Below are 288,358 nucleotides of genomic sequence, written 5' to 3' on the forward strand. Positions count from 1 at the left end.
TCACAGAGACAGAGAGAGAGAGATCGGTCAGTGTCTGCCCATTAGCACGGAGAGAGAGCGAGATCGGCTTGTGTCTGTTAATTAGGTTATATTTCCCTTCCGCAGGACAGAATTCTCCTCTCTTGAGTCTCTCCTTCCCGAGCAGAAGCCTTTCCTCTTGCGGCACAGATGGGGGCTGGCCAAAGCCGCGATGGCAGGCTTGATGACTCGGAGTCGGAAGAAGAAGAACAAGAAGAGGAGGAAGAGGACGTAGCAGAACAGCAGCACAAGGCCAAACCCTCGCCCTCTTCCTTGTCCACAGGCTCCAAAGATGTCACAGCCGCGCTTGATTCCAAGCTCAGTTCCCTCTCTTTGGATGGCAAGCGATCCACCGCCCAGGGGCCTCAGATTGCCAAGCTCTACCGCCATCTTGGTGGTAATACTGTCGCTGGCCAGTGGGTTACTGCAGATAAGGCCGTCGCATGGGAGTTTGTAAGGGAAGGTGATGAGGATGATGATGATGATGATGATGGTGGCGACAGCCCGAGTAGTTCATGGAAGAGCTGGCTTCTCCTTGTGGGGAATAAGGTCCGTGCACGCGTGGATGAGAAGCTGCAGATGAAGTTCTTTGAAGACCAGCTGCGGGTGGATTTTGTGCATCTTGGAGTGTGGGCTCTCAAGTTCTCGTCGCTAATGGAGTATCGGGACTTTGACACGGAGTATCGGAACTGCCTGTTTGAGAACACATTCATGCTGGAAGCCACTGAGGAGAACAAGATGAAGGTATTTGGTAAAGATTTCATGGGCTGGGCCAAGCCAGAGGAAGCAGATGACTCCATCTGGGAAGATGCCGAGGACACGTTCGAGGTGCCACCATCATCGAGGCCACTGGCAGAAGCCTTTGTGGAGCCTGCTAAAGGGGGCATACAGAGCCTCACCATGGGTGCCCTTGATCACAGCTATCTAGTGAGCTCCAAGGGTATAGAGGCAGTGCGCAACATGCCATCTGGTATTCACGGTAAGGGAGTATCTGTAACACTTGCCGATGAAAGCAATCCTTACTCCACTCCCAAGAAGGCTATGTTAATCAAAGGGGAAAGCAGTTTGATGGTCTTGAGTCCATCCAAGAAGGACACACATGCCACAGGCGTGCATCAGGTTGATACTGGAACTGGGAAAGTGGTAGCTGAATGGAAATTTGAGAAGGATGGAACACCTATCACAATGAGAGATGTTACAAATGAGAGTAAAGGTGCCCAGTTGGATTCTGCTGGCTCTACTTTTCTGGGCTTGGATGATAACAGGCTCTGCAGATGGGATATGAGAGATCGGCATGGGATTGTGCAGCAGTTGGCTAGCCCAGTACTTGACTGGGCTGAGGGCCATCAGTTTTCTCGAGGAACTAATTTTCAGTGTTTTGCTACAACTGGAGATGGATGCATTGTTGTGGGCTCTACAGATGGGAAGGTACGGCTCTATGGGACCACATCCATGAGGATGGCCAAGACAGCCTTTCCAGGTCTTGGGTCCCCTATAACTCATGTTGATGTCACATATGATGGTAAGTGGATCTTGGCAACGACAGACTCTTATATGATTCTCATCAGCACAATGTTCAAGGACAAGGATGGCAAGGTGAAGACAGGGTTTTCTGGAAGGATGGGCAACAAGATTGCAGCTCCAAGGCTTTTAAAGCTTAGTCCACTTGATGCACATCTTGCCGGCAAGAGTTACAAATTTCATCGTGGACAATTTTCATGGGTAAGCTTGATTGGTTTGTGTTTAATGTACTGCTTGCTAGTTTCTTTTTGCTGCGCATTGTTCATGTGTGGAAAGTAGCATTGACTTAAATGGTTGATGATCAATATGTGCTTTGAGATCCTGGATACATTGTGTCGTTGATCCATAATTGTATGTCTGTTTTCTCAGTTTGTATTGTACCTTGCCTGGTTCTTATATTGGAATCTGTTGCTGCAGGTCACTGAGAGTGGTAATCAGGAACGTAATCTGGTGGCAACAGTGGGCAACTTTACAGTAGTTTGGAATTTCCGGCGAGTGAAGGAAAGCAACCATGAGTGCTATCGTGCTACGCATGGTTTGAAGAGTTGCTACTGTTATCGGATTATTCCAAAAGAAGAGTTCATTGTGGAGAGCCGCTTCATGCATGATAATTATACATCGAACTCCCCCACTGCACCGTTGGTGGTTGCCACTCCACAAAATGTCAGCTCCTTCAATGTAGCAAGAGACTAAAGTCATATATCCTCATGGGACTTTGGTATGGGACTTGCACAGTTTGTAGCATGTCACAAGCATATCCCTGCTTTTGTGTACTGAGGTAGTTTGTGTGTAACCAGTGGTAAAACAGAAAAGATCCAGCTCAGTCTCTTTGATTTTCACAGCTTTTTCATAGCAATATTTTGCTTTGTATTTAACAAGCCTGCTCCTGTTGCTCCTTAACAACGAGATTGGCATATTTTTGCATTGAAGGTTTTTCTTACCGTCTACTTCACTTATGGGCATATTCTGCAGTCTTGCATATAATCCCAATAGATTATAGATAATTGCTGCTCTACTCATGTAAAAAGCAGTCATCATTGAGGCATTCGAGATCAATAGAATGATACTCTTTGGCATGCGGTTAAGGTTCTATGTAATATGGTCTGAGAGCATGCTTATCCTGTATGCATGCATGGGCTTTATATGGGACCTAATATGCATTTGATGATTTAATATATTAAATTCATACAATACTTAAATACTGGAAGTTTGTGCAGGCAAAGAGAGCAGAATTTGAAGGTTCCAGAATGTCATTCTTACACAGATGTCTTTTCAAGTGGGAGCAGAAGGATTTCGGAGTCGATGCAGGAAAACCTTTGTGCATTCCCATACATATATTAGACTTCAGCTTTAGCAGTGGACATGTGCCGTACCAAGCTTCTGCTGGCTTGGGCATGTATTTCTATAAATGCAAGATTGATTTTCTTCATAAAAGGTAGCTCACCGAAAGCGGCAGTCACAGCATCATGATTCCAAATCTGAATAGTTGTTTTGGTTTGCATTTTGTATGTGCACTTCTGGGTTCTGATGGCTTAAGGGAACTGTTTTGATTGCAGCTGGTGGGTTATCATCAGATTCTAGTGACTGGGATCTAGCAAAAAGTAACTGCTTAGGTTTCAGCTCTTAAAGCGTTCTTGTAAGATTGTAATATGTTGGAGTGTAGCAAAAAGAACTGTTCGATTTATGCATGTTTCAGCTCTTGAAGCCACGAGGGATAGTTGCAAAGTATTCATACACCACTGCAGGATATCAGTCTTGGCATATTTCCACACTGGTCTTAGTGTCTCCTTCGGTTACAGTAAGTAGTTGTCACGATTAGTACATTGGTGCTTTCTGTTGAACAGGATGTTCTTTCCTGTTCTATTTTTTAGAGGCATTGAATGATGTGCCACATTTTCAAATTTGTCTGTAACATTTGAAGTAAATAGAGATTCCTCATTTGTGTTTCTTGTGAAGATGTACATCAGACCTCCATGGATGGAGGATCATACCTAGATCAGTCTATGAATCTACAATCAACATTGAAAGGTTTAGGTTGGGAGCCTTTGAAACCATGGTTAGGAGTAATCCATGGAACATGTCTTGAGATACATATACTTGGACGGTAAACTGCGTGGGTGTCTAATCTTTATACAGTATCATAATGAAGCCCTTAGCACACATTCTCCAGTTTGTTGCCTTGTATTTCTTTCCTCTTCACATTTTCTTTTATTATGTCGCAGTATTGTTCATGGTACTAGACCGTTAGGTTTTATCTGCACCATAAACTTCTGTCATTGATCATTGACAGTTTTAAAAGCCTTTGTGCAGTGATTAAATCATGACAAACGGATGAAAAAGTAGACATTTTACCATTCCAATATGTGAATTCTGCAGCAAGTCCTGTCTGTTAAGGATTTTGATTAGTCCACCAAGTGTGTGTGTGCATGTGCAGAGAGCACTTGTGTGTGTGTTTTTGTGGGGGGTAGTGGGGGTGGGCAGAGGGAGAGAGAGATCTATCACACTCACATGAGAGAAGGAGAGAGAGAGAGAGCTCTCTGACCAGCTATCAAAAAGAGAGTGCATGAGGAAAAGATAGGCACTTTGTTGCAAATTTTGAGAGGCTTGGGACAATGTTGTATGTTGGAGGCCCTCTCGAGCTTTGGAACTTCCCTGAGCCATAGTTAAAATTATCTGTAATATAGATATAGAAGTATAGATTATAGCTGAAGCAATCCAGCATCCATATGGCTTCATTAAAGGTCTTTCCCTATAGGATACTGTATTGGATGTGATGAGCCATAGATTAGGCCAAGATTTCAAGTGTACTAGTAGTAATGCTTTAGCTTGATATAGAAAAAAGGTTTATCGAAGACACCAGACATTGTGATGGTGATGGGCTTCTCCCTAAATTGGTGATCTTATTCATGTAATGGTAATAGATTCCTTTTCCTAATTATATACTAAGGGATGTAAAAACTCTTTAAGAAAATAGTTTAATATGGGGTATATGTGCATGTGTAAGATTGAATGGAACCTTAAAGGACTCCAGTGGCACCCAGATATATCTAATTAGCTAGCCAATCAGAGATCTGTATTCCTCTCGATCTTCGTGCTCGATCCATCACTACAAGCTGGTATCAGAGCTGCGGTTGAGGCATTCGTACTTCTCGGAGTTCGAGCAAGAGCTGACAAGCAAGCTTAGGTCGTGAGTTCGTGGGCAATAGGTCATGCAGGCAACCATTGAATAGGTCGTGAGCTGCAGAAGGCAGGCGTGTGGACAGACCACGCTGCAGACCAGCGATGACAAGGAAGTTAGGCGGCAGGTGTTCGCAACTGGGCGACTGCAAGTCGACGAAATGCAAACAGCAATCGCAGGCGAGTGGCAGGCGGGCACGACGTCTTAGTAGGCAGGCGACTGGGCGACAAGCGGCATGACGGACCTGCAACAGGCACCGTGTCTAGCGGCGACCAGCGCAAGCAAGCGGGCAGGCGGCGTTAGCGTCACGTGATGTGCTAGCGGGTCAACGGACCACCCCCCCCCAAGCCCCGCCCTGTTGTTCCGTAAAGCATTTTCTTTCAAATCTTTTTTTTAATATCCTCTTCCTTGACGGAAGTTCTCACGCCAAAAGCACAGATCACAGATCTGTGAGGATTCGAGCCAGAAATTCGGGGATTTTCTCAAATTGGACATAGTTCATGCATGTCAGTGACTATCGACTCAGAAATTGCAAAGTCGGTGCACATTTGCTCGGGAATTTTGGGACTTTTCACATTTTAGTGAAATTCCTTCAATTTCACTGAAATTAGTGCACGCAAGACTTGGAAAATTTGGGGATTTGTCCAGATTTTATGCAAGCAAGATGCAAGTGTTATCTGTCTCAGAAATTGCAGGAATTTGTGACATTTTGACCCCGACATTTGGGGCTTTTCATGTACATGCACAAATTGGGCTGCAATTTACATATCATTGATGCACATTGGACCCCGTGCAATTTGGGGCCTTCGCAGTTTGGGCAAATTTTGTGCAGCATTTGTTTAGTTTATGTACATGCAAGTGAATTCCACGCAATTTGGAGATCAACACTTGGTAAAATTTGGGGGTTTTGCTAAAATTTCTCTATTTTGGCAAAATTGGCCTGTTCTATGCATGACAAACAAAATGCGGATGTGTGTTTGATGCTTTGAGCACAAAATTTTGGGCCTTTTGACCGTTCATGTCAAATTTTATGCCTGTGGGTATATATACAACAGAAATTGTAGCTAAAATTTGGGATTTCTCATGTAATGTGATGCATATGCCCTTGGAACAGCTGTAATTAGTTGTGGAATGCTGTAGCACATATTTTGGTGCTTTTGAAAATTTAATTACAGATCTGAAATCTATGCTTCTACGTGGTCATTTATTGCTGATTTGTACTTGTTTATACCTTGGTCACTTGGGTGATAGTTTTGGGTCTGCATTTGCTGTTTTTTTTTATCACATTTGGGCTGAGAATCATGGCCGGCAGCAATGACAGCAGTAATCTAATGCACATAAAGAATCTTGAAGGAGCACATAACTTTGCAGTTTGGCAAAAGCAGTGCTACAATATCCTGTTGCAAAATAAGCAGGCAAAGCCGATCAAAATACAAGGGGCTAGATAGGGAACAGGACGATTGGGATGAGTTAAATAAGCTTGCATGCTCAACCATCGAGCTATCGATTTCTAATGCTTTGTTGTTTAACATTGAAGGTTTGGATTCTGCATATGCTATATGGACTAGACTGGAAGAATTGTATGCACAAAAGAATTCTGCAAGCAAAGCGTATTGGCTGAAAAAGCTTATGGATTTGTGTATGAAAGAGGGTACAGCAATATCTACTTACTTGAGTGAGTTTAACTCTATTTTCAGCCAGTTGGTTGCCTTGAAGTTCATGATTGATGAGGAATTTAAGGCTACTTTCTTGCTTTGCACTCTACCAAAGAGTTGGGATACATTCATGATTGCTATGAACAATTCTAATGTGATCCTTTTGTATGTTGATGTAGAGAGTGCTCTATTCATGGAACAAATGAATCCACAAAACAATGCATCCAGTAAGTCTTCCAGTGCTTTGCATACTAGGGGCAGATCATAGCAAAAGGGCAAATATGATAGCAAGGGACGTAGTAAATCACGTGGCAAAGATGTTGAATGCCATCATTGTGGCAAGAAGAGTCACTTTAAACGTGACTACTACAAATGGAAGAAAGAGAAAGGAAAAGGCAAGAAGACAGATTATAGCAAGGAAGAGAAGAAGGACAGTCACCCTAAGAAGAGCAGTGTAAAAGTTGAAGAGGTGAATGCAGTCACTCATGACAGTGAGAGTGGGAGTGACGTACTCTTTGTCTCTTCACACTTTGATGCACATGCTTTACTTGCAAATACAAATGATGACATGCATACCTAGATTCTCGATTCAGGTGCTTCATTTCATGTCACCCCTCATCGTGAGTGGTTCTCTGCCTAGAGATTGCAGATATTGGCAGTGTGCAGTTACAGTTTCAGCATGGCTCTGTCTTTACACTTCAGCATGTACCGCATGTACCTCAGCTCAAGAAGAGCTTGATTAGCACAGGGTAGCTAGATGATGATGGTTTTCATACCACCTTTGGTGATGGAAAATGGAAGATTTGTAAGGGATCTAGAGTGATTGCCAGAGGTTGCAAGAGTGATACTTTGTACACTTCATGTATCTAGTGTGCATGACCATGTTGTTGCCATGATCGAGCAGCCAAGTGTTTCTTTGTGGCATGGTCAGTTGGGACACATGAGTCAAACAAGAATGAAAGTGCTTTCTCGTTTGGGTTACTTGCCTTGTCTTTGTATGCTGATTTTGAGCATTGTGATCATTGTATTTATGGCAAACATGCACAGACGTCTCATAAAAAGTCTCTTTTTTTGAAATCTTCTCCTCTAGAGTTAGTACATTTGGATGTATGTCAAATGCGAGGATTATCTTTAAGGGGAAAGAAATATTTTGTCACCTTTGTCGATGATGCTACACGGTAAGTATGGGTTTACCCTATTCGTAGCAAGGATAAAATGCTAGACAAGTTTAAAAAATTCTTAGCATTGGATGAAAATCAGACAGATAAGACACTTAAGTGTCTTCGCTCTGACAAAATTGGAAAATATGTGTCCAAGGCCTTTCAGGCATTTTTTGACAGCAAAGAGATAAAGAGGGAGCTCACTACTCCTCATAATCCATCCCAAAATGGAGTTGCAGAGTGTATGAATCGGACCATACAAGATAAGGTCCATACGATTCTATCTCATGTTGCATTACCCCATGGTTTTTGGGTAGAGGTTGTTATAACAACTGTTCACTTAATTAATCGGTCACCAAACATGCCTTTGGGAGGGAGTTTCCCAAGAAGTGTGGTCAAGCAAGCCACCTTCATACGCTCATCTGAAAGTGTTTGGCTGCGAGGCTTTTGTGCACATTCGTAAACAAAAACACAGCAAACTTCAGCCAAAGTCCTGTAAATGCATTTTCCTAGGATATAGTGACGAGGGTGAAATGGGGTATAAATTGTGGGATCCTGAGAAAAGGAAAGTAGTACGCAGCAATAACGTTATCTTCCGGGAAGATCGCATGCATAAATAGCCCGAAAAGACCGAGGAGGTCCGTAGGGTTTTATTCCGGGAAGAAATACCTTTTGGACAGCAAAATGTGCCCGCTGTACAGCATCAAATACCTGCTGTAGATGAACTTGTAAATGTAGGAAATGATCAGCCAGGTATTGCCCATGATAATGAGCCGCTACATGTGCAGGAACAGCCAGGACAGCAAGCTGTTAAAGCTAATTTGCAAGCTGAAATGCCAAGACAGCATACTGAAAATGGAAATTTGCAGAAACAGCTAGCAAACAATGACCATTGGGTTTGGTAATTGTCTAGGGCTACTAAACAACTTGACAGATTTGTTCCTGGTGCAAACAATGTGGCTGATTATGTCATGTTGGCAGACTGTGGTGAACCGTCTTGCTTCAAGGAAGCAATGGACAGACAGAACAGCAAGAAATGGTATAAAGCCATGTTGTCAGAGATTGAATCTCTTGAGAAAAATGGCACTTGGGACTTGGTGCAGTTGCCTAAAGGGCAAAAATCACTTCCATTCAAATGGGTTTACAAGCTAAAGGTCATTTTTGGTTCCTCACCAAAGTACAAAGCAAGATTGGTTGCAAAGGGGTACAAACAAGAGCATGGAATTGACTTTGATAAGATTTTCTCTCCTGTAGTCAAGATGACTACATTGAGACTCATTTTGGGCTTGGTTGCAGTTGAAGATATGGAGCTCATACAGATGGATTCATTTTTACATGGTGATCTGCATGAGAACATGTTTGTATGGGCTGAAACAAGCACCAAGAGAATGGTATCATAAGTTTGATACAGTCATGCAGTCCCAAGGCTTTCATAGAAGTCAAGGTGATCACTGCTTGTACACCAAGAAGGCGGCAAATGGCAGCCTGATTATCTTGGTTTTGTATGTTGATGACATGCTGATTGCTGGCAGGAATACTCATGCCATGGACTCATTGAAGCAGAGTCTTCATGGCAGCTTTGACATGAAAGATCTTGGTGATACAAATCACATTCTTGAGGTCCGCATCCCGAGGTTTCTTCTCTTTGCCATTTGTGATGGCCCAGAGACCCTTCTTCATCGAGATGAGCTTGATGTGGGTTTGCCAAGTGTGAAACCCAACTCCCTTGAACCGAGCCGTCGGTGAGTCTTTTCCCATGCTGGAGAGCTGAAGCAGCAGCAAATCAATTCCAAGATTCTCAGATTTTACAAGTGAAAGAGCAGATTACAATGTGTCAAGAGACACAAGTAATGGTAGTGTGAAAACACACTATGTCCGACTTGATATTAAGCTTGAATCTTCAAGTGGGTGCTCGGATCTTCAGACGTGTACTCCAAATCTTTTTCTTGAAGATTTATATTGGCTTCAGATCTGAATAACAAGTGCTTCAGTTGATTAGGAAGAAGCAAGATTTAAAGTGAAGGAAGAAGCTTGAGTTAAAGTGGCTTGAGTCTTTTCCTTGTTGATTCTTCAATCTTCCCCTCCTTAAATCATGCATGACACTTCAGTGCTCAGTTTTGATTTGAATTATCAAGAATGTCAGTGAGTTGGAAGTGGGAAATGAAGTAAATAAGAGCTTGAAAGAAAATAGATATGGCTGACAGTTTAGGGTTTCAGACAGGGGCCTGGTTTTTTTATCTGTGTGGGTTGTATTCTTGATCATCTCCCAAACTTTTTACATGTATAGAAAGCTTATGTCATAGCCTTCCAAAGCCCCATGGTTGCAGCCTGGAATTTGTCGCATGCTGATGGCGCAGACAGTATGAACAGGAAGAAGCGCAGATTTGGCAGCGACAAGGAATTTTCGCAATGCTGCTCTCTGATGCGCCCGATGTTGAGGGGTGATGTGCCACGATGAAGCGCCTTGGAATGTAGAACACATTTGCAGAAGAAATCGATTTGAGATATGGCCTATAGATGCAGATCTAGGTCCTCAATCAAAGCTATATGCTCTTTGGCTATGGCTGCCACAAGCTTGGCTGAAGATGAAGTTGAGAAAAAAAAAGTCATACACTGACACTAAGCTGGATGTGAGCTGGATAGAGGTTGAAAGGAATCAGGAGAGGCTGGAGAAGCAATGCCATGCCCAACCCTAATTATTCAAACTAGCTCTACTTTGAATTCTTGGTTTTCCATGATTGAGCATGATTGGTTCTAGCATTTCAAATGAGAAGAGGGTTGTTCCACTACAAGGTAATACTAGCCCATGCGTTGTTTACATTTCCCTAATGCATAGAGTGATCTAGCCCTCACCTTTTGAACTCGTGCTCATCAAAGATGTGCAAATGTTATCTAATATCTTACTTATCACCAATAAGACCCTAAATCCTAGTTGTGCAAATGTTATCTAATATCTTATCACCGATAGGACCCTAAATCCTAGTTGTGCAAATGTGATCTAATACCTCTTTGGGTTTGAACAGGAAAGGGAGTAGGGTTCATAACCCTTCTTTGATGGCATTCTCATTTACAAGAAGCATGTGCAACAAGTGTTACTAGTCCTTGGAAAAAGCAACTTTTTGGCCAACGATGTGAAATATTTGGACCATATTATTGAAGCCCATTAGGAAAAAGCAATATGATAACAATAAGATTATAATTTATTGCAATGTTTTTTTAATAGAAAGCAATTTTGTGTAGAGCAAGCTAATAACAAATTGTGGAACAAAAGTGCATGTTCTAAGCCTATAGGTATTGTATTTCATTTGATGTAAAATGAAGTGGATGATAGGCAAGGAGTATGATTTAATATTTTACTAAATTTGAATCATACATTGAAATCATGTTTTTGCAAATATTTGAAATGCAAAGCATGTTTTTTCAAAAATTTATTAAATAGAGAATTATTTGTTTTATATCCTTGGCTTTGTATTATGTATGGCACCTTCTCTTGTTGCTTTTTCAAAAAATTTAGGTGTTGATTTTAATACATGATGCCTTCTCTTGTTAGCACGGATTACAAGGTGGTTGCCAAACCTATTTTTGTAAAAATTTAGGGTTTATAGCAGGGATCACTCTATTGTCCACCAAATTTGGTCGAGATTTGCTCAAAGTAGTTGAGAAATGATGAGATCTCTTGAGAAGGGGTCGGAGAAGGTAAGAGAGCCAAGATGAGAGAGATTTGATTTTCTTTGCCAGAAAATCCTAAACATTTGACTATTGCTCACTTTAGCTTGTTATCAATATAGTTATCTATTACTAGGCACCTCCGAATTGTTGACTTGACTAGTAATGTTGTTGCCATGCTCTAGAAGGTGTCTCTTTGTTGTCCCTTGCCTATTGAGGCTCCTAGATGGTTGCCTTTTATAGCAAATTGTTGTTCTTTAATTAGAAAATGGACCAACTTCCTCTCTCTCTCTCTCTCTCTCTCTCTCTCTCTCTCTCTCTCTCTCTCTCTCTCTCTCTCTCTCTCTCATGTTGTAAAACTAATTGAATGGTTGAGACCCAGTCCCCCAAAAATGTTTTGTTAGTTTGCATGGGCATTTGCCAAGTGGCAATCTTTCAAATCTATTTTTAAGTATTATCCAATAATTTAACTCATAATTAAATAATTTAAAAAATTAAATTTAGCTCTTTTGATCCTACCCAAAATTTAATGTCCATTCATAATTAAATTTGCTAGGCCATTTGCAACCTAGAGTGGTCTCCAACCTCTGTTAATCTTTAATATGGTATTAATTTAATTAATGCTCATGTCTCATGTCACCATTGACACTTATTAGCCAAATAACTATCCTAGGGTCAAAACTAATACCTCGATCGACCCCCAAAGTACAACTAGCATAACTTATCATAACTTTTATATTTGATACCCATTGCACCGCCCGTTTGTTACCATGAAATAAATTCCATATGCATCACATGTGCTAAACAACCTTACAAATTTGATTAATAACTTAATCAAATGTTATTGGCAAGATTAAAGCATCCCAAAATTTCACATTCTCGTGGCAAGGTGGATTGATTTTGGATCCCAATATAATGTTACAACACCTATTCTTATATTTTATTGTTTCAACTTATTTGTAAAGTTTATGTGGGAATTAGTACTTTCAATTTTTATATATCACTTGTATTATGATGTGTCTAAACTTCATTTTTGCTTTGGTTCAGTGCTTTGATACTAGAGATATTGTGAAGTTCAGTGATTATTTGTCCAATTTGGGTGTAAATTAGAAATGATGTACACTATAACTACGTAATCAATTTTAATGTTGATTACATATTATTTCTTTCAATTACAAAGAAAGGCTTGTAATCATATCAATAAGCTCTTGAAACTTTTATAATAGGAGGACAAAAAAAGATTGGTTTATGCTTGTATTCTGTGAAAAAGAAGTGCAAACATAGCTCAAAAATAGGCTTTATTAGAGCAATTAATCATATAAGTTTGATCATTAGTACAATGTGAAATAAGTGTATGTAAGAGCATGGTGGCCATGTATCACACCCTAATCAACATTGTGCTTTATGAGCTCAATGGCAAGATATTAGCAAAGTCTTAGTCTTAAAAGAGCTTCCACTCTTTATGAGGCACAACTCTCTCTCAAATAGCCAACTTTTCCAAACCAAATATGCTCTCTCCGCTCAATCTCATGAATGTGAAAGAATAATAGAAAGCTCAAAGTCATAGACTCAACAAATCCTAGCTCTTGTTGTAATCCAATTCACCAAGAGGAGCTTTGATAGCCTCATGATCCAAGTGATAACCTTGTAATATCATTGAGCCGCTCCTTCCATGTGGTCCACCCTCCATAGTTGCCACATTGAGAAGAAAGGGAAGAATAAGAATGGAGAAAGAGTAGAGAAGAGAAGATTCTTCCTAGGTCCCTCACTCTCTCTCTTACTCTCCTCCTCATGCTCTCTCTTTTTCTCATGGTATGCCAATGGCCACCATGGTGATGGCAAGAGAGGAAGAAAAAGAAAAGGAAGGCAAAATATGGAGTTGAGAGATCTCCCCATGCTCACTCACTCACACACTCTCTCTCTAGTTATGGTGGAAGCAAGAAGAGAGAAGCAACAAGAGCTCTCAAATATCCACACACAAGAATGAAAGGTTCTATTCATTTTGTACATGATATACATAGTTTTTCATGGGCAAGTGACCTCAACACTTCCTCTCTCAAGTTTGATGATCTAGTCAATTACAAGCCCTTTATATCTTTGTGGTTGCCCATGGTAGATGAATGCTTTCACATGAATTTTTACATAAGTTATCTTTTGCCTACAGTCCCACATTACTTGTAAGACTCTTTGTACATACATGAGTTAAAGAATATAAGCATTTCATGGTGTGATGTCTCAAGGATTCCAACACCTAATATAATTTTCCAAAATTCCAAAAAATTAACATTGCCCTCCTTGTCCCTTTTATCTTTAAGACCACTCTTTCTTTTGAGTAGATGACCCCCATTGACCCCTTTAACCTTTGACCATCTTTGACTAGCTTTTTGCTTTTTATTTCAAATTAACAATCATGTTGAAAAAATCTTTGTTCAAAAGGACAAGCAAGCTAATGTGTGATGTTGATATAGATGTTCTATCAATCCCTATGTCATCGCATATGATATGGGCTAATATTGAGAGACGCACTAAATGGGCTCAAACCTCAAAATCCAACTACGGATTAATACATTGTGCCATACTCCACTATTTTATTAAAATTGCTGTAATTGGTTCACACAAAGTCATTGAATAGACACGACACTTTGGGTGGGCATTGAGGACTTCATACTACACATAATAAAATTCAAAACTAGTATTTGAGAATATTGTGAAGACATAACCAAAATCTAGCACAAAGATGCAACTCCACCAATATAAAGTAGAGATCTAGTGTGGATGTAAGTAAAACTCGAATTTCTACACTATGATAATCTAAAATAAAAGGTTATTTGCCCTCACCTACATTTATCTTAAATTGAAGAATCAACTTGGGAGAATGTAAGGTGCCCTACAAACCAACGTTTTGTTAGATTTTTAATTGGTTAAAGGTAGATTATATGTAGACATTTTATCATTCCAATGCTTATAAGGTTCACAAAAAGCCCAAAAAGTCAAAGCGTCTACTTTCTTACTAAGAATTTTGTCTCATGATCTCTGAAGTGTTGCCTTGTAAACCTAAGATGCTCACCAAGGAGGATCTCAATTCAATGTCAACATCATGCTCGTACAACATCAATGCTAACATCCAAACCTTTTTTATCATTACTTGAACATAGAGGTATCATTGCATGCCCTTCCTCAAATTGGACAAAGAACTTTATTTACACATCTTAGCATCAAATATTCATGAGCTTTGTAGGGTCATTAACTCTCTAAGTCTTATTGCATAGAACTCAAGGCTCGATTGAGTCTATGTGATAGCCATATGGTGAAACATTAATTTTTATGCCTAATTGCTATCATTTCCCATGATAACCATTGAGTCACTTGAATCAACTAGATGAAACTATATCAAGTTAATGACATCAAAAACTTTGTACATTGTGGACAAACATTACACAATGCATTTTTAAAGAGACTCATCTTTTATAAATGCAAATATGGTATGCTTTAAACATCTCAAAGCCAAAAGTTAGGAGCTAATCTTAAAGAATTTGAATTCAAATAGAAACAACTAAAATACACCATGTGGATACTAAAATCTTGGACTTGCTAAATGTGTTCAAAACTTATGTTTACCAATGATTGGTTGCCATAGTGGCTTTTGTTAAGCCCTTGCATATACATCGCATGAATTATACATAAGATGAAATGAGATTTCGAATGGGTTAGGTTTTCAATGCATTAAACTTAACCAAGCCAATGAAAAATCTTGTATATTTGCTTATAAAAAAGACCAATGCTCACCATCTTTCTTTAAGGATTAGTAAACAAGACTCAAACTTTTAAAAGTAACAATAGATATTTTCTTTTTATAAGTTGTAAAAAGCATGAGATGTTTAAAATTGAAGTTTTAAGAGTGATGGTAAAGAGAGCTTTGAAGTGTAAGTGCAAATGGACATGCACATATTTGTTTCAAAAGCAAAATCACCACACTAGTGCATGAAGAAATAGAAACACAAAGAAAGAGCAAAGGTAGCTAAAATGATAGCTCAATTAGATAAGTGTTGATTGAATGGAAAACAAACAATATCTACACATGTGCATGTGTAAAACGAAGAGGGGAAGAGACAATGATGATATGTCCATATCAACACACATTGAGAAGCCTCAAAAAGTTCATGATCACTAGACGTGTACAAGATATATGATATTGATGTTCATGGATGCATTGTATTTAGTTTAAAAATGTAGACATTGTGGTACATTCATGCACAATCAACGTCTCAAAGACCATTAAAGTATTTAACAACCCAACAAGGGATGAAGTTACTAATGTTCTTGAGAATTGTTAAGTGTAAAGCTAGATTGATGAGGCTTTTTTGAAACCCTTCATTTGCATGGAGTGTAACAAAGGCATGTGTTGAGTCCTTCATAACAACCCCCGTTTTTTTATTAGCAACACAAACTTTTTACATGCTAGTTGCCTACTTTATCATTAGCATTCAATGGGCTAGCATCCTTACTGACCTGAAAAGGTACCAAATTGAGTGGTATGTTTGAGCACCATCACATTTTTTGGTGCTAGACAAGCTCCTTAGTCATGTGGTTTTGATGCAATTATACTACACCCAAGTGATTGGTGAATTTGTCTAGATCACATAGCAAAATCCTGAATCCTAATACTTCTTGACATGGTTTCAAATATGTGATTCTATTGATCCCATTAAATAATTTTCTTGTGATTCTTTTACAACCATTCTTCTCTAATAATGAGACAAATGATGACGGTTTTTTTTTTCAAAGATCCACTAAAGAATGTTGCAAAAGCATGGACACCAACTTATCTGTCATATAAGAGGCTCCTCTGTCCAGAGGGCTCAAATAGTTCTGTAAGCCTTAAGGGCAACCTTCACTTTTTCTTTTTTTTTTGTGGGGGAAGAAGGCTTGATATTTGAAAGAATGTATCCAAGGTTTGAACTCACGCACCCATGTAGACAATTGCACACACAAACCACTTGGGCTACAACTTCAGTGGCAGCGACCTACTAGTTTCATTCAAAAACTGAGGTCTTTGTGATAATTATCACATTATTAGCATTGATCATAAGGGGATATGCTATTCAACAAAACAGATGGCAACACTTAGCACATCCTTATGATAGAAATGAAGCCGGATGCTTTATCCCAAGTATGTAACTGCATCTCTTTTTTCTTTTCCATTGGCAACCTTGAGATGCAGTAGAAAATTTAAGAACTTTGTCAGCACAGCCAACATGATATATCAGGTCCAACTCCCTCCAATTTGAAAAGCCAAGTGTTAAAAAGATTTTGGAACCTGAACATACATCAAACCTTGTATAACTTGAGCTTAACTATTTTGACCCGAGTTCCCAGATGTGGATGGAAGCAATGGACCAGTACTCTCATGTGAAGGCTGAGAAGCCTTGAGCTCAGCTCTGCGCTCAGCTTCAATTGCAGTTACCTTTTCATCTGTTCATCAAGAAGAGGCAACAAATTAGTCCTTCAGGTCACTGCGCACTACAACTCAACTCTTACATAACATGTTTCCTTCAAACTGCTAGTTATGGCAGCATATAATACATACACTTTGTTTTACTTCTACCGAACAGTTATAGCTCTGTTCCAGCCTCTCAAAAAAAACATAAACACCTTCAACTTGTGCATGTAAAAATAAGGTAGATTGCAATTTTATCATTGCTTGATGTGGGAAAATTTTTATTTGATGCTAGTATAAACTACATGATAGCAACTCATATCTCACAAGATTTGACACATGCAGCATTTGGCAAAATGGCCACATTTTATTTTCAAGTAGCAGAAAAAATATATATTTTTCCCGTGAAAATCTTACCAAAAGATTGAGCATAAAATTCAGAAGCATGAAGAAAATGCAAACAAAGCAAGTAAATGTGAAGTTTGAACATCTAACAAACAAGTGCATTGCTGCGCAATGTGTGGGCTTTGTTTGCTCGAGTAGAAGACTTTGGAGTCATAAGCTCAACTATCATAGGGATGTGAAATGTTTTAATCTTGCTGATAACATTTAATTAAGTTATTAATCAAATGTACAAGGTTGTTTAGCACATGTGATGCACATGGCAATTATTTCATGGTAATAGGCCAAGGACCCCAAGGATGTAGTGGGTGTCAAAGGCAAAAGTTGTGATAAGTTATGCCAGTTGGGCTTTGGGGATCAATTGGTGTAAATTTAGACCCTAGCACAGTTGTTTGGTAGATGTCCGTGGTGACACAAGGGACTAGTGTTAATTAATTAATTAATGCTAATCTAAGGGTCAACACAGGTTGGGGACCACTCCAAAGTTGTGATAAGTTATGCCAACTCGGCTTTGGGGATTAGTTGGTATCAATTTTGACCCTAGCACAGTTGTTTGGCCAATAAGTGTTAGTGGTGACACTAGGAACTAGCATTAATTAATTAATTATCTAGTCTAAGGGTCAACAGAGGTTGGAAACCACTCGAGGTTACAAATGGCCTAGCCAATTTAATTATAGATAGAGACATTTTATTTTGGACATGGTTAGAAGGGCTAAAATTAATTTTTAGGATGATTTAATTTTGAAAAATGCTGAAAAATGGGTTTAGAAGACTGCCACTTAAAATGCCCATGCAAACTAAAAAAACGTTTTTGGGGGGACTGGGTCTTAGCCATTTGGTTAGTTTACAGCATCTTGGGACCTCAGTAAGCAAGGGACAATACGGAAACACCTTCAAAAGGCTGGCAACATCATTGCTAATGAGGTGACAACATTTTGGAAGTGCCTGGCAGTAGGTGACTGCATTAAATGCAAGCTGAAGCAGGTAGCAAGTTAATTTTAGGGTTTTCTCGTGAAAAAATTTACATCTTTCTTTTATCTTGGCTTTCTCTCACCTTCTCCAATAATTTCTCAAAAGATCTCAACATTTCTCAACCATTCTCAACAAATCTCAGCCAAATTTGGTAGATAGCAAGAGGATTTCTACTGTAAACCCTAAATTTCTACAGAAATCCACATTGGGACATGTGCCAACAGAAATAGATATCGTACACTGAAATCAACATCTGAAATTCATGGAATTGACAACGATTTCAAATGTTACGTCATCCAATGTAAATTGGGGCAACATTTGGCCAGTTAGTTGTTCCATTTGTGCAATTCTTGGGTAAAACTCAATGGGCAATTGCCTTGCTTGCTGATTATATGTACAACAAAGGGCTTTTAAATCAACTAAGAAGATTGTGGAATCTCACCTTGTACAATGTCCATTAGCAGTTAAAGATAAAGAAATACCGAAAGGGGCGTCAGCTTTGGGGCCAATTGGGTGTCTCTTGTCCAAGCTTGTTAATGTAATATGTGCATTTCAATTTACACTTAGTTATTGATTGCTATAATTAAGTGCCTGATTTGGTTTTACCACCCTATCCAAGGAGGAAGACTGATTTCATAGCTCCATTGTTGGGATTCCACTCAATCCCTTGATTTGGTGGACACAAGGCTCCTAATTGCAAGCCAAAGCTTTGTGCTAGTGCTGATTTATGCTCACTACTGAGAAATTACAACAATATGCCTTCATATAGTGAGCGAGATGCAATCAGCAGTGATGAGGCCTCTTTGTATGGACAGTCACATGGGGAAGAAGGAAATGTAATGCCTAATCTTGGGCAAGGCTTAGACCATGGACAACAAGTTGAAAGTGTCACCGTTGGGCAAGATGCAATGCCTTCAAGGCATTATGAGGCTGATGACCAACAAAGTGAAGAGGAATTCGATAACCAATTCAAGAATCGATGAGGACAACAACAAACCTCTTTGTTGAATTAGCAAAGAATCCTTAGTTCACCCAATTTTTTAATACTCCGAAGAAGGAGGACAAGGGTAAGAAGAAGAAGTCATACATTCACTATATATGGTAGCATTAGCTTGATACTTGGGACACAAAGTAGCATGTTTGGTAATGCATCTGCACCCTCAAATGCTTATGGGGCTCAAGGAATGAGTGTTGCTTATACAAATGTTCCGTTTGGTCTTGGTTTTGATATAAATTCAGCAAATGCACCCTTTTTGTAGCAGCTAGTGTATGATAACTTGACACCAAGGCGCAGCAAAAGACTATAATGAGGGTGGAAAAGCAGTGAACTTTTAGTCCTTCAATGGCGCACAAGATAGGCTGAAAGCTTTCGACTTTCATTTAGCAATTTGATACAGCCTAGTCACGAGTAAACTTCATGGAGTTCTTGAAGATTCAAAAGGTAGCCACTCTCTTGAGGGGAATGCATTGCATTGGTAATCCACTCTTTTGATGCAAGGTAGATCACCATCAACAAGGATACAATTCAAGCAGATGTTTGCATTGAATTGGTTGGCAAATACCTTTGAGATGAACATCATGATAGCTTGGAATAAGTTGGATGCTAAGGAATGTAACAATATGGAGCAATATAATAAGAAGTTTTGGGATGCATTGCTGCCTATCGCTTCTTATCGCCGCATACCCCTTCATGAGCAAGTGGAAGAAAAAGGTTGTGGGCTGCCCAAAGGAATCATAGATTTTTGCATTAAATCCACCGTGTCTAGCATGTCTTAGCTCATAGAGAGTGCTGCTACAACAGATACTTTGCTGCGTGGGAAAGATTCAAGCTTTCGAGAGAGAGGGAAGAAGCTTAATAAAGTTATTTAAAAAGGGCCAAATCTGAAAATCAGAACGAGAAGAGATCAAAGCAGCAAAGAAAGGGCTCGAAAACATTGACACAACATAGGGAATTAATGGCTGCAAACAAATGCTTCATTTGTGAACAAGAGGGTCACATTGCAAGCTACTGTCCCATTAGGCAACAAGTTGGAAAATTAGAAAATCAAGGAGATCCTAAGGGAAAGAAGCCTAAAACATCAATGGGATTGGTACCTAAAGTTATTAGTGATTAGGCCAAAGATGATGCTACTGAGTTGTGCAAAGCATGGGGCAAAATTATGAATCAACATGCATTCATTTTCTTTAATAATGGTGCATGAGCTAACTCTATCTTTGTTGACATGGTAGCCTGTCTAGGCATCATAGAAGATGAGATGGAACCCATCGAGGAAGTAAAAATGGCATGTAAAGGCTATGCAGAGTTTGTCATACCACTCATTGGAGAGCTTCAATTGCATATACAAGAATATGTGGACAATGAAGAGTTCTTCATTGCTCTACTTGAAGGTTGTGATGTATTGCTTGGAATGCCAAGATGTCATCATATGCATGCAATGATTGATTCTCATATAAGATCACAATAAAGAATCACTTTTTGATCCCTCGAATAGATGATGTTATGGATAGATTGTAGGGGGCAGCCATATTCAGCCGTATAGATTTGAAAAGTGGATATTAGCATATACGCATTAGATTGGAGGATGTGCCTAAGACAACTTTCAAAACATCGGGCCATATGAGTTTCTTGTCATGCCTTTTGGGCTTACGAATGATCCTACCACTTTCAATCGGATTATGGATCGCATTTCCAAGCCACATAGAGGATTGTGGACACTTTCTTGTTAGAGATTGGCATTCCCTAGACAGGTAGGTGCACATTTGAGCAATTTCCAACAGCTGCATTAGGCAGTCCACGCGATAGACAGCTTATGTTGGTAGGAGATAGGACACGCGGCAGGTTGGACTGCCTGCAACAGGCCGGACAGTTTTTGTCTAGTCGGCTGCATTAAATGCAGCTGACTTGCAATATTCCATGTATTTTTTGTGGCCTATTTATTGGCCCTAGTCTCCACACTTTTTTTCATTTGTGCTCTTAATGCCCTTAGGGTTCATGAAGTGTGAGATCCTTGAGGTGGAGACATACGCATACATTCTCTTTGCACCCGTATAATACGCTTCCGCACTGCTTACACTCTGGCATGGTATCAAAGCATTGAAGGATTCACCAAGGGTGGACCTATCTGAAGAGGAGATTTCAGTGTGTGTGTGACACAAGACTGTGTTTTCAGCATTCAAGGGCGAGCAAGAGAGTTGTGCATCAAAACAAGGCTGAGGTGAGCATGGGCATGCGAGAAAGGAGTAGATTTGCTGAAGCTGTTGCTCATTTTTTGTTGTTAGAAAAGGAAGAAGGCTACATTTTGGGCCTTGAAGTCTAGATTTTACCTTTTCACCGCCTCCAGTGGGTGAAGGAATGGGACAAATCACAAAGAGCCCTAGCAAGTTGCTTTAACATAGTTAGAGGGGGCTACATTTTGGGCCTTGAAGTCTAGATTTTACCTTTTCACCGCCTCCGACGGGTGAAGGAATGGGACAAGTAACAAAGAGCCCTAGCAAGCTGCTTTCACATAGTTAGAGGGGGACTTCTTTGTGTTTTGTGCAGGCATTGTAGGTGAATATGTCTTCTGAGGCCGAGATAGAGTTTTAGGCGATCATGGACCAAAAGGTGCATGTGTTACCGACTCCTCCATCATATCGAAAGCTCAATGGCGAGAACTATTGCATTCGGTGGATTATGATTTGGCGAAGCTTGTTGTGGAGCCTATTCATCGTCCTTCGCGAGACGAATCTAGACTCTCTTCCAATGACAAGATGGAGTTGGCAAAGGCTCAAACACATTGAAACAAACTCAATGCTCGCATTTACTCATTTTTATTTCTCTCATGCATTACAACTCCTATCTCTCATATTGAGCATTTGACGATAGCCTAGGAGATATGGCTGGAGCTTGATTAGATGTATAATCGTATGACCATTATGAAATGAGTTTCTTTGAAAGTGTAGATGAGGACCATGAGTGTCAACAAGTCATCTTCTATGCGTGAACATATTAACAAGCTAAGGCAGCTTTAGATGCAGGTACAAAATGCAAGGAATGTGATCACTTCTGAAGGCATGACGATAACTCTTCTTTCACAGTTACCACCCTGTTTCAGTGGCTTTTATTCCACCTTGATTGCTTCAGGGCTGTTAACCCTCAGACAAACAAGGTGGAAAATCCGGAAAATCTAAAGTAGAAGATAAGGTCAAGGTAAAAGTGAAACGGGAGATGAAGGTGTACTAGGAGAAATATGGAAACGCAAGAAGTGCAAAAAAGTTCTGAATCAAGGAGAAAGGCGCACAAGAAAAAGCGCAAGTCAATGCTTTTGTAAAATAACGCAAGGTGCACCACAATTTATTTTAAGAAAGCCGAGCTCTCACCCAATGCAAATTGTAAAGGTAGATGGACGGTAGGAAGGAAGCTAGGAAGATAGGAGGACAATGGAAAAAATAGCCTAAGCTATGGATGGCCGTGTAAAAAGGGGATGACTGCCCAAATGGGATTTAGGGCTTTGTATATAAAGTTCAAAAGATGAATGAGAGCTGATTCTTGGGTATGTGGCAAAAAAGAAGCTTCTTTTTCTTCTCTTCTCTTCTCTTGTGAGCGCTTGAGTGAGGGAGTAAGGGAGTGAGAGAGTGAGGGAGTGAGTGTGTGTGAGTGAGGGATCGAGGAGAAGAAGCTCCCCATCTCTCTTCATTTTCTCTTCACTTCTCTTCTCTTGTCTCCCGTGGCTATGGAGGATAGAACTTGATGGAGAGGGATCGAGGTTGCTTGAGCTTGCCTTACGGATCGTGGAGCTACCGACGTGCAAGAGAGAGGAAGGTACTTGATCGAGCATCAAGGTAAGCTCACTACACCCCATGGGTAGGAATAGCGCGTTGGCTATGTGAGAGGTAGCCATAGCCGCTCAGCTTGAAATGCTTGACCAATAAGCGGTCCGTAGGTCTCGGGAGTTAAACTAGAGAGCTTCCTTCATTTTGGTTCCGTTGCCGGGACAAACGGATTCGAGCCTTAAGCGCCGTGTATTTCGAATTAAGCATGGAAGTAAGGTTTCATCCCCGAACCGGTGCTTGAGGTAGATAGGAGATTTAGGCATTTTGATCTGCAAAACAAGTAAGTATTTTGGGTTTCCGATGTGTAGATGAGTAGGTTGATGCAGCCCAAGCATTGTAAGTGATTTTCATTTGCATTAAGGTAGAATAGGACCAAGAGATTGTGAGAAAACAGTAGGGTTTTGCTGCTGTAAATAGGGCACAACCGGGAAAAGGGTTGGGAAAAGATGGGCTTTCAAGACTAATGACTAAGAAGGGTGAGTTGGGAGGTAAGGACTGAGTAAGGCAGGTCCCTAAAACCCCAAGGATAGGGGGAAAGAGCTCATTTCTACACACTGAGAGTGAAAGAGAGAGCTTGAGAGAGAGAGAGAGTTGTAGGTCACAAAGAGATCACGCCCGTTGATTCGGAGTTCTCCGGCCATACCAAGTAGATACAAACCTTCCTGGCTATGTATTTGCTTGATCTGGAAAGTCCTGCAGGTGGCCACAACCGTTGTGTGGAGAAATCGGCCGGAACGCATCGCTTTGCGCTATCAAGTCACAATCGGACCAACGTGTCTTGGTTCGATTTTCCAGAGTCGAGCAGTCGGACCATCCGACTAGAAGAATCGGACCATCCGACCGCCAGGAGTTGGACCACTAGACTGTTCAGTCGGACACATTTGGCAGTCAAACCAACCCCTTTTGTCCGATCGGACCAACCATCGATCAGACAACTAACCGTCTAATCAGACAACCTTCTCTAATCGGACCGCCCATCCAGTCGAACACCCCATTTGTCCGATCGGACCTAATAGGAATTGGACCAAGTTGTCCGATCGGACCACCTTTAGTAGTTGGACCACCACAGTTGGGACTGTCCGACTCTGAAAGTCGGACCACCTAGAATTGGACCAATTGGGACACATTCCTAAACCTGGCTCGCTGAAGCCAAGAACCGGAGAAAACTGTAATTGAATAGTCTAGAAGCAACCCTAGCAGCCTAGCCAAGGGACTGACTTGACTTAGAGCTAGAGATCGATCTTTATGTGGTAACCCAACCGTGATAGAGCGAAGAGGGAATAGTATAGACCCCAAAAGCGACCAAAGACCGCGCTTAGAGCCATACTAGGTCGTAGACAAGCCGAGGGGGTAGCCATACTTGTAAGATTGTTTTGTTTGCACACCCCACAGTGATTTCTTTTACATATATGCATCGGAAAGATGGAAAGCCTGAATTTGCACTATGCACAATAGAGCATCCAGCACTGAGTGTACACAAGTTGAGGACTGTTTTCAATAACAAGGAACACACTCAGACGTAATAACTCGAAGGGACTCACTAGTAGGAGGAGACCCTTAAACATAGTCGAGTATCTCAAAGTCCCATTAATAGGACCCACAAAGACGGCAAGGGGACTGAAAGGACAGCAAGACTGAGAGCCAAGCGCTACCAAAGCTGCTCGGATTGATTGGCAACCTCCTGGAGCAGGAAGCAAGAATGATGTCAAGAGCAAACGTAGACCAAGAAGACGATCAACTAGATGTGGGTGAATTTCCAATCGCGGTCCATGACATGGTCAATGAATACAACCTGTTGACCAGAACAGTAAATAGTAGACCAGTAGAGAAGGTAGTGGCAAACCTAGAGGAAGAATGGAAAGCAGTTAGAAAAGCGATGCAAGGCATAGCGACCTACAATCGCGAGCAAAGAGCTAGGAAGCTGTAACAGGATGTAGATGTGCACGAAGTTCGACGCATGCTAGCCTTAGCTGGTAAAAGCAAGACAGGACCAAACGCGGAGAAAGAGAGCGCACTAGAGGCAAACCTCACGTTGAGCGAGCTTATGACCAAGCGGCTCATGGACAACACGGCCGCCAAACAGAGTGCAGCAGGACTAGCAACCTCTCTACTCTTAGGCCTAGGAATTACTCAAGGGATGAAGAGTCAATAAAAAATCCATACAATAGCTAAGCAGCTGGACAAGTACCAAAGCCTAATAGCGACCCATATAGCTTCGTAGATCAGTTCGAGAAAGTTTGTGAAGCCAACGGTCTCACAGACCTTGCACAACGCTCCCAGGCGTTTGGGCTCTGCTTAGGTGATAAAGGTAGGATGTGATACACTAGCTTAGACGCAGCGGAGCAAGCGAACTTTGCCCGACTAAAAGATCTCTTCATTAAGAGATTCTCGGAAGCGGGATACTCTAACAACCTCATAGTCCAACTAATGAACATCAATCAAAAAGACAAGGAGGGCATAAGAGACTACATCACTCATGCGCACAGCCTCTTCAAGAGAATCCCTACGAATGAGCAACCCAATGAAAGAGCGGTCTCCACAGTGTTCATAAACGGAATCCGCAACGAGGAGTTGTACAAGGCTTTAGTACATAACTCTAGCTTACAACAAGATGTGTTAGCTAGGGTCTTTGACAAAGCAATTAGGATGGATGACCAACTGAGAGAGAGAAGCTCTCGAAGTTCGAACCGCGACAACTCAAATTAGAGGACCTTAGAGAGAACCACAACCTCTAGCAAGAGATCAACCCCTAGCACGCAGGACAAGGGAAACAGTGTAGATCAAGGCCAAGAGCTAGCCGAGTTGAGAATGGAGCTAGTACGATTGCAGGAATTGGTGAGGAGGCTAGCACGACTGCGTGTCCAATGCGTGCATTGCGACGGCAGCCACCTCCCAACCGAGTGCCAGGATCCTAGACCTAGGCCTTGCATGAACTGCGGAAGATTAAGCCACGATGCCATGCACTGTAGGTTGCCTAGGAGATCCCCCTATGTCCAACAGTACATCCCGCCGTACTTGGGAAACAGAATGCCAAATTTCTTTGAAAGAGAAGCCCAGTTGGCACTTCTAGCACCACACGATGCAAAATCCGTCATCCCTAGGATGGAGATCAATCCAATAGGTATATCCGGGCCACCAAGACCCTATGCAACCCATCCACCGAGTGATGCTCCAGTCCGTTACATGGAGGAGCCTAACGAAGACGAAGCCTACGTAAACCCTTACGTCTCGTACGACGAAGAGAGCAATCCAGTCCTAATGGACTATCGACCAGTACCGGTGATGGCGCTTGGTAGAGGTAGGGGAAGAGGATTCGCAGGGTCGCCAATGGACTTGTGGTCACCCGGGCCATATCTCATCATGCTATCCAGAGAAAGATAAGAAAAAAGCTGACCTAAGATGTGTCAAGTGCGGCATCACTCATCTCTTTCCTGATTGCCCTAGACAGAAGCCATCCCCTAGCTCGGCAATCGTACCATCAGTGCTCTTGGGGTTGTTTGGAGTCGAGACATTCGACATCGAGGACACACCTATCCCGTTGCATGTCATGACTAGAGTACAGATGAAGCTGGCAAGTATATCAGTGCTAGGGCCCAACAATTTAGATATAGCCTCAATAGGAAAGAAGAGCCGAAGGAGAAGGAAGAAAAATATTAACGCAAAGGTCACACTTAAGATTGAGGATGCGACAATGCTAGTGACTAGGAAGAAGGTTCCAAATGCAGAGGCAGAAACTACTGCTCCAAAGATAGCAGAGAAAGGGAGTGCAAAGGTAGAGGAGTATCCCCACCCTAGGCGCCAACTCGAGGTAATAGCCAAGGTCAAAGAGTGGGTAAAAGAAGCCCACGGGCACCTTAAGGACGCTGAGCCCATCTTAGAGGATAAGATTGAGGATCTCTCTAGTGTAAGCATGCCAGTCTCACTTGCACAACCAAGGTCGAGAGACACACCCATGCCACAAGCAGTGTCACCTAGGCCAAGTCTAGACGCCACGGGCCAGCCGGTCAGTAAAACCAATGGCCAAGGAGCACAAACCTAGGAGAGAGACAAACCACCAACAAACTTCTCGTGACCTTAGTGGCCACCCCAATGACCCTGAGTTTAGGAGACCTACTTAGACAGCACCCCACGCTATGGCAGGCGTAGATACTGGGGTGGGAGTGAGTGTGTTAAGCCATACTGTGCTCCAGACTTGGGGAAACCCACCAGTCAAAACTACTAGGTTCAACATCACTCTAGCTAACGGAATGAAAGTAAGGCCATTTGGAGTCTTAAAAAATTGGCCCAATGAAGATCGTGGGTGTCTAGTTCTATGTGAACTTCATTGTCATGAAGGAAGTGGACCATAACATTCTGCTAGGACGACCCTGGATGAGAAACGCACAAGTCATTGAAGACTGGGGCAATGGTCTAATGTTCCTAGGAAACCGAACGGAAGCGGTTAAGGTTGAGATGGATACTTGGAAGACAACCCCTATCGACCTGGATGCCGCCTCTGCCATGCTCAGGGGTGATACACCAATAAGAAAGTCTCACAGACTCTTGACCAAATACATTCCTTGCCTTGATGATGAGCGAGATTGAATGCACATACTAGCAACCATCGATCTCCCATTCTCAGACGAGGAGACGTATAAACAGGTTGCAAAAACTGCAAGTGTCTCAAGGAGAGAGCCCGTAGTAATCCTCTATACGATGGCCAAGAGCTCAAGAAACCAACCTAGACCTATCCCTTCCCATTTTTCTAGCAGCAAGCTAGAACTGCACGAGACCCTCGAGTATCTGGCGCGCAAGTTGACTGGCAATCCCGCTGCTAATCTCAAGCCCCTTAGAGACCTCCTGAACGCTCCTAAGTGGAGATGGACTAAGATGCATAACCTGAACTTAATGTACAATTGGACCTTAGTTACCAACGAAGGACATGCCAGAGACGAGAGTCCGAGGGATGACGAGCAAACAGGAGAAACCAATTCCAATGATGAGTACGAGGACTGCTACTCCAATAGTGGGGAGACCAGGGAGGAGGTAGACATCGTAGAATCCGACACTGAAGGTGAGGGCATAGGCTTCTCCTAAGCATCACGGCCACCGCTCGACACATGCATGCTTTTGATGTCTTGATCGACGAGGGAGCTGACTTCAATGTCTTGACATACGCTCCTTGGACCCTCATTGGTCAGCCACAATTACAACCTACCAACGCTAAGCTTAGCCCATTTGGGGGCAAGTCATATGCACTCCTAGGGAAGTGCAAGATCGTAGTCTCTATCGAGTCTGAGAGCCTACCAGTCATCTTCTATGTATTGCCAAATACGAAGGATGCAAGTCAAGAAACACTATTAGGACGCACTTTCAAGAAACAAGCACACTGCAACGTAGACTATAATCTGCAGCGGATTCACCTTTCTATTGGCAACGTTTGAGTCGTGACAGCTTCTACAAAGGGTAGCAAGGCTCCACCAAAGCTTGCTATGCCACTAATAGAACCACCTAGGACCAAGCCTAGGAGGGGGGTCGTGGGTTATCACAACCCACCCAGACCACAAAACCACCGCCAACTAAGGCCATTCCCAAGGCCGCAAAGCCCACACTTAAATGGGTGCCAAGGCACCAAAAACGGCCTACGCACGTAAGCAAACACGGCCTCGTAGGGCCAACAGCTATCATTCGAAACCTAAGCGATCGATCCGACGCTATCGGCATAGATGCACAATTAAGCCGCGATGGATTCCCAAAGATATGTTGCGAGCCCAAGGATACTACTAAGGCAACACTTGGATATGGGTGCCCAAGATGAGAGATCCTAGAAGCATAGCCCAACCACGACCATCAACTGCCACCCCATCTCCAAGAAGCCCCACTCTCACTAAGGCAAGGAATACCCAGGAAACCCGAGCTACAAAGCCCACAGAACCCGTGACGATTACGGTCAAAAAAACCCAACCAATATATCGACCGAAACAGCAGCTCGACATCCCGGAATCATCTAAGTCCAGAGAACTTGGCACCCCAGTGGCTGCTCAAGAGGGAAGCAATGCACCATCCATGCACTTGAGCCACCCTCAGTATCCCAAAGCAGCGTTGGACATGCGGATCGGACTACGGAGTTATCCTTAGATCCAGCACTGCCTAGTCCACCACCCCTTGAACCATTGCTGTCTAGCTTAATTCCATCCCAACCACCAACATGTCTTAGGTCTTCCTATGAGCGACGTTCATTTCTATCGGTCGCCAAGGACCTTGCTGAGAATACGGGAGATGACTTGGTGACTTGCATCAAGCTCTTAGATAACACCTTTACCACGTTCGCTAGGAGCTATGAAAGACTTGACCTCGGCTTGCTTGATGAACCCCTCACCTCTGAGGTTTGTTCCTTATCCTGTACTTGGAAAGAATACGAGTTTATAACTGTAACATTCCCCAAAGTCTCAAAGAAGTTTATCAATAATGGTGAAATCTCAAAAGAGCATGCATTCATCAAACGATTAATAACATTCTACCGCATGCCCCAAAGGCCTACGTCAACTATTGAGATTGAGAAACTTACTCACCTCGTTGACTTTAACTCCTCGTTCTTACAAAAATGGGGTAACCTACGTCTCCAATGGAAGAAGCGGGGTTGCCAAATAATGACTAATGCTGAGCAACAACACGCCGTCAAGACAACTGAGTATGACCCGACTTACGTAGCACCAACCTCGTTTAGGGTCTTGGCCGCCACTCGCTCCAAACACCTAGACGACCAGGTCTTGGCCCGTCCTTACATTGATCGTATCCTTACGGAAGAAGAGCTACATGTGGCTAGCCACATCAACTCGGGTGACTTTCTAACCGATGTCTTGACTTACACTACCTAAGTATGCATTACGTTACAAAATGAAAGTCACTTCTGGTTTGTTGCCAAAGGACAAGGCACTCTTGGTTGCTAAAGGGTACAAGCAAGAACATGGAATTGATTTTGATAAAATCTTTTCTCTTGTAGTCAAACTTACTACGTTGGGAACCATCTTGGGCTTGGTTGCATCTGAAGATATGGAGCTTATAAAGATGGATGTAAAAACCGCTTTCTTACATGGTGATTTGCATGAGGAGATCTATATGCAATAGCCTAAGGGTTTTGCTACAAAGGGGAAAGAGCACATGGTATGTAAACTCAACAAGAGTTTATATATGCTGAAACAAGCATCACGAGAATGGTATCATAAATTTGATACATATATGCAATTTCAAGGATTTTATTGCTCAAGTTGATCACTGCTTATATACTAAGAAGACAACAAATGGCAGCTTTATTCTCTTGGTTTTGTATATGGATGACATACTGATTGCAAGCAGGGATGTTCTTGCCTTGGACTCCTTGAAGCAGAGTTTACACAATAGCTTTGATATGAAGGATCTTGGTGAAGCCAATCACATTCTTGGCATGCCTATACTCAAGGACAGATCGAAGGGTCTTCTTTATTTATCACAATAGGAGTATGTAAGAGTGCAAGGTTTCAATATGAACGGGGGGAGAGGAAATCCATTGATATACCATTGCCTCCATATGTGACACTTAATGCAAATAACAGCCCTACATTTGATGATGAAAAGGCTGAAATGACCAAGATACCTTACGCTTCAATTGTTGGTAGCTTGATGTACTCTATGGTTGCTACATGTCTTGACATTGCATTTGCGGTGGGAGTGGTTAGCAGATACATGGCATATCCTCACAAAAAGCATTAGGAAGCAGTGAAGTGTATCATGAGATGCCTTAAGGGCACCAAGGATTTGTGTATCTGCTTTGGTGAGCAGAAGTCATCTGTTATCGGCTTCATGGATGCAGACTATACTGGTCATCCTAACTACAGGAAGCCTACTTTAGGATATGTGTTCACGTTCACAAGTGGAACAACCTCTTAAATATCCAAGCTACAAAAGTGTGTCGCATTGTCTACTATAGAGATAGAGTATGTGGTTGCTACTGAGGTATGCAAAGAGGCTTTATGGTTTTCATGTCTAGTGAGAGAGCTTGGCATTACACAGGTTCCTATCCTTCATTGTGGCAGTCAGAGTGCTATCATGCTAGCATGGAATCTTGTCTTTTATGCAACGACAAAGCACATACAGGTGAAGTATCATTTTATAAAAAATGTACTTGATAGCAAGAGCATTGAGCTTGTCAAGGTACATACAAATGATAACCCTGTAGACGACCTCACGAAGGGTCTTCCAACAGAGCGGTTTGTTCATTACTGCCAGATGATGGGGGTTGGATAGTATATGCATATTTCAACTTTGTACATACATAGACTTAGTTGATTATGTTCTCTACATTCAAGCACATTGCATTTAGATGGGAGGTTGTTAGGAATAAAGGCTCACCGTGCCTTTTACTGTGTTCGGATGTGAAAGCACTCCTACACTCTTGTACTTTATATATTATCTAAACCTAAAGTGATACACCCATCACTGTACCAAAATACTGATTGTGTCGTACACTCACTCCTTCAACTCACTCTTCTCTCTCCACTTAGTCTACATTGTACTTTGTCTCGATCCTAGCAAGTGCCTTCAACACTTCCACTCCTCCAGTTGTGGATAGCTCTCCTATGTAGTGGATCTCGGATGTATTCAACATGTATCCAAAGTACTATGTTGACACTATGTCTACCATGGAGTGAAAGATGACGACGAAAACCAGAAGAAAAACAGTCCTAAACTGTGAGCACGAGTGATCCGTTTCTCCTCCCAACCTCGCCTAGATAAGTGCTGGCCCCTCTCTCCCCGTTTCCTCTGCCAGCCGTCCACTTTAGGTGAGTCCTACTATTCTTGGACTCTCTTACTCTCTAGGCTCCCCTTAACCCCGTTTGGGCGCCCAAGAGCCCGGACGGTCATCCTCGTGCGTGTTCCCCTAGATTTACCTTAATGTCACATTAAATGTCACTTTAATGTCACATTCAATATTTGTGACCTTAACGTTACATTAAATATCACTTTTAATGTCACATTGATGTCACATGGGGTCTCTACTCAATGTACTAGTCACTGTGAGATGTATGCAGATAAGTATGGTTGTTATCACAGCTCTGAGACTATAGTTTTGCATTAGTTTGGGATCAATTCATGATTGGTTGGACAAGAGCTTTTGCCTCAGTTTTGAGATCAAATTCTGATAAGTTTCAACTCAATTTTTTAACAGTTTGAAAACCGCTTATGATCACTTTAGGGATCAATTTTTGCATTGATTGCAGATCAGCTTTTGCAATCAATTTGGGATCACATTTGCAGCAATTTGTGAGTAGTTCTCAGATCAGCAAATGATCAGTTTATGATCAAATTATACTTAGTTTTCAATGGTTTACAATTGGTTCCATGGACAGCAACATGTTAGTAAATGCCATTGACAATTTCAGCCATAGTTTGTGCTGAGAATATGCTTGACTATGGTTGTGGAGTCAAAACTGTTAAGAAAACATGAGTTATGGATGCATCCAATGGGTTTCTAGCAACAGCTTTAGATTGTATTTCAGATTTATATCATGTTTATACTGGTTGGAAATTTTTAGCAAGTTTGTGGCATATGGCATGGTTGGACAACAATGGCCAATGTTGTGACTGCAATGCTTCGTGGAAATTCCAATGCAGTATGCTTTTCCTTTGGTACAATGCAATGCAATCACGAACAATTGCATGGATTTCTAAGGAGAAGTCCACAGGGATGTGAAACTTTAAGATGCTTTAATCTTGTTGAATATATTTGATTAAGTTATTAATGACATGTGCAAGGTTGTTTAGCACATGTGATACACATGCATTTATTTCATGGTAGTAGGCCAAGGAGCCTGAGAATGCAATCGGTGTCAAAGGCAAAAGTTGTGATAAGTTATGCTAGTTTGGCTTTGAGGATCAGTTGATGTCACTTTTGATTCTAACACAATTGTTTGGCCAATAAGTGTCAATGGTGATACTAAGGACTAGCATTAATTAATTAATTAATGGCAACCTAAGTCAACAAAGGTTAGGGATCACTCCAAAGTTGTGATAATTTATGCCAACTAGACTTTGGGGATCAATTGGTGTCAATTTTGACCCTAGCACAATTGTTTTGGCCAATAAGTGTTAGTGGTGACACTAGGAACTAGCATAAATTAATTAATTAATGTCAATCTAAGAATCAAAAGAGATTGGAAACCACCCCAAGTTGCAAATAGCCTAGCCAATTTAATTATGAATGGGCACATTTAATTTTGGACAAGGTTAGACGGGCTGAAATTAATTTTTAGGATGATTTAATGAAATCAACCTTCCTTTCGTAGATGGGTGGTGAATCCCTGATTACAACTTAATTACAACAGCAAACAATAAATGATCAAGAAATACAAATTTACCTACTGATCTTGGACAATGCACATGCAATAGACCCCAAAATTGGCACCCCTTTCGGTATTTCTTTAGCTTTATTGAAAAAAAAGTTGATTTAAAATGGGATTCTCCCAATCCCCTTCGCAATCCAAACTCCCCTTGTTGTCCAAAGTGACTAATGAGTCTTCAATTTGTTTTGCCCCTTGATTCAAGCACTTAATTGGCCTTCACCCACTTCATAGATGATGAAAATGTCCCAAATTCAATGACTGGCTAGTCCTCCACCTGAATTTAGCTTAAATTCACCTTCAACCTTGGAAAATCCAAGTCTTTGAGCTTTTAATTTTTGATACGCTTTCCGAGGCTGTTGCTAAACCCTAATTTCTACTAGATTTACAATAGAGAAATTTGCAATTTCTCAGCCTCCAAGGGTCCAAATGTTGAGATCTTTGGAGCAAGGCTGTGAAATGGCTAGGAGATGGGAGAGAGTTATAGAGAGAGAAAATTCAAAGTTTTGTTGTGAAGAATGACTGAAAATCTATCAAATGCAGCTGCTGCCCTACCTCAACAGCATTAAATGCTGTCGTCTACAGCTGAGACATCCAAATAAGCTGTCACCTTATACCTCGATGCAATCGCCTACCTGTGGAGGGTCTGAATCTGCAATCACCTCCTCAAAACTCACTCATGGTTGGCTCCAATGGCTGAAAATAGACTGGCCATGGCTGCTCACAACTCTCCCACATTTACTGCGGCAATAATTCTCTCGTTTTTCCTCTTCTTCAACCCTTTACCAGCCTATATGGGCAAGTTTGCCAAGTGGCTGCCTTCCCAAATGGTTTTTCCAATATTATCCACCATTAAATATTAATTTTCAGTCTTTAATCACTGAAAATTAATCTACTAACTATTTTGGTGCCCAAAAACGTAATCTGACTAGACAATAATTAAATTGGCTAGGCATCTTCCACTCCCAAGTTTCTTTGCACCATCTTTAACCATTAGATTGGTGTTAGGTACCATTAGACGCCACATCTCTAGTGTCACCAACTGACACTTATGACCAAATGAATGACCTAGGCCAACAATTGACACCAGATATCACCAAGTACCTATGCAACTTTTGCCTTTAACATCCCATGATTTTTTGGAGTCTCGAGCTCGTAAATTTATTCTAACTCCAATTGCACCTCACATGTGCAACATTTACTTAATCATGTGATTAAAAATTAATCTACGTGTTAAGTGAGATTTCAAAAATGCATCTCCTTAAATAGTTGGAATATGCTGAAAAATGGGTTTAAAAGGTTGTCACTTGGCAAAAATGCCATATAAACTAAGAAACGTTTTTGAGGATTGGGTCTCAACCATTCAATTAGTTTACAACCTAGGTGAGAGAGGGAGGGAGCTGTTGGTCCACTTTTTGATCAAAAAGTAATTTGTTGTAGAAAACAAACATCTTAGAGCCTCAGCAGAAAAGGGACAGTAGGAAGACACCTTCCAAGGGCTAGCAACAAAATTGTTGATCAAGTGACAGTATTTTGAAGGTGCCTAGAAATAGATGATTGCATTAAATGCAAGCTGGAGCAAGCAACAAGCATATTTTTGGGTTTTCTCGCGAAGAAAATCAGATTTCTCTTTCATCTTGGCTTTCTCTCACCTTCTCCAATGATTTCTCAAAAGATCTCAGCCATTCTCAGTGGATCTCAATCAAATTTGGTGGACAATAGGAGGATTTTTAATATAAACCCTATATTTCTGCAAAAATTCAAGTTTGACAGCTACCTTCGGACCCATGCCAACAAGAATAGGCATTGTACACTGAAATCAGCACCTAAAATTCGTGGAATTGACAAGGATTTCAAATGCTAAGTCATCCATTCGTGCAATTCTTGGGTGAAAATCAAGGGGCAATTGACCCAACTTGCTTATTGATTGTATGTACAACAGGGGGTTTTTGATCAGCAAAGGAGATTGTGAAATCTCAATTTGTATAGTATCCATTAGCAATTAAAGATAAAGAAATATCAAAAGGAGTGCTAGCTTTGTTGTGACAGAGTGCAATGGAGTACGAGACAGGAATGGAAAAAGAACGGAGCTAAGAGTGAGAGTGAGGGAATCCCAAGATGAGTATACCAATAAGTGCTACGGTACACAGAGAATAAGAATGTATTTATATGTTAGGGTACAAATAAGGGTGTCTTCACACCCATAAGTTTATACACACAAAGATTAATGGAACTTTACACTCGAAGGGACTTTACACCCAACAACCTCCCACTTAAAGGCTTGAACTGGTACCTTTAAGCTAGCCAACTCCCACTAATCGAATGCAATGCTCATGCTAAGCCTTTGCAAAACTTTTAGTGAGAATATCTGCAGGGTTATCTTGGATTTTGACCTTAGTCAGTGTGACAAGACCATCATCTAAGACCTATCGAATGAAGTGATACTGAGCATCTATATGTTTGGTATGTGCATGGAACATCTATGTGTTCGGTACGCGCACTGAACATGGCATTCTTAGCTAGACATATTGCACTCTGGCTATCACAACCAAGCACTGGAATACATGAAAAAAGACCAAAATCCTTGACCGAATAGCCAAGCCAAATAGCTTCCTTAGAAGCTTCTATGGCTGAAATATATTCAGCCTCTGTAATACTCTATGCTACAATTTTCTGCAACCTAGAACACTAAGAAATAGCCCCAATAGCCAAAGTAAAGACATACCCACTGGTAGATTTTCTAGTGTCAAGATCTCCTGCCATGTCCGAATCACAGAATCCCTACAACTCTAGTGTACCCTTTCCATAGCATATACAGTTGTCTTGTGTATCTTTTAAGCATCTAAATATATATTTCACTGCTTCCCAATGTGGTTTGCCAAGATTAGACATGAATCTACTAACAACTCCCACTGCATCAACAATGTCGGGACAAGTTGCAACCGTGGCATACATCAACAAACCACAAGCTGATGCGTAAGGTATGCCCTTCATAGCAATAGCAGCTGCATCATCTTTTGGGCAATCAATTTTGCTAAGCTTTGTATATAGTGGTAAAGGCACACCAAGAGGCTTAGCATCAACCATATTAAATATGTCAAGTACTTTGCTCATATACTTGTCCTAGGAGAGACAACAATAAGCGTTGCCCTCTATCTCTTTTAATGCGCATACCCAAAATGTATTCAACTGCTTCCAAATCTTTCATTAAGAAGGTTGAACTCAACTGCCTTTTAAGAGCATGTAGAGTACTCTTATACTCTCTTGCAATCAGCACGTCTTCCATATATAAGACAAGCACAATAAGGCTTCCATCATTAGCTTTTTTAGTGTATAAGCAGTGATCTACATGACTACGTTTGAATCCATGACTGAGCATAAAAGTATCAAACTTTTTATACCACTATCTAGGGGCTTGTTTCAGCCCATATAAGGTACGTTTCAGCTTACAAACTAAATGCTCTTTCCCTAGAATAGCAAAACCTTCGGACTGTTTCATATATAGCTCTTCATCCAGGCCACCATAAAGAAAAGCAATCTTCACATCCATCTGGTCCAACTCTAAATCCAAGGATGCAATGAGAGCAAACAAAAGACGGAGCATAGTCATCTTCACCATTGGTGAAAAAACCTCCTAAAAATCTATGCCTTCCTTCTGTGTATAGCCCTTAGAAACCAAACATGCCTTGTATTTGGGCTTCCCATCAATACATTTCACCTTATAAACCCATTTATAAAGGAATAGCTTTCCTATCCTTGGGCAAAGGCATAAGCTCCCATGTGTTATTTGCATACACAGACTTCATCTCTTCTTGCATAGCAAGCTCCCACTTTCTCTTGTTTTCACATGATTGTACCTCTCTAAATGTCAAAGGCTTATTACCTAGATCAATCAATAAAATGCAATCCAAAGATGGTTGAAACCTCTATGGCTCCCTTCTAACATGTGTAGACCTTCTTATCCAATGATCTGTATTGACAGGCAATGGGCCTACATCCTCAAGTATATGCACACCATCACCTGGTGACTAATTTTCAACATTTTCTAGCTATTGTAACCTATTTTCAACATGTTCTTCTTGCTGTCCTATTCCATCATGTGCATCTATTTGCTGTCCATTATCTTCTGTCTATAGCACATAGGTTGCTACTCATTTTCAGCATCAAAAGAGACAAAATCTTCAGCTAATGGTTGTTGAATGGCTAGCTGTTCATGCTGAAATTTGACCTTCTTTTTGTCAAGATCACTATGTATAGCATTTTTCAGCAACTTTGCCTCATTAAATACTGCGTCTCAGCTACGTACTATCTTCCTATCCTAAGGAAGCCAAACTCTATAACTCATCTCTCCCTCATCTCCATATCCCATGAAGATGCCCTTGATGGATTTCATTAGTCCTCTAGTTTACAAGAATATGCACAAAAGCATCACAACCAAAGACACGTAAATGGTCATATGAAGCAAGTTTGCAAATCAAACCTCTTCAGAAATGCCATTTTCCAATGCACAATTAGGAGAGCAATTGAACACATGAATTGCAATTTTAAGAGCCTCCCCCCAGAACTGCTGCGGGAGATTAGCTGTGGACAAATGCATCTGACTCTCTCACAAAATGTGTGATTGTATCTTTCAAACACGCCATTTCATGCAGGATTGTAAGGGGTTGTCAACTCCCTCTTAAAGCCATGCATCTCACGAAACATTTTGAACTCATTACAAACATACTCGCCCCCATTATCCGTTCTTATAGTAGCTTAACTTAAGTCCTTTCTATGCGGTAACAAAAGCATGACACCTTTTGAAGGCATCCAACACTTCCTTTTTGCTCTTTAACACATACACCAATGACTTTCTGCTGAAATCATCAATAAAAGTGACAAAGTACCATGCACCCCCATATGAATTAATACGCATAGTGCACACGTCAGAGTGTACTAAGTCGAGCATTGGACTTCTTAACGAAACCAGAGTAATAAGGAGACTTACCCATGCTTTTCCATGTATGCGATCATTACAAAAGTCAAGACTAGAGCCTTTGACATCAAGTCTTCCTGAAGGGGGGAGAACTTGAATGCCTTTTGCAGAGGCGAAGCAGAAGCAGATAGAGAAAGAGAGTTGAGAGCAGGCACAGTAATCGAGGAGTTCAATGACATAAAGCCGAACAGTGTTTGATAGTGAGTGTGTAACAGTGGGTCATCAAATAGGTGTGTACCAGTGGTGAGTATCAGTGTGGTACACACAAAGAATAAAATAATGTATTTATACTTAGGGTACGGAACACTTACACCCGTTAGGGTGGGTTCACATGTGCGAAGTAATATATACAAGGGAGAGTGCGTAAAGGACCTTTACACCCAACAACCTTCCACTTAAAGGTCCTAAGCGAACCTTTAACCAACTCCCACAAGTCTAATGCAATGCTCATGTCAAGCCTTTGCAAGACTTTTAGTGAGAACATCAGCAGGGTTATCCTGTGATTTGATCTTGGTCAAGGTGACTAGACCGTCATCCAAAACCTGTCTAATAAAATGATACCAAACATCAATATGTTTGGTACGTGCATGAAACATAGCATTCTTAGCCAAGCATACAGCGCTCTGGCTATCACATCTAAGTACACGTGTTTTGGTGGGCAGCCCAAAATCCTTGACCAAACAACCAAGCCAAATTGCTTCTTTTGAAGCTTCAGTGGGGGCTGAAATATATTCAGCCTCAGTGGTAGAGAGTGCTACTATTTTTTGTAATCTAGAGCACCAAGAAACCACCCCACCTGTCAAGGTAAAGATATACCCGCTAGTAGACTTGCGAGTATCCAAGTCACCTGTCATGTCTGCATCACAATACCCCTGCAGATCCAATGTACCCTCGCCATACCATAGCAAATACATTTTCTTTGTGTGCCCTTAAGGTACCATAAGATACATTTCACTGCTTCCCAATGTGCTTTGCCAGGATTTGACATGAACCTACTTACAACTCCCACTGCATAAGCAATGTCAGGTCTAGTAGCAACCACAGCATACATGAGTGAACCACAAGCTGAAGCATAAGCGACACCCTTTATGGTATTGGCTACCTTATCATCTTTCAGGCAATCTGCTTTGCTGAGCTTAAGATAGGGTGGAAAAGTACACCAAGAGGCTTAGCATCAGTCATAGAAAAACGATCAAGTACTTTGTTAATGTACTTTTCTTGTGAGAGAAATAAGAGTTATTGCTCTCTATCTTGTGTTACACACATGCCCAAAATATGATCAGCTGCACCCAAATCCTTCATAGAAAAGACTGAATTCAGCTGCCTTTTCAATGCATTAATCTAGCTTTTATGCTTACCAGCAATAAGCATATCATCCACATAAAGCACAAGTATAATAAGGCTTCCATCATCAATCTTCATAATATATAAGCAGTGATCTTCACTACTCCTTTTAAAACCATATGAGAGCATGAAGGCATCAAACTTTTTATACCATTGTCTAGGAGCCTGTTTTAAACCATACAAGCTTCTCTTAAGCTTACATACCAAATGCTCCTTTCCATGTATAACAAAGCCTTCGGGCTGTTTCATGTACAGCTCTTCTTCCAGATCACCATGCAGAAATGCAGTTCTAACATCCATTTGATCAAGTTCAAGATCCATAGATGCTACAATGACAAATAACACTCGAAGAGTGGTCATTTTGACAACAGGAGAAAACACTTCTTGAAAATCAATGCCCTCCTTTTGTGTATAGCCCTTGGCCACAAGTCTGGCTTTGTATTTAGGTTTGTCATCCACACATTTGATTTTATAGACCCATTTGTTAGGAATGGCTTTTCTATCCTTGGGCAATGCAACCAAATCCCAAGTATCATTCTGATACAATGACTTCATTTCTTTATGCATAGCTAGCTCCCACTTTTTCTTTAACTCACATGATAAGGCCTCTTTATACGTAAGAGACTCACCTTCATCTGTGAGTAAAATGCAATCCAAAGAAGGATCAAATCTTTCTACAGGTCTTCTGACACGTGTAGACCTTCTTACCCAATGATCTGTGTTATCAGGTAATGGATCCACATCCAAGGGAATGTCAATGACCTCATTGTTTGGTTGCTGAACTGCATGTTCAGGTTGCTGTAATTCATTTTCAGCATGCTGATTTTGGTGCTCAAGCTTATGTTTAGCCTCCCCTTGCTGCCCATTTTCATCTGGCTCAATAATGATACGCTGATTGTCATAATCAGCATCAAGAGGAGCTGAATTTTCAATGGTTGATGGTTGCTCAAGTAACTGATCATGCTGAAATTTAACTTTTTTTTGTTTGAGTAATTAGATGTGACATTTTTCAGCAGCTTTGACTCATTGAATATCACATCTCAGCTACGTAGCACCTTTTTTATGCTTGGAGCCCAAACTCAATAGCCCATTTCACCTTCACCTCCATAACCCATGAAGATACCTCTATGAGATTTCATGTCAAGTTTGGTTCTGCTATCAACAGGTACATGTACATAGCATTTACAGCCAAAGACTCTTAGGTGGTCATATGAAGCAGGTTTGCCAGACCAAGCCTCTTCAAGGATACCTCTCCCCAAAACGATTTATTAGCTATGGACAGCATGCACCGAATCTTCTCATATAACGTACAATTCATTCGCTCAACCACACCATTAAAAGATGGATTGTAAGGAGTTGCAAGCTCTCATTTAATCCCATTTTTATCACAAAACTTATTGAATTCTTTAGATACATACTCTCCCCCATTATCTATTCTTATGCATTTTAACTTTAGATCTTTTTGAGTATTAACCAATGCATAAAACCTTTTAAAAGCATCCAATGCCTCACTTTTCTGCTTAAGCAAGTAGACCCATAGCTTCCTAGAATGGTCATCAATAAAAGACACAAAATAACGGAAACCACTATGAGTTTTTATTGACATGGTGCAAACATCAGAATGGACTAAATCCAAGATACATGCCTTCCTAGAGGCTCCATGAGAGTAGGGACTCTTTACATGTTTACGAAAAATACAATCATCGCAAAAGTCAAGCTTTAAGCTTTTCACATCAACTCTTCCAAGTGAAGAGAGTGCCTGCAAACCCTTTTGGCTCATATATCCATGATGCTTGTGCCACAACTCCATGTGTGACTATACTTCAGTAATTACAACAAACATTCCAGGAAGTGCCTTGCAGTAGAGATAATACAAAGTCCCCTTTTTACCACCTCTAGTGACTAGCATAGATCCTTTCTGTAGTACCACCAAAAGTAGTGAAGTAATCTTTGTTGTCTAGCTGCCCAACAGAAAGCAACCTCTTCTTGATGCCAGGAACATACCTAACATCATGAAGAATCAATTCTTGACTATTTTCTAGAGCCAAGTGTATGGTACCCATTCCTTCAATATCATATGCATGATTGTTGCCAAGGTAGACTTTTCCAAGATTACCTTCTCCATAAGTAGAAAAACACTCCAAAGATGGAGTTACATTAAAAAAGCACCACTATCAACAATCCACGATTGTGACAAACCATCATGAGTTGACAATAAGATATCTATCACATCTATTTTAGTGATATACATGTCTTCCACTGTCATAGCAAGCGGATCTGAAAATGCAACCAGCAAATCAGCATCTTTATCATCTTCTATTTCCTCAATTATAACACTAGATACCACATTTACTTTTTCTACCTCTTTAGGGGTAGAGCTGCCATCCTTGTCATTCTTTTTGCCTTTTGCATTAGCCTGCTTCTTATTACGTTCTTGCTCCTTTTTAAGTACTTGCAATCAGGCTTTTTATGCCCTTTGCGACCACATTGATAACAATCTTGATATTTTTCCTTGCTTTTGCTGTGATTTTTATTTTTATTTGCAGCATTAAACCTTTTTTCAGTTCTTCCTCTCACATTGTAGGCTGATCAACTGTTTTCCCCACTTGCCTTGTGTCTAATCTCTTCATTCAGAATAGAACCACACACACCATCAAATGTCAAGTTGGGATTATTGCTCAATGACAAAACCAATGCTTCCCATGAATCGGGCAAGGTCATGAGCAAGAAGATAGCCCTCAATTTAGAATCAAAAGCTGGCAAACCTACATCCTATAACTGACTCAAAATACCCGTAAAAGCATTCAAATGCTTTGAGGCAGATTTGGACTCATCAAGCTTCAAGTTGACCAACTTCCGCATGAGATATACCTGATTGACAGGAGTTGTATTTTCATAAGTAGCCTTGAGTTTCTCCCAAACTACATAGGCAGTATCAAGCCCCTTTATATCAACCAAGATACCGTCTGTGATGGCCATTTTAATGTAAGTAATGGCATTTTTATTTATTTTAGCCCAATCCTCATCTGACAAAGCAATAGGCTTATGTTCTTCTAAAGCATCATCACAATCCTTTAGAAAGAGTATACCTTGCATACGATCTTTCCAAAGATCAAAATCATTTCCGTCTAATTTACAAATCTCAAAAAGATTCTTTGTGTCAGATGTAGATGCACTGCCAGCCATCTTCAGCAATACACAACTGCAATAAAGGGCCGAATGCTTTCAACCAATAGCAAGGTTTCTGAATTGTAACAGCAAGTACACACTCTTGTACTTCCAAAGTGTCCAAGAAGCAGATTTTTAGCTGCAAATTTCAATCTCAAATACTGATTACAGTATATGCACGAATCAAATCTGATACATTTACATTAAGGATAGCTCCCACTTCAATAATACATCACCAAAATTCCCAAATGCAATGACCCAAATGCTGTATTTACCACTGTTTCAATGCATAATGAGTATTCAGCAATACATGTACCAAGAGAAGTTGCCCTTTTTCAACATTTGAAGCATCCAAAACTCTAAAGACTCCCACTCAGTAGTGAATCTGCTGCAAATTTCACTGACAGGCACCAAATTTGGAAAAAGCCCCAAATTTTAAGAGACAAATTTGCACTGTGCTTGTATATGTAAGCACCCGGTAGAGAAGGAAATAAAAAAGGACTAAAATTTTCTGATTTACTAAAAAGGGAACGGTTGGCCTGCCTGTCTGGAGGGCCTTCGTCAATCCATCCAGCCCCGTGTCAATCCATCCAATTGTGCGATCTTCAGTCATCATGTGGCCTGAAACTCTGCTGGCGTCTATTGACTCCGTGTGCGTCTGATGCACCATGCCGGTTATGTCATGCGCTGGTTCTAGGCACTGGTCCAAGTCGCATGAAGATCGCGAGTGCCTTTTGCCCCAATGACAACCTGTCGCGAGTCGTGCTCTGGTCAGCCCATCTGGTTTTGACAACTGTCTTTGCTTACCTGTCGTCTACCTTCACTTGTTACATGTTTGCCTACTCCCAAACAGCCCAATTTGCTTGCTCCTCAACAGTCCGCCAGACTGTTACACTTGTTTGTCCCAATGACGACAACTACACTAACTACAGTGACTGCTAGCTTGCACCATTGTGCTTTGATACTAGTTTGCAGAGGCAAAGCAGAAACAAATAGAGAAAGAGAGCTGAGAGCATGCACAATAATCGAGGAGTTCAATGACACAGAGCTGAGTAGTGTTTGACAGTGATAGTGTGAGAGTGGGTCGTCGAATAGGTGTGTACCAGTGTGGTACACACAAAGAATAAAAGAATGTATTTACACTTAGGGTACGGTACACTTACACCCGTTAGGGTGGGTTCCCATGTGTGAAGTAATATATACACGGGAGAGCGCGTAAAGGGCCTTTACACCCAACACCTTTCTGGCTCATACGACCAAGTCTTTTGTGCCAAAGTTCCATCTGTGAATGAACTTCCGCCATAGCCAAAAACTTGTCAGGTAATGCTTTACAATGCAAATAATACAAAGTCCCCTTTTTGCTACCTTTAACAATCAGCATAGAGCCTTTGTGGACCTTCCATGATCCACCACCAAAGGTAGTAAAATACCCTCTTACATCAAGCAACCCAATTGACAGTAGACTTTTCTTTATGCCAGGTACATATTTGACGTCTTGCAAAATCAGCTCTTGGTTATTTTCAAGGGCCAAGTGAATGGTATCTATACCCTCTATTTCACATCCATAATTGTTGCCCAAGTAAACCTTGCCTAGGCAAGCTACAATGTATTCAAAAAATGACTCCAAAGAGGTAGTAACATAAAAAGAGGCACCATTGTCCACTATCCATGATTGGGAAAGCCCATCATGAGCTAAAAGTAAGGCATCAATTACCTCCTTTTTAGTGATATGCATATCACCTACTATTGCCGTAACATCTACAACATTACATGAGACTACAACAAGTATCTCTTCAATGTCAAAGTGCTCTTCAATGACCACATTAGTTGCAACATTTGCATTTGCAACTTCTTTTGAGGGAGGGATGTCATCATCTTTCTTGTTATTCCTTCTTTTTCTTTCCTTGTTATTTCTTTTTTTCTTGCTCTTTCTTGTAGTAACGACAATCAGGCTTTTTATACCCTTTACGTCCACATTGATAGCAAGTAACATCTTGCCGTTTGCCCTTGCTTTTACTCTTACTTTTACCTTTATTTCTTGCATTACCTCTCTTTTCTGACCTGCCTCTTAGATGATAAGCTGAGCCATTGCTTTCTCCATTGGACTTTCTTCTAATCTCTTCACTGAGAATAGAGCCCCTAACACCATCAAAGGTTAAAGCAGGGTTGTTGCTTAGTGAAACAACCAAAGACTCCCGACCATTAGGGAAAGTCGTCAACAAGAAAATAGCCTTTGATTTATCATTGAAGGGTTGCAAACCAGAGTCCTGCAACAACTGACTCAAAATCCTTGTGAAAGCACTCAAATGCTCCAATGTTGGCTTAGACTCATCCAACTCCACATTTACAATCTTACGCATGAAATACACTTGATTTACTAGAGTTGTATTTTCATAAGTGTCCATCAACTTTTTCCATATGGCATAAGCCGTATCAAGTTGATTAATGTCTGTAAGTACACCATCAAATACAGCCATTTTAATGTATGCAATGGTCTTGTTATTCTTGTCACCACAAGTCAAAGCCAATACCATCAAACCTCTTGATTTTAAGAAGGGATTTAGTGTTGCTTCTGCTAGAAGTATTTGCAGCCATTTTTCAGCAATGCACCCAAAAATCAATGCTGCAATTTATGACAGCAAACAATAAGCTGAATATTCAGCTAATATCAGCCCAAATTTTCAGACAATAAGAGCAAGATTCAGTCCAAGTACATATACAGTAGTAGAACACATGACTTTCAACAGTATAACTGAAATTTCAGCATATAATCCATGCATACATCACTACTGGGTGACTCCCACTTCAGCAATATCACCAAAAATACATATGCAACAATCCTAGATTTGCAAATGATCACTAAGATTACTGCAACATGACCATTCAACAATACATCAACTCAATGGGAGCTGCCCAACATGTGTACTGCATTCATATGTGACCAAGTCAACTTCTGATACACAAAAAACACCAAAATTCTCTGCAATTTCTCCAAAATCTCACAAGTGGGAGATAAATCTCACTGCTTACAGAACCAAGATTGCTTCAGCAATGTTCCCAAAGTGCATTTCAGACATCAATTTTGCCAAAATTCTCAAATTTCAGCAAAAGCCCCAAAATTTTACTGACCAATCTACTTCGATTGCATTAATACATGATTCTGAGAGTATAAAACGGGCAAAATTAGCAAAATTTGACAAAATTTTGCGAAAGCCCCAAATTTCTAAGTCCAAATGTGCACCAATGTCAGTAAATTTGGCTCAACTCACCAAAATTTCACTAATACATGAAAAGTCCCAAAAAATTTCAAGGCCAATGTGCACAATTTCTGCAATTTTCGGGTCAGATTGTCCTTTTCTGTATCACGGTTCCCAAATCCAAGAAAAACCCCAAAATTTTGGCCAAGATGGCATACTGTGCTTATGCATGCAAACAGTAGGCAAGGAAGGAGAATAAAAATTGCAATTAAAAAAAGGAAGAAAATGGGGCCTATCAAGGCGTTGACCAAGTCTCGTTACCCGCTGGACGATTGCCCACTAGACCTGCATGCATGGTGACTTTCTGGATCGCCTATCACCCACGCCCCCACGCCATGGTGTCCGCTAGGTCGCGCAACAATGCTAATGACTCTTGCCACGCTAGTCGACTGCGCAAAAATAGTCGCCTACTATCGTGTTGACTTGTTGTCGTCTATAGAGAACATGCCCCTCTTGGCTCAATTGCCTCTAACACGCAGTCAACTGCTGACTCTAACCTGTTTGAGCAAAAAACAACCTGCCCCTTACTGTCAAGTGATTGTCTGAGCAAAAATGAGCTTCTTCTCACGCGTAGAACTAACTCGCACTCTTGGAAAGCGCGAACACTGTTACCGTTGCTTTGATACCAATTTGTTGTGACAGAGTGCAATGGAGTGCAAGACAAGAATGGAGTAGAAACAGAGCTAAGAGTGAGAGTGAGGGAATCCAAGATGAGTGTACTAGTAAGTGCTACGGTACACAAAGAATAAAAATGTATCTATATGTTAAGGTACACATAAGGGTGTGTTCACACCCATAAGTTTATACACATAAAGATTAATGGGACTTTACACCCGAAGGGACTATACACCCAACAAGCTTTGGGGCCGACCGGGTGTCTATTGTCCAAGATTGTTAAGGTAATATGTGCATTTCAGTTTATGATCAATAATTAATTGTTGTAATTAAGTGCTTGATCAGGTTTTACCACCCTATCCGAGGAAGGCTGGTTTCATCAACACTATCCTTTTCAACATGTAGCAAGAAGGATTGGAAGTCAGACTGGGTAAGGAACACTAGGCATCCCTATTGGACTTTTGAAAGCATATGAAAGGTAGAGACTGGGACTTGCATGGCTTTTTACCGGAGTTACAACTGGCTGGAGCTTGCCTCTTATACGGGATAAGAGTTGGACTTGAGTCTATTGATGATGACTAGCAAAACAGGTTCCTGTACAGTCAGATGCTTTTTTTCTCTCTTAGGAATACTTTGCTCAGCAGCAGGCATCCAAATTAACTGACACCCAGGCTGGTGTTAGATTTAGACAGCCGGAAAGAGAATCAATGTCCTCTATTTTTTAACACTAAGTTGGCAATTACAAACTACAATTTCCCTGCACACCAGCTGGCGCCTATTCATCTATATTAATGGAAGAAACCTTTGCATTGCATCAGAGCAGAAGGTTAAATTTGATCTTATACAGCTCTTGCTGTAGATCAAATCCTGTTCATTTCTGCTTCAATTATCACTTCCATCTACTAGAGTTTTGCTAGATCCTCAAATAAAAGGACAGGGAACTGTCTTCAACAAAAAATTCTCCCAAGTGAAGACTTGCTTATTACTTTTCTTTTTGTATTTGATTTGATGGCCTGGATCAGACTAAGAGAATTTATTGAACACCAATTCACCTAGATCTTCAAAATGCTGAAAGATAACCTAGAATGAGAATGATCTCATTGTGGCTGCATGTGAAACATTAAGATGTTATCGTGGATTTGTCAGATCCACAAAGAGAGGAGTATATACATTCATAATTTGCCAAAGTTGGCAATACGATAGAGAGAATTTAAAATGCCATTCATCATCATTGGCGTGAAGGATTCCCACTTGATGTGCTGGTATGAGGCCTTCATAAAGAGCTGCCTCTTGGTTTTTGGAATCAAAGTGTCACAATGCATTCTAAAGGGTAAGCATCAAACAACCCATCCTGACTGATGACAACAGATCGTCTCTCGATGCCAAAACCAATAGGCCTTGGAGGTGGTACTGTTGCCAATGGAGATACATCATCCTAGACTTAGCATTCGGTCTTGAAAGTGGTACTGTTGCCAATGAAGATATGTCATCTACACATGGCTTCCAACTAGTTCCTCTCTCCATGTAGCACTTGAATGTAGGTATCACATCCACAAATCCGAAAAGGAGAAACACAAGGCCATACACTTGTGAAGGCCTTCTGTGGGCTGCTGTCCTCAAGGACCAAAATCAGGCTGCAATTTAGGATACAAACTGTAGTGCCAGCAGCCTCTACCATGTTCTGATTCTCTCCTCTGTATGATTGATCTAGACAACTCTATCACTACCAGTTCTGCTCAACAACCCCATTTTTCTGAGGGGTGTAAGGAACAAAGAATCAGTGCTTCATGCAATTGTCCATATAAAACTGCTCAAGCTTCATGAAGTAACTCCCCCCCTTATCACTACAGATCCTCCTGCCCATCTAGATTCCACCTCCCACCCTCACTAATGGTCCAAGAAACAGACCAAATTCTTGCAAGAAGGACCATCAACCAACATGAAGGGCCATGCAAAGAGGGAGTACGCATGGATCCCATGAATTCAAGCAAACAAGATATAAAATACCTAAGGCATGAGGGGAGCATTATTAGGAAACCATTACACTTAACATGTTCCTCCACTTGTTTTGGTGCAAACACTCCCTTATCAACAGGTACTTTTTACCTTCTAGTTGGGGAAGGAATTTTTTCCCATGTAAACACCCTTGAGGTGTAGTGCTATAGTACCTTAGGGATTGTATTTTCAATCATCATTCTCACAGAGTGGATGTGACATTTCCAGCAATCTCTCTCTCCCTCGGATAAACTGTTCATGCCGTTTAATAACAAAGAGGTATGGAGTGGGGGGGCAGGGTAGTAGCTGAGCAATGACCCAACAGTGGGGTCAGAGCCACCACTACCACCACCATCCAGCTCATGAGCCGCCCCTGCCACCACCACCACCACTAGTGCACTTCAAGCTTGGCCTCCTCTCCTCTCTCCATAGCAGCTCCTCTCCCTAATCTCCAGATTTGTCTCAGCATGATCTTCTTGCCCATTCAGCTCCACCATCTCAGCCACACTGCTGTGCCTGCCCTGTTGTCATGAGCCCTGACCTGTGCATCAGTCCTACAGCCACCAGCCAGCTGGATCAATGCCACTTGCTCTGCCATATCCGCCTGCTGCCAGGTCACACACCTCCAGCTGCATCTGATGCCCTATTCAGCACAGCCTGTCTGCCAGTTGATCCACCTGCCACCGCCACCCTGCTTGACCACCAGCACTGTCTTCATCTCACCACCATGCTGTCATATCTCAGCCCTTCTGTCTAGCCACTCACAAATGCCTATTCACAGTAGCTCTGGCCTGTTGAGCTAAAATATGCATTACTTGCTGATTAGCCTCTTAAACAGCCCCAAAACACACTAAAAATGCTCTTTTAGAGTAAAAACCCTAAAAATAAAACGGGGAGCGGTTCAAGAGAGTTCAATGGAAACCCTAATTTTTGGGGCGCCCTTCCACATCTATAAATAGACAGGCTGCCCCCATTCAGGTTCATTCCTTCTGTGCAGGTTTCTCACTCCACATGCAGATTTCAGCCATCAGCCTCCTCCCACATGGCTATCCAACCCTCGAGACTACTGCCACTCCATCCGTGTTTGCTCCTGCTGCTGGCACCTTCATCCATGCTGACGTCGGCTGCTAGCGACATCATCATCTGCTACAATCTAATCATCCAGTCATCACCAGCCACATTAGACATTGTTTCAGCCTGCTGTTTACAGCAGACTGCGCACAGTTTCCAGCCTCCGATTGGTGGTACATTGCTGCGTTTACCAATTTCCAACCTCCAGACTGCTGCATTTTGGTGACCAGCCTACTGCCATTCACTATTCAACACTCCGACTGGTGGTCACAGACTTGGGATCCGTCTCCGGTGGACGTCACACTCCAACATTGTTCTGCCCTTGAGCACACTGTACACTCTTACATTCATTTACAGCATTCATTCACTTCAGAGTTGTGTTCTCTCTCTCCCTTCTTCTGTTTGTGTTTGAGTTTCTATGTTTGAGTTTTGAGTTTTGCGTTTAGGGTTTGAGTTTTGCCCTCTGTGTCTGTGTCTGTCTCTTTGTGTTTCTGTCGTGGCCGTACACTTTATGTGTCCTCAATGCAAACCCTAGCAGTTTTCTTTACATGGCCCTCCAATAACCACCTGCAATGGATTGTCTTGAGCTCCAACAAAGCAATTATCCTCATCATTATATTGTACCAAATCACCCATAATCTGAGAGAGGATGTTAGCAGATATATTGGTTCATGTGTGAGTCTATCCATGCCATTTAGGGCTAGGCACATTGAACTTATTTTAGGCATTCTTGTTGTGGTCATTTTATGCCAGTTTTGATATTTATGATGCTAGTCGGCCCAACATTAACCAGCATTGAGGCCTATTTCATGCCAATATATTAGTCCTCCTCCTCTCAGTCATTGTCTTTCACCACCTTTAGGTTCTGGTAGAGAGAGGGTGCTAGTGGATATATTGGTTCATGTGTGAGTCTATGCATCATGCATTCAGGGCTGGGCACATTGTACTTATTTTAGGCATTCTTGTTGTGGTCATTTTATGCCAGTTTTGACATTTATAATGCTAGTCGGCCAACATTAAGCAGCATTCATTTGAGGCCTATTTCGTGCCTATATATTGTGGCTCCTCCTCCTCCATCATTGTCCTTCACCACTCTTAGGTTCTGGTGAAGAGAGAAAGCCGGTGCTGGTGCCTTGACGACCAATGACTCGCATTGGATCTATACTATCTCATATCTCAGTATAGTGCAGTATTTCTCTTTTTCTTTCTCTCGTGTTCAGCAATATATTACAATAGTTTTTCACGCTTCCATCAGTACATCCACTTCTGGCAAACATGTAGTGGCAATAAAACCACTTTGAACGTTTTCTTATCTTTTTTCCTCTTGATTGAGTAGTTATGCCCATGGGGAGGGGAAAAATGAAGGAATGGTCAAATCCAACGTTACAAAACAGGAGAGGAGACTATCTCAACCACCTGTCCAAGGTGATAGTGACCAAGGAAAAAAGTAATGAAGAGATATGGAGGAATAGTCTATACAATTGGATGCATATATTAATGCTACATAATGAGAAAGCGCATGCAACAAGGTGTTAAGCTAAAACATATAATTTACCAAAAGTTTCATTCAACAGTGCACGTCTCAAAGAGTCTTTGTGTTCCATAAGCAAAACCCTAATTTGGGAGAATCCTTTTGCATCTATAAATAGACATGTTGCCCACCATTCAATCCATCTTTGTCTTGTAGGTTTCAGCTATCAACCCTCTTCCAATAGTTGTCCAACCCCTGACAACTATTGCTACACGGTCTGAAGTTGTCGTCTAACCTCCCACTACTGCCAATGATCAGCTACCATTGTCTTCATGCAGTCACATCATCGTAGGTCGTTTTTGTGTTTTTAGAAGTTTTCTTCATCAACCTCTCTTTTAACTGCTCGTTATTGCACTCAAGTTCTATTTCCGGTAGATGACACGCATCAACATCTCCATCAATCCACTCCCACAAGAGCCATCAACTATTGGACAGCTCTGCCCCTGAGTATTATATACATTCTCTTATTAATTTATATCATTGATTCATTCGCTTCAGAGTTCTCTTTCTTCTTTGTTTGTGTTTATGTTTTTGCCTTTTGCATTTTACATTAAGGGCTTGTGTTTATTACATTATTGTATGAGTTATTGTGTTTCAACCATGTTTGTACATTCTATATTTTCTCTGTGCAAACCCTAGCATATCTTCACATGGTATCAGAACTAGTGCTCTTTTAAAGAGTATCCTGTGGTTGTCGTGGAGAGCTTGGTTTCGTGCGACATATACGCACAACACACCATTGATTCACGATGGCTCAAACAACTCCATGTTCAGATCCTAGTGGTGCTTTCTCTAGCTAGTCCTTCAATGGAGGCCTTGAGGAGGTATTATGGTCTTAATTTAGAGGACACGCTCCTTTTACTAGCCCTTTTTGTAGGGATCATTCATACCAAGGCCCAAATTTTCTTCATCTCATACTCCTTCATAAGGTGCATCTCAGTTGAGGCACCCTACTGACGAGACTAATCACCTCTCAATTGAAGAAAGACTATCCACTCGAGATACAACCAAAAGTTCAAACCCTTTATACTTAAGCCCAATGGCAAGTTTGTATAATCCATTTTTGTGTGTGTCTAATTTTGTCTATATTGCTCCTGTTATGCAAGAACCAACTATAAGTCACCATGGACACCCAGATTGGTACCGGTATGGTTTTGAAGAAAACTATATGTTCGATGTTCCACAAGATAATCCTTCATCCTTTGTTTCATTGGAATATGAGTTTGGTGCTTTCAATTCACTTTTACATCTCCAGCTCCCCCCCCCCCCCCTCCCAAATTTACTTTAGACCTATAATAGGTTATCCGGTCTTAGCACACATTGTCTTAGATGAACATCAAGATTTTTGGCCATCACTAGATACTCAAAAGTAAACAACTTTGCACCCTAGTAGATCATTAGCAAGAATTTCACCCTTTAGCATTGTGCCTTACACAAACCCGCAAATGCGTTCTTCTCTGTCCTTTCATCTTGTTGTGTGGGGAATTCCCCCTCCTGTACATTATACCACCACCCTTGGCTCCTCAAACGCATAAATCCCCCATCTTATGCTAATGAGTCAACTTCTTCTTTGAAGTAAACAAGGGTGGAAATGAACCACCTCCACATTTAGACCCAATTCCGCCTTCCCAAATTGACCCTAAACACAGACCATGTTTCGATGCCGATGGTTACTCTCCTTCTTTGAAGGAAAAAGGGAGTGGTATACTCACACTAAAACCAGTCTTCCTTCTAGAAAAGGGTGGTAATTCTCTAATTTAAGTACTTAACTACAACAATCAATAAAAGAATATCACCTAAAATGCACAAATTACCTTAATAATCTTGGACATTGAACACCTTGATGGCCCCAAAATTGACGCCCCTTTCAGTATTTTTTTAACTTGATTACTAATGGAATGAGTACAAGCTAAGATTTACAATCTCCTCTGCTGTTCCAAAACCCTCTTTGCTATGCCAACAATTAGCAATCAATAAGGGCCAATTGCCCCTTGATTTTTCACCCAACACTTGCACAAATGGAACCACCAACTAGCCAAATGCTACCCCAAATTACAATGAATGGGTTGGCATCTCAATTCCCTGACAATTACACAAATTTCAAGTGTTGAATTCAATATATGCCTTCACCAATTGCCACGGGTCGTGAGGTGGCTGTCAACGAATTTTTGCAGAAATTTAGGGTTTACAGTAGAGATTTATCTACTGTCCACCGAATTTGACTAAATTCTAATCCAAATGGCTAAGAAACGCTGATCAGAACTTTTGTCTCAAACTTGAGACAAAAGCTCATACCAATTTGATCATAAACTGATGCAAAAGTATAGTTCCAGGTCCTGGACGGAACTCATACTCATCCGCATACATCTCACAATGACTAGTACACTAAGTAGTGATCTCATGGCAAATATTCTATCAACACACTACCTTGGATACATTCTAAATACATTCGAGATCCACTACGTACGAGAGTTGTCCACAATTGGCAGAGTGTGCTACCTCCCCCTTGAGCATCACGCAATACTCTAGACCCCTGCTTTGCTAAACTTGACTAAGCCCAAACTAAAGCCAACTCTAATTGTAAGGCATGTAAATAAAGCTACAACAACTAAGGATGGACTACCAAGTTATCCTCTTCCATCCATTTGGCCTCCATTGCTAAATAATTATGAAATTTCACCAAGTATCCCCTACAAACTTTACCTTTGCCCTTTCTTTCCTTATGTGCCAAAATCTACTTGAGTACCAAAATCTCATCTAGCTCCTCAACCTTAGGCTGAATTTCAGCAAACATATCCTTTGGCACATCACTATGAAAATGCCTCAATAAACTAACATGAAAGGCATTGTGTATCCACCAATGTGAAGGTAGTTTCAGCCGATATGCCACATCGTTGATCTTCTCCAACACTTAGAAGGGCCCATATGGAAGGGCACATAGTATCTCATACTCAACTTCGAAACAGTCTTTCTCTCCATTTCATCTTTTTCAACCTTGCCTTTTCAAAATGCAGCAATACATAATCACCTCTGCAAATTGCAAAGCACATCTGTGATGATCAGCTCCCCTCTTTTGCTTTTCCTATGATCTCTAAAGTATATACTTTATCTTTGCATGGGTTGCATCCAAGTTTTCCACATAAGGATCAGCCTTAAATATCTTATCCTTATTTTGCAAAATAGATGGCACCTTCTTACCACCCTCAACCACCTCAAATGAAGCTTTGCCCTTAGAACTATGCACTGTGTTGTAAGCAAACTCCACCAAGGGTAAATACCACTCCCACTATTTTAGAGTACAAATATGTTGAATTGTAGATATGCCTTGCTTGGACACCCTGAAAGTTTTTATTTGGGAAACTCTTAAGGAACCGCCTTTCTCATGAAAACCAACTTTATAATGGTGCTAGGACTCACAAGCTTTCTTCTTATCAAATCCCTGCTCAATTTGGAGTTCTATGTCAAAAGTTATGTCAATTCAGGTAAACTAAACTTGGAACAAGAAATAAATACCACTCCCACTATTTTAGAGTACAAATATGTTGAATTGTAGATATGCCTTGCTTGGACACCCTGAAAGTTTTTATTTGGGAAACTCTTAAGGAACCGCCTTTCTCATGAAAACCAACTTTGTAATGTACTAGGACTCACAAGCTTTCTTCTTATCAAATCCCTGCTCAATTTGGAGTTCTATGTCAAAAGTTATGTCAGTTACAGGTAAACTAAACTTGGAACAAGAAACAAACAAGCAAATAGCTTTTTGTGTAGACTACTACAACACAAGTTTCATGATTACTTGCTCTTGCATTTCTGTGTTTCAGCCAAAATTAGCTAGATCATCATCTATTCTTGGCCAAGAAGTAAAGCGATAATGTTTTAAGCGATGTTCATATTTCTCGCATATGTTGGACCGTTTTCTTCTCACATACGTTTTATCTATTTTGAGTTGCTTTATTCTTACTCACATTTCGTCTATCTTGGGTCTCTTTCTTTAGGAGTATACTTTTTAAACTAAATGTCTTTCCTTACAACATATCTTCTATGTACGATTTGTTGTGCTGCACTTTCGCCGTCATTTCATATATGGTGTGCAGATTTTCTGATCTCGTATTATACGTATTCTCTTAGCCAGCTATGTCAGATTCTATAATTGTCTAACGGATTTCCTTCTGGACAACATTCCGCCCCTCACTTTCAAAGACAAGGATTCCTTGGGTGAAAAATAAAGATACTGCTTAGTTCTTGAAGGCGATGATTTGCATAATAATGTTCTTAGTAATTATGAATGTCCACCTCAACCAATTGATCCGGCTCATGATAGTACCCTTTTAACTGAAGGACCTACCTTTGAAAAATGGCAAATTGTTTATAATGAGTGGATCAAACATGACAAAGCAGCTCGTCGATATATTCTTTTTGCTCTTCGAGAATCTCTTATGCTTGATGTATGTAATCTTTTAACCTCACAAGCTATATGGGAGTATTTGATAGCAAATTTTGACAAGAAATCTATTACAAAAATACTTTATATCCATAGTCAGCTCACTGAGTTACAATACAACATCGAAACCTCTATGACAACACATATCGAATCATTCAAGAACATTATCAATCAACTTGCTGCTCATGATGATGCTAATTCACAAAAGCAGTTGGTAAGACAACTTCTTAACACTATAAAGGATCCTACTTATGATAGTATTGTTGCCATATTATCTAACAAAGATAGAATCAATTTTGATCAAGCTTGTATATCTTTGATTTAATATTCACAACAACATGAACGACGACACATAAATCAAGAAATAGTTATAATCTCACAAAAGGACACATAGACAAAACAAATCGATTAAGCTTTACTTGCTCGAAGACGTTCCTTTTCGCACTATACACGTAGGAGTCGTCGTGGTGGTAACTTCTCTCGTCTCAAGTTTCCCAACAAGCATTGTTCTTACTGCAATAGAAATGGTCACAATACAACTAATTGTTGGACAAAACAATATGATTAAGAACATGGTATTATAAATAAACAACCACGTTTATCCAAAGATTATTCTCCTTGTGACTACTGCAAAAAGAGTGATCATCCAACCCATCTATGTTTCAAGAGGCGTTTTGATTCAAATCGTAATAGAACATATGTTGCTACACATAAGAACACTACTGAAGAAGCAAATTGTGTGAGTTATTCTCTCTCTCCGGAAAGGATACTTCATGTTCATGATGGATCTCTTTTTATTATTAATTCTAGTGCTACGGGAAACATGACATATCAGTCCCAATGGTTACATAAATATCATTCTATTCCTCTTAAGAAATTGGTTTATCTTGTTGATGACACAACCTGTCAAGTCAAAGGTATAGGTGACTTATATCTCGGTACTCTTTCTTCAACAAGATTTCTGCGTGAATCTTTACATGCCCCAAATCTACAAAGGAATCTTCTTTCAGCTGCAAGACTTGTGGATCTTGGTCTCTTTGTCAATTTTAACCATACCAAGTGTCGCATTGAGAAAGACAGTCAAACCATAGCTATTACTCCTCGAAATCGTAATCTTTTTGAGTTATATTTAAATGAAGATGTTGCAAATATTGTTATAGCTCTTGGCGATCTTAACAGAAAAATATGACATCATTGCTTTGTTCACTCTGATTTTTCCAAGCTTGTCAATCTCCATCGGCGTGACCTTGTTGAAGGTATGGAATTCAAAGCTCGTCCTTATATGGGTATTTGTGAATATTGTGCACTTGGAAAGCATTTTTGCAAACCCTTTTCCATTTCCACCACAACTCGTTCTAGAGATTTGCTTGATCTTATTCACACTAATATTTGTGGACCTTTTCCTCTATCAAAATCTCAATATCAGTATTTCATGACTTTTATTGATGACTTCTCAAGACACACCATTGTTTTTCTCTTGCGACACAAATCAAAAGTTTTATTATCTTTTAACCAATATCAAACAACTACAGAACTTCATATTGGTCATCACATCAAGAAACTTCGCAATGATAATGGTGGAGAATACATTTCAAGTGACTTTAATGATTATTGTAATAATCAGAGGATTCATCATGAATATACGGTTTTCTACTCTCCTCAATAAAATGGTATTGTTGAACGTAAAAACATGACAATTCTCAATGCCATGCGATGTATGCTCATTCATTTTGGCTTATCTTGATGTTTCTAGACTCAAGCAGTCTTAACAACAATATTTATGCAAAATCATCTTACTACAACTGCCCCTTCTAGTAAAATACCGATTACTACTTGGTCAAGTGAAACTCCTCCTGTTTCATATTTTTGAACTTTTGGATGTATTGCTTATATTCATGTACCCAAAGAGACTCGCAGAAAACTTGATCCTCTCGGTTTAAAAGTTATTTTCATTGGATATTCATATTTTTCTAAGGGATATAAGTTTTATGATCCATCTCCCAAGAAGGTAATCATAAGTCGTGATGCTATTTTCAATGAGGAACTTATAGGTAGCACATGGTCTCAGGAGGATGCTGTGAGAGAGCGCAATGGAAGAAGAAAACACGAACACAAAGGAGAGACAAAGAGAAAGCAAAGAATGAAGGAAGAATATCTGCACTGATTGAAATGGATGCTGAATACTCTGAAATGGACTGATCAGTCCCTGCACGCAGCCCGAAGCGTCAGTGAGGGCACCAAATCAGGCTGAAAACAAGGGCAGAACCGATGCCGGAGTGGGAGAGGAGAGAGACTGCGCTGAACCTGAAAAACGATGTGTATGGCTGATTGGGGGGGCTGCTATATATAGCCCCCCAGCCATAAATTTGGCCGACTGGTCAAAAAACTGGCCGACTGCACCAACAAACAGCCTCTAAAGGCTGACTGCCACAAAAAACAGCTATACCTAATCTGACAGAGCTCCTCTGTCTCCTGCCAGACTCTGACAGGAGCTCACAACCAGGAGATGACAGACTGAAACTGAACTAGAGCAGGCTAACACCCCCTCTCAGATCCTGGGAGGGTCTGAAGACCTAACAACCGCATGTGATGAAGCAAAGAAGCCTGAGACAAAGGCTTCATGAAGAGATCAGCCGCATTGTCCGCGGTGGGACAATAGGCCACCGCCAGCTCCGAATCCACGATCCGCTCTCGAACATAGTGGTACTGAACCTCAATGTGCTTCGTACGAGCATGAAACACCGGGTTCATTGCCAGAGCAAGGGCACTCTGGTTGTCCACGCACAGCTCCGTAGGACCTGTCAGGGAAAAGCCAATCTCCGCCATCAAGTGACGGAGCCAAACGGCCTCCATAGCGGTCAAACATAAGGCCCGATACTCGGCTTCTGTAGAAGAAAGTGCCACAGTAGGCTGCTTCTTGCAGCTCCAAGAGACAGCACCAGAGCCAAGGGTGAAAGCATAACCTGTAGTGGATCACGCGAATCCACATCACCTGCCCAATCAGAATCACTCCATCCACAAAGCGTGATCCCATCTCCATACATGATCCCGTAGGATCGAGTCCCCTGTAAATACCGAAGAACACGCAAAGCAGCCCTCTAATGGTCCAAAGTAGGAGTCTTCATAAAAGAAGACAACAAAGCCACCACAAAAGAGATATTGGGCCGAGTGTGAAGAAGCCATATAAGTGAACCAACAAGGCACCTGTAACGGGTGGCATCAGAAAGGAGAACTCCTGCCAAAAGTTTGGATTCAGGGTCCATGGGGCATGAAATAGGCCGACTCTCGGCCATATCAAACTCCGAAAGAAGCTCGGAGATGTAACGGTGCTGCGAGATAAAGATGCCCTATGCCATCTGATAGATCTCCAGTCCTAGAAAGAAGTGAAGGATCCCTAGATCCATCATGTCAAACTCCTGTCGCAGAATAGACCGAGTATGCTCCACCGGCGGAGTGTCGCTCCCTGTAATAATAAGATCATCGACATACAAGATAAGCAAAACATAAACAAAACCCGCAACCGTAAAGTAGAGGTTGGGGTCATGATTGGAGTGCTGAAAACCACTCTGAAGAAAGAAGCGGTCAATCCGCTGGTACCAAGCACGAGGAGCCTACTTCACGCCATAAAGGGCCTTCCGTAGCCTGTAGACATGATCCTCCTTCCCCTGCACAAGAAAACCGAGAGGCTGTGAAACATAGATCTTCTCTTCAAGGACGCCATTCAGAAAGGCTAACTTGACATCCATCTGATAAACAGGTCAACGGTGGTGAGCGGCAAGAGCCAAAATCGAATGGTAGACATCCGAGCGGTAGGAGCAAAAGTCTCAAAGTAATCCAAACCTGCTCGCTGTGCAAAACCCTTGGCAACAAGCCTAGCTTTATGCTTGTCCAAGGAGCCATCTGCAAGATACTTGGTCTTAAAGGCCCATTTCACACCTATCACCTTCCATTTCTTGGGACGCGGAACAAGCTCCCAAGTATGGTTCCGCTTGATGGAATCGAGCTCTGCCTGCATAGCCTGTCGCCAAATATCCTGTGCAAGAGCCTCCTCCACTGTGGAAGGCTCAGAATCCTGAAGAATCTGTGACATAAGAGCATAGTTCACACAAAGTGAACTCTCCCGTTGGGCCTGTAAGCGGGCTGATCTGCGGGGACCTGTAGAAGAAGCAGGAAAGTGAGTAACACCTGAATCCTGCATAAGCTGGCGATACCACAAAGGAATCCTAAGAGACGACTCCTGCTGCGAGGGAGACCGAGTAGCCTCCGGAACCTGTAAAGCACCTGTCTCAGAAAGGGACTCCCCCATACCAGGGTAAGGTAGATCCTCCTCATTTGAAGAAGGCTCCCCATCGAATGGCTGGGGATCCCTAGAAGACTCCGGAAGGGAGGCTGAAGGGGTGGAAGTACTCGAAGAAGGAGTCACTTCCGCCAAAGGAGGAGGAGGAATGGGGGTGGGGGGTGGGGGGGGGGGGGGGGGGAACCGAAGGAGGGATGCAAAGAGGTATCCTGGAAGGAAGTGAAAGGAGAGAAGGTGGGAGAGGGTCTATCAATGTCGAAGAAGCACTTGGAAGAGAACCATCAATCGGATCCTCGAAGGCCGAAGCCTCATCAAAGATCACATCCCTACTCACCTCAATCTTCCGTGTAGTCGGGTCGTAGAGCCAATATCCCTTCGTGGTCATGCTATAGCCCACGAAGATAAGCTGTCGTGACTTAGAGGCAAGCTTCGACTTCCTCTTCTTCTTGTCCATATGGACAAAAGCAGCACAACCAAAGATGCGAAAGTGGGACACAGAAGGCTTCCTCCCAAAGAAAGCCTCATAGGGAGTCATATCCTGCAATGCCGAAGTCGGAGAGCAGTTGCGAATATGCACCGCTGTAGCCACCGCCTCACCCCAAAGGAAATGAGGAAGACTCCGATGCTCCAGCATGGATCGGGCCATCTCCACCATGGTCCGATTCGCACGTTCTACAACACCATTCTCTGATGGTGTATTCGGATGGGAATACTCCACCCGAATGCCGTGATCCCTGCAAAACTGAGAGAAAAGGTGAGAAGTGAACTCGCCATCGTGATCAGCTCGGACACCACAAACTTTGGAAGTTGTTTGAGTCTCCACAAAAACCTTCCACTCGCAGAAACGGGAGTACGCCTCACTCTTGTACTCCAAGAAATAAGGCCACACATAACGACTAAAATCATCCACAATCAGCATCAAATACTTGGCCTTCCCAAGGGAGGCCATGCCCATAGGTCCGCAAAGGTCAGTGTGAACCAACTCAAGCGGAGAAGAAGCCCTCCTGGAAGCAACCTGTGGGTGAGGCTGCCTATGCTGCTTGACCCTCAAGCAACTGGGGCATAAGGTGTGGAGAGGAGGGAAATCGGGAAGTCTCTCCACCATCTTCCTCTGAGAAGCCCATCGAATAGAATCAAGGTTCAGATGCCCATAACGAGCATGCCAAAGCAGCCCAAGCTCGTGGGAGGCCCTCGCAACCAAGGCTGTGAGCTTGTAGAGCCCACCCTTCTGTGTACTTGTCCAAAGAGCATCACCTGTAGAAGTATCCTCCACTGTGACTGCATCTTGTGTAAAAATGACTCGGGTACCGAGCTGAGTAAGACCATGCACAGACAATAGGTTAAAACCCAAATCAGGTACATAAAGAACTTTGGCGGAAGAAGACCGCCTGTCAGAAAACAGAGGTAAAGTCCCCACGCCACGAACAGGAACTGTAGAGCTGTCACCAATGGTGGCAGTGCCCCCTCTCAAACGAAGATCCTGAAGCCAATCCTGTCTAAAGGTCATATGAGAAGATGCTCCGCTGTCCACGAGCCAAGGCTTCTCCTGAGTGGTAGAAGCTAGGGTTGTATCCTCTCAACAAAGACATGCACAAAAGCAAACTCTGTCGTGGCGGGGGCCGCCTTGGAGTCCTCCTTGAGCTTCAGATGGGGGTACTTTTGCCAACACTTCTCCTCGGGATGAGTGCCCTTCCCACAGTGTGGGCACTTGGGCTTCTTCTCCTTCGCATCCTTCTTGTCCTCCTCCTCCTTGTCCTCTTCCTTCTTGTCCTTGGCCTTTGCCTTTTGTTGCTGCTTCTTCTTGCCGCCACTGGTACTGGCAGTAAAAGCCTTGGTGGAGCCACTGGCACCCACCTCTCTGAGACGCTCGTCATGCTCCAAGACAAGCGGGGAAAGTTCCTCCCATAGAAGTTTCTCGCGGGTCCTCGAGGTAATGAGGCTGGTGTAGAAGACATCATATCGGGGAGAAGGCAGCTGAGTCAAGAGAATCATCGCCATATCCTCGAATGAAATCACCCAACCAAGAGAGGCTAGCTTGCCTCGCATGTCCTCCATCTTTGTGATGTGCTCCTTCATGGAAGAAGAATCATCAAGACTAAGCATCCGCAACTTCTTCTCCAAAGAAATCTTGTGGGCGAACGTCTTATGCTGGTACAAAGACGCAAGCTTCTTCCACCTGCCGCCGCCGTCTGTAACCTGTGAACGTGAACAAAAACCGAGTCGTGAAGACTCATAAAGAGAAAGGAACGGGCTCTAGAGTTGAGCCGATCCCATAAGGTTGAACGGTCCATAGAACTTTCATCGAACGAATCCACAAGGGGGCCGGTCGATGGGTGAAGAAACAAGCTCCCATAGGTCGAATGTATCGAGGATGCACTCCACCTTGCACGACCAGAGGGAATAGTTGGAACCGTCCAACTTGTCTTCCTTTGGAAAGGAAGGAAGTATGGGCACCTGTATCGAGGGAATCAAGGAAGGCATCCGGACATCTGAAGAAGTCTTCACCGATGGAACCTTCACTGTAGATGAAACCCTCTGAGATGCATGGACTGAAGAAGGACGGGTGCGAGGAGACTCCTCCCGTCGTCAATCACGAAACTCCTAATAATCCCGTCTCCGCTCAGAGAAATTATGTGAAAGAAGTTCATCCTCGAAGTCGTCAAAGCCTGAAAACTGATAAGACATCTTCCAAATCTGCAAACACCAAATATACCACAAAAATCTTTGCCGATGCCGAAGGATGACCAGCAGAAGGGTCACCAACCACCAAAACGCGAACTGTGGAGGCCGACAAACACCTGGAGCTGCAAAACGCAATGATGTCTGATGAAGATCACCTAGACAGAAACCGCCGAACACAAGTCACAGCCTGGGAGATTGCCGCCTACAAGAAAAGGGCCCACAAAAGGTGGAACAACCTCCAGAACAGCAAAACACAGCCTGGAGTAGTGTCGCCTAGCTGTAGAGATGGCCACCTGGCAGAAAACGCACCCAGGAGAGGAGTGTTGATGACGTGGCAGCCTCAGAAACAGCCACCTGCAGCAAACGCAAGAGTTGGAGCCACCAGTATGAGCCGCCTAGGCTGTGGGGCAGGAATTGACAGCAGCAGAAGAAGGGGATGGTGTCTCTCTGTCGGGGAAGATCCTCCATGCTCTCAGTTAGGCGATGATACCATGTGAGAGTGTGCAACGGAAGAAGAAAACACGAACACAAGGGAGAGACAGAGAGAAAGCAGAGAATGAAGGAAGAATATCTGCACTCACTGAAATGGATGCTGAATACTCTGAAATGGACTGATCAATCCCTGCACGCAGCCCGAAGCGTCAGTGAGGGCACCAGATCAAGCTGAAAACAAGGGCAGAACCAATGCCGGAGTGGGAGAGGAGAGAGACTTTGCTGAACCTGAAAAACGATGTGTATGGCTGATGGGGGGGGCTGCTATATATAGCCCCCCAGCCATAAATCTGGCCGACTGGTCAAAAAACTGGCCGACTTGGCCAAACTGGCCGACTGCACCAACGAACAGCCTCTAAAGGCTGACTGCCACAAAAAACAGCTATACCTAATCTGACAGAGCTCATCTGTCTCCTGCCAGACTCTGACAGGAGCTCACAACCAAGAGATGACAGATTGACACTGAACTAGAGCAGGCTAACAAATGCTAGGTGGGCGTGGTCACTAGAGGACGTTGATAATACAAAGTCATTACTCACTTCTTTTCCTTTTCTGTATGATGATGAACCTCCTTCATGGGATAATATTAACTATTTAAATCAAGATTCACAACCTACGCCTATTATTGCTAACAATGATCTTAGCATTGATCTTTATGTTAATCTTCCAATTGATAATGAGCATGGTACTTGTCATGTTTATGATGTTAATATTCTTGAGAATGCTCTCAATATTTATGAAGACCATGTCTCTTTTAGTAATGCCATGTCATCCCCACAAAAGGAACAATGGCAGGAGGCCATGGAAGTAGAGTATGAATCTCCTCTCTAAAGATACATGGGTTCTAACTGAGTTACCACCTAGATGTATTGCTATTAAATGCAAGTGGATTTATAAGACAAACAAAAGCAAATGGAACATTTGACAAATTCAAAGCAAGGCTAATTGCCAAAGGTTTCTCACAAATTACAGGAGTTGATTATCAAGAAACTCTCTCACTTGTTGTTCATATTACCAGTATTCGGGTCTTGTTAGTTTTTTATGTTGAGTTTAATTTGGAGGTTCACCGAATGGATGTGAGAACTGGCTTCATCAGACACTCTATGGTCTCAAACAATCTTTAAAATCTTGGTATCAAAAGATTGATCTCTTCCTTACAAAACAAAATGCAGATTGGGCAAGCTCTCACTTATCTATGCGTTCTACAAGTGAAAATTGTTTCTTTATCAATGGTTGTCTTATTTCTTGGACTAGCAAGAAACAACGTTGTGTTGTTGTTTCCACTACAATGGCTGAATATATAGCTACATCTTTAGTGGCTCTAAAGTTAGTATGGCTTCAATAAGTTCTATCAGATATTGGCCATTCTCTTCTCTCCAACACACTACTTCAATGTGATAATCAAAGTGCTATAGTCTTGCTAGAGACTATGTTCAACATAACAAGCCTAAACACAGTGCATTGCATTATCATTATATTCGATATGAGGTAAAGAAAGGCACGATCATGATTGAACATTGTCCAAATGATCAAATGACTACAGATATATTCATCGAATGACTCAATGAAGCACGCTTCACTCTGTTGCGCTCAGAACTTGGAGTTGTCTCAACTTCAATCTTTGGGAATTAATCTACTATGACATTGTAGTGCCATTATACATACTCCTTGTAGACACCATACACTTCACATATGCACATACACCTCAGACCTCTTAGTCATCTTTGTGATTCAATTTCACTTCACATGTATGGATTCACTTTACATGCACACAATAATCCTTTTTTATCATGTTTGTACACTTGTATATAAGAGCTCAGGTTTTTTCCTTGTGCTACCCAAGGATTTTTTCATCCACAACTAGAGACCTTTGTTTCAGTAGGGGTGTTGGAGCCATATATAGCTCACCCTATCTCGACTAGGTCTCACTTATATATATGTAGATTGTGATCAATATGATATAGTCTTTGGGAGTATATATGGTGTATCCCTTTTCTCTCTCTATTGCGTCTCTACATAACTTCTCTCTCTACATTATATAGTCTTTAGGAGTGTATATGGTGTCTCTTCTCTCTCTATCGTGTCTCTACATAACTTTTCTCTCTCCATTTCAACAAAAAAGAGAGAAACTAGTAGTGTAGTAAATGCTAGTAAATGAGAAAAACACCTCAACTAAAAGGAAAGAATACGAAAGCCAAAATAAGGGAAAAGGATACATGATCTAGAGAAAGAATATATTATCTGCATCTCCGTGCTAATGGAGGCAATACCCACCAAGGCAAGAGTCGTTTAGTCCAATTAGGACTGGTAAATACCAACAATGGTAGTCCACTAAACTCAAATCTAAAACCCAACCAAGGCAAGAATCATTTGGTCCAATTAGGACAGGTAAATACCAACAATATTAGTCCACTAAACTCAAATCTAAAACCCAACATAACAAAATCAAAAAAGAAACTTGCATACTAGATGTTTCATATTGAGATGCTTTGGATGTTATGCAAAATAAAGCTAAGTGAGTGTTAGATGCAAGGGACTACATTAAAAAAGTAAGTGTGAAACAGAAGACTTGAAAAAGTATGGCTAAACCTAAAGGAAATGGAAGCTAACTAACCTAAGGTTCCAGAGAATAACTTTGTTAGCAGGATTGTCAACTCATGTGCAAGTTTGTGCATACCTAATAGGCTCAACACATTTGTTAGTACTTTAGGCATTTTTATTGAGGTAATTTCATGTGGTTTTTGGCCATTTTAAGCCAATCGGCCAACATTTAATGTTGACCGACATGGCCTATTTTGGACCTATTTATTGGGTTCCTCCTCCCTCTCAATCATACAATCATCATCATTCTTCAAGTTGACTTTCATTGGAGAGAGAGGCCAGTGTCAATGCCCACACAACCGTGACTCACTATTGTACACACCTATCTCATGTTTGGTATATGGATTCCATTTCCTGAGCACATCTTTGAGTTCTCTTCTTTCGCAATGTTCTCTTGTTTTCTTTATTTTCTGTCATGTGTTCAACAGTTTATTTCAACACTTATCTATGCTTCCATTGCTGCACCACTTCTAACAAACCTAGAACACCTAAGAAACTACTCTAGAAAAAGATAATAACTGGACTAGTTAGAGATATTGTGACACACTGACTGAGGGGAAGATCCACGATTCACTGCACTAGTGGCTAACCAATGATGAGCATAGGTACCAAGGAGTGGAGAAACTACACTGCATTCCTATAAAAGACCCCCTATCAAACGCCTTGGAGTGGCACTTACACTACTGAAAGGAATAGAGCTTGGTTTGAAAATTAGACTTGGAGTTAGCTTTGGTGTTGATAGAATAACCTTAGCTATGGCTAAGGTGATTTTAAATGGGGACCTAATATCCTTGCACCTTTAAGCGACAATTGTCATCTACGTGGCCGAGTTTCCGGCAAAAGGTACAAAACCTATTCTTTTTAGGTAAATAATATTGTGATTCCTTTTTGCTCCCTGAGTCCTTCAAGGAAAGAGATGACTCATCAGCATTAGAAGGGAGTTCATGCATTTGTGCAACCAAGGAGAATGATACCATGCACAAGAGGGGGATTCCCCACACAATAAAACTAAAGAGCAGAGAGTGACGCATTGGCAAATATAAAGGAGATGCATAGTGCACACATGGCATTTTCGACAAGAAGATCCGGAGTGGGTAGTCTTTCTTTAACTGACAGGTGATCAATCTCGTCAACAAAATGCTCCAACTAAGATGCACCTTGTGATGGAATATGAGACGAAGAAGACCTAGGCCTCAATGAATGATCCCTAAAAGAAAGGTTAGTAGATGGAATGTTATCCTCCAAATCAAGACCATAATGCCTCGACAGCGCCTCAATTTGCAAGAATTGTCTAAGAAAATATCAAAGGATCCAAAGATAGAGCAATTAGAACCATTGTGAAGCAGCACGTGACGTGTAATGTAATCAAGAACAAACCAAGCAATCTACAATAGTCTCAATTAACTCTTTATAAGGGCACCGGTTCTCATAACATATAGAGATATGCTAGGTTTTACAAAAGAAAAAAACAAGTGTATAACCATGACTAAAACATAGAGAACTCAAATACAAACACAAAACACAAAATGCAAAAAGACAAAAAGAGAAGAAGGAGAACTCGAAGTGAATGAATGAATGTTGTAAATGAATGAAAAAGTGTACAAGATGCACAAAGGAAGAGCTGTCCAATTGCTAAAGACTCTCATGGCAGCAAGTTCAAAGAGATGTCAATGTGTGTCGTCCATTGAAGATGGATCCCGAATGCTTCAACCACTAAGGCTGATGAAGAAAAGTGCTGAAAATGCAAAACAAGGGATGAGAGTGGCTAGGCAGCCTCCTATTTGTAGATGTGGATCCTCCCAATGTTTGGGTGTTTGCTTACTGGACATAAAAACTTTGGTAATGGCTTGAGGATAGGTATAGAATTCCAACCACGTGTGAAGACAAGCATGTCAAACATCTATATCTAATGGGTCAGTCAGAAAAGAAATACCTCAAGGATGTGGAATAAGCATAGAAAAACTACCATCACTCAAGATAGTCCAAAAGTTTGTGGAGTATGCATCCATCAATCTGACTCACAAAAAGGATTTTGCAAAGTTTCTCTCTGATTGCATTACTGAAGAGCTGGATCTCATGCAAAATTCTAGATCTCTGAGATGTTTATCACAACGGATGTGCTGAAATGCCTTCGTTTATTTTGGATTTTCAGCTATCTGCTTCTAGTAAGTCCACTCCTACCCTTAAAGGTCTTGTCAGAAAGAAATAGATTTTAAAAGGCGCAAGTCAAGGCTCAGATTCAAGCTCCCCATGATAAGGGTAATAAGGGTAAGGGCCAGTAATATGCACCCCAATGCAGGCGTCTATTGTTCCAGAACAGTAGCAGAGGTGCACGTGTGCATATGCATGCAGACACAGAGACAAGCAGAGAAAAAACATGCATCTTTTAATTTGCTTTGGTACTGTTGTGTGAAAAAACCCATATGGGATGAGGTGCTTATTCTAACAACTGCTCTGTCATGTTACATGTCCAGTCTTAGAAAAGATGTGAACAGGCCTTCACCGATCAAGAGCACCGCTCGTACGGGAAATGATATTCAGGCAACCAGCCTATTGCCAGTGATTGCAATCACAGACAAGGAAAAAAGGTTGAAGCGTCACATACAGAAGCCCGTCTTGATCATGAAGAACTCCATACCACCACCCATGATAGCGGACCCCATAGCCACCTTCGCGTACCAAGCCCTGTGCTGCATTGTTCCCGCCCTGAGGATGTCAAATCTGAGGCCCGAATAGACTGCTTACTGAAACCTGTTGAACCCTCGGTGATGAAAAGCCTCCATCGAATCAGAACAGTGCTTCCTTGGCCCCTGGGCTCCAAATTCAATCACATGTGTCCTAACACACAGTCTAGCATGGAACAGAGAAAAGTAGATATGACTAGGAAACATTCCTAACGAGATACTTCCTTCACTCAATCAAAGGATGGAATAGAGAGGGTAGATATGGTTAGGGGACATTGCTAAAATGCCAATATATGCCACCAAGGCGATGTGGTGTGTGCATGATGGACCTAGTTTGATTCCTAGGAACAACCAACTCAATTTGCGTACTACAACCTCTGACGCCTTCGAAAGCTACAAATAAAAATGCATTTTCAAAATATCCCTGCTTTTTATAGCAATTTTGTGATCACGAGGATTTTGAATGCTGTTAATGCCCATTAATTATATTTGCATGTGTTCACATTATCGAGCCCTTGATCACAAACTAGTTAATTTTGAATGTTGTTAATGCCCATTAATTATATTTGCATGTGTTCATATTATCGAGCCCTTGATCACAAACTAGTTAATAGTGGCCTAGGAACCTACTAAATCTTGTTTGTCTTGCAAAGAAGCTTGTCAAGGTCATTAAGAAGTTTTTCATATAATCTACGTCTTAAGTTCAATCCAGTGTCTTAATTTCAACATAATAGATCCTCCACGTGACTTGGATTTAATACTTACGTAAGTGCATGTATAAATGGTGTTAATATCTCATCCAAGATAGGTCATTTGCATGAGTGTGTCACTCTCTTTGTTACTAAATCGTATTTTTAGTTTGTGTATAGATTAAGATGTGACATATTTCATTTCCCTTCCTATGTACATGGTTCAGCACCTTAGTCATTCGCTCAGTCATATGTGTCATTCCTGAAGACATTTGTTAGAGTTCAGCACTTAGTTGTTCACTCAACTACAATTATTCTTCTTAATGAGTTATAATTAGCCTCCATTATAGAGGTTCAATATTGAAATATTTATTCAATTATACATAAGGACACAATAGATCATCCACTTGACTTGGATTTAATGGTTATATGAGGGCATGTATGCATAGTGCTCATGTCTCAACTAAGATGGATCATTTGCACGAATATGTGGCTTTGTTCATTACTTGGTCGTATTATTAGTTGTGCATTGGGGTGAAGGCCACTGGCCAATAGTTGGACAAGCACCCCTTATATAAGTATACACCATATAGTTTTATATAAGTGAATATACCAAAGAATAAAGACACCACTCATTTTGTACCCACAAAACTCTCTTATGTTCTTATCTCTCTCAACCCTCTACCACTCCATAGCTTCTACCTCATATCCCACCATTGCTTCCCTCTTAACTGGTACAGAGTAGCATGCAATGTTTATAGCAACTCATGCTAGAGGAGCGAGAAGCATGAGGAGTGAAGCTATGTTACAAAGGTCAAGGATTCGAGCTTCTTCTTCAACACTAGTGCTTGTTGTCTACATTGTGATAGAGATACTATTCTCGTCACTAAGTTCTCCATCTAAGGTAAACATGTGTTTCGACTTAAGAAGCCATTGAGGCTTGATTTGGGAGCTTCCATAGCTTGATTTGGCTGCATTTGGAAACCTATTAGTAGTTGGACTTTATGCAAAATAGCATGGTTTTAGATACTCAAAGGGATTGAGAAGCATTGAAACTTTCCAAGAGAAGAGGAATCAACATTCTATTCTATTTGATTTTCCTCCTCTTAGAAGTAGAAGAAAGTGAGAATGTATTTCTAGCATTCACTTTGGGAGCCATGCTATCCATTTTGAGTGAATATAGTGCATGTTGCAACGATCATGGATAATTATGGTAGTTTGATAGCATATTCGTATTTTGGTCATAACTTTTGCATATGGTATTGAATTAAGGAGTTCTATTGGTCAAAATGAAGAGCGCAATGAGAGCTACAAATTTTATGCAATTATACAATCGATTTTACATAGTTTCAATTCTCTATTTCATAAAAAATAGAACTATTCTACTTTGGATAACGATTTGAAGTCTACTTGTTACATATAGATTACCTAAACCATTTGAAGTAACTAAGGTCTTATTTTGAAGCATATCTGGTAGGGAATAAGCATATACCATTACACCAATAGATGGTCTTCCAAGTTCTAATGTTGAGAGTAGTTTTTTCATCAAGGAAGTGAATAGAAAAAACAATGTAGGGTCAAAGAGCTTTAGTATACTTATAGCAAAAGGAAGATTAAATGCCAAGGGGAACTCTTGTGAGAGATGTAAAGCAAGAAACAAGTCGCATTGCAAAAAGGATTTGAAATGCTTATTTTGTAACAAGAGGGGGACACATAAAATAGGATTGCCATCGATAAGAGGAGATATATCAAAAAATATTATTACAAGTGGAACAACAAGCAAATGGGAAAAAAGGAAAATGAATATGGTGGTAAAAGAAAGAGAAAGTATAGCAAAGATAGAGGAGATAAATGTATGTAGTAGCCATGATGATGGTGATGTTTTGTGCATATCCTCTTTGGGTGGTGTATTCTTAGTTTCCATGGATAATGGCAAGTCATGGGAGTGGCTTTTGGATTCTAGAGCATCATTTTATATCACTCCATATAGAGAGTGGTTTACTATCTATGATGTTGGAAAGAGGTCATGCATCCATTTGGGAAATAACTATGCTAGGCACTTGTCACTATGAAATGTTCTTTTTTTATCTTGCAAAATGTACAACATATTCCAAACTTGACATAAAGTTTGATCAATACAAGAAAGCTTGATGATTGTGGTTATAGAGTTATAGAATGATCTTTGGTGATCAAGTGTGGAAGATGTGCAAGGTGTCTCTTAATGTGGCCAAAGGGCCAAAATCTAGTACTTTGTATCATTTCCATGTATTTGGTATTAAAGACCATGTTGTAGCTATCACACCGAATAGTCATACGTTTCTTTAGATGTTTGAAATATCATCATTATCTAATTTTTTAAATATTGGTTTTTATGAGCATTGTCTTTTCGTAAAGCAAAATGAAATGTCATATAAGTGAGATAGTAAGAGTAGAAGATTAAAATGTCTCGATTTGGTTCATAGTGCTTTATGTGGGCCAATACCCACAAATTCATTGGATGGAGCATTGTACTTTGTTACTTTTAGATGATGCACATGGAACATTTGAGCTTATCCTCTTTACAAGAAAAGTGATGTTTTTGATACATTTTAAAAGTCATTGGGATTTGTAGAGAATCAATTAAGCAAGAAGCTTAAGTGGTTGACGTGACTAATAATGGTGGAGAGGACAACTCCCATGCCTTTACAAACTTTCTTGCAAGCCATGATATCAAGAGAGAGTTGACAGTTCTTGTGAATTCGTCTCAAAATGGTATAGTTGAGAATATGAGCATGACCATTCAAGAAAATGTACGTAGTATACTTTCTAATACTAGTCTCACTATTGGATTTTAGGCTAAATCTATAAAGACAACATTGCATTCAATTAATAGGCCTCTTAGCAAGCCATTGGATGGTAAGATTCTAAAGGAGTTACGGTTTAGCAAGAGACCTAGTTATGATGATGCCATGAGGTATATTCCACAATGGATTCCATGAGGTTTTCGCGGTGGATTCCGTAAAAATAGAGCCATATTCCACGATGGATTCCGTAAAACTATATGCATTTGTTGGGGCTTGTACACAAGGTGGATTCCTTATGCGAGAAGTTGACGGGGATGCCTGTCCTTTTTGGGTGTTAGATAAATTTAATATGCACGTGGGTGATTCCGCAAAATATATATTTAAATCAATGGACGTTTATGAGTTCAAAGTGCACTCGTATTAAATTAAGGTTAGGACAAAGTTCCAACCTATTTAATTATTTTGTAACTGAAGACTGCTAGGTATTTACTTTTGTGGGTTTTATGAATGCTTTAGTTGATGTGTAGAGCAGGTAGTGGTGGCATTGGAAAGCATTGGGCGATGGCGTGTATTCACTTCTGACAATTGTGAATGCTTCAGTTGATGTGTAGAGCAGGTAGTGGTGCCATTGGGAAGCATTGGGCGATGGCGTATATTTAGATTACCTAGAAGAAATTATCATTTTTGATGGGCGCACATCTTATAATTTAAGACATGGCATCAATATTTATTTAGGCATGCTTATTTATTAAAGTGCTTTACAAACATTTATTATTTTGTATGCGCATAGGCGCTCGATTTTAAATATTTCATTATATGGACATTGTATTTGGGTACAAGCCCGATTTTTGGACGCCCAAACGCTTTACTCTTTATTTAGGCAAAAGCAAACACAAAAGCCAAAAGCATGCTAATTGTAAATTTGGCTATTTTTTAGCTTGAAAATTAATAAATTTATAAATACATGCCTTGTGAAGCGCTCACACGAGGCATGGGGGGAGATTGTACCCAATTGGTCTTTTTGTCTTATGTTGTACAAACCTTTCTTCTTACTTTACGAGCTTTTATAGAGTTCTTTGTTCTTGGGGACCTTCCGGTGTTCACTACGCGTGCATACAACATCCGATTTGTGCACCAGTGGTATCAGACCGAAGCTGAGATCGAGGGCTTCCAATTGCTTACCATCTCACGTGAAGGCAAAGCTCTTGGAACAAATGGGCTCTATAAGCAGTCTCGCAATGAACCGTCAATACCAGTGTGTTCCTGCTGGCGATGAAGAATCCCCTATTATGCTGTTAGATTGCGAAAGACCACTCCTAGGAGGCAGAGGAACACTTCTCAAGCTCATTTGTTAAGTCATTTTCTCCTTAGAGAAACAAATGAGAAAATTCATCAAAATTGAGCTTATAAGCTTAATAAAGCTTAAGATAGGCTTAAGTTTTTTACAATCCAACGATTTGTGGTGGCAAGAGCGACGATTCGGTTCAGTACATGCTGCCATCCTGTTGCTTAGCAAACAATTAGTTAAGCTTTTTTTAATCTAAAGCTTACAGGTCTTAAGCCTTACTAAGGCTCAAAATTCAATCTTCAATCTCTTTCATGTGGGAGTTTGCACCGAATCAATCCCAAACCCGTTCTGCAACTCCAACAAGCCTCTGTTCCTACCTGCACTTTGACAGAGTTGATTTTCAGTAAGCAAACTGTCACACGTAGTCTATTTCCCACTTGGAAAAAAGCAAGCCTTGTAAACCCAATTTTGAGCTACGCTCATCCTCCTAACGAGATTTCAAGTGTGTGAGGTTGTTTGAGATTTTTGTAGGATGTCCGATCAAAACATGGAAGATTTTATGGGCAAACATGATTAACCGAAACCGAGCATGAAGTAAAAATTGGACTTAATTATGATGCAACTTCAAGAAGAGTGAAGAGCACGTCAAAATTTGCAAGCACAACCGGCTACACTTCAACAATCCATTGTCGATCAAGAAGGAGCGCAACCTGAAGATGTTATTCGACGTACGATTGACACGACACTTGAGATACAGTCTCTCAGAAAAGAAGCTAAGATAAGTAAAAGAAATTTCAAATTTCGTACTTTTAATGGGCAACATGATGGAAAAATTGTTATTGCTTTCATCAGTCAGCTTGGTGATTATTTCCATGAAGAGCGGTATGCTAATAAAGATAAACTCAAATACGTCACTAACCATTTAGCAGACAGAGCATCATTATGGTAGACTGTTGTCCGCAAGAGTATTGATTGTCCCTCTACTTGGGAAGCCTTTCAAAATAAATTTTTACAGAAATTTCTTCCATCTCGATTCCATGAAAAAGCAATCAAATAATGGAATCTTTTGCAACAAAGAGATTGTGAATCCATACCGCAATACACTGAGCGTTTCTGGATTGCCTTACTACAACTTCGAATGCTTGAAGATATTCATGAGGCGATCCACAAAGAGCAAGTATATATCTGGTTTTCTTGGTCACTTCTATGTAGAAGTGAACATGTTCAAGCCAAAGACTTTGGAGGGGATTCTAACTTTCAAAGTTTCAATCAAAATTACTTTATTCGTTCTTCTTTCCGTAAACCGTGGATTTGACCCCCTACTTTACCATCAAACACAAATTCAAAGCCTAAGCCTTCTCTCAGCCAAGTCCAAACATACCCAAATTTCCATCCCTTACCAATAATGTTTCCAAAGCAAAGTCTATAGTTTGCTACAAGTGTCAGCAACTTGGATATTTAGCAATGAATTGTCAATCCAAGAAGCCAATTGTTCAAATCAATTACTTGGGAGCGATGGAAGACGAAGACCATGAAGATATGCTAGACTTCACTGAAGATGATGATGATATTGACGAAGCTTCAGATACTTTACCAGGTATGTTAAATCGTCATTCATTATTAATGATGAAATGTTTTGTACATGGTCAACAAAAGATTCTTTTACATGATGATGAAAGCACGCATGATTTTATTTCTGCAAAGTTGGTAAAAGAATTGAATTTACCTATTGTTCCAACTCATTATCGCATAAAGGCTGCATTCTTAGGCACTAGATACAATGGAACACAAGAAGTTCATGATTTAGAAATTAAAATTGGTGATTATGTTGAGTGCAAAAATTTATTGGTTGTGCATTTGCAAGCTAGTTATATTATTTTAGGAATGCCTTGGCGTCATAAATATAATCTCGATATAGATTATTCCATACATTCCATGAAATTTTATTCTAACGAAAAATAAATCACATTACATGGAACACATACGTTTGATAGTTTTCCCTTGCTTAGTCACACACACGCTAAATATGCAATGAGAAAAGGTAGCAAATCATACTTAGTATGGGTGAATGAAATTGAAGCTAAAAAAAATCATATGCATCCTAGGCATGCACAATTTCTTTCACAATTTAAAGATTGTTTTGTTGATGATTTACCCCCTGGTTTACCACCTACATGTCCTGAAGATCATAAAATAGACTTAATCCTTGGTTCTCAATCACCATGTAAAGCACCTTATAAACATAATCAAATTGAGCAGAAAGAAATCCAAGCACAAGTTGAAGAACTGTTAAACCGAGGACTCATTAGGCCTAGTAGTTCTCCTTTTGGTGCACCCGTCTTGTTAGTTAATAAGAAAAATAATACCAATAGAATGTGCATTGACTATTGTGCTGCCCTAAACAAGATCACTGTTAAGAATAGATATCTGATCCCTAGGGTAGAGGACCTCATGGATAAACTACAAGGCGCCACTAGTTTTAGCAAGATAGATCTCAAATCTAGATATCATCAAGTACGATTGAATACACTTGACATTTTCAAGACTGCATTTAGAACTCAATTTGGTCATTATGAATTCCTTATTATGCCCTTTGGTTTGACTAATGCACCAACTACATTTAGTCGTATGATGAATCGAATATTTTTGAAGTATCAAAATTGTATAATTGTTTTCTTTGATGATATATTGGTTTTCATTAAGAATGAGAACGAATACTGTGAACATCTAACTTTGGTTTTCAAATTGTTGAAAGAGAATTAATTACATACTAATCCTAAAAATAGTGAATTTTTTCAAACCCAAATTTAATACTTAGGTCATATTGTTTCTTTTGATGATATTCGTGTTGATCCTAAAAAGATAGAGGTAAATTTGAATTGGCCAATCCCTAAAAATGTGCATGAGTTACGTTTTTTCTTAGGTCTTGCCAGCTTTTATTGAAAATTTGTGAGAAAATTTTCATTGCTTGCATTGCCTTTAACCAAATTATTAAAGAAAGGTGTTGTGTATCATTGGTCTGATAATCAGCAAAAGTCTTTTGATTTATTAAAACATGCTTTAACACATGCACCTGTTTTGCAATTACCTGATTTTAATCGACCATTCTTTCTAGTAGTCACTGATGCTAGCGGATCAGGAATAGGAGTTGTCCTCATGTAAGATTCACATCCCACAGCCTATTCTAGTTGCAAACTTAAACCTTCTGAATTGAAGTGTTCTACCTATGATAAAGAATTGTTAGTTGTAGTTCAAGCCTTATGTCAATGAAAACACTATCTAATGGAATCCGAATTTATGATTAAAACTAACCAACAAAGTATCAAACATCTCCTTAGTTAGCCACAAATTTCTGACCATCATATCAAATGGGTTGCTTTCATTCAAAGTTTCCATCCCCTTATCCAATATCAACCCGAAAGAGAGAATGTTATTACCAATACATTTGAGTAAAAGACCAAGTATCCATAATATTTTCATTCTATCTTTTGATTCCCTTATTCCTATGAAGGATACCTATGACCATGACCCTAGTTTTCAAACTGATTGGAACAAATTAGTTACTAATAATTGGATTCCAATTGATTCTTTGTCTTATTCTAATGGATTTATGTTTTATGAGAAAAGAATGTGTGTCATTGTTCCATTTAGATCATTTGTGCTGCACGAAATTCATTGTCCCTCATATCAAGGCCATTAGAGATATTATTTCTACTTTAAAAACATTGTTTGAAGATTTTTACTGACCATAAATGGAATCTGATGTTTCTAACTTTGTTTATGAGTGTCTAATGTGTCAACAAGTTAAGCGACACCATAGTAAGCAATATGGTTTGTTAATGCTTTTACCAATTCCTAAACGACTATAGGAACATATTTCAATGGATTTTATAACTGGTTTGTCTAACACACAAGCTAATCATGATATGATTTGGACTATAATAGATTGATTTAGCAAACAAGTATATTTTCTACCATGCAAGAAAACATTAACTGCATCTCAAGCTGCACAATTATTTTTGAAGATTATTTTCACTAACCATGGTTTGCCAAAAGTTATTGTTTTTAATCATGATTCTAGATTTTGCAATAGTTTTTGGGCTACTTTGTTTGCTTATTTGGGTACTAAGATTGATTTCTCATTTGCATTCCATCCTAAAACCAATGGGCAAATAGAAGCTACTAACAGTACAGTTCTAGATCTTTTGCGTGTATACACAATTACAAAACCACAAGCATGGGATACACACTTACATCTACTTCAATTTGCATACAATAATACACCACCATAGCTACACATAAAGCATCTTTTGAAATCATTTATGGACATAAATTGTCTACACCTGTTATATCATTGTCGAATAAAGTTAAAGCTGCTGATGATATTGCCAATACACATGCTACTATTTTTGCTTAAGTTAAAAATATGATTGCGAAAGGCCAGCAATCATACACTAAACAAGTTAATAAGAAAAGAAAAGCCATGAGTTTCAATGTTGATGATTATGTTTGGTTACGCATTGAAAAGAGAATATTGCAAAGTGTTGAGAAACACCATGTTGTTAAATTAACACCTAGATTTTATGGACCTTTCAAAATAATTCACAAGATCAATGACAATGCATTCAAATTAGAACTACCCCAACATTGAAAAATCCATAATACTTTTCATATTAGTTTATTATGACCTTTTAGAAGCCAATTACTTGTTCACCTTGTCTATGAAAACCCTCCTTTGTTAGAAGAAGAAACTGAAATCCTTGAATCAGAAACTATTCTAGACTGACTTTATGATCACTAGAACTAGCCATAGATATTCTAGATATTTGGTTAAGTTTAAAAATCATCTTGTTAAAGAGGCCCAATGGATGCACGCCTGCGACCTAAAGTGCTTACCCACTACAAGATATAGGCCTTATATCGACGTTAAAAGCGACAAAAATATAAATAAAAAATTTGCCCCAAGTCGTCACAAAAAGCGTCGTTATTGGCGACGCAATAGAACAATCGGTATTAGCATCGTTACCAGTGTCACTATCTGTGTCGGTATTAGCGTCGCATTCTGATAACGACGCAAATAGCAACGCTGATAACGTGCGACGCTGATACCGATGCAAATAGTGACATTGATAACGACGCTTTGCGATGCTAATAACGACGCCAATAACGACACGTGCAGTAAATTTGTGACGCTAATAGCGGCGGTAACATGGAAAAAAATTGGGCTATATAAAATAGTTTCTACACTGTGTACAATGCTCGTGTAAATAAAGACAAAGTGTACTTAAATCATAACATTGATACATGAAATAAATACATGATCGCATAATGAAAACGACTGGTACAATCATGGCAAGATATCACTACTACATAGAAAATGTCTACACAGATCACGTGACCAAAAAAGAAGGGTGTGTGAACTCGAGGGACCCAAGGGCGAGCTATAGATCATCGCCATCCAAAAGCTCGTCCCGTGGCAAAGGAGCATCGAACAGACTCTGCAAAAAAAGAAACAACTACACATCAGTCCACCATACAATAATGCATTCTAATTAAACATGGTAACTACGGACAAGAAAGATGAGTGACTTACAAGGCCGTCGCATCCATACAATCGGTCAATCAATGCAGTGAGACCGTGCCTCTCTGCATATCGAGTCTCAAGGTTGGTCGGATCGCGATTTATAATGGAGTGTTGCAAAGGAAACAAAATACTAACTATTGGAAACACGATTGACAGTCCAAAGGATATTACAAAAAAATAAGCAAGCAAAACAAAGGAAAAACTTACAAAGTTCTCCAGATATGTCCTGTGATCGTCACTCCCAAGATGATGGACCACTCCGGCCTCTAGTCGTGCCCTCGCCGCCTCGTGCTGCTGTCTCCAACGTCCTGGAGAATCTGTAGCCTCCTCGCACCAATCGTCCGCGTCTAGCCACTCGGGCTTTGCAACCCCACTCTTGAGTGCCTTGCATGTGTTCGATCATCTGTGTGACATATATGCATGCATGCACTCCATCATTTAGCTCGTAGAACACCTATCTAAGCTGCGGCTGGTACCGGAAACTCCTCATGCAAGGATGCTACTATGTAGTCCTTGCTCCCCTCTAGTATGTTTTTCCAATGATCCAAGACATTGTGCCGAAAAACTTATTGGCACAACTCTCTCATGCGAGCCATCACCTCCTCCCCTCATCATTCATGATGGCTTCTTACCTATCATTTACAAGGTAAGCATACCCCTCTAGGGTATGCCTAAGATGGGTTATTTTCCACCTGTGACCACGCTCTTGAGCATATCTAGGAGACCCCTGTACATCTAATGTACCGACCGAGGTAGTATCTATCGGAGTAGCACCCATAGGGATGCCACCTGTGCGGACGGTTGAGCAAAAGCTGGAGTGACTGGAGTAGACGTCCGCACGAGTGTAACAAATCCCGGAGGTGACGCAACTCCAGCAGAACGATGAGACAGAGACACCGCGTCCGTGCCTCCACAACAATCACCTGAGCCACACTCTCTAGAATCGCCACGAGAGCGAGGAGTAGCACCTGTATTCCGAGTCGACCGCGGGCTCACTACATCCGTATCTCTGCAGCATCCCCCTGACCCTGAAGCACTCCCTCCGTCTGGCCCAAGTTTGGAGTGTCGACCTCGTCTGCTCGAAATTGAAGCATCTAATCGGGCCGAAGTAGATCTAATAGAGCAGCCTGACGATGTCCGCTCTGAATCTCGCCATTTGATCTGGAGACATGCACGTGAAGATATCCTGCAACTCCTCATCGCTCATTTCTCGACTCATCTTGGTGATCTAAGTATCCACAAAGGTCACCTGCACAGACAAAAAATGATGTTACCATAATCAATTTAAATCATATAAAGCACGGTTATATAAATTTTTAAAAAATGATCTTACTTAAAATGCATATCTTATGTACCCTTATAAGCGATTAGTCAACGAATTGAGTAAGTGGATGCTCCAAGTATGAAGTATTCTATGGTCCCATGTCAATCTCCTAACACAACTCGGCATAAACTGGAAGGTCGATAGACATGTCACCACAAAAGGATGAGTCCACCTCATTCTCAAAGAATTCTTGGACTCCTGTATTTTCATCATTGTTACTCGATGTTGGCTCCTCTACATGCTCCAAGCTTTTGGTGGCCTCCACCCCTTTCAATATCGACTCCTCTATTTGCATATTGTCCTCATCTATGCTCAGAATATCGCTTTGATCATATGCTCTCGTACTTCGGGGAGCTGAAGGTATAACATACCACCATCAAGGTTGTTAGGGGCTTGGATAGAAGATTACTTGTTCACAAACATGTACAAGAGAGATTTAACTGTTATGACATGTACCATATCGTAATACAATTAATAAACAAATGAGTTCATGCACCTATTCACAATGGGCCGGCAACACAAAGGTGTCGCACAAATCCTTCCATTTTTTTTCGGAATCTATTTCCAGAAATCCAGATGGACCTCTTTGAACTATTGCTCCAGCTCCTTCAAGTACTACTTTGAACCACTGCGCATCGAATAGTATCATGGAGAAGCTACGATAATCCATCGTAACAATACTTTGCAAGTTCCCAAAATACTCCATCTCATCTTTAATCGTGTTTGGATCAGTTGCTCATCGTCGGCTCTCTTGCTTGAACCTTGCCATGATACCACAGTCTGTTGTGAAGCGCATTTTGTTAATATGCTCAACGCAAAAATGTGGTCCACGCGATCACGTTGCACTATATATTTTGTATTGTACATTGAAACACTCAATTAGTTGTCGCATATAAAATATAGATATGACAAATTCTAAACATGTCATCACCTTTGGACTACATCCCCTCGAGAATTCCCACTCCTTGGTTGAGACCTCCGCCCCTTCGCGAGGTGCTACGGCCAAAGCTCCACGCAACCATCGCGTTGACATAAATCGCGGCATCTCCTCCATGCTCTCAAGATATCGAATCGGTCGATGGTGTGTACTACGTTGAAATTCAGATCGCGATTCCTCTTGATCTTGCCTAGCTTGCTGGTACCTGGCGAGCCACGTCTCCATAGAGGCATGGTGCAACATACAAAAGAGATTCACTTTCTCCTCCATCAGCAACCATTCTTTTTTCTACCCCATTTTCAATCACCACATCTTCGGGCAGTCTATCGTCATCCTTCAGCACGACCATAGCATACTGTTGTCTGGATTCACTGTTGATAGCCATTGTGAAATATGCATTAGCACCTCAGACACCAACCAACCTTCAGCCATGCTACCTTCTGGCCGAGCTCATTGTCGCACAAAGCCTTTCGGGATTTTCATGAAGCACTCCAAGAAGAATATCCATCACGTATGGGCAGGTCCAACAATCTCCACTTCATCTACAAGATGCACAAGAAGGTGAATTTGTATCGTGAGCATGCTGGTAGGCAGGTATTTCTCAAAGAGACAGACCGTCTCCACTACTCCTCGCCTCGCGGATTCAATAGAGGATGTCTTAATCTCCTTCTGTGAGATCCATTATACTAAAGTCGACAATCTATAAATGGCCCCACGTATTTCTAGAGTAAGGCATCCTGCGATCGCGATCGGTAGTACAAATTGCCACAAATGAGAAAGCATTATGAACAATGACTACACTCCAAATAGCAAAATGCGTAGGCCACTTACAATTCATTCATAGTACAAACTTGACATATCTTATGCCAATCCTGGGATTTTAGCCCTGATAATTGATCATCTTTAGAAAATGCAGACTTGAGAGAATGCATCATACCTGTCAAAGTGCGGATAGACTTGACTATTTGCTTCACAATGCACTCTTCTTTAGTGGAAAAAACCCAAGGAGTGCGAGGTAGCTACACGTAACCATTAGCACTCGACTGTGGCCAAAGCGTCTCCATCTTGCCTACCTCCTTCAAATCCATTCGTGCCCCTATAGTGTCTCTCTTTCTTGTGATGTGGTCCCATAGCAAGCTGCCCACGTTCTTGAAAATATGCATGGGATCCAACAAAGTGGTTGATTTGTAAGTGGGTCCAATATGGCAACTCGTAGAAAACTGAGAACTGTCGCATTTTGTTGGATGTGACTCTGCATGGATAATTTTCAGCTTATGCCAGCTTTGAGCATTCATACGTGTTGGAGGTCGTCCAAGAAAACCTTCCCTGAGTTCGTGACCCTCTGGCAAGAAAGCGCCGTATCCTTGATATGCCATCTTTTTCATGGTTCATGACCTTCGGGAGTCTAACTGTGGCCCGCACAATGGACATGCATGATAACTTGAGGTAACCAGACTTGTTCCAACACCTCTGTCCAGTGAATATAAACTTGAACGAGTTATGATAGATATTACCAACGTGAACGGAAGCCTATTTACCTGAGCACTCTCCGAATCCCAAAAAGTCATGTATCGTCCACATGAGAATGGCTTGAATATTGGCAAGTTGTCGACCATCGCACTTGCTCATATCTTGCACGGTGACCCCCTCCTCCCACAAAATCTTAAGCTCATCGACTAATGGACGAAGATACACATCCATATTTTTAACTTTGTAGCGGCCGGGGACGAGTAAGCTAATGATGAGATGTCATTTCTTTGTAGAAAGCCATGGAGGGATATTGTAGTTGACAAGGACTATAGGCCACACATTGTAAGAAGTTGAGCGCAAACCGAATGGGTTCACGCCATCCATTGCAAGACCAAGCCGAAGATTCCTTGGCTCTCAGGCAAAGCTTGGGAAGGTAGAGTCAATGTGGCATGCACGTGAATCCGTTGATATTCGTTGAACTCCATCTGTGGACCTATTCTACGCATGCCACGTTGTTAAGCTCGCCATGCCGGATGTACGAAACATGTGGTTTATGCAGGGGATAAGCGAAAAGTGTCTAATAACTTTTTGAGGGATGGTTTGCCCTTGCAAGTCTTGTCGAAACCTGTGAGAACCACACTTTGGACATGTCTCCATGGTCTCGTATTCTCCTCAAAATAGTATGCAATCGTTGATACATGCATGGATGCTGTTGTAGTCCATGCCAAGCTTTCGTAAAACATGTCATGCATCATCACGAGACTCATGCATGGTATTTACAAGTGGTAATATATGATACTTCACTAACTTGAAAAAATGTATAAAACACCTTGAAAAAGCACAAATATTTTTAATGATAGTGCCAAAAAGAAATCAACAAAGCGTACGTATAAGGTACCTGATCAACTTGGTCACACTCGCATCGCTCCACTTGTATTTTATTTGCACACTTAGGAGTGCAAGGAGTGTCTTCAGGTGAGATACTCGGCACCCATCATATAATGGTATGGATGTTTTCCCTCTAAGCGGATCAGAAGTCTCGACATCCATGGGAATCAATGCAACGATCATTGCCTCCATCTCAGGCTCCAAGATTGTAGGTAAGTCTCGAAGGCTATATGTCTCCTTTGGTATTGATGGTATAGATTGGGTAGTACCTTCCAAGTGGTGGATTGGCTCAGGAACTCCATCCATCGCATGCCCACGAACTCTTCTAATTGCCCGCAAAGGGTGCACTCCTCCTTGGGATGAGACGTCACCTCCCTGGATAGAAAATTTGCCAGCCACATCCAATCTTTTGTATATGGTATTCAATTAGCTTACGAGTACAATGCATGATTGATATTAACTTTTCTTACCGTTTGCTGAAAATCTGAGATTGCCAGATCAATGATCTCAGATTGAAACTTGCCGAAGCGTCGTATGTGTTCTATAGAAAATCGACATTTTCGTCTAATTGCCAGCTTACATTGAGAGCAAGGACATAGGACACGCTGATTAAGATACGCCTCGCGATCTTGAACATCAAGACCTTCATCGTTTTCCATTTTGTCTACGTTACGACAAACAATTTGTTTTTGTTATCATTCTTTTTTCTTTCTTAAATTGTTTGAGAAGGGATTTCTTCTCTTGTAACTTGGCAAAAATTAACATATTTAAAGTCTCCAACCACCCACCCACAAATTAATGTATGTTGGATTGTTTCCTGTCTCGTGGTGTTGCACCGGACCTCACTGGATCTCGCCACCACTCTCTCTTTGTTTTTTATCCATTCATTATCTCCTCTCCTTCCATCTCTCTCTCTTTTTCTCTTTCTTTATTATGTTATATGTTTATTCCCTCTCTCTCGTTCCTTCTTTTTTTTTGTCTAGGGCTCCACAGAAGGATAAGAAAAGGCTTTAGTCTCTGGAGGACTCTCTTGCCAACATTTCTTCTATTTCTTTCTTTTCAACGTCTCTAATATCTACTTTCATGCCATTACAAAGGGGGATATATTTCGTTCTGAAGGTATCAAAACTCATTCTTCTCAGGATTGTTGTGCATGTTGATCTCTTCAGTGATCATAAGGGAGACCAACTCATCGAAATCTGGAAATGGCTTTCCAACATATACGGAAGTTACAAAAGACTTCCAAGCCTTTTCATTGTTAAGTCCACCCAAGGTAGATGACACCAAATCATCATCATCGGGCATTGCATCAATCACTGCCAAGGCATCTGCAATGCTCCTTACCTTCAGTGCATACTCATTGATAGACATCTTCCCTTTCTTCAATGTATTCAACTCTTGCTTGAGTTGAATCTTTCATGCCTTTGTATTTACAGAAAACATACTTTCAAGTATGGTCCAAGCTGCAACATCAACAAGCTTTTGTTTCATTCTTTAGAGAACCAAAACAAGGAAAAGAACAAATCTTCACGCAGCATCATAGCAGATATCTCCCACAGATTTGATAGAATCAACCATAATCTTCAACATCTTCATAGAATCCATAAAAAATAACAAGAAAAAAAAAAGAATACACCACTTTTGAATGGAAATAATCACATATTATTCATTTTCATTGTCCAAAGAAAAGAAAAAGGAGAAGGAAAAGAAAGAAATAAGTGGAAAGAAAAGAAATACCACAATGAAATTAGCCCGTTTGTACTCTATGAGCGTCACAAGCATTGTACCTAGGGACCACCCTATCCCCTTTCCCTATTTCACCTACTTAGGGCACATCAAGGGTATGACAAACCTGGGGGGCTCCTGCTCGCGCCTACGCTTAGTAGACCTGTCTCCCTAAGTCACCCCCATAGCACCTCCCCTCATATAGAACTAGGTCCTCAAGTGTGGAGACAACACCATGGGCTTGCCTAAGGTTTGAGGGATAACACCATGGGGTTACCTAAAATTCAAGAGACAACACCACGGGCTTTGATCCAACTCCCAGTTCCGCTAGCATAGACACCATGCACTGCATAGTGAGGTAGACACATCCCCATGTAGTGCACTTCCTTTTTCTTTTTAGGTATATTCGGCAACCCGCAATCAACCACTGATATCGGAGGCCCCCATTACCCACTTAATCTATCCTCGACATATGCAACCTCTCATTCATATTTGTTATGTTTCTTCTCCACACCGAATCTCCCGAATGCCCCATCATCGACCCACATGGCAACTCTTCCATCACCCAAGCCCTCACCAACAAGTGCCATGGGACTGACACCTAGTTAGGAAGGGGGTAATGTTACACCTCCTTCGAAAGTTCGATAGAAAAGCCCCGAAAAATTGGAAATGGAAGATAGCCCCAAGGTGAGAAAAACGAAAGAGAAAGGCAAGCTCAGAAAAAGTATAGGAAAAGTCTTAAATGTAAAAGGAAGCATACAACAATAAGTGCAACAAATATTCTAGCAAGAAAAGCGCTAGATGCATTGTAGTTCATTTTGTAAAGGAGAACCAGGCTCTCTCCTCTTGTGCAATTTGTAAATGTAGACGGGCACGAGTGAAGGAATCATGTAAATATGAAGGAATAAGGAAAGAGGATCTAGGCTAAAATGGCTAGTCATGTGAAAAAGGGATAGGCACCCAAGGAGGGTTAGGGCATTTACAAAAAGACAAAAAGTGAATGAAGAAGACTATTCTTGTGTGTGACCAAAACTAGCTATCTTCTTCTTCTTCTTCTTGCTTTTGCTTGTGCTTGAGAGAGGGAGTATGAGGGATCGGGGTGGAGAAGCTCTCCATATTCTTCTCTCTTCTTCTGATATTTTCTTCTCTTCTCTTGTCTCGCATGCAACAATGGAGCTTGGGGCTTGGAGCTTGAGAATCGAGCTTGCATCTTGGATCATGGAGCTACTAGAGAGCTTGTGGGAAGAGGCAACTCAATCGAGCAGGAATGTAAGCTCACTACACTTATAGGTGTGAGAGTGTGCATGGCTATGTGAGAGGTAGCCATTGCACTTGGCTTCAAACACTTGATATGATAAACGGTCAGTGGGTCTTGGCAGTTGTGCGAGAAGCTCCCATAGAAGTTTGAAGCTTTCCACAAAGCTTTGGGCTTACTCTCCTTTGTGGATTGATCTATTCCATTGATATGAGCTTCCCATACATAAGTACTAGGTCTTGTTCATTACATCACTCTTAGGGGGGAAGTTATTACCATATTTTAGTAGGGATGCATGTGAACATACTTAGGATAGTCGGGGTACTTTTTTCCTCTTTAGGAGGTTTTTTTCCTTAGCCTTATACATATGTATATTCAATTTTATGGCATACTTAGTCTTGTAAATATTGTTTATGGACACCTCTAAAAAATCTTTGAGTTATAATCTCTCAAGATTCTTCTTGTACAAGCTATGTATTTGCAGTCCTATAATCCTAAGTCGAATATATTGTGTGGCATTGAATTTATGTATAAAAAATTTTGTGGAATTTAAAGTTATAAATGTTTGGTTACAAGCCTTGGAAAAGGACCATGGTGCATGTGGATGTGTTGGGATTTTGGTTTCACACTTGTAAGATGCTCATGCACAAAATATTTAGATCACAAAGTGGTGCAATAAAAAATGTTATATTTAAGCTTGGATCTCTTGTAGCATGCTACATCTAATTACTAATGTATGACATAAATTTGCATCAAGGTCAACTCATGGTTCAATGATCACCTATTTGAAAGACTCCAAATCATTCATTCCTGTCATATATCAAGGTTGTACATGTGATTCTAAGAAACCTATTTGAAATCTCCAAGACATCTCATCATCGCCAATGGTGATAGACACAATATGTTACAAGACATCCAACTTTCAAAGTGTTTAAAAGCCCCCTTCTTCCTTATAGAGCAATGTAGCTCACAATAAAACCCATTTGCAACAAACAACAATATTCTTATGAGCAACATTGTTGGAGACTTGTATGCACAATTATTCGCAACTCAATCTATTTAATTGTAATTTCAAGACCATAGGTCATGTACAACTATTGGCAATATTTTAATCACATCATGGTGTAATTAAAAAAATGCTAGCACATGGCCATAGTGTAGTGAGAGATAAAAACTTATGTGGGTCACCACTAGAGTTGATCCAAAGTAGAGGGATATGTACTTAGGGTGGATAAGCTTGGATCTTATACCATGCTACATCCAATGAACAAGGGATGATGTAAATTTTCATCAAGGTTAAGCGCATGGCTAAATGCTCACCTATTTTAAAAAGACTCTAGAACATTCATCTAATGACAAGGTTGTGGATGTGGTTCAAAGTGAGCTATTTGTGAAGGCTCTAGGACATCTTGTCGCTATCTAGTCATAGATGTAGCTTGTTGCAAGAGATCTAAGTGATTTAAAACTCACTTGTCCCCCATAGAGCAATGCAACATACACTAAGATCCATTTTGTAGATAGCCATATTCTCAAGACCAACCCTATTGGTCACTTGCATGCATCATTATTAATCGCAAAACTTGGATCTCTTTAGAAAAGCTTAAAAAAAAGCAATATCTTGGAAAAGATCTAAATCAAAGGCTCATAATTTTATCACCATAACCTAAAATGTGAGCTCACAAGTGTGAGAAATTCTATGATAACTATATGGGGTCTTCCTATGTAGAGTAAGCTAGCTAAGGTTGTCTTTGTTGGAGGCCAGATCTAATATGATTTAAATGAGGGATATTATATAATGAGTAAGTTACTAAGTTAGCTAATTGGCAATGCTTCAAATAGATAAGAAAGACATAATTGAGTAAATGTAGATTATATTCCACACTCGATTGTCAAAGTGCATTTAAATTGCAAGTTATATTACATTGCAAGTGCTTTTTATTACCTCTCACACAATCTTTAACAATTATTCAAACACTAAAAGTATGTATAAAAAAATGTGTGGCGATAAGCCAAAAAAGTAAGAAAAATGAGAGTTTCACTCCTCATGTCCTACATTTGAGACCTTTGCTACGTTACTAGTGAAATATAAAGTTAGCACTCGTTTTTGCACCTTGAATAAAAAATTAAATATAACATTGTGATCTAAATCTTTGATTTCTTATTGTACAATTAGAAAATCCTACCGAAATTTTACAATCCTTCTCACAATATAATTGGGCTCTACATTTGTTATACACATATGAGAATGCATCTCAAACGCCTTTCGGGATTACGAATACACATCCATTGCTTTTGCTAGGATGGCATTGTTAAGAGGGACAATTGCATCAAATAGAGATGTAAATTATCCCATTTGTTCACATGCCACATATGCATGCCATCCCATTTATTTGCACTTGATTAATAATCGTTATCTTAGCTTGTCCAACGACACATTCCTTTTCCTTTGTTTCTTATGTTATCATATTCAACCCCTCTTACATTACATTGAGTTTTTCACATGTTCAAATTTATTTAGTTTAGTTGAACATCATCTTGTAACTTTAATAGGATATTACCTTAATTAGCCTTTGCGGATCTCAATTTCCTTTTTTGATCGTGCAACACTCAAGTCTTCTAGAATCCTTTCCTCTTATACTTATTGTTCAAAGCATAGTGTCACCAACTAATCATATCAAATAAGTTAGCACTTTTGCTAGATTTTGTGTAACATTTGAATTTAGTCCTTAGCTCATATGCACCTTTTCTTTTTTGGCATCAAATATACTTATAATATTTGTTGAAGCCTTATACATATTCCCTTGTTTACCTTTTATATATAATATTCCAGACAGCATGTTCTTTACATAGATATTCCATCTTATATTTTTAAAATTAATGTTTTTACAACCACTTCTCTTGGTTGCAAAATTTGGCTTATTCATTTACACCTAATCAATTGCATACATGCTTGTGAACACCTATTTTTGCTTAACCTTTCTTTCAATTGGTTGTATGGCAAGTGTGATTTATGAATGGGGAAAGATTAAGCCCACCCCGGACAAAAGCCTCATAAATCATTAGTCTAAGTGGAGGGACACTTTAGGCATTACATGTCCTTGATAGAGTGAAGTGATGTTGCACCAAGTTGAAAGAAGGCTTCTAGGTATTGAGCCTTACAAGTAGTCGCTTCATAGACTAGGGATGCACTCGCATGTTGAAGGATCATGGAAGCCCATTCTGAGATTGACTTTTGAAGGATATAAGATATAGAGACCTCAATAGTGGCTTTGAGAAATTGATTGTCATTAGACATTATCAAAGTTAGAGAGAGTTGCTTACCTTTCCAAGCTCATTCTTGTCTTTTATAGGTACAAATTCGCGGATTACCTTCCAAACTAAAGATGTCGAGTGACTTGATGTGCATGCAATGGACTTGGACTTCCAATTCTAATATCTAATCATTTACCTAAGGAAAAGTCAAGAGTATACTAAGAGGATGTGAGCCATGCAAAGCCAGTATGGAAGTTTTGAGAACTAAGTACTATTGGTTGACAATGCTAGAAACTAAAAATGTTGTAAGATGAAACTAAGCAAAAGGGTGGAGATTGGATCTTTGGATATAATGTGAAAGGAATGAGAAAGAATTGTAGCTATATAAATATCCAAAGTTTAGATACAAGGTATATCTCCGATGCATTGTACAATAGGAAGGGAGTTGAGGAAATTAGAAATTTCTCAATAAAACTCCTAAAGAGATGGTCAAAATGCTTATACTCTCACCTTGAAAGTGACCCCTCCACAAAAGTGGATTAGAAGCATGGGTTCATCTCAAAAGTTCACACTAGTCTTCCATGACTTCACCTCATAGGGGCACCATGTGGGACATTTGGTTCTAAAAGAAAGACACCTTCTTGAGGTTAGCTTGCAACTTCCAAATGATCCCTTGTAAAACCAAGGGAGAAGCTATTCCAAGTGCCGATAGATTAGAAGCCAAAATAAGGCTAAACAATCAATTGGTTAAAAACAAGGCTTTGAAAATACATATTGGCTGATTGTGTGTGTCTAATTCTATTTGTTATTGTCCAAATGACCCTTTTGAGTTATAATCACACCCTATGTGGAAGCTTTGGCCACATTGTATACATAATTAAGGGTTAAACAAAAACCTATTGCTTTGTTGCTGCCTAGGCAAAGGGGCCAAGTATTAGAAAACCTTCATAGAAGCAGAATATTTTGACTTGTTAAGGTCCCCCCCCACAAATGAAGATAGAGCAACTATTTACACATGAATCCCTTTCTCACCTCAATATATATGTTCCTTAGGACCACTTTCACATAGGAACCATGCATTGCATTGTGTTAGTGCTGGCAGAAAACAATCATCTAGTGGGGGTATCAACGATCTATAGTTGTAATTGTTTTTGTATGATGCAAATATATTAATAGTAAAGGTATTTACATCAACTCACCTTATGAATGGGGGATGATACGTAGCAAAAAAGGACGATTTTTGATATGCTTTCTAAGAGGCTCTAGACCCTTTCTTCCTACACCCTTTAAGCACCATCAAAATCTCTTCTTAACATGATACCCTGTTCAAAGAAGCTGCAGTTCTAATTGCTACTAGCACAATACTTGCTGAATATAGGGTCTCTATATTATAACTATGGGAAGTATAATTTTTGCTGAAGCCATAGACATTTCCTTTTAACAAGCACTACAAGAATTTTAAAAGCACTTTTCGCATAATGCATAGCTTAATTAAACTTCTGATGACTTTTTGCATTTCCACAGCCCAGAAGGTGGTTTAATATGCATTCAAGGGTGCTTAATTTTAGATTCTCTGCACTACTTGAAGTAGTTTTGTGCAATATGACCTTTAGGTCATGAACAGCACCTATAACTACTTTGTTATGTACCAAAAAAGATATTTTCCCATGTGGCAATATTTGCGTATCAAGAATGTGCGTATTAATAAGGGATGCATCAAGTGACTCGAAGATAATATGTGCATCATTACAGAAGTAGGTTACAGTAAGACCTATGAATGGTCCTCTTTGGTTGCAAAGAATGTGTATTAAAAGAGTGGATAAAACAACACATGACCATCTAGCCTGTGTGATCATGGACTAATTACATGCTTTATTTCATTTTAGAGGCGAAGATTTTTTGCAGTAATAAATACTGACATGATCACAACCAGCCCCTGATTTGAGGAGCTTGACTTGGTAGTGCATATTACATTACAAAAATCACTCTTCTCATCAAGAAAAACATTCACCCCCACACGAGAAAACTACAATGCTACTGCATTTCTGTTAGCACTACTACATGACTTCTGGTGTGCACAGAGAGCACAAAGAAATGTTACATTATGCCTGACATGAAACTTTGCTCATTGTGCAACCTCAGGATGAAAACTGTAATACTGGATAGATGACTGACATATGCTACACTGAATCACCTTTGCAGGAGGATAACCACACCACATTTTGCCTCATAGTTCAACCATCATCAAGTGCCTTTTTGTCTAGAATGCTTTGACCATACCACTGAAATTGTTTGTTTGTTATGCACCATTCTTTCTGAAATGTGCTAAGCTGCAGACATGAGAAAATACAAGTTGAAAACTCAAACTTGGAAAGTGGGTGGACCTGCTTGAAAGCTCATATCAAATCTTAAACATATATTGGTGGAAGTCATACACTTCAACACAGAAGAATATAGAAAAGCTAGCCTTTATAATGCCTATTAATGTTTTTGGCCATGTATTTTGTAAGTTCATCCCTGCACCTTCGACTTGCTTCTTTCATGCTTCTTCTACCTCCACTCTGGCTGTATCTCCATTCCTTTCTCTTTGTTGGTAGCCTGTTTCTCATTGGAGCCAGCCATGGTGGACCCAGATGGAATAACTTTGGAGATGGTAGTAGCTCTTGACTCTTCTGGCAACTAGAAGCTACTAAATAGCAGTGTGTTATAGTAGCAAACATAAATTTCCAGTTCCCATTCACTGTTCCAAACCGACGTGGAAACTCCATTTCAACCCATTTGCACTTTGCCAGTGAAGCGCATTGTTACAGATTTAGGCAAGGTGTTGTCGAAGAGGCTACACAATGGGAATTAGAGATAATCACCCATGCTTGGAGGGTCATGGTAGCCTAGGACACAGTGCTAAGCTACACTAAGGAGATTAGAGATAATCATATCATTGCTTGGAGGACCACGGTAACTTAGCATTCATTGGATTTTTCAACAGATCACAGCTAGAAATTGTAGGGGGGGTTTGAGGCCAAATTTGGACCTGCCATTATTCAAGCTTGACGTCTTCTAGCTTCCACCAGCTAGCCCTGACCATTATTGAACACAAGCTGAGCCAGGCACTTTTCTTCAACAATCACACACTGGGGTAGAAGGGGCCATTTTTCAGGTTTTCCATAGAGGTTGCTGCCATGACAGGGGAGGAGTTTGCTTTTCTGAATCCTCTGGATGACACTGACAGACAAACCCCAGGGCATTGGAGGAGCTAGGACCATGGTAAAGATTGTTGTGGAGGGAGTGCCTCCCAAGTGGAGGGCAAATATACAGGTTAATCTCAGACATGGATTGGTCTCTTTGCTAGAGGAGACATCATACTTAGGTTGACTGCAACCAGCAAGGAGAAAGTATTCACCTTCATAACAGAGGAGGATGGAAGGCTCATGAGTGAGGATTCGCTCCATCAGGGTTTATAGGCTGTTTGTGTGAGAGAATCATAGTAGCCCATTGCGACAGGAGATTAATCATGATATACAGTCTTGACACAGCTACTTGCATGATGGATGGATGGAAAAATTGTGGTTATTGAAAAAGACCACTTTAGAAATTGATATGGAATCTCGAGGAACCCTTCTCTCAACAACCTTGCACAGTCTTGCCGAACAGTGGAAAAGATGGGGCATCTCTCTGGAGTTCTTGTTGGACTTCTGGAGGATACTTTCATACTGAGGAAAATCTCTCTTCCAATGACTAATAGCACACAAGAGTCAAGCAGTTGGCACATGGCTTGGCTATCATAGGCTCCTGATAGCTTGTGCTAGATGGTGAGATAGAGGAACATTACCTCTTGTTGGCAAATCTTGCAGTAGCTAGGTGAAGTGTCTTACTGGGACCTTCATTTGGTCTGGATGAATGACAGCCCAACTAGGAGAAGGTAGCTTGTGATGTTATTTTCCAACAAAGATTCATAAGCAAGCAGTTGTTAGAACAAAGGTTTGTTGGTCAAGCTCATTGTTAGAGGCCTTATACAGGTGGGTAGGAGCACAAAGTGTGTATGGCAAACATTGAGACACAGAATTCAAGAACACAAAAAGTGAATGAAATACTGATCATGCTCAATGCTAATACAATGCAAGAGAGCCTCAGGGTTCTGTGTCATTGGGACTGGTATTCAGGTGAGCAGAGTCGAGTCAATAATGCCAATCAAAGCTCTCAGAGATAACCGCACTGTCTTGGTTGATAAGGCCACAGCACCTGTGGATGAGGATGGTATGGGGAGGGAGCAAGAGAAAGTCCTCTGGACAAGGGGATGTTAAAAAAAACACCAGATGATGATGGACAGCAGTAGACGGAGTAGAACATAGTCTCAGGAGCTGTTGGTGATGGAGAAGATGCTCAAATCTCTCCAGAATGATGGCTGCTATCAAGATGACTGTTGGGCGAAAACACAAAGATGGCAGCAGGTTACATCAACCTACAAACCATCAGCTGTCAGCCGAAAAATCATCGCTTGGCCAACTTGTCACTTGACAATTCATCAATAGTAAAACTTCAACTCATTGAATCACAACTTGTCAATTGATAACTTGCTGATTGACAACTTCTCAATCCATCATCAAATGACCGCAAACCTGTTGAAGAGGAACTCATGGCTGAGGTGGAACCCAAAGTAATGATGATCGTCCAACAAGATGAAGGCTCACTGAACCAAGTGAACCAGGTTCTTGAGTAAAAATTGCTATTGTTGTTGGTAAATTTACCATCTCAATTAATATGTAAAGTGCATGATAAAATTACACTAGTGATGCCAAGATGAGGCCTCATCATAAGTTTAAAAAAACTAGAACTCATAAATAGCTTAAATAAAGAAAGACAAACTAGTAAAAATAGCTAGAAAAGCTGGAAAATCACAAAAGCTCAGCAACGATCATCATGAATTCAACTAGGAAAAATATTGTGATTCAAAGTCCTAAAATTGGAGGGTGAAACCAAAACTTCCAAGAGGAAACCCTGTCTAAAGAGAATCATAGAAAAATCAAGATAAAAAAGCAAAGGCAGCAGTGTGAATATCATAGCATATTTTAAAGCAGTAGATAATGAGAGGATGTTTTGTTCTTCTCTTTGAATGCTCAGATTAACCGTTGAATTTGTGCTTGTGACAATTGAATGAGAAAAATGATATAAATCAAGGGATCGTTGGAAAACCCAAGCCAACAAATCATGAGCATCTTGAGGGATATGGGCTACTCATCTTGTGGGATGAAATACTCCACCTCAAGGGATGTGAGAGTGAATAAGGGATTGGTCAAGTACCTTGTAGAGCAAAGGATGAAGTGATAGTGCCTCTATAATACAGCATGCCTCTTGAGGTGCAAGGGAGCTTAGCAGGAATGTGAGCACATGTGAGCTCATGAATTCCCTGCAATTGTTGAAAAGAGTGCAATCATATATGGCCTCACCTTGTGGGGTAAGAAGGTCCCATCTTAGTTGGGACGGCTTTGCCCGCTCTTGCAAGAGTGAGATTTTGTAAAGACTTTGAATTGATATATTATTTTCCAAATTGTTTGTTACGTGCCTAGAGGGTTTAGCAAGGAACCTTGCGCAACAATATATAAAAGAAAGTTGTTTGTGTCTGCCTCACAATGTAATAGTATAATTTGCTTAGAAAATGGAAGAAAATATTGGATGAGTGCATGGAAAATGGGGGAGTCCAATCCCGATGATTGGCTCTATGGATGAGTGGACTTGATAAGTCACGTAACTTTTCAATCAAAGGAGTTTTAGAAGGGCTGCTAGAGTGTGACTGCTTCAAGTAGGATAGAACCCAAGCTAACATTGTTTCAAAGTAACATTGTGATAGAGTACTAGTTCTTGAGACCATGGAAGCATTAAAAGACTTCCACTCTCTATGAACTAGTGCAAGGTTAGCTCCTCTCATCTTTGATTGGTTGCAAAGTGACCCTCATTAGATGGGCACTAGATTATTGCTAGGGTGACAATCCCACACTTCCCTTGCAAAGTAGAACTAGAACTCCTAGGTTCAACTTAGTCCTATGTTCTTGGAAGGAGAACATGGTGGTGATGTGTGTGGAACCAAGGGATTTGGTTAACTACTTGAGGACCAAGACCCATCTTTCTTGAGGGACATTCTCCACGTAGGGTGCCTTTTTAAGTGGACGAGTGATATAGGCTGCAAGGCCTTGGAGGTGCTAGAGTTATGGTAGAGACAATAATGGAGGGAGTTCCTTGTGAGCGGAGAAGAGATACATGCGCTTCTTAGATCTAGATCAGTCTCTTCTGAGAGAGAACGTTCTACTAGGGGTGATTGCAACTAGCACATGAAAGGTGTTCACTCTCTCCATGGAGAATAATGGCTAGCTCTTTAGAGAGGACATGAATTAGTCAGAGTTTATAGGTTATGTGAATCGGAGATCAAAGCAATGGAACATTGTGATAGAGGATGATACATAGACCTAGAAAAAACTACTTGTTGATGTAAGGATGGAGACATCGCACATACGAAAGATGACCCCTATAAAGATTACAATTGGACATAGGACATTAGATTTAGAGAGACCCTATCCTCGATAACTTTTATAATGTAGCCACTTTTGGATGCAACACTAGGTTAGGGAGGAGGATTCAAATGAGTAAGATCAAAGCATAGCCAACAACCACTTAGCATTGGCATACACAAGACATCTATGTACCTTTTTTGATAGATTTCTAGAGGAGATGAGATGATAGCTTCAAACCTAGGAGATCTCTCTCTTCATGTGGCTTATAATCTATAGGAGTCTAGCATTTGGCGCCTGGCTTAGTTATAGGAAGGTTCTTGTAGCCTATGGTGATATGGAGAGGCAGATGAGACTTGGAGACATTATCTAAGAGATTGTTTGAGGGCCAAGTAGATGTGGAGGAGAGCCTCTAGGATAGTCTTTCATGGCACAACTGAGATTATGGTAGTAACTTGAGGGACAATAGCTTGGGTCAAGGAAAGAGATAGAGGCCCAATATGTGGTAATGAGGGATTTCACACAGGCCACTCATGTCTCATTGTTGATTAGTATTTAAGTAGGATCTTGACTTTGAATTACTCACAAAGGTAGAGGACTTGGGGACATTGTCATAGATGGGAGTTGATTGCCAGCATCATTGCTTGGTTCATATGGACTTCGAGGTGCAATTACATGATTGACTTTTAGGACAATTCAATTGTAGCAACTCTCTCTAGGATCTGGATAGAGATTATTCATACTCTCCATGGGAGATGGGGGAGACTATAAGCTAACTTCAAGTGGATAACAAAAAGAGAGGCTTTCATGTGGACATGCAACTCTGGTACCTTCTTTCATTTAGCACCACACAAGCTCTAGAATTACAGCTCACTAGATTAGTGTGAAAGCAAGAAGAGATCAAAGCTCAGTTGAGAGTGGAGAAGACAGTGTAGAGTGTGAGAGCACGACACTCAATACAATGATTTGAAGTATAAAGTGCAAGTACAAAGTACAACCCTTAAACCTTAGGGTTGTAAGAGGGTGTTCAAACCCGAAGTGTATGAAACACGATAAGTGCCTAAAACTGTGTAACATAGGCACATAAAATAAAATGAATAAACTTGGGGGAAAAAACCTCTCGTACAGAGAGTAAAAAGTGCCCCAGTGTCCTATTGAAGATCACCGACACTCCTCTGTGAGTGTAGGCGTGAGTCAAACCCAACAAACCCCCCCGGAGTGAAGAGTAATCAAGATACAAGGGCCATTCACCAAAGGAGATCAAATTTAAAGCATTGTGAAATGCTTCAAATTTGTCACGAGGAAGAGCTTTGGTGAAGATGTCTGCCACATTATTGGTGGTAGGATAGTAGACAAGGCTGATATCACCTGCATGTAGCTCTCTCTAATAAAGTGATAATGGATCTCAATGTGTTTCGTGTTGCTGCAATGGCACTCTGACTGTCAGTGAACAAAGGAGTAGGTTCCGTGACATATACATCCAAATTAGCTAACAAGCATCTAAGCCATACGCTGGAAGTGAAATCTACCTTGCATTCAGCTTCACATGATGATGTGGCAATACTGGATTGTTTCTTGCTAATCCAAGAGATGCAAGATGAGCCAAGAAAGAAACAATTACCACTAGTGGAGTGATGAGAATCATAATCACTAGCCCAATCAGAATCACTGTAAGCATGTAAGTGCAATGGTCCCCCCTTGCCCCATGTAAAAATGTAGTCTTTATATCAAGCTAATGCACAATACATCCATAATGGGTAGCCAAAGAAACCACAGACCTAATGGTAGTCATGCGGAAGGTAGAAGCAAATGTCTCCTCATAGTCAATGCCTTTCTTTTGTGCGTAGCCCTTGGCCACAAGCTTGGCTTTATATTTGTTAATGGATCCATCAGCATTTCTTTTCGACTTATAGACCCATTTTGTTCCAGTGGCTTTCTTCCCAATAGGCAAAGACACTAAATCCAGTGTTTGATTCTTTATGATGAAATCAAACTCAACTTGCATTGCTGCCATCCGATGCACACAATGTTGTGCATCCTCAAAACATTCAGGCTCCTCGTCATCAAATGTATCTGCCCCCATAACAAACTCCATGGTATGTGCACCATCATGCATACGAGCTGGCCTTTTAGTATGACCAGTAATAGGAGCATCCAAATGACTATCTTTCATAGTCTGCAAATACCAGCTAAGCATTTGTCTAGCCTCTTGACTATGTACAAGCTCTCGCTGAAATTTAGATTCAGCACCTTGCTGAATATTCAGATCAGCCATGGGTTGATTTTCTGCATTACCCAATGGAGCAGCTGGCTGAACATTAAGTTCACTTGTTGAAGCTCCAGTTGTATCACCGAAAGAAATGGGCACCAGCCCTTCAAATACATCATTGGCAGCCTGATATTTGTCAAAACCAACAAGGGATAATTCTGATTTTTCATTGAAAGCCACATCCCTACTGACAAATACTTTTTTAGAGATAGGATCATATAATCTATATCCTTTGGTCTCACTATTGTACCCCACAAAAATGCATTTGAAAGCCTTGTTATCCAACTTCTTTCCGAGTACCTTGGGAATGTGTGCATATGCAAGATACCCAAAAGTACGAAAATGCCCAACAGAAGGTTTCCGGTTGTTCTAAGCCTCAAAAGGCGTGATATTCTTTAATGCCTTGGTGGGGCATCTATTCAAGACCTAGCAAGCACACAATTGCTTCCATCCAAAAACTGTGTGCCAAGCTCTTTGCTTTTAGCATATATCTGGCCAGCTCCATGAGTGACTGATTCTTTCTCTCTGCAACCCCATTCTATTGCGGAGTATAAGTAGTAGTATACTAATGAACAATGCCCTTTTGCTTCAAAAAAGAATTCAACATAGAGGACATGTATCCCCCCCTCGGTCCGAACAGAGAGTCTTCACCTTGTAGCCAGATTGATTTTCAACAAGTACTACAAAAGCCAAAAATGCATCATACACTTTTGACTTTTTCACCAAAGAGTAGACCCACTAGAAACGAGTAAAGTCATCAATAAAAGTGACAAAGTAGTAACAGCCACCCAATGACTTTGTTTGCATAGAGCCACATACATCCGAGTACACAATCTGTAACCTGGCAATGGCTCTAAAAGAAATATCACAAGGGAACCAAAAACGATGCATTTTCCGCAATATACATCCCTTGCATAAGTGCTTAGGAGGTCTCTCCAAGAGAGGTAAACCATCAAGCATATGTGTACACTGCAAAAGCATCAAGCTACCATAGTTTACATGCCCCATGCGAGCATGCCATAACTTTGCTTGTGATATAGCAAGAGTAAGAGTGGATACTAAATAGACCGATCGATTGACTGAAAAAGCATCCAACTCATATAACCCATAACATAGAGTGCCAGTCAAAACCAAAGTTGTGTGTTTCTTATCTCTCACCATGCATGTGTCATCATCAAAGGTTACTTGCAAACCGCAGAAGTAGGTAACAAATTCTTCTTTATACCTAGCACAAACAAGGCATCTTGCAACCGGAGAATAGAGCCATCACAATCTTCCCAATATCTCTAATAGGGTATGATGGATTGTTGGTACACTGTATACGCTTGTGAACCGGGGTTGCAATAATAGAAGCAAACCAATCTTTGCGAGATGTGATGTGCCTAGAAGCACAACTATCAAAAAACCATGTGCCTGCATCCTTAGTAGAGCTAAATGCTCTATCAACCCAAGAAGAGTCATAACTGTATGTGTAAAAACAATAGTCCTTGTGTGCAACAAAGGACACTGACTCAGTAGCAGTGGAAGGTGCATCAAAACTAAGCGTCCCTGACTCCTCCTTGACTATGTGCTTTCTACACTCAATGATGTAGTGGCCTGGCTTTTTGCAATAGTGGCATTTTTCCTTCTTGGCTTGCATGCCCCCTTGCTTCTTATTGATCTATGAAGTGCCTGAAGTCCTAGAGCTCTGTGAAGCATCCTTTGCTTCGCTTCCCTTTGCCCTTCTACCATGCCATAAAAGCCTGCTTAGAGGCTATAACATCCACATCATTGTTCTTTCGTGTTTACTTTTCCTCTAAGAGCAAACTGACTAGCTGAAGGAAAGTAAGTGGCTATGGGGCAATCCTCATAGTGAGGTTCAAGGTTGTATGAAAGGCTAAGTACGAGGGCAACAATGAATTCAAGGTAGTAGATATCATTTATGCATTTGAGTAATACTCATCTACATTCATAAGCTGCTCACGCAAGTCCTGAATTTTATTTAGATGATCCTGTATAGAATCACTCTCATCCATCTTCACTGCCTCAAGCTCTTTCTTCAAGAAAGAGATGCGCGTCTCGTTCTTTCTAGCAAACATCTGCTCTAAGGTCAACCAAACTTCTCCTGAAGAAGTTGTAGACCGAATGTGAGGGATAATAGACCACTAAACTGCCAATGCAATTAACGACAAAGCCTGTGCATCTTATGTATCCCATGCCTTCTGTGCTGCTGATCTCTGGGGAAGTGGCTAAGCTGGAGCAGGCTGAATAGGCTGAGTGGCGGGCCCGTTGTCCACATCCTCCTGGAGTAGTAGTAGGAGCCACAACTACCGGCCTAACTTCTTCACTGCTAACATAATCCCAAAGATTCTTCGCAATCAGCACATTCTTCATCATGAAAGACCAGAGTGAATAGTTGTTCCATCCAACCTATCCTCCTTGGATACATAAGTAAATACATCACCTCCCCGATTTTCCATGATAAACAATGCTGATTAGAGAGCAAAAGAGCAATGTCTCAAGGACCAACCTGGAAATCTCAGAATTTTTAGAAATTATAGCAAGTACTTTGTTGTAATTAGCAAATTGAAGCACACTTTGTCAGAACTGTTTGAAATGCATGCTGTCCAAGGTGCAATAAATGCTCAGCAGCATTGGAGATGCAAAAGCCCAAAATTTTTTGTCCCAAAATGCCCAAAATTGGTCTATTTCAAATTGAACCTTTACTACATGTGCCAATGTTTGCTCAATACCCAAAAGCTCCAAATTTTCTGACCCACTTCCCAAGTAATCTTTGCACATACACTCCTTGGCCAAAATTTCATTGTTGTATCTCAAATTTTTAAATTAAAAAAAACGGGTAAATGCGTTCTTTACCTCAAATGCAAGCTATCTCAAGCCTGGTGGAGCCTTGCTACAGCTAGAGGCGTGCGGAAGTTGCAGTAGACAGAGCTGGCATCTGCAGGGCGGCAACAGCTGGTGGTCTAGGCGCAAGGGGCGGCGCTGCTCAGGCGGGGCCAGACAAGCGACGTGGAGCAAGTGCCCCGTCTAGAGTAGGGGGCAGCGTCTGGGGTAGTGCTGGAACTAGAGGCGCAGGCGTAAAAGGCAGCGGACTTGCTTGGTGGTACCGCTGGCAGCTGGTGACCTAGCCTAGTGCTTCAAATTAGGTCCACCTGGTGATGGCGGTTGAACCAAAGGTGCTGCTGGTGGCATTTACAGTCTGAAGGAGCAGTTGACCAGTCAGACCTAATGCTGCTGGTTGCAGAGAGAGAGAGAAGACTGAGCTGAACTCAGCTCTAATACCAAATGTGAGAGCAGGAAGAGATTGAAGTTCAGCTGAGAGTGGAGCAGACAGTGTAGAGTGTGAGGGCATGATACCCAATACAATGATCTGAAGTGTAAGTTGCAAGTACAAAGTACAACCCTTAAACCTTAGGGTTGTACGAGGGTATTCACATCTGAAGTGTGTGAAACACGATAAGTGCCTAAAACTGTGTAACATAGGCACATGAAATAAAAGGAATAAATTTTGGGGAAAAAACCTCTCGTACCGAGAGTAAAAAGTGCCCAAGTGTCCTACTAAAGATCACTGGCACTTCTCTGTGAGCATAGGCGTGAGTCAAACCCAACAATTAGCAATTTCTCACATGGCTTTTTTACTTTCAACTTTACTTTGAAAAAGGCAAAAAAAAAAGAAAAGTAAGATGATTCTGTTTGTGCAATAAAATTAGTCCCTGGCAAATATTCACTTCCTCTGAAAAAAAAAACTTTTTAGCATCCAACAAAGCTCTCCTTTTAGAAGGCGATTTCTAAGTAGCATTTGACTTTTAGTGCTCCTTTGAGTCGCAAATGCTTTCTTTGTAATATCACCTTTGTTGGTTTGAGACCAATTTGTTGAGCTAACATAAGCATTACATGCTGGACTGCTTTTGAACCTTTGTTGGCCAAATATGCATCAATTTTAGAGTACCATGCAAAGGAGCATGTTTGAGACCATAAAGAGCTTTGTTTAGCTTGCATACCATGTCCTCTTTCCCCTTAACCACATACCCATAGTTGTCAAGTACGAAAGGTACGGTACGATACGGTACGATAAAATATGGTACTAATTGGTACCTTATGATTTTATAAGGTACGGTACGATATTAGTACGAAAAAAAATTTAGATGATTTTTTAAATAACAAAAATCATAAAACATTAAATGATAGATCATAGAATACATGTTTAAAGTGGAACTAGCCATTTCATTACAAAATAAGATGAATACATGAGGGTGACCATTGCGGTCGCATGGGCTACGCAAAACATGCGATGCAACTACAGTCTACAGTCTAGTATATCTGATACATAAAAAAAAGAGAGACCTATGCAATATAAATCTATGATGAGGCATTACTATCATCATCATCATCATCATCATCAGAACCATCCAAGTGCTCATCAAGAGAGTTTAAAGATGACTCCTCGGCATCCGATGATGAGACACACTCATACTCATCCTCACTGATGAGGTTACCATCATTATCAAATGATGGCTCCCTAGGTGGCGCCTATGTAGGCAAGGGGGGGATGTCATCATGAGGCATAGGATGTGAGCTACTAGAGCCCCGCCTTACATATGTCTGCAAGCCACTCGAACCACCCCTCCTCGATGATGGAGGGCATCGAATGACCATGCCCCTGCTACCACCTACTCGAACTCCTCGCCCAAGAGTACACTGATTGCGAGTGTCAGGAATATCTGCTGCTATAAGCTCTCTATAGAACTCTACAAAAATCATCTCCTCCTTCTCGTCCACCTCCTTATGTATACTCGGAAGAGTGTCGCCCGTCAACTTAAATGTATCAACATTCACCTACACAATGCAGTGATGTATGTAAGATTGATCACTGTAAATGCTAAAGTCTAAATTGTAAAGAATAAAGTTTAAACTCCAAAGTTCAAAGTTTAAAAGTTAAAACAACAAATTTTAAATGTTATGGTTAAGTGTTTAAACTTTACTCGCTTTGGACTACCTATGCTTATCATAGCCCTCATCATGCGTAAGTTAGTGCGGCAATAGACTAGCCGCTCTAACTGTGTGCTAAGCCGATTACAAATCTTTGTGTGAATGAGAGAATAGACACTCTAGTTTCTCTCACATGCATCCGAAGAGCAATCTTAGGCAAGGACCCTCATGGCTAAGGGTCGAAGGGTCTCTAGTACGTATCCAAAGTTTTACTACCAAGATAAAGGCTTCACAAGTGACTCTCTCCTCCAACAAGTGGGAGAAACAAAAGCCACATGCCCTCTCTGATCTGCATAGCATCCTAGCTCCTCTAGCACTGCATTGTGGTCATCCACAAGGACCACACGAGTTAAATAAGCAAGCTGGTCTAAACGCAACTCTCTATCATCCATGACCGCCGGTGACTTGTAGCCCGGATGTACCAATGCGGCAAAACCATGGATGGGCTTATGCATCCATGCCTATCTCCTCTCTGCTATCTCTAAAACATGTGCACGCTGTGTCTCTCTGATCACTGTACAAGCACGTGCCTCCGCCAATGCCGCTCTAAAGAAGTGAACAAGAAAGCCCATGGTGAACCCCTCGCAATCACTCAAACGTAACACTCTATAAAAGAGAGTCACGACAATGACAACGGCAGACTTTTTGCCAAAACTACTCATTAAGGCACAAGCATTGCATGGCTTTGGCCTCCTCTGTCTCATGCTCATCCCACTCATTCCATAGAGTGGACACCACCGTTTGATGCAAGGCGGACCCCACCTCATAAAGGCGCTCCAGCAATAACCACATGTAAGCAAAGCGAGTTGAAGAAGGCTTCTTCAACTCCAGTGTGCTATGCTTACGATACATCACAAGCACCTTTACCTTTACCGTGAAGAATGTGACAATTAATGTAGCTTTGCGGACCACCCTCTTCACTTACTTGAGCTTTCCAATGTCCTCCATGAGTAAGTCCAAACGATGACTTGCACATGGAGTCCACACAATCGTAGGAAACTTGGCCTCAAGCAAACGGTCCATACGCCGACAATTCGATGCATTGTTGGTAACAACTTGTACCACATTTGAGGGGCCCACCTACAATCATAATTTACAAATTACAAGTTATGTATAAATCAAATTTCAATTATGAATCATGATATTATCATAACGAAAGAAATCGAAACAAATTTAAAATGCAAATTGCAATGTATACCTCAATGATAGCTTGTCGAATGTGGCGGTAGATGAATGCGGCCGTCGTTTTTCTCCCCCTCTTGCCGGTATCTACGGCCCGCAAAAAGTAAGTGCCGAGTGGACATGAGACGAGTATGTTGATGATACCCCATTTCTTACAATCACTCTATCTGTCGGTGAGAATGGAGCAATCATATTTTATCCATGCGGCCCGAATAGGATGAAGGACTCTATCAATCCTCTCATTCTCTTCATCAATCTTTCTCGTCCTCATGTCGTTGTATGTGATATCCTTCACATGGACCCACATTGGCAATGGCTTTTATCATCTTCTTCCATTGCTCTTGCTTTAGGACATTGAATGCAAGATTGCACTCAATCACCGTGCGTGCAATTTCAATGTACGCAAGTCGTTGCCTTTTTCTAAGAAAGGCAACCGATCCACGCACATGGCCGGGAGGTTGAGAGAGAGACGATTGTCTCTCCAGCATCGCATGAGTCTCCACTCTTTGTCTTTTACCGGAGCCGGATGCAGATGTGGAGCCCTCACCACCAATGATAGAGGTCTCTCCCGCATCAGTTGAAGATACGCCCACATTGGATGCTTCCTCGTTAGTAGGCATAGGAGTTGGTGCCAATAAGCCACTTCCTCCTCCTCTTGTGGATCCCCCTCTCATCTTGGCGAGAATCTCCTCTGCAATGTTTTGAGGGATCTCCTTGCATGGAGCAACTTGCCTCCCGTCTTGGAAAGATGTTGGAGAAGCCGAGTTGCACCACTTGTATAGCGCTTCCCGTAATACTTGCATGTCCAATGGTGGGAGTTGGACTTCTTTGTGTTCCTCTCCACATGGATCGCATGCAAATTGAAGGCCTCGTGCTTCTCACGAGTCATGGTGCCAATGATAGATAAAGAGAGAGAGAGAGAGAGAGAGAGAGAGAGAGAGAGAGAGAGAGAGAGAGAGATGCTTGAGTCTGGAGTCTTGAAAGTTGAGAGGGAGACTTGAGAGGCCCAAGGGTTGGGGTAAAGTTGAAAGAGCAAGAGTGAGAGAGAGGGGATAGGAGATGAGAATGACAAATGCTTTGATAGGGTGCGGGATAGAGGGAATGGGAGATGAGATTTGAGAATGGCAAATGCTTCGATAGGGTGTGGGAAAGAGGGGAGGTGAGATTCGAGAATCACAAATCACACGTCCATTCAAGAATCGAGCGACGAGATCCAAGAGAGGAAGATGAGAATGATAAGTCACAAGTGCTTGCTGAGTTGATGTGGAAGCATGGAGAAGAGGAGCACCTTTTGTAGATGAGAGAAGGGTCAAAGTTCAAACAGTCAAAGAGGGGTCAACGGTCAAAGAGAGGGCTGCCAGCTAGAAGGAATCCAAAGAGGGCTGGGGAGGGGAGTGAATGGCTGGAAAAGGGGGTGGGGTGAGGTATCCAAGGCTTCCCACCCCCCAAAAAGTGCCACGCATACAGGCAGAGTAAAAGCGGGGGCGCAGAAAACACGGGACGCGGGATCCAGGTGGTGTAGGCGACGTGCCGAAACAGGCCCAAAATCTCGTACGGATACATACCGTACGATACAATACGGTTCGTACCGTACGAACCAGTCCGTACCACGTACAAAGGCAACTATGCATAAACCCTGAAGGTTATTGTTGTGTGTGCTTGGCTTAGACGCCTCTTGGTTGATTTGGGTGTTGGATACTCTTTTGCCACCACTATCTTTACTAACAGTCAAAGTGCATTGGCAGTTGCATGGAATCCACTAAGCAAATTGAGAAGCTTGACCAATGTGCCAACATAGGACAATCTTACAAATGTTTTCACAAAGGATTCACCTCGTGAGAAATTCAAAGTTTTCCGCAAAGCTTTGGGCTTACTCCCCTTTGTGGATTGATCTAGTCCACTAGGCATGGCACTCCCCTATACACAAGTGCTAGCTCTCATTCACCGCATCACTCGTAGGGGGGATTTGTTACTATATTTTGGTAGCGACGTGTTTGAACACAGTAAGGACCATTGGGCACTTTTTCCCCTCTTTAGGAGGTTTTTCCCACTTGGCCTTGTATATATGCCTAAGGCATACTTAGTCCTGTAAATCTTCTCTATTGATACCTCTCAATATACTTTGAGTTGAGCTCTCTCAAGTTTCTTCTTCTCCAAGCTGTATACTTGTATTCATACAATCCTAAATCTAACACTTATTTGTATCCCAAACAATGCAAAAACAGCTATTATTTCCAGTAGGATGAGGTGAACATATAATCTTTGCCAAACATGTAGCAATACTTGGAAAATGCACTTTGCATATTTTCAAGAAAGTCCACCACCTCTAGCCAAACATGACAATAATGTCTAATCAGGGATTGATAATCCTTTGTTGGAGACCGAGGAAGAACATGTACCAATTGTGTATCATATAGATCAGTTGCTTATGTTCATGATTTGGCAGCAAAGCATCATCAAACCACGAGCAGCAAAATGCATGCCTTTGACAAATAGGCCTCCCACAATGGATTAAACCCATTGAGCTACATCTTGTGCTGATGGCAACTTGGTTGGGAAAAAGAGAATAATAGCTCTTTCTGAATACTTCTCCAGAGACAAGACAATTGTAGGCAATTTAATTTTGTGACTAAAGGTAGGTAAAGGATCAGTCCACAGCTTCCTGCTCTCAACAAAGTCTTCATGCACAGCATCAAAAACAAACCAAGCTTCAAGGGAATGTTGCTGACCCACTGATCCTTTTGGATCAGCATCATGTGATATGTATTTTAGAGGTTCCAAGATAGTTTTCAAGATGTTCAAAGACCCGATACTCGGCTACCATGGTACCGAAAGAAAGAAGCTGTAAACCTGCAAATTCGGTCACTTTCTCTTTGTCCAAAAACCTCTGCACAGAAGCACCGGGTTGGTGTACAATGAGAACCACCGCATTGGGTTGACTCAGAGGAGAAAGGGCAGAAAGAATGCTACTGCAGCCATGCCAAAGATGCTGATGCTGGCAGGAGCAGTCCTGATCAGACTGCTCACAAGCTAAAAGAGGCCTGCATATGCCCAGTCCAGGATAAGCTGCAGCAGGCTGCACTGAAAGTAGATGACGAAGAAGCAGCAAAGAGATGAAAGACAAGAAGCTGATCACATGGTGCACCAAAAGACCCGAGACAATTGCAAGCAAGCCAAGGTGATGATGGAAAGATCAGCAGCAGGATCTCAGACCCCAGAATGAACACACACGGTGATGATGGAAAGATCAGCAGCAGGATCTCAGACCCCAGAATGAACACACACACACACAAAAAACCAACATCAGACACACAAATCACCAACATCACACGTGCATACGTGCGCGCACGCGCACACACAATGCAGGATACCACCTGCCATCAGCCCACATTTTTTTGATCCATAACTGGATCCCCAATAGCCTATCACTTCTCTCCTCTTCTATGAAACTTTCTACCTCATCAGTAAATGTGTAACTCAAATGCTCCTTTGAGTAGCTACCACCACTCCAACTCTCTATCCTGCATCTAATGACATCTCAATCTTGAGTACAAGTAGCTGAACTCGGGCCACCTTCACTTGATCTGTGGCAAACAACAAAACCACCACCCGAATAGTATATATTTTTTGGAATAGCATGTATTTGTAGCATATTCCAATATATGCCATTATAGAAGCAGGGCATATGTCCACTATACATAGTCTCCAAAGGTTAGAAATTTACGAAAAACCACATTCACATAAAACACTAGACCAACTTGAATTTAAAGAGCTTTTTCCTTACATTGCCCAGCAATTTTGCACCAAACCACACTGATTCTGGTCCATGCTGTGGAGGAATAACAACCAAGTGTTCGCTAAGCCGATGCGACAGCAATTTACACACCTCCTTCTTCAACCTTTCTGTGCATCAGAGAGAAATATATGATTCAAAGTTCTGTAGGTTGCTTAGTCACATGGAAAAATGTGAGAATAATGCTAATAGAACTTACCTGCCATTCCAGGTAAACAAGCTGTTCCACCACACAGTACTATAGTTCTGTACCACGTACTTTTATCAGTAGTGATTTGAGCACAGTGTTCGATACATAGTGAAACTGCTTGCTGCAAGCTCATTGTTTGCCTGGGAAGTGTGCACATACAGCAAAATGACTACCATTCAACTACACTAAATACAATGTGATTTCATTTAGATTTACGAAAGTTGCAGGAAAGCACATACAATCCCCCTAAATATGGTCGATAGAGTATTTCACAGGCCTTAAATCGCTCATGATTGAGTCTGAAGTCTCCCACATTCTCCACTCTGCAACAGGCCTCTGTATTTTTAGACAGTTCCACTTCATAATCCAGAGCTACATAACAAAGCTTCTGTGCAAACAATACAGAAGTGTTTCTTCAATTAGCGCACATGGACAAAAAAATCTCACAGAAACTAGAAAGGGAGAAACAAAATAGAGGATAGTCATGTTCTATGGACCTCTTTTAAAACCTTGACTGTGCCAATGTTATCAAAAGGAATGTGACTCAGCTGCATTAGTTCACATAAAAAAGCTGTAACATTTAAGGCCCCTTGACCAACGACCTCAACTCCTGCATTGCGCATAATTTTTCCATGCAGAACTGCCAGAACAGAATTCAAGTCAAGGAATTTAGTTAGCATGGTATAACTTTGTTTCTTCACTAGCTATGAAACCTAGGAAAACAACCCAATAAAGTAAGAATAGATCAAATACAGCAACACACTTTAGTCTGCTACTTTTTTTTCCTGATTAATATACCAGTTTAATCTCGTAAGTTAGAGTGTTCTGAATGAGCACTGTCCACATGAGTAGTCTATTCTCCAACAAGCAAAATACATGAACAATTAGACATGCTTGGGCAAGAGACTCATATGCTAATATTTCAGATGAGCATATGAACATAAAAGACTCAAAATTTTTTGTTTGGACAGAAGCAAAACATTTTAGTAATAATCCCGCATAGGGCAAGGGGTTTGATACAAAATTTCAGCCATTTGCTACAATCCACAGAACACGAACACCTCACTTAAACTGTTAATATACTTCATCTATACTGAGTAAATCTCATTCATGCCCTGCCATAGCATAAGTTTTCCGTAATCTTGTCTCTCTTTTTTTTCCGTAATGGGTTGTTATATTATATCACACAAAGTACAGAAAATTACACAAAATCAGGGCATGGCCACTGAGGAGACCGCTTGATGCGAAGGAACTAAATCATCTCTTACCAAGATATCAGCATGCTGTATAAGATCGAGCTGCCACTAGAGAAGTCTCTTAAGCTTCACAATATGATGCTCAATGCCTGAGGCAGCCCCAAATATGTCAGCAACCCCAAAATCTGAAAAAGTGAAAGAGAATCTTCATATGAGGTTGCGCCGGACCATGCTATTTAGCTTTACCAAACACCCAATCAAGGACACATCCTAGTCCCCACCGCCGCATGCTAAATGTCTGAGAGGAGAGCCCAAATCTTCTGAGCAAAAGGGCAGGAGATGAATATGTGATGTGAAGTCTTGACCATAGTAGTATAGAAGAAACAATTCCCATCAGAGATACCTTTCTAGTGAAGAGCCAATGCAAGGAGAAGCCCTCCCACCAACATCTCCAAATAAAGACCTTGCATTTGAATGGCATCTTATTGATCCATCCCTCCATTATTGTCAATTTTCACCAAGCTTTAAATTTGTGCAGTCCCTAAAGTGCATTGGCTTTGGTGGCCAACCATGTGAGGTATCAAGTCATGAAATGATAAATCTGATTAACTGAAGAATAGACCATAAATCATGGTATGCTCTAGGCATCTGAAAGTTCCTTCACACTAAATCGAATGGTCACAAAGTAGTGCTTGTCGCTCTAGAGCATCAATAATAGAGACGGCCAAGTCTAATCATCCAATTCAACTAGGGGAGAGCTTTTTGTTTTGCAAACCAAGAAATTTTCTAGAAGTAGCCAGAATTTCAGCTAGCAAGGAATTAGCAAACAATTGAATTTTTCAAGAGGTGGCAAGAGGACTTCTTAAGGACCACTTGCCAAGAGCAAACAACATGAGTCAACAATTGGGGGGATTTCAGCTGTTTGGGCTTGCTATGCAAAATGCCAATTTCTTCTAAAAAGGATCTAATGGCAAACCGAGGCTGCTACCAAACACACATAGTACTGAACAAATTCAATTAGAGGCCTCTCATGTGAGTCTCCATGTCCAAGGGATCTACAGAAGATTGGATCTCTCTAGACATCTTGGGCATCCACTCCTAAAAGGAATGCCTCTGAGGCCTTTTGCTCATCGTTTGCTATACCTTGGAAGTCTATCATATACTTGCAAAAAGGAATGCCTCCCATGCTATTGCTATGTAGTGCACATAAGAATGCTGAGGTGGGGGAACTCTGCACTACACAACTAGCTATTGATGTCCATCATACAAATGTGCCACTGAATTGAAAAGCTCCAATTCTCTAACTCCCAACCACATAGATTTATGCTCCAACACCTGAGTTCCTCCATGTGTGCCCAAGACCATCCATTGAAGTGTACAATCTAGAGAAAGGAGTAGTTTGGCCCATTTAGAGGAGCTATTAGATACACCTTGGCATTCAAAGACTTGAAAATCATGAAGATTGACACTCCCATGACTTTCATGTATGACTACGGCCCATAACGATGGAACTCATATGGGAGGAAGTTGATCATGGTGAGGCTCAACCTACTGCAAGCGCTACAGTGCTTTCCTTGTGGAGAGGAGTTGATCATGGCAAGGTAAGTCTTGTCCTATCGCAAGGGCTACAATGCTTCACCTATGGGGAGAAGGGATGCTCTGTTGTTTTTTAGGAGAGGTCATAGAGGTGTGAAACATATTGCTGCCTAAAAGGGGGCGCCTAGAGTTTTTTTTGGGCCGTGAGTGGTTTTTTTTCTTTTTTTCGTGGGGGGGGGGGGGGGGGCATCGAGGTGCATTGGGGAAGAAGGGGTATGGGGTTGGAGAGGGGGACTCACGTCAGGAGGACACATTAGAGCTGCAGAGAAAGCACAAAGCATGTTACTATACAAGGTAACTATAAAACATTTTACCCTTGAAATGCTTCACCTCTAAGCATGTCCCAAGTGAAGTGGTAGATGAAACACTTAAAATATATGAGACAATTTTCTTTAAACAATGAGTTACAATTTACAAATTTTTACCATGCAAATTCTTTCATCTCAAAAAACAATATCTTTTGGGTACACAAGATCAATAAGGATGGTATCTTGTATAAAAATGTATGCAAAAGCCCTCATAAAAGAAAGCAAAATCATTTTTTCCATTTAAAAATCATGTTTCAATCAACGATTTCACTTAAGCGTTTCACATTTCAAGAGTTTTAGGTGTTTTGCATTTGAGGGCTAGTGAAATACACTAAATGGTCACCATGAGGGTGTACAAACTTGACTAAAACAACTGAACTCGAAAAGAAACTCAAGAAAACACATTAAATGGTTACCAGGAGGGTGTAAAGTGAAGAAATAACTCAATGAATTGAATGAAATGATACATGTCCAAAGAGCAGAGAAAAACTCAAACCATTCTCTCTCTACAAGCGGCTTGAGTGGAGGGAGTCAATGGAGACAGCCTACACATGATCCCAAAGAAAAACACCATGGAAGCTCAGATGATGGACAATGCCGCTACAGTTGCAAAAGAGTGAAAACACAATTGTAGCAGTCTTGAAGAACTAGACAGCAGCAAATAAAGCCTCTAGCGAGAAAACCCAGCTGTCTAGATAATCTCGAAAGCATGCAATAGTAAGAATTGATGAAAACGCAGGCAGCAGATTGTCGAGATGATGGCATCAGTCCGGGTGGTTAAAATAGCAGCAAAATGCAGCAGATCTGATGTTGGGAATGCTAAATGCATGGCTGTAAACAGGTTACTGCAGCCGAGGGAGGTGGGTTACTTCATCTTACAATGCAACTACAAATTTGAAACTACAATTTTGAGGCACTGCAGCATTGAGTGAATTCTGAGGTAGATATGCCTATGCAAGTGCATGAACCTTAGGTTTTGTCTCGAGAGCAGTATGTGTCTCATCTTGTGCCTTTTGAGCAAAATGGGAAACATCATGTTGAACAAGCACCAACTGGAATTTCTCATGAGCAATCATAGGCACATCGTAGTAACCCCTTGCAGAACCCTTGGCATAAAACAAGGGAAACCCTTGGCAGTCCCCAAATTTCCCAGATTCTCCATGACTCTTATGCTTAAGAGTACATAATACATCCGATTTATTTTCTTGAAAAATGTGCCACATGTCATGCTACTTGCTATAAGAGCAGTGGCAATCTTCATATGCATCTATAGAAGAAAGGTCAGGGTTGAGGTTGATTTTGCCTCCAATTAACTTTTTCTACTACAATCTGAAGGGTTCCCTCATCAAAAAATCAACCAACACTGCAAATGAATTTAGACCCTGACGTTCAGATTTGGAGGTGGAGGGATTATCCCCCATGATCCATCTTTGAAGTGGACCATGGATTACGATGAACCCAGGGGGTAATCACCTTACATTTTGTATTAAAAGCAAAGTCAAGCAAGTGAATCCCTTGAATGATCAATAGATACTTTCATAGTGGCAGATTTCCTACAGGCAGAATACTTTCATAGTAGCAGATTTCCTATAGGAAGAAAAAACCATTTCATTAGCAGTACGCATGGAAGATGGCTTATCTTTCCACCACACGTAGGCACATAAAGACTCTTGCGACGTGCTAAGCATAATAGCTGTTGGGGTGTAAAGGCCCTTTTATTCACCTCCATCGTGTATTATTTAATTGTACATGTGAATGCACTCTTACGTACCCCAAGTATAAATACATTTTATTCTTTGTGTACCAACACATTGTTTGTACACCCAAATCCTATCGTTCTCTCTCTCTCTCTTTTTCGTAAAAGGTAATTGTATTAATTACGAAAAAAAGGTACAAGTTTACATGATTACAAGATACACGATGGCTCTAAGCCAACGTGTGTAAACTCTCAGTACAAAACCAGGAAAGAGCTACACAAGTCATGGCAAAGATGTAGAGGAAATTGCCATATGCCAAGGAAGTAAGTCTTTCCAAGGGAGCAAGTCAGAGTGCCGAATGAGATCTATCTGCCAAAGCAAGAGGCCTTTAAGCCTGGCAATGTGTCCCGGAATATTAGAGGCCGAATCAAAAAGAAAGGCATTCTGAGTGGTCCAATTGTGCCAGCAACCCTAGTATCTAAGAAAGTGGAACAAGATCTTCATATGCAACTGAGCCGGTGTGGGGTATTTTGGGCGTACAAAAACCCAATCGAAAGGGCTTAGTGAGAAACCAACCACAGCTCGCCAAACCGCTGACAAAAGCGACTAGATATTATTTGCGAGAGGGCAAAAAATAAATCGATGACGGGCCAAATCCACAGTAGTGGTGCAAAAGAAACAATTGCCGTTACAGATTCGACGCTTGGAAAGGGCTAGGGCAAGAGGAAGACCACCAATCATTACCCTCCAAAGAAAGACCTTGCATTTGAAAGGTGTCTTGTTCAACCAGCCCTCCATCACAGTTGCCTTCCACCATGATTGAGATTTTCGCAACCTCCATACAGTATTAGCTTTAGTAACCAGCCATTGATGATCTTTAATCAGAAGATGGTACACCTGGTTAGCTGAGGCCTTTTCCAAATTCAACCGACCTACAAGGACCCAATCCTACCAAGGACGATCCACAACAAGGGCAGGAAAGGTTTGCCTGCTCTGGAGCACTAACAAAAGTTGTTCGCACAAATCACGATATCCACGAGGGATTCTGAAAAGCCTCCTGGCAGTACGAAACGATATGAAGACATTACGACTGGCAAGGGTGGCATCGGCAACTGAAGTCAAGCCCAAACGGGCCATGCGGTTAAATTTTGGTCTGAGCTCATGTTTGCCTTCCCATGAAAGTAATCTCGAGGCTGCCAACAATTCCAATTGAAAAGAGTTAGTATGTAACCGATCCTCCACTGGATGCCAACACGCCTTCCGGAGAACCAATTGCCAGGAGCCGGCCAAATGAACAAGCAGGGATGAGGAAGGATTCGAAAACCGAGAGTTTGCATTAAGAACATGCCACCAAGAGCTTTGAATTTGTGTATTACCATGCAAAAGCCCGCGGTCCTCAAGAAAAAAGCGGGCTATAGCGGCCCACAGGTGATGCTCCACACACATGGCACGAAAAAGAGACCAACGAAGTGCCAGCATATGAGTTTCGACATCCAAAATAGCCCCACCACCCAGGCGTTTGGGGGTACATATATGTGACCACAAAATCCACGAAATACTTGCATGCAATGAATCCTTCTTCCATAACATGAAACGAATGGGCCGAGTGAGATTCTCTCTCTCCTTTAATCACACTTACCCCCTTTTTTTAAAAGAAATTCCTTTAATCACACTTACCCCTTTTTTCTTTGACCGGGGTTCATGCGTGGAAGCACAAGTTACAAATCTGTGCAAATGTAGCCCAGAAATTTGGGGCTTTTCCCAGATATGAAGCTGTTCATGCTTGACAGTGACATTTGTGTCAGAAATTGCACACATTGTGTGTGTTGACCTAAATTAAATTGGGGATTTTGCCAAATTTGTCACAATTTTGTTCATTCAAGTGAAATTTACTAACATTGGACCTGGAAAAATCGGGGCTTTTCACGTATTGGTGAAATTTTGCTTAGTTGGGTCAGATTGGCTCACTTTTATGCATTGTTGGACCTGGAATTTTGGGATTTTGTGCAGATTTTGGTAAATTTCTGCATTGTTTGCCCGTGTGGTGGTTGGTTTATATAAAAACAACAAAGATTTAGTTCTGGTTGGGCAAGAACAGCAGTGCATTTGCTGGTTCATCTTGTGCTCTTGCAATTCAATGCATTTACTCTTGTGTTTGTGATAAAAATGGCTGCAACTTCTTCCAATTCTGACATTAAGAGTTTGATGGAAATCAAATGGTTCGATGGTTAGGGCTTTGACCTTTGGAAAGACCGTATGCAAGGCGTATTGTTCTTAAAGGATTGTGAGGATGCTTTGCAGGAAGATAAACCCGCACAAATGTCTGATGCATATTGGGCCAAAGTCAACAAAAAGGCTGTGGCTTATATAAAGATGGGTGTCACTGATGACATTTTGACAACCATTAAGGGCTTAGATACTGGTTATGCAATATAGGAGAAGTTGAAAACTACCTATGAGATCACCATACCTGCTAATCAGGTGCATTTAATGCACAAGTTGGTGAATATGCGACTGCATGATTCCAAGCTTATAGTTGAGCACTTGAGTGCATTTATTGGCATTTTAAATCAGCTCAAGGATGCCAATTTGGATTTTGATGATAAGTTGAGGGCGATCTTTCTGATCATGATACTGCCTGATTCCTGGGAGCATAGTTGCCTCCATACGTGGAATGAAACAATCCGTACGGTACGATACGTACAGTACCGTACGGTACAAATTCTACATTGAAATAGGCCTATTTTGGCCACCTGGCCTGCGCGTCCTCATTCCGCATTTCCTGCGTCCCCACGTCCCGCATTTCTCGCGTTTCGTGCACTGTTGCGCTTTTTGGGGGGGTAGAAAGGGTGAAGCCTTAGATACCTCAGTCCACACCCCACCCCCTTTTCCAAATTCCAGCCATGCAAAAGGTGCTCCTCTTTGGATTCCTTCCAACTTGCAAGCTGCAGCCCTCTCTTTGGATTCCTTCTCTCTTTGACTGTTTGAACTTTGAACTTTGACCCTTCTCTCATCTACAAAAGGTGCTCCTCTCCTCCAAGGCTCCATGCTTCCACACCAATTCAGCAAGCACTTACTAGTTACCATTCTCATCTTCCTCTCTTGGATCTTGATTCTTGAATGGACTTGTGATTTGTCATTCTCAAATCTCACTTGCCATTCTCATCTCCCATTCCCTCTCTCTCACTCTTGCTCTCACTCTTGCTCTTTCAACTTTACCCCAACCCTCGGGCCTCTCGAGTCTCCCTCCCTTTCAACTTTCAAGACTCAAGTTTCAAGCGTCGAGACTCAAGCATCTCTATCTCTCTTTTTTTTTTTCGTAATTCTTTTTTTTTCATAATTCTCTCTCTCTCTCTCTCTCTCTCTCTCTCTCGGGCCTCTTTATTCGTCATCAGCACCATGACTCATGAGAAGCACAAGGCCTTCAATTTGCATGCGATCCATGTGGAGAGGGACACAAAGAAGTCCAACTCCCACCATTGGACATGCAAGTATTGCGGGAAGCACTATGTAAGTGGTGAAACTCGACTTCTCCAACATCTTTCCAAGACAGGGGGGACAAGTTGCTCTATGCAAGGAGATCCCTCAAAACATTGCGGAGGAGATTTTCGCCAAGATGAGAGGGGGATCCACAAGAGGAGGAGGAAGTGGCTTATTGGCACCAACTTCTATGCCTACTAACGAGGAAGCATCCAATGTGGACATATCTTTAACCAATGCAGGACAAGCCTCTACCATTGGTGGTGACGGCTCCACATCCGCATCCGGCTCCAGTAAAAGACAAAGAGTGGAGGCTCATGCGGTGCCGGAGAGACAATTATCTCTCTCTCAAGCTCCTGGTCACGTGCGTGGATCGGTTGCCTTTCTTAGAGAAACGCAACGACTTGCGGACATTGAAATTGCATGCACAGTGATTGACTGCAATCTTGTATTCAATGTCCTAAAGCAAGAGCAATGGAAGAATATGGTAAAAGCCATTGCCAATGTGGGTCCATGTGAAGGATGGACCAATGTCACATACAACGACATGAGGACAAGAAAGATTGATGAAGAGAAGGAGAGGATTGATAGAGCCCTTCATCCTATTCGGACCGCATGGATAAAATATGGTTGCTCCATTCTCACTGACGGATGGAGTGATCGTAAGAAATGGGGCATCATCAACATACTCGTCTCATGTCCACTTAGCACTTACTTTTTGCGGGCTGTAGATACTGGCAAGAGGGGAAGAAAAAGGGCGGGCGCATTCATCTACCGCCACATTTGACAAGCTATCATTGAGGTATACATTGCAAATTGCGTTTTAAATTTATTTCACTTTCTTTCATTATGATAATATCATGACTCATAATTGAAATTTGATTTATACATAACTTGTAATTGTAAATTGTGGTTGTGGTGGGCCCCTCGAATGTGGTGCAAGTTGTTACCAACAATGCATAAAATTGTCGGCGCATGGGCCATTTTCTTGAGGCCGAGTTTCCTACGATTGTGTGGACTCCATGTGCAAGTCATTGTTTGGACTTGCTCATGGAGGACATTGGGAAGCTCAAGTGGATGAAGAGGATGGTCCGCAAAGCTACATTAATTGTCACATTCTTCACGGTAAAGGTAAACGTGCTTGCGATGTATCGTGAGCATAGCACACTGGAGTTGAAAAAGCCTTCTTCAACTCGCTTTGCTTATATGTGGTTATTGCTGGAGTGTCTTTATGAGGTGTAGTCCGCCTTGCGCTAGACAGTGGTGTCCACTTTATGGAATGAGTGGGATGAGCATGAGATAGAGGAGGCCAAAGCCATGCAGCGCTTGTGCCTTAATGATCAGTTTTAGCAAAAAGTCCGTGCCATTATCATTGTCGTGACTCCCTTTTATAGGGTGTTACGTATGAGTGATTGCGAGGCGTCCACCATGGGCCTTCTCGTTCACTTCTTTAGAGCAGCAGTAGCAGAGGCACGTGCTTGTACAGTGATCACAAAGACACAACGTGCACATGTTTTAGAGATAGCAGAGAGGAGATGGGCGTGGATGCATAAGCCCATCCATAGTTTTGCCGCATTGGTACATCCGGCCTACAAGTCATCAGCGGTCATGGATGATAGAGAGTTCCGTTCAGACCAGCTTGCTGATTTGACTCGTGTGGTTCTAATTGATGACTACCATGCAGTGCTAGAGGAGCTAGGATGCTATGCAGATCAGAGAGGGCATGTGGCTTTTGCTTCTTCCACTTGTTGGAGGAGAGAGTCACTTGTGAAGCCTTTATTTTGGTGGCAAAACTTTGGATATGCACTAGAGACCCTTCAGCCCTTAGCCATGAGGGTCCTTGCCCAGGATTGCTCTTTGGGTGCATATGAGAGAAACCGAAGTGCCTATTCTCTCATTCACACAAAGATTCGCAATCGGCTTAGTACACGACAATTAGAGCGGCTAGTCTATTGCCGCACTAACTTACACATGATGAGGGCTATGATGAGCATGGGTAGTCCGAAGCAGGTAAAGTTTAAACACTTAACCATAACATTTAAAATTTGTTTTTTTAACTTTTAAACTTTGAAATTTGAAGTTTAAACTTTATACTTTACAATTTAGACTTTAGCATTTACAATGATGAATCTTACGTGCATCACTGCATTGTGTAGGTGAATGTTGATTCATTCAAGTTGACGGGCAACACTCTTCCGAGTATGTATAAGGAGGTGGACGAGGAGGAGGAGATGATTTTTGCAGGGCTCTATAGAGAGCTTATAGCAGCAGATACTCGTGAGACTCGCAGTAAGTGTGCTCGTGGGCGAAGAGTTGGAGTAGGTGGTAGCAAGGGCATGGTCATTCGACGTCCTCCATCATCGAGGAGGGGTGGTTCAAGTGGCTTACAAACATATATAAGGCGAGGCTCTAGTAGCTCACATCGTGTGCCTCATGATGACATCCCCCCCTTGCCTACACAGCCGCCACCTAGGGAGCCGTCATTTGATGATGATGGTAACCTCATCATTGAGGATGAGTATGAGTGTGTCTCATCATCAGATGCCAAGGAGTCATCTTCAAACTCTCTTGATGAGCACTCAGATGGTTCTGATGATGATGATGATGATGCCTCATCATAGATTCATCATTCATATGACATAGGTCTCTTTTTTTTTTAATATCACATATACTAGACTATAGTTGTATCGCATGTTTTACATAGCCCATGCGACCGCGATGATCACCCTCATGTATTCATCTTATTTTGTAATGAAATGGCTATTTCCGCTTTAAACATGTATTCTATGATCTATCATTTAATGATTTATGATTTTTGTTATTTAAAAAATCATCTTAATTTTTTTTCGTACTAATATCGTACCGTACCTTATAAAATGATAAGGTACCAATTAGTACCGTATTTTATCGTACCATACCGTATTGTACCTTTCGTATCTGACAACTATACCTGGGAAACCTTAGTGGTTTCTCTCAATAATAACCCCAATCTCTCAATGATGGTGTGAGGGGTTCAATCTTGAATGAAGAAATTAGACAAAGTCTAGTGGAGAAGGCAACAACTCAACTTATAATGTTAGAGACATGGCTGAAAAGAAAAATCCAAATGCTGGATAGAGAAGCAGAAGCAAGAGCAAAGGAAAGGAAAAGAGTGATATTACTTGTTATCAATGTGGTCAGAAGGGCCACAAGAAGCCTAATTGCAGGTATTACTGATCCAAGCCAAGCAACTGTTGTTCCTGCACAGACCTACTGTCGTACTGCCTGCCACATCATCTGCAGTCTGTGTTTGGCAATTTTCTCTCTCCTCAAGTTTTCGCTAGCTCCTGCAGGCTATCGCCAGGCTGTCTTGTCTGCGTTTCTAGTCTTTCTCTCTCCTGTCTCTATTTTAGTCTTTCTCTCTCTTGCAGCTTGCGTTTTTAGTCACTCTCTTCTCACCGCCGTCTGCATCAGATCCACCTTCTCATTGCTGCATTTGCTGGTGTTCAACATCCGCAAGCTGCCTTGTTGCGATTTGGGATTTGTTCAGAGTACAACACACTCTCCAGCTCATTAACCCTGTCCTGTTCCTTGAGATATAGGAGTTCGAGATTCAATATTCATTCATTGCAAAGTGTCTTTGTTGCATGAGCATTGTATATTCAACAGTTATATCGCTTCAATTATTTTCTGTGTTCGTTATCTTTTAGTTACCCTAACCCTAACTGTGTTCTTTTATCAGTCTGTGCTTTGTCGTACGATTGTTATCTGTATTTCTCTGTCAAAGTGTTTCTTTACAGAGGGTTGATGAAAAAGGCTCTAAACTTGACTTTTGTAATGATTATCAGTTTGGAAAGCAAATGAAAATTTCCTTTTACTCTAGTGTCTCTCGTAAGTCCAATGTCTTGGACTTAGTGCATTCTAATGCATGTAGTATGCCCGTAAAATCGTTGGGTGGTGCTGCATACTTTGTCTCTTTTATTGATGATTGTTCCAAGAAGATTTGGATTTATCTGTTAAAAAAGAAAAGTGAAGTGTTTGCTGTTTTTAAACTTTGCATGCATTTGTGACTACTCCGACAGGTAGAAAGCTGAAATGCTTGAGAACTCATAATGGGGGTGAGTTCACATCTACTAAGTTTTAAGTCTTTTTGTGACTTGCATAGAACCAAGAGGGAGCTTACAACTCCTTACAACCTTTCTTCAAATGGGGTGGCTGAAAGATACAATAGGACTTTATGTGAAAGAGTACGGTCCATACTGTCCACTGCTAATCTCCCTTATGAATTTTGGGGAGAGGCACTTAAAACCGCGGTTCACATTTGCAACCACTCTTCAAACAGGTCCTTAAATAATGGCATCCTTGAGGAGGTTTGGTTTGGCAAATCGGCCTCATATGACCATTTACAGATATTCGGTTGTGATGCTTTCGTGCATATTAGAGATGAGCTAAGGAGCAAACTTGACCCAAAATCCACCAAAGGCATTTTTATGGGCTATGATGATGAGGGTGAATTTAGCTATAGAGTGTGGTTACCTAAGTCCAAGAAAATTGTTCGCAGCCGTAATGTTGTGTTTAATGAGACAAAGTTACTGAAAAGTACTTTAGCCTTTGATGAAGATATGAAAAAGGTCAAATTTCAGAATTTGCAGCCACCTATTACTTCAAAATGAGCCTCATGATGCTGTACCATAGGCTGAAACTCATGATCAGCTGGTTATTTTTGAGCCTGATGATGATGGACAGCAAATAGAAGCACAAGAAGGTCATGGACAGCAAGATAAAATTGCTGATTATGAAAATGCAGGTGCTGGTAAAGAAAATGAAGGTATTATACAGCATGAACAGTATGCTGAGAATGGCTTACAGCAGCCAATAAAGGCTGAAAATAACATACCTCTAGATGTAGACCCAATTCCTAAGAATGTAGATCATTGGGTACGAAGGTCTACACGCTTAAGAAGGCAGCCACATAGGTATGACCCCTCTTTGCACTATGTGATGCTTACAGATGAGGGTGAGCCTCTTACATATAAAGAGGCCAAGTCATGCAAATTCAGTAGTAAGTTGGAGCTAGCTATGCACGGAGAGATTAAATCTCTGTATGCTAATGATACTTGGGATCTTATGTCGTTGCCCAAAGGAAGAAAACCTCTTCCAAACAAATGGGTTTACAAAGTAAAGACAGTTGATGGGAAACCCAAGTACAAGGCAAGATTGATTGCCAAAGGGTATGCACAAAAGGAAGGGATTGACTTCCAAGAGGTATTCTTACCTGTTGTGAAGATGACCACTCTACGTATGCTTTTTGCTCTCACTATTGTATTGGACTTAATGCTGTACCAAATGGATGTGAAAACGCTTTTCTGCATGGTGACATTGATAAGGAAACATGAAACAGCCTGAGGGCTTTGTAGTTCGAGGAAAAGAGCAGTTGGTGTGTAAACTAAAACGCAGCTTGTATGGGCTGAAGCAAGCACCACGACTGTGGTACAAAAAGTTTGACACTTTTATGCTCTCTCATGGGTTTACACGCAGCCATGCAGATCATTGTTTGTACATGAAAAAGGATACAGATGGCAGCCCCATCATACTTGTTTTGTATGTGGATGATATGTTGCTAGCTAGGCAAAAGAAAGACTAGCTTGGATGCTCTCAAAGATCAACTGAAATCAGCTTTCTCCATGAAAGATTTGGGGAATGTAGAGCATATATTGGGCATGAGGATTCACAAGGATAGAACACAAAAAATCTTGTTCTTATCTCAAGAAAAGTACATTAAAAAGGTACTGGACAAATTTAACATGGCTGAAGCTAAGCCTTTGGGGATGCCCTTACCTCCATACCTTAGGCTTAGTAAAGCCAACAACCCAAAAGATGACGTGGAAGCCAATGCTATGAAGGGAATCCCTTATGCATCAGCTTGTGGCTCTCTTATGTATGCTATGATTGCTACTCGTCCAAACATTGATCATGCAGTGGGAGTTGTCATCAGGTTTATGTCAAATCCTGGCAAAACACATTGGGAGGCTGTTAAGTGTATTCTTCGATACCTAAAGGGTACACAAAGAAAGTGTATTTGCTATGGGCAAGGTGCACTTAGTTTGCAGGGTTATTGTGATGCAGATATGGCACATGACTTGGACACTCGCAGGTCCACTAGCGGGTATGTCTTTACAATTGCTGGTGGGGCTATTTCTTGGTGCTCCAGGTTGTAGAACATCATAGCATTGAGTACTACTGAAGCTGAACACATATCAGCTACTAAAGCTTCTAAGGAATCTATATGGTTTAGCAAACTTGTTGAGGAACTTGGCATGTCTATGAGTACTCCACTGTTGGGATGTGATAGCCAGAGTGATGTGTATCTGGCTAAGAATGCCATGTATCATTCACGCACAAAGCATATAGATGTGCGATATCACTTTATCAGACAAATTCTAGAAGATGGTCTAATCACATTGATCAAGATCAAAACACAGGACAACCTTGCAAATGTTCTCACTAAAAGTTTAAGCAAGGCTCAGCATGAGCATTGCATACAACTAGTGGGAGTTGATTAGAGGTTCACTTCGAACCTTTAAGTGGCAGAATGTTGGGATGTAAAGGCCCTTTTATTCACCTCTATCGTGTATTATTTAATTGTACATGTGAATGCACCCTTACGTGCCCTAAGTATAAATACATTTTATTCTTTGTGTACCAATACATTGTTGGTACACCCAAATCGTATCGTACTCTCTCTCTCTCTCTGTCACTCTCACTCACCTGCTCACTCCTCCAGCTGCTGCACACTCCCAAAAATAGCTGCTATGTCAACACCATCCTTTTTGTCTCTTTGAGAACAAAGGCCAACCTAACCATGTTCAGGTTGGTCTAAAGGCTACATGGGCTGTTTTCTTTTTGTAATGCCCCCATTACTCAATTCACCTTAATAAACAATGTGTGTGCACATTCTACCAAAATAAAGCAATGTACAAAAATATCTACTTCAAAAACAAGTTATTTTATGTTGAAAAAATAAATTATTATGTCACATGTGCACACCTCCACTTCATTGAGCACATGCGTGCTTAGAAAAATTAAATAATAACATTAAATACGATAAAGGCCACACATTTTAAACTAGCACTGACCATGTTTCACTATAAGGATACTTGTTTTATTAATGAGGTGTTATATGCCAATTCATAAGTGGAAGTACTCGAGAAACCCTCCCAAGTCAAGCTTATTAAAACTAAATTTGTAGTATAAAACAACAAAAACTAGCCTAGTGGATAGTCACTTGGTACTTAAGCACATTTAAGTGAAAACATTGACGGGATAGGTGACCTCCCAAGAAGTTTTTCTTACAAGTGAGCGGTGTCTTCTTACATGCAACTGATAGCACCAACAAAACCTTCACAACCCCTTGATAAGTATGCCAAGGACTATGTCTTGGTCGCCGCCTTAGTTGTGAACCTTGGAGGGATGCCGCAATGTGGTGTCCGTGCCTAAGCATCTCGCCCCCCCCCCCCCCCCCCCCCCCCTTCTCGAGTACTATATAAACAAGGGTAGGGGCCCCTTGAAAATAGACAACTCCTGCACAAACTCCATCTTGCTGAGTGCAACAAAGGTACTCTCTCCCCTTCTCTTTTGCAATCACACAAAAGCCCTATTGGAATCCTTCAACCTTTTCATTCTCTTTGAGCCCTACTGGAATCCTTCAAGCTTTTCATTCTCTTCCCCATGTAGTGTGGAAGCTTTGTTGGATTTTGTCGAGTCTATTCCATGGCTCCCAAGAGACACAGAGACGCTATGTGGCCTCCCATACATGACAAAGGGATCGTTGGTGCTAAAGTTCAACATAAAGCTAAAGCAAACCTTGAAGTCGTCCCTGAATCTATCTAACCTATAGAACCAGTCATCACATAGTAACATAAAATTGTGGTTATGCCCCATAACAACGATGGTTGGCCCATGCAAGATTGTTATGTCCGATAGCATCTGATTAGTTCCATCCGATACTAGTATGGTACTAATTGGACTTATTAATCTTGGATCTATACCCAATTAAAAAAAAATTGTATATATAATTTTAATACCTTTACTTAATGTTGGGACTTATAATAATACACTTAAAACATTTAGAGACTTACCAGGAGTTGACATGTCAAGATCTTAAAGATAGAGAGGATGGAGAGCTTGAGAGTGGAGGTAGGGAAAGAGTAAGGGAGAGCTTGAGCGAGTCAGGGTAGAGAGCTTAAAGAGAGAGAGTTTGAGAATAGAGAGCTTGAAAGTTGAGCTTGAAATTTGATTAGAGAGGGAAAGAGGAGAAGAGAATATATTTCCCAAAAAAAAAAGGAGAGAGAGAGAGAGAGAGGATATGTATACATGTGTTGTGGACAGAAAGCCTAAACAACACCTACAACTCCCCCAAAACTAACCCCAAATGCTCACAAACACGTACTTTAAAACAATGGAAAAGGTTCCATGAGATGCCATCGCACGTGCTCAAATGTGTTGTACTAGATAGGACAGATCGGACGAGTCAATCCATCCATTGGACATGGACAACAAGGGGCCTATGAGGGATAATCAAGTTTATAGCTTGATTAGTACATCCTAGAGCTCTTACCAACGCGTCATTGCTCTATCGCCTCCAACATCACTAGTGCGCCCCCCGCTGTCCCATGGCTTGCGCCGCAAGTTCCCCACCATCCCTCCCCCCGCCTTCTGTGCCACCTCTCCCCCGTCTCCCCCCAGCGCACAGCATGACCCCCCTCCCCGCCTCCCCCCAATGTGACCCCCCCATCAGCTCCCGCTCGACACCACAGTTTCTGCCCCCACCTTGCACGCCTCGCCTCCCCTGCCTTAAACCACGCCACTATTGCCCCCACCTAAAACCTGCCCCCCCCCCACCTAAACCCGCAACATGTCCTGCCTGAAGATCTGGTTCCCCGCCCCTCCGCACTCCCCCTCGCCTTTTCGTACTGTGGCCCACGGCACTGTCTGATAGGCCTAACACACTCATTCGCCTTGCTGCGAGCTGAACTACAACGGTGTCCAACACCTCCCCCACTGTGTAAACAAGCATTCCCCAAACCCCCCCCCCCCCCCCTCCTCGCCATCGGCCCTCTTCCCCTCGAGTTGCTCCCTTCCTTTGCAGCAGCATCCCCCCCCCCCTTCTCCGACAGCGCAGCAGCGTGAGTGGTAGGTCCTCAGCTGGGATGCGCAATGGAAACCTCTGGTCAGACACCGGTGCATTCTACGAGTGTCCCCCAGTCAAACACCTTGCGCATCATCCTCCCTGAGGAACAGCTCTTGGCTGTCCGGGCCACAGCGTTGGAGCTAAAAGAAACAGCGATCTTTGAAAGGTCGTTGGACATTCCCCATCAAGGGCCCAGCTGCGGGATTGGCTCCATGCCATGCTGTGCATTGGTATAGCACAGATCTTGTAGGCAGTGCTCATAGGCCGAGGGATCTTCACAGTTCGACTCATCTTTGCGGACGCAACCCATGAGTTGGTGGAGAGCTCGCCCTATGCCTCCACGAAGGGGGTCATCTACATGGTTCCCTGGTATACCGGCTTCACAGTGGACTCATTTGCACTCCACAACAGTTGTCTCAAACACCCACTCACCCTACTTTTTCCCGGACTGGTGGTACAGTACCACCAGTTAGTGGAGGACTTTGGACGGCCTTTTGGCACAGTTCTCCCTGCTTCCTTCCCAAATGTAGTGACAGGTGCACGAATCCCAAAGGTACAAGTGGCCGTGAAAGACACAAAAAGCATACCAAAGTTCCTGGAGATTGAGGCTGGCGTCGCTCGCCCTCCTACACCCTGCTGTCGAGGCTGCGACTAAGGGGCTGGCTGCAGCCCCCCGTGCCCGTCCCACCTGGCATGACCACAGTCCCCCACATCCACCACTCACACCACAGACCACCCCACCTGAGATCCCACATCCCCCACAGCCACCCTCCCCCACCTCCCAAGCTCCCCCCACTGACCCTGGCCCACAGCCCCCCCCCCCCCCTTTCCAAGGCCACCAACCCCCTCCCCCCACACCCGCCACATACTTCCAACCATCCCGCCATCCCTCGACCCTCTTCAGGTGATTCACACCCGTTTCAGGTGATCCCCCCTAGATCCACTACTGTTCGTCCCAGAGAAGGTGATCAGCCACACACGCCTACATCCTCCTCGCACCAGTAGTCTTCCCCCTCCCACATAGCGACCAACTCATTTGCCCTTGCCGCCCATCACACCTTCCCAACACAGGCACAGTTGTTGCCATAGGAGTTCTTCCGCAGTGGCCCATGGTCCTACCTGAGAGTTGCAGAGCGCGAAGAGTTCCCACTACCTCTAGAGGTGGGGATCTTCGTGGTTCGCAAGTCAAGGAGGGGCAAGGTCCATCTACAAGCACCACCGGATTGACCAAACTACTCTTTTTTCTTTCAGTCCTCTCACTCAGGGGATTGGACGACAACACAGATAGAGGAGGAGTTCAAGAGTCAGGTGGCGGACATCTCCCAGTGGATGGGAGAAGGACTAGCAGTGTTTGCACAACGGTGGCCTGGTTGCATGATGGACAATAACTGGTGGGCTGGTGCCAAGGTTCCACACTTGGAGCATTATCTTTCGAGCCCCTCCACAGTGGAAGGCTCCAAGGGATGTGATCGAGTGGCCCCTAGCACAGGCGGCCTGTTTCTACCAGTGTACGGAGTCACGACTCTCAGCATGGCTGATAGATGTATTGATAGTACCACCTGGAGCATCTATCACCCCTATGGTCCGCCGGCCAAGGGCCATCATGGGGGACTAGAGTTCGTCGTCCAAACCTGTGGGCAAAGCGTACTTACATGCCCCATAGTTTCTCATCCTCATCAATAGCCTCCACACCGAAGAGATGTCTGTTCGATCAGTCGCAGGTTTTCCCATGAGCTTACACCTTGCATCCTGGAATGTGAATAGTCTCCACTACAATGGGGCACGTGGTTCCAAGAAGTTGATTGTTTGGCACGAGCTGCAGCCTGTCCTTGCCGCATAGATCGACATTTTACTTCTACAGGAGCACAAGCTCACTCCCTCCCAAGCCCAGCGGGTAGGGAAGGTACTCCCGGGCAGCTCGCACACTTACTGGGAGCATGCCATAGGTGCCCACGGCAGGAGTGGAGGCGTATGCACCTCTATTGGCCCGAGTCTCACTGCCTGTGTACGAGACCACAAGACGATAGTGGTAGGGAGGGTTCTATGGATCAAATTGGATATTGGGGACTCATGCTTTGGAGTCCTCAATGTCTATGCCCCTACGGAGGTTAGGGCACATAGTAGGCTCTGGGTGGAGATCATGGATGGACTCCCAGAGGTGGACTCTTGGATCGTTGGAGGAGACTTCAACAACCTGGAGGCTTTGGAGGACCAACGGGGCAGAGGCAGAAACTATCAGGGCATAGCCGAGGAGGAGCAGGAGGCATGGGAGGTATTTCTATTGGCAGTGGGTGCATGTGATGCCTGGAGAGACCCAGCCTTTCACAGGAGGGAGAGGTCGCTGGACTTCTCTTGGGGATACAGGCGGCTAGGTGGAGTCCTAGTAGAGCGGTTGGACAGGTTTTATGTGGGAGTGTGGGGAGGCTCTCGTGGAGGCTAGATTAGGCAGTTGGCGAGCACCACGTTGTCCGATCATTGCCCGGTTCTCCTGACACTAGATCCCCCAACATCTGCCCTAGACACTCAATCCTGTCAAATCCCTGACTTGATCTATAGAAGGGAGGAGGTGATGAGACAGATAGAGCAGCTCTGGACTAGGGAGTGGGGCACGAGGGACCCAATCGCAGAGGAGGTTGCAGAGGTCCTAGCCGAGTCAAGCAGAATCTGCCAAGAAGCAACCATACAGGCCAGGCAGCAGAGCTGGGATGAAAAGAGAGCACTCCGGCGGGACCTTGCAGCCACGCAGAGATTACTACAAGAGGCACCAGGGGATCCCACCCTCACGCACAGGAGGTGCAAGCGCGAGTAGCCATTGCTGGCCTAGAGGACAGGCACTCTGAGTTCTCTTTCTCCACCTCAGCAACTTTCTGGGCGCGAAAGGGGGACACGATATGCACGGAGTTTTTCCAGGTGCACCAGCATTGCACCTCAAGAGAGCAGATAAGCAGCCTTCGAGATTAGTATGGAAGGACTCGTTCTAGCCTAGACGAGGTGATGGAGATTGCCACTGACTATTATAGTCGCCTCTTCCAACAGGAGACAGCCTCAGCTAGAGGACATCGATGTAGACAGCAAGTCTGGGATCACATCCCGTCCCTTGTCTCAGAAGAGATGGGATGCTCCCTCCTAGCCCCCTTCACAAGAAGGAACTAGAGAAGGCTTTCCATACACAGGATGGGCAGAAATTCCCGAGAGAGGATGGTCTCTCTAAGGCCTTGTTTACTACCTACTGGGAAGTGGTGAAGGACCCCCTACTAATGGCCTTCCAAGAGATCTTCACTTCAGCACAGATGCGAGGGAGTCTTTCGACAGGCCTTATCAGTCTTCTCCTCAAAGGGGGAGACCGATTGGAGCTTTCCCAGTGGAGACTCATCACCTTATTGTCAGTGGCCTATAAGGCACTGACAAAGATGATTGGTAGGCGACTACGCCTTGTGCTGCCAGACATCATCCATGACATACAAACAGGCTTTGTCTAGGATAGGAGTATCCTAGAGAATATATTCACCTTCTTTGAAGCGACAGAGTGGGCTCAGCACAGTGGGCAGAGATTGGCCATACTACTCTTGGATTTCGAGAAAGCTTATGATAGGGTGGACTGGGATTTCCTAGAGAGCACCATGGTGAGGTTGGGTTTCCCCCAGGCCTGGATTCGCGGTGTCACCGCACTTTACAGATTGGCCACCAATAGGGTTCTCATAGCTGGTAGGCGAGGGGAGGAGTTTCGGCTGGAGAGATCGGTCTGGCAGGGCTACCCCGTGGCCCCGTACCTATTCCTACTCTTTGCAAAGGCGATGTCTCACTTCCTCAAGTCCCATGTGAACGGATTACGCGGCCTCTGACTTCCCGTGAGAGAGAAAACTAAGTTGCTAGACTCAGAGTATGTAGATGATAAAGCACTCTACATAGAGGACGATGAGTTGATGCTGGAGAGAGTGAGGCTGTCTCTTGAGGTGTTTTGTTTTGTAGCGGGAGCGAAAATCAACTAGCGAAAGTTAGTTGGTTTCCTCACAGACCCAAACTCTAGCACGGAGTGGGTGTCCACCTAGGATTTAGATGGGTGAGCAGAGGGCAGACCATCTGGTACCTAGGGTTCCAGGTGGAACTCGACATCACTCCCGCCCAGCAGTTTCTTCCAATCCTTGATTCTATTCGAAGGAAGCTAACCTATTGGAGCACGATTGCCTCTCACTAGCTGGCTCAGCCCTGGTGGTTAACCAGGTCCTCCTAGCGATGGCCTGGTACATCGCCTCGTGTTGGTGCTTCTCCTCATCTTGCGTAGTGCAGCTTCGTCGCCTAGTGCGGAACTTCCTTTGGTCCAAGTCAGATAGCTCCAAGGATTCCCAGTCCAAGGTGGCGTGGGCGACCATCATACGGCATCCGTCAGAGGGAGGGCTTGGGATCATAGACCCAAAGTTTCAAAGTATGGCCCTCTAGGGCAAGCTGGTTGTCTGCGGCCTCACACTGGGAGGGCAGACCTGGAAGGTCCTATTCCAGGAGAGCCTTCAGGATTGTAGACCGAGGCTTGGTGGTGAGTGGAGGCAGTCCCTGAGATGGATCTTCACGTCAGCCCAAATCAACCCCCCCCCCCCCAGATCACCTTTCCTATGCAGCTTATTCCGCGTGTGGCAAGGACTCCGTAAGGCCCTAATCCAGAGTCCGCGAGGCTGCCACAAGGAGATAGACCATCAGCCGGTGATCTGGAACCCCCAGGTCAAAGATCGGGAAGGGGCACAAATTGGCTCAAACATCACTTCTCAAACATGAGGTTGAATGGTGGGCAACTTCTCAAACATCACTTCTCACAAGCGGGCCTGAATTGGAAACATCACTTCTCAAACATGAGGTTGAATGGTGGGCAACTTCTCAAACATCACTTCTCACAAGCGGGCCTGAATTGGAGCATTGCCATGCAAAATCATGTTTTCTAGAAAGAATCGTACTATGGAAACCCAACGCTGCTGACCAGCATGTCTTTAAATAAAGACCAACAAAGTGCTATCCTATGTCTACACATCTAAAATTGATCCTCCCCCCATTCTTTAAAGTGTACATATATGATCTTAAGAAATCTAACTAATGCTAGAATGTGTAGAGTCCTTTTTCCAAAGTGTGAAATGAATAGACTGTGTAATTTCCCACAAGCAAGTCTTAGACCAAGGTAGCAATGGCAAGCAATATGAAATGTGTATCATGATTGTCTACATGGGAACGCCATGCCTGTGATGGCGGGGAGTCCCCCCCCCCGGCCCCCCGCCCACCTACCCGCCTTGCGCCTGCCTACCCTGCGCACCCCCCCACCCCCAACCTGTGCCCATCTTGCACACCCCCTCCTCCTTGCACCTATCCCATCCGCCCCCCACTCCGCCTTTTCCCCTAGCCGCCTGCTCCCCCCCCCCGAGCTGTCACACCACCGATTTGAAAACAGCAATCCCCCCCCTCTAGTTGCTCCCTCCCCTTGCAGCAACAACTCCTGCCCCCCCCCCCCCCCCCCCCCCCCCCCAGTAGCACAGCAATGTGATAGGTAGGTTTCTAGCAAGGATGCGCAATGGAAACCTCTAGTCAAACACTGGCGCATTCTGCGAGTACCCCCCAGTCAAACATCTTGCGCATCATCCTCTCAGAGGAATAGCTCTTAGCCGTCCGTGCCACAAAGCTGGAGTTGAAAGAAATAGCGATCTTTGGTCAGGTCATTGGACACTCCCCATCGAGGGCCCAACTGTGGGATTGGCTCCACTCCACGCTACACATTGGCACAGCGCAAATCGTGGAGGCAGTCCTCATGGGCCGAGGGATCTTCATGGTTCGACTCACCTCTGTGGACGCAGCTCGTGAGTTAGTGGAGAGCTCGCGCTATGCCTCCACGAAGGGGGTCATCTACATGGTTCCCTGGTATAGCGGCTTCACAATGGAGACATTTGTGCTCCAAAAGAGATTTCTTAGACACCATCACCTTACTTTTCCCCGGACTGGCGATAGAGTACCGCCACTTAGTGAAGGACTTTGGATGGCTCTTCGGCACAGTTCTTCCTACCTCCTTCTCGGATGCAGTGACAGCTATAGGAGTTCCAAAGGTACGAGTGGCCATGAAAGACACAAAGAATATACCAAAGTTCCTAGAGACTGAGGCAAGGGGTCACTCCTTTAGGCAACAGGTCATTGTGACTAGGCAGCCAGGGCAGTGCCCGTGTTGCCACGACTTTGGGCATCAAGCAGCAGATTATACGCGTTTTGGAGCCAAGGTGGCTCCACCGACAGACGGACACTGACGGCTTCACACGGGCCCAAAGACGACAGAGAGGGAGACGGCAGGGGGGGCTGCATCCAACTCCTCAGACGCAGCCTCAATAGCAGGAAGCAGGAGGGCAAGCGACGCCCCCTCGGTAGAGCACTCCGCAGCCCTACACGGCAAGACCGCAGTCCCTCACACTTTCCTGAGACAAGCACAGCTGGTTCCACAAGAGTTCTTCCGCAGTGGCCCATGGTCCTACTTGAGAGTTGTGGAGCGTGGAGAGTTTCCACTACCTCTACAAGTAGGGATCTTCGTGGTTCATAAGTCAAGGAGGGGCAAGGTCCATCTACTAGCACCACCAAATGGACTAAACTACACTTTTTTCCTTCATTCCTCTCACTCAGGGGACTAGACGACGACCCAAATAGAGGAGTTGAAGAGTCACGTGGCAGACCACATCTCCCAGTGGATGGGAGAAAAAGGACTAGCATTGTTTGCACAGCAATAGCCTGGTTGCATGATGGACATTAACCGGTGGGCTAGTGCCGAGGTCCCACACTTGAGTATTATCTTTCAAGCCCCTCCGTTGTGGAGAGCTTCAAGGGATGTGATCGAGTGTCCCCTAGCACAAGCGGCCCGTTTCTACCAATGTACAAAGTCACAACTCTCACCATGGCTGATAGATGCATCGAAAGTACCACCTTGAGCAATTATTACCCCTATGTTCCGGCCAAGGGCCACCATGGGGGGACTTGAGTTCGCCGTCTAGACCTGCGGCAAAGCGTACTTGCATGCCCCATAGTTTCTCCTCCTCATCAACAGCCTCCACACCGAATAGATGTCTATTCGATCAGTCATAGGTTTTCCCATGAGCTTACACCTTGCATCCTAGAATGTAAATAGTCTCCACTACAGTGGGGCACGTGGTTCCAAGAAGTTGATTCAGGATTGTAGACCGAGGCTTGGCGGTGAGTGGAGGCCATCCCTGAGATGGATCTTCACGTCAGCCCAGATCACCTTTCCTACGCAGCTTGTTGTGCGTGTGGTAGGGCCTCCGTAAGGCCCTAATCTAGAGCCCCCGAGGCTGCCAGGAAGAGACAGACCATCAGTCTCGCTGATCTGGAACCTCCAAGTCAGAGATTGGGTAGGGGCACAGATTGGCGAGCGCCCACACATCTAGTGGGCCGGTTGGGAGACTGGCCCAGCTCGTACCATTAGGACATGGTGGAAGGTGTACAAGATGGTGGGCGAGGAGGTGCTGCAGCGAGTATCAAGCTGCCAAACAGGAGTGGAGTTGAGGAGAAGGGAGATAGATGCAACAATACCTAAGGAGTGGCTTTCTCCCCCAATACGAGAGCTGATAGAGCCCGGGGAGGTATGGGCCGCTAGGTTTTCACTAGCAGGCATCCCCCTACAGGTGGCAAGTAGAGTGGGTGGCGCTCCACTTGGGATCTTCTTCAGCGTACAGGAGGGGGGGCGTCTGGCTCTTGACAGAGGGCAACAGGATGAGGAGATAGCTATCCCTTTCATGGAAGTGGATCCAGGTGATTGGCCTTCAAGGGAAGTCATGGTGACTAGACCCTTTTGTCTTCTGGTAGGAGCTCAGGGAGTGGCACCTCTGGATCTAGGAGGGTAGGCCACTTGATGAGCTGAAGTGGGATCTGGGAGAGTGGCTATGACCAGCCACTGCAGTCGCCAAGAAGCCACTGAGGTTCTTAGAGTACACCACCAGGATTGGCAGACACGTACTGATGCAGGTGGATATGGATTGGGTGCCGTCACGCAGTAGGTACTAGGCAGAGCACAACATCACGGAGCCTTTCTGACGGACCTTCTGGCACCACCTACGGGATAGCTGAAGGCCGAGGAGGGTATCGTATTTTTTATGGCTAGTGGCATATGGAGGCTTTGAGGTGGGAAGCTGGCTTGCCCAGATACAGAAGGAGGGAGGTTGTAAGGGCTGCACACAACAGCCCCTACAAACCCCAAAGCACTGCCTTTGGTCGTGTGAGGCGGCGCAGCTCGTGTGGAGAGGAGCATGCCGCATCCTTCACCATATAGCACCCAACCTTGGATGTATCTCATGGGGAGCTTTCTGCTGGTAGGCGGTCAGCCAGGGCCGCCACCTTCTATATGAGGACGGGATGCAAGACACGATATTCTTCAACGAGGCAAGGTCGTGCCTAGTGGTCGGTTTGGAGGCTCTACCCATCCACCATGTACTAGAGCCCACAGTAGACCGCTCTGAGGTATGGGAGAATATAGGGAGTCTTACTCGTTGGCATATTTGGAAGACACGATGTCACGAGGCTTTCAACGGAGAGAGAATTTCAGTACAAGCGACCCTAGCAGAGCTCCGGACCTCCATCATCCACTCCCTCCACGGATGATGGGATGAGGTACAAGGCGAGTCCAAGGCTCGTCTAGAGCTCTGATGTCATTTCATGCGCACTTGGGGCGGCCAGGACCTGTTTTTCGTGATGTAGGAAGACAACCTCAGATGGCGATACACCCCCCCTCCATGGCTTCTTGCCCTTATCCCCCCGAGACCGTCTTGAGAGGCTTGTATACATGATGTATTTGTGACTTTCATCAGTTCCAGCTAGTCTGTTGAGCATGAGCACTCCGTTGTAATCAGCTTTTTTTAGTAATATAATCATCCACATTTTACTTGCAAAAAAAAAAGTATAACCCTTCAAGAAGAGCCACAATTGATAGTGTAGATCAAATGAGATATTCTAGGTTTAAAACCCATCTTCTGCATGAGTTGGGCTATAAAAGACTGACCCGGATTATCAAAAGCTTTCTCTAAATCCAACCAAATCTTCACTGTCTCCTAATTTGTGTGTTGCACATAATGCATTCCCATTTGCACATTCAAAATACCATGTAGAATATCCTCCTCTTGATAAACCCATATTGAGCAGGATGCACTAAGTAGGAAGGTGTTTATGCAGTCTATTATCCCAAATGTTTGCAAAAAACTTATATATGCTGCCTGTCAAGGAAATAGACTACAAATGTTTGAGAGAGGAAGGCAAAGGCACGTTTGGTAGCAATTTAAGAACATGTTTGTTTCAAAATTAGACATAATCCCTGTTGTCTAGACTTCTTGACACATGGTGGTTGAGGACGCAGCCCAGAAATCTACAAGTTTTGCAAAAAATTCATTGATCAGGCCATCCCATCCAGGGCTTTTGTCATTGGGCAAATGCTCCGAAAGGTTAGCCACTTCATCCTCACTAAGTCTCCATCTTGAATTGCAGCTATATCAAGGGAGACTTGATCCTTGACTAAATCATAAAACATAGACTAGGCTGTTGTAGTACACTCAAAAATGCAAAAATGCTGCCCAAGTAAATCCATAAAGTTGTCTTTCAACATGTGTATGATAGCTTGTGGATCAATAACGATTTGGTAAAAAGGATTTTGCAGCCCTTCTACATTCTCCTCTGCAAAAGAAGCATACAGACTGCTAAAAATTTGTCTAACAATCGTTATCATGCAAGCCCTTTGTCAAAGCTGCTGCAATTTTGGCCTGTTGATAAGATTGCAGCTAGAAACCTTTAATGAGACTTGCCAAGAGCATAGATAAAGAAATTGAGAGATGATCATCTAGGGTGTCAGCTAAAAGTAAATGCACCAATTCTAGGACCTCCTCAACAGCATCCAATCTCCGTCTTCAAAGTGAAGCAGGATGGATTCCATATTGTTTAGCAAAGTCTTTGCACATTCTGCACTAGCAGGTCAAAGGAAAGAGTCCCCCAGCTATGGCAGCATGATAATATGGTCAGCTGTGTTTGTTTTAAAATTAGGGGAGTGCTGCAAAGAGCATTCTAAATAAGCAAGAGAAAGAGAAGGAGATGACAGACTGTTGGGAACCATGATGAGAGTTTGGGAAACATTTATGAACAAACGTGAAAAAGATGTTCAAATAAGCAAGAAAGATATGGGCTTAAAAAGTGGCATATTTCCTTGTTTAATAAGACAATGCAGGGTTTCAGAGTTTTGAAGGTCAAATGACAAACTGTTACATAGAAAAGCTTCAAAAGTGTATTAACTCAAAAAATAAAGACTTGTGCTTACTTGGAACAACAGAAGTAACCTGGAATCCAATGTTGACAACAATGCCTGAGGTTTGTTTTGCAGCATAAAGGGCCAAGATTGCCTGAAACAAGAGCATAATTTCAGCTTGTGATGCAGGGGAGTAACTTGCGGAGGATGGTTATCTAAACATGTATATGCAGACAAATAATTAAAACAAAAACCAAGAAAAACAACCACCTGTAGAGCCTCAGAACATGTATTGGCAGATTATATTTAGGTAGAAATGTGTAAATAATTAATGGAACATTTGATGTTTTCTTTTCAATAAATATTAGATGTATGGTGATGTTTTCATTACTAGTAGTAACATTGCAAATCACATACTCATAAATTACCACTTAACAAATTATTAAGAACAACAAAATTATAGAATACAACACACAAATAAAACCATGAAGAATTACCACATCAATGCTGCACAAGTACAAATTATTACAAAAAGGAAATTTGGTTGGGAATGCACTTAATCCAGCTGAAACCCTTGATAACTGCAACTGTAAATCAATCTACAGAGACTACATCTGGACAAGACTGAAGTATAGTTGATAGAAAATGGTGCAATTACTCAAACTACCTCGGAATTAGAGCTGAGAAGCCAAGGATTTGTTTGGCCTTCTTGGGAAAAAAATATAATTTTGGCCTATATCATAAAATGCTTATATACTAGACCTTACCTGGTCGACTGCACAAACAGCCTGAACGCCCAAATCAAATAGAACACGATACGTGACCATGCGTAAATGCTTCCGTGCAGATACAGCAGCTTCTATATCTGTCCACCACAGACAACCCTGCAATATTACACTCACAAACACAATGAAGCATCATTACATCCAGACATTATTTAGAACAACGTAATAATGGCAATTCTGTACCGTTATCAAACATGAGAGTTTATTCTCATCCTGCATGTCATATATAAAAACTCTATGAATGGCTTTAATATGTTGGCCCAATTGAGGAGTAACTGAGAGAGAGAACACACGACCGCTGGTCAGGGGGAGCACGTCTGCAGGGAACACACGTCCACAGATCCGTCATCACTTTACCTTGCTCGGCGGGTTTACTCTGTCTGCTGCCCCACCAGTCATCAGCATTGCATCTGCTGCCCCTGGGCGCCCGCAGTGTGCATGTTGCTGTGCCCTAGCCAGATCGTCACCTGCCCTTCTTACTGCACTCCCTAATACACAATGACACAGAGAGAGAGAGAGAGAGAGAGAACCTGCATAGCTAGGGCTGCACCCTGCCCTATGCGCCATGTACACTCCTTCTGGACAGACCACAGCTGAGGCAGACAGGCAGCGACCAGGTGTACAGCAGTTAGGGAGCATGCAGCAGCGTGGAGAAGACAAGCAAAGACCAGCGCACAGGATCAGACAACCTGGACAGGACACACTGGGACAGACTGTTCATACTGCATGTGAGACTGTGGGCAGGGTCATATCAGACAATGATCAACAGTGCATACAGTAACCTGTGTGCAGAGAGAGAGAGAGAGAGAGAGAGAGAGAGAGAGAGAGATTTCTGTTATGGCGAATATGCAGATGTCAAATGGTATCGATGTGGCTTTTCTCGACCAGCATATAGGGCATGGGGTTGATAAAGACTCGGTAGAATCGGATAGTGACTCGTTGACTAAGGATTCTCGGCAGTTTGATGGATGGAGATGAGATGGGTAAACGTCGTAGGATGTCGGTTTGTGAACCAATATAATTTGCTCCGAATTTGCCTCAACAAGATGTTCATGCTTCATGCTCACACACTGATGGGTCTCTTCAGTTTATGCTTGCCACTGCCAACAATCTTATATCGGATTATGTTCATGCCAATGAGGGTAAAGTAAGCTCTTTACCGGAAGGGGATCAAGTAGTTGTTGTCATGGGAACTAACCTGGTTTTACAGCAGATTGCTACTTTCCATGAGAGGGCAGTCACCTTTTACTTTACAAGGAGGACTCCTTTGATTACTAGGATTCGTGCTTGGTTGCAATCCATGCTTGTCAGTGCTGAGGCATGTCAAGATGATGTTTCAGGGCAAGTGCAGGTCCCTCTCGTTGAAGAGATTTATGATGGACCGAGAGGGTTTTTTGAGGTCTTTTTTCGTTCCCCAAAAGTGTGTGCTCACATTATGCAACATATTCCTTTGTTCATGGATAGTCAGCTAGTACATGTGGTCTCATGGAGGTCTATGGCGGAGTTTCACGAGGTACCTAGGTAGGCATGCCCAATTTGGGTGGAGGTGGTTGATTTTCTTGCACATCTTTGGTGACTTCTTCCTTTGGTTTTGAGAACCCTTGGTGAGGTGTTAGTGGAGCCCCGGTTGGCCTCCGGCAATAGGAACAAGGCTTGTATGCTTTGGGACACAGGGAAACCTTGCTCAACCAAAATTCGGTTTGAGGTCCCTGGCTTGCAAACGTTGGTTTTTGAGCTTAAATGGGGCACATTTGCTGGACACTGTTTTAGATGTGGCCAATTGGGCCATTTTATTTCAGAATGTGATAGAAGCCCTGAGGTATTGCAATGTTCCTTGGATCCTGACATGGATATGCAAGAGCATCATCCCCAACAGATGGCTCACCAGCAAGAAGTTGATCTTGTGTCTCTTGTCTTGCACAGACATGATGATGGAAAGAAGGATGTCCCCCAAGCTGGTATTGAGCATGCATCGTTGTCGGCTGGTCGGAATTTGCCTCCTCATGATGATTCTTGGGTCACTATGGTTAGATGTAATGCTAGATAACAATCTCGTTCAACTCCTACTCGCCCATCTCCACACCCTATTACTCAGACTTTTCAACGTAGAGGTAGGGGTTTTATATGAAACCTCAATCTTCACGTGTTCCTAAAGTTAGTGTGGACGATATAAGGGCTTTTGATTCTACTTTGCATTTTGACGCGCATGGGAGGCTTGTGCCTCCTCCAGATGTTCTCCATTCTCAACAACAACAATTCCCTTCTCGTGCTTAGATTGCTAGTTTACAGAGGGTAGATCTTGTAGATGTGATCCGTAGTGAGATGGAGAGATTTCAAGTAGCTAAAGCTACTAATGTTAAAGGGAAAGGGAAAGTGGTGATTCAGTAGTTTTCTCTTTTGTGCTTTATCATGAGACTTGCTTTATGGAATGTTAAAGGCATTTCCTCGAGCAGTAAGCAATATCAGTTGTGGAAAGTTGTGTTAGCTGGAAATTGAGATGTTTTTGTGTTGTGGAGCACAAACAGCATGCTTTGGTAGGATCCTCTTATGTATATAAGGATTATACAATTCTTTTAATGGTCGGGCTCCACATAGATCTTGAGTTATTCTGGCTATTAGATCACCCTTGCCACCATCCTTGCTTTCTCAAGACCCTGGAGGCACATTTCTAATGCTGAAAATCCTATATGAGGGAGAGGTTTTGTGGCTGGTGGGCGTGTATACTTCTTCTACTGCTTAGGAACGCTATTAGCTCTATGGGATGACTTGCACTGCTTTGCCATGGCTCGTCAAGGTTCTATTATGGGAGATTTTAATGCATGTGTTTTTGCGGATCAAGCGACTTCAACCCACTCGGTCATGGATGGTCCTAAGCGGCAAGCTTGGGACATTTTGGCAGTTGTGTCTTTGAAACAGGACATGTGGTCCTAGATGCATCCTTCACAGTCTAGATATACTTATCGTTCTCTTCAACATCCAAACACCTGGCCCAGACTTGATAGGATCTACATTTGTCTGAGCGATTGATTCCTTTCTTCCTGCAATCATTGATATATGGGTGGAGCAACAGTATGTCTTGTCAAATCACTATGATATGGTTTTGGATTTGACCCACAAACATGTTCATGCCTTTAAGGCTCTCCTTGCTTGTTTGCCTCTACATTTCAACCAATGTTTTCTATTGCAAAATCAGTTTTTGGAATATATTCCGCAATTGATTGCTTCTTTTACCTCGAGGATCCTATCTAGAGGGATGGAAACATGGACTGTTTTTAGGGATAATGCACGAACATTGTCTTGATAGTATGGTATTCAGCATGCTTCCTCTTTAAGTGCTGAATTGCAGCATGCACAATCTTTGTTGGCCCACTCGTTGACTCTATATTAGTCAGGGGATACTATTGATGACTTGCTCACATGCATTGAATGGTTGAAATGTAGAGTTCAATCTCTTCAAAAGGAGAAATGTGGTAAATACAAATTGCTGGTCGGAGCGAAAGCTTTGCATAATAATAGTTGTCAATCTCATCAGTTTTTTACTCGTTTACGTCAGAAATATGCTCGGGAAAATATTGTGTGTTTGTTGGATGAGCAAGGTATTACGGTGACTAATCCTACTTCCATCATTCAAATGTGTGTTGACTTTAATAAATCTTTGTTAGGTCCATATGAGATTCTTTCTAATGATGTTCACTCTGCTCGTTGATACATTTGTGATTTGGTTAATAATCAGGTTAAGCTAGAATGGGTTGATTTGATGGAGCCTAATATTTCAAACGATGAAGTAGAGGATGTGCTGTTCCATTTACCACGAAGGAAAAGCCTTGGCTGGGATGGGCTTCCTAATGAGCTGTTTTCAAATAGCACTTTTATAGGCACTATGTGTAGAGAGTCATCCCTCGTCGAATATTGCTAAATTTTTTATAGAAAAAAAGACTGGCATCTCTCATGGTAGCACGGTTATTTAAGTTTCTTGGCAACATGTGCTTAACTCCATAGAGGCCTGTTAAGGTCTCCCAGTCTTTTCTCCTTTCTCATTTGATTGCATCCTGGCAGGAGATGTTATGTTTTGCAGTTTAGCACCCTCCTGTTTTTTGTAAGGAGGAGAATTTCCTGCAAGGAGAAGTGTTGGCTACCTCCAGGTTGTTGGATTGGCCTAATAAAGATTTGCAATGAGACAAGTTTAATCAAATGGCTCGTTTGGGGTTGCAGACAGTCCATGATGGTGTCATTCCTAGGCAGCCCCGTCTTCATTCTTTCTAGTATATTCGTCAGCACTTTCGAGTGCCTCGAGGATATCATGACATTTAATCGTCCATACAGGACATGCTTTTGAGATTCTCTCCTTTGCTTGCTCTGCAGCCATCATATTCAGGACACCAAAAAGAAGTGGCAAGAAAGATTCATGCTACTCTGGAAGTCAAAGTTTCCTTATCAGGGTAAAGTGTTCATATGGAGGTTGCTTACTGGGGATCTTCCAATTGGGGACGTGTTGCATGCTCATAAGATCTCCGATGGTCGCTGTGTATTTTGCACTACATGTGATGAGACATTGCTTCATCTCTTTGTCTCTTGCCTTGTTGCTCAACTGATTTGGAGTTTTGTTTCCTGTGTATGGTCTTCGGCAACTCAACACTGGATATCGGCTTGTTTGTGGACTATGGGAAGGATGACTTCTATATCTACTTTGCATTCAGATTATTCCTACCTCTTCCATTTCCTTAGATGGACAGCTCTGTGGCATATTTGGCGTACTCCGAATGCCTTTATTTTTTATTCGGCCTCAAGCACCCATGGTCATGTGGCCTGTGTTCGTCGTTTAGTGTTATGGCAGATCTCCTCTATGGTTTCAGCTGATCTAGTTCTTCCTAACATTGCTGCTCCCTGGCTGGATATTGTTCGCTCCATAGCAGTTGTCCTTCCTATGTGATATTTGTGTGTTAGAGCCTTGGTAGCCTTTCATTTGTGCATGTTCTTTCTTAAGCTGACCTGATGGTCTGATGTAAATATTGCTACTTAATTCAATTATCTTCATGAGAGAGAGAGAGAGAGAGAAGTACCAACCGATCACGCTCACACTAATATAATGGCCACATTGATGTGCTAAATGAATAAATTGGGTTTCTATAGAAAACCTCAATGCGAAATGTTTTAACCGAGTCCTAAGTGACAATTTAGGGATATCGCAACCTATGGGAATACAATGAATGGAAAATCATGTTTTGAAAGGATCAATTGTAAGGCTTGCTGAAAAGCTTGAAACTCTAATGGAGGAAAAAGCTCTATAAAAAGATCTATCAGATTGTCTTCTGAGTAACCACTCCAATCACATTTTGTAAATCCATGCATAACGAGTGAAGAAACAACCTTATAAGAGATGCCTTAATCCTAAGTGACTTTCAAGTGTGTGAAGACACTCTTCACTCCTTGCCAATGATGCACAAAAGGGCTTGACAGGGAAGCTAAAACCTATGTCAATGATGTAAGGATGCCCCCACCCCCAATGAAGGCAAATTGCAAGCCCAAAGAAGAATGAAATACACCAAAATCAATGGCATCAGATGGCTATTGTAAATAATGCTCAAGGGTGTGATTTGATCAGCATTGATCCTAATGTTAAGTGGATTCAACATGAGGAATGAAAATCAGCGAAAGAGCATGATCAATATCGTTTTCACAAAGTTGTTGATCGTAAGAGTCAAACTCGTAAAGACCTTTAGTCAAAGTGCCCATCAATGTAATATAAGAAGACACCTAATCATCATAAACCACACACCAAGGGTCATCAAAAGCAACATGAAGGCCGAAAGTTGCAAAGGCTGAGATAGATTAAGGTTCCCAATCCATGCGGTCATATGCCTTCTCGAAGTCAAGGAGAAGGACAAAAAGGTCTTGCCTCCTAGATCTAGACAAAGCTATGGTCTCCCAAAAGGAGAAAATGTTGTCCAAGATGCTGCATGCTCAGACAAATCCTATATGAGTGGGGTGTATAATATATGACATCAATGGTGCTATCCTAAGAATAATCGCCTTTGCGAGGATCTTGTAGGCAGTTCCAAGCAAGGTGATTGGTCTCCACTATGTGATCTTCAATATATCTCCACTTCCCTTGGGGATGAGATAAATCGGCTTCTCGAAAAGTCTCTCTAGCATAGCCCTTGATGCCATAATCTCTTGAAAGGCTGAGCAAAGGCCTGTACTAATAAGATCCTAGTAGCTCACAAAGGACTTATCTAGTCCATCTTCCCTTGGACACTTACTTGAGGGCAATGCCCAAAGTGCCTCCTCCAATTCTTTCTTTGTAAAATGTGGATCCTAGAAGGGCTATGTAGTATTGTGTGGCAACCTGTCTCGCCTCAAGAGGGATCTATGCAATGGATCCATCAACTCTCCCAAGTCTTTGAACACCCTATCCCATGGAGAAAGTTCCCTATTAACCCTATCGCCAAACTAAGTCCAAAAATAAGCTCTTGCATGAAATATGTACTCCAATCTAGCTTCCTTGATGGTATCAATCACTGTTCTAGCAATATGCATCCTTTCAGCTGTCCATTTGCATCCTGTCGCCTCTCCTCCTCCCTCTGTAAGGCTTCCAATGATGCTCTAGCAGCTCTTTCCTTCTCTAAAAGGCTCTGTCTCCTCCTTGTGGCCTCCTCTTTGAAATAGGAACTGATCTCCTATAGGTTCCCATCCAAGCCATTAGCTACTTGTCAAACTACGAAGGGTCTAGATCTCCAAATTTGTGTGATGGTCTCTTTGAGATCATCCTCATAGAATGTGCTCTTGAATCCTGACACTGGAATGGGGTCCTCCTACTCTCTCAAAAAGGAATACCTAAATCAATGAGTGGTCCAAGAGGGTTGTGCCATATATGATACCTGTGAGGCCACCTCTATCTTGCAAGCCCAGTCATCCACATAAAATATATCAATCCTAGAGAAAGTCCTGGTTCCTACCACCCTGTCTCTCCTAGAGAACTGAAGTAAGCCTATGGTCTTGCCAAACTCTACTATGAGCTACAGGTCTTGGCCTCTGATTTGGAATAAAAGCTCCTCCCAAGCAGATTGCTCTCCTCCCCTAATGATTTACGCGTATCTACTTCTCCTATCCTCGGAAGGCTCCACCATATTAAAGTCACCCCCTACCACCCAACAATCAACCTATGGCAAAGACTGACTGAGGATAGTCCAGAACTGTCTCCTATCTCGCTAGCCATTCAAAGCGTAAATGGCCAACAAACCAATGAGTGTCTCCTCCACTCTCACCGAGACCCACATCGCTCTCCCAGGAACTAAGATGGCCCACCCTTGTACCGACTAAGCCCACTACTCCCCAATGCATATACATACTCCAGCCCGTATCTCAATGGCACCCATAGCTATTGCCTAGTAAGTATGACTCTGACATGGCAATAGCTTCCCACAACATCTAGATATCCTATCTGCTGAAAGATCATGCTCCTGTAACATGAGAAAATCAATCAACCATCCTACAAGAGATATGTGCAAATCCTGTTACATGAGGCTCCGGCCCTACCTAAAGTGTCATCCTCCAAAACCTCATACATTCCACGAGAGTATCATGAGAGTATCCTCATGGAGTGCATCTCAACCTCACATACCGGTGTGGTTCCACACCCCATGCTTGCCTTTCCTACCTCCTGGCATATAGCTTATCATGTGTCCTCTCTACTATCATTGTTGTGGAGTATAATGGGGGGAAATCCTCAAAGTAGGCATCTAAATCCTCTATCTCCCGCTCCCTCTCCTAGGTTATCACAGCTTCCGTCACCCACTGAGTGTACGGTAATTGACATGGGCTGAACTTTGGAAGCTCAACCTGGAGGGATGATGATCTGGGAGATTGGGGTGTATCTGTAGCCTCCTAAACCTCTTGAGAGGCTACCGGTGTCACTCCCTCCATGGGATGTATCACATCAATCTGCAGTGTTGCCTCAGGGCGTGTGGGAATACAAGCTCCTGGGTATCCAAGGGAGTGTCTGTGGAATCACTGGAGGGCTGTGGTAGTTCTGCACGAGCTAGCAACTTGAGGTCCCTAATCACTCTCCACTATTCTTTCGTCTATCTCTTCAGCTCTAGGCCACCCCACCACTATCTCTTGTCAGTGTGCTCTGTCTGCCGCTAATGCTATCTCCTTCTCTATCTAGCCTTGTGCTAGCAACTTGAGGTCCCTAATCACTCTCCACTATTCTTTCGTCTCTCTCTTCAGCTCTAGGCCACCCCACCCCTATCTCTTGTCAGTGTGCTCTGCCTGCCGCTAACGCTATCTCCTTCTCTATCTAGCCTTGTGCAGTCTCTGATGCTCTACCTTGCTCCTCCGCACCTTGGGTCTACCACCTCCCACATCCCTAAAGGAGGTCTGGCATTGGTATGTCCTAGGGCATTCTCTTGCAAGATGTCCAATCATCAAGCACTGACCGGGGAGGCCTACATAAGAGATGGGTTGAATGAGAAAGCCCCCATGGATGGAGGGAATCCTGATAGTTCGAGGAAATGTAGAGACTCTGTGGGCACTATCACTCAGACTGATGTGTATCTGTGCAGATCTTTTGAGACTGCATCGGCTTGAAATACTCATCAAGGCCAGGAAAAGAGATGGTGATGGCAGTGCCATCTCCAAGCACCGAGTGGTTCTGACCCTCAATCCATCTGTCAAAGTATAACTATAACCATGAGAAAAAAAAGTACGTTTGAGACCTTCACTTGGTAGGATAGTGTGAGCATAGATTTATCCAGAAAAAATTATCAGTAACAAAGCTTCGCATGTTCAATCTTGAGGTGCCCATTTAAACAGCTTTTTTGTTCAGACGTGCATGGGCGTATGTATTAACAACATTATTGTACTTCTAATAAATGATTGGTTCAAACACCTACCATCATAATGGCATATAGGAGTCGATATAACGACAGGCTGTGAAGATGGTTTCGTCTCCAAGCTGTCACATTAAAAATTCAGATCAGCACCTGAGTTCCACACAGAACAAACTTCAAGTAATCTACTCAACATAGAGATTTCAATTCATTTCTACAGTAGCTTAGTGTAAAACCTGTATAGATGTATCATATGTGGAAACAAGTAAAATAAGCAACTTCATGAAGTCTTATGGCTTTTTTTCCAATTTCAAGTCTAGTGCAACCCAGATTTCATAGTTTATTTCCAAAGCTGCTACTCACACTTTGCTTACTACCCTTTACAACTGACTACTATGCAAATTAGATCCATTGTTTGTGGTTGCCTATCTGATGTCATGTATTGCATTACAGCAATAGCTTTTTTATTTTAATCACGATGTCCAAAGCTAAAGAAAGCTAACTGAGGGTCAGCAGCAGCTTGTATTTGGACTTACCCAAGGGCCAAAGCTCAGGAGTTTTGCAGACCATCTTAGTTTGTCCCCAATCATCATGTAGGATCTCACTCTCAATTTTACTGAGGGTTCTGATACTCACCAGCTGATAAAGTATCACTGGTGATTGCTGGATTCTCAGCCTAATACACATATTGTATAGTTAGAATGAGGGCCTACAGAAAGTCAGAAGGATGTTCCAAGCATGAAAGGTGGAAGAATGTCACACAGCAAGTTTACTATACTCCATAAATCCAGTGCCACCTTCTTCTGTTCCCTGTGTATCATTGGGCTGCCTTCAGCAAATATATGATAGTGCTAATAATTGCTACAGCAACTTGAGGATGCTGATCAACCTCCTGGCATCTCTCTCCATCTGTGTGAGTTGAACTGGTGCATGGTCACACAAAGTACTGGAGCATTTCTTTTCTCATCATTGGACAGCATTTGAGCAGGATCCCTACCCCAGACTACTCACAAACACAGTGGACTCAGGGACATTGTCACAGATGGGAGCTGATTTCCAGCATTATAGCTTGGTACATATGGACTGCGAGATGTAGCCAGGTCATTGATCTTCAGGATATACCCACTGGGGAGTCTTTATCGAGGATTTGGACAGAGATAGTCCACACTCTCCGTGGGAGATGGGAGAGGTTGCAGGGCAGCTCTGAGAAGATGAGAAAGAAAAGAGAGGCTTTCCTGCGGATTTGGGACTCAGACACCTTCTTTCATGCTACCGCTCAGATGCTCTGGCACTTTAGCCCACCAGACTGGTTGTTTACACAACCATTGTATCTTTGATGTACTTAGCTACTCTTCATAGAGTTTCTTGTACTTTGTATTTACCTTAGGGGGCTTTCTCCGAGGTGTTATTAATAGAATTCTCCTTTCTTGGGGAAAAAAAAAAAGTACTGCCTGAATAATACCTATCAAAGACCTAGTCATAAAATGAGGAGATCCAAGCCCCCTCCAATCTCTCTCTCTTAATGAACCGCAAAGATCAAATATATCTACCAAACTCAGCTGCAAACCAGGGATATTGACCTCTAACATGGAAGATGAAATCCTTCCAGACTGCCTGCTCTCCGATTCTAACAGAATTTGGAGTTCTAGCATTCTTATACTCAGTTTCCACCATGTTAAGTCACATCCAACCACTCAAAGGCATGCTTGCCCTATACTCTGTCAAAGAGTTCCAATATCCTTCCTCTGAAGAAGCCCAAATCTATTACTATGCCAAATTGACGCAAAGTCCTACCTAAATCTCAGTAGTCAAATTACGTGCAACTCTGTCCTCCTTGCATCTTCCTGCAGTGGTCTGTGTGATCCAATGAGAGATGATGCTTCTGAAGCACAAGAAGGCATGGAAAAATAGGAGCTGCTCGGCAGACTGAAAGGAATAGGAGTTCCGACCAGAAGGCTGCAATTTAGAAAGAAGAAGCTCACAGCTGGTCGGCAGGAGAGAGGCTGAACATGGGCAGAGGACACACACACAGTGTGCATGTGCGCGTGTGTATGTGTGTTGAGGACGTGGTAAATTTGAGGAGATGCTGAAATAGAAGGACAAGCTGACAAAAGGGCTGGGTGAGGACTGCAGCAGCATCCAAAAGCAGGTTGGATGGTGCAATATGGACTAGTTTCCATGGCTGGTGCTCCCAGGGTACTATTGAGTTCTTTTGTGTAGTTTTGAAACCTCTATTAATAAGGAAACACCTTTGCATTCAGCTGCATAAGCAGGCTACCAGCAATGCTGGCTTGCAACCCTGGCTTAATCATAAGGTTACTTTTCCATTAAAATTTGTGTTTACTTTCATAGCAGTGAAGGTAGTGATAACAACCTATATAAAGCATAGCTTAACGCATAATAGTTCAAAGGAGACTTCCATCGAAATACGTGGGAAGCACAAAATCTCAAATGTATGATTTACAAAGCTGAGAGAGAAGCTAGTATACAATGCCACTATTTTGTAACTCAGGGTTGAAAAGTTTGTATTAACAATGTTATAATGTTTGACGTACCGTTCAAAAACAGCTGCAAAAAAATCCTTCAATGATACATACATCGGTGTTTCGAGGTTGCCAAACGCCTGATCATTGAATTGCAAAGGAGTTACATATAGACTTTGCCTGCCGTACCTCTCTTCAGGCACTGATAGTTTGACATGTCATAGCATGCTTTCTACCAGAAACTAGATCACATAATTGATTTTTGAAAAATATATACTTAACAACGAAAGAAAAACCAGAAAATGTTAATGTTATACCTTCATCTCCCTTTATTATAATCAACGTTACACCAAAAACCACAATAGTTTGTAACATCTCATGAAGGTAAAGTTGGCATGCTTTACCTGATTTCCTTCTTATTCCCATAAAAAGAAGATTAAACAGTGCACAGAAAACCACGGAAGTTTAACATCTCATGAAGGTAAAGTTGACATGTTTTACCTGATTTCCTTATTGTTCCCATAAAGAGAAGATTAAACAGTGAAATCTAAGGCTGGTATCATATAAAAGACATCCCACATTAACTATTTCTGCCAATGAGATATCCTGTGAAAACTTGTGCTTCCAAACCCACAGATCTTCTGTGGTCAGTTTTCTGTGCATTCTAAAATGCGCTCATACTGATGGATATATATAAATGATGCAGCTTGTATATACGCACCCATGGTAGGTATCCTTGTATTAAAGCCCCCTTGGTATCTACATTTGGAAGTACGAAGGTGGACACAGAATGGAGCTACAGGTACTTTGGGCTTTTAAAAATCATAGCAGACAGATAGCAATGTGTGTCACATATCTCCACTATGTGCTGTTGAGCTACAAAATGCATTATATCCTGATTAGCCTCTTAAACAGCCCTAACACATGCTTAATTAATGAAAAACCCTCAAAGGGGAGCAGTTCAAGAGAGTTTCTATGCAAACCCCGATTTGCGAGGGGGTATCCACATCTTTAAATAGACAAGCTGCCCAACATTCAGCTTTTGTGCAGGTTTCTCACTCTACTGTGCAAATTTCAGGCATCAACCACCTATCATCTGCTATCCAGCCATCACCAAATGCAGCCCATCACCATCCAGCCCTAGGTGGCCTGTTTCCAGCCATCACCCTACTGTTAGGAGGTCTCCATCTCCTACCTCATCATAGCACCTAATCAGCTTGCGTTTTCAGCATCTAGTGCCAAGCAACAAGCCACTGCCACCTCTCCCACCAGGCGACTGCTGCAGTATCTACGTTTTTGCTGTTCAACAAGTCACCTACATCAGCAAACACCTCTCGTATTGTCACCTAACAATTCTATGCCTCAGGTGATCAGTTTTCTGCCTTCTTTGGTGGTGCACTGCTACACTTACCAGATTTCAGCCTCCGACTGTTGTGCTATGGTGACTAGGCTGCTGCCCTTCATTATTTAGCGCACTCTCATCTCCGACTAGTGGTTACAACACTCGGGATCTGTCTCCGGTGGACGTCACTCTCCGATACTCATCGCTCTACCCTTGAGCATTCTGTACACTCTTACATTCATTTACTGCATTGATTCATTCACTTCAAAGTTCCCTTCTTTCTCTATCTGTGTTTGTGTTTGCACAAATAAAGAAAATCAACAAATCAGCATTGTCTGCCTCTTTCCTTGTTACGAGTCAAGAGAGAAATTGAACCACCAAAAGGAGGGCCTATAAATCTCCATGGCACAAAAATTATAAGGGTCACCTAGAGATTTAAGGACCCCCATGTATGTTTAAAATGCAACAACATATCTATGCACATTATGAAAACTTCTATAATCATGCCATCCCATTGATTGTAAGTGTTCTTCTAGAAGATTTAGCCCATACTTGAAGGCATTAACCCTCTCCCTGTGCAAGCCTGACCTTGAGATGTTTGAGTTTTGGGTATAAGCTTGGGTTTTGGCCGCAACCACGTCACATATCTGTGGGTATCTCTATTCTAACCCAACCACTATGAAGTGACACCACATGCATATGAGACAAACTTTCCTACCCTAATTGATTATAAGCACTGTTGTAACAAATTTAAGCCTTACTCAAAGGCATTAACCTTCTAATTGCGAGCTCGGCCTTGAGATGTTTGGGTTTGTCTATATGCTTGAAGTTTGGCCTAAAACCAGCCTCCCTTTTCAAGAAAGGGTAGTGGAACCCTATTTTACATTGATTACAGCAAGCAATATTTGCATAAAAGCAAATGATAACTTGAACACTGATTGGCCCCAAAAACCTTGGTCCACCTTCAACTAGTTCTTTTCACATCGTTTCCAAAAATTGATTGTACAACTAAGACGTGTCAAAGCTCCAAGAGATTATACGACCAGGCTGAGAACTCTAAACCCATCCACATTCCTTCGAATCCAATTCTCCCTATTCTCAACAAATCAAGGCACAATCTTTGCCAATTCTAAAACAACTTGTTGTTCTCTATAGATTGGAGGTCACACAGTGGAGACCAATCACGATTAACCTTGCTTCAAAGTACCTACAACATCCTCGCAAAGCCAATTAGTCTTAAGACAGCACCATTGATGTTAGATATTATACACCCCACTCAGACAAGATTTGTCCGAAATCATCGCATCTTGGACAATGTTTGCATCTTTTGGGAGACCACGGCTTTGGCTAGATCGAGGAGATAAGCCTTATTGTGCTCCTTCTCAACTTCAACAAAGCATATGATCATGTGGATTGGGAGTTCTTAGAGCCACAATGCCGAGGATTGGCTTTCCTGAGCAATGGGTCAAGGGAGTAGCAACTCTCTATTCTTCAACATATAGCCAAGTCAAGACTAGCAGGGCGAGAGGAGATACATTCAGTATTCATAGGTAGTCAAACAAAGATGTCCACTAGCTCCTTTCTTGTTTTTGTTTGTAGCAAAAGCAATGAGCTCCTTTTTGAGAGACAAATCTATAGGTATCAGAGGCATCAAGCTACCCATCTTCAAGTTTGAGGAGCTTCTTGGTGTGGACTTTGTTGATGATACGTTAGTTTACCTAAATAGGGATGAGGGTAACTTTAGAGCCTTCGTACCGGCCATGGAGACATTTTGTAGAGCATCAAGAGCCCTAATTAATTGGCATGAATCCTATGGATTTTGGATATGCGACACTAGACCGCCTACGTGGCGAGCACGTGAGAATTCACGTGGGTTCCCCACGGAAATGCCATGTGGGGATTGACATTACCTCAAAGCAACAGTTGGCACCTATCCTTCTGAGTATTAGATAGAAGCTTCTATATAAGAGCTTGGTGAGACTATCATTAGCACAGAGAGCAATGGTTGCCAGCCAAGTTCTTCTGGCAAACCATGTAGTACATCACTTGTTGCATTCTCGAGGTTGTGCATTGGCCAAGTGAAACACCTCATCAAGAACTTCATTTGGTCAGGAGGAGATGAGAGCCTAACCAGAGTAAAGGTGGCCTAGGACGTCATCATACAGCCTAGATTCAAAGAAGGATTAGGGATCATAGATCGAGACAGTCAAAGCAACGCCTTTCTGGTTAAGGCTTAAGCTCATTGTTAGGGATCAAACTTCTAGGTGAGGATCCCTAAAAGAAACTTTTCGTGGGGAGACTACAAGATATGACACCTATAGATGGAGGGCAATCTAGCATTCACTGGATATTTCAAGAGATTAACACCAAAGATATAGGGAGGAGCTCTGAGGTCAAATTTGCGGTTGCCATTATTAGAGCTTGGAGATCTGTATCTTTGGGACTTCACTAGCTCCCTAGACTACTATCAAAGAGAAGAGGAGGCAGCCTCTTCTCTTTAATCATTTGAGATCAGAGTCATGCCATGTTATGGCATTTCAAGAGTTGCCACAGAGAGTCAAAGGCAGAGATTACATGGTCCTAGAGGAGCCAAGGCTATGATTGAGGTCATGAGCGAGAGAGCTGCACTAGATTGGCAAATAAATACAGCTATCTCCTAGACTTGGATTGGTCTCTTCCCTAGAGGGGATATCCTTCTAGCAATTATTGCATCTAGCAAAGACAAGACATTTCACTTTCACGGTTGAGGAGGATGGACACCCCCAACAAGAGGATCTTGACCTTATAGCACTGAGTGGTTGCTCTAGGTGAAGGATTAGAATATGGCACACTTCAAGAGAAAGTAGCACATAGACCCAAACCTAGCCACTTGTCTTATAGATAGAAGAAGATATTGGGCATACAAGAGGCCTCTATAGAGACTTCAATGGGATCCGGGGGAGTGGGTGTGAAGGACCTTCTCCTCAACAAACGATGTGTCGTACCCTTTTTTAGCTACACTACTAGATTGGGGCAAAGGATACAAATGAGTAGTATTGGAGTAGAGCCAACAACTGCCCTCCATTGACACAAAGAGGGAATCTCAAATGAGTTCCTACACAACTTTTGGAGGCAACTACATGACAGCTCTAGGCCTAGGAAGATTTCTCTCTTTCTATGGTTTCTAACCCATAGGAATTTAGTAGTTGGCACTTGGCTTGGATATGGTAAGGACCCAATGGCATGTGCACGATGTGGTGAGCTAGAGGAGACACAGTATTCCATGGCATGGCGGGGTCCCAAGTAGCAACATGGGGGTTATAGGTTGGGTGACAGACAGAGGTCCATCATACGGCTATCATGGCATTTAGGAGAGCACTTCTTTTCTCATCATTGGACAACATCTAAGCAGGATCCCTACCCCCTACTACTCACAGACATAGTGGACTTAGCTGCATTGTCATAGATGGAAAAATTTCCAGCATTATAGCTTGGTTCATAGGGACTAGGAGATGTGGCCAAGTCATTGATCTTCAAGATATATTCATTGGGGAGTCTCTATTGAAGATATGGACAAAGATAGTCCACACTCTCCATGGGATACGGGAGAGAATGTAGGGTAGCTCTAAGAGGATGAGGAAGAAAAGAGAGGCTTTCCTACAGATTTGGGATTCAAACACCTTTCATACTACCCCTTACATGGTTTGGCATTTTAGCCCACCAGATTGGTTGTTCACACAACCACTATATTTTTTATGTGCTTAGTTACTCTTCACAGAGTTCCTTGTACTTTGTACTTCACAGAGTCCACCAAATTGGTTGTTCACACAACCATTGTATTTGCGATGTACTTAGTTACTCTTCCGAGAGTCCCTTGCACTTTGTATTCTAACTTAGGTGTTTCTCCGAGGTGTTATTAATATTATCTTTCCCTCGAAAAACAAAACTCACATCTTACCTCATTCACCACGATCCATAAACCTTCGATGAAAACTCATAGAAATTGTAGATTTATCCCCACCACACAACTTGATTGCCCAAATAAACTTATGGACACAGCCAATGACCTAATCGAATTAGAAGTAGGAAGTTCTAAGGCATCTCCTCTACTCATCGACTTCTGATTAAGTGTTGCTCGACTAGTGCTCTAGACATTTTGAGATTTGACTAGGGCTTCAGTTCATTATAATTCTTTTTCCAAAGGAAATAAATTTCTTAAAACCAACCTTCCTTCTTTGCAAGGATGGTGAATTGTGATAGCCTGAGTTAGCTCAAATTACAACAAACATCAAATACACAAATCTGAACATACACGCTTTACCGCTTTATCTTGGACAGCAGACACCTGATTGCCCCAACAACTAGCACCCCTCGTGGTATTTTCTTTATCTTGTATAGCTCTAAGTTTGAAGTACAACAAGATATAAGCTGATCTCCTTCAATCTTCAATACATTGGCTGTCATACAATGACCAACACCACTTGGGCACAATTTTCCTTGATTGTACAATAATCTGGGCTCAAATTGGGTCTTCAATCTCCTGCATGCAGGCCACAACAATTGGTGAATGGGCTACCCGTTGGTTCATCTGCAAATCTCTTTGCTTTGAGCTCTAACACAAGTGCTGGGTCTTCAGTAATTGGGCACAAATCCTGAGGTGGCTATGGAAACCCTGGTTTTTGCTGTAAATTAGGGTTTTCAACAGCAATGTTTGCGATTGCTCTCTTCACCCCAAAGAGCAGTGGAGACGGTCTGTCTCTTTGAGAAGTACCTGCCCACCAGCATGCTCACAAAACAAACCCACCTTCTGGTGCATCTTGTAGATGAAGTGGAGATTGCTGGACCTATCCATATGCGATGGATGTTCTTCTTGGAGCGCTTCATGAAAACCTTGAAAGGCTTTGTGTGACAACGAGCTCGGCCAGAAGGTAGCATGGGTGAAGGTTGGTTGGTGTCTGAGGCGTTAGTACATATTTCACAATGGCTACCAACAGTCGATTCAGACAACAATATGCTATAGTCGCTGAAGGACGATGATAGACTTTGACCAAAGATGTGGTGGTTGGAAATGGGGTGAAAAAAAGAATGGATGCTGCAATGGAGGAGAAAGTGAATCATTTTTGTATGTTGCACCATGCCTCCACGGAGACGTGGCTCACTAGGTACGAGCAAGCCAGGAAAGATCGGGAATAAGCGTGATCTGAATTTTGATGTAGTACGCATCATCGACCGATTCGATATCCCGAGGGCATGGAGGAGATATCGCAGTTTATGTCAACACGATGGTTGCATGGAGCATGGAATGCAACGTCTCGCGAAGGGGTGGAGGTCTCAATTGAGAAGTGGGATTTCTCAAGGGGATGTAGTCCAAAGGTAACGACGTGTTTAGGGTTTGTCATATCTAGATTTTATATGCGACAACTAATTGATTGTTTCAATGTACAGTACAAAATACACAATGCGGCGTGGTCGCATAGACAGCATTTTCATGTGGAACAAATCAACAAAATGCGCTCCACAACATATTATGGTATCATAGCAAAGTTCGAGCAAGAGAGCCGACAAGGAGCAATGGATCCAAACAAGATGGAGTATTTTGGAAACTTGTAAAGTATTATCATGGTGAATTACCGTAGCTTCTCCATGATCCTATTCAATGTGCAGTGGTTCAAAGTGGTACTTGAAGGAGCTGGGGCAACAGTTCGAGGAGATCCATCTGGATTTCTCAAAATAGATTCCAAAAAAAGATGGATGGATTTACGTGACACGTTTGTATTGCCGACCCATTGTGAACAGGTGCATGAACTCATGTTTTTTTTTAATTTTATTATGATATGATACATGTCATAAAAGTTAAATCTCTCTTGTACGTGATTTTGAACTGGTAATTTTCTATCTAAACCCTCAACAACCTTGATGGTGGTATGTTGTACCTTCAGCTCTCCGAAGTGCGAGAGTATATGATCAAAGCAATGTTCCCAACGTAGATGAGGAACGTAGATGAGGACAGTATGCAAATAGAGGGTTTGATATTGTAAGGGGTGGAGGCTGCCGAAAGCTTGGAGCATGTAGAGGAGCCATAATCGAGTAACAATGATAGAAATATAGGAGTCCAATAATTCTTTGAGAACGAGATCGACTCATCCTTTTGTGGTGACCTATCTATCGACCTTCAAGTGTATGCAAAGTTGTGTCAGGAGATTGACATGGGACCTTAGGGTAATTTATACTTGGAGCATCCACCTACTCAATTTGTTGGCGAATCGCTTATAAGGATATATAAGATATGTATTTTAAGTAAGATCATTTTTTAAAGATTTATATTACCGTGCTTTGCTTGATTTATATTGATTATGCTAACATCAATTTTTGTCTATGCATGTAACCTTTGTGGATATTTGGATCCGCACGATGAGTCGAGGGATAAGCGACGAGGAGCTACAGGAGATCTTCACACGTATGTCTCCAGATTAGATGGCTCGATTCATAGATATGACGGGCTCGAACACCATCAGGCTGTTCTATTAGATCTATCTCGATACGCTCTAATGTTTCACTTTTCCAGTAGACGAGGTCGACGCTCCAGACTTGGGCCGGATGGAGAGAGTGGTTTTGGGGGATGCTGCAGAGATGTGGATGTAGTGAGCCCACGTTCAGCTCGGGACACAGATGCTACTCGCTCTCGTGTAAGTTCGAGAGAGCCTGGCTCGGGTGCTTGTTGTGAAGGTCCCGAGGCAATGCCTCCATCTCATCGTTCTCCTAGAGTTGCATCACCTATGGGATTTGTCAAACCTGTGGAAACGTCTACTCCAGTCACTCCAGCTTTTGCTCAGTCGTCCACAGGTGACACCCCTATGGGTGCTACTCCGAGAGATACTACCCCCATAGGTACACCAGATGTACAGGGGTCTCCTGGATATAACCAGAAGCATGGTCGCAAGTGGGAGAGGACACATCTTAGACATACCCTAGATGGATATGGACACCTTGTAGATGATAGGACATGAGCCATCATCATGAATGATGAGGGAAGGAGGGTGATGGCTCGTATGAGAGAGTTGTGCCAACAAGTTTTTCAACATAACGTCTTGGATCATTGGAAGAACATACCAAAGGGGAGCAAGGACTACATAGTAGCATCCTTGCATGAGGAGTTTCCGGTACCCACCGTAGCAGATAGATTTTCCACAAGCTGGATGATGAAGTGTATGCATGTGTACATGTCACACAGACGATTGGACGCATGCAAGGCACTTAAGAGTGGGGCCTCAAAGTCTGAGTGGCTAGACGCAGATGACTGGCACTGACTTAGGAAGGAGGCTACAAATTCTCCAAGACATTGGAGAGGCGGCGAGGGCACGACTGAAGGTAAGAGTGGTCCATCATCCTGGGAGTGGCAGCCACAAGACTTATCTGGAGAACTTTGTAAGTTTTTATTTTGTTCTGCTTGCTTATTTTTTTGCAATATCCCTTGTACTGACAATCAAGTTTCTAACAGTTATATTTTGTTTTCTTTGCAGCACTCCAATACAAACCGTGATCCCACAAGCCTAGAGACTCGATATGCAGAGAGACACGGTCTCACTGCATTGATCGACCGATTGTATGGATACGGCGACCCAGTAAGTCACTCATTTTTCTTGTCTATAGTTACTAATTTTAATTAAAATGCATTATTGTATGGTGGACTGATGTATAGTTGTTTCTTTTTTTGCACAGTGCGTTCAATGCTCCTTTGTGGCGGAACGAGGTTTCAGAAGTTGAGAATCTATAGCTCGCCCTTGGATCCGTGGAGCACACATCCCTAGTGCGGTTAGCGAGCCCTCCTCTTCTGCTGCCACCTCTCACTATGGCAAAAAAGGAAACTTGTTTCCCCTGCCCTATTATGCTACACAATCGATTGTCGCCTCTCTCAAAGCTGATCCAACAACTCTTTCTTCCTCTCTAAGTCTTTGAATGCTGGAATGACCCTCAACCAATCCCCAAATAGCCCTCTAGTTTGTATGGAACATTTTGACAAGTGGCAACTTGTTTTGCCACTGGGAAATTTCCAAAATTAATTTTCAACTTTAATTAATTGATTTCCAGCTTTTACTTTCTAAAAATTAATTATTTATTCTTTTGACCATGCCTAAGAATTGGCTAGTTCCCATCCACAATTAATATCCTAACCCCCATGGGTCACTTAATATCTCAACATTAATTGGCCTTGCACTTGGCATTCATTTATTAATTAATGCCCAGTCCCTCTAATGTCACCATTGGACATTTAATGTTCCAATTAATGGCCAAGACCTAAACTAACATCAAGCACCCCCAAGAACCTATCTAGCATAACTTTGTACAACTTTTGCCAATGTCAACCACTAATCACCAAGGTTACTAAGTCTCATAATCACTTAACTGACTTGCATTCACATGTGATATGTGCACCTCACATGTACACAACTGAAAAATGCCAAAGCTAAGCATTAAAAATATGTGTTCTCGTGACATACCTAGAACCACCATGGATGCATCCATGAACTTGATCTCAAACGTGTTCTAATCAAATAGCCATAGTAAAGCATAAACTTAGTATAAACCATGGATATACTATCAATGGTATTACTTCACATGATGCTTTCCATAAAAACCAGCTGAATACCACTCAAAACTAATGACCATACGCCAGAAACGAGCAACTAATAATCAAGCTCTCATGATCATCAATTGAAGTATGAACCAATCATGGTCGAATGACACATAACTGATTATACTGTGCTAATAATCTGATGCAAATGTACAGTTTCAAAGCTACAGTGAGAACCATATGACTAGTACATTGAATAATGTTCTTCTCACAAACATATTGTCAACAAACAGCACCCTAGATGCATGCTAAATACATTGTTGGGTGTAAAGTCCCTTCGGGTGTAAACTCCCATTAATCCCTGTGTGTATAAACTTATGGGTGTGAATACATCCTTTCTTTGTATCCTAACAAATAAATATTGTTTTATTCTTTGTGTACCGTAACACTGGTACACTCATCTTCGATTCCCTCACTCTCACTCTCAGCTTTGTCCCTGCTCATTCCCATCTTGCACTCCATTGCACTCTGGCACAACAAACTCGTATCAAAGCATTGGTAACGGTCTTTGCGCTTTCCAAGAAGTGCAAGTCAAGTCTACACAAGAGAAGAAGATCACTTTTGCACAACAGTCGACAGTTGTGAGGTGACACGTATATAGGTGTCAGGTCACAGGATAGGTAGATGTGTAATAGGCGTCACATCCAAGAAGCGGTCAACAGGTGTGGGCAACCAGTTGACAAACAGTCAACACGCCAGGTCAACGGTGACTAGGCAAACAAGCAACGAGTGATGGGGCTGGTCAACGATTTGACAGGCCTATTATTTATATAATTTGCAATTTTTCTCTTCTTTCTATATCGAGTCTTCACGAACTGTGATCCAAAATAGGACAATCTGACCAGAAAATTGCAAAACTTGTGCACATTGGCCTTGAAAATTTTGGGGCTTTCCTTATATCATTGAAATTTTACTTAGCTAAGTCAAATTTACTAACATTGATGCATATTTGGACCTGAGAAATTTTGGGCTTTTGCAAGATTTTGGCAAATTTTGCTAATTTTACCTGCTATAAGCTCTCAGGACCATGTATTAATGCAATTAGGGCAGATTGGTCAATCAAATTTTGGGGCTTTTACTGAAATTTGAGAATTTTGACAAAATTGATGTCTGAAATGTACATTGGGAACATTACTGAAGCAATCTTGGTGATGTAACTACTGAGATTTATCTCCCACTTCTGAGATTTTGAAGAAATTGCTGACAATTTCGGTGTTTTTGTGTACCAGAAGTTGACTTAGTCACATATCTATGCAGTAACATGTTGGGCAGCTCCTATTGAGTTGATGTATTGCTGAATAGTCATATTGCAGCAGTCTTAGTGATCACTTGTGGATCTGGGATTGTTGCATATGTATTTTTTATGATATTGCTGAAGTGGGAGTCACCTGGCAGTGATGTGTGCATGGATTATATGCTGAAATTTCACTTACACTGCTGAAAGTCATCTGTTCTACTGCTGTACATCTACTTGGACTGAATCTTGCTCTTGTTGTTTGAAAGTTTGGGCTAATATGAGCTGAATATTCAGCTCATTATTTGTTGTCATAAATTGCAGCGTTGATTTTTGGGTGCATTGCTGAACAATGGCCACTAATGCTTCTAGTAGTAGTGACACTAGATCCCTTCTTAAAATTAAGAGGTTTGATGGCACTGGCTTTGATCTGTGGAACGACAGGATGCAAGGCATTTTGTTTCTCAAGGACTGTGATGATGCTCTCTTGGAAACCAAGCCTGCAGCTATGACAAATAAGGATTGGGCTAGACTCAACAAGAAGATCATTGAATACATTAAAATGGTTGTGTTTGATGATGTACTTATAGGCATTAAGCATCTTGATACAGCTTATGCCATATGGAAAAAGTTAATGGGCACTTATGAAAACATAACTCCCGTGAATAAAGTGCATCACATGCGTAAGCTCGTAAACATGGAGTTGGCTTAGTCTAAGCCAACATCTAAGCATTTGAGTGCTTTGACAAGGATTTTGAGTCAGTTGAGCAGGACTCTAGTTTGCAGCCCTTCAATGATAAACTAAAGGCTATTTTCTTGTTGATGACTTTGCCTAATAGATAGGAGTCTTTCGTTGTTTCACTAAGCAACAACCCTACTTTAACCTTTAATGGTGTCAAGGGCTCTATTCATGATCAGGAGATCAGAAGAAAGTCCAATGGAGAAAGTAGTGGTTTGGCCGATCATCTTAGAGGCAGGTCAGAAAAGAGGGGCAATGCAAGAAATAATGGCTAAAAGCAAGAGTAAAAGCAAGGGCAAATAGCAAGATGTTACTTGTTGTCAATATGGACGTAAAGGGCATAAAAAGCCTGATTGTCGGTACTACAAGAAAGAGTTAGAAAGAAAAACAGCAAGGAAAGAAAAAGAATGATGACAAGAAAGATGATGACAACTCTCCCTCAGAAGAAGTTGCAAAGGCAAATCTTGCATCTAGTGTGGTCATTGAAGAGTTCTTTGACATTCGAGAGATACTTGTTGCAGCCTCATGCAATGATGTAAATGTAATGGCAGTAGCAAGTGATATGCACATTACCAAAAAGGAGATAATTGATGCTTTACTTTCAGCTCATGATGGGCTGTCCCAATCATGGATAGTGGACAACGGTGCCTCTTTTCATGTTACTCCCTTTTTGGAGTCTTTTTCAGAATACACTACAAGTTGCCTACACAAGCTTTACTTGGGCAACAACTATACATGTGAGATAGAGGGTGTAGGTACTTTTGTAATGATTGCAATATATGAAAAACATGTGTAGTCCTTTTCAGAAAACACTAGAAGTTGCCTACACAAGGTTTACTTGGGCAACAACTATGCATGTGAGATAGAGGGTGTAGGTACTTTTGTAATGATTGCAATATATGAAAAACATGTGAAGTCTCCTTATTACTCTCGTGTCATTAAGAAGTCCAAAGCTCTTGATTTAGTACACTTTCATGTGTGCACTATGCATGTTATTTCATATGGGGATGCACGATACTTTGTCACTTTTATTAATGATTTTAGTAGAAAGTCATGGGTATACTTGTTAAAGAGTAAAAAGAAAGTGTTGGATGCCTTTAAAAAGTTTCATGCTTTTATTACCACATAGAAAGGGCTTAAGTTAAAAGATCTAAGAACGGATAATGAAGGCGAGTATGTTTCTGATGAGTTTAAAAAGTTTTGTGAGATGCATGGCATTAAGAGGGAGCTAACACCCCCTTATAATCCTGCATCAAATGGTGTGACTGAAAGATATAATCGCACACTTTGTGAGAGAGTCAGATGCATACTGTCCACAGGTAATCTCCCACAGCAGTTTTGGGAAGAGGCTCTAAAAACTGCAGTTCATGTGTGCAATCGCTCTCCCAATCGTGCATTGGAAAATGGCATTCCTGAAGAGGTTTGGTCTGGTAAGCCTGCTTCATATGACCATTTGCATATCTTTGGTTGTAATGCCTTTGTGCATATTCTTGTAAATTAGAGGACTAAACTCGACATAAAATCCATCAAGGGCATCTTTATGGGATATGGAGATGAGGGAGGGATGGGATATAGAGTTTCGCTTCCTCAAGATAGGAAGATAGTATGCAGTCGAGACATAGTATCTAATGAGGCAAAGTTGCTAGAAAATGCTTCATATGGTGACCTTGACAAAAAGGTCAAATTTTAGCATGAACAGCCATCCATTCAGCAACCATTAGCTGAAGATGCTGAAAATGAGGAGCAACCTATTGTACTACAACCAGAAGATAATGGACAGCAAATAGATGCACATAATGGAATGGGACAGCAAGAAGAACACGCTGAAAACACAGTACAGCAGCAAGAAAATGCTGAAATCAGTCACCAAGTGATGGTGTGCACATACCTAAGGATGCAGACCCATTGCCTATCAATACAGATCATTAGGTAAGAAGGTCTACACATATCAGAAGGCAGCCACAGAGGTTTCAACTATCTTTGAATTGCATTTTATTAACTGATGAAGGTGAGCCTCTGACATTTAGAGAGGCACAATCGTGTGAAAACAAGAGAAAGTGGGAGCTTGCTGTGTAGAAAGAGATGAAGTCTCTGTACCCAAATAACACATGGGAGCTTGTACCTTTGCCCAAGGATAGGAAAGCTATTCCTAATAAATGGATTTATAAGGTGAAATGTATTGATGGAAAGCCCAAATACAAGGCACATTTTGTCAGAAGCGGTGCAGCAATGGAAGCATAAACGACATGCTGAAATAAACTGCTGAACACAAGACAAAAGAAAAGAAAGAAATAACACAATACAGATGAGAACTCAGATGTATACTCGGGAAATGGAATCCATATACCAAGACATGAGACAATACAAATACAATGTGAGTCACCGGTTGTGGAGACACTGGCACCTACTCCCTCTCTCCAAGAACTGTCCAATGATGAATGAATGAATGAGGAGGAAGCTCACCACCCTCTCACGCTCCCTCTCTGGCACTGGAGAGTCGTGAGGGATGTCCGCATCACCACCACTAGAAACCAGCTGAGGAAGGGGCTACTAAGCCCTTCCCATGATCCAAAGAAGAGGATCCCTACCACACCTTGGACTTCGCCTTGGCCGGAGGATCGTAATCGGAATTTGAGGCAATTATAAGGACTTGTTAGAGGAGTCCGCATCCCACTTCGTCATCTGCTCCTTTTTCTTCCAGGAAGCCGCTAACTCAGTGCAGTCCTTCTGTAAAGGACCTTTCTTGCCACAATGGTAACACTCCGCCTTCGACTTCTTTGTCTTCAAACCCCTCTCTGAAGCTGCAAAAGCATCACTGGAATCTCCATATAGCATATCATCAGTGAAGGTGCACAAAGGATCCATCTATAGGGGATTTAGAAAAGAAATAGAGAAGAGAAGGTATTTAGAGAGGGAACACAGCCAAACCACGAGCACAGACGGCAAAAAACAAGAGTTCACATATAGTATAACCAAAAACTGATCAAAAGAAGCCAAAATCTGCTGCACAAAGTCAAAAAATCAGTTCAAAACGGCCTGTTCTGCCTTTCGCCCAGTCCAAAATAGTGCTAAAAACAACAAAACGCATGTTGCACACTGCATAAACAGGGGTAGGGAACTGTCGCCAGCAGCCTAACGATGAAAACACAGGCAGCAAGAGGTGTTAGATAGCAGGATGGCAAATCTACAGAAAACGCATTCCAAACAGGTCGCCTGTATGGAGCAGCAGCCGCCTGATCAGCAAGAGGGAAAACAGTCTTGAAATAAGCAATAAAACACAACAGAAACACAAATCCTGAAAATTGATACCATGTCAGAAGTGGTGCAGCAATGGAAGCATAAAAAACATGCTGAAATAAACTACTGAACACAAGACAAAAGAAAAGAAAGAGATAACACAATACAGATAAGAACTCAGATGTATACTAGGGAAATGGAATCCATATACCAAGACATGAGACAATACAGATACAATGTGAGTCACCGCCTGTGGAGACACTGGCACCTGCTCCCTCTCTCCAAGAACTGTCCAGTAATGAATGAATGAATGAGGAGGGAGCCTGACAATAAATAGGGCAAATAAATGCCAAAAATATGACTAGTCGGCCAGCATTAAATGCTGGCCAACTGGCTGCAAATAATGCCAAATCCCCATAAATACTGACAAATAAAATGCCTAAATAATCTATATGTGCCGAGCCTGCTGAACCACAGGTCTAGACTCAACCGTGAACTGACTAATCTGCTAACACATTTGGTTGCTAAGGGCTATACATAGAAGGAAGGCATGGACTTCCACGAGGTTTTTTCACCGGTGGTGAAGATAACTACGCTCCATGTTTTGTTTGCTTTCACTGCATCCTTGGATTTAGAGTTGGATTAGATGGATGTGAAAACTACTTTTCTTCATGGTAACATGGATGAAGAGATGTACATGAAACAGCCCGAAGGTTTTGCTATTCCAGGGAAAGAGCATTTAGTTTGTAAGTTGAAGCGCAGCTTGTATGGGCTGAAACAAGCCCCTAGACAATGGCATAAAAAGTTTGATACTTTTATGCTCAACCATGGATTCAAACGCAATCATATTGACCACTACTTATACACTAAAAAGGCTGATGATGGAAGCCTTATTATGCTAGTTTCATATGTGGATGACATGTTGATTGCAAGGAAGTATAAGAGTACTCTACATGCTCTTAAAAGGCAGTTGAGTTCAACCTTCTCAATGAAAGATTTGGAAGTAGCTGACACATTTTGGGCATGTGCATTAAAAGAGATAGACGGTAGCACTTGATGTTTCTCTCACAAGACAAGTACATTAGCAAAGTACTTGATAGATTTAATATGACTGATGCTAAGCCTCTTGGTGTGCCTTTACTGCCATATACAAAGCTAAGTAAAGCTAATTGCCCAAAAGATGTTGCAGTTGCTACTACTATGAAGGGCATACCTTATGCATTAGCTTGTGGTTCTTTGATGTACATCATGGTTGCAACTCGTCCTAACATTGCTTGTGCAATGGAAGTTGTTGGTAGATTCATGTCTAACCCTGGCAAATCACATTGGGAAGCAATGAAATGTATCTTTACATACTTAAAAGGTACACAAGACAAGTGTATATGCTATGGAAAGGGTACACTACAGTTGCAAGGATTTTGTGATTTGGACATGGCAGGAGATCTTGACACTAGAAAATCTACCAATGGGTATGTCTTTACTTTGGCTGGTGGGGCTATTTCTTGGTGTTCAAAGTTGGAGAAAATTGTAGCACTAAGTACTACAAAGGCTAAATATATTTCAACCACAGAAGCTTCTAAGGAAGCTATTTGGCTTGGCCATTTGGTCAAGGATTTTGGTCTTTCTTCACATACTCCAATGCTTGGTTGTGATAGCCAGAGTGCAGTATGTCTAGCTAAGAATGCCATGTTTCATGCACGTACCAAACACATAGATGTTCGGTATCACTTCATTTGACATGTCTTGGATGATGGTCTTGTCACACTAACTAAGGTCAAAATCTAACCTTGTAGATATTCTCACTAAAAGCCTTCCAAAGACTCAGCATGAGCATTGCATTCAACTAGTGGGAGTTGGATAGCTTAAAGGTACCACTTCGGGCCTTTAAGTGGGAGGTTGTTGGGTGTAAAGTCCCTTCGGGTATAAACTCCCATTAATCCCCGTGTGTATAAACTTACAAGTGTGAACACATCCTTTATTTGTATCCTAACATATAAATATATTTTTATTCTTTATGTACTGTAACACACTACTACACTCATCTTCGATTCCCTCACTCTCACTCTCTACTCTGTCCCTACTCATTCTTGTCTCGCACTCCATCACTCTGGTACAACATACACTAGAGATCGACTATATACTAGAGCTATCTCATCACTAGAGGAGTGGAACTACTACTTCCCCCTTGAGCATCAAGAAATGCTTTGAACCTTGTAAGCTCTATTGAGCTTGACTAAGCTCAATTGAAAGTCAGCTCCAACTAAAAATATTCTAGATAAAACTACAACAATTGAGAGTGGTTTGCCAAGTCACTCTCTTCCATCTATTTGGCATCCTTTGGTGAGTATTCTAAAATTTCACCAAGTATCTTTTGAAAACTTTACCTATAATATTCCTTATCTTCAACTTGTTGCCTATTGGGACACTCTTGCCACATGCCCCTTCTATTCACATGTGAAGCATTTATCTGCAACCATTAACTCCTTGCATTGTGGAAGTGATTTCCAAGTGTTTCCTTGTGTTTTTGCCTCTTCTCAACCCTATTTCCAGATCTGCCCCTGTTTTCAGCCTTGGAAGATTTTTTTCGACAAAGTCTCATCATCATTTTGGAAGCCTGATTCCTCACCATGCAACTTTCCAAGTGTTTTCTTGTTGTTTTTTCCTCTTCCCAGTCCTATTTTCAAATCTACCCCTATTTTCAGCCTTACAAGATTTTTTCAACAACTTTTCATCATCATTTTGGAAGCTTGAATCCTTATCATGCACCAAAGCATTGGTTGTATTTGCCATCTTTATGAGTTGAGACATGTTGGTCACAATGGTCTTTATGCAAAAATTCTTGATTCCTTCAAGCAGCCTACAAAAATACTTCTCCACTTGCTCATGACGGGGCACAACTCAATAAGAAGTAACAAGCAACAATGCATCCCAAAACTTCTCATTATGTTGTTCCAAGTTTTTGCATCGTGATGCATCCAACTTATTCCAAGCAATCATAATATCCACTTCAAAGGTACTCATCAATCAATGAGAGGCAAACATTTTCTTAAACTGTATCCATGTTGATAATGCTCTATCTTGCATTAGAACTACAGACCATCACTAGCCACTGAGATGCATTTCCCTTCAAAAAAGTGGCAGCCTTTCAATCTCAGAGGATTCGGTGAAATTGCCTCCCAAATAGGCTGCTACAAATTGTTGAATGAAGGTCAAATCTTTCAATCTATCTTATGCACCACTGAAGGCCTCAAAATTCACCCCTTTTCCACCCTCATCATAGTCCTTTGTTGGACCCTTGGGAGCCAAGTTATAATAAACTAGCTGCTACAAAAAGGGTGCACTTGCTGCATTTGCATCATAACCAACACCATAAGAAGCATTTGCATGACCAACATTCATTCCTTGAGCCCATAAGCACCCAAGAGTCCAGATGCATTACCATACATACCACTTTGTGCCCCAAGCATCATGCCAATGCTACTATACATGGGGTCGTGCATACCACCAACCATACATGGATACATTGAATTTTGCATTCCATGCATTGGTTGCTGCATACCATAAGAAGTTACACCATACATTCCTGTATACTACCCTTGACCCATCATAGCATGAAATATAATACCACCACAGAAGTACCTTTGCAGTCCCATACTTACATGCATGCCTTGCTGTCCCAAATCCATTGGATTGGAACCATCAAGATGGCCATGCATTTGTGTGTCTTGCTCCACTAGCATTTGTTGTTTTTGCTCATTGACAGCATTAGGACTATCTTGAGACGGTTTTGGCATTTCCTTTGGTACATCCTGCTGTACCAAAGCTCTAGAGGATCACTTCCTCTTTTTGCCCTTGTTATACTTCTTGGAATAATTAAAAAACCATGCAAACATATCAACCACTGTCCTCAATCCATCTTTGAACTAGTCATCAAATTCTTCACCCTCTTGCTGGTCATCAGTATTACTTTGCATTGAAGCCCTTGCATTTTGATCTAAACCAACATTTTCAACTTGCTGCCCATGCCGCATGCTTGTTCCAAGATTAGGCATTGCATTTCTTCTAGTACTTTGCATACCTTCAAATGTTGAAACATCATCATGGCCTGAACCCAAATCATTGTATGCTAACATGCTTGCTGCAAATGCACTTAACTGATCACAATTTCAGTAATATGCAACTTCATTGACTTGAACACAAGTGCCTTAGGTCAACCTACTCAAGGGAGTTGATGTATCCCAGCAATGGAACCATGAAACCAGCCTTCCTTCTTGGCAAGGGTGGTGATAACATAATTTAACTCAAATTACAACAAGCATTCAATAAACAAATCTCAAAATACACACTTTACCACTTAATCTTGAACAACCAACACACGATTGGCCCCCAACAACTAGTGCCCCTTGCAATATTTATTTATCTTGTGTCGCTCTAAAGGTTAAAGCACAATGAGATATACGCTAATCTCCTTCAATCTTCAATACACTCGCTGTCATAAAATGACCAGCACTGCTCGGGCACAATTTGCCCCTTGATCAACAACAATCGAGACTCAAATTGGGTCTTCATATATTGCATGTGGGCCACAATAATTGGTGAATGGGATAATCCTTGGTTCAGCTGCAAATCTCTTTGCCTTGAGCTACAACAGAAGTGCTATGTCTTCAATAATTGGGCACGGATCTCAAGGTGGCTGTGGAAACCCTGGTTTCTGCTCTAAATTAGAATTTTCAGCAGCAATTTCTGCAATTTCTCTTCACCCCAAACTGAAAATTGCTAGGATTGGCTGAGGGATTGCCAAAGGATGAGAGAGGATAATGTAGAGAGAGAAAATCAGCTGAAAGGAGTATCTTTTGATTGGTGACTTTGATTGTGCTTCTGATGGCTGCAATAGCTTCAAAAGGGGGATAAAACCCTAGTTCGCTTGAAGAGCCCTCCTCTTCTACCACCCCCTCACTAAGGAGAAGAAGGGAACTTGCTGCCCCTGTCCTATCACATTGTGCAATCATTTGTCGCCTCTCTCAGAGCTCATCTGATGGCACTTTCTTCCTCCCTTAAACCTCTAAATCTTGGAATGACCCTAAAATTCAGGACACGCAGCAGATTCTAGGTGGAGATAGCAACAAGACTCCTAGAGGTGGACTCTTGGATTGTTGGAGGAGACTTCAAGAACTACCAAGGTATGGCAGGGGAGAAGCAGGAGGCATTGAAGATCTTCCTCCTCGCAAAAAGGAGCACGTGATGCTTGGAGAGACCCAGCTTTTCACAGGAGGAAGAGGTCGTTGGACTTCTCTTGGGGATACAAACGGTTGGGCGGAGTTTTGTTGGAGCCGTTGGACACGTTTTATGTGGGAGAGTGAGGATGCTATCACGGAGGCCAGGTAGGGTAATTGGCCGGCATTACTTTGTCTGAACACTGCTTGGTTCTCCTGACACTTGATGTCCTAGCTTCAGGCCTAGACACACGATCCTGTCGGATCCCTAACTTGTCTACAAGAGGAAGGAGGTGAAGAGGCAAATTGAGCAGCTCTGAACTAGGGAGTGGGATGGGAGGGACGGGATCGTAGAGGAGGTTGCAGAGGTCCTAGCCGAGTCAAGCAAGATCTGCCAGGAGGCAGCCCTACAGGCCAGGCAGCAGAGCTGGTAGGACAAGAGAGCACTCCGGCAAGACCTAGCAGCCATGCAGAGCCTACTCTAGGAGGCACCAGGGGATCCCACTCTCCACGCACAAGATGTGCACGCACGGGCAGCCCTCGCTGACCTCGAGGACAGGCGCTTGGAGTTTTCCTTCTACACCTCAGCAGCCTTTTGGGGACACCATGTGCAAGGAGTTTTTCCAAGTGCATCAGCCTTGCGCCTCAGGAGAGCAGATACGCAACCTCCGGTATGGAAGGATTCGCTCTAGCCTGGATGAGGTGATGGAGATTGCCATTGACTACTACAGACAACTTTTCCAGCAGGAGACAATCTCAGCCAGAGGACGGCGCTGTAGACAATAGGTTTGGGACCACATCCCGTCCCTCGTCCACAAAGGAGATGGGACGCTCCCTCCTAGACCCCTTCACATAGAAGAAATTAGAGAAGGCTTTCCATGAACAAGATGGGCAGAAATGCCTGGGAGAGAACGGTCTTTCTAAGGCCTTCTTCACTACCTACTAGGAGATGGTGAAGGACCCCCTACTATTGGCCTTTCAGGATATTTTCAGCTCAAGACAGATGCCAGGAAGCCTATCGGCAAGTCTTGTCAATCTCCTCCCCAAAGGAGAAGACCGGTTGGAGCTATCCCAGTGGAGACCGATCACCCTGTTGTCAGTGGCCTATAAGGCACTGGCCAAGATGATTGGTAGGCAACTCCGCCCCGTGCTTCCAAACATCATTCATGACAAACAGACAGGTTTTGTCTAGGATAGGAGCATCCTAGACAATGTCTTCACCTTCTTTGAGGCAACTGAGTGGACCTAGCACAGTGGTCAGGGATTGGCTATACTTCTCCTGGAGTTCGAGAAAGCCTATGACAGGGTTGACTGGGACTTCTTAGAGGGCACCATGGTGAGGTTGGGCTTCCCCCAAGCATGGATCCACAGGGTCTCTGCACTTTACAGATCGGCTACGAATAGGGTTCTCATAGGTTTCAAGGGGAGGAGGAGTTTCGGTTGGAGAGATCGGTCTGGCAGGGCTATCCTCTGGCCCCGTATCTTTTCCTACTCTTTGCAAAGGCGATGTCTTACTTCCATCACGTGTGAGCGGGCTATGTGGCCTTTGACTTTCGGTGAGAGAGGAGATGGAGCTGTTAGATTCAGAGTATGTAGATAATACCGCACTTTATATTATATAGAGGACGATGAGCTGATGCTCGAGAGAGTGAGACTAGCTCTGGAGGTGTTTTACATTGTTGCGGGAGCAAAAATCAACTGGCGAAAGTCAGTTGGTTTCCTTACGGACCCAGACTCTAGCACAAAGTGGGGCGTCCACTTGGGATTCAAATGGGTGTGCAGATGGCAACAGACCATCCGATACCTAGGGTTCCAGGTGAAACTCGACATCATTCCTGCCCAATAATGTCTTTCAGCCCTCAACTCTATCAGGTGGAAGCTGACCTACTTGAGTATTGCTCGCCTTTACTTAGAGTGCTAAGCCCTAGTGATCAACCAGGTCCTCCTAGCGAGGGCTTGGCACATCGCCTCGTGTTGGTGCTTTTCCTCGTTTTGTGTAGTTTAGCTTCGCTGCCTACAGTGCGGAATTTTCTCTAGGCCGGGTCAAATAGTTCCACGGATTCTCGGGCCAAGGTGGCATGGGCGACCATCATTTGACATCGGTGTGAAGGAGGGCTTGGGATCATAGACCCAGAGTTCCAGAGTCTGGCCCTTTTGGGCAAGCTAGTAGTCCGCGGGCTCACACCAGGAGGGCAGACCTAGAACGTCCTATTGCAGGAGGGTCTCCAAGAATGCAGACCAAGGCTTGGTGGTGATTGAAGGCCATCCTTGAGATGGATCTTCACGATGGCCCAAATCACGTCCCCCAAATCTTCCTTCTTCCGCACCTACTTTATGCATGGCAGGGCCTCCATAAGGCCCTAATTCAAAGTCCCCAAGGTTGCTAGGAGGAGATAGACTGCCAGTCGCCGGTGATCTGGAGCCCCCCGGTCAAAGATCGAGATGGGATACAAATTGTTGGCGAGCGTAGCCACATCTAGTGGGCTGGTTGGGAGGCCGGCGTAGTACAGGATGGTGGACCAAGAGGTGTTGCAGCGGGCATCAAGTTGTCAGAGAGGAGTTGAGTTGAGAAGGGAGATTGACGCAGCGATACCTCAGGAGTGGATTGGCCCCCCGATATGAGAGCCGGTAAAGCCACTAGATTTTCACCAACAGGTATCCCCCTACAGGTGACAGTCAGGTAGAGTGGGCGGCACCCCCTACGAGACTTTCTTCACTGTGCAATAGGGGCATTTGGTCCTTGATAGAGGGCAATAGGATGAGAAGATCTTTGTCCTTCCGTGGAGGAGGATTCGTGTGGTTGGTCTTCAAGGGAAGACCTGGCCTCTAGACCCTTATGTATTCTTGGAGGAGTTCTGAGAGTGGTGCCTCTCTGGATATGGGAGAGCATGCCACTTGATGAGCTGGAGTGGGACCCTGGAGAGTGGCTATGGCCGGCCACTGCAGTCACCAAGAAGCCACCGAGGTTCTTGGGATATACAGCCACGATTGGCAAACATGTACTGATGCAAGAGGACATGGACTAGGCGCCTTCTCGTGGCAAATAAAATCCATGGGTGGAGCATAGCATCATGGATGCCTTCCGTCGGACTTTCTGGCACCACCTATGGGAAAGCTGGAGGCCGAGAAGGGTATCGTATTTCTTATGGCCTTTGGCACATGGAGGTCTAGCGGTGGAGAGTTAGCTAGCTCAGATGTAACAAGATGGAGGGTGTAAACACTGCACATAGCAGCTTCTAGAAACTGCAAAGCATTACCTTTGGACGTGCAAGGTGGCACACCTCGTGTGGAGAGGAGCATGTTGCATTCTCCGTCGTCCGGCACCCAACCTTGGATGTATCTCGTAGGGAGCTTTCTGCTGGCAGGCAGTCAGCCAGGGCTCTCACCTTTTGTATGAGGCCGGGATGCAGGACACATTTTCATCATTGAGGCTGGGGCCTGTGCCGTGGTCAGCTTGGAGGCTTTACCAAGCCGCCAAGTACTGAAGCCAATGGTAGACCGCTCTAAGGTGTGGGAGATCGTAGGGAGTCTTACTGGATGGCACGTCTGGAAGGCGCATTGCCAAGAGGTTTTTGGCGGGGAGAGCCTTTCAGTACAGGCGACTTTGGCAGAGCTCTGGACCTCCATCATCCACTCCCTTCGCGGCCGGTGGGACCAGGTGCAAAGCGAGTCTCGACCTCATCAGGAGCTCCGTTTTCACTTCCTGCGCACCTGGGGAGGCTAGGACCTGTTCTTCATGATGCAAAGCCCTAGATGGCGATACACCCCCCTTCCATGGCTCCTTGCCACCATCCCCCCCAGACCGACTTGAGAGGCTTGTATACATGATGTATTTGTGACTTCGCATAAGCTTCAGCTAGTCTATCAAGCATGAGCACTCCGTTGTAATCAGTTTTTTTGAGTAATATAATCGGCTACATTTTACTTGCAAAAAAAAAGCATTAAAAATTCGTGTCTTCATGACAATTTTATTAATGACACTTCGAGGGAAATTTTCCATAAGACAGAAAATAGGATACAAAGAAGGCCTTGTAGAGAGTAATTTAGTACGTTATAAATACAAGGGTTTGATAGGCATACTCTTATTCTTACCTAATCTAGAGCATGTTCCATAAATCCAATTAAACTTTCTATAAAGTTCAATTTAGAATTTTTGGAAGTGTTAGAATCCAAATATACACCTTAAAATCTGTATAATTTATTACTTATTCCATCTTCATGACAATTAGGGCATTTATGCACATGCAGTATACTGTGACATATGATAACATGCAAAAATGTTTGTATGAGACCCATTATTGACTCATCACATGTATTCAGGTGAAGAATCACAATCTAAATATATGTGAGTGGAATGAGATGATGTGATGCAACACATCAAGTTTGAGACTCCTGGCTTCTTGCTGCTGTCACACCAATACGAACTGCTTTGCTGTGATGTCAAAACCTCCACCATCCCATGACCTGCCAACAACCTCCTTCTCCAACCTCTCCTGGTATCGTAGTCAACTCTCCAAACCAACTCCCATTATCCCAGCCAGCTCTCACTTTCCCTACCCCACATCCCTATCTACCTTCCCTATCTCTTGCACCACCTACAACCTCCACCTGCCAACTGCCGACTCACACACCATCTAGCAGGGCCAACCTCACATCTGCTTGTCTCATGCCAACTCCTCATCCACTCCTACTAATCATCATCTCTTTCCTCCTGACTACCACCTCTCTGCCGCTCTCTTCTCACCTTTTCTTGCTCTCCTGCTTAGCTTGCAAACCTCTTCCCTCATTGGCTTCCACACATGCCATATTGGCAACCTTGTATCAAGCAGTGGCCACCCTCTGCACAATCCTTTCCTTCCCTCAGGCAATCACCTCTGCCCTTTCCTCCTCAATCCTCCCCTCCATCCAGGGACACCACAAGACCAGCAAGACTTGCAGACTTATTGACTACAAGAACCTGTGCAATAATAAAATGAAGGAGAAAACTCAACTCACAAGACAATAGTCAGTTCCTCTTCTTCCTCCGGGGACTCCAATGCAGTTTGATCCTGATACAAAGCTGGACACCAAACATAGACCGGCAGCCTTAGAGGTATTACCTTCAGCTTGCCGACTGATAGGTGACAGACCACCAAAGCGCTCATTGAAGGACATGTTACAGGCAGCTCTCACAAGCACCTCAGCACATGGTAGGAAAGTAGCCCTGCTGGGAAAGGGGTGTGTGAGGATCAGTTTTAGCACACCACAGCAATCCAAGGCAGCATTTGCCACCAACCCCCTGGATGTCCACAACTGTCCAGACCATAGTGGCTTTCTTTGACAGGTGGATAGAGGGCAAAGATTATTCTTTGCTCAGTAATGGCATGGTTATCACAACTCACTATCTTTGACCTCAATGAGAACTTCATACCTTACATTGCCCAAATTGGTTGATCTTTTCAGTGTGTCATTGAGGGGACCAGGGCCTTTGCAGATGCGGTAGCGGCTATGATTTCTCATCCTTTTGATCCATAGGATGTTCAAGAGATCATGTACATGGCATGCTAAATGGAAATCTGTATGATAGTGTGTCTTACCACTATACCTAGGACCAAGATAATTTTGCTTCTCGATACAAGGCCTCAAAATAAAAAGCCTTAACATTCTAAGCTTTAGGCTGCATGTGCTAGGGTGGTTTAGTTTGGAAAACAACATAGATGCTGGATAATATGAGGAGCCCTCATACTTCTGACCTAAATTGTTCATATGAGAAATCTAAATGTCTTCAGTACATCACCTTATAGAGATGTCATCAGATTGCCCTCATCTGAGGTGGCAGTCTGTCCTAAGTCACTCAGTCCAGTTTTTGAATTGAAAAGCTCTTCATTGCAAAGAGATGAAAGTTTGGGCTGCTGCAATCCATCCTGAGCTGAGGGCCGTCTTACCTACATTCCCCTTCCATTGTCCTTTCAATTATCACGAAACCCTTCTGTCCTCCTTGCTCAGCACTCTTGACTGCACAACAATGGGTCTTGTTCCACTAAGCATGTAACTCCTGTTGTGTTGCAGGGCCAAATTTTCCATCCACTAATGTCCTCTCCCTTTCCTTGCCAGACTGAAGCCATGTATTGTGTGTGTGTGTGTGTGTGTGTGTGTGTGTGTGTGTGTGTGTGTGTGAGAGAGAGAGAGAAAGATGTATTAATGTGCTGTTTCTTCGCTGTGACTTTTGTACTCTTTTAGTCATGTGACTTTCGTACTCTTTTAGTCACTTGATATAATATAATTACTCATTACCAAAAAAAAAGGTGTATTAATGTCTACAAAAAGGCCAAATTGACCTATGAAACAAAAAAATGTACATCTTAAGTTCAAGGAACTGTCATGTTTCCCAAGTACAATAAAGAAACCATAATTTTGAAAGGAAATGTCTACCTAAGAAACAACGAACGACTGAAAATACTAAAAGAGCACTAGGGATCTAATACAATGTGGAACTGATATGTGCGCACAAGTGCATTTGCCTGTGTGTGTACAGCAGCCATTTCAAGCAGCTTTCTATATGTTTTCTTTTTGTGTGGTGTGTTTGTCTGCCGCAGATCTTTCTCTTCCCATCTATATAAGTGAAATCATGGAGTTTCAGCAAAACGCAACTTACTGCAAATAAGAATACATTGTGGAATCTGAATGCACCAGACTAAAGAATCATCCCTAAATAGTAGAGGTAATATGGATGCATATATGTTTATGATACACTGAATGAGAAATATCATATAAGGGGAATCATGAATGGCATGACACAAACCAATTTTAAGCCTAAAATATAAAGTGAAATTTCCTTCAAGAGCGCAACTAATCAAGAAGCCTTCTCAAACAGCATCTTCTTCTCAGGAAAGCCTCCATTGCTAGCTGACGCAGTACAATGACAAAGGCACTAGATGGATGCTTAATGGAAGCTGTATGTTTTGCTTCTTATGGTATCCATCAGTGCATCTCACAAAATCCCAACACAAACTCTCCACTCTATTTCATGGCCAAAAAAATGATATTTTTTCTGATATATTCATCAAATAATGACTCGAGAGTTTAATTAAATGTCATTGCTTGATGAAAATTGAGGTGGTCAATGCTGCAACCAGATTATATGAGAGAGGAGCTTCCATTTTTGGTAGCCTCTCTGGCACATGTGCACACACATAGACACTTACAGAATTAAAAGACAATAAAATATTAAAATTCACAAAGTTGAATGAGATCTTAACAGTGGATGGAAAGAAAAGCTGGAATGCTTTATAGGATCAATTGAGAAAAGGGCAGAAACATTACCAAAAATGTTGGAAATTTCCCACGAGGTTTGTCCAAATCACTCCATCCATACTTACAATAGCCCGAACCTCCTATTATACCAGTAGACTATGAACACATCAAACTTAAACAAACAAAATAAAAGACAGATTTCTCTTGAAACCTCCTTTTTGTTCAAAGCATGAGTCTACAAACTTGCCATCAATTATAACAGAACGGGGTTGTTGCCTTCTTGCACTATAAAGTTGCTGGAAGGACAGAGCTTTAGCTTCCACAGGCCTGAAAGCACATAAATTACAGCATGTTGTTTAAGTAAATTGAAAGATGTAATGCAAAGCGCAGTATCTCCTTTTTAATGATGAGTAAAAATTACTGTGAGAGTGCAGAATACAAGCCGAATCAACAAACACAATACACAATGCATAAACACAACATACTGAACAGCGAACAAGAAGCAACCCAAACTCAGAGAGAGCTCATGAACGATCAATGCAATCCATAATAGAAAGCATGAGAACAAAAGCATAATATTACCAATGTAACCAATGTAACCATCAAGCACTCTGATGACCCACCGCAGTGCCTCTAGTCCCTCTCTCCAAGGATTTTTTTTTAAAAACGATGCAATCCTAAATGAGAAGGAATAGTGCCTCATATATAGGCAACAAAGGAGCCACATTGGGCAGAAGGCTGGCCAGCCTAGAGACTCAAGATACCCCCGAGGATCAGGTCGGCCAGTGTGAATGCAGATGCCCAGTGGCCAACCGAATACACCCACATATCACCCACTAAAATGCAGAATAAAGTGCCTATTAAACAGTGATTTATGTTAAACAAGCAAAACCAGCAGTAGAACAATGAAAGACACAAACTGGATGAAAGAGACGATGCACGAGATGTGAACTGGGGAAAGGAATCCACTATGAGAATCAAGAGTACATCAGTTGAGCACGGAGTCACACACTCCACAAGCTCCTGTCCACACCAAATACTTGCAAGTACCTATACCAATGATTGTGGCCACACTCCCTCTTTTATAGACAAAATAACGGGATTTAACCTACCACAGTATAGGTTGGCCAATAATCAAATAACAAAAAAGTGGTTGCCCATAAATTAGGACCTTGAACCTGTTATATGACCACTTCTAACACCCTCTCTCAAAGCATAGGTGAACAAACAAATAGAAAGAACATCTTGGATGCACCGCAGATACTCTAGCAACGTGCACTCTATTGGATGCGCTTCTATTAGAAACCACCCTAAAGAAGTCCAAATGCCCTCTCTAAAAGCAAAGTAGTCGCTCACCACCTTACACCTCCTGTAGCCACACAACCTCCATGGATAGGACACTATGACACCAAGATTCCTCCACTAGAGCACATGCATGCCCTTCGGGTTCCCTCATGGGAGACCGCATGAACACATCATGTTGCAAGTCCCATTATGAACCTATTGCTGGACACACTTGTCCAAGTTTTGAATTGCCATAACATGTGAACTCAATAACACACATCAAATCCATCCAACAACAAAAGAGCATCACCATGCCCTTGCTCCACCTTTGCACTTGGCAATTCTTGTAGGAGCATGTGAGGGTGTGTAGCATCACTAGAGCTAAGAAGAAATTCACAAATCTAACATACCTCGTGAAGTTGTGCTTGAGTGCTACAATGCTTATCAGTGCTTTTCAAAGAGGGTGTTGGATTGCCCTAGCCTTTGGGGAAGTCTTTGCTTCCATCAAAATGTGGCAAACCAGTGATCATGCACATTAAAGTTAAGAGGAGTTATGTGGCATAGTATCACATTTGCAAAGCAAGAAGATACAAAAGGCATGCACCATTGCTCTGTGCAGTGGATATCATGGTCATGCTTGGTAGAGCATGAGATGGTCTATATGTCTACAACCTCTTGGTTCACTTGGGATCTACCAATGGTTGGAGCGGATGAACATGATCAGCAAACAATGACTAATATGTACCAAAAGACTCCACATGAACAAGCAGCAACATACAAAAAAGACAATGTCATCACCAAGCTTCAAATGGTGGCACATGAACAAATGCTTAGAATAAAGAGCAATCACTCATAGCTCCACAAGAACAAGGCTGTAAACTCAAACAAGGCTATATGTACGTGTCACCCCACATCAATGCAAGTCAATGAAGGCAGACCAGCCACAAGCACCATAGGCTAGAAACATAGCAAAGGTCAACATCTAGCATCAACGCAAGCAACACATTCCAGGCAAGAGGCTATCTATGAGCCTGCAATGCCAACAAATGCATCAAATCAACTGGTTATCAAACCTAGATAACGTAGATCATAGAAACATGAATTAACTCGCACATCCGACAACGCAGGTCACAGTAGCATAAATCAATAGGTACTGATGTGGCTTTCAGGAAATGTTACAATGGTCAATGAATATTGCTGTTGCCAGCCCTCTACCAGCTCTATTTGCAGCTGGTGACAGTTTGTTGCCTGCATTTACTGCCCAAATGGACTCCTTATCAGCTCTAGAGACCTGTTTTCCTCTACATTTGCTGCTGTCTGTTGCTGCCAGCCCCTGATCAGCCCTCTACACGCTGCATTTGGCTGCTGCAGCTGCCGCCCAAAAGTCTTTGTCCCTCTACTAGCTGCATTTTGCAGATTTCTCCCTCTTTTGCCTCTCTGAAACAGCACCACTGTTTGCTATATTTTCTGTTGTCCGACATCTTGGAGGCTGCCTTGCTGCATTTTAGGATCCATCAAGAGTACAACACACTCTCCCGCTCATTATCTCTGCCTCGGTCATCGAGACACAAGAGTTCAGGGTACAATTTTCATTCCCTACACCGTTTGCTCGTTGTATGAGCATTGTATATTCAGTATTCATTCATTCATTTAAGTCTTCATTGTGTTCATTGTCTTTGAGTTACCCTAACCCTAATTGTGTTCTGTTGAGTCTGTGCTTTGTTGTATGCTTTTATTTATGAGGGTATTTCTTCACATAGTATCAAAGCAAGGTTCTCTTTGACGAAACCTCGACGTTTGATCTGAAAGTCCTTCACAAGAAGCAGGAACAACAAAAGAGCAAGATGACATTGAACACATCTTCACCACATGATCATGATGCTCTCGAGCCTAGCATGTCGAGACACAAGACGGAGTGAGCTTCACAACTTGCTCCTCTCCTAACATGGCTGAAGAGTCTTCGAGCTACCATGGAGCCCATAGAACATATGAGATCTCACAAGCCAAATACAATCTCATCCTCATGTATTGAGCTCAACAATAGATTGAAGGTAATTTCGAGTTTTCCCCTTTAGATTTGAAGCACCAATCTAATGATTTTGCAAGAAGGACGGAAGCTCTACAAAGGATTGGCCATCCTAACATGGAAACTAGCATGGAGTACGAACCATTTTCCTCTCTACCACCATCGTCTCCATCTGTACCTCTTTCATATTTTCCATACACATCTCCACCTTCATTCACTCCTATGTCAAGTACACAAATCAATACTTCTCAACCTTTTGGATTTACTTCCTCTTTTCCAGAAGATATTGGTGATCCTCAAGATGAAGAAACTCTTCATACCAAGTATTGGTTCATAAGCCTTGAAGAGGATAGATTTTTCCATTTGAACTCAAGAAAAGATATGCAAAAGTTGCAAGATTTACTAGGGAGTGCTCCTTTTTCATCGTTTCCTTCATCTTTGACATCTCATAATCAATTTGATTTTGGTGAATCATCTTTTTCATCATTTGCATTTAATAGACCATAGTTACCTAGAACGGGGAACGGGAACGGGAACGGGAACGGGACCCCCTAGAACGAGGGGAACGTCCAAGGTCGGGGAACGGGAACGGGGAGAACGGCACATGTCTTAAGTGCCCCAAATATGCCCTGCATGACCCAAATTGCCCCAAAGAATGTCCCTCTAATTGCCCCAATACCCGTCAATGCATGAAATTGACCCAAATGTCCCAAAATTGACTCCATTACCCCCATAGCTCCAAATTGCCTTGAATTGCCCCAATTATCCCAATTTCCCTTGAAATTAGACAATATAAAAGGATGAATACCTTGGAATTGAGAATTGGCTGAAATTTGATTCTGATTTGCAGGAGTTCATAATGCATCAAATTTGAACTTTGCATGGACTCCTAATTAGCTTGTGGGTTGTCTTGACACTTTGAATCTTCAACCCGAGAGAGAGAGAGAGAGAGAGAGAGAGAGAGAGAGAGAGATTAGTGTGTGCACATTAGGTAATGGAGATGGGTAAATATGTGGTAGGACTGTGACCCAAGCCAAAAAAAAAAAACGGTAAAAAATGTCAATTTTCAGTCAACAGGCCTGGAATGGCCGTTCCAAATAGGGAACGGCAGGGAACGGCAGGGAACGGTAGGGAACGGCAGGGGGAACGGCAGGGAATGTTCCCTGGCCGTTTCACCTCCTTGGAGGGTTTGGAACGCGTTAGGCCGTTCCTACAGGCCGGAACAGCCGTTCCCTGTTTCTATGTAATAGACAAAAGAAACCTAATTCATTTCCCACATCTATATCAATCACAAATCCATTTAATCTCCCACCCACTAGATCCATCGCACCTTCCTTTTAGCCTCCATTAAGTGCACCTTTCATATCAACATACATCACACAAGGGGGACCTTCACCCTTAGACAACCCTTTTAAACCTCATCTTTCCTTTAGCCTAGTGGTGTCTCCATGATGGAGGTTCATCCTCCCGTACACACACTTTTGGGATTTTCACATGCCACCCAACTATCATTGAGTGTGGACCAGTTGGTACCACAATTTGCCTCCATGGCATTACCTAGTGGGCCTTCTGGTCCTTTTTCTATGCCCCAACCAACAATTGGACAAGGCTTACGTATCCCAGTGCCTCCACCTCCACTAACACTTTGTGGAAACATTCATGTTCCACTGCCTCCATATCAATTGGCACCCATTGGACATTTTCAGTCTATTTTTCCCTATCCACCTCCTACTTATCCCCTCCAATACCTCCTTATCCAGCTTATTCCAGATATTCGACACCTCGTGGTTTTTCCTCCTCATCGACTAGACATGCCTATAATGACAAGACTCATTTCAACAGATTGTACTACTTCACTACTTAGTCACATCTAATAAGACATATCCTTGACTCGTAGAACCTATGGGAATGCCAACTTGAGCTTGCACCTGTTCCATACAAGGTTGTCCGCTCATGGAAGTCTACAAAGGCCCACATCATCTCCATAGAGACATTTGAGAATGCAAGTCTCGTCCACATCTACATGTTGCCTCCTGAGGAGGTGACTATAGAGACCTACTCGTCACAGCTGAGCACTCTAGCTACTCCTTGGATTGTGGACAGTGGAGCTACTTATCATATGATCCCCATCGAGGACATTTTCATTTCCTAAGTCCCTATAAACGAGCGAGTCTGAGTTGGAAACAACTCTTCGTTCAAGATTCAAGCTCACGGTCGCATTAGTTTTACCACTGGCCAAGGCCCGAATCACGCTATATTGGATAATGTATACTATGTCCCCTAGCTTGGGGTGAGCTATTATCCGTTTAGCAACTTTGCCGCTTGGGACAAGCAATCTTCTTCACAACGACCACAGTCCAAGTCCTTGCCTCTCAGACCAGTTTAGTGATTGCTCATGAAGGCACAACCTAGTGGCCTATACTGCATGATACAGTTTCGTTCCAAGACAACACCAAAGGGCTCCAAGTTCTATCGCTTCCACGCTTTAGCCACTGCATGAAAGCCTTTGAGCACCGAGTGTTTTTGCCATTTTTGCTTAGGACATCTCGGATACAACTCTTTTTATGAGTTCTTGCATCGACAAATGGTTGATGGCCTTCCACGCCTAAAGCTATCGTGAAATATTTGTAAAGCTTGTCAACTCAAGAAATAGCACCGTACCCCATTCCCTCAACAAACTACACATGGAGTTGAGATGCCTCTTAGATTGATTCATCTTGATCTTTGTGGGCCGACATCCACCACTACCTTGAATGGTGCACTATACTTCTTGATTGTGGATGATCATTCTTGTTACATGTGGGTGTACTTTCTCAAGCATAACTTAGATGCCTTCACATATTTTTCTACTTAGATGCTGCTAGTGCATAACCAAGTTTGTCATCATATAGGATGTATGAGGAGTGGCACTGGAGGGGAGTTCACCTCCCACAAGTTTTTCAAGTTTCTAAAGGAGCACGGTATCTCACACTAGCTTATCTCTACTAACTCCCCTTCCCAAGATGGAGTCATAGAACATATAGGAACTGGACCATCATGAACATGGCATGCTCTATGTTATTCACAATAGAGCTCCCTGAGCGCCTTCAGGTCAAGGATGTTAACACTTTGGTGTGCATCCTCAACCAGTGCCCAACTATGGTTATCCCTTAGAGAACTCCATATGAGGCATTTTTTTGCTCTCCACATATAGTTTTCCACTTTAGAGTCTTTGAAAGTCGTATCTACGTGCACACGCCTAATGATAAGATAGGCAAGCTCACTCCCCGAGATGATCTCCTAGTTTTTGTAGGATACTCCTCCGAAGCGAAAGCCTATCATCTATTTGATCCTCAAACAAACAAAGTGATCGTTAAGAGGAACATTGTGCAGTTTTCTACACCGGATTCTAAGCCCTTTCTTCTAGGCCAAATTTAGCTTACTCAATTAGTTTGCTTCATCAATATTTCACTACACCTAGAATGTCACATTGGATTACATGTCATCGTGTTTTAAGATATTTGCGGTGTAGCAGTTCTTATGGCCTAACTTATGGTATTCGTTTATGTTTGCAAGGGTACACTAACTTTGATTGGGTAGATCCTGACACCCAACATTCCCATGGTGGCTACCTCTTTACCTTGGGCACAGTATCCATCTCTTGGGCTACCTGTAAGCAAGAGTCAGTGGCTGCTTCCACAGCAAAAGTTGAGTATAGAGCTCTCTTTGATGGTACCACAAAGGCTATCTACTTGAAGAGCTTATTGGCAATGCTATAGTTTTCATGTAACTCTCCTACCGTTGTCTACTGCAACAACCAGAGTACCATTACCCTTACGGGCAATCCAATCATTACACCATGAACGCAACATGTGGGAGTCCACTTCCACTTCACTAGAGAGCAATAGGCACCATTCACCTATATTTTGTGCCTTCATCAAATAATTTTGCAAACATATTGACCAAGGCGGTTAATCGGCCATGCTTCAATACTTGTTACCTAAGATCAACTTGGGTATATCCTCTCCTACTTCGAATTGACAGGGAGAGGGTGATTCCCTCTAGCTTTGCCTTTCAGTTTAAGAGAGGGTGGTTTTCTTATCTTTGTGGTGATAGGATGTTATTTATAATTTCTTTTCAAACATTATTTATACTATACTTTGTATCTTCATTCACATCATCAGGATGACATGATTGTAAAAGGACACTTGGATAAGTGAATAATTCTCTACGAGGGCACTATCCAAGTGATACCATTACATAGCCTTTTCCATGAGCATGATCACACCTGCATTGTCTCTTGCATAACTCCTGTGCATTGGCATTCTAATCTTGTAAACATGCATCTATGTGCATTTGTCCCTTTTCGGTCTTTTTAAGTGGTCAACTCTCGGTCCACCATATTCGGGGCATTGTACATGGCAGCCTTCAATGCAATCTCCTTTGCTTACTTAGCTTCGCTAGCTTACTTTTTGCCTACTTTTTTGGCTCTCCACATGTCCCCCATATTTGCTTCACCCCACCCTTAGCCCATTCCTTCGTCATCGACACCTAGTAGTAGTAGGTATAGCTTAATTATTTTGTGAAGATCTTTGGGTCTGACCATTTGTTTGTCTACCATGTATTACTTAATTGATCGCAATCCATATTTTCTTACACAAACCAAAAAAAAAAAAAGTTCATTGTCGTTCCATCCACCTTTGCAAGACTTGGTAGGCCATCGGGCAACTGACCTGCACTCTTTGTCCGATGCCCTAGCCCTCTCTAGGGAGACCACTTGGACTCCCTTGGTAAGATAACAATCACCTTTGTAGTCTTGGTAGACCACTAGCAAGTTGACGTGCAACCTTTGTCTGATACCCTGGCTACTTTGGGATGGGATGCCTTGGGGTAAACACAAAAACAAACAAAACTTTGGGTTGGCCTTCCTTTCTAGCTTTGTTTTTGGACTTGAGAGGGGGTGTTGAGCTAAATTAAGCATTAAATCCTGAATTAGCCTCTTAAACAACACCAAAAATGCTTAATTAATGAAAATCCTAAAACGGGGCGCGATTCGAGAGAGTTTAAAATGGGAAGAGATCCAAGGTCTGAAAACTTTATATAAATAGATAGGCTGTCCTCCATTCAGCCCAATCTTGTTTTTCCAGGATTCGCGCCTTCTAGCTTCGCTGCCCACACATCATTCACAAAGAACACTGAAGCTGCCTGACCTTGTGCACACTCATCTGGGGCCTGTTTCCATCCTTCACCTCACTGCCCAAGCCTGCTAGTGTTGTCTACTGCTGTTGTCAGCCCTCTATAAGCTGCATTTGCAGCTAGCAGCAGTTTGCTGCCTGCATTTACTGCCCGGGTGGACTCCCTATCAACTGGCAACTTGTTTTCCTTCATGTTTGCTGTTGTTTGCCACCACCAGCCCACGACCAGCCCTCTACAAGCTGTGTTTGGCTCTGTAGCTGCTGCCTGGCAATCCTTGCCCCTCTATTGACTACATTTTGCAGATTTCTCCCTCTTTTGCCTGTCCGACACTAATCCCCGGCACCACTGTCTCTGTGTTTGCTGCTTTCCAACATCTTGAAGGCTGCGTTGCTGCATTTCAAGATTCGGTAAAAGTACGACACACTCTCCCACTCATTACCTTTGCCTTGGTCCTCGAGACACAAGAGTTTGGGGAACAATTTTCATTCCCTACATGGTTTGATTGCTACATGAGCATTGTATATTCAGTATTCATTCATTCATTCGCATCTTCACTATGTTCATTATATCTAAGTTACCCTAACCCTAACTATGTTCTGTTGAGTTTATGCTTTGTTGTGCGCTTCATTTATATTTTTGCATTAGGGTATCTCTTCACAAGAGCCTATAAACTTGTGATATGACCAATCCCTAGAAACCCTCATCATGGTGCATGGTGCATACCACAACAAGATTCAAAAAGTCTACCAAAAACTTGTAACGCCATAACAATGATGACAAAAAGAGCCCTGGGTAATTAAGCCAATGCTAACATGCCTCAAAGAAGACATTGATGTCAATGTTGTCCATACTCAAACACGTGGGCAATAGCCTCAGTCTATGCTATTTACTAGGCAGCAGTCCAATGCACACAGGGCTCCAATTCAATAGTCTATACATGGGCATAGTGCTAGTATGCATGCACAAGGGAATAATTTTCAGCATACATTTGAGCAGCCAACTATGCAGCAACCATCTGCACATCCACGTTATTTCAAAAGTGATACAGTGTTGTAAAACATGTATAGCAATGCATCAAGTGGTCTAGGTATGCAAGGAGCTTATGTTCTTGGTTTACGGCTTGGTTTTCAAGCAATCACATGGTAATGCTCTTTGTGATGTACAGCCCAAGGAAAAGGCTATCATCTATCACCTGTCCTTCTACATCTATCATCACAATCACCTATCACATATCATCATCTACAAAACACTCACCTCCGCACAAGCTAGTCTTCATCAGTATTTGTTGATACCAGTCCACATAATTTACTCTTGGAAACTCCATCACCTATCATCTACGGTGTGCATCTTCCTCCTTCGTATTTTCCATTGTTATTTTTTCTTTGCATGGTTAGTTTTCTTTCTATGAAAACTATTTTTCTTCATTATTCTTTTTTCCTATGGTAACATTGATAATCAAAATCAAGTAACCCGATAACTCGAACACAATGCTAAATAAAAAAGCCATTAACAATAAAAAATACAACTTGAGTTTCCATGATTTGTAGAGGTTATTGAGAGATGTAGGATGCGTCTTTGTCACAAATAGTAGAATAAGAATTCACCTCCTCTCTTCCTATGCTCAATTGTAGAATGAGTATCCCCATTCTCTCTTCTTAAGATCGATTGTAGAATTAAAATCCCCCTCCTCTCTTCCTATGCTTAAGTGTAGAATGAGCAGCCCCTTCCTGTCTTAAAATCCCCCTCCTCTCTTTATGACAAATGATGATCCACCTCCTCTCTTAGTTAGTAGGCTCAATTTTAAAATTGAACCTCTATGAAGAGTCCTTCTCACACTCAAGGACTACATTCAACATGTGAGAGGCCTTTCTAAGTGTGATTGTTTCCTTGGTTTATACGATCATCCACCTCATCTTCTTAGGAGGCTGAGTTTTGAAATTGAGCCTCCATGAGGATACCTCCTTAGCCTAAAAATTTCAAGTGAGCATGTGAGACACCTCCTTTTCTATTGAGCCTCCACCCCTTCTCTTCTTGGAAGGCTCAATTTCAAAATTGAGCAGGGAGGCCCTCTTAGACTCAAAGTCTCTACTAAACATATGAGACATCTCTCTCTAATGAGAACGCCCAATTTTCCCAATACATTGGCACCCCCTCTGTTATTAGTAAGACACCTCCTCTATTATTAAAAGCGCACCTCTTCTTCCTAATATGAGGCTTGATTCTAAAATGCAGCCACCCAATATGCGACATTCTACCCATTAATAAGTATGTGACCCTCTACCCACTACTCTCTTAAGACCCTCAATTTCAAAAGTGTGCCTTAAGAAGGCATCCTTTAGAAACATACCTCCTCTTCCTATTATAAGGCTAAATTTCAAAAATAAGTATGTCAATATATAACCCTTTGCTCACTCTCTTCTTAGGAAGCTCAATTTCAAAATTGAGCCTCTGTGAGGAGCTGTCCTTTAGAAACACACCTCCTCTTTCTATTGTGAGGCACATCTCATGTTCCTACTATTAGGCTCAAAATTGATCCTCCCAATATATAAGCCTCTATCCACTACTCTCTATCCATGAGGAGCCCTCCTTAGATACCTCCCAATATATGACCCTCTATCCCCTACTGTCTTAAGCTCCATGAGGAGCATAGAAACAGGGAACACCCATTCCGACACTTAGGAACAAATTAACGTGTTCTAGGAGACACGAACCTATAGGAACAAATTCATGTGTTCTAGGAGACACGAACCTATGAAATGCTAGAGGAATGTTCCACCCCGTTCCTGCTCTGTTTTGGCCCATTCCCTAACCATGCCCTGTTTCAAACAGCCCCTCCAGCTTGGCTGATTTTTTTTAAAAGTTAAAATGTACTTTATTATTCTTACCATTGCACATTTCGAGAGGCCCCCATCACTGTCGTCAAATCTAGTGCCCATCACTATCATCTTGTGTCGACACGCACTGCAACCGCTAGGCTCCTACTCCGCACGCTGCTCGCTTGCAGATTGCAACCCCCCCTCCCACCCTCTCTCTTTTCATTTTCATGAAGATAATTGAATTAAGTAGTAAATATTTACATCACACCATTAGGTCGGGAAAGAAAAAACACACAAATGAAAGTCTACCAAGACTCTAACACAAATATATCACACAGAAAGGACAGCTGCTATGGAGCGAACAATATCCAGCCAAGGAGCAGCAATGTCAAGAAGAACCAAATCAATTGGAACTATAGAGATCTGCCATAACACTAAACCACAAACATAGGCCACATGACCATAGATGCCTAAGGCCGAATCAAAAATAAAGGCATTCCGAGTATGCCAAATATGCCACAAAGCTGTCCATCTAAGGAAATGAAGAGTCAAGAATAATCTGAAAGCAAAGTAGACATAGAAGTCATCCTTCCCATAATCCACAAACAAGCTAATATCCACTGTTGAGTCGCCAAGGACCACACACAGGAAACAAAACTCCAAATCTGTCGAGCAACAAGGAAAGAGACAAAGAGATGAAGCAATGTCTCATCACATATACTGCAAAATACACAATGACCACCAAGGATCTTGTGAGCACGCAACATGTCCCCAATTGGAAGACGCCCAATAAGCAAGCTCCACATGAACACTGTTGGGAATAAAGGCCCTCGTGCCTTTTAATGTGCTCGGGTGTGAACACACCCTTAGCACTTGTACTTACACATATATATCTATCTAAAAACCCTAAAGAGGTACACTCGTCATTGTACCCACTAATCGTGCACTCTCTACTCTTTTCTCTCTCACTCTTTGTCTCGTTGCATGCTAGCAACCACTGAAACCACTGACTATCTCGATCCTCGCGCTCCCATCCACTACAAACTCATATCAGAGCAGGCAAGAGACAGCTCACGTGCACCCGTCTGAAGATAGACGATAGGCGTGTGTAGGCTTAGCGGCAGGCGCTCGTTAAAGCCAGGAGTTGAGTGCCTGACGAAGGCAATTGACCAATGGGTTGGCACAATGGCTATGTGCAGAGAGCGACCGAGCTGGTGGCGGGGCAAGCAACACGAACGAAGAGCTAGTGACGAGCTCGTGACAGGGCAAGCAACAAACATAAGCGACGAACAGGACGACCTGTAATGGCTACGAGACAAGACCGGGAGCTTCCGCGTGACGAGCGACAGGTTCCTCTACGCGACGGACCGCAGATCTTCCTCGTGACGAGCGTCTGATTTCTTTCGAGAAGGTCAATGGCCTATTTTTTAATTTACTTCTTCTTCTTCTTTTTTTGACCTCTCTATCGGATGTTCACACATAGAAGCACAAAGTGCAAATCTATGCAAATCTCTCTCTTAAAATTTGGGGCTTTTCCCAAATTTTGTGCCGGTTGATGCTTTGAGCACAAAAAATTTTGGGGCTTTTGACAGTGCGTGTCAAATTTTATGCCCATGGGTACGTGTACAACAAAAATTGCAGCTAAAATTTGGGATTTCTCATGTAATGTGATGTATATGCCCTTCGAACAACTGTAATCAGTTGTGGAATGCTGTAGCACATGGTTTGGTGCTTCTGAAAATTTAAATACAGATCTGAAATCTGTGCTTCTACATGGTCATTTATTGCTGGTTGGTACTTGCTTGTACCATGATCACTTGTGTGACAATTTGGGCCTGCATTTGCTGAATTTTTTGGTCACATTTGGGCTGAAAATCATGGCTGGCAGCAGTGACAGGAGTAATCTCATGCACATAAAGAAGCTTAAAGGAGCACATAACTTTGCAGTTTGGCAAAATCAGTGCTACAATATCCTATTGCAAAAGAAGCAGGCAAAGCTGGCAAACATGGAACAGGAAGATTGAGCTTTCACACTCGACCATTGAGCTATCGATTTCTGATGCCTTGCTGTTTAATATTGAAGGTTTGGATTCTGTATATGCTATATGGACTGATTGGAAGAACTGTATGCACAGAAGAGTGCCGCAAGCAAAGTATATTAGCTGAAAAAGCTTATGGATTTGCACATGAAAGAGGGTACAGCAATGTCTACTCAGTTGAGTGATTTTAACTCCATTTTCAGCCAGTTGTGGGCATCCACGTGACATGTTTTTATTTCTATTGACTCTTCTCAGCTCAGAGTCTTCTCTCCTCTTTCCTCTTCACTCTAGGAGTTGCTACCCTACCACTAAACCTGCTGCCAACACCACCAAGCTGCCACCAACATAATCACACTACCACCTGTTGCCGCCAACAGCATCAGGCAACCCCCTAGTTGCCAGTAAATGATGTTTTCTGCTATTGTTGCTCTTGTCGACAACCACCCACCTTTTGAAGATGGTCACCACAAAGAAGGCCCATGATGGTAGCCTTATTATTTTGGTGCTTTATGTTGATGATATGCTTATAGCTAGGAATGCTCGTGCTTAGTTGCTACAGCTACATTTTCTACTACTGCTCCTTTTGTATACAGACAAACACCTACTAGCACTAAGCAAACTGACACCATCTTAAACTCCATCAACTGATCATAGAGTTTGCATTTTCAGCCAGCAAACCTTGCATTTTCCTGCTCAAAGTCATCGACCTCCTAATGATCTAGAGGTCTGTGTTTTGTTCCCTTCATTGCTGCCCACATCCATCCAATGTCTTCTTCGGCATCCCACTTGCCAAAAGACTTGACAAAAGTGATGCAACAATGGAAGCATAGACAAGTGCTAGAATAAACCGCTGAATACAGGACAAAAGACAAAGAAAACAAAAGAACACTGCAAAAGAAGAGAGCTCACAAATGTGCTCGCGAAATGTAATCCATATACCAAACACGAGAATGAAACATACAACAATGAGTCACTAGTTGCGTGGGCACTGGCATTGACTCTCTCTCTCCACAAAACCTGTAGGAGATGATGTGACTAAATGAGGAGGGAGCTGGGTATATAAAGAAGAAAATAATGCCAAAATAGGGGCACATCAACCAGCATTTGATGTTGGTTGGCCAACATAAAATTCCCCAAATAAGCATCATAGTAACCATAATAAAATGCCTAAATAACCTAGCCATGCCCAACATAGGTCAAACTCACACATGAGCTGTCTAGACTGCTAACACCCTCTTTGAGATCATGGGTGATCTGATACAATAATAAAGGCTAATCATAGTCCGCACAACAAAGAACCACCAAAGACGAACCATGGATCAAGCAATAGGTGATCAAGCCACCATCAACGTAAATCAGAGAGAACCTGATGTCAATGGCTTGGATTAGCTACAAGATCAAGTAGCTCAAAAGGTAGAGATGTAGTTATTTCACTTACATCAAAGAGGCCGAGGTAGCTTTGGTAGAGGGTCACATCTTATGGTTGAGGGACTAATTAGAATGCATCTCCAAATGTAAATAATCAGTAGGTACAAAATGCTAGAGGTGGTGGATCCTTCCAAGCAAGGAGGAGATCCAATTATAGAGGCACAACGATGTCTCACAATAGCATACAAGACCATCATGTCAAAAATGCCTCTGAACATATGTGACCATGGATTCCCTGCCTTTGGTCAAGACCGCCAAAGTGTCCCCTCATGTGAGCTCGAACTAGGAGCCAATCCTAATCTCTGTCAAATAACAGCACATGTATATCTATATAGATGAGGCTCAGCTGCTCCATCTCACCCCGTCTCACACTACCTCTCTGGCACTGGAGAGTCATGAGGGATGGCCACATCACATGGGCTAGAAAGCAGCAGAGGAAGGGGCAATCAAGCCCTTCCTTCGATCCGAAGAAGTGGACCCCTTTCACGCCTTGGAATTCTCCTTGGCCGAAGGATCGGAGTCAGAGTCTGAGAAAGAGAATAACTCATCCGAGGAATCCACATCCAACTTCTCCTTCTTTCATGAGGCTGCTAACTCCTTGTTATCCTTCTGCAAGTATCCCTTCTTACCACAATGATAGCACTGGACCTTCGACTTCTTCTACCTGTCACCTCTCTCTAAAGCTGTAGGCCTTACTGAAACCTCCATAATGAGACGAAAGCCTTCCTTGTAAACGCAAAGATGCCTCGTGCTCTAGTAGCATCAAGGGCATATGGGTAAAGCACATGTGTAGATGATGTCTACACCAACAAAGCATTGGCCACTCCATCAAACTCCGCAAGGGAGCTTGTAGAGTACCATGCCAACAAGATGTGTCTCTAGAAGGGCAGACTGGATGTGTTGAAACTCCTCCTATACTTGTGTAACATGGAGCAAAAATGACTAAATGACTCAAACCTCATCTGCTAAAGCTGGCCATAAAGGGTCACTGCATGTATGGTGGAATGTGCCTTGTGCTTCAAATAACATCTGAAGCTTTGACCATACTTCAGGAGATATCCTGTAGAGGTAACCGCCGATAAAACTTCTTTAGAAATACACCAAAGCAGTGCAGAATATGCATGTGCATCGTTGAAATCCCACGTAAGCACAACTTTCTCATGATTGTTCTCATCAAAATCTTCGAGAAGAGGAAAAGGACGCTGAGGCCGAGGAATAGCTCCACATACAATGTACCAAATCTGCTTCTACACAAACCAAGCTTTCATTACAACACTCCATATAAGATAGTCAAGTCCACGTAACTTATCATTTGTAAAAGGGCACGGAGAAGCCATTTAGAGAGCATAAGAAGATAATATAGAGAATAGAAGGTGTATGGCAACAATCGAAATGAGCAAAAACAAGTTGCTTGATCAGCAAAGGCAAAAAAGACCTGTAATCAATAGAAAAATTGCAACAAGAACCTCGCTCCTGCAATCTGATACCATGTTAGAAATGGTGCAATGGAAGCATAGACAAGTGTTGAGATAAATTGTTGAACACAAGACAGAAAACAAAGAAAGCAAAAGAACACTACAAAAGAAGAGAACTCGGAGATGTACTCGGGAAATGGAGTCCATATACCAAACATGAGAATGACGCATACAACACTGAGTCACTGGCTGCCTAAGCACCAGTAGCATTGGCTCCCTCTCTTCACGAAACCTATAGGTGATGATATGACTGAATGAGGAGGGAGCCGATTATATTAAAAAATAATAATGCTAAAATAGGAGCCAACTTGGCATTCCGTCCCTTAATCCAAGACTCGTGTTCAAATCTCGGGCACATGATCCACCAATCTGCTCTTAACTAGCATCAGGGCCTTCCTGGAAGTCCAACGTAGGGATTAGGCTAGTCCTCGATAGACCCAAGGAAAAAGGAAGTCCAACTATAAAAGGCACTTGAAAAGCTTCCATCATGGGTGGAATGGACATCGCAATTACATTTGAGTGTTTTGTATTTGAGGCGTTCCTCTTGGGAGCCATCACACATCCCAATCTCCATGTGCTCTTTCTCAAACCTTAACAATACTTGTGCTTATCTTCCACTTCAAGGTTTGAGGCCTTGCTTCTTCCCGTATACTTCAAGTCTCGATGACCCACTTCGGCTCGATGGAGTTTGGAAATCAAGGGTTTTGGTGAAGTAGTCTTGCATTTCCTCAATCTCTTTCTTTCCCCCTGACACTGATCCTTTTTTTTGTAACCAACAATGTGAAGGGTTTTTTTTTGTTTTTAAGTCACCAAGAGTGTGAGGGTTTTTCCACCAACTTCCAAGACCTAGATATGATCCTAGGTTGTAGAATCAAGCTTCTCCTCCATGACCTATCTCCAAACAAGAATAGAAAGTGCCTTTGAAAGATAAGAAGGAACTATGGTGTCAAGATAGGCATGAGTCATGTGGAAGGAAGGCACATGATGCCATTCGGCATAAACATAATGAGAATACTGGGGACCATTTGAAGTCATTGGTGTAAAGAAACTGCAGGATTTCAATGGAGACAACATACTAGCATGAATGAGCCAAAACACTCAAAGAATGAAAGAATATTGAATTAAATCTAATGAAAATGCAGTGCCCCATACTGCATGGCTAGGACCAAGGTTGAGGAGAGCCAAGGAGTTGGTGATGCTGGAGCAGAAGACTCGAGGTGATGAAAGGATAAAATTCTAACACCTCAATGCTGCCGCCGGTCAAGGAATAGGCGAATATGGAGGTAGGAGGAAAGGGGTGAAACGTGTGAAGGAGTACACAAGTCCTCCTGACCGCCACAGAATGATCTTTGATAGTAGAAGAGGTGGACACCTCTCAAAACCGTAATGTATACTGTAGAACATGTTGATCTTAATTTCAAAAACGAATGCCCAATATAGGTCAATGCAAAGGTCTTCCAAGAGCACTCTGTCAACTGATAATCGGAAGGCCGATACAAACGGTATTGTATTTCAGCTATAGTGTGAGTGCAGGATCACAATCTCATCATACACGCTTTTATGAGCTTTAGTAGAGCATGGATGAGTACAGTCTCAATCGCCTTCCATTAGTCAATGAATCGAGCAGTATACTCAGATAGCCCTCAATTGCAACAGGATTGATCAATGCAGTCTTAAAAGCTTTCAATCAGTCGAAGATTGATCGGTACAATTGTTACCCGAAACAGGGGCCAGCACGGAGGGAGGCCTCAGCAAAGAGCACGAAAGGCCAGGAGGTAATGCCGCTGCTAGAGATGAGGAAGTCCTGCCAGAGAGCGTCGGAGCTGGCGACGTAGAGCCAGGCCTTGCAAACAAGGGCAGCGGAGGCGAGGTCGCGAGGTGGCAGTAAGGAGAAGACACCGAACAGGATGTCACCGGGGAGAAGATCGAAGCTGCACGACGAAGACGATGATGCTGCTGATGGTGGTGACGATGACGAAGAAGACGACGAAGGAGAGAAGAGAGACGGAGAAACAGAGCTCCACACTCGTCGGAGCAGGCCTGCCATGAAAAATGGAGAGAGAGAAAGAGAGAGATCTATGCACATGTATTTTTGTTCGTATGACTCTTCGAGGGGCTTCTATTATCGCGCAAAACCATTGTCACCACAAGTTGTGAGGGTGTCCTTTCAGGAGCACATGGCTTGCAACACTTGTGTAGGTGTAAAATAGGGGCCAACTTTGTTTGCCATTGCTCATTAGGGCATATGCTTTTATAATGGTACAGTGCCATGGTGAATCCTTCTTCAAAACAATTAGTATGCCACATGGAATGTTAAATGATGACTTGATCAATGTCAATACATTCGTTTCATCAATATTATCAAGGTAGATCAACATTCCCAAAATAACAACCTATGTTTCCATAGATAACTTTACACCCTTCACTCATTCAAGAAAGTATGTTTTGTTTAGCTAAAGCATGTGAAATAAATGTGTATGTGTGTGTGTGTGTGTCTCAAAATGAGTGATTATATTACGTAAAACTAAAAGAGTACAAAAGTCACATGAAAATTTGAGCACAAAGAAGTACAAAAGTCAAGGCAAGGTCACTGAAGAGACTACCCAACACCAAGATACTAAATCATCTCTAGTCAATATATCAGCATGATGACTAAGGTCAACCTGCCACTAGAGAAGTCCCTTGAGTTTCGCAACATGACACTAGATGCTCAAGGTGGCATCAAAAATGAACTCATTGCAAGCGACCCAAATATGCCAACGACCCTAGAATTTGAGAAAGTGAAATAGAATCTTCGTATGGGATTGCATCAAACCATGATGTTTAGCCTTGCCAAAGACCCAATCAAAAGGAAGCATTGTAGTCCCCACCACAACATGCCAAATGTTAGAAAGAAGAACCCAAATTTTCTAAGCAAAAGGACGCAATATGAATTTGTGACGAGAAGACTTAATTACAATGGTATAGATGAAACAATTCCCATTGGAAATACCCCTATGATGAAGAGCCGATACAAGGTGAACACCAACCAACATTCTTCAAATGAATACCTTATGTTTGAATGGTGTCTTGTTGAGCCCTCCCTCCATCATTGTTAATTTCCACCAAGCTTTAGATTTCTGCAATCCCCAAAGTGCATTTGCTTTGATGGTCAACCATGAGAGATCTCTGATCATGAGATGATAAATCTAATTAACCGAAGAACACTAAAGACTCAAATGCCCTGCAAGGTCCTAATCTTGCTAAGGACAATTAGAATCTAGGATAAGAAAGGGCTAGAGGTCCTCCAAAAGTCTAGAGTCCTTGCCTCAAAAATCATGGCAGCCATGAGGGTACCAAAAGACACATTTGATGGTGTGGAAAGACATTAGTGTGCCTGAAGGTAAGAGAGTAGCATCAACCACCAAGACCTCAATCCAAATTAAGCCATGCAATTAAACTTAGGTCTCTCCTCTAATTTTTCCTCCCAAGATAGCAAACAAGACACTGCTAGGATTTCCATTTGCAATGAATTGGCAATCAAATTGTCCTCTATTGGATGCCATTGGACCTTGCAAAGAACCATTTTCCACAAGCACACCAAATGATTGAGAAGAACAAAAGTAGATGTAGAAAACCGAACCTCAACATTAAGAGGATGCGACTACAAACCCTTAATCTTCATATTACCATATGAAAGACCTTGATCTTCGAGAAAACAATGGGCAAGAATAGTCCAAGATTGTTGACCAGCACATATTGCCTGTAAAAGAGACCAACGAAGGGCTGCCATATGGTTTTGAACATCCAAAACAACCCCACCCCCCATGGATTTCAATGTACAAACATGGCTCCAGGATAGCCAAGATATACCAATATGCACAAATTTTTTCTTCCATAACATGAAACAAAAGTGCCAAGTGAGATCCTTCAAGGCAACATTAGCCTAAGACAACAATGGCAAAAAGTAAGTGAGCATGGCAAGCATAATGATCTATGCCACTTTAAGGCACACATGAAATGGCCAAGCTTGAGACTTCAAATAAATAAACTTGGCTTCCAATTTTTGTGATATCCATTTGAGAAAAAATTCTAGGCACACATCAATACCCAAGGGATAGCCAAGCTGCCTTACAATGTCACTCTACTAAAGAACCACACCCTACCACCACAAATCTGGCAATTTTGAGTCAATAGAAGCAATGAGAGTGCATTTGGCAACATTAATACACATACCTAATGCATGCCCAAAGAACTCCCAAACATCCAAAGCTTTGTGAAGGTTAGAGTCATTTGCTTTCAAAACCATGAATGTATCATCAGCCATCATTGCCTAGCCAACAAAATGTTGGCACAAAGGGAGAGATAAACCATCAAGCTATCCCATATTAGCAAAATATGACAACATAGAAAGAATGGGGTGAGTGGCAAGCACAAAAAGGAGAGGGCTCAAAGGGTAGCACTATCACATTGAGCGTACAAGGAAAAAGGGTTGAGTGATTCCACTATTCAACATAACATGAGATGTAGTGCTCATATTGATGGTATAGATTAGCCTGGGCATTTTGTGTGTGTGTGTGTGTGTGTGTGTGTGTGTGTGTGTTTCCCTACCCAATCAAAGCTCACATGTTGATTTGCTTCCATCTCTTGTTACAACTCCTACTTCTCCTAGAGACCACCTCCAATGGACCTTGGTGTTAGCCCATAGCATGCCCTTTGTTTGGACTTTTCCAAAATATTGTTTGGAGATTTGCCAAGATCTAAAGAAACACATCTTGAATGGCATGAGACTTTGGGCCCCATGTGGCATTCATGGCAAATATTTCATTGAATAATCTTGACTAGCTCATTTTAGTACTTACCTTAAGGTGGTCAAAGTTGTGGCAAACACATCCATAATGCCATGCATGAGGTCTTCACATATCCCCTACCCATCATGATCCTATAAGAGCACCCTCCCCTTATAAATCAGTTTCACTAAAATGTTACATTGATCTCTTAGCTTGTGCACAAAGACTCCTTTGGTATGGATATAGGTACACATCTCAAGATTATTTGAGAAGTGGAGGACTTATGGGCCATGTAAAGGGGATCCTTTCACGTTCTTGATGTATTGGAAGCTTTAGCTATTTGGGTAATTAGTTGCTTCTTATCAAGTACTCTATGTAGCATACACATTGAGGATCTCATTGTTTACAAGGACATCCAAACACTTTTTAAAAACATTTCAAGTAGGAATGTTTCATCATATAGCATTAGCCTTTGGTTGGCTTCTCCAATGAGATCATGCATTGGACAAAGTGCTTCCACATAACATCATTGGTTCACCCAGATTTGCAAAGGAGTTTTCCATGAGAGTTGAAAGGAAGTTGTAATGTGCAATGGTCATGTAAGTGTACATTTTAATACCAAGTTGTGATTAGACCCATTTTACTTGTAAATTTAGAAGGGTTTTCTAATCAAAGAGTAGCCTCATTAGGACCTCACCACTTCTCATAGAAGATTTCATTTATTTCATGAAGTCTAATGGTGGATGGATATATGGGTCTCTTTCACTGAGGTGGACATCTCATAATATCATGGTGGTAACTTCCTATTATACTTGACTAATGGGGGGACTACAATAAGTTGCATTTGAGAGGTCCTCATCACAGATGTTTAACACATATTGGATAGTAATCATTGAGATTCAAGAACCTTGTCTTAGGCATTAATGAGCGACTAATTGTGAGGAATTGTCTCTTGAACCATACTCTTAGGCTATTTCTAAGGCACATCAAGTTAGGCATTAGAACTCCTATGGTTCCAGCTCTTTGTTCTTTGTATTTTTCAATTCCCATTATATTCGCAATACTTATTCATGTTAGAAAAATGTGTGTGTTATTTATATGTATGTGCTATAGATCTATCTAGACTTGCATTTGTAGGAAAATCTATTCACTCTTATGCATTGTAGTAAAGTCTAGATTACTCAGACTTGCATTTGTGGGAAATTTTATTCACTCTTATGCATGTGAACTCTTTCAAGTATTGTACGCTTTTGGTCTATATGAAGACATCATACTTGACACTGATTCATTCAAATTAATGGATTATGCTTATTATTAAGTGGTTTTAAAGTATCCCCGTCGCTTTATTCATACTTAGCATTTCCTTGTTGCTATCTAAATGTACGATCCTATTGTTATTGTGAATGCACACATATACGCACAATTTATCTCACAATCTATCCCAAGCTCAACACACTTCTGGTTAACAATCTTGTTTGTAATCCTTCCTAAAATCCACTCCAATGATGCATAGGGTGCTATGTCAACAAGATGGTAACAAGGTTGAACATGGGTACATGAAAACATATACAAGCTACATTCTAGCTAGCTCATTTGCCACACATCTTGTTTGGGTGCATAGAGATTAGGTCACCACTCTTTGGATCTATCATCCTTTTCTTCCCCACTTACTACCTCCTATATTGCATCGTTAATCATGTACACTACTTTAGTTCACAAGTATGAAAATTTCCCACCAATGATCTTGTTAATTGTAAGAACTTGAGACATCATGGCCATTTAGAATGTCTTACCACGAGTATATGATAATGTTGGGGTAGCGCATTCCTCCTTACATAGCATTTTAGGATGTAGATTTTCACATTTTCATTCAAGGGTTTACACATACATTTTTCATTGTAAGGATATTTAACCATGGATTATATTTTACAAATTGTAACAATTTTCCCTTTTGTTAGATGTGGCCCAATATAAATAGTGCAACAATTAAATTGGACCAATCAAGGTAATATAATGCTTTTAGTGTGTATTAAGATTAGTGAGCTAATTTGAATTTAACCAATTCTAGAAGTCAATAAGTGTGAACAAGCAAGTTTGAGCCAACTTAAAAAAATAAATTAGAAAAGATACTTTGCAAGGTTAAAATATCTTCCCTTTATCATGAGGAGGTCAACACATATGGTCACCTCACACTTGCTCCCACTTTCATTGCCTTATCTAGAAGAACATTACTTGATTTTTTTACTAATGTTATATTGTACCTTGTTTTGAATTGTTGAATAATAAGTTCCAATTCATCCATATGCTAATTAGAGAAAAGCAATGGTGGGATGTGAGGTAGAAGCTATGGAGTAAAAGAGGGTTGAGAGAGACAAAAACACAAGAGATTTATGTAGGTACAAAATAAATGGTACCCTTATTCTTTGTTATCTTCACTTATATACAACTATAGAGCGTGTACACATATAAGGGGTGCTTGCCTGGCTATTGGCCATTGGCCTTTACCCCAACAACCTCCCACTTAAAGGCCAATGTGCCTTTATGAGACTCTAAGAAGGAAGTGAAGATACTATCCAATGCCCATTAGCACTTTGTAGTGTGCAAAGTGCTTAGAGGTAAACTTTTTGTGAGAATATTTAAAGGGTTATAATTCGTATGGATCTTGACAAGCTCAATGTGCTTGTCCTCAAGCATCTTCCTAGTGAAGTGATACTTTACCTCAATATGCTTTGTCTTTGCATGAAAGATAGGGTTATGTGCCAATTGAACGGATCTCTAACTATCACATTGCAATGTAAGTATCTCTTCTACAATGCCTAAGTCTCCCACTAGACAAGTAAGCCATATAGTTTCCTTTCAAGCCTCCATTGCAATATACTCTATCTCAATGGTAGATAAAGACATACATTGCTGCAAACAATCGAGAGATCCAATAGACTACACTACATGTGAAAGTAAAACCAAAATCTATAATAGACCTCCTAGAGTCTACATTCCCTACAAAATCAACGTCTATATATCTAAGAATTGATGCATCCTTTCAAAGCATATGCACATAAACCTAGTATCATTCAAGTATCTTATGATACTCTTTACAACCTCCCAATGTTTCTTGCTAGGGTTTGTCCCATATACTTACTAACAATTCCCGCATAGGCAATGTCTAGATGTGCAATAACCATGGTATACATCAAGCTGCCAATTGCGAATGCAAAATAAACATTGGCCATTTTAGTATTTTTCTCATTTGACTTGGGGCTATCCTCTCAGTTAAGTTTCAGATTTGGATGCAATTGAACACTAATAGCCTTCCACCTCTGCATATTGAAATGCTCCAATATCTTCCCAATGTATTCCTTTTAAGACAAATAGAGTATCTTTTTGTCTCGATCTTGCATAATGCACATATCAAGGATGTGATTAGCATTTCTCAAGTCCTCCATGTCAAAGGTTTCATGTAACCTTTTCTTTAAAGTATCCACATCCATAATAGACTTTCCATCAATCAGCATGTCATCCATATATAGAATCAATATCATAAGGCTACATCTCTAACCTTCATTGTATATAGTCAATAATCGATCTCACTCCTAGTGTACCCATGAGACCCCATAAAGGCATCAAACTTATGATACCATTCCTTAGAAGCTTGTTTTAAACCACATAAAACTTTATGTAGCTTACACTTGGGGATGCTTGACACATGTCTTAGAATATGTTAACCTTAGCACAAGAAAAAGTAAAAAAAGTGAAAAAGTGTAGGCATGGCCACAAGAAGTCCCAGGTGCAGCCATCAAAGCCCAAAAAGTGCTAAAAAATAGAAGGTGCACTTTTGAATGTAAAGTGCAACCAAAATCCTTATAACAGAGCACCAAGCTTCCTCCTGTGCAATTTGTAAGGGCAGATGGGCAGTAGGAAGAAAGCTAGGAAGATATGAGGATAATAGGAAAGAGGGTGGCCATGTAAAAAAGGGGACGAACGCCCAAAAGGGATTAGGGTTTTGTATATAAACTCAAAAAGTGAATGAGAAGCTCATTATTTGGGTGTGGCAAAAGTGATCTCTTCTTCTTCTCTTCTTTTCACCTTCTTGCTTGCTTGTGTGTGATTGAGAGAGGGAGTGCGAGAGTGTGAGGGAGTGAGTGTGTGAGGGTGAGGGATCGAGTAGAAGAAGCTCTCCATCATCTCCTCTCTTCTTCTCTTCTCTTATCTCGCACACGGCTATGGAGGATGGAGCTTGAAGGTAGAGGCTTGAGGAGGCTTGAGCTTGCATCACGAATTGTGGAGCTACCAGGTTGCTTGAGAGAGGAGGATACTCGTTTGGGCATCAAGGTAAGCTCACTACACCCTCGTAGGATCGAAGGCACATCAACTAGGTGAGAGATAGCCATTTGTGCTCGCTTGAAATGCTTGAAGGAATAAGCTGTCCGTGGGTCTTGGCGGTTGAGTGTGAGCTCCCATTACGTTTTGGTTCTGTTGTCAAGACAACGGATTTAAGCTTGAGTACTTGCGAGTCTCAAATCGAGCGACGAAGTAAGGGTTTCAACCCCGAACTGAAGCTTGAGATAGGTAGGTGTTTACTGCAAAGCGAAGAAAGTTGAAAACGAGACATCAAGAGGAAAAGCGCAAGGCAAAAAAGAAAAAAGAAAAAGGCACCCTACAAGAGAGTGGGCACGGAAGAAATCTAAAAGCATGGGAACAACCACCAGGAGTACAACACGCAACCATGGAAGCCGCAAGAAGCCAAAAGCAAGAAGGCGCAGGTAAAACCTCTGTAAAAGAGTGTTGTGCAAATTGTAAAGGTAGATGGGCGGTGGGAAGGAAGCTAGGAAGATAGGAAAACAATGGAAAAAAGGGCCTAGGCCGGCCATGTAAAAAGGGGATGACCACCCAAGGGAAAGAGGGTTTTATATATAAAGTTCAAACAGTGAATGAGAGCTCATTGTTTGGTGTGTGGCAAAGTGGACTCTTCTTCTTCTCTTCTTCTCTTCTTCTCTTCTATTCTCTTGCTTGCTTACTTGTGAGTGCTTAAGGGAGGGAGGGTGAGTGAGTGAGGGAGTGAGTGAGTGAGGGTGAGGGATCTTGGAGGAGAAGCCCCCCTCCATCTCCTCTTTCCTCTTCTCTCATCTTGCACGTGGCTATGGAGGATGGAGCTTGGAGGAAGAGGTTTGAGGATGCTTGAGCTTGGATCACAAATCGTGGTGCTATTGGAGTGCTTGAGAGAGGAAGCAACTCAATCGGACAACAAGGTAAGTTCACTACACTCGTAGAGAGCGATAGCGCGTCGACTATGTGAGAGGTAGCCATTAGTGCTTGCTTGAAACGCTTGAACAATAAGTGGTCCTCTGCATTTTGGTTTCATTGCCCAGACCAAATGGATTCAAGCTTGAGCACTTGCGTACCTCAAATCGAGCATCGAAGTAAGGGTTTCATGCCTGGACCGGAGCTTGAGATAGATAGGAGGTTTTGGGTTTTTAATATGTGCTACAAGTAAGTATTTTTTGTTTTTGGTGATTGGTTGAGTAGGAGAAATCAGTTCAGGCTTTTGATTTTTGTCACATTTAGAGTAGGATAGGAGAGAGAAATCGGAGTGGGAAGCTTAAGGTTCACTGCTATAAAACAATCCTGAACATGGAAATAACAAGGAAAAATAGGGAAAAAAAGTGCTCAGATGCCTCGGAGTCACAAGTGGAGTGATCGGGAAGGCTAAGGTGCTGGTTAGCAAAGGTTTAAGGTCTTGAGTGATTAGGAGAGAGAGAGAGAGAGAGAGAGAGAGAGAGAGAGAGAGAGAGAGAGAGAGAGAGAGAGAGAGAGAGAGAGAGAGAGAGAGAGAGAGAGAGAGAGAGAGAGAGAGCTTGCAAGTCACGAGTCTACGTCAAATTGATCAGAGCATATCGAGGCTTTCTACGAGATTTAGGTATAGGATGCCCTTGGCCTACACCTTTGCTTGATTCCTGGCAGTTTTTGTGGGTAGAGGCAACATTGGAGTCTAGATTTTTGGCAAAAACGTGATCGACACGCATTTCGACGACGGAATCGGATGCTTCCCACATTGTCTGATTTCCGAAATTGGACCCAATGACTAACCGATTCCCAAAATTGGACTCGAACGCAAACCCATCTGGTCTTATTGGACATACACATTCAATTTTGAAAATCGGACCAACTCCAAATCAGACACACAACCTTGTCTGTGACCCGTCCAATTGCGACAATTGAACACACCACTCCCGTTTGATTTCGAGAATCGGACGAGCACCACTTTGTCAGATTGGACGCTCGACTTGTTCAATTGCGACAATAGGACCAAGCGACCTGTCCGATCGGATATACGTTCGAATTGGACCAAGCACCCCTATCCAATTTCAAGAATCCGACATATCCGGGACCAATTCAGGCTGTTCGATCTAACACACCTTGTCCAATTGTGACAATCAGACCCGACTCTGTCCGATTCCTAGAATCAGACATTGGTATATCGAATGTGCGATTTTCAAAATCGGACACTAGTAAATCAGACACAGCCTGAGAAAGAAAATCTGGGAATTTGACAAACCCGGGCTAACGAGAAGCATGACCTGCGTTGGAAGAACCCACTGAATGCCTTATAAGTAGTTACAAACCTAGAAATTGTGGCCGAACAATCTAGAATGGTGTCTAGTGTTGTGGGATGATTACAAGACCCCAACTTGACCCTAGAGCCGAACAGGATAACGCAACAAAAAACTCGAGAAGTTGGCAAGAACAGATAGCAACCGAACACATGACCCTATCAAGGCAACCTGTAGACAAGAGCATCGGAGATGTGCACACTATGTTTTCTCACTCACTCTGATTTCCATCACTTAAATCACACTTGAAAATAGCTAAAAGCCTGATTTCACACAGTGCACGGAAAAGAATACACACGCACACACGTACAGAGTGAAGGTAAGTTGAGGGCTAGTTGTAATTAATAAGGAAATCACCCAGACTTAAGAACTTGAAGGAACCCACCAATAAGAGAAGACCCAAAGACATAGACGGGTGATCGAATCCCCAAAGGTAGGCCCAAGCGAGAAACATAGCCAAAAATCTGGACGCAACAAGGACAAGCACTATTGTGGAAGTGGATCTATCTGGCCTTATCAACTTGATCGACAACTTGGCAGAACAGGAAGCTTTAGACATGGAAGAGGGTAGCTCAGGCCGTAGAAGCAATAAGAGTTGGACCTAGGTGATTTTCTTGAGACCGTCCAATAGTTAGTGCACAAATATGATGTTCAAACCCGGCTAGAACACTGCAGTAGACCTATGGAGGACGTCATAGCAGACCTCGAGGAAGAGAGGAAGCTGGCTTGTAGGGCTCTGCAAGGCCTAGCTACGTACAACCAGGACCAGTAGAGTAGAGCTTGTACCAGAGTTTGGAAATGTGAGAGATCCAGAGAGTGCTAGCTCTAGCAGGCAGAAATTGATCAGAGAGCGAGAGAGTGTTAGAGGGAGACCTCACACTGAGGGAGCTTCTGATAAAGTGACTGCTAGATAATGCGACAATAGAGCAAAGCGCTGTAGCATTAGCAACATCACTGCCAGCAGGGTTAGGGGTTAACCAAGGCTCTAAGAGCCAATCAAGGTCTGTTTGGCCAATGGCCTTATTGATCCTACTCAACGCTTCCAAGCTTTCGAACTTTGGTTAGGTGATAAGGGCCGGACTTTGGTACACAAGTTTGGATGTTGCAGAGCCTGCCAATTTCAATGGCTCGAAAAATTTCTTCATCAAAGAGATTTTTCGAACTAGGGTACTTTGACAACCTGCTAGTGCAACTCATGAACGTCAAGCAAAGAGAGAAAGATGATATTCGAGATTATGCAACCCATGTGAGGAGCCTCTTCAAGAGAATCCCCATGGGTGAGAGACCAACCAAAAGAGCTGTATCCAGGGTATTCGCCAACGGAATATGAAGTGACGAGCTCTACAAAGCCTTGGCCGGTAACTCGAGCTTACAATGAGATGCATTGGCAAGGGTCTTTGAAGAAGCTATTAAAGTGGATGACCAGCTCAAGGAAAGAGGCTCTAGAGGTTCAAATCGAGAAGAGTCCAATGCCAGGAGTTCCAAGAGGGCCTCAACACCGAGTGAGAGAGCAGACCCAAGCACGTAGGACAAAGGGAAGGGCATTGACTCGGGACAAGAGCTAGCAGAGATTAGGATGGACATAGCCAAACTACAGGAGATGATGAGATGGCCGACAGGCTCACATGTCCAATGTGTGCATTGTGACAGAAAGCACTTGCTAACCGAGTGTCAAGATCCTAGGTCATGACCTTGCACTAATTGTGGTAGGTTCGGCCATGACACCATGCATTGTTGATTACCTCGGAGGCTCCCATACCCGCAGCCTTACGGTCGACCCTACCTTGTGAACAGGCCATCGAACTTCTTTGGAACGGGAGCCCCATTAGCTCTCCTGGCACCTAATGATGCCAAGCCATCCATCCCTAGGATGGAAATAAATCCTACAGGTATCCCTAGACCACCTGGACCCTATGTAACCCACCCACCAAGTGATGCTCTAGTCCACTATCTGAATGAGCCTAGCGACGATGAGCCTTATGTAAACCCATATGTGTCGTACGATGACAAAGGCAACACACTCCTTATGAAATACGGACCAGTGCCGGTGATGGTGTTAGGTAGAGGGAGACGCAGAGGCAGAGGCCTAGGAGGGCAAACCCAAGAGCCAATCGTGTGTTGGACTTATGGTCACCTAGGACACATTTCTTCGTGCTACCCCGAGAGGGAGCAAGCAAATAAAGATAAGGCGGACATGAGATGTGTTGAGTGTGGAATCACTCATCTCTTTGTTGGTTTCCCTAGGTGCAAACCATCCTCTAGTTCGGCCAATGAGCCATCAGTTCCATTGGGATTGTTTGGTGTCGAGACACTCGATGGGGAGGCCACACCTATCCCATTGCATGCCATGACCCATGCGCAAACGAAGCAAGCTGACATATCATTGCCAGGGCCTAGCAACCTTGGCACAACCTCAGTTGGAAGGAAGAGTCAAAGATGAAGGAAGAAAAAACCAGTCGCTAAGGTCACCCTCAAAACTGAAAGTGCCACAACACTACATGTGGGGAGGAAAGTCATTGACGCAAAGGAAGAAACATTGGCTCCACAGATGACTGAAAAGGGAAGTGCTAAGGTCGGCGAGTACGCCAACCCAAAGTGCCAACTCGAAGCCATCAAGAAGGTGAAAGAATGGGTAAGGGAGGCCTAGGAGCACCAAAAAGGCGCTAAGCCAATGCTAGAAGATGAGATCGATGATCTCTCAAGCATGAGTACACTAATCTCTCTCCCACGACCAAAATCAAGGGAGGTGATGACACCACAAGCAGGGCTGCCTAGACAAAGTCTAAATGCTTTGGCCCAACAAACTAGTCAGGACCATTGGCCAAGCAACCCAAAGCGCCAACTTGAAGCCATCAAGAAGGTGAAAGAATGGGTGAAGGAGGCCTTGGAGCACCTAAAAGATGCTAAGCCCATACTAGAAGATGAGATCAATGATCTCTCAAGCATGAGTACGCCAATCTCTCTCCCACGACCAAAATCAAGGGAGGTGATGACACCACAAGTAGGGTTGCCTAGACAAAGTCTTAAATGCTTCGACCCAGCAAACCAGTCAGGACCATTGGCCAAGAACTACAGAATTAGGAGAAAGGCAAGCGACTAGAAACCTCCTTAATACACTGGTGACCACCCCTGTAACTCTAAGCTTAGGCGACCTACTTAGGCAGCATCCAACGCTATGGCTAGAGCTGAAACAATGGGTTGAAGAACCAAATGAGCCAATTACCACAGACTTGCCTGAGCACGATGCAAAAACTCAAATACCAAGTCTGACGCTACATTCCATGCCTAATCCTTGCACGTCAATGCCTTTTGGGAAGGCACAAAAATGCATGAAATTCTGCTAGTTTTAGCCCTAGGGGACATCACCAGAAAGGGGATTATGGACATTGGGGCAGGAGTGAATATGCTAAGCCATGCGATACTCCAAACTTGGGGTAACCCACCGGTCAAGATTGCTAGGTTCAACATTATGTTGGCTAACGGGATAAAGATGAAACCGTTCAGAGTGTTGAAAAATTAGCTAGTGAAGATCATGAAAATCCAATTCTCTATTGACTTTATAGTCATGAAGGGAGTGGACTATGACATCCTTCTAGGCCAACCCTAGATGCGTAATGCGAGAGTCATGGAGGATTGGGGCAATGCTCTTATCTTCTTGGGTAATCAAACGAAGGCTGTAAGAGTGGAGATAGACACATGGAAGACGACCCCTGCCGACTTGGATGCCATCTCCACCATGCTGAAGGAGGGCGACAGACATACTTGGGGATCATATGGGGCCCTTACCAAGTATATCCCATGCCCTGAGGATGAGTGAGACTGGATGCATGTTCTTGCTACCATTGGCCTATTGTTCTTAGACAGTGAGGAGTACGAACAAGCCATCAAGGCAACTAGCAGATCCAAGGACACACCCTTAGTGCCAGTCTGTATGATGACTGGAAGCCTACATGGAAGAACCAACCCTATTACATTCTAAGTCCCAAACAATAGACGAGAGCTCCTAGAGGTCTTGGGGTACTTGAACGACAAGTCGGCTACTAGCAATCCAGCAACGAATCTTAAGCCACTTTGAGATCTCCTAGATGAGCCTGAATGGCGATGGTCCAAAGTGCACGATTTAAACTTGAGATCTTAATCCTCAATCAGCAAGAAGAGATATGTCAGAACCGGGAGAATGATGAGCAACCGGATGAAGACAACTCTGACAATGAATATGAGGACTGTTGTTCCTTCAGTGATGAGAGTGAAAGGGAAACTGATACCCTAGAGTACGACACTTGGGAACATATGATTGAACAGATATAAGTAGACCCTAGATCATGCAAGCAAAGTGCCCTCAGGGTAGCAAAATGAGTCCGACACAAGGACCGTGATTGAACTTGGTTGGAGCACACAGGTGCAATTGACTATGAGCAGATAGGCCTAGGCCTGCCAAGTGATGCACCACTACTGCGAATAGACTCACCTTATGAGCTATGACCACCAGGAGAGATCCCCTTTTCTAGTAAAGATGGAGAGTTCGATTTTGATTTAGAGATCAGCTCTTGGATAGCGATCTTGAAATACCTTGACTCCCCAAGACTAGACGCACCAAGGGGGACCTACTCATCCATCTAAGGTGCCGACGGTTAAGGGAGCAACGACAGAAGCTACCTAAAGAAATGCAGATAGAAGAGCTGTGAAAACCCCAAGACTTGTCGAAATGATTCATGAAGTTCAAAAAGGGAGATAAGGTGGTGATCTTGCTGGAAGCCAAATGACATGGGTAAGCAAGTGAACCAATCGAGGGACCCGCTAAGGTCAAGGAGGTCAATTTAGCCAAGGAAGGGAAGATCCCACGGCTCATCTTTATAGTCGATGACTTGACTAAGGAAGAGGAAACATGTCTCATTGCTCTCTTGCCAGAGTATATAGATGTCTTTGCTTGGTCCTTAGAAGAGCTCAAAATGGGTAGGCCCGAGTGTGGTGACTCACAACATACCCATGACACCTGACACAACACTAGTCAAGCAAGAACCATACCCCATGAATCCAAAGCATGCCCATGCTGTCAAGGAAGATTAGAGTGTTAAACACGAACTGGGTTTCTCCTATAGTCATCGTGTTAAAGAAGAATGGAAAGATTAGAGTGTGTGTCAATTACAAGAAGGTAAACACAGCCACAAAGAGAGATAACTACCCACTGCTGTACATTGAGCACATGCTCGAGAAAGTGGCTAGCAAAGAGGCCTACAGTTTCCTGGATGAGTTCTTTAGATAAATTAGGTGCAAGTACATCCTAACGATAGGCATAAAACTGCATTCGCCATTGAATGGGGCATCTTTGCCTACGTAGTCATGCCTTTTGGGTTGACTAACACACCAGCCACTTTCCAACGACTGATATGTACAATATTCAAAGACATGCTGAGGAAGGAGTTAGAGGTCTTTGTGGACAACTTGTGTGTTCATTCTACTTGGTGAGAACACTTAGACAAACTCTGAGCAGTCTTTGAACGATGTCGACTATATCGTCTCTCCTTGAACCCCTTGAAGTGCTAGTTTTGCGTGAAGCATGGATGTATCCTAGGACACATGGTGTCAAAGAATGGCATCGCCATAGACTTCTCAAAGATCAAGGTCATTGTCGATCTTTCACCCCCAACGGATTTCAAGGGTATTTAGTGCTTTTTAGGACACACAGGGTATTATCGACGGTTCGTATTGAGCTATACATTGATTGCTAGACCTCTATACAAGTTGTTGATTATATTCAAATGGACCGAGGAATGCCAATGCGCGTATGAGGAATTGAAAAAGGCTCTGACAATAGCACAAATTCTACGAGCCCCAGATTGGACACTCACCTTTCATGTGCACATCGACACTTCGAAGTTTGCCGTAGGAGTTGTGTTGTGCCAACCTAGTGAACGACCTGGATTACCTAGTGAGTTTTGCTAGTAGACAACTCACTAGGCCGAAATAAATTATCAAAAAATGGAGAGAGAGGGCTTGGCCATGGTGTTTGCCGTAAGGAAATTTCGACATTAACTTTTGGCTATGCCTTTTACTTTCTTTGTCGACCATCAAGCCTTGTTGTATCTTGTTAACAAACCCATGCACTGTAGGACACATCGCTAGATGGCTTCTTCTACTTTTGGAGTTTGACTTCTTCATGGTGGTGCATAAAGGGAAGCATCATTACATGGTTGACTATATGTCTCGTATTCCCATGGGAGAAGCGGCTAGGCAAGGCATTGTGGATGAACTACTAGATGCACATCTATTCCGCTTATCCAGTGAAAAAGATTTGTTTAGAGTTGACATGGTGTTGTATTGGGTAGATGACATAGTTCAAATGCTTGAGCACAGACTATTGGAACAACTCCGGAACGACCAATAGAAAAAGCCTGACTTAGGTAGCTCATCCTGAAAATCCAACCATATCAGTTGATAGTAGGCCAACTTTACAGGTTGGGGCAAGATGGGTTACTGTGTAGATGCGTGTGTGAGCATGAGATGCATGACATACTAACAGAGGCACACAATGGAATCATAGGAGGACATTTTAGTGGAGATGCGACAGCCCGCAAAGTGATGCAGTCCCAGCTGTGGTGGCCTACCCTCTTCCGAGATGCAACATGGTTTGTGAAGCATTGTGATGAGTGTCAACGAACTAAAGTTTCGATTCGTAAGGATCACATGGAGCTAACCCCAATTATCACACTACAACCCTTCGAAAAATGGGGGATTGAATTCATTGGACCCATTAGTCCTGCAGCGTTGTACTCACAAGGCAAATACATCATTGTGGCCATGGATTATCTAACAAAATGGGCGAAGCACAAGCTACGAGAAAGAATGACGCTAGGACCACTGCTAAGTTCCTCTTGGAGCAAGTGATCTCACAATTCGACTGTCCCATCGGACTAGTTAGTGACCAAGGCACACACTTCATCAACAAAGTGATAGCTCACCTCTAGTCCTCCTTTCTAATCATTCATAGGAAATCCTTGTCTTATTACCCTCAAGCAAATCGTCAAGCAAAATCCACAAATAAAATCTTAATAAACGTCCTGACCAAAGTCATCTCTGCTTTATGTAGTGATTGGGATAACAAGTTGATGGCAGTCTTGTGGGCCTACCACATAGCTTAAAAGGCGGCTGTAGGATAGAGCTCATTTAGATTGACATATGGTACAGAGGCGATCCTTTCCTTGGAATTCTTCGTACTAAGCCTCATGATAGCCCTTCAAGAGAGATGGGAGGGGAAGGAGGCATGGATGGAATGCTTGATGGAACTCGAACGCTTATCGGAAACCTGGCTTCTAGCCACCCATGTGCTAATATGCGAAAAGCAAGACGCAAAAGCTGGTTTGATGAGCATGTCAAGTAGTGTAACTTTAAATAGGGGACTTAGTATGTCAAGCAGTGTAACTTAGTATTGGTGTACTTAGTCAAAGGACATAAGCAAAAGCTAAAGTTTAGGGGGCTAGGACCTTTTAAGGTTCAAACCATTAGTTGAATTGGCAATGTAGAGCTCGAAACCTAGAAGGTGAGGGCATAGGGTTCTTCAATGGCAGCCGCATAAAGTAGTACTTTCCCCCCTCACACCCCTTGCATGAGCCTCCAATGCTGGTACCCCCTGTCCACATACGAGTAGCCACTATTACTGAGATGAACAATGAGAATGAGGAAGCAACAGAACCAGCTTACCTAAGCATGACGGTTACTGCTAGGCACACATGCACCATCAACGCATTGATCAATGAGGGAGCTTATTTTAATGTCTTGACCCATGACCATTGGACCCAAATAGGCAAACTGCAATTGTAATCCACTAATGCTAAGCTCAACCCTTATGGAGGCCAATCTTACGGACTTTTGGGAAAGTGCAAGGTTGCAGTTTCTATTGAGTCTAAAAACATGCTGATAATCTTCTATGTGTTGCTCAATACTAAAGATTCAGGCACAAAGTCACTGTTAGGACGACCTTTAAGAAGCAAGCTTGTTGCAATGTTGACTACAAGTCATAGTGTATCCACCTAGCCATGGGTAACATCCATATAGTTATTACAGCTTTCAGCAAGGGCGGTGTGACTCCTTCCAAGTCCACAAAGCCACCGATAGGGAAACCCACCATCAAGATTAAGGAGGGGGGTCGTGACTCATCACAACCTGCCAAAGCCTCAATGCCAGCAACCCACTGAACCCAACGCTGAAGCCCATGAACCCCATTTCAAATGGGTACCTAAGCAACAAGGACTGCCACCTAGGAACAAAAACCCACAATCTCGCAAGGCTAATGGCCCATACTCAAAACCTAGGAGGCCAAGAAGAACCTACAAAAAAGGACACACAGTCAAGTCGTGATGGGTTCCCAGGACCTTATTGCAAGCGCAAGGCGACTACAAGGGCAACCCCTAGATTTGGCTACCTAAAGCCAAATCAACCCAGAATCCTACTCAAATGCCACCCTTCGGCTTGGCCACACAAAATAGTGAGTTAGAGATACTTGGCAACAAAAGAATCGGGCTGCCAAATCCATGGAATCGCCAAAACCTAGCTCAACAATGCCTAAAGAAATCTATCACCCAAAATTGCCGTCTGCTACAAACCAAACACCAAATCTAGTGCTGATGATCCCCCTCAAATCTCCGACGCATCTAGTAGCACGACACCCACAACCACAAGTAAACCCATCGAGCTTGAGGCCCATCTACAACCTAAGGAGCAAACCAAGCTACGACTAGTAGCTGTTGAACTCTCTAGTTGTGTCAAGCCTCAACCACCTACCAGGCTTAGACCCTCTTATGAGCGGCGATCAATTCTAATCTTGGCTGCCGACTTAGCTGAAAATACTGGGGATGACTTGATTGCTTGCCTTCGACGCTTGGACGCTACTTTCATGACATTGGCTAAAAGCTACGATCAACTAGACTTAGGTCTCTTGGAAGAACCTATAGCAACAGAAGTACGAGCACTCCCTTGCTCTTGGGAGGAGTTAGAATTTGTATCCGTTAAGACTTTCTAAGCAGATGAGGAGTTGATTGCAACTGAGATATCCAAGGAACAAGCAATCAAACAACGTCTCATTACCTCATATAGCAAGAACACGATCATGGCCACAAACCAAGAAATCGAGAAGTTGAAATAGCTTGTTGACAACTACTCCTCCTTCTTGTGGAAATGGTACACCCTATGACTGCAATGGGAGCTAGAGGGATGCCAAATAATGACCAACGTTGAGCAACGACATGCAATCAAGGCATTGGAATACAACCCAACCTATGTAGCTCCAACTTCATATCGGGCATTGACTACCCTCCATAATCAACCCCTCGAAGAACACATTAAGGAACATCCTTATTTAGATCACATCCTCACTGAGGAGGAGTTGCATGTTGCTAGCTAAGTGGACTTCAGTGACTTTTTGCTTGATGTCCCCACTTACATTAGGCATGTAGGCATCCGCCCTTTCAATATGGATAGCTATGCTAAGTTAGAATATAAGTTGAATTTCTACGCCTGGCTCATGCAAAAGTAAAACACTAAGATTGTGCGCTGAAGGCCCTTCATCCTCAAACCCTTTAATCCTAGGAAGGATTCTTCTCATTTCAGAAGGGGGAGGGGGGTAAGGTGAATCAAACTAAACAAATAAGGAAAACAATAAAGGAAAAGCACACATTGCAAGGGTAGAATGCAACAACTTGTGATTGAGGAAAAGGTCAAAAAAATTTAAAACAATAGACTGTTGGGAGGAAAAAGTTTACTTCTACACTCAAGCATTTCAGTTCAACAAGTATGTAGTCGTTCCCTGTTGCTCACGAGCTGAAGGAGCAGCTACAAGCTAAGGAAGGGATATAAGCAGAATGGTAGATGTGAGTGAATGAAGAAACCGAAGCCATACAATGTCTACAATGGCACAATGAAGAAATTGTGGTACACTACGAATATCTACAAGCTGAAATGGAGAAAATCACTAAAGCCATAGAAGAGCTGGAGGAGTTGAGGGAGGAAAGAGCTCACAGGTACGAAAGAGAGGTGGAGAACCTAACCCAAGAGGCTACCTCGGCATAGAAAGAGCAGAAAAGCTAAGGGCAGAAATGGAAGATTAAGAACGAAGGCTGACAGTGCTAGCATAGAGGCAGGGGGAAAGCCTCAAAGATATGAACAAGAGGGCATAAGAATGGGTTAATCAAAATGGAAAAAGGGTCAAAGCCTTGGCACGCCATCTTGCTCAAGTAAAAAAAGAAAAGATACTTGCTGAAAGCAGAGCAAAAGCTGCCTAAGTGAGCTTCCACACTCAACAACGCGCCTTCCTGAATACCCTATTGAACGTTACCCAGGCAGACGAGAGAGAGTCCATAGAGGCAATGAAAAAGAAACTGGGAATGGTTCGTAGGGCATTGAAAGTAGGACTGCAAATGCCGCCACAACCTAGTGGAGTTGGAAGAGCAACACCATTATCTCGTATTGGCAGGCCTAACCTCGCAGGAAATGGAAGCACTTGGGTTCCTTGAAGAGGAGTAATAGGAGCCAAGCCAAGAGAGGGAGGTGGATGTGAACTTTGAAGTGGGATCACACAAAGAAGAGCTTGTCCCATCGCCTCCTTCCCTGCAGACTGAAGAGTAGCAACATGTAGACACCTCTGCAAAAAGAAAGGTGGCACTGAGGAAAATAAGAAAACAAATGGTGGAGGACACAAGGAGAAAATGGAATGCCAAGGGAGTGAGGGCACCCTAGGCACCTATCCCACCATGCGAGGATGCTGCCCTAGCGAGCTTCCAAGCCGACTTGTAATCTGGGAGAGGCAAGAAATGTCAAGGAGCCCCTTTGATTTTAACTTCTAGTTCCCCACCACCTTGAGTATGATCTTGCTCATCAAGGTGGTGGAGGAGGTAATTAACATCGGAAGCAGGCTCAGATAGAAATGATTGGAGGAGAGGGAGCAGAATCCCATCTTATGGGCCACTGAAGATGCCAAGTTTTGATAGAATAAGATTTTTGAAGTCCCACGGTTTGTGGCCAGCTACGAATGTCAACCTAAATGGAGAAGAAGGGTCGACGACTCCAACCTGGACACTTGGATGGCCTTTTGCAACACTCAACCCTTTGAGCGGAGTGACCCAACCTTTATGCCTTACCCTCGAAGGGTGGAAGTGGATTTTGACTCCAGTGTCCACGATCGCTATGAGTTCCCTGTAATCTATAATTCTCATTGTACTACATATGAAGAGGCCCTCGTCTTCACATAACAGAACTTGTATGATACACTAATTCGATTCACTAACAAATTCTCTTCATGCCTTGACCCTGCCTTTATTACCACTTGTAATTACCTTAGACTACTTAGGATACTCCTTAGACAAGACCCTACCCTACAAGAACGCGGCCTTCCAGTACTTCATTTTGATCCTAACACTATAGATAGTTGTGTGATGGCCCGCTTAATGATGCGAGCTGTTCTATTACCTTCATTTTGCTTAGCCCTTCTAGAGGACATAAATGATAGCCGCTTCACATGTTGCAATCATCCATTCCTCTCCACCACTACCCTTCAGGTCCGCATAAACCTCAAGGGGTATCTCCAAAGCCGCCAGTTTCTTAACAAATATATTAAGTCCCCTTCTCCACCTCACTCTGATGACAAATATTAACTATTGTCATGACTATGAAAAAAAAAAATCACACGTAAGACACCACAAACTGCACATAGATCACAGTCATTACACCTAAGGGTTCTCAAGTTTGGTGCGCACGAGCCTCGATCATGGTCGGCTCTGTCCCTAACCCCCTAGCCTCATTTTGATTCCTCACTTTATGCTTAGGGCACATCAAGGGCAGGACACACCTAGGGAGGTACCACTTGCCTATGGGTAGACATGTCACCCTAAGCTCTTTGCACTGCACCTCCCTTATGCACACACATGGTCTTCAAGTGTGGGACACCACTGCGGGCTTGCCCAAGGTTAGACCCATCTTCTAGTTCCATAAGCACATGCATCTCGTACTCCACAGTAAGGCAGACACACCCCTAGGTAGTGCACCTTCTTTTCTTTCCAGGTATGAACACAGGCCCTGACCACCAGCTCCAGAGACCCCATCATCTATGCACTGCACTCCCCATCTTATGCAACGTGCCACTGTACACACACAACAAAGCAAGGGGAGGATGCGACAGCCCTAGTAAAAAAAATGAACGAAGAAGCTCATTTGGAACAACGCAAGAGACGAAAACCATGGAGGGCCAGCATAGGGATCCATCCAACACAATATTCAATTTTAGTTCCATAAATCCCTCCACCAAGTCCATAAATCCCTCTAACACCAAGGCTCATTCCAAACTCAAGGACCTTTCAATTTCATAAATCCCTCTAGCAGGTCCATAAATCCCTCCAACACCAGGGCTCATTCCACTCAAGGACCTTTTAGTTCCATAAATCCCTCCAACAGGTCCATAAATCACTCCAACTGCAAGGCTCATTCCAAACTCAAGGACCTTTCAGTTCCCAAATAAAATGCAATGTGTCAAAGATTGACCTACCCTTACTAATTCTACATCTTTGAAAGAAGTCATTGGATTATCATCTTTCTATTAGAGGTTTATTGAAAATTATGTGCATGTTGTGGCTCCATTAATTGACTAGTTGAAAATGAAAGCTTTTTTTTGGGACTCTATAGTAGACAAGAGCTTCAATGAGTTGAAGACACTTTTAATTTCAATGTCTATCTTGGTATGTCTAGATTTCTATAAGAAATTCACTATATATGTAGATACAAGTAAAAGAGGTATATGGGCTATGAAAGTAGAAAACTTACTCATAAGGAGCACCACCTTCATGTGTATGACCAAGACATGCTTGTAATTTTTCATGCTATCAAGAGGTAGCATCATTATATTTATGGCAACCATTTTAAGGTTAAAAGTGATAAATGTGTGTACTGAAATATTTTCTATCAGAGCCCAATTTATCCCCAATGCAAAGATGGTGATTGCCAACACTTTAAGGCTATGATGTTAAAATTTCATACATGGTAGGTAAGGAGAACATTGTAGTATATGATTTGTCAAGAATGTGGACATGTTCACTCTTTAGAATCTCTACCCTACACAAAGATTGGATTCATGACATACAAGAGGAGTATTTGCTTGATTGCTTGATAAGCAAGTAGTTGTGTTATGATGAAAGATTTTCAGTAAGGAAGAGAGGAAGAGTATCCCAATTTTAAATGGTACAATAGACTTCTATGGTACAAAGGATAGGTTTATTTGATGCCTCAAACATCATTCAAATATCATATTTTGCAAGAAATACACTCCTCACCATTGGAGGGACATTATGGGCTATTCAAGACATTTGACAATATCCATAAGAGCTTTTATTGGAAGGGCATTTGGTAGGATGTCAAAGATTATATTATGCAATGTTAACTGTGTCAACAAAATAAAGATTCTACACTTCTACCAAGTGGTTTGGTTCAACCATTACCCATCTCTCAAGGAAATTGGACTGGCATAAGCATGGATTTTATTACACAATTGTCTACTACAAAGTGTGGGTGGAATAACATTTATGTGGTTGCAGACCGGCTAACTAAATTAGCCCATTTCATCCCAATGAAGGCCCAATTTTCAACAAAATAAGTCATTGATCAATTGATTCACTTCTTCTATGGGGACACACTTGACTCCTACTATGGCAAGAGTATGGCCTATCACCCCCAAACGGATGGGCAAACGTAGCACGTCAATAAGCTATTTGAAGTCTACCTTTGACAATTTTGTTATGATACTCAAGTCTTTTGAGACTAATGGCTACATCTACCTAAATTTTGTTATAACAATACTCATCATATGAGCATCAGCATGTTGCCATTTGAAGCATTTTATGGTTACAAAGTGCAAATACCCTTCACAAATTTCCAAATGAAGTGAATCCACAAGCCAATGCTAAACTTGAGAAGATTGAAGCATTGATGAGTCAATGTAAATAAAACATTCACAAAGTATAAGATTCATGAAGTATTACGGAGATAAGAGAAGAAGACATTTAGAGTTCGAAGAAGTTAAGAGAGTTGGAGAGAGCTTGCATACAAGCTTGAGTTACCTTCTTTAACATGAATCTATGATATCTTCCATGTTTCTCAATTTGAAGAAGTATGTGGATCTAGCTATTTAAGTTTTAGAAGAGTTGCTTCCTATGGATGAAGATGGTCTCATTATGTATGTACCCAAGAAAGTAATTAGAAAGATAAAAAAAGTTTTGAGGAACTGATTGGTGCTAGAATATCTTATAAAATGGTGGGGTTTACCCATGGAAGAGTCTACTTGGACTCAGCCATCCTCATAACTTGACTCTTTTCCTTGGGCTTTACGTGAAGAACTGTGAATTCATGAACATAGTAGTTTGTTGTATAAAATTGTTATTGTAACTTAGCCAAAATCTAACTTTACTGTTGGATGAGGTACTATATAGTGTCTATTCTCTAATGACACTTCATTTTTTGTTGAATTCTGACATGGATATCCATAGTCCTGGTACTTTTCCTTATGGTAGTCTTATTTGGACAATCACAATAATCTACATACAATCACTTACCTATATCTCATTGCTTCAAGTGGATCTTCTCCAATATATGGACTTCATATTTAGTGTAGAACTACATCCTCCAAAGCTCTATTTTAAATTCTCCTTGTAATTGTTTTCCAAATTCCAAGCTTTGAGGATAATGCTTCTTTAGGTCGGGTAGGCTTGTAATAAAGCATAGAGTTAGGGAGAGTGTAAAAGGCTAGAAATGTAACATTTGTACAAATTTTTGCTCATTAATAAATTTTCCTTCTTGAGGATTCCTTGTTTCAAACCTCCTACCATAGCAAACGAGTACATACCTTGCTCCACCATAGCAAGAGGTGTGCATCTTGCTACTTTTCATCCATTTTACCATTGTATTCCTCTACATTAGTAATATAACAATTAGCTATGGCCACCCTAGTTATGGCTATTCTATGATTTCTTGGCATATTTTGTGTATTTCTTGTTCATGAGAAACTAGCTTCTTTACATTCTTGAGTGGTCTATAAGTATTAATGTTAAGAGTAGTTTTCTGGCAAGGAGGTAACTAGAAAGACCAATGCATGTTCAAAGAAATTTTGCACACTCAATATAAAAAGAAGGTCAAATACTAGGGGGAATTCTCATAAGAGAGAGAAGTCAAGAGACAGTGTTGTAGCAAGACAGATATGGAATACTTATTTTGTAGTAAAAAGGGACATATAAAGAAGGATTTCTACAAATGAAAGAACAAATAAAAGGGAAAATAGCATAATGAGGAGGATAGTAAAAATGAAGACAAGTTTAAGAAGAAGATAAAAGAGGTTTGTCGGGATAAAGGCCAATGGCCTATAGCTGCAAGCAGGCACCCCTTAAATAAGTACACTATATAGTCACATATAAGTGAAGATAACATACAATAAAGGTACATTTTATTTTGTACCCACATAACTCTAGACTTGCATTCTTCTCTATCTCAACTCTCTTGCACTCCATAGCTTTTATCTCGCATCCCACTATTTCTTTCCTCTCAATTGGTATTAGAGGTTTTTTGGTGTTTGTGGAGCTTGTGCTTAGGGCAAGAGTATGAGAAATGAAGCTTTGTCATGAAGGTTTTTCTTTGACATTGATGCTTACTGCCCACACATTGATCATTGAGATGTAGAACTAAGGTAAACATGTGCTTTAGCTTGAGGAGTCATTGAGGCTTGACTTAGAGGCTTGACTTAGAGGCTTTCATAGCCTAATATGCTTGCATTTGGGTAACAACATCTAGTGGTTGGAATTGATGAAAATAGCTCGAATTTGGATGTTTGAATGCTTAGAGAGATTGAGTAGCATTGAAGCTTTCCAAAAGAAGAGAAGAGAAATATACATTCTCTTCTACTTTCTTCTCTGAAATGTATCTATAATAGAGAAAAAAGTAAGAATACCATTCAGTTTGGATCCATTCTATCTAGTTTAAATGAATACATAACATCTTGTAAAAGTCATATAGACAATTATAGTAGCTTGATAGCACTTTAGTATAACCTTTGTATATGATATTAGATTGAGGTGTCCTATAGCTCAAAATGAAGAGTACATCAAGAGCTACAAATTTGGATAATCATAAAGTTGATTTTTTGTGATTTTCCATTTTCTATTTTACACAAAATTGAACTATATTGGATTAGACAATACTTTTGGACAATAGCTTGCATTCGAAGGGTCTCAGATTACTCTTGGCTTTAGATTGCACACATGTTTTGATGGATGTGGTCTTACAGGATTTAGCATGCGGGTTTATGCTCATTTCATAGAGATTATACTGGCTAAAATTGGTTTATAAAGGCTATTTTCATGTACTTGATCTTGTTGGCAAAAAAAACACGTTTTAAATAAATAGAAAAGCCTGCAAGAAATTCATATACCTTTGGAAGTGTTGAAATATCATTTTTTATGTTAGCTTTATGTTGGTTTAATATTTGGATAGTTGTTGTTGGGCTTTGTGAGGTACTCCATTTGCAATCCATTGGCCTATTTTGAGCTTACATTTGGGTGTATCTTGTTGTTTTTGGTGTACATATATACCTTTGTCATTATGCCTTTTTCATATGCATTGTTCAATATTGGAAAGCTTGATAATACAAACTTTTTACATTAGAAATAGCAAATATAGAATGTATTGGTCCAAAAGAAGTAAGTGAAGTCAATTAAATGTAGTGGGATTAAGCTTGAGGATATAGATGTAGTTGTATAGCAGAAATTGGATGAGCTAGCATGCTCTGATATTATGTCGACACTCTCAAAGTGTGTATTTTAATGTAAAAGACATTGCAAGTATGTATAATATATGAAAAAAGCTAGGTGACTTGTATAAAACAGAAATTGTAGCCTCCCATGTTTGTTGGCTAAAAACCTCATTGATCTCTAAATGGAGGAGGGGGCTTCAATGTCTAATCACCTCAATGAGTTCAACTTTATCTTTAACCAATTGACATATCGGAAGATTGTCTTTCATGATTTAGTAAAGGCCATGCGCTTGTTATTAGTGACCTTATCCAAAAGTTGGGATACTTTTAGGACTGCCATTAGTAACTTTGCATCTATAGGTGGTCTTACACAAGTACTAATGTTAATAGTAGTTGTTAGTCCCATCTACAAAGGCACAACCAAGGAGCATGCAGAATAAGGTAAAAGAAAAGAAAGAAAAATAATCGATGTGCAAGAAAAGTAAAAGTAGATAAATAACTTAGCGCACACAATATTTGAAATTAGAAAATTACTTGGAACTTTTTTTTGTAAAAGAGGGTTGGGCTCACTCTTGTGCAAATTTTAATAATAGATTTCGGCCAAGCTAGTTGAAAAATAATTTAAAGAATGCAAATGGTGTGTGCACACATGAGAGAAGGCTAGTCTAGGCAAATGCAAAAGGAAGGTGCCCAAAAATTGAGGCAAATACAAAAAAAGAGTGCTTGAAAATTGTGGACATATATAAAAATTAGAAAGTGAATGGATAAACTCATTCTTGTGGTGTGCAAACTTGAGAGCATGCTTCTTCTTCTTGCTTCTAATCTAATGTCATCGCTCTCAAAAGCTAGATTGTTGGGCCTACAGAGACTATTTATTATTTTAAGCATTTCAAGCAATGTGACTGTGGCTACCTCTCATGTAACCATTGTAAACTCTCCAAACAAATGTAGCAAGTTCACCGACTTACCCTTCTCATTGTAGTCTATCCATGAAAGGCTCGTCAATGGCTTCATGATCCTTGTAACATACCTCAAGTGAGCTCCACCTTCTTTACTTTGATTGTCATGTAAGCTTCATGAAGAAGAAGAAAGAGAAGAAGAGAAAGCAAGAGCTTCTCCAACCGATCCCTCACTCTATCACACACACACACACACACACACACACACACACACACACTCTCTCTCTCTCTCTCTCTCTCTCAAGTAAGAAGCAAGAAGAGAGCTCTCAAGACTGCATACCATAAGAATGAACTTATCGATTCACTTTTCAATTTTATACATGGCCTCAATTTTTGGACACCCTTCTTTTGCATTTGCATAGACCAGTTCTTTAAATTGTTTTTTGACTAGCTTGGCCAAGATCTGTTTGTTACAATTTGCACGAAAGCGAGCTTAACGCTCTTTCCAAGTAAATTTCTAACTTCAAAAATTACATGTGCTAAGTTGTTTCTCTATTTTTGCTTTTCTTGCAGCTTTGTAATTTTTTTTATTTTGCCTTCTTCTACATGCTCCTTATTGCACCTTCATAAATGGAATTAACATTATCCCCCTCTTAGAGTTGTGCCATTCCCATGGCACTCTTTAGTCTAATGGGATGTATGTGTAGCTGGTGTTGATTGGAGGTGTAGAGGGTAACCATTCCTTTAGCTTTGGGCCAGTGTTGATAGGAGTGGGATTAGCTTTGAGTTAAATCTTTGGGGGTAGGCTTGCTACTATTGAGGTGGAAGAGAGAAATATCAAGATGATGTGGGCTACGGATGTTTCTAGTTTCATTGAGCTGCTCTTTAAGCTTGCATGTGTTAATGTAATTGGGAGATGATTCAAGCAAGCTTCAAGTGTTGTTCCACACTTGAGGACCCAGTTGGTGCTATGGGAGGTGTGATGCAAAGCTAAGGGTGATAGGTCTACAAATTTTCTCAGGATATCCTACGCTTGAGGTGCCTTGAGTTTGTGAATTAGGGAAAGGATTAGGGGTTAAGGCCCCCTAGGTGCTATGATTGTGTGTGGAATCTCACGCTTTTTCTATTTTTTTCTTTTTTTGGGAAGTAAAATAATGTACAAGTAAATGTTGAGGACTTTATTGGGGTTCTCTTTGATTCCTCAGTAGTGGTTGGGATATTAGCTACAATGATCTTTCTAAGCATGCTTTGTTCATCATATAGATTTTTAGCGTGGATCTTGCTTCCAAGGGTGTTGATGGAAGGAAAGGGTGGTTGCAACTAGTGAACTTGCTAACATTCATGTCTTCTAGTAGTTTTGGTAGTAGTGTAGCATGAAGGAGCAATCTTGCCATGACATATCTATCTATTCCCACATTCACATAAAAGAACAATGGGTGGAGACCCTTCTGTTCTACCACATTCTTTTGCTTGAGCAATTGGAGAAGCAATCTTAGATAAACGTATGTCAAAATTAAAGTAGGGTCTAGACAGAAAGAGAAATCCTCCAAAGACTATTTGCAAGTAAGAATTAAGTCCTTCTCTTGGAACTTGAGACTATCTTCTAGCCTTTTTGTGTTGACATTGAATATCAAAGGAAAATCATGCTTGCCATGCCTTGTAGAGTCATAGTCAACTGTGTGCCTCCTAGGATAAGGCATGTAAGTGGGATTTCCTCCTTTGAAAGCTAGTGAATTGCAAGAAACCACCCATGCTTCCTTGTTATCATTTAAGATATTCCTTCTCCAAAGTAGACTGAGATTCATAGCCCTTCATAGTCTTTGGCATCTCAAACACCTCGTCTTACCAATAATATGTTGATTCTTGCTGCCACAATCCAAGGTTCTAAAATTTTCACCACCATTGCTAAAAAAGCATTCCTTTGGAGAAATTTATGTTATTAAAGTTTTTATGCTTGGATGAGGGAGAATGGTGATCTCTATTTATTATGATTAGAGGCTAGGGAAAGGGATTAAATATTTGAGAAGACTGGAAGAGAATCTTTCATGCCTTGTTCTTGTTTAAGTGGGAGATTGGGTAATAGTAAAGGGTGCCAACGATGAGGAAAGAGCAAAGGGAAATGGAACAAAACAAGCCTAGATGTGATGGGTTTGTTTAGAAGAGATCGCCATTGCTTCATAGACTCAAACGCTAGTCGGTCCCCTTGTAAAGAAAAGGTAGCAAGTTTCTTAGACTCAACTGATTTAGAAATCTGTGTGTTCATATAGACTGCAAATGACCCTTCGACAAGTATACCAACAAGTTTTAGGCTAACTGTGCCATTGACACTAGAGAGTGGCATTGATGTGTCTTCCTTAAGTGTTTGGACCATGCTCGAGGTGAATGAGAGAGAACAAAGAGTGATCTTGCACTCAAAAGCCACGAGTGCATTGATGTTGAAGGTTAGCTGTATCCCCAAGATTAGCACAATTATGATACTTAAGGTTAGTGAGTACAGCTCCCACTATTCCCAAAATTAAGTTCACTAATCACATTCCACACACACCATAACAAGGATATGCTAGAAACTCCTTAAGCTTTAAATCCAAAACATGAGTCTTTCCCTTATTGTACATAGTGGATACCAAATTTCACCATTCTTTTTGCTAGCATGATATTTTGGAATTTGTAATTATTTTGTGAGGTGGAGTGCACAACGGCCAATATGGTTTTGGAGGGGTCTATAAATGCCACCCCAATTACAATAGCCATAAGTTCCTAGGAAGCATAGAATAGACAGCCTTAGATTTGAAACAATCTTGTTAGCCAATAAGTGAATCTCTTCACTTTTGTCAATGACATGCACTTCATGTATGCAAGCATCGGTTTTATAACCGCAAGCTTCCACCTTCTAATTATATCAACATAAGAAAATACTAGTTCAAGTCTTCTGCGCTTGAAGAACCCAGATAGCTCAAGAGTGCCCCCATAGGAGCTAATTTAGTTCTGACACTGGTATGACCTCAATCCTCTTTCCAAATAACCTTGTTCTGTGTAGACGTTGAGCAGCAGCCAGAGCATCTCTTTCGAGCCTGTATTCTACCATAGCCGTGCCCTGTTTTTCAGAATCAAAGACAACAGTGTAAAATAGTAGGCAGTGAGACACTAGCAGCTGGCCAGCTTTGATATTGCTCCCTGCAAATCCCTTATTCGAAGCTCTACACACTTGCAACTTGATGGGGTCCCAATGGATGGGAGCTGCGGTTGGTGAAAGCCAATCCAGGCACAGATAGAGATCTTTGTAGTTGCATGATGCATCATTGGCTTTCCTAATAAATACGCTGAGATGCAGCTGCATGATGTCTGTATTCACACATACTGACTTGTGCTTGGCAGAAAAGGTTCTGCTGTAACGTGGCCACCTTATTGCCCCCCAAAGATGGAGCATCAACAACCCCTCATCATCCTTAACATTAAATTTTCAAGAAACAAGCTGCAGTCGAGGTTATATACCTTGGGGTTCTGTTCAGAGTCGAAGTGAACGGTGCATTCCTTGAGTTCACCTAAGGTTGAGAATATCTCCTAGTGACAGGATAACACATCATAGACAAAGCTGAAGTAGGTCAGGACCAACTTGAATTGGTAAACACACCCTCTGGAAATCAATGGAATCCAGGTGTGTTATCGCGATCCTGCTGGCTAGACAACCCACAGCATCCACACGATAGGAGCTAATGGATGATCCCATTCGCTGGATCAGAACCTTGTACAGAAACATCACAGGCATGAGAACTAAAACAAAATCTGGAGGTGCTCTATTCCAAACCTGAATTTGACTATCTCCCACTTCAGGGCCCAAGTTGCAAATGTAAAGCCGTTTGGTAGGAGTGAACCTGGCTGCTAAGCTGCTTCTACTGGTTGCTGACTGCTTTTGAAATTCAGAAAACACACAGAACAAGTTTCCAATCCTTTACACATTAAGCTTTGAATATCTTTAATACTTGGAATTATAGTGGATGCGAGCTGACAACTAGTGATAGTGTTTCCTTTACAGGCCCATCCTATCAGAAATCAGGTAGCACAGCATACATAGCTAGTTACTAAGGCTATTCCAATAATGCTATCCTGCAATACAGGTCTCCTGCTACAACTGAAGATAACTGTAGCCAAAAACAAAATAGGAACACCTACAAACACACAATGATTCACACAAAGTGCAAGAACGACCTATGCATTCACAATTCTGTCTTGACAGGCCATCAAAACTACAATGTTGAAGAACACAGCACTGCAAACAGGTTTCCATGGCAATTCTGAGGCCCCACAAGGGAGTCACTCAAAAGGTGGTATATTTGTAATTACAAGGAAGCTGGTAAGGAATGCACAAGCCCATGGCTTCAACAAACCTGGATGCATGCCCCTACATTAATGTCATAAACTACCTTCTAATAATCAGACAAGGGAAACCTTGTTCATGGGGTCACAATGAAGCTTTGGCCCAAATCAGACGAGCCAACGCAAGCACAGAAGAGAACACCTACAGGTGTAAGTATGCAGCACAGATGCAGGAAAGTCGCATCAAGGGCTCTATCCTTGGGAAAAGGTCTAGTAGCCATAATGGAAGCCATAGCAACAGATGCAGCATATGACACTGCCATTGGAATCTGACATACTGTAAAGTCTATAAATCTATCATCTAGGGTTTCACAAGTCGGCTTGCCTGTGGATGCCAGCGAGACCGCCACCAGTCCTGATCACGCCTGCGAGGACGGCAGTGCAGTGTATGCCGATGTGGAGGCCTGCCATAAGACGTGGACTGCTTGCCAGCTTCACACATGAACGAAGGGCTCTGCACTGAGGTAATGCCGTTGGGGTTGTTGCGTCGGCCCCGTCTCCCTCCTCGTCTTCGTCTTCTGTGTCTCCGATTTGGTCTTTCAGGTCCAAGGCCGCAGCAGACGATGGTGCTGCGAGGCCCTTGCGGTGGGGCCTGCGGCGACAGCTGCTGCTGCTGCCGCCGTGGCAGCCGGGCTGAAGATCGGTTGTGGGCAATGATGTCGTCGAGGGTCATCTGCATCAGAGCCTGAATGGGGAGATGATGGGGGGTCGGCGCCCGGGGGCTCTGCATGTTCATGGAAGCAGGAGCGGGGTGATCTGCCAGGGGGGCTGCTGCTGCAGCGGGAGGAAGCTCGCCTGCAGTCAGATGATGTCTCACTGGCTCCACCTCCATTGGAGGCAGCAGGCAAGCTTCCCTTCTCTCCATCTGTCGGAAACTCTGTGTGTCGTAGTTTTTCTCGTTGGGAACGTCTTGGCCGAAGAGGGACGTGACGATTGACGATTCCTGACACTTGTTAGAACGAGAAATTATATCTATACTACTCTATATATCATTATCGTCTATGCTGCTACGCTCTCCCTCCAAACCATGTTTCGTGTGGCAATATAGTTTATAGAAAGTTGATATAATAACTAGTAGACACGTTCCCTTAGTAAAGGAGTATAAAGTTTCATGTGTAATTTTTATATATGTTTATTATGTAACAATTTTACTTATGGTCTTTTAGACTTAAAGTGAAGTATGTTTGTACATAAAATTTAGCATTATTTAAATACATGGAGAATCTTGAAAGGAGAATATGTATACTCATATAGCTCGAGTCAATGATTGTGAGTTTGAACATCTATATTTTTTTTAATATGTTAAATGAGCTTTCTTCTCTTTAAAAAATAATACTTTTTACATCTTGCTAGGTGTCCATTTAGGTTGTTGTACCTTGTCACATTTGCATTTTTCTTATGGATGGTAGCCTACTCAAAATTCCTAGCCTTGTCCATGCTATCAACTATAGCGTCTATATTAACCTCGAAGTTATCCTCGAATGGCTGGAATGTTTCTATGTATTTCTTCATTTTCTTGACAAGATTTCTTCGGTGTTGTTGGATTCTTTTCTTGATGTTGATCATCTATCCTGCGTACTCCTTGTTGTTTTCCTTACATCTTATGCCATAGATGACGTACTTGCTTTTGTGTCTCTACGTTGACGCTTCTGGATTGGCTCATGGGTTTTAGTCATTGTAGACAGTGCTGGATGATATAGAAGTACTTAAGCTGGTAGCAGGACTTGCAGTGTTTGAGGCTACAAGTTTGGCATTGGCACAAGTTTAGTTTCTTCTTGGTTTGCTTTTGTTTGCATTTTTATGAGAAAAGTTGATATTGCTAGTTTTGTTTTGTTTTTTTCTTTAATATTTGAGAAGAAGTCGTATTTGAGAACTTGCATCTTATATAGATTATGTTGTTGAATGGATTAGAGTTGGAACCGTATTTCTCGGTGTAGACCTCTCTACTCAATAGATATGTAACCTTCTCAATCGTTATTCTAGGATTGTCACGACCGTGATTGTAGTGGTTCTTTTTCATGTAATCTTCTAGTATATCCTTGCCTTCTTTTTTCGTGACTTCTACCAACTAGTTGAGTGACATGTTAAATCTATAGTAGTGTAGTAGCTCAATTGGATATGTTCCCATGCCGTTTGCTATTGTGTTTAGAAGTGCTTGACCCGTACTTGTTTGTAGTGGATTGTCAACGAGTCTTCATACTCAAATTCGAGTCTATTGAGTATATCTTTGAGGAGTCCTACATGTTAAGTGCATATGAGTTAGCATTGTTATTTGAAGTAAAAATGAAGGTTGCGAAGTTTGTAAGTTGTTTCACTTGTGAACTTGTCATCTGATGCAAGACACCGAGAATTTGAGTGGATATGGGCATTGATTTTTGGAGGTCGTTGTATGTTGTGAAGCTATTGACGTATATTGATAGCTTTTTCCTAGTGACATTTGCCATTCTCATCTAGTTTATCGTTACGTACTTGCAATTCTGTATAGCTGCAGGATGGTTCTCGATTTGGCGCTAGGTGTTCCTATGGTTTTGAATGTATAGCTGGAATATTTGCATGCATAGGTCAATGTGGTTAGGTGAAGTAATATATTTGTAATTTTATACTTACTAGGTATTGTTTGGATTATGCATATCTCATCTAGAGTCATCTTTATCTTAATGGGTGATGTGTATCTATAAATGAGAAAATGATTAAAGAACTTTGTTTGTTTTTTGTTGAGTTTTGTTGTTTTTCTAGTTGAGTCATGGTGTTAGGAATGGTGTCAGAGTGAAGTAGATAGATTTGGAAAGCCGATGATACACAAATTTCTTCTTTCGATTACTCACGAGAGCATTACGTAGACTAATTCGAGTGTGAATACACTTATTATGTGTAGAAGTGCTCTTTGGTTTTGACTTGTGATTTGTGACCAGTGATTGCATATGTAAGTGTCAATGAGAATGTGGACTTATGGTACCACTTGCTATTCAGTGCCTTGCATTGGTGCTTGCTACACTGCAGGATGAGCTATTGGTTTGTTGACTAGATCATGACCTCAATTGCTAATATGATTTTGTTGTTTGATGTGTCGATACAATTGATCTTACACATCTGCTGCATCTATGGTGAGATCAATGTTCTTATTATTCTAGTTGCCCCTAGTTGTGAACATCTTCCTTGTGTGTGCATATAATTGTTATTTTTTTGTCAACGAAATATAGGACGTCCTTCTCGTCGATCATGCACTGATGTAGGCATTCATGTATCTCTTACTTTGTTGGACAATGATGCCTGATGATCACTTGTAGAAACTATAGGAATGGCAGGTCGCATGCATGTCGAATTGAGGTTTGGAGAGTGTGTTGCTTTCCATGTGCCTAGTACAATGAGGAGGTGATGTGACATTATTCGAAGAAATCATTTTGATGGTTGCAAATAGGCAGTAACTATGCAAGATCACCAAATAGTATCACGAGCTTCTTTGCTGAATGGACTGAGCAACGAGCCTTAATAGACGCTCACTATTTGGTGCACTATTGTATCAAATGTTGTCCTTGTTAACATGGACATCTCATCGATGATGATTACACATCTTCTCTTATTACAATGTAGCATTCATCTATCCCTTGCAATTGTACTGGATATTGCTGTGTATGTACTGGTATCTTGAACTAGTAGTGGACCATGGTAGATATGCCGTATATGCTCTTATACTTGTTGTTAGTAGTATGCTCTTTATTAGTGGCAATGAGATTGTAGCTTTAGTAACATATGAGGAATATATATGAGCGGTTGATAATGTGTAGATCATATGTCGCATCGATGAGGTGCTTGTAGACAACTTATTGTTTTGTTATTAGAGTAATGTCAGGAATCGTTTGAAACTCTTTTGTGAGCTGTAACATCTTTATCCATATTGATGCAATGCTACTTTCGCAAGTCAAAAGCTATTGGAGGTATTGTGAATATCGTTGGGTTGTCTTTGATGAAAAAGATCTTTTGAATTATCATATTCATCAGTTGATGGGTTCGAATTGAGGAGTAGGTTTCTTTGCATGTAGTGAGTGATGAGTATTTTGAATGATCATATTCATCAGTTGGTGGGTTTGACTCTAGGCATAAGTTTCTTTGCATGTAGTCCGTGATGAGTATTTCAAGATCTTTCTCATCAGCCAAACGAGACCACAGAGTTGGCACTCGGTGTAGTATGATTGTGTTGAGTTCTCAATGCTTAGTAGTTTGCTCTTTGACCTAAAGCTTGTTCGTTGTAGTAATGTGTTAAAGAAGAAACCTTCAGTTTGGTGGCCTTGGTGAAAATTGGTGAATTGTATCAGTCTAGTATGTTGCTCCACAATATTGCCAGAAGTGTCGCTGAGAGTGGGTTCAAGATCAAATGCAATGGTGGTTTTGGTGATGCTATAGTTTTTGTGGTAGTGATAGAATGTTACATGCTCTAAGCTTGATGGCCAGACACAAGAAAGGTCTACAAGGTGCATGATGTTATTCCCTATCCTTGTGAGTTTGTGCTATCATATCTGTGCAAGGGAGCTATCAATGTACTCGATAGACTCGCTTCGTGTGATTATTGAGATCTGCATGCAATTTAACATCGCTTCGGTGTGGGTGACACTGGCTTGCACCATATTGCAATGGAAACTACTTTTTGCTTGTTTGAGTCCAAGTCTTGCAATCCCAGAATCTTGGCATCTTCTATCTAGATGTTTGAATTTCTAATTGCCTCCGCCTTCACTGCATACTTGAGCATGTAGTAAGAGATGGAAGAGTTTGTTACTCGTTGAATATTCATGTGCACTCCCTAGAGGAGTGGTAGTGTTGGAAGATATGGCATAACATTTCGGTGCTCATCTCTAGGATGGTAGTAGATGTATCGTTGAGTTTTAGGGTCTACTGTTGATTCCAAATTGTCACATGAGGCATATGGAAATCCGTACTTGCATTTACCGTGGCCACTACTTTTGCTTATGTAGTAGGCACGACAACACCTATGAATTTGCTTTGCCATGATGAGGGGTCTTTGTTTTCTTATCAAATTGCACATATCATTGTTGGATGGAATGTACACGCACATCTTGCTTGTTGTATTTATAATGTCTACCTCATATAACCATAGGATCACATGTGCATGTAAGGAGCCCCTATGTTGGATCGCATACCTAATGACATGACGTTGGACCACCCAACACAAGCAACTCTACCAAGAATGTACTAGTTGAAGAAAAGGTTGAACTTGGTATGGAAGAGGATGGCACACTCGATGGGGTAGTCTTTTCGCAAGAATTTAGGATTAAACTCCTTTGCAATGCATTCCAACTTGTTAATCTCAGCCCATCTTATACTGGTGACCTCGTCTGCAACAATGAATGTAAGGAAGAAATGATTCATACTCCATATGTCGACCATTGTGATAAGGTACTTCAAGTTATGTCGGATGGGGATCCCAGTATTGAAGTGGGAACACTGTAGTGGAGGATGTGCTTGGCAATCTCCTCATTGGAACTGTTCTTGTTTACATGCCTGTAGTTGTCGATGTCCCTTTGTAGGCAAGTTGTGCTTGTGCTATTCATGATCAAGACATCATGTTTTAGCTAGTATAGAATCAAGATGTAAGGCTTATCTAAGATGTACATAGAGAACAAGGTTGATGCTCGTATCGTGATATATTCACTAAGATAAATGTTGCTATCGTAGGCACCATGGCCAAGTGAGAATAGGAATGGAAACATTGCATTTTCCAAGGTGATATCTAGCTAGGGCGAGCTTCTTGTAGGCAAGCCGTCCATCTTAAATGTTGTTGTTCTTTCTACGAGACCGTTATTATTTCGTAATATGATGCATGTGAACTCATGTTGATTGGCTCTTTGGAATTCCGTCTTGGCTCGACTATATTATCGAGCAAACTGTAATCTCTTTCATTCTCATGTTCTACTTGGAGCATTGGGTTAAATGGAGAGCTTTCATGATGGAGCTCTAGAATCTTTTTGATGGATTGCTTAGTTGAAGATGCAAAGCCCTATCCTTGGATGTGGATGTTCTACTGCAATAGCCATGTACTTTTAGATCAGTGGATTATATAACATATTGAAAGTAAACACATCCACGATATCAAATATAGTCAAGTCAATTCTAGTAGATGGCTATGAAAGCAATGCATCATTCCAAGAGACTAGAGGGTTGTCAAGAATTGATCGTCGATGGGTCCAAGGTTCCGTTCACAATCCCTATTGTTATTTTAGAGATTGAGATGGATGTATCAATGATGCTCAAGAGTTGAAGCTGTAAGGGCTTTGCATTGAGAATTTGTTTTGTGTATTATGGTAACATTGAGACCACATAGTTGTTTTTGTCTTTGTTTGCAAGACATGGTTGGCATTTTGTTATCATGATGTTGATTCCATGTTGTTGGCATGAAAGGGTAAGAATAGTGCTTGACAAAGCCATTGTTACTTGTACTTCTTCCATAGATGCATCGTTCTATTGTGAGATGACAGCATGATGTTGCATTGTGACTATGCCATAGGATGTGCACATTGTTAGTGTTCCAATGATGCTTTTACATTTTGTTGTCCAAGATGATTCGAATTTGTCTATGTCATACCAAGTTGCTACAAAGGGTTTCAATGATGTTTTTTAGAAGCCATAGTTTTCCTTTTTCTAGTGGTCTTGAACGATGCCCTTTGACTTTGTTTTTGCATAGCATTGTCATGTCACTACACAAACACAGTGTGAAAAAACATGGAGTGCATCATCATCCAGCTTTCTTATTAATCTAGAGAGTCAATGTCATCTCAGTCATTAGTGCTAGTGTTCATAGTATGGTTAGTTTCAAAATACAAGATTTTTGGATAAGTTTAGTCAACTTTTTATATTTTGGATATTATTTCAGTTAAATATCCTAAAAAGGTGTAGAAAACTTCTAGAATAGAGTGACATGCAAAAAGCAAGTGGCTTTTTAGCCAATTTTGGGAGATCTCATGTAAAAGAAGGGGCTTATGAATTCATGCGATGTGCAATCACAGTTTATAGGCAGCAAACAACACTCCGAGAATGGGGAGAAGGAGTGATTTGGGGGGAGTTAACCAAGTGTTCTGAAACTTTACCCCCTTTTTGGAGCCAATCGAACAATCAAATTTTCCATCAGAGCAACAGAGACGAAGCTAGTTTTTGGTACGTGTTTTTGGTCTACCAGGGAGCTCTAGGATTTCTAATGCTTGGACATTGCTTCTGAGTAGTCCTAGACAAGGACTTTGTTTATCTTCTCAAGTTTTATCAATATATAGTGCTTTGATTCATTGAGCTTTATCTTGTGTACCCCCTTGTCTATTCTTTCTCTTCTCTTATGTCTCCTATTTTCTACTTTCTTCTCTCTCTGATCCTTGGTGGATACGACCTTTTGACTAAAACCCCTTCAATATTGGTGAACCCAATGTGAAAGGTTATTGGAAGGAAAGACACGATGGGAGAACCTTCAAGGACAATTTCTAGTGATGTTTTGCAGCAGTTACTACAAAATATGAACATGCTCATGCAGGTACAACAATAATAGCAAGTGATGCAGGCTTCTGCTCAAATAAAAATTGTTGTGGATGAATGCTCTACAAGAAATAGAGTGTGTGTTTAATGGCAGGAATGTATCTACATATTTGCATACCTATGCTCAAAAGATGGAGTTTTAAGGGTGGCTCAACTTGCATGGAGCCAGTATTTTGTATGGGTCACTGTACATGAATTGAAAGCCCAAGTTGCTGAATTGTACATGCAGAATGCTTACTGGATAGCTTTCAAGAAGACACTTCAGGAAGATTTTTACATTGAAGATACTTGTTTGATTATCTGTAAGACTTCCAAGAGTGAATTCTAAAACCCATTAAGGGTCTTGTTGCTATTGCTACATAGTTATTAAGAGAATATGAAAGTCGGTTTGAGCAGTTAGATCTTGTAGAACAACAAGCTCTTGCTAGTTAGAAAATTAAAATGTTTCTACAAGCAGTAGATCTTGAGCTTCAAGAGAAGCTTGATGATTTGTTAGAGGATCAAACTACAGAGACAGGGCTTAAAACAGAGTGGAGGCATGTTAAGAAAGCTATTACTGCATTGGTGAAAAAGCATAGAAGGAGAGAAAGATTGCATGTATCTAGCTTGCCCACTGTCATGGGAAAAAAAGTTGATGTATCTAGGTAGCCACCCACTTGTGTGGAAAATTCTATGGCTACACATGTTGTTCCCACTGTTAGGGAAGATGTATTAGATGATTTGGTTAAAGGCATGCGGGATCTTCAGTTGAAGGTTGAAAATTTAGTGAAAAAGGACAAGAGGAAAAGGGACGAACAACAACCCCTAAATCAGGAAAAATATGTAAGTGGTGTGATAGTTTGCAGCTTTAAAGGAAGGATTATGGTGCTTATCAAGAGGCCTTGGCATGACTGCTCATCTTTTGGAAAGATGGTAAGATCCATACACAAGAAACAAGATTGTCTCTTGATTTAAATTTTGAAAAGGGAGGTATGCAAAGGTTGTTGGAAGACTTGATTGTCTGAAATACTTATGCATCATCTGACTTTCTTATTAATCTAGAGAGTCATTGTCAACTTAGTCATTAGTACTAGTGTCCATAGTATGGTTAGTTTCAAAATACGGGATTTTTGATCAGTTTAGTCTATTTTTGATATTTTGGATATTATTTCTTGTAAATATCTTAAAAAGGTATAGAAAACTTCTATAATAGAGTAACATGCAAAAAGCAAGTGACTTTTCAGTCAATTTTGGGAGATCTCATGCAAAAAAAAGGGCCTTCCGAATTCGTGCGGTGCACGATTGTAGTTTACAAGCAGCAAACAACACTCCAAGCAGGGAAAAGAAGGAGTGATCTGGGAGAATTCTAAGCAAATGTCCAAAGTTTTACCCCCCTTTCGGAGCCAATGGAACCGTTAGATTTGCTATTTGAGCAGTAGAGAAGAAGTTAGTTTTTGGTGTGCATTTTTGGTCTACTAGAGAGCTCCAGGAGATCTAATGCTTAGAGATTGCTTTCGAGTAGTCCCAGACAAGGATTTTGTATATATTCTAAGATTCTATTAATACATGGTATTTTGATTCATTGAGCTTTATCTTTATCTTGTGTATCTCTTGTCTACTCTTTTTCTTTTTTCTCTTTTATCTCCTATTCTCTACTTCATTCTCTCTTTGATCCCAGTGGATATGACCCTTCGATTGAAACCCCTCCGATACAACGTCTATTGATATTGATGAGAACAATACATTTTTATCATTCAACTACACTACACTTGTTCATGAAAACAACAGGCTATACTTTATAATTACATATTAAAAAAAAGTAAGTTTATCTCTTTTATGTGCGAGAATGGTATTTTTAAAAATTTTCACTTAATAGCAATTCAAATAAATATATAAAATTAATGAATATTAAAATAAATAAACATTAACAATACTTCAAAACTAAATGAAATGAAAAAAATACTATATTGCATATTGAAGAGTTGCCACATGTCTCTTCGTATTTAAATAATTATGGGGGAAGGTGTCATTTTTTCGTCCATTCAAGATATACCATTTGTTCAAAAGAAATACAATTTCGTTTTTTCAATACGTTTAAAAGATCATTATGCTTTTACTTTTTTCATATGTTCAGAAGATAATTTTCTTTTCCTTTCATTTGACTACTAATTAACTATTAACTACTACAAATACTATTGCTACTACATAAGTCTAACTACTAATGCTATAACTAATAATTAAATATTGACTAGTGCAAATACTACTAATTCTACATAAGTCTAACTAATTAACTAATAATAATACAACTACTAATACTATATAAGTCTAACTAATTACTTAATCGTAATAATTAACCAAATTATCTAACATAAAATTGACACATAAAACTATGACATATAAAACTAACAAATGTAACTCTATATCCTCTCTCGCTCTCTCTCTCTCTCTCTCTCTCTCTCTCCACATTAACTAAATACGTTTAGATAACTACATTAACTAAATGCATAAATTGCATTAATATGATCTATCTATCGACGATTGTTGTTGTGTGTTGGGCACTCTACTGTCACATGTGACTCTTTGCTACTGCCTAATTGCCATGATAAGCGAGCTTGTGGGATACTCCTCCGACTCAACTCTCTGTTGTTGCCGACTATCTTGATCTTCTTTGCTGTGATGCTTCCAAACGAGATGGTGCCAAATGAGTGTGAGGCTTATAACACGAGTGTGCCAAATGAGTGCGAGGCTTAGTGCCCCATAACATTCGATGTCCGACGAAAAGCAAAGAGTGTAGCATTTGAGCAATTTTAGTGACGAAAAGCAAAGTAATGATAGCGTTCGAGCAATTTTTGTATTTTCAATGAGAAAAAATATTTTTTAAAAACATTACAAAGCTGAACATGTAATGAAGTAGACCATTGAAAGCTGTCGTGCAAGTTGAAGAATCTGTCAACTAGCAAGCAACTAATTTTAGTTACTTAACTAAAGCTAATTTTTGTTACTTAATCAAATTTATATATATATTTTAAAAACTATAATCTAACTTAATCGAACATGCGACAACAACGGCATTATTAGGCATATAATCTAACAATGACATCATACACAACTAGCACAAATTGAACACAACTTAATTGATGGCAACAACAATGACATTATGCACAATGAGTAGATATTGATTGGGTAGAAATTGAACATGATGAGAACAACATTGAAAGGTGAGAAGGATCGAAGCTTGCACGCGAGCTATGGCGGGAGAGCAAGAGCAAGAAAGAGAGAGAAAAGAAACGGGAACTCCAATAGTCACAATGTGTGATCGGGCCTTCCTTTATTTACTAGTCACTAAAATGAATGTAAAGAATAATGTGACGTGACGGGCGCCCGCCATGTGCAGTGTGGAGTGACGGGTACTGTCAGTGTAGTAATACACGGGGCGGCACGGCGAAGGCATCTTTACCCCAACAACCTCCCACTTAAAGGCAAATCTGCCCCAGTGAGAGAGAAAAGAAAAGAAAAAAGACAGTACAATTGTACATAGGTACAAGGGATGAGGAAAGGCAACATCTCATCCAACGCCCATCAATCTCTTGAGGAAGGCAAAGCGCTCAGTAGTGAGGCTTTTCGTGAGTAGATATGCAGGATTCTCGTTAGTGGAGATCTTGACAAGGTCAACAGACTTGTCCTCCACGACACCACATATGAAGTGATACCTCACCTCAAATATGTTTCATCTTCGCATGGAAGACCGGATTCTTAGCCAACTGAATGGCACTCATAGAATCCGAATGCAGTGTAGGTATAGCATCAATCCCAAGGTCAGCAACTAGATGGCCTAGCCATATGGCCTCCTTGCAAGCCTCAGTGGCTGCAACATACTCGGCCTCAGTGGTAGACAAAGCCGTGCACTTCTGAACCCTGGACATCCAAGAGATAGCACCTCCAGCATAGGTGAATACATAGCCAGAAGTGGACTTCCTACTATTTGCATGTCCTGCATAATCGGAGTCAGTGTACCCCACGACCCTTGTATCCTGGCTGCCATAGCAAATACACATATCTGTTGTGCCCTTCAGGTACCTCATGATACCCTTCACGGCATCCCAATGTTTCCTGCCAGGTGTAGCCATATAGCATGCCACAACACCAACTGCAAAGGCAATATCTGGACGAGTGGCTATCATGGCATACATCAAACTACCCATGGCTGAAGCATAAGGGATCTGGGCCATCTCGGCCCTCTGCTCATCTGTCTGCGGACAATTGGCCTGTGATACCTTCACATAAGAAGGCAATGGAGAGTCAATAGGCTTTACGTCCTGCATGTGGAAGCGCTCAAGGACTTTATGAATATACTCCCTCTGTGACAAGTAGAGGAGTCCCTGATGCCTGCCGCATCTAATGCGCATACCAAGTATGTGAGAGGCCTATCCCAAATCCTTCATCTCAAAGCTCTTCTTCAGCTGAGATTTAAGAGCATCTAGCTCATCATGAGCTTTCCCTGCTATCAACATATCATCCACATAGAGTACCAAAATAAGCAATGAACCATCACGTGATTTCTTCTGTAAAGACACGGATCCATAGCACTCCTGCTGTAGCCCTGTGACTGCATAAAGGCATCAAACTTATGATATCATTCCCTAGGTGCCTGCTTCAAGCCATAAAAAAATTTATTCAACTTGCACACTAGGTGCTCCCTGCCAGGTTTTGCAAAGCCCTTAGGATGCTCCATATAGATCTCATCATGCAAGTCCCCATGTAAGAAAGTCGTCTTGACATCCATCTGATATAGATCTAAGTCAAGTTGAGCAACCAAAGACAAGACCAAGCACAGGGTGGTCATCTTAACCACAGGAGAAAAGACCTCATCAAAGTCTACACCATGCTCCTGCTTAAAATCCTTTGCTACCAATCTAGGCTTGTATGCCGGCTTGGGGTGTCCAGGGGTACTTTTCAGCTTGTACGCCCACTTGCATGGCAAAGCCTTCTTACCCTTAGGGAAGGCAACCAAATCCCAAGTCTCATTCTAATGCAAGGAGTCGATCTCAGACTGCATAGCCCTCTCCCAGGAGTGACTATCACCCCTGCGCATAGCCTCATCATAAGTGAAAGGCTCTCCTGCATCTGTAACCAAAGCATAATGCATAGAGGGCTAAAATCTATCAGGTGGACGTCTGTCTCTAGCAGACCGTCTCACTGCAGGCTCTACTGCCTGCCCAGCTGCCTATCCAACACCCTGACCATGAGCATCTACTGCAGCTGTAGGCTGTCCAACTAGCTATGCATGAGCTCTAGGCTCCTCCTGAAAGATCACTCTGTGGATCTCAACCACCTTCTCAGGCTGCCTATGCATTTTGTCTTCATGGAAGACTACATCATGGCTGCATACTATTTTCTGTGCCTGCGGATCCCATAGGCGATAGCCCATCTCTCCTGAATCACCATAACCAAGAAAGATGCATTTAATGCTCTTTGGATCCAACTTACTCCTCTTGTCCTCGGGCACATGGCAGAATGCCTCACATCCAAAGACACGGAGATGCACATAAGAGGGTGGCTTACCATCCCAAACTTCCTCTGCAACCTGGAAATTTAATCCACTAGAAGGCGATCGGTTTATGACATGCACTGCCGTACTAACTGCCTCAGCCCAAAAGCTCTGTGGTAGGCCTGCATGGCTAAGCATAGAGTAGACACGCTCCTGAATAGTCATGTTCATGCGCTCAGCCAAACCATTTTGGGGTGGGGTGTAAGGGGCGGTCAACTGACGCTTAATACCCCTGTCATCACAAAACTGCTCAAAAGCACGTGAGACATATTCTCCCCCATTGTCAGTCCTAAGGCATTTCAACCTATACCCAGTTTGGTTCTCAACAAGAGCAAGCCAACGCTGAAAGACTGCCAAGACATCGGACTTTTACTTTATGGGATAATCCCACACTTTCCTAGAAAAATCATCAATGAAGGTAACAAATTACTTCGCGCCACCCATAGACATACATGGCATGGGCTCACAAACATCTGAATGCACCAAAGCCAAGGGCTCACTTATGCATGGCCTTCTCGATTTCTTATGCGTAGACCTATTCTGCTTACCATAAAGACAATGATCACACGAGTCAAAACATGCATAGTCCAAAGGCGGAAGATACTGCAAACCAGATAACATTTTCATTCCCTTCAAAGACATATGCCCCAAACGGGCATGCCAAAGTGATACATGTGGGATAGAACCCACTGCCAAAACATGGTCTATAGAAGACCCAGATACAACAAGAGGATAGAAGCTGCCAGCCTTGGCGCCTCTAGCAAGCACAAGTCTGCCTCTGGTAATCTTCCAGGCAGAATCCCCAAAACAGACATGAAACCCTGCATCATCCAACTGTCCTATAGACATAAGACTGCGCGTAAGCGCAGGTACATGACGTACATCCCTAAGCAAAAAGGAACTACCAGTGAAAAACTGCAACTGAATATCTCCACAGCCCACAATATCAAGAGACCTGTCATCTCCAAGTCTGATTGATCCAGATACAATACGGTAAGAGTGAAACCACTCACGGTAAGGTGTCACATGGAAGGACACACCTGAATCTAATAACCAGCACTGTGCATACATACTAGGTGTCTCAGTAAAGTGTGAGGCATCAGAAGAACTAGCTGCAAGTATAAACTCATCACCACCATCGGAATCCTCGGTCTGCGTGACATTAATTTCCTCAATCTTGACACTGGACTTCGCAGGTACTATGCTGCGATCAGAGGACTTCTTCTGCACTTTCTCTTTCCCCTTATCCTTGCGCTTCTCATTACGCAGCTCATGACACTCTGGTCTGATATGGCCCTTTTTCCCACAATGATGACAAGTGACATTAGCGTTGCGCCCACACGACTTACTACGCGACTTTCCACGAGATTTAGATCGACCCTTTTGCGAGTCACGGCCACGGCCATGACCACGATCATTCCTGTCATTCTTGCCTCTAACTGTCAAAGCATGTGAAACACGAGAGGCATCCAAGTTTTTGCAATTAACCTCTTCCTGTAGAAGAGCACTCTCAACATCATTCAATTTCAGAGTAGCACTAGAGGCACATAGGGCAGTGCGGAATACATCCCATGACTCATTCAGAGTCCCAAGCAAGAAAAGAGGAGTTACTTCCTCTCCAAAGGTGATATCCTGCGAAGTTAGGTTCTTCAGTATAGCATGGAACTGGCTCAAGTGAGCAGACATAGTCGCATTATCCCTCATGCGCAGATCCATAAGCTGCTTCAACCAGTACATCTGACTCGCTGGACTTTTCTTATAATAAAGACTCTTGATCTTATTCCATAGATCCCATGCACTCTGTGCTTCCTCAAATACATTATAATGTACATGTTCAGTGAGAGACAATACAATTGTGGACTTGCATAGCTCATCAAGTTCAAGCCAGTCGTCATTGTTCATAGTTGCAAGCTGCTGCCCGCTCAACCGAAGTGGCTTAATCTGAGATTTCTGCACCAAGACCTGCCAAATTTGACTCTTCCAATAAGAGTAATTGGTACCATCCAACTTTGTGATGTTAAATATACAATTATCAGTCGAAGAGGACGCCATAATGCAGGCTGGAAATGCACAGACAGTCTAAAACTAGTTTTACTGCAGAAAATACCCAAAATCCACTGAAATGAGCTCCAAATGGCGAGAAAAGTGTGCCAAAAGATGCTGCCCACTTAGTACTAGGTGCGATACACCAAATCAGGATATTTCAGCATAAAAAATACTGCTCAATCCACCAATAAATGCTTGCTGTAATAAATTTCAGAACTGCAATAATGAGAGCAAACTGTCCCAAAACTGGATCTAATATCAACTAAACAATGCTCGGTCCAAAGCCGGCATAAAGAGGACAAAGCAAAGCCAAATGAAAGTGAAAATACATGAGCATAACACCGAGAGATGTCAAATAGCATCTGCCAGTAAGAGGCACACCCCCAGACAATCTAGGCAAAATGTACCTGCAACTGCCAAAACCTGACACAAATAGGTGTTTGCTCAAAAGAAAGCGGATACAAAACTGAGACTCAGCTCATAAGCATCCTGTGAACCAAGACATATACTCAATGCAACATCCAATTGTCGAAGTATAATCCCAAAGTCTCAATACATCTGTAATTGCTCAATGACATAGACTGCTCCAATACGTGTAACTGCTCCAATAGCATGTAATCTCTGCTCAAGTTCAAGTAAGCATGCAAGATGCTCCCACTGGCACAAAAGGCGTACAAATGAGCTCAAGGGCTCAAGCAACCCAAGACAAAGTACCAGTGACAAGTGACCAAGTCAATGCATCATACGCATCCCAAGAGCATGACATACATGAAGCAACTGATGGAAGCAACCAACGAGCAATACATAATCCCAAAATAAGATCTCTGTCAACTCAATGACATCCGATAGCAACCAAGTAAATGATCAAACTGAGTCGAAAATGCTCAAATACATCCAAGGCAAAGCTCCCAATGTTGGTAAAGCATAGACGAACCAAGCGGCATATATCACGAACCAAAGCATGTAATGTATGAAGCCTAACTGTCAAGCATAGACATGAGGCATAAGCGGTCCAAGAGCATGCCAAGTCGGTCAAAATGCCAATGAATACCAACCAAGACGGAGCTTATTCATAGCTCAAATACATTCCATAGATTCAAACATGAGCTCAAAGTCGTCCCCAAATGTCAGATACATGATGGCAAATCCCAAAGCATACATCCGGTACCAATAGGTAAGTGACAAAGCATCCAAAGTACCTTCAGCCCACTGTTATTACAGCCAAGTTTGACTGTCAAAATTGAGAAATTTCAGCTAATATTTCAGGCCAAAATCATGGCATAATCATGTGCATACATTCCCAAGGCACTAGGCATCATGTAGGCCGCATACGGGCATCAAACAAGGTAACCGGAGTAGAGTATAAGCATCAAATGCCAATGCCAAGTGTGGCTGCCCTGTTTCCAACACTTTATAATAGTAAATGACAGTCCCAAATCAGAGAATGTCAGCCCCAAAGCTTCAATGCCAAGCACAAGGCCTAAAGAGGCTTTCAAAGTAGCTCAAATGCCTTCTAGAAACCATTGTTTAAGTGCTCATTTAGGAGCCAAGGCATATAGGCTGAAAATGTGATGAGTAGGCAGGCAAAAATCTGGCGCAAATTCAGCGCAGGCTGTCCTGGGAAGTGGCTGCTCCATGTGGCAATGTTGGTGTGGATGGGAGGCTCAAAGAGGCCCCAAAGAGGGCATACACAAAGCCATGAATGCCCAAAGCAAAGGGCAAGGGAGATATGGAGCTTTGAAGCTTCAAATGATGGCTACCCCTCCTTCCACTTGTTTAAAACTGAGAACTGAAGTAAAACCCTTCAAACTCTGATGCAATACCTCAAGGGCAAGGCCCTGAAGAAGCCCAACAATGCTGGGAGGGAGCTCGGGAAGCCGGGGAGTGTCGGGAGCTCGGGAGATCGGCTATGGCTACCGGGATGGAGACCCAATGCATGAAGGGAGTTGATGCGAAGGTAGAGAAGCACTGAGTCGAGCTCGAGCAAGAGGAAGCCAAGCTCTAATACCGGTTGAAAGGTGAGAAGGATTGAAGCTTGCACGCGAGCTATGGCGGGAGAGCAAGAGCAAGAAAGAGAGAGACAAGAAATGGGAACTCCAACAGTCACAATGTGTGATCGGGCCTTCCTTTATTTACTAGTCACTAAAATGAATGTAAAGAATAAAGTGACGTGACGGGTGCCCGCCACCTGCAGTGTGCAGTGGCGGGTACTGTCAGTGTAGTAATACACAAGGTGGCACGACGGAGGTGCCTTTACCCCAACAAACACAAACCTAGATGATTGGATGACAACAAAAGTTGAATGAGACAAAGCAACAACAACATAGCAAACTTGGATAATTGGATGATGGCAGTTCTGGATGGGACAACATGATGTGACACAAGACGGGACTCACAACACATCTATATTAGAGAGAGACATCACAACACTATCATAGCTAAGATTTTTATAATAAAAACAAAACATATTTGATATTCAAAAGCTTTCTTAAAAAACTAAAGCTTCACTCAATACTTGATATTGAAGCTTTCTTAAAAAGCTAGTTTTTATTTCAACAAAAATTGATCATTTGGAAGAAAAGTGAAAAAAAGAGAAAAAAGATAAATTAAAACCCCTTATTATTTGAACATGTAAATATAATTTAAATTTTAAAAGATTTAACAACTTAAACTAATATAATATTGAATGCATTGAAATGCATCATATGGGAATATAGCACTTTCGGTAATATATAAGGAGTGAAAGACTAACATTAATAGAATTAATCTTAAACTTTTATCTCCAAGAAAAATTTATGACTATTTCTTAATATTTTTAAAAAGTAAAAATATTTGATGGTGATTTTTATTCACATTGAGTATATCATGGCATGCAAATTATCCTATACACTAAGCCTATTAGTCGATGAGCTTGGATGAGGGGGTCATTGTGGAAGATATAAGCAAGCGTGATGGTTGACGGTCCGCCAATATATGAGCCATTCTCATGTGGACCATGCATGACTTTTTGGGATTTAGGGAGTGCTCAGGTAAGTAGACTTCCGTTCTCATTGGTAATATTTATCATAGCTTGTTCAAGTTTGTATTCATTGGATAGAAGTGTTGGGACAGGTCTGGTTACCTCAGGTTATCATGCATGTCCATTGTGTGGGCCATAGTTAGACTCCCGAAGGTCATGAACCATGAGGAAGATGGTATATCAAGGACACGTCACTTTCTTGCCGAAGGGTCATAAACTAAGGGAAGGTTTTTTGAGCGATCTCCAACACGAATGAATGCCCAAAGTTGGTACGAGCTGAAAATGGTCCACATGGAGTTGGATCCAAACGGAATGCGACAGTTCTCAATTTTCTATGGGTTGCCATATTGGACCCACTTACAGATCAACCACTTATTGGATCCCATGCATATTTTCAAGAATGTGGGCATCTTACTATGGGACTACATCACAGGAAAGAGAGACATAGTAGGGGTAGGAATGGATTTGAAAGAGGTAGGCAAGATGGAGGCGCTTTGGCTGGAGCCCCAAGAGGAACACCAAGGAAAAGGGAATTCTCTTGCAAGAAAATCTATCTTGTAACATCAACAAGCTTTTATTTCATTATTTTGATCATCAAAACAAAGAAAACATCAATTCTTCACGCAGTATCATAGTAGATTTCTCCCACGGATTTGATAAAATCAACCATAATCTTCAATATCTTCACAAAATCTATCAATATAACAAAGAACACAAAGGAATACACCATCTTTGAATGGAAATCAATCACATATTATTCATCTTCAATGTCTCCATAGTTCTCTCTCTCAATCTCTCATATACAATTACACTGTTTTGATAGAATTGACTATCTCTGACTCTCTCTCTCTCTCCATCAATAATACATCATATCCTCACTACAATTCTCTCATAATAACCCTCAATAATCCTTCTTAGGTTGTGGATACACCTTCAAAGAGGTATGTCTGATATGAAGAGTCACCAGAGCCACTACAGTGTCTTTTCACAGCTCACTACTGTCACTGTTACTTAGTCTTGTCTTTAGTCTTCAATAGCTGCTTCTTCCACTTGTTTTAGCTCTTTTGAACTTAGATTCATCCTTTTCAAAGGTTAGAAAACTTTCCCAAATTCACACATACATTTTACAGAACACCTACAGAAGATCTACAGAACAGTCACAATACAACACCAGAATAGCTACAGTATAGTTACAGTACAGAGATGGAGCAGAGACAGAGGCTCTACAGAGGGTCTACAGAAGGTCATCAAAACCTCATAACTCATACTCAAACCATTCCAAACTCTCAAAAACTATTCAATAAGCTTTCAAAAGATCTCAATCTTCATCAATCATCAATCCATGCTTCATACAGAAGACAATCAGAATAAAACAGAAGTTATACAAAACCAATCAGAACATCACAAAACCTCATATCTCCACTGAGAATCATCATGAAATTATAAACATAATCAATATCATCCAAAACACTCTCAAATACTCCCATTAACAATCATACATCACTCTAAATCCATCAAAAATCAATCATTCAGACCTCAAAAACAACAAAAATCAGTCAAAAATTCAATCTTTTTCTACTCTCAACATATCCCCACACTTAGAAAGGAAGCGTCCTCGCGACCTAAGGAAAAGAAGAATATAAGTTCACTAAAGAGCTCAATTTGGACCTTCCTTCAGATCTTCAATAATCTTGCCAAAACATGACCCCAACTTAGCACCTATATCTGATAGAAAAAACTACTAAAGGAAAACTTCCATTATTCAATAACTCATCTGATTAATCATTTAAAAAACCAAAACAAAATTTTAAAGGATATGAGAGGTTCTCTTCAGCTTTCTCCCATAGGCTTTCCATCCACCAGCAATCTTTTGAAAAGAGCTCTCGAACAAGTATTCGCAATCAGCATACACAAACACTAACACAACCATCCGAATGACACCTCCAAAAAGAGATATATAATTAAGAATTGTCCAAGATACATTGTAAAGGCATCAATGAAAATGATCCCTTTTAAAAGCTTGGTGGTTTCCGAAGCGATCCATGGAGAAGGATTCATCTACAAATGTATTGGGAGGATTTTGAAAAAACTGCAAGTAGCACATCCTTTCTAGCAAGACAAGGTATCTGCTAGGGAGACATAGGGCATGAAAGTACAAGACATCCAACTGGTGGGAGTCAATGTTCACATTGACATTCATACAAAGTTTTGGAATGGCCTTTTGATTATTATGGGAATGCCTATGCATGTATGCTAGATACCAAGCAAAATGAGCTGTCAATCTCACCGAAGGATCCAGAGATTGTGAATATTGGTGAGCAAAATGAATATAGTTCTGGTATGCTTGACTGGCAGTTGTCCAATCTCCTGGAATAATTGGCCAGTTTATCTGAGGTCATGTAAGAGAATCATTCGAGCTCCATCCTCGTCGTCTTGGAATCTGCTGATCAAACCCTTCATATTCGCTAACCAACTGAGGGGGTTAAGAGATAGAAGTGGCAGGAGATGGAAGTGAAATAAGTAAAAGTGGATGAAGAGATGGGTAGGCAAAATCATAAAATGAAGAATAGGTTAAAGAAGGAGTGGCTGAAAATTTTAGGGAATCACTTAGGAAGGGTGTTAATTGATAAATAGGAAAGGTAGAAGGTACATGAATGGATGGAGAAGGACATGGTGGAGAAGGGAAAAATACTCTATCTTCGATAAAAGAGCAATATGTAAATATGGGAATTTGAGGAAAAGAGTCAAGTTGGAAAAGAAGGGGTAAGATTGTTGTGGAATTGGTTTGATAGAGGGAAAGATATATATCATAACGGTGAGCCATATGTTGGTAATATAGTAGGGTAGGAACAGAGGGACCTAAGATAGATATTCTCTGATAGGCATTAAAAAAAATAGAATCAAATAGATTATTTTAGAAAAGGTAAGCTAAGAGATCCATTCTTAGTTGGTTAGTACTCTGTACATAGGCAGAAGCTGTATTCTGTGTTGATTCAGGACCACAGAATCAATCAGGGAGTGCCAAGAATTATTAGGAAAGTAGCCACTTTTGAGGAGTAACTCTGGAATATGTCATCTATTCGCAACTCCAAATAGTTGACATACAAAACAACTTGTAAAACCATGTCTCCCACATACCAGGCCATATCTACTTTATTTGGAATCAACAAATCTCCTCGTAGATACATACATGACATCAACATGGTATCGGTCTCGTGACAGAATCTTCAAACACCATGCGTACCACTTCTGTTAGCAACTCAGGAGACCAAGCCCCACTCCAACCATCCTCTGGAAGAGGAAGATCCATCGTTGAAAGCTTCATGTAAAAGGCCAACTTCTGTAGTTGATAGTGGACAAAGAAAGAATGGTCCGGAGGAACATATTCTTGGAAATGCTCAAATGTAGACCATAGCAGATCCATCTTGGACTGCAATCTTTCCACTTTATCTTGGAATAGAGGACACAAAGTAGCCTGTCTTTGAAGAACTGCCAAGTCCTGCTATGAGAGAGAAGGGATCAAGGGAACATTGGGGCTTGGAGGAACAGACCGTAACTTTGCCAGTTGATCTTGCAACTGTTTGATTTGGGAAGCTTGTGATTTCACTATTTCAGTAGCAGTTTGTAAGGCTAAAAGTTTGACATCTAAGAGAGTTTGAAACTCTTGCGCTTCTTTGGACATACTCTCCTTCTCCTCTGAGATTCGAGTGACCTCTGATTGAGCCTCTGTTAACTGAATCTTCAAAGAAGATATCTCATCTCTTTGGGTTTCAACTAGTTGGGTTTGTTGCTCCAGCTGCTTAAACAGATCTGCCAGGGTATCTTTAGCAGAAGCTAACTCGGATGTTGCCTTATGCAATTGGTCTTTAGACTGCATCAGTTCCTCATAAAAGGAAGCATATAGCTGTTGAACACAGGCTGTTCACTGACAGTTCAATGGAACTTTGAATGTCTTTACATAGGAAAGGAATGGTATCTCCTGAGAGGAGACTATTCAGTGAAGGGATTGATATGTCCCATAAACCTTCTCGATGTGCTCTGAACAGGTTATTACATGTGAGATAAGCAGGGAGATCACTGCCAGATGTAGCAATGGGCACTGAAGGAAGAACTGAAGGAGCTTTATCTACTACCCGCTTCAAGTATTTGCGCTGTATGACCAGGGGAGGAGGAGAATCCAGATTCTCTATATCAATTGGTTCTGACTCATCTGAAGGTGGAGGAGGAGGTACTGGATCAGATGGAGGAGGTGAAGGCACACTCTTCTGTAAACCTGAATAGATCAAGAAGGCAAACAAGTAGGATCCATAGGTGACATTGGTAACATTGCCCCTGGTTACTTTTACGAAATGTTGATCCATCTTAGTGAGTAGGTAAGTGCTCCAATCAATAGCTACTCCTTTTAACACCATCCTTGAAGTTGTAAAGAGCTCTTTGGACAAGTAATGGGATGGCGTTTTTGCAGGTATAAACCTGTCTTGGAGGAACTGCCAGACCAACTTCCACACAGGATCAGTGATCATGGAAAAGGAAACTCCTGAAGTGTTGATCACCTTCTTAACATCCAGAATTTCCTTGGTCTGTTTTTGTAACAGCTTCAAAATCTCATTGTTAGAGAAGAGCTGACGAGCTGTAACAAAGGGTTCACCTTTATAGGGAAGAGATAGAGCCTTCCCTAACCCTCGAGGTGTTAAAGTCATGGTAGTACCCTGGACTAGTCCCCACTTTTTGTTGTAGGAGGCCAGGAACTCATCACACATGGATGGATCCTCAGGAAGCAAGGGAAAGGAGACAACCACAAAAGTCGCGAGTCCCGCCTTCGTGAGAGGTTCAAAAGTGAGTAGGGAAGAGTAATCCCTACTGACTAGTGGGACATACTGGATAGGGGGAAGAGCGTGAGGCGCCATTCAAATGGTAAACACACACACCACAACACAGACAGTCACAAAGAATGCCTGCGAAAAAAACAAAGGGCTATCAAAAAGGAATCAATCCAAAAAGAAGGACATTCATACAAACATAGACGTAACTAACCCAATTAACACCCCAGACAATACACAGCCTGGAAAATTTTTGGCATGACCTCTACACATATGCGATTGAAAGCTTCATGCGATGCAACATGCAAGCACCCAAATCCCCGTATCAGGCAATTTAAAAAAAAAACTACACACCGTACCCGTAATCGTAACACATGGATAAATTAGACTACCATAAAAATAGACATCAAGTCTGGACCATAACTGGACAATCAGTGTCAACTAATAGACTTTTATGAGCCCATTCCACGAATGGAGTTTATTAAAAAGGGGAGAAAAAGTGTAGTGAGGGGAAATTATTTTAATGAAGGGTTCATTTTAATAAATTATTAACAATGGGTGACATTTTATTAAGTGATAACCTTAATAAGAAAACGACGGTTCCTTCTTAAAATTTTAATTACAAATTATTAAGTTGAAACGGTGCTTTAACGCAACCCGGACTTCGATGCCTAGACTGGGTCTCTAAATGCAAATTCCTTAATTAAAAATTAAGAGTGATGTGGAGCGCTTTTTTTGCCAGCGCGTGCTCGTGTGACGGCTGGTTCATTTTTATTATAAATTAAAGTGTCTCTTAAGCGCGCGTAGCGCGTGCAAAGTGAACGGATGGTTAATTTTTAAAATTATGAAATTGTATGTTTAGCGCGAATGCGCGTGGAAAATATGGGTGAATAAATAATTCATTTTAACATTAATTTGTGATTAAGGGAGAATTAAAAATAAATAAAGCACATAAAATAAATACCTAGAAGGGGTGTGTATGCAAAGGCCTGAAGGTGCACAGAAGAGTCTCCCAAAAGGAATGAATCTAGTAAAAGAAAAGTAAAGATCACTAATGACGGAACATCAAAGACAACACCTTAGTAGATGTATTGATTTTTATTTTTATTATTTTTTAGTATTGTATGTTGAGTTATTATTATGCTTTTTGTTTTTTTTTTGGATATGTTAGGGGTATTATGTGTAGTGGTTGGAATTATGTGTGGTTTTTTGGATTTTTTTAAAAATAAATTGTATGTGGTTGTGATTTTTTTTTTCAAAAGGAAGAATAATTAAAGATGGATATGGGATGAAGGAAAAAGAAAATTGCAGCTAGTTAGGAAATATCCACAATTTAGGGTATGAAAATAAGATGGGGATTTTTATGGTGAAGTTTTGTTTGTTGGTTTTTTTTAAAGTTAATTGTTTTAAATAGGGGTACCGTGTATGAAAATATTTTAAAGTGAAAAATGAATGGAAAAAGGTCAGGGAAGTAGGTGGAATGTTTTGGATTTTTAAAGAAAATTTTATGTAGTTTTTACTAATTGTAAATGATTTTTTTGTCTTTTTTAAGGTAATTTTGGAATAAATTTGCAAATATGGAATTTTCTGTAATTTTGGGAGTGGAAATTTCCAGCTGAAAAAGTTCCAAAAGTTTGCAAAAATCAAAGGGAATTTTTTAAAAAAATTTGAGTGAAAATTAACTTATAAATTAATTAAATCAATTAAATCAGGAAAATCAGCTTAGTTTGGTAAGTAGGGTCAAGGCAAGTCAGCTAAGTCCTGGTAGTCTATGTAAGTCATGTAAGTCAGACTAAGTCAAGTCATGTTAGTCAAAGGAAACTAGGTTAGTCTAGATCAGGTAAGTAAGCTAATTCAAGTCTGTGGGGACTAATCTAAGGGGGGTTAGTTTAACTAGGCTAAAGTTAGGTTAACTAGGGTAGGGTTAGTTAACCTAGGGAAGAGTTAACCTAACTAAATTAGGGTTAGTTGACTGGGGGGGTTAACCTAACCTAAGTGGGGTTAGTTGACTAGTAGGGGGTTAACCTAACCTAAGTGGGGTTAGTGAACCTAATTAGGGTTAGTTGAACCTAACTAGGGTTAGGTTAAGCCTATTAGGGTTAGCTTTAGTTAATGATGGTTAGGTGAAGTTAATTAGGATTAGTTAACTTAATTATGGTTAGGTTAGGATTAGTTAATGCCAATTAGGGTGAGGTTAAGTTAACCTACCTGTGGTGACAGGGAGGAAGGAGGAGGAGGGGGAGGAAGGTGGAGGGGATGAAGGAGCGCCCGGTGGGAGGGGCAGAGGGGGTAGGAAGGAGGGGGAGGAAGGAGCACCCGGTGAGAGGGGCAGAGGAGGCGGCAAGGAGGGGGAGGAAGGTGGAGGGGGAGGGGATGAAGGGCGGCAGAGGAGAAGAGGGAGTGGGAGGAAGGTGGAGGGAGAAGGTGAGAGGTGAGGGAGAGGGTGAGGAAGGGTCGGGGAGAGAGAAAGAGGCGTAGGAGAGAGAAAGAAGAAGAAGAAGAAGAAGCAGAAGAAGAGAGAGAGGAGGGTGGTTAGAAGGCGGGGAGAGAGGTGACCGTTGGGGGGAGATATAAAAGGAAAAAAAATTAATTAATTCAAAATGAATTAATTAATAAAGAAATAAATAAAGAGAAAAAGAAAAGAGAGGGAAAGATGGCACGCCCTGTCCCGCGCACATGCACGGGGCGGGGGTAAAAAAATTTGCGGTGGTGGGACTCAACGGGGCGGGGACATCGACACGCAAGTTGTGGATGCGACGGGGGCGTCTCAAGATACGGAAAAACAAAATGCACGCTTTCACGCGCAAGGCGAGGCACACAAGAACAAAAAAAAAAAGAAAAATTAATAACGCATAAACCATTCGTCAAAATAAAAATTCATAAAAAGGAAAAATGGGTCGAGAGAGGAGGGAAAAATAATGGAAAAGTAAGACAGGGTGTTCGGAGGATAAGTAGGGCGTTCACATGGGAAAAATACAAAAAAACAGGCCTGAAAACACATACGGGGATTAATATCGAAAAATCCACTTGCCGAAAAAGGTGCAGAAGAATGTTTCTAACAACCCTATCACGTCAAAACACAGTTTTGACCGATATAGGACGCGTTCACATGGGAAAAATGGAAAAATAGCACACGAAAACGAAGTCAAAAATTAATAACAAAAAATCGGTTCACCGGAACAGAGGGTAGAAAAAAGGAAACATGTGCGAGGGAAAGGGGGGGAGGGGGGTACAAGCCTGTCACATCAAAATTGAGTTCCGGGGGAATTAGGAGGGATTCACATGCAAAAAACATGAAAAATGGATTAAAAAACATGCGAAAAAATTAATAACTAAAAATTCGGTAGTCGAAAAAGGGGGGAGGAAAAAGGAAAAAGTGGGGGGAAGGCTGGCAGGACACGGTTGTCAAATCAAACTGGAATGCCAGTGAAAATAGGGCAGGTTCACATGGAAAATTGTGAAAAATAAGCACAAAAAAGACTCGAAAACCCGAAAAAATTAATAACGGATGAACCGTACATCGGAATGACACGGAGTAAAAAGAAAAAATATCAGGGAGGAAGGGTAGGATAGGGCTATGATTTTAGATCACCATTCCGAAGCAATAAAGGCGTGTTCCCATGGAAAACTGGCCAATGTACGCAAAATAATTCAAAAATTAATAACTTGAGAATCGTCTATCGGAACAGGGGTCGGTAAAAAGGAAAAATAGTCAGTTCAAAGGGATGAATAGGGCTATAAGTTTGGATTGGAAGTTCGGTGAATGTAGGGTGCATTCACATGGAAGGACATCAAAATCAGGGAAGGAAGAAAAATTGCAAGGGAACGGCCCTAGGGGGGGGTTGAAAATGGATGGGTGAGTGGGGAAGAGACCCCATCAGGGTAGAAGCAAGGCAGGTATAGATGCATTGTCAGGTTAAGGCAAATGCAGAGGGGTATGCAATGTAGACGCGCAGGGACGCGTCCCCACACTTAAAACCTTAACGGATAGGGTTGATCGAGCAACAGGGACCTAGTACCACACAACAGACCAATTGCTAACGTCCCCACACTTAAAACATAACCGTCACTGACAACAGAAGGTGTAGGGTTATAAAAACTTGGCCCATGTTGTCGAGAATCAAGGTTGACTGTCGATGGCACGTCCACTGTTGTTGTCGGCTGTAGGAGGTACCAAGGTATCTTCACAGCACACATCCTTTGTGGCAGGGACCACGCGGTAGCACCCAGGGAGGTAGCTGGTTGAAGGAATCGCACAAAATTCGTCGATGTTGAGGAATATTGCACTCAACTCACAATCACTCATATGGAATGAAAGAGCAGTCACTCACCCCATGACTGATATCACTCGAGGAAATCAGGATGAAAACCCATAGCTCACACCAGGTTTAGGAATCGACAAGAGAATGATGCAGAGGGAGTATGCCAATGTACACAATTGATGGTGCATCGGTGCGTTCAGCCCATTTGACATAGGTGCAAGAAGAAATGCCAGGGAGCCTTGTAGTACAGTGTATAGAACAGAATGATGTGTCATGTGTTGATGGAAGAAACCCAGCCCGTGGGTGCATAGGAAAACAGAAACGTACCTGACTCCAAAGGTTGTAACGTCCCTCAATCCTCACCTCTCCATAATTGATTGAAGAAACTCCAGTCACACTCAACCCACCCTTTGTCTCACACTCTGTTGAAAGATACAGAGGGCAGCCATGTCCTGAAACCCGTTGATGTAATCCTCACGGTCACTTGTGCAAAGGTTGTATGCCTTGTGCGCATTTGATGGTGCAACTGTGTATCCCACCCAGTGCCGACATACAATGCAAGAAGGAAGGCCAGGGAGCCTTATAGTGCAGTGTACAATAACAAATCGTACTTTTTGCATTGAGAGGCCCTTCCCGTACGTACAACACTCCATTCACACTTATCACCTCTCATTTTATTTAAAGGGAAAGACTGGTCACTCACTCCACTCTCTGTCTCACTCTCTAATAGATGCAGAGGGCAGCCCATACTCACATCCCCATCTTGTTAGGATGAAAGATCACATCACTCAAGGGGTTGGTGATGAAGATCATGTCGATTGTTGGTGTTATCAGGATTTTGAAGACGAAGCGTTCCCAGGGAGGCAGCCTACAAATCCTCTACTTCAATGATTGGTAAGAAGAGTCGTCTGTTAAGAAGGGTAGACGGACTAATATTGTAGAGACAGCGCACCAAGGGAGGCGGCTTCAAATTGCCTGCTGAAGAGGTTCTGCTGGTGAGTCGACTATCTTGAACTGTGGGGTGTTACCACGTTTTCCACAGTCAGCTTCTCGCCTAGGGGTGTTTGTACCTTTTCTTGGAACGAGACCTATTATGACAGGGAATTTCTTCCTTTTCTCCCATAACAGTTTCGTTTGTTTTTCTTTGTCTTTTGTTGTTTCTTTTCTCTCTTTTTTTCTTTCTTTTGTTTTTTAAAAAAATTATTTTATTTATTTTCTTAATAAAGGGAATGGTAGAAATACCATATATCATGACCAACCTCGCCACCGGTGTTGGATCAGATGAGAAGAGAACAATGTCGGGTTGAGATGGTTCTACGAGGGGGTAGCAAAACGAGACCGCCTCATGAGGAGAATAGAATCATCATGGCTATTAGAAGCACGATAAGAAGGACAGTGCGACGCCCAAGAGGGAAGGAGTAGGTTGACTGCGATTGTCAAGATCCCTAGGGAGGGAAGTACTTTTTCAGGCAATAGCCATTGATGAGAAAAGGATCATCAGAAGCATCAACGGTCTGCACCTGAACAGAGCCGTTAGGATTGACGGCCAGTACCTTGTACGGGCCCATCCACCGTTGTTGGAGCTTGCCAGGAAACTTGCCAAATCTTGAATCATAGGCTAGAACAAGATCACCTTCTTCGAACTCCTTGTGCTTGATGAAACTGTCATGATAGGCCTTGCGTCTCGCTTGAGTGGTTTCCATGCATTGTAGGGCCATTCACCGGATCTCATCCAAGCATTCCAAGTGTAGGAGACGATGTTGCAGTGACTCACTATCTCCTAAGCGTTCTTTAACTGCCACTCGCAAAGAGAGTAATTCCAGCTCAACAGGGAAGACAGCTTTTGTACCATACACCAGCCGGAAAGGGATTTGTCCTATAGTTCCTTATGGGAGGTTCTGTATGCCCAGAGGGCTTCTGTAAGTCGATCGTCCCAGTCGCGACGATGTGTAGCAATCATTCTTGTTAGAATCGAGCAAAGGATATGATTGGTGACTTCAACTTGGCCATTGGCTTTGGGGTAATAGGGAGTGGACTTACGATGGCGGATCTTATACAGTTCTGTCAGCTCCTCCATGATTTTGTTAAGGAAATGAGTCCCTCTATCACTTACCAGCTCGAGGGGACTGCCAAAACAAGTGATAATATTCTCGTACATGAACAGGGCTACACTATTACCATCGTCCCGCTTTAGGGCTTTAGCTTCACACCACTTTGTGACATAATCCGTACATACTAGTATATATCTGTTTTGCTTCCGTCTGGTAGGTGGATCAATGGGACCCACAAAATCAATCCCTCACTTCTCAAAACGGCTTAAGGGGAAGAATGGGTTGCAGGGGTATGGCACTTGTTTTGGTGGGTTTTCCCATTCGCGGACAAGCATCACATCTTTTACAGTAATCATATGCATCCATGTGGAGGGTCAGCCAACCACCAGTATCTTGCTAACAGAGCCTTCCTGGTTGTCGCTTCTCCTGCGAAGTGTCCACCACATGATTCATCATGGCATGCTTTCAATACTATGCCGATTTCAACTCCTGCAACACATCTTCGTAGCACTTCATCTTTGTCTTTCTTGTACAGTGCATCGCCTAGCAAGGTGTAGGGGGCTGATTCTAAGAGAAGCTTCTTCTGCTTACGACTTGAGATACCAGGAGGATACTGTTGAGTTGCCAAGAGGTTGGCTATGTCTGCATACCAAGGAGTAACTATTTCAACTAGAAATAAGGAAGCATCAGGAAGGTCTGGATCATCATGTTCCTCTTCTTCTGTTTGAGGGATCTGTGATAGATGATCGGCTAAGACATGGAAACGGCCAGGCTTAGTGACTACTTCAAAGTCGAACTCCTGGAATAAAAGCAACCATCTTATCAGTCGTCCTTTAACATCTGCTTTGTTCATCAAGAAGGACAGGGCTTCATGATCCACATAGAACTTAAAATGTGTGGACAATAGATAGTGTCGAAACTTCTCCAGTGCAAACATCATTGTCAAGCACTCAAGCTCTGTCTCACTGTATAGTTCCATTCCCTATCAGTGACCTTTCGGCTTGCATAATATATTGGCTGATCTAATTTTGAGGGGCCCTTTTGACATAGGACAGCACCGAGACCTTCAACTAATGCATTTGTGTGCACATGGAACTTCTTCATCCAATTAGGAGGCTGTAAAATAGGTGCTTGGATCAGGCATTGTTTTAGGGTATTAAAGGCTTCTTCACAGTCATCCATCCAAAGGAAATTAGCTTCTTTTCTTAGGAACTTGTGCAGAGGGGCTGCCTTGGTTGCAAAATGTGCAATAAATCTTCTGTAATAGCCCACATGGCCAAGAAATCCTCTCAATTGCTTGAGGTTTGTTGGTGTTGTTAAGGGGGTAATCTTTTTAATCTTTGCCAGGTCTGTTGTAATTCCTTATGTAGAGACAATATGGCCCAAAAGCACTCCCCAGGAGACGCCAAAGACACATTTGTCGGGGTTGAGAGAAATCCCATACTCTCGGCATCTGTCAAAACATTGCTCTAGGTGTCCCCAGTGCTCACGGATCAAACTATAGACACAGAAGTCATCAAAATACACCTCAATGAAATCATGCAGATGATTCTGGAAGGCTGCCATCATTACTCGTTGGAAGGTGGCAGGAGCATTACAGAGTCCGAATGGCATCACTCTGTAGGCATAGGTCCCCCATTATGTGGTGAAGGTTGTTTTGGATTGGTCCTCTTCTGCGATTTGGACTTGGTTATATCCACTGAATCCATCCAAGAGGGAATAAAGCTCATGGCCTACACTATGTCCAACAGTTGGTCTATAAAAGGGATATGGAAATGATCCTTCTTCATCTTTGAATTGAGCTTTCGAAAGTCGACACATATTCGAAGTTTCCCGTTCTTCTTGGGTACTACCACAATGGGGGAAACCCATTCACTGTTAGCCACGGGATAGATGAACTCAACTTCAAGCAGTTTCAATAATTCGGCCTTCACCAGAGCAGAGTAATTAGGATTCATCCGTCTTTATCTTTGCCTTACAGGTTTGGCATCGGGCTCTAGGTCAATGTGATGTTGGCATACTATGGGGTCAATCCCCTTTAGGTCTTTATATGACCAAGCAAACACATCTAAGTTCTCTTTTAATAGATCTCGCAGGACCACTAGTTCTTCTTCTGGAAGATTGAGACCCACTTTCAAGTGACGTTCGGTTCCTTCAGCATCCAGAAACGTTACTTGTCTTTCACCTTCCACTTCGCAGATAAATATCCCATGGATTGCTTCTGGGTAGAGGTCTGACTCTTTCAAGAGACTCGTATCCTCGTCTGATGTCCCACTAGAACCAGTGTCCTCCTTCTGAACAGATAACTCATTTGTCTGTTTAAGGCGTTGGAAGGGTATCAGAGCTTTATTTGCTTTTGTTTGAGTGGTGATTTCTTCAGGACTCAGGGATTCATCTTCAGAGGATGCGTCTAGGAATGTCACATAGCACGGACCTGTAGAGGCCGTGGCTTTGAGGGCTTGGGCTTCTGTTGGCAGGGGACATCATCATCATCTTTTCTTTTGACTGAACAGTTAGGGCGACAGGAGCCACTGATGAACTTAAATTTTATGCTTTTAAGCCATTGCTTATACAGATTCTGCATACCTTGTGGTCCATTGATCAATCCAAAAGGAACCATGGTCATTCCATCCAGTACCTTGAGATATTCGGCCTCTGAGGTCTCCGTAGGGACATCAACCAGATCATTCTCTATCAGAGGAAATTCTTCATCTACACTTTCATAACCTGCTTCATTTTTTTTCTCATCATTTTCATCATCTTCCTTTGAAGGCTCTGTCTCTGCTTCTATAGAGGCTCTGTAGGAGAAGAACAGATCTTCTGCCTCTGTATGCACTTCTGCTTTTGTCACTAGTTCTGACTTTGCTTCTGGCTCTGGCTCTAGCTCTGTATCTGTTATTGTCTCTGTATCCGCTCAGTCTCTGTTCTGTAGCCGCTCTGTATCTGCTCTGCCTCTGTACTGTCTCTGCTCTGCCTCTGTACTGTCTCTGCTCTGTAACAGTACTGTCTCTGTATTGACTCTAGTCTGTCTCTGTGACTATCATGTAACAGGGAGAACAGTACATCCATGCTTCTATTTCACTATCAGAGGTGATTTCAGAAGCTAATTCTAGTTGAGGTAGGAGGTATTCACCCATGGACAAGGATTTTACTTCCCTTGGCAGTTGGCTTACAGTGCCCACTGTTAGGGAATGTGCCTCTATTTTCTTAGGAAAGATCTGCTTAATAGCTTCTTCATCTCCTGATGTACCATCTGTTGCCTCGTTAGAGGATTTAGTTATGACTTCAATGGATGTGGGTCCATTGTCTTTTTGCGATCCATACAGCTTTAACATCGCTTTATTGGGTCCTCTTCCTAGGGTTAGGGTTTCTTTGAACCAGTCCGTCGTCTTGGCTCTTGCTTTTAAAAGCCAAGGTCTTCCCAACAGCAGAGGGTATGAAGTCCCATAAGAATTTGGTTTAACCACCAGATATGTCAACCAATAGTCTCTTCCTGCAAGGGTTGTTTTTACATATGGGAGGATGCCCAACGGTTTGACTCTACTTTGGTCTGCCAATCTGATAAGCCACTGTGTAGGTTGAATTCCTTGCAACCCTAAGTCCTTCATTGTGACATCCGTCATTATGTTTACTGATGAGCCTCCATCAATCAATGCATCTGTAATGAAGCATCCTTCTATCCATACACTAATCTCTGGGGTTCCAAGATCTAGGAAGGAATTAGCCACATCTACTTCCTTTATAAGCTCCGGGGCCTTATTGGTCTTGGCTGCTATTGAAGGAGCGATCCTTAGTCCACGCCTTCGTGTCAAGATGCTTTTGAATCTCTTTCGACAGCTTGGAGACAACATCAACAACTGCTGGAATGTTGAGTTTGGTTTAAAAGTGTCTAGGTCATTGACCAAGTCATAATCTTTAATAGGATCCACAGGCTTCTCCAGCTGGCTAGGGAATGGGGCTACACCCATTTTCATCTTTCCTTTTTCTTCTAACAATTGCTGCATCAACACTTCTTCTGTTTCTGGAAGTGCTTCTATCTCGTCTATCTCCTGGGCCTCTGGTCCTGTCTCTGGGATTGTCTCTGTGGCCTTCTGTGGCACTGTAGTGCTCTGTACTGCATTGTTCTGTTCTGTACTGCTCTGTCCCTTTGTAGGTAGGTTGAACTTCATAGTCTTGGCAGGAGAGTCATTTCCATTCTGAACCACTGGTTCCTTCTTCTTGGTGCGTGTAATAGCGGCAAATTCCAACTCTACCAAATTGAAAGTAGGCTCTTGTACCTTCTGTTGGCTATCAGTGGCATTGGCCTTTACAGGAGCTGGACTGGGACAGTCCTTTGTAGTGTAGCCTTCTCCTTTGCATCGGCTACATAAGGGCTTGTAATCCACAAATCGTCTAGGGTTTGGACAATTCGGGGAGATATGTCTCTTTTCTCCACACCTAAAACATTCCACCTTTGATCTCTGACCACTGCTGCCAGACTCTCGTCCTCTATAACTTTGAGAGGGAAACCTCCTTGGACCGAAATTAGGACCAAACTCTCTAGGCTTGGGTCCAATATCATGTGTTGTCATTTTGGATTCTAGCAAGTTGAATCTTGCATTTTCATCCTTCTCCTCTTCGTTCATGCATCTCTTTCAGAGAGCAAATATCCTCTGTATGGTTCTTCCGCAAACAGTAGGAATAGAAGGCTCCAAAAATGGTTGATTTTCGAGTACATCCAATAGCTAAATGTCCTGCTTGATGACACTTTCCGCACCATGTATTGGAGCGCATCACATCTCTTCCAGCTTCCGCAGGAGTGGATATATTGGCGGTATTCATCTTCATCGTCTGTAGCTGCTCTGTAAAATCACATCCAGAAGCTCTTTCTTGATACTTGCAACTGAGTTGGTATAAGTAGTCCTTCAGATTTTCACCTCCTGAAGTGCTTATAGTAGGGTTTTGGGAAGCGTCTATAATTACTGCATAAACTGGTTGGGTAGATCCAGAAGGTCCTCTGCTCTTGCTCTGATTCAGAGCTCCTGTTGTGATTTGGGGTTGTTGATTCCAGTTGGTAGGGTTCCACTGTTGTTGAGTCGCCATTGGAGGAACTGTTTGAGGCCACTGTTGTTGTGGTTGAACCATCATCTAAGGCACTATCGCCTGCGGTGACCACATTGGATTAGGTGCATTATACTGCGGCACTATTTGCATGTGGGAATAGGGGTAGGGAACTGTCCCTGGGACTGCATTTGGTGGGTATACCATTCCAGGCATAGGAGGAGGTAAGACTCCCCTTCTTGGAGTCATTGACAGCCTTGCTTCAACTTCGTCATACAATCTTGCACCTTCCACTACAACTTGCAGATTGACTGGTCTTCTCAATTCCACAAACTTGCAAACTTCTGGTTGTAGGCCCATGAGAAACACTCCTTTCTGGATTCCTTTATCCAAATGACGATTAGTCAATCTCTTTAGGACGGATTCCATTCGCGAGACATAAGCTTCTACTCTTTCTCTAGAGGACTGACTTAAATTCATGAACTCCTCTCGCGTCTACTCTTCAAAACCTTCACGCCTGAATTTAGTGAGGAAGGCCATCCCATGTGCTAAAAGTTCCTGCTGCTTGTCTCTCATACCACTAAAACGCCACGCCCTTGAAAGTGGCGGGGAATATTGCTAACCAATGCTCAGGGGTTCTGGCATTGTTAGCCACACATGCTACGATGAATTCTGCTACATGAAGATCAGGGTCTTCATTGTATTCTCCCTTAAAAACTGGCAATGGGACTACATTTGCTAGCCTGTTATCAATATTTCCATGACGAATTTGACTAGGAAGGGGACCTTGAGTCGCCATGGGGACTTCTGTAAAGAGTGCTTTTAGGGCGTCAAAGGAGGCTTCTGCTCTACGAGCTCGTTCTCAGCTTTGATTTTTGCCTTCTCTCTTCTTGCGTACCTCTGGACTCGTTCTAATGCTTGCCTCTTTATTGTGTCATTCATTAGGGGGTTGGCTTCAACCAGTTGGTCTGGACTCAACATGATAGTATCAGAGGGGGACTTTAGTCTTTGATGAATTCTCTGGTCAACATCTCCTCTACTTCCTTCTTCTCAACATCTCTGAATTTAGCTTTCAAACCACTACAGAGGGGAAGATATTCTATTATGAAAGTATCAAAACTCATTCTTCTTAGGATTGTTGTTGTGTCATTATAATAATGCCAGCTTCTGAGGGTTTCAGCAGTGTATGTTGTGAAAAACACACTGTCTACCAACTTTCGGTGGGTTGCTAATTGGACAAAAAGAAGATTATCAGTGCACCAAGTATCCCATGTATCTTGCTGTTGAGCATCCACGAACAAATTCCAACTTTTTTCCTGCTTGTCTTCATGAACCTCTATAGACCAAGACTCCTGAAGCTTCTTCACAATCTCCCACTTGATGATGTCTGGAAACTTCTCAATGAATGCCAAGTCTTCCATGGATGGTCATTCTCTCTGTTCTACTCTTTAGTTTGTTTCCAAACAGTTTGCCACCAAGATGCAAGTTTCTGTTGCTTCAACAGGAAGAAGAAACAATCCACCACATAGAGCATGCATCATGCTGGTGATATGTTTCCGCCATTGTGGGATGAACTTCTTGTGAAAAGTGGTTTTGATAATGAGAAATTCCAACTCTTCAGTGGAAGAAGGAACTTTACAAACATCCATTGAATTCTTCTCTTCCTGGCAATGCCATTTCCTTCATTTTCAGCCTCTTCTAGTACTTGTTGATGGCAAGTTTCCCCGATTGTGCACCAAAAACATGGATCCCCAAGAGGAACACCAAGGAAAAGAGAATTCTCTTCTAAGAAAATCTATCTTGTAACATCAACAAGATTTTATTTCATTCTTTTGATCATCAAAACAAAGAAAACAACAATTCTTCACACAGCATCATAGTAGATTTCTCCCACGAATTTGATAAAATCAACCATAATCTTCAACATCTTCACAAAATCTATCAATATAACAAAGAACACAAAGGAATACACCATCTTTGAATGGAAATCAATCACATATTATTCATCTTCAATGTCTTCATAGTTCTCTCTCTCAATCTCTCATATACAATTACACTGTTTTGATAGAATTGACTATCTCTGACTCTCTCTCTCTCTCTCTCCATCAATAATACATCATATCCTCACTACAATTCTCTCGTAATAACCCTCAATAATCCTTTTTAGGTCGTGGATGCACCTCCCAAGAGGTATGTCTGATATGAAGAGTCACTAGAGCCACTACAGTGTCTTTTCACAGCTCACTACTATCACTGTCACTTAGTCTTCTCTTTAGTCTTCAGCAGTTGTTTCTTCTACTTGTTTTAGCTCTTTTGAACTTAGATTCATCATTTTCAAAGGTTAGAAACTTTTTCAAAGTCACACATACATTTTACAAAACACCTACAGAAGGTCTACAGAATAGTCACAGTATAGCACCAGAACAGCTGTAGTACAATTACAGTACAGAGACAGAGCAGAGACAAAAGCTCTACAAAGGGTCTACAGAGCAAAGACAGAGGCTCTACAGAGCAGAGATAGAGGCTCTACAGAGGGTCTACAGAAGGTCATCAAAACCTCATAACTCATACTCAAACCATTCCAAACTCTCAAAAACTATTCAATAAGCTTTCAAAAGATCTCAATCTTCATAAATCATCAATCCATGCTTCATACAGAAGACAATCAGAACAAAATAGAAGCTATACAAAACCAATCAGAACTTATTAGAACATCACAGAACCTCATATCTCCATTGAGAATCATCATGAACTTTTAAACATAATCAATGTCATCCAAAACACTCTCAAATACTCCCATTAATAATCATACATCACTCTAAATCCATCAAAAATCAATCATTCAGACCTAAAAAATAACAAAAATCAGTCAAAATTTTAGTCTTTTTTCACTCTCAACATTGGCCATGGTCGAGTGGCTGATGGTCACTTGCAACTACCTCATGCTCCTTGGGTTTTGTCCACTAAATAATAGCGCATTGTGAAGTAAATTATCAAGTCTATCCACAATCCGACGGGTATGATGCGTTCTCTCAGGTTTACGTTTTCTAAAGATGACCAATTATCAGGGCTAAAATCCCATGATTGGTATAAGATATGTCAAGTTTATGCTACGAATGTATTGTAAGTGACCTGCGTATTTTGCTATTTGGAGTCTAGCCATTGTTCATAATGCTTATTCATTTGTGGTAGTTTGTACTAGCGATTGCGATTGCGGGATCCCTTACTCCAGAAATATGCGGAGTGACTTATAGGTTGTCAAATTTAGTGCAATGGATCTGATAGAAGGAGATCAAGACATCCTCTATTGAATCCGCAAGGCGGGGAGTAGTGAAGACTATCTGTCTATTTGAGAAGTACTTGCCCACCAGCATGCTCACGATACAAATCCACCTTTTGGTGCATCTTGTAGAGGAAGTGGAGATTGCGGGACCTGTCCATACGCGATGGATGTTCTTCTTGGAGAGTTTCATGAAAACCCTGAAAGGCTTTGTGCGACAACAAGCTCGACCAGAAGGTATAATGGCTGAAGGTTGGTTGGTGTCTGAGGCGTTAGTGTATATTTCACAATGGCTACCAAAAGTGGATTCGAACAATAGTATGCTATGGTTGCTGAAGGACGATGATAGATTGATCGGAGATGTGGTGGTTGAAAATGGGGTAGAAAAAATGATGGATGCTGCAATGGAGGAGAAAGTGAATTGTTTTTGTATGTTTCACCATTGCTCCATGGAGACGTTGCTTGCTAGGTACGAGCAAGCCAAGAAAGATCGGAAAGAAGCGTGATTTGAATTTCGACGTAGTATGCACCATCGATCAATTTGATATCCCAAGGGCATGGAGTAGATACTGTGGTTTATGTCAATGCAATGGTTGCATGGAGCTTTAATACAACATCTCGCGACGGAGCGGAGGTCTTAACTAAGAAGTGGGAATTCCTTAGGGGATGTAATCCAAAGGTGACGACATGTTTAGGGTTTAGGATTTTTAGAATTTATATATGATAATTAATTAACTATTTCAATGTATAGTATAAAAAATATACAATGCAGCATGGTCGTGTGGATGGCATTTTCGCGTGGAGCATATCAACAAAATGTGCTCCACAATGGATTGTGGTATAATGGCAAAGTCCGAGCAAGAGAGTCGAAGACGAGCAATGGATCCAAACACTGTTATAGATGAGATGGAGTATTTTGGAAACTTGCAAAGTATTATCACGATGGATTACGGTAGCTTCTCCATGATCCTATTTGATGTGCGGTGGTTCAAAGTGGTACTTGAAGGAGCTAGAGCAATAGTTTGACGAGGTCCATCTAGATTTCTCGAAATAGATTCTGAAAAAAGATGGATGAATTTGTACGACACGTTTGTATTGCCAGTCCATTGTGAACATGTGCATGAACTCATGTTTTTTTAAATTTTATTACGACATGGTACATGCCACAAAAGTTAAATCTCTCTTGTACGTGATTTTGAATAGGTAATTTTATATCCAAACCCGCGACAACCTTGATGGTGGTATGTTGTACCTTCAGCTCCCTGAAGTGCAAGAGTATATGAAGAAAGCAATGTTCCCAGTGTAGATGAGGGCATAGATGAGGACAATATGCAAATAGAGGGGTCGATATTGCAAGGGGTGGAGGCCGTTGAAAGCTTGGAGCATGTAGAGGAGCTAGAATCGGGTAACAATGATGGAAAGACAGGAGACCAAGAATTCTTGAAAAACGAGGTGGACTCATCCTTTTATGGTAACCTTTCTATCGACCTTCCAATGTATGCGGAGTTGTGTCACAAGATTGACATGGGACCATAGGGTTCGTCATACTTGGAGCATCCACCTACTCAATTCGTTGATGAATCCCTTATAAGGATACATAAGATTTGCATTTTAAGTAAGATCATTTTTTAAAGATTTATATTACCGTGATTTGCTTGATTTATATTGATTATGCTAACATCAATTTTTGTCTGTGCAGGTGACCTTTGTGGATATTTGGATCCGCACGATGACTCAAGGGATGAGCGATGAGGAGCTGCAGGAGATCTTCACACGTATGTCTCCAAATTAGATGGCTCAATTCAGAGATAAGGCGGACTAGGAGCTATCTTAGACACCATTAGACTGTTCTGTTATATCTATTTTGGTGCACTCTGATGCTTCGATTTCTAGTATATGAGATCAATGTTCCAGACTTGGGTGGACGGAGGGAGTGGTTCTAAGGGATGCTATAGAGATGTGGATGTAGTGAGCCCGTGGTCGGCTCGAGATACAAGTGCTACTCCTCGCTCTCGTGCAAGTTCGAAAGAGCGTGGCTTAGGTGGTTGTTGTGGAGGTACCAACACAGTGTCTCTGTCTTGTCGTTTTGTTGGAGTTGCATCATCTGTAGGATTTGTCACACTTGTGGGGATGTCTACTCCAATCACTCGAACTTTTGCTCAGCCGTCTGCAAGTGAAACCCCTATGGGTGCCACTCCTAGAGATACCACCCCCATAGGTACATCAGATGTACATGGGTCTCTTGGATATGCCTAGAAGCGCAGTCGCAGGTGGGAGAGGACACATCTTAGATATACCCCAGAGGGGTATGGATACCTTGTAGATGATATGACAGGAGCCGTCATCATGAATGATGAGGGGAGGAGGGTGATGGCTCGTATGAAAGAGTTGTGCAAACAAGTTTTTCGGTACAATGTCTTGGATCATTGGGACAACATACCGAAGGGGAATAAGGACTACATAGTAGTATCCTTGCATGAGGAGTTTCTAGTACCCACTGCATCAGATAGATTTTCCACATGCTGGATGATGGAGTACGTGCGTGTGTACATATCACACAAACGATCGGACGTATGCAAGGCACTTAAGAGTGGGGCCTCAAAGCCCGAGTGGCTAGACACAGATGACTAGCACTAACTTAGCGAGGATGCTATAGATTCTCCAAGACGTTGGAGATAGCAGCATGAGGTAGCGAGGGCACGATTAGAGGCAGAAGTGGTCCATCATCTTGGGAGTGGCAGCCATAAGACTTATCTGGAAGCAGCACTCCATTACAAACCGTGATCCCATCGGCCTAGAGACTCGATATGCAGAGAGACACGGTCTCAGTGTATTGATCGACCGATTGTATGCACATGGTGGCCTAGTAAGTCACTCATCTTTCTTGTCTGTAGTTACTAATTTTAATTAAAATGCATTATTGTATGGTGGACTAATGTGTAGTTGTTTCTTTTTTTACAGAGTCCATTCGATGCTTCTTTGCGGTGGGACGAGCTTTCGAATGGTGAGGATCTATAGCTCACCCTTGGATCCGTGGAGTGCACATCCTCTTCTTTTTTGGTCATGTGATTTATGTAGGCATTTTCTATACACTATGTTATTATCATCCTTTGTATTTTCCATGATTCTATCGTCACTTTTATTACGTGATCTTGTATTTATTTTATGTATCAATCTTATGGATTCAAGTACACTTTGCCTTCATTTTGACGAGCATTGTACACTTTACTGTAACTCTTTTGTATGGCCCACATAAAGCACATAGTGTTGTTTGAGATTTGATCATCCAAAGAAACAGTCTATGCTTTAAGAACTGGAGCTGCAAAACAGCTTTTCCTTGGTTTTTCCCTTCTTCACTCTCAGCATCCGAAAGGGGACTGCTTAAAATTCGATCATCCACAGCTATACAACTGGGTATTGAACTAATAGATGCTTGAGTAGGTGCAAACATCCAGTGATGTTTGCTCTCTTGCTTTTGATACAGCTGCTTTCGTGAAGTTTGCTCACCTTCATGATACGCTAATGAGGTTTCTTCCTAAACCAAACGATACTTCTAAAGAAAATGCAAACAAGACTGCCAAAGAAAACAAATTGACGAGGACTTAGTAAGAATATCGTGTGTTTTCACTGACGCCAACAGGAATCCCACGAGATGGTGCTCTTGTAGTCTCACTGACGTCTTGTCACCCGTAAGCACCTTGCCCTCACGTCTATGGCTCGTCCACTTGGTCTTGCATATCAGAAGTTCACAAGGTAAGGTTGTCCTGCAAAAGCTACATAATCGGCCTACTATCCTTGTATAACTCCTCCCCTAGAGTATTCAGCTCCGAGATTGCATCATCAAACGCCAGCCCACCTCTTCCTCACGATCTCATCTCTCACACTAGCTAGTTTGCTATGGTAGTTTTGTTTGAGCTCAATCTTTAATCCTTATGCTCTCCGTAAGCATTCGATCTCTTCATCGGCCGAGTAACTCATCCTCATCATCAAACATCACCAAAGCTTGGCTAATTTCCATCTCAGCCACCTCTGGCCTGTGGCAACAGTGAAGAAGGCTTACCGCAAGTCGATTGCTGTAGGTCGACTAGAGCGGTGAGGGCCTCGGTGACTTGACCTACTCTATGTGAAGCTTGCTACTCTTGCCATGAGCTTATGGAATCCTTAGAAGCTCCATATGACCTTGATTTTTTCACGTAGTAATGGAGTATGTTTCAATAGCACAAACAACACAAATGCTTTGAAATAAAAAATGCCCCAAGCAAGGCATATGACTACTCCATACAAAGCTTACAACTCAAAGAATCAAGCTATGGTGTCCATTGTGGGTGAAAGAGTCATGATTGGAATATTTGAGCAAGATATGGCTATGGAGTATGAAGGGAGCTTGAAACGAGAGAGAGAAAGATTGTGTCTTAAAAGCAAACCCTTCCCACTCAAAAGTGACCCCCCACTAAACTCAATCTCAACCCAAGTTACCTGCATTTTGTCAATCTCTCTTCATTTTTGGGCCAAAATTAAGCCACGGCTTGTTAAAATTTGTTGGAGCCCGCCATTGCCCACTGGATATTGCCAAGATCCACCATCTTTAACATGATTTGAAGTAGTACAGCCTGTCTAGTTACTGTTAAGAAGAAACCAAACCATGTAACTGTGTCTTCAACTCCAGTTACACAAAAAGGATGCTTGTAATAAGATCTTCCATGAAGATGACCTCCCCAACCAGATCATAATCATGAAAATGATGGAATTAAGCCTGTCTTAGATCAAAGCAAGGCTCTGATACCATTGTAATGAAGCTAACCTAACTAGCCTAAACTGGCCTAGTTCCATGTCCAACCATGGATAAAGAAATAGGAAATCAACAAGACAAACTGAAAATGGAAAGGGACCAAACTTCATTAACACGGCAAAGCTGCCATAGCTAAAAAAAATGGAGTACAAGAAAGAAGGTTGCCTAGAACAAGATGTCTTCCAATGATCAAGCGATAATGCTACATTTGGCTAGCTGCCATTTTATAGGTAAACCCTAACTAATCCCTAGCTAACCCTAATTAGGGTTTTTTTACACATGTATCCCTTGATTCATAAAGATATTTACAAAGGCAAAATAGGGGCAAATTTTCCTACATGACATTGTAGAGCGTACCATTTCCGTAAGAAGGAGGAGTCATGGTCGATAAGCTGTTCCAACTCTGCGATTTTTTGATTTGTGGCCAAGGTTGTAGTCTCGTTATATGAGGTGATAAGACGTTGCTTGATGGCTTGTTCATGGGATATCTCAGTTGTAATTAATTCCTGAGCTGCTTTGGAAGCCTTGACGAATACAAATTTTGACTCTTTCCAAGAGCAAGGGAGTGTTCGTACTTTTGTTGCTATAGGTTCATCCAAGAGGCCTAAGTCTAGTCATTCGTAGCTTTTAGTCACGGTCATGAAAGTAGCGTCCAAGCATCGGAGGCAACCAACCACGTCATCCCCCGTATTTTCAACTAAGTATGAGACCAAAGTTAGAATTGATCGTCATTCATAAGAGGGTCGAAGGCCGGGGGTGGTTGAGGCTTAACAGGACTAGATAATTCAACTGCTAATGATTGCAGTGTGGTTTGCCTTTAAGATTGAAGCTTGGTTTCCTGTCCGATGGTTTTGGTGGTGGTTGCGGTTGTCATGCTACTAGATGCATGTGAGATCTAAGTGGCATCATGTGCGCTAGAACTGGGCATTTTGTTAGTAGTAGTCGACGATTGTGGGTGATAGATTGACTTAGGTTCTGCAAAGTTAGGCTTCGGAGGTTCTACAGACTTAGTGGCCTGGTTCTCTTGTGATGTGAGTGTCTTTGGCATTATGTTTCGTGTGGTCAAGTTTGAGGGTGGCATTTGAGTAGGGCCTTTGGTTGTTTTGGCTTTAGGTAGCCAAATCCAGGTGCTACCCACATAGTAGCCTTGCGCTTGTAATAAGGTCTTGAGGACCCATCGCGGCTTGACCATGCGTCAATGTTTATGGCAAAGCCTTGGCTTCCTAGGTTTTGGGTGTGGATGATGAGCCTTGTGAGGCTATGGGTTTCTATTCCTAGGTGGCCCTCCCTATTTAGGTACCCATTTGAACTAGGGTTCATGGGCTTCAGTGTGGGTTCTAGTGGGTTGCTAGCCTCGAGGCTGGGTGGGTTGTGATGAGTTACCACCCCTCCTTATCTTTGGCGGTGGATTTCTCTACCGGTGGCTTTGTGGACTTGGGAAGAGTCACACCACCCTTGCTGAAAGTTGTAACTATCAGGATGTTACCCATGGCGAGGTGGATACGCTGCGACTCACTTGCTTCTTGAAAATTCGTCCTAACATCGATTTTGTGCCTGCATTCTTAGTGTTGGGAAACACATAGAAAATTATTTATATGCTTTTAGACTCAATAGAAACTGCAACCTTGCACTAACCCAGAAGTTTGTAGGGTTGGCCTCCATAAGGGGTGAGACTAGCATTAGTGGGCTGCAACTGTGGTTTGCCAATTTGGGTCCAATGGTCATGAGTCAAGATATTAAAATCAGCTCCCTCATTGATCAATGTGCTGATGGTGCATGTGTGTTTGGCAGTGACCGTCATGTGTAGGTAAGCTAGTGGTACTGCTTCTTCATCCTCATTGTCTATCTCAGTGATAGTGGCTACTCATACGTTGGCAGGCAGCAGTGGCATTGGGGGCTCATGCAATGGGTGTGTGGGGGGAAAGTGCTTCTTTACGCGATTGCCATTGAAGAAGCCTATGCCCTCACCCTCTAGGGTTTCAAGTTCTACATTGCCAAATCGACTAATGGTTCAAACCTTGAAAGGTCTTAGCCCCCAAAATTTTAGTTTTTGCTTATGTCCTTTGATTGAGTACAATAGTACTAAGTCACCCTGTTCGAAGTTGCACTGCTTTTGACATGCTTGTCGAACGAGCTTTTATGTTTTGCCTTCTCACATATGAGTGCATGGATGGCTAGAAGCCGGGTTTCTATTAAGCGTCCGAGTTCAATCAAGTGTTCTGTCCATGCCCCCTTCCCATCCCATCTTTCTTAAAGGGCGATCCTGAGGCTTGGTATGAAGAATTCCAAGGGAAGGATTGCCTCTAAACCATATGTCAATCTAAAGGGGGTATGTCTTACTGCCGTCTTGTAAGCCGTGTGGTAGGCCCACAAGGCCATCATCAATTTGTTATCCCAATCACTGGGTGAAGCAGATACGACCTTGGTCAGGATGTTCACTAGGGTTATATTTGTTGATTTAGCTTGACTGTTTGCCTGTGGGTAATATGGTGAAGATTTCCGATGGATGATTAGGAAGGAGGACAGGAGGTGAGCTATCACTTCGTTGATGAAGTGGGTGCCTTGGTCACTAACTAATTCGATGGGCTAGCCACATCGTGAGATCACCTGCTCCCATAGGAACTTAGTGGTGGTCCGAGAGTCATTCTTTCTTGTAACTTGTGCTTCTATCCATTTGGTTAGATAGTCAGTGGCCACAATGATGTATTTAGCATGTGAATATTGTGCCGTAGGACTAATGGGGCTGATGAAGTCAATCCCTCATTTCTCAAAAGGTTGTTGTGTGATAATTGGGGTTAGCTCCATGCAATCTTTACGGATAGGTACTTTAGTTCATTGGCACTCATCACAATGCTTTACAAATCGCATCGCATTATCTCAGAAGAGGGTAGGCCACCACAGCTAGGATTGCAACACTTTGTGAGCTGTCATGTCTCTGTTGAAATGTCCTACGACTTCGATGTGTGCCTCTATTAGTACATCATGCATCTCATGCTCACACACACATTTGCGCAGTAACCCATCTTGTCCTAGCCTGTAAAGTTGGCCAGCTATCAACTGATAGGGTTGGATTTTTAGGATAATCCGCCTAAGTCAGGCCTTTTCTATCGGTCATTCCGGTAGTCCATGTTCAAGCACTTGAACTATATCATCTGCCCAATAAGGTGTCATGTAAGCTCTAAACAAATCTTTTTCACTGGATAAACGGAATAGATGCGTGTCTGGCAGTTCGTCCACAATGCCTTGTCCAATTGGTTCTGCCATGGGGATGCGAGATAGATGGTCAGCCATGTAATGTTGTTTTCCCTTATGCACTGTCATGGAGAAATCAAACTCAAAACCAGAAGAAGCCATCTAGCAATGCATCCTTTAGTGCATGGTTTATTAACCAGGTACAACAAGGCTTGATGGTCAACAAAGAAAGTAAAAGGTGTAGCTAGAAGGTAATGCCGAAATTTCTTTACGGTAAACACCATGGCCAAGCCCTCTCGCTCTGTTGTCGAGTAATTCATTTCGGTCTTAGTGAGTTGCTTGCTAGCAAAGCTCATCGGGTAATCCAAGCTGTGTTCACCAGGTTGGCACAACACCACTCCTACGGTGAATTTCAAAGCGTCAATGTACACATGAAACGTGAGTGTCCAATCTGGGCCTCATAGAATTGGTGCTATGGTCGTAGCATTTTTTAGTTCCTCATACAAGCGTTGGCATTCCTTGGTCCATTCGAATATGATCAACAACTTGTATAGAGGCCTAGCAATCAATATGTAGTTTAACATAAATAGTCAATAGTACCCACTATGTCCCCAGAAGCACTGAACACCCTTGTAATCTATTGGGGGTGGAAGATCAACAATGACCTTGATATTTGAGAAATCTATGGCAATGCCATTCTTTGACATCACATGCCCTAGGATACATCCATGCTTCACCCAGAACTGGCATTTCAAAGGGTTCAATGAGAGGCAGTATAGCCGACATTGTTTAAAGACCACTTGGAGCCTGTTAAAGTGTTCTTGCCAAGCAAAGTGAGCGCACAAGTCGTCCACGAAGACCTCTAACTCCTTCCTCAACATGTCTTTGAATATTGTATACATCAGTAGTTGGAAAGTGGCTGGTACATTAGTCAGTCCAAAAGGCATGACGATGTAGTCAAAGACTCCTTATTCAGTGTCGAATGCCGTTTTATGCCTATTGTTAGGATGCACTTGCACCTGATTGTACCCAGAGAACCCGTCCAAAAAACTGTAGGCCTTCTTGCTGGCTACTCTCTCAAGCATGTGCTCTATGTATGGCAATGGGTAATTATCTCTCTTTGTGGCTGCATTCACCTTCTTCTAATTGACATACACTCAATCTTTCCATTCTTCTTTAATACGATGACTATAGGGGAAATCCAGTCCGTGTGTTTAATTTTGTAGATGAATCCTACTCTTATTAGCTTGTCGATTTCTTCCTTGATAGCATGGGCATGCTTTGGATTCATGGGATATGGTCGTTGTTTGATTGGTGTTGCGTCAGTTGTCATGGGTATGTTGTGAGCCACCACACTAGGGTCCACCCCTTTAAGTTCTTCTAGGGACCAAGTAAACATATCTATATACTCTCGTAGGAGAGTAACGTGACTTGCTTCATCTTGCTCAGCCAAGTCATCCACTATAAAGACAGGTTGTGGGGTTTCCTTGTCCTTAGCTAAATTGACCTCCTTGACCTTGGAGGGTCCCCGATTGGTTCGCTTGCTTGCCCCTGCTATTTGGCTCCCAGCAAGATCACCACTCTATCTCCCTTTTTGAACTTTGTGAATCGTTTTGGTAGGCCTTGCGATTTTCACTATTCTTCTGCCTGTGTCTCCTTAGGTAGCTTCCGCCATTCCTCCCTTAACCATTGGTGCCTTAGGTGGATGGTAGGGGTCCCCCTTGGTACGTCTAGTCTTGAGAGGTCGAGGTATTTTAGAATCACTATCTGAGCTAACTTCTGATTTGGAATCAAACTCTCCATCTTCGATAGAAGAAGGGCTCTACCTTGGCGGTCGTAGCTCAGAAGGTGAGTTCGTTTGCATCATTGGTGCATCATTTGGCGGGGCTAGGCATGTCTACTCATAGTCAATTGCACCCATGTGCTCCAACCAAGTTCGACCACAACCCTTGTGTCTAATGCCTTTCTCTACTCCAAGTGCACTCTGCTTGTGTGCTCTAGGGTCTACTTGTATTTCTTCGATCATATGCCCCCCAGTGTCGTACTCTAGGGTATCGACTTCCTTTTTGCTCTCATCACTAAAGGAACAATAGTCCTCATATTCGTCATCAGAGCTGTCTTTATCCAGCTACTCCTGATTCTCCTGGTTTTGACTATTCCCTTCTTGCTGGTCGAAAAGTAAGGCCTAATTGTACTTCAAGTTCAAATCGTGCACCTTGGACCATCGCCATTCAAGCTCATCCAAGAGATCTTGGAGTGGCTTAAGGTTCATCGCTGGATTACCAACTAATTGATTGGTTAAATATCATAGGATCTCCTGGAGCTCAAGTTTTTATTGCTTGGGACTCGGAATGCAACCTGAGCGGGTCTTTCACGTAGACTCATGGTCATCATGTAGACTGGCACTAAAGGTGTGTCCTTAAACTTACCAGTTGCCTCGATGGTTTGTTCGTACTCCTCAGTATTTGAGAATAGTAGGTCGATGGTGGCAAGAACGTGCATCCAATCTCGCTCATCCTTAGGGCACGGGATATACTTGGTAAGAGCTCCATATGATCTCCTAGTCTATCCATCACCCTTTAGCATGGTGGAGATGGCGTCTAGGTCGACCGATGTGGTCTTCCAAGTGTCCATCTCTACTCTCATAGCTTCTGTTCGATTGCCTAAGAAGATAAGACCGTTGCCCCAGTCTTCTACGACTCTCGCGTTGTGCATCCAAGGTTGGCCTAGCAGGATATCGTAGTCCACTCCCTTTATGACTATGAAGTCAACAAAGAACTAGATCCCTGTGATCTTTATTGGCCAAATTTTTAACACTCCAAACAGCTTCACCTTCATTTCATTTGCCAGTGTGACGTTAAATCTAGCAGTCTTGATTAGTGGGTTGCCCCAAGTTTGGAGTACCGTATGGCTTAGCACACTCACTCCTGCCCCTGTGTCCAGGATCGGGATTTAGGCATGGAGTGCAACATCAGACTTGATATTTGAGTTTTTGCATGATGCTCAAGAAAATCTGTGGCAACTAGCTCATTTGGTTCTTCAACCCACTACTTCAGCTCCAGCCATAGCGTTGGGTGCTGCCTAAGTAGGTCGCCTAAGCTTAGAGTTATAGGGGTGATCACCAGTGTATTGAGGAGGTTGCTAGCCGCTTGCCTCTCTTCTAACTCCGCAGTTCTTGGCCAATGGACTTGACTAGCTTGGTGGCTCGAAGCATTTAGACTTTGTTTGGGTGGCCCAGCTTGTGGTGCCATTGCCTCCCTTGATCTTAGTCGTGGAGGAGAGATTGGCGTGCTTATGCTTGAGAGATCATCAATCTCGTCCTCTAGTATAGGTTCAACGTCCTTTAGGTGTTCTTGGGCCTCCTTCACCCACTCCACCTTCTTGATGGCTTCGAGTTGGCACTTTGGATTGGGGTACTCCCCAACCTTAGCACTTCCCTTCTTAGCTGTCCGTGGAGCCGACATTTCTTCCTCTGCGTCAATGACTTTCCTTCCAATCGGTAGTGTTGTGGCACTTTCGGTTTTGAGGGTGACCTTGGCATCCAGTCTCTTCTTCCTTAGTCTCCAACTCTTTTTTCCAACTAAGGTTGTGTCAAGGTTGCTAGGCCCTGGCAATGATATACCAGCCTGCTTCATTTGTGCATGGGTCATGACATACAATGGGATAGGTGTGGCCTCCCTATCGAGTGTCTTGACACCAAACAACCCCAATGGAACCAATGGCTCGTTTTTTGAACTAGAGGATGGTCTCTACCTAGGGCAGTCGACAAAGAGATGAGTGATTCCACACTCAGCGCATCTCAGGTCAGCCTTATCTCTATTTTCTTGCTTTCTCTCGGGGCAGCATGAAGAAATATGTGCTGGGTGACTGTAAGTCCAGGGCTCTTGGGCTTGCCCTCCTAGCCCCTTGCCTCCCCCTCTTCCCAATGCCATCACCGGTACTGGTTTGATAGTCCATGAGGATAGCATTGCCTTCCTCATCATATGACATGCATGGGTTTACATAAGGCTCATCGTTGGTAGGCTCGACCACATAGTGGACTGGGGTGTCGCTCAGTGGGGATGGGCCACATAGGGTCCGGGCGGTCTAGGGATGCTGGTAGGATTTATTTCCATCCTAAGGATGGTCGGTTTAGCGTCATTTGGAACCGAAAGAGCCAATGGGGCTCTCCTTCCAAAGAAGTTCGGTGGCCTGCTCATAAGGTGGGGTTGATTGTAAGGCTATGGGTATGGGAGCCTCCGAGGTAATCGACAATGCATGGTGTCATGGCCGAACCTACCACAATTAGCACAAGGTCGTGACCTAGGATTTTGACACTCAACTGGCAAGTGGTTTCTGCCACAATGCACACATTGGACGTGTGGGCATGTTGGCCATCTCATCATCTCCTGTAGTTTGGCTATATCCATTTTAATCTCAGCTAGCTCTTGTCCCGAATCGGTGCCCTTCCCTTTATCCTAAGTGCTTGAGTCTGCCCTCTCACTTGGTGTTGAGGCTCTCTCGGAGCTCTTGACACTGGACTCTTCTTGATTCGAGCCTCTGGAGCCTCTTTCCTTGAGTTGGTCATCCACTCTAATAGCTTCTTCAAAGGCCCTTGCCAGTGCGTCTCGTTGCAAACTTGAGTTGCCGGCCAAGGATTTGTAGAGCTCTTTGCTTCGTATTTCATTGACGAAAACCGTAGATACCGCCCTTTCGGTTGGTCTCTCACCCATGGGGATTCTCTTTAAGAGGCTCCTCACGTGGGTCACATAATCTCGAATATCCTCTCTCTCTTTCTGCTTGATGTTCATAAGTTGCACTAACTGGTTATAGGAGTATCCAGGTTCGAAAAGTCTCTTAATAAAGAGATTTTTCAAGCCATTGAAATCCGCATGCTCTGTAGCATCTAGACTTGTGTTGAGTAGGATCGGTGAGGCTGTTGGCCTCATAGACATGCTCAAACTGCTCCACGAAGCTATATAGGTCGTCAGTAACTTTGTATTTGTCCAGCTATTTTGCTACCACAAGGATTTTTTATTGGCTCTTAGAGCCTTGGTTGACTCCTAACTCTGTCAATAGCGATGTTGCCAATGCTGCAATGCTTTGTTCTATGACCGTGTTATCTAGCAGCCGCTTTGTCAGGAGCTTGCTCAATGTGAGATCTCCTTCTAGCGCTCTCTTGCTCTCTGACTGATTCCTACCTGCTAGGGTTAGTACCCTCTGGATCTCTCACATTTCTAAACTGTAGCACAAGTTACTAGTTTGATGATCCTGGTTGTACACAACTAGGACTTGCAGAGCTCTATGGGCCAATTTTCTTTCCTCCTCAAGGTCCGCTAAGATGTCCTCGACTAGTTTGTTGCAGTGTTCTAGCCGGGTTCGAGCATCGTATTTATACAGTAACTGTTGGACAACCTCAAGAAAGTCTAATAGGTTAAGCTCGTCGTTGCTTCTATGGCATGAGCTGTCCTCTTTCATGTATAGGATTTCCTATATTGCCAAGTCGTTGATCAGGTCGATAAGGCCGGGTAGATCCACCTCCATAATAGTACGTGTCTGGTTTTCAGCTGTATTTCTCGCTTAATCCTCCCTTCGGGGATTCAATCACTCGCCTATGTCTTTGGGTCTTCTCCTACTGGTGGGTTCCTTCAAGTTCTTACGTCTGGGTGAGTTCCTTATTAATTACAACTAGTCCTTAACTTACCCTCACTCTCTGCATGTGTGCATGTGTGTGCTCTTTTCTATGCACTATGCAAAATCAGGGCTTTTAGCTTTTCTCCATCGTGCTTGGAGAGTTGGAATTTAGAGTGAGTGAGAGGACAAGTGCCTAAACGATTCTATCGCTCTTGTCGTGGGTTTAGCTTGATAGGCTCGTATGCTTGAGGTTTTTGACCGTCCCTACTGATTTATAGGGTTCTCTGCTACTCTCTCTGCCCTATCACGATTTGATGGTGCCCTAAGACTCCTCTTGATGCGGTTGTTGGGCTGAATTGCTAGATGGTCGACTAGCGTCACTTCTATGCTTGAGTCTCGCTGATTCCTTTGTTCCTTGTGCTCGAAAGGGTTCTCTAGCATCTGTGTGGTCTTCTGATGTTCAAACAACCGGTGTCTAGGTGGTCAGGTCTAATGCTTAAAAGGTTCTAAAAGGGCCGAATGCAATTGGTCCAAGTGTTGAATTCGAAGTTCGAATGCGATTGTTCGAGAGCCGAATGGCCGAGGGCCGAGTCAGGTGGACCGAGGTTCGAATGGTGAATTTGGGCGAGCTTTGTTTGAGTGGGATTGGGCCGAGTCATCAGGGCAGCTGAGGGCCGAATATCAAGTTGGTCTAAATGGTTGATTCGGTCGGGCCGAACGGTTGGGACAAGGGCCGGGTGGTTTGTTCGAATGGGTTTGGCAGAGTGGCTAAATACAGGGTGGGCCAAGTTGGCAGGGCCGAGGGCCGAATTTTCGAGTGTCCGAGTCAAGTGGGCTAAATGGCCGAACGGCCAAGGGCCAAGTAAGGGTGGCCGAGAGCCGATTCTGGGACTCGGCCTAGAATCACCATCTCTGGAATGGGGCCGAACGCGACGTATTTTTTGCCAAGCTTGCACAAACTTCGCCGCACTGAGCCATTGAAGCCTTCGCACTGCTCGAGCACCTCCATATCCTAACTACATATACAGCGGAAGGTGTGGGAATACCTATAGTGGGCGATGAACTCGTCGGTGATGAGATTGAAGCAAGTCCACGCAATGAAGCTCTCTCTCTCACTCAAGCAACCAAGGTTTCAAATGAGCTTCCGCTTGGTCTCCTGGCTGGTAAACCCCTCCCCCACAAAGTTCTTGCCACCTATTCTTATGATGAAAAATGGTTGAATATGCTTGAATGTATCTGAAATCATAGAATAATAAATAATTTCTAATAATTGACGTAATAGAAATCAAAATAATAAAACATGCAATGCATAATTTAGTAGAAAAATGATAATTTTGTGAATTTTTATAGTTCAAATGGTGTTCTTATGGAGTTATATTAAATATAATGTTGAATCACAATCCACATAAGCTTCATAGATGTGAAAGAAAAAAGAAATTTATGTTAAAATAAATGATAAAAAATCATGAAAAATAGATTTTTTGATGTAAAAAATTAGCTTAAGGTTGAGAAAAATTACTAAAAATTAGGGGAAGGTCCATGAGTGTATAACGACTATAGAGTATAAGGTTGATCTCAATGTATATCCATTTGTGTGTTAAAGTGGTCGTTTAGAGATATTTTTATGAAAAAAATAGTGTGAAACATAGGAAACACCCTATATAATAAATAAACACATAAAAATTTGAAATATCAAGAATTTTACATAGAAATATAAGTGTTTGTGAATTGAAATGAAGCATATATGTTTCATTTAATATTTTTAAAGGGACAATAGCACGGATTAGTCCAGCTTTGTTTCTAAACAATGCAACACTACGTTAGAAAAAATCATTGAAATAAAGTTTTATTACATCACATGTTGGCTGGTTTGTAGTTAGTTTGTTTGAGCATTATATGGGATTACACCTTGCATTTGCATTCTTATACATGGTATCAAGAAAAGGGAAGTCTCCTGGAAGCATTGCAATTGGTTGTCAAAACTATTGAGCAACAATGAGAGTGTGAAGATCCCTGAGCCATAGGATAGTATGATTTTCTTTGCGGACTTTTATGTGAGGAAATAAAAGTATCTCTTGGAATGCTTTATCAAAAAAGTGGACAATGTTACACTTGTGTTTTATGTTTAGACGATGCATCCTGGGGCCAATCCCTAGGGTGTAGGAGAGTCGTAGGAGCCACAACAATCAGCTGGGGAATGCTCTGTATGTATGTGCAATGAGGTGCTAGTCATTCATATGTATGGTATACTCCCTCTATTGGAGTTGGGAAGGGGCAAAATCGTTGGACTACAAATCAATACAAACTCATGATTTAGCTACTAGATTAGTATATAGCCTCCAAACGCTCTTGGCCGCAAGGCCATGAGGGTTGTTTAGTGAGCATAGGAGCCTGCTTGCTGGAGCCTTAGAGCTAGTGTCGAGTCCATTTTTGATCCCAACATAAGGTCTCACATATGCCTCCTCATCCAATGGTTCTTTCATAAAGTGCACTAGGGTGTCACTCGGTGGATGGATTATGATGGTCCATTTCTATTAGATTAATATCAACCCTAAGGGCTATTGATCTCTACTCATTCTGTGTTAGCAAGGCCAGTGGAGCTCTTCTCCCAAAATTGAATTACCTATTTCTAGGATAGAATGGTAGTGGGTGGGGCTGTTGATAAGACAACCTCCTTGGTAGGTGGCAATATATTGCTTCATGCCTATACCTACCACAATTCATGCAAGTGCATGGCCTAGGGTTAAGGCATTTTGATGAGAAGGTGGCTTGGCAATGGATGCATTGCACATGAGGTCATGCAGGTCTTTCAATTTGCCTCTTGGAGCTTGGCTAGTTCTAGCTTTCGGTTTGCTATTTCCTACAATTGGTCAATACTCTTCTCTTTACCTTGAGCATCAAGGATAGATGGTTCATGCAAATAGTGGTTCTCTCACCATGGCTAGAAGTGACACTTGCTAGATGAATGGCTTTTAAGCTTCTTTCCTTCAACATGTCATCCATGTGTACTGCTTCTTCAAGGACCCTTGCTAGCATGCTTCTTTGTAGACTTGAGTTACTCACTAAGGCTTTATAGAGCCCCTCATTCCGTATTCCATTGATAAACATAGTTAGACTGCCTTCTTGGTTGGATGCTCAACTTTTGGGATTCTTTTATATAGGATCTTGACATGGATGGCATAATTGTGGATCTCTTCTTTATCCTTTTGACTAACGTTCATCAGTTTGATAGTTAAGTTATGTATGTAGCTTGCTTTGGAAAACCTCTTGATGAAAAGGTCTTTCAATGTGTCAGAGTTGTTGCACTTGACATTCTCTAGGCTAGCAAATCAAGTTTGGCCCTTTTCCCCTAGGCATAACCCAAAAACGTGCACCTATTGACTAGGATCTTGGCAGTTGTTAGCCTCACAAACCTGGTCAAAATGCTCTATAAAATTGCATGGGTCATCCCTACCCTCTTGATCTACTTCTCTACAAATGGTATTTTGGTTTGGCCTTGTGTGTTTGGTTGGCATCATGTCTAGGTTAGCTAGGAGTGAGGCTACCACTGTGACAATGCTCTCCTCTATAGTAGTATTGTCTAGTAGGTGCCTGGTCATGAGTTCGTTGATGATGAGATCAGCCTCTAAGACCTTGGTCTCTTTGTTTGCATTTCCTCTTGCCCTAGCTCTCCCAGCTAAGGCAAAGATTCTTTGGACTTCATTCTCTCTCTCTCCATTGCCTACTCACCTATTGCTTTCTAGTGGGTGGCTTGTAGCATGTGTTAGGAACTCGAACAGGTATCTATGAGTAGAAGGTGTAGGCTCTACTAAGACAACTTGTGGCACAAGTGTCTTACCCTTAGTGGTGTATTTATGAGCAATGGGGACTCTATTGGCTAATGCTCCTCATCCTAATTCTCGGTAGCAATCCAAGTCAACTAGTCAAGTCTTGCGGTGGAAAATGGGAGGGCGGTCAACTAATGCAATTGATGAAGAAGAAGGATTCAATTAGGTTGAGTAATTGGGTGGGAATGTTAGACTGAGATTTAGGGTTGGGTAGTCAAAATGTGTGGAGCAATAAGAACATGATGAGATGGAAAGCCTAGAATTAAAAGCGGAATGGGATGATAACATAAGAGCACTCGACTAGGACCATGTGTAGTCTTGTGGCACGGCTATGCACTTCGGGCGTAGTGGCCTTGTGGTGAATGTGCGCCTCTTTGCTCGACTGCCGTAGGCTCCATAGCACTGCGAGCAATCAAAGAAGGGCTAAGCAATCAGATAAGCTCCTTGTCAATGTCCATCAAACGACTTCGTATTCTACTTCTCCCACCTCTCAACACTCGAATGGAGACGACGCTCCCACTCGGACTCAGATATGTAGGCCTCGAATGTGTTGCCTTGGACTCGGACTACTCGGATGTGTACATCTCACATGTGTTGCCTTGCGGTAGTCAAGACTCAATTCGGATGGCCTCTTGTGTGTAGCTTTTTGCCTTCTTCTTTGCTATCTCACATGTTCTCTAGGGCCTTAAAGGACAAAATTCACTTAGGGCATTCTTCATTCAAGCAACACCTTCATGCAACAATTCATGAGCAATCTTCTAAATAGCCGATTAGTATGTATCACCTTTTGGGGCATGGCTTCTCCTCATTGTAGAAAAGGGTGATTGCCTCAACCTCAGATGGGTGTGTCCCTTCAAAATAAGCTCTCTCACTCGGATGGTATTAACCCTTGGAATAATACAAGGCAAAAAGAAGGCTTAAGAAGGAGCATAAGAAGACATCTCGATGGAAAAAGAAGACCAAGAAGTGTGGGAAATTTCTTTAAATCAAGAACAGGACACACGAGATAAAGTGCATTTTAATCATTTGTAAAAGAGCATCCAACTCCTTCTTCTGCAAGTTGTAAATGAAAATGCGCTTGTCAAGGAGCCATGAGAGTAGGAAAGAATAGGAAAAGAGTGGATAAGAGGACCAAGACTGTAAGAGAGGGGGATTTAATAATGGGGAAATACTAGCTACATTGGCTGGTATATAAGGTGTTAGGGACTTGATTTTTGGACCATCAGATAATAATACAAGTCTTCATCTCTCTCTCCATCTGATAATATATAAAGTGTTAGGGACTTGATTTTTGGACCATCAGATAATATATAAGGTGTTAGGGACTTGATTTTTGGACCATCAGATAATAATACAAGTCTTCATCTCTTTCTCCAAGCTTTCATGGCTTCTTCCTCTCTCTTTCTGTCTTTCTCTCTCCTTTCCTAGTATTTCTCTCTCCTCATCACTCTCTTTCTCTCTCTTCCTACAGTCTTTCTCTCTCTTTTGCACTCACTCTCTCTTCTCTTCTTCTCCCTCTCCTGTCCTCTTCATGACAAGTGGTATCAGAGTCATAGGTTCTTGATCCAGTTGGCCAACATTCCATTCAGTTATCTTTTTTTTTTTAGTCACACAGATTTAAGAGCCACATGTACACAAGTACACAAGTACAGACATGACATGGAGCAGCAGTGCAGTTACCAAGGATTTCTGGACCACAAGGACTGCAAGTTTGGTGCATTAATGGAGCCTTGGACTAAGTTTGGTGGCAGGAAGGCTGAAGTTAGCAACTCGTGGATCATTTTTGGCCAATTTTGAAGGTATTCTCTTAAGAGATAGTGGTAAATGGAGTAGAAGAGGGGAAAGTTCTAGTTACTGTTTAGAAACAAAATTTCTCTCTCTTTCTTTTAGTTTTGCTCTCAAGCTTTCATGGAGGAGATCAGCCCATTCTCTCCATGTGCCACCATCTGCAACAACAGACAGAACTCCATTTGACAAGAAGGATCATCCTTCATCCTTGTCATCATCAACAGAAGAAGAGGAAGGAGAACACAAGGAGCTGCTACCAGAAAGGTCTCTCTCCCACTTTGTGCTTCTTCTGTTGCTTCTGATGTGCCCGCAGGAAGCTTTCTCATCTCTTAGAAGACTCAGAAGAGCAATCCTCACACCTCTTCTTCAATCCTTGTTGACATGCGCATCTAGAAATTTGAACCTCCATCAATCAACCCCTTGCCACCATTTCTTGCCACCGTTTGTTTGTCTCTTTCTCCTGTCACTTTAGTTGGAAGGCAGTACCAAAGAAGCACCATGGAGCTCAAATGGGAAAGCTGAAGTAGAGATAGAAGGACTCTAGTAATTCAGAATGTTCACTGAGGTTGAGTTCATCTGCCTCAGAAGTGATGGAAGTTTCCAAGCAAGCGGCTGAGGTCTTGCTTCTAGCTGAGTTAGAAAGAGGGATTTTAGAGGTGAAAGGTTTTGAATACCTAATTGCCTGTTTAGCAGATGCATGGCAGTGTCAAATGCTCGTACGACAGCATGCTCTCCAGCTAAAGATGACTTCTGTGTCTAGATGTGACTTACAGACAAACCAGGTGGGGGAGCAATAAAGAACCGAGATTGAGAAATAGTAGCTATAGTGCCTACACCCCCGGTATCAGCAGGAAGTGTAGCCTTGTTTCATCCTCTGACCGCAACTGTGTCGGAAGTGAAGAAATGGAAGCAGTAGTAGCGAAAGGAGAGGATTGTCGCAGCAGTAGCAAAAGAAGATGAGGTTCTCGCTGGTGAAAGTAGTTGTATTGTGCCACTTCAATAAGGTACTGACATGGTTTCCTTGGATCATGCCGTGGCCAATGTAGCCATACGGCCTTTGAATGTGTTCTCAACAGTTGCATATAATAGTGGTCTTGGTTTGACAGAAGTCCCATTGTTGGGAAGCTTCATTATGCTAAAAACTCTAAACCTTTATGCAAACCACATAGTTTGAATTCCAACTGGATGCTTACCCCACAACTTACACTCTCTGGATCTATCAAGAAATAGGATTTCTATGATTGAAGGGTTCAGAGAGTTGACTCATTGTGAGTGCTGAATCTTTCTCACAATCGGATCTCCCGAATAGGACATGGTTTGGCCCATTGTAATTTTATTAAGGAACCCTATCTGGGAGGGAATGAAGTTGCTGAAGTTGAAGGCCTTCATAGGTTGTTAAAGCTAAGTGGTCTTGATCTTAGCTACAACAAACTCGCCACATCCAAGGCTCTTGGGTAGCTTGCTGAACAAGCAGTCTATCAAGGCAATATCTATAAGGGAAGCAGTCATAGATAGTGTTGCAAGAGTTGCAATGGGTACATCCCAACGCAATAGCAAGTCTGGTAGCACGTGTAGGTGCACTCACCTCAGTAGTTCGAAGCTCAGTCATGGGAATCATCTTAAAGGGACTTTGATCTGAATTGGGAGCATGACTTCTCTAAGCTAGGTTCACGGATGACTTAGAGTTCCTATTGCTTTGCCTTCCCTTGATGTAGACTACATTGATTGGTTTCTGGAGGGTTGTTTTCACTTTTGGACAGTAACTCTTGGATTATTTGCACTGAGATTTGTTAAAGGATCATTAATATTTGTGGATGTTATTTTACTGCCGTCTGCGTCTTTTCTTGGGTAATGATTGGTGGGCATGGCATGTGCCCCTTCACGAGCCAGGTGATTATTCGAGATATGGAACGTTGTGCAATTGCAGATATGGCAGTTATGCAGGTTTCAAGCAAATGGTAGTTATGGGAGGGAAGAAATATCATCTAAAACTTCCAAAAATGATGTTTATCTTTGCATGAATCTAGGATAGATCTGATCTCGAGTTTGTAAGAGTCCATGTTGTATTCCGAAGCATTGAAAGCTTGGCATTGTCAGTCAATTGGGCCAACAAAGGCATCATGGCACCATGACTAGGAACCAAATCCCTGTAGTTAGGACTATCACTAGCCACATTTCCCAAAGCCCACACAGCTTGTTCTCGCATATGATATGTTCTTGGAGCTGCAGAAGAGCTTATTGCAGAATTATTCCAGAATACATGTCTTCAAGATGGATTAGAAGATATTGAAAGATCACGGCTTGAAAATGTAGATTTTCCAAAAGTATTTGGGACATATATAATTCATGTCAAGGCAAGCAAGGGCACAATTATTGCATGCAAGGAGTGCTGAAAAGGCAGTGTCACACATCTTGCTGACTCCACTTTCACTGTCTTGCTTCATAAGTTGGGGTTGATCCTCCCTTCTGCAAGAGCAATTCTACCTTCTGACGTACTACTTGAGTTGTAACATTTTTGCAGCAACAAGCATGTGTAGCTTAGGATTTTGAAGTAAGAAAAGGCTTGGTAATGCTAGAGTAAGTGAAAAGGATGTAGTTTGTAGAAGGGACATGTATGACTCTACAAGGGTTGCTGCTAAAGACAAAAAAAAAAGTCGTCTGGAGTTATTGACCAGAGGCAAGATAGTGTAAGGGTTTTGACTTCTCAAAACAGTTGGAGAATAAATACAAAACTACACAATCGAATGATGGATGCTTGCCCTGAATCTTGTCAATATAGAGAAGTCAACAAACCACAATAGATCATGAATTATGGATAGTTCAAAATTCACCAGGAGATTGGGACACATCATGAATTGTGCTCGCAAGCATTAATTGCATCAAGCAAAGCTGAGCATGTTATACAACACAAGAAATATGTTTCAAAGAATTATGAGTAGCAGAGGGTGAAGTATACTAAGATGTGTGGGCAGATCTCTTAAATCAATCCAGATGGAGGAGTAATGTATGCTTGTGATGGATATGAAGCCTTTGTAGTTGTCTGCTATGAAACAACCAATGCTTTGTGTGGAGTTGCAACATTGATGTACATTGGTCTACTTGAACAGTACACACCTTTCTTGATTGTTCAAGGGTAGCAGATTACGGATAGTCCATTTCATTGATTGAAAGTTACTTTGCACTTGAAGACTTGGCTTTTGCTGGTTTTCTTGAGAGAGGTCAATTGTTGTGGTTAGTTCATGCATTGCAGGATTACAAATTTGGAGCACATGTTCATGGTGGTAGCATAAGTGAAGAAGAAAGCAACTTAGCATAACTAAAGAAGACAAAAAAATAGTTCTTCCACACTTGATGATGATGCCCTCATACTTGTAAGCTCAATGTTGGATTCAAAGAAATTGATAGGTTCTGAATCATTTTACTGCTATGATGGAGCATGTGGGAAAACTAGACAGCTAAATGGCCAGCAACTTGCTGAAGGTTATGAAGGATTGAACTCTGAGTTTCTATTTTCGGCTTATCATGATATCACAAGGAACAGAACCTGGTTCATCATTTAGAATTGAACCATATGTAGGAATGCCAATTGTGTATGTGTTGTCTATTACATGCTAATATGAGTGACCATGGCATATCATTTACAAAGCCTATCTACATGAGTTGACAAAGGTCTTGGTGCGACTGATGAAAACCATTTGGGATAGCATTTGCTCCACTGTATATACTTTCTTCTGAGCCACAACTATTTGGAATGAAGAGGCTACATTGATGTTGAGGATTTGCATCAGATAGGGATACACTTGAATTTGCTCCATTCACTCGAAGTGGCAGAGTCATATCTTCTTTCTTCACAGCATTGGTATTTGGGTTTTATCAATTTGAAGTATCTTGGTGGCTAGGAAACATACTGTACAAGTTATGGTGATTGAGATCAATAGCTCCAACTCTAGTGAACAAAGTTGGCTTCAAACACAGACTAATATTGACAAACTTGGAGCTTTAATTGATCCATATATTGCTCTTATGAAGGTGGACAAAGACAATAGAGCAAGACTTGAATCAAGTATGGATTCTCATCACCCTGAGTATTATCAATAGCATGATGAGTATTATGGTCATGATGAGTATTCTCTTGGGCATTATGCACCCAATGCTTATGCTTATGACCAACATGTATATACTGATGGTACACACTATGATCTGCATGCATCTTATGAATATGGATAGCAACAACATGCAAATGAACATGAGCAGTATGCAAGTACATCTAGACAGCATGTTAATGCTTATAGATATGATGCACCTTGTCATAAGGCAGAGTATCATTCCGTTGAACCTTGGCAAGAGAATAGCTATTATGGGCAACATGCCTATGCTTATGAGCATCCACCTTTTCAGCAACATAGTCATGATTATACATGTGGACCTTCCTTAATTCAGCAGCCCAATCCTTATGGACATGACAATAATGGTCATGCTTATCAGTACTCTTCTAGCTTTGATCAACAGCAGCACGTTCATAACTACCATGGTGCTGATGATGAAGAAGAGAGCAACAAGCAAGTTGAACAACAAGATTGGGATAATGAACAACATGATCAACAAGAAGATGAGCAAGAAGACTAAGAAGATGTACAAGAAGGGAACAATGAAGAGCAAGATGTACAAACTGATGACATCTTCGTTGATGAATCACATGAGGCACTCACAGATGTAGATGGTTATGCTGAAGGTTTTAGAATCTTGGAGAAACCTCATGATGATATTCTTGAGCATCAGTTTACACTTCATCAAGGTTTACAACAGCCATTGAATGCATTTGATAATGAGTTCCTTGATCATGGTTATGATGATTGGCACATGTCTGATGATGATATAATACATGATTTGGGCATACATGAATATGAAGATGGCATTGTGCTTCCCTATGATCTGGGAGATTATGGATGTGATCATGGACTTGATTATGGGGATACTTCATTGTATCCATTTGATCTGGGTGGATTGGAGTATGTGGTTGATGGGCATTCTCTTCTCTTATACAATCATTATGACAGAATACATTTTGATCTAGGAGGTTAATGGATTGCTTGGGATCTCATTTAGACCAGCATCCATATTTTTGGTAGACTCTTTTGGCTGAAGATTGGTTATCTATGGCCATATTTTAGTGCAGGGAAGATTGCAGACATCTCACTATTTTACACCAGATTTTACTCTGAACTTTGAAATAGCCAAACCCAACCTACATGGGTTGAAAGCACTTCCCAGATGTCCATTTTGATGTGTAGCATGCCTCGATCGAAGTCTCCTACATAAAGTTATGATAGATTTACTACAATAGGGCCCTGTAGTAAAGAGCTTGCTGTCCACTATCTATAGCTTGCATTTACTCAAGATATTTGGGTTAAATTTCATTTTTTATAATTCTCCAATAAAGCCCATGTATTGTACGTACCCCAATGACCCATCATACGCAATAATACCTCTTCATTCATTAGTATACCCCTGTAATAATGCAGCAAAGTAGTACTGTGCTGCTGATTTGCTCTTGCCCAGTTATCATAAGTGCCCAAATTGTTTTTGAGGGCAAAAACCTTTGGGTGGAGATAGAATGTAAGAGAGAGGGATTTAATAATGGGAAAATACTAGCTACACTGTGGCTGGTATATAAGGTATTAGGGACTTGATTTTTGGACCATCAGATAATAATACAAGTCTCCTTTCATCTTTATCCTCTCTCTCCAAGCTTTCATGGCTTCTTCCTCTCTCTTTCTGTCTTTTTCTCTCCTTTCCTAGTATTTCTCTCTCCTCGTCACTCTCTTTCTCTCTCTTCCTACAATATTTCTCTCTCTTCTACACACTCTCTCTCTTCTCTTCTTCTCCCTCTCATGTCCTCTTCATGACAAAGACGGCCGGTCATGGAAATGGGTTGGGTACCCAAGGGGAGAAGGGTATGTATAAAAACCAAAAAGTTAATGGATAAGCTCATTCTTGGTGTGCTTGCAAGCTAGCTCTCTTATTGTTCTTGTTCTTGCTTCCTGCTTGTGCATGAGAGAGGGG

The 288,358-nt window shown here is 42.0% G+C and overlaps 5 protein-coding genes and 1 pseudogene across 11 annotated transcripts in view; 2 read left to right on the forward strand and 4 right to left on the reverse strand.

Moving 5' to 3' along the window:
• The window catches only part of LOC148035257 (protein CYPRO4-like), a 3,011-nt gene extending 38 nt beyond the window's left edge, over positions 1 to 2,973 (forward strand). Inside the window, exons 1-3 of the mRNA XM_087680258.1 lie at positions 1 to 1,740; positions 1,957 to 2,257; positions 2,757 to 2,973. The exon at positions 1 to 1,740 is cut by the window's left edge and continues 38 nt beyond it. Coding sequence (XP_087536384.1) covers positions 169 to 1,740; positions 1,957 to 2,232 — 1,848 coding nt within the window. The 5' untranslated portion in view covers positions 1 to 168 and the 3' untranslated portion in view covers positions 2,233 to 2,257; positions 2,757 to 2,973. The remainder of the gene's footprint in view (positions 1,741 to 1,956; positions 2,258 to 2,756) is intronic.
• Positions 2,974 to 15,891: 12,918 nt separating this feature from the next.
• On the reverse strand, positions 15,892 to 68,568 carry LOC148035258 (DNA mismatch repair protein). Of its 3 annotated transcripts, none has more exons than XM_087680640.1 (3): positions 68,251 to 68,568; positions 16,526 to 16,670; positions 15,892 to 16,407 (listed from the first exon to the last, which is right to left on the reverse strand). In XM_087680640.1, exons 1-2 carry the CDS (start codon positions 68,339 to 68,341, stop codon positions 16,549 to 16,551), a joined length of 213 nt encoding a protein of 70 aa, XP_087536766.1. In that variant the 5' UTR covers positions 68,342 to 68,568; the 3' UTR covers positions 15,892 to 16,407; positions 16,526 to 16,548. The 3 variants fall into 3 exon arrangements, with proteins under 3 accessions (XP_087536766.1, XP_087536767.1, XP_087536764.1); XM_087680641.1 differs by having other exon boundaries at positions 15,893 to 16,407; positions 16,533 to 16,670; XM_087680638.1 differs by having other exon boundaries at positions 15,896 to 16,670; positions 68,251 to 68,566.
• Positions 68,569 to 91,263: 22,695 nt separating this feature from the next.
• On the reverse strand, positions 91,264 to 194,235 carry ARP8 (actin-related protein 8). The gene is made up of 12 exons (XM_087680259.1): positions 193,809 to 194,235; positions 176,095 to 176,174; positions 175,917 to 175,987; positions 148,311 to 148,378; positions 145,819 to 145,880; positions 136,907 to 137,004; positions 136,212 to 136,293; positions 108,945 to 109,087; positions 108,687 to 108,835; positions 108,457 to 108,587; positions 108,249 to 108,367; positions 91,264 to 91,854 (listed from the first exon to the last, which is right to left on the reverse strand). Exons 1-12 carry the CDS (start codon positions 194,174 to 194,176, stop codon positions 91,759 to 91,761), a joined length of 1,467 nt encoding a protein of 488 aa, XP_087536385.1. The 5' UTR covers positions 194,177 to 194,235; the 3' UTR covers positions 91,264 to 91,758.
• LOC148035260 (uncharacterized) lies at positions 102,715 to 104,697 on the reverse strand. Its single transcript, XM_087680642.1, has 3 exons — positions 104,481 to 104,697; positions 104,208 to 104,362; positions 102,715 to 103,129 (listed from the first exon to the last, which is right to left on the reverse strand). The coding sequence occupies exons 2-3, from the start codon at positions 104,256 to 104,258 to the stop codon at positions 102,824 to 102,826; spliced, it is 357 nt and encodes a 118-aa protein (XP_087536768.1). The 5' UTR covers positions 104,259 to 104,362; positions 104,481 to 104,697; the 3' UTR covers positions 102,715 to 102,823.
• Positions 117,664 to 119,346, forward strand: LOC148035261 (uncharacterized; annotated as a pseudogene).
• A 29,464-nt stretch (positions 194,236 to 223,699) lies between the features above and the next one.
• LOC148035262 (uncharacterized) lies at positions 223,700 to 226,503 on the reverse strand. 5 transcript variants are annotated; one of them, XM_087680263.1, is made up of 4 exons: positions 225,837 to 226,503; positions 224,943 to 225,041; positions 224,630 to 224,698; positions 223,701 to 224,538 (listed from the first exon to the last, which is right to left on the reverse strand). In XM_087680263.1, the coding sequence occupies exons 1-4, from the start codon at positions 226,374 to 226,376 to the stop codon at positions 224,446 to 224,448; spliced, it is 801 nt and encodes a 266-aa protein (XP_087536389.1). In that variant the 5' UTR covers positions 226,377 to 226,503; the 3' UTR covers positions 223,701 to 224,445. The 5 variants fall into 5 exon arrangements, 3 of the variants coding, with proteins under 3 accessions (XP_087536386.1, XP_087536389.1, XP_087536388.1); XM_087680262.1 differs by having other exon boundaries at positions 223,704 to 224,231; positions 225,837 to 226,498; XR_015691175.1 differs by having other exon boundaries at positions 224,152 to 224,231; positions 224,630 to 225,041; positions 225,837 to 226,497.
• Positions 226,504 to 288,358: the final 61,855 nt, after the last annotated feature.

This window comes from Lygodium microphyllum, chromosome 6, assembly GCF_053477565.2.
Source record: "Lygodium microphyllum isolate KBCC chromosome 6, Lygodium_microphyllum_v1.1.10, whole genome shotgun sequence".
NCBI lineage: Eukaryota > Viridiplantae > Streptophyta > Polypodiopsida > Schizaeales > Lygodiaceae > Lygodium > Lygodium microphyllum.

What these genes read in the sequence shown, in the direction of transcription:
- LOC148035262 (XM_087680260.1), bottom strand. Translation starts at nt 226,376, where the DNA reads ATGGAGAGAAGGGAAGCTTGCCTGCTGCCTCCAATGGAGGTGGAGCCA. An exon ending in GGTCTCGCTGGCATCCACAG is followed by an intron (nt 225,042 to 225,836) that starts GCAAGCCGACTT and finishes TTTCAAAAGCAG; the next exon opens with TCAGCAACCAGTAGAAGCAG.
- ARP8 (XM_087680259.1), bottom strand. Translation starts at nt 194,176, where the DNA reads ATGTGCATAGATCTCTCTCTTTCTCTCTCTCCATTTTTCATGGCAGGC. An exon ending in CGTGCTGGCCCCTGTTTCGG is followed by an intron (nt 176,175 to 193,808) that starts GTAACAATTGTA and finishes ATGTGCTTTCAG; the next exon opens with GCCTGTGGAAGCTAAAGCTC. An exon ending in GGAAATTTCCAACATTTTTG is followed by an intron (nt 148,379 to 175,916) that starts GTAATGTTTCTG and finishes TTCAATGATCAG; the next exon opens with GCGTTTGGCAACCTCGAAAC.
- LOC148035260 (XM_087680642.1), bottom strand. Translation starts at nt 104,258, where the DNA reads ATGTGCAAGTCATCGTTTGGACTTACTCATGGAGGACATTGGAAAGCT. An exon ending in GAGGACATTGGAAAGCTCAA is followed by an intron (nt 103,130 to 104,207) that starts GTAAGTGAAGAG and finishes TGCATTGTGTAG; the next exon opens with GTGAATGTTGATACATTTAA.
- LOC148035258 (XM_087680640.1), bottom strand. Translation starts at nt 68,341, where the DNA reads ATGCAGCACAGGGCTTGGTACGCGAAGGTGGCTATGGGGTCCGCTATC. An exon ending in CATGATCAAGACGGGCTTCT is followed by an intron (nt 16,671 to 68,250) that starts GTATGTGACGCT and finishes CTTGATGAACAG; the next exon opens with ATGAAAAGGTAACTGCAATT.